At 44.2% G+C, this 252,734-nt stretch overlaps 4 protein-coding genes, 1 non-coding gene and 2 pseudogenes across 17 annotated transcripts; 5 read left to right on the top strand and 2 right to left on the bottom strand.

Annotated features, from left to right (window-relative positions):
* Positions 1 to 10,079: 10,079 nt before the first annotated feature.
* MRAS (muscle RAS oncogene homolog) lies at positions 10,080 to 67,528 on the top strand. 3 transcript variants are annotated; one of them, XM_061194608.1, is made up of 6 exons: positions 10,080 to 10,197; positions 33,879 to 34,089; positions 56,926 to 57,079; positions 58,448 to 58,547; positions 63,203 to 63,282; positions 64,744 to 67,528. In XM_061194608.1, exons 2-6 carry the CDS (start codon positions 33,897 to 33,899, stop codon positions 64,841 to 64,843), a joined length of 627 nt encoding a protein of 208 aa, XP_061050591.1. In that variant the 5' UTR covers positions 10,080 to 10,197; positions 33,879 to 33,896; the 3' UTR covers positions 64,844 to 67,528. The 3 variants fall into 3 exon arrangements, with proteins under 3 accessions (XP_061050591.1, XP_061050593.1, XP_061050592.1); XM_061194609.1 differs by lacking the exon at positions 10,080 to 10,197 and adding an exon at positions 10,214 to 10,440; XM_061194610.1 differs by lacking the exon at positions 64,744 to 67,528 and having other exon boundaries at positions 63,203 to 63,286.
* Positions 67,529 to 83,000: 15,472 nt separating this feature from the next.
* Positions 83,001 to 131,967, top strand: ESYT3 (extended synaptotagmin 3). 4 transcript variants are annotated; one of them, XM_061194605.1, is made up of 23 exons: positions 83,001 to 83,492; positions 101,855 to 101,896; positions 103,264 to 103,398; positions 106,837 to 106,913; positions 108,508 to 108,574; positions 109,160 to 109,249; positions 109,735 to 109,790; positions 111,214 to 111,334; positions 113,277 to 113,447; positions 114,142 to 114,224; positions 116,035 to 116,083; positions 116,324 to 116,413; positions 116,856 to 116,918; positions 117,022 to 117,084; positions 117,641 to 117,709; positions 118,258 to 118,344; positions 119,055 to 119,204; positions 121,001 to 121,497; positions 122,191 to 122,289; positions 122,836 to 122,946; positions 128,981 to 129,086; positions 129,921 to 129,970; positions 130,315 to 131,967. In XM_061194605.1, the coding sequence occupies exons 1-23, from the start codon at positions 83,166 to 83,168 to the stop codon at positions 130,349 to 130,351; spliced, it is 2,640 nt and encodes an 879-aa protein (XP_061050588.1). In that variant the 5' UTR covers positions 83,001 to 83,165; the 3' UTR covers positions 130,352 to 131,967. The 4 variants fall into 4 exon arrangements, with proteins under 4 accessions (XP_061050588.1, XP_061050586.1, XP_061050589.1 ...); XM_061194603.1 differs by having other exon boundaries at positions 122,815 to 122,946; XM_061194606.1 differs by lacking the exon at positions 113,277 to 113,447 and having other exon boundaries at positions 122,815 to 122,946.
* LOC133094092 (elongation factor 1-alpha 1-like) lies at positions 90,877 to 92,269 on the top strand (annotated as a pseudogene).
* Positions 131,968 to 141,043: 9,076 nt separating the features above from the next.
* On the bottom strand, positions 141,044 to 225,614 carry CEP70 (centrosomal protein 70). 5 transcript variants are annotated; one of them, XM_061193642.1, is made up of 18 exons: positions 225,486 to 225,614; positions 223,461 to 223,563; positions 205,805 to 205,930; positions 203,136 to 203,226; positions 202,888 to 203,011; positions 202,374 to 202,554; positions 189,211 to 189,380; positions 184,054 to 184,110; positions 174,192 to 174,273; positions 173,999 to 174,087; positions 172,505 to 172,579; positions 164,295 to 164,400; positions 147,133 to 147,303; positions 145,229 to 145,375; positions 144,875 to 145,043; positions 144,598 to 144,712; positions 143,526 to 143,605; positions 141,044 to 141,238 (listed from the first exon to the last, which is right to left on the bottom strand). In XM_061193642.1, exons 2-18 carry the CDS (start codon positions 223,467 to 223,469, stop codon positions 141,177 to 141,179), a joined length of 1,854 nt encoding a protein of 617 aa, XP_061049625.1. In that variant the 5' UTR covers positions 223,470 to 223,563; positions 225,486 to 225,614; the 3' UTR covers positions 141,044 to 141,176. The 5 variants fall into 5 exon arrangements, with proteins under 5 accessions (XP_061049625.1, XP_061049628.1, XP_061049627.1 ...); XM_061193645.1 differs by lacking the exon at positions 143,526 to 143,605; XM_061193644.1 differs by lacking the exon at positions 172,505 to 172,579.
* LOC133094208 (U6 spliceosomal RNA) lies at positions 152,773 to 152,879 on the top strand. The gene has a single exon (XR_009701421.1). It is a non-coding gene; the product is annotated as a U6 spliceosomal RNA (small nuclear RNA).
* LOC133093685 (TM2 domain-containing protein 1-like) lies at positions 168,726 to 169,353 on the bottom strand (annotated as a pseudogene).
* An 8,921-nt stretch (positions 225,615 to 234,535) lies between the features above and the next one.
* FAIM (Fas apoptotic inhibitory molecule) lies at positions 234,536 to 252,481 on the top strand. Of its 4 annotated transcripts, none has more exons than XM_061193639.1 (5): positions 234,536 to 234,728; positions 240,613 to 240,745; positions 241,059 to 241,287; positions 248,674 to 248,723; positions 252,100 to 252,481. In XM_061193639.1, the coding sequence occupies exons 2-5, from the start codon at positions 240,635 to 240,637 to the stop codon at positions 252,247 to 252,249; spliced, it is 540 nt and encodes a 179-aa protein (XP_061049622.1). In that variant the 5' UTR covers positions 234,536 to 234,728; positions 240,613 to 240,634; the 3' UTR covers positions 252,250 to 252,481. The 4 variants fall into 4 exon arrangements, with proteins under 4 accessions (XP_061049622.1, XP_061049620.1, XP_061049623.1 ...); XM_061193637.1 differs by lacking the exon at positions 234,536 to 234,728 and adding an exon at positions 234,748 to 234,913; XM_061193640.1 differs by lacking the exon at positions 234,536 to 234,728 and adding an exon at positions 235,069 to 235,284 and having other exon boundaries at positions 252,100 to 252,480.
* Positions 252,482 to 252,734: the final 253 nt, after the last annotated feature.

The raw sequence follows: 252,734 nt of genomic DNA, 5'->3' as shown, positions 1-252,734 counted from the left end.
GGGCCTAAGTGGTGAAGTATCAGATGTAGAATCTTCCACACTCTGCCCCCAGCTGCCAGCTTGATGTTACCAGGATGGCTTTAATGACCAGAAATTTTACGTTTTTGACGAGATTTAATTTACCAATTTTTTATTCTGTTTATTGTTTTCTTTGTCTGAAGAGATCTTTTCCTAAGGAATCTTTGCCTACTCCCATGAAGACATACCCTTTATCTTAAAGTTATAATACTAGAAATTATTTTTAAATTATAATAAAAGAAGTTATTTAAAATTCACATTTAGACTTATGATCCATCTCAAATTCACTTTTTCATTGAAATTTTTATTGAGATAATTATAGACTCACACAGTTGTAAAAATAACCTTGAGAAAATCTTTGTACACTCTGCCGAGTTTCGCCCAATGGTAACATTTTGTAAAACTGTAGTATAATATTGCAACCAGGATATTGACATCAATACAATCCACCCATCTTACTCAGGTTTCCCTAGTTTTAGTTGTACTCATTTGTGTGTGTGTATTAGGTTCTATAAAATGCTATCATATTTAGGTTCATGTATTCACCACCATAGTCAAGATCCTGAACACAAGGATCCTCTGTGTTGCCCTTTATAGCCACAACCACCTCCCTTCTACATATCTCTCCCCACCAGTCCCTAACTTCTGGCAACCAGTATTATGCCCTCCATTTCTAAAATTTTGTCATTTAAAAAATATCTAGTATAGCACAGGGAATTCTGCTCAATAGTCTGTAATAACATAAATGGAAAAAGGATTTTAAAAAGAATAGATACATGTATATGTATACCTGAATCACTTTGCTGTACACCTGAAACTAACACAACATTGTTAATCAACTATACCCTAGTATAAGATAAAAAAATTTTTAAATGATATCTAAATCATATCATACAGTATGTAGCCTTTGGGGACTGGCTTTTTGTCACTCAGCATAATTCCCTACAGTTGTTGCATGTATCAATATTTTGTTCCTTTTTAATTGCTGCATATCCCACAGTATGGTTGTACCACTGTTTCAAATTAATTTTTGTGGAGGATATGAGATAGAGGTCAAGGTTCTTTTTTTATTCCATATGGATTTCTGACTGTGCGAGCACCATTTGTTGAAAAACTTTCCTTTACTCCATTGGATTGCTTTGGCACCTTTGTCAAATATCAATTGGTTGTTAAGTGTGAGTTTCTTTCAGGACTCTCTAGTCTATTCCACTGATCTATTTGTCTATCCCTATGCCAGGACTCCTCTGACTTGATTATTATAGTTGCATAGTGTTATGGGCTGAATGTTTGTGTCCCCTCAGAATTCATATGTTGAAACCCTAATCCTAATGGGATGGTATTTGAAGGTGAGACTTTTAGGAGGTAATTAGGTTATGAGGGTGATGCCCTCATGAATGGGATTAGCGCCCTTATAAGAAGAGGCCAAAGAGTTAGCTAGCTCTCTTTCTGCCATGTGCCATCCTAAAATTTGTGTGGACATCTAAGGTCTTAATTCTAAATGGCCTCTGAGTTCTCTAAACTTCACTAATATTTATCTCAAAGATTTGTGTGTGTCTTGGAATACTACCATATCCATATTTGTTTTAATGTAAAAATAATGTTTTAAAATCCTAACCATCAGAGATCTAAAATTCTTCTGTCTTGTTTGTTGACGGGGTGATGCTATTGGATTTCGGAAAATTGGGCTCAATTGAAATGAGCCAACCTTGCATTTTCAGTTTCAAAATCCAGGCAATTTCCCTTTTTCTGACTTGGTATTATAATATTTCAAATACTAAGACATGAAAACACATGGCTACAAATGATAATCATTTTCCAATCATTTTGCAAGCTGGGGCTGGGCATTATTCAGAAGTGGTGCTGAGGATGCTGGTCCCAGGCTCTGAGCTGCAGAATGATGTTGGGGGCTGGCCACATTGTTCATGTGGCAGGGAATGGCTCTCACTCAAGGTCAGCTTCTTATCAGCTGCCAGGAAATAGGTTTTTTCATCAAAGGGTTTTTTTCAATGAAGAAAGATTTCTGACACTTAAAATTTTATTTTTTACCCTGCTGTCAGCAATCTAACTATGATGAGCCTGCGTGTAGTTTTCTTTGTGTTTATCCTTTTTGGAATTCATCAAACTCCTTGAATCTATGGATTTATGTCTTTCACCAGTTTTGGAAAATTCTCTGCCATTGTCTCTCTGAATACAGTCATTTCCCACTTTTTGAAAGTTCACTTTATGTCACCTTGCTTTTATAAAAGACCTACATTAGTACACGTTTTCACTAATAGAAGGAAATCCATAGAGGCTTTTCACTTTTAAGGAAAAAGACAAAAATCAAAAATAACGTTCAGCATTTGTTTTGCAGGGAGCTGTTACAGAGGCAGCAAAAGTAGCATCGCCAAGCTCCTTCCCAGGAACTACATTCAGCGTCTCAGCATCAAGGCACCATAGCTTTGAACGGTGTCTGTGAGCATGTGTGCCTTATCTCAATTTATTTTGTGCATCTATTAGCACAAAGGTAATTGCTATTTCATTTTATATTATTTCAGCTTATGAAAGGTTTCATAGGAACGTTCTACTTTCAGATAGTGTGGAAAACCTGTATTGCTTCTGTTCCATTTTCTCTCTCTCCTCTCCTTCTGCGACTTGGGTGATATGAACTTTAGACATTTGAATATGCCCCACATATCTTTTTGATGCTATTGTCTCTTTTTCTCTCTGTCTTTTTTCTCCCTCTGTGCTTTAGTTTCAACATGTTCTTTTGACTCGTCTTCAAGTTCATTAATTTTGTGCTCAACACTGTTCAATCTGCTATTAAACTTATCCAATGAGTTCTTGATTTCAGTTATTATACTTTTTAAGTTCTAGAATGTTCACTTTGTTTTTATAGTTTTGGTTTTTTGGTAGATTCCACTTATCTGGTGCCATTTTTCTCCATCTACTCTGTCTACATTTTTCTCCACTTTATTCAACATATTAATCTAAGTGGAGGTATTATGAATTTTTAAAGTACAGCTTACCCTTGAAAGGCATGGGTTTGAATTGCACTGGTCCACTTTTACATGGATTTTTTCAATAAATGTACAGGCAGGCGGCCCTCGGTATCCACGAATTCCACATCCACAGATCCAACCAATTCAACCAACTGCAAATCGCAAACTGAACACATGCTCTGAGGTTGGTTGAATCTGTGGATGCAGAACCAGCAGATACTGGAGGGCCGACCATGGGGCTTGAGCATCCGTGGATTTTGGCGTCTGCATCGGGTCCTGGAACCAATCCCCTGTGGATACCGAGGGATGACTGTGTAATACACATACAGTGAAATGTGTAAAGTGTGCTAATCATTAATGCACAGCTTATTGAACTTTCACGTTGGTATATATTCATAAAACCACCACGCACATCAAGATACATAACATTTCTGGCACTTCTCTCCCACCCAAGCAGTTATCTTCCTCTCCCCCAAGAGAAAACCACTATTCTGACTTCAATCACCATCAATTAGTTTTACCTTTTACTGGACTTCATAAATGTCTTTTGCATCTGGCTTCTTTCACTTAATATAGTATCTGTGAGATTCATTCCTGTTGTTTTTGTATCATTCTTAGTTATTGCAGTAGAGTATTCCATTGTGTGAATAAACTACAATTTATTTATTCATCCTCCAGTTAATAAACATTTGGATTGTCCCCTGTTTAGGGGCTAATTTCTCTTAGATATATACCTAGGAGTAGAAACGTTGAGTCCAAAGGTAGCTGTATGTTTAATTTTAGTAGATTCTGCTAAACAGTTTCTCAAAGCCAGTTGTGCCAGTTATCAATTTATTACCTCTCAGATCCAAATCCATACTTAATTACCTGCCCTGTGCTAATGGAGCTGGGCCCTGCAAACATTTCTCCTTTGCCATCTGGCACAGTGTTAAGGTTTGTCAATAGGGAGCACTGGCAGTCACTGCAGGAGAAAGAGAATTCTCTTCCTGGTTCTGATGTGCTCACTTGGCAGATTCCTGCAGCATGTGGCAACCAGAAATACAAAGCACATCTCCATGGGCAGCTTCCTCCAAAACCCCAGAGGTTGACCTTCCAATGCATCACTCCTGTGGGAAGTTTTCCAGCAATTTCCACGGTGTGGCACCCTTCCATGGATGGCTTCCCTCAGCATCAAGAGGCATGCTTTCCAATGAATACCACCTGCATAGACCTTCAGCAAACCTCTTCATCATCCAGTGGGTCATGGCTACATAATCTCCAACAAGGTATGGTTCTCAGCCCCCTGGTAGAAGGTGAGGGTTGGGACTCATACAGACTTGTTCCTTCTTTGGGTGCTCTGTCTCAGCCCGAGAGGCTGCTCCCGACATCTGCTATAACTATATTCTTTAGAGTTCTCTTTTCTCCTTAGTAGGTAGTCCCCTCTAATACTTAATAATTCTTTATATTAAAATTTCCTGTCCAAAGTACTGTGTAGTTTCTGTATCCTGCATGCACTCTGGCTGATGCATGGATATACCATTTTACACCTCCACCAGCAGTGTATGAGAGTTCCAGTTCCCCCACAGTCAAAGTTCTGTCTACTGACTCCAATATCTGAACGATCTGGGTGTCTACAATTTTTTCTCTTCCTTATCAATTATATGTTCATGCCTCTTCACAGGACTAGTTATGTTTTACTATACACACACATTGTAAATAAGAAGTAGAGAGACTCCAGATGATGTCATTTGACCCACAGAGTGTTCCCTCTTTCCTCTGATAAGCAGGTGGGTTGAGGAGTGATCATCTCAATCCATTGAAGGACTGAGCTGGGTTGGGGCGGGGTTTCAGTTTTTACAAGACTCAACATATCTCCGGTTTACCCCTATTCCTCACATGTGGATTTTGATTGAGAGCCTTGCAGATCTCTTGTCTCCTAAGCCATGGAAGGTTATGGAGAGTCAGCTCTGCCCTTCAGAAGTTCCCAGTCCTGCTGTCTGGACACTGTCCCCACGGAGCTTCAAAATCTGGCAAATCTCAGGAAGAGACAGGAGCTGGCCTTGTTGTTGAGGCAGGCTCTTTCTTCTTGGGAAGGCTTTATTTTCTAAGCACTGTGGGACTTTGGAAGATTTCACTCTGCTTTTTAGATGCATTTAGATTCGTTCCAATACCATGTGACCAGTAAAAGCTTTACTGGTTTCTCTTTATTCCATTAGAAGTCTTCTTTCTGGACAAAGATTGATCATCAGCCAGTGCCCTGAATTAGCAAATGTCCTTGGGGAGGGGAGAGGGAACAGCTGGAGAGCCTCATCTCATTTTGTTGCAATAGGAGAATTGACCAGCCGCAACCTACCGTGTCCTACTTAGAAGAGGAAATCCCCTGGGCTTATGAAACTCAGAACTCTTTTCAAACTATTGTCCCTAGCATGTGTTTCAAAATCTTAGAGTAGACTTTTCTTTCTTGACAAATTTCTATCATGTCACTACCCTGAGGCTATACGTGTCAAAACTTGGTTCAATGTTTTTCAAACTGTAGGTCACAACCCATTAGTGGGGCGTGAAATCAATTTAGTAGGTCTTGCTAGCATTTTCTAATGAAACAGAATAGAATAGAATAGATCAGAGTGCATGGCACATAGTAACAATAAGTATTGTTTCATGAAATTTTTGTTGCCCTTGTGTGTGTATGTCTGTGTTCTGGTTTGCAGTGTCAAACCTCTTTATTGCTATGGGTTGCAGCCAAAATGTTTATTTATTCATCTTTTTAAATATTTATTTATTTATTTATTTGGTTGTGCCAGGTCTTAGTTGCGGCAGGTGGCTTCCTTAGTTGCGGCATGCAGGCTCCTTAGTTGCGGCATGCATGTGGGATCTAGTTCTCTGACCAGGGATCAAACCCGGGCCCCTGCATTGGGAGCATGGAGTCCTATCCACTGTGCCACCAGGGAAGTCCCCCCAAATGTTTAAAAACCGCTGGATTTTAGTTTAAACAGAGGAAGGACGAAGTGGAGAAAAATAAATGATCAGAAACAAATGTTAGTTGAGTATGGACAACTCTGGGGAGAAGTTTGGCCATGAGTGGGAAGTCGATTGACTAAAAGCTGCTCTTCTGGCCCCAGGGAGTAAGAGGGAGCCCATGCAAAGGATGGACCACAGGCATCAGTAACCATAAGCATCAGAGAAGAAAATCTTGTGAGGCCCAGCTCCTAGTGGGGCTGGGGCAGCTGTGGCAGGTGCAGAGGGGTAGCAGGGAGAGCTGAAGCTGAGAAACGGCTGAACCTGTGTTGGTAAGGACCATGACAGCCCTGAGAGATGACCATGTAGTTCTTGGTGCCAGATCACTGGCAAAAGGTCTTGCAGTTGGCACAGAAGAAAGGTCAGCTGAGGGAAAGGACAGGCCTGTGGGTGGGGTGAGGCTCTTCGGCTAACCCATCGCTGGTGCTCCAGGGTCAGCAAAAGATAAATTCCAGCCATGTGCCCGAGGAGACTGGGACTGGAACGAGTGCTAGTGTTTTCTTCACCTTCTCCCTGCTTTCCCAACACCACACATACACACACACACACACACACACACACACACACACCTGACCAACTGACCTGCCCGCCGAGGCCACCAGACACAGGGGAGAGAGTGGAGACTCTGTGTTGGGAAGGCCCTGACTCTCAGTCCACTGGCTGGGTTGGCTTGGGCTTGCGGTCTCCTATGTCTAAAGCAGGGCCAGTGAGACCTTCTGCCCGGGTCCTTGGGAGGCGTGCAGACCCATCACTGTGCCCGTGTCTGGCACGCTGTGAGTGCTCTGGAGCCCAGAGCTGCCTGAACCCCCAGGGGCCGCACTGGGGCAGAGAGTTCTGGAGGAAGGTTGTGCCACAGTGACCTGGCTGGCTCCTGGCCCTGAAGTCCACAGGCCCCCCAGGTTTGCCTACTGCACCCCAAGACACCGGCGTGGGTCTCCTGTGAGGCATGGCACACAGCAAGGTTTGGGCAGAGAGGCTGGCACGGGACGCCCTGCAGTGCATCAGGCGTGTCTGCTCTGGTCGCTGAGCGGGGAAGTTCTACTCTGGGTCCAGCTCCGATCTTTGTCCTATTCCAGGGACTGTCTCCTGACCTCGGGTCTGGCCTTGGACCTCAGGGCCTGAAATTTGGCCTGAGCCCTGCCTGGGTTCTTGGCCTTCTATCATGCCGCATGCACACTTGGTCAGCCATGGGGATCTGCTGGAGTTTGGGGAAAGATTTCAGCTTAGTCATACCTCAGCCTATAAGGTTTTCTCCCTCCCTTCACAGCCTAGCTGATTTGTCTTTGTCCATCAAACCCTGGCTCCATTATCACCTCTCACAGAAAACCTGCCCTGGGCACTTGCCCCTCCCCACACTAGGTTACGTGCTCCTCCTTCGGCTCCCTCTGCCCCCTCGTGCCTCTTTTTTGTTTTTTTAAATTTTTATTTATTTATTTATTTATTTTTGGCTGTGTTGGGTCTTTGTTTCTGTGTGAGGGCTTTCTCTAGTTGTGGCGAGTGGGGGCCACTCTTCATCGTGGTGCGCGAGCTTCTCACTATCGTGGCCTCTCTTGTTGCGGAGCACAGGCTCCAGACGCGCAGGCTCAGTAGTTGTGGCTCACGGGCCTAGTTGCTCCGCGGCATGTGGGATCCTCCCAGACCAGGGCTTAAACCCGTGTCCCCTGCATTGGCAGGCAGATTCCAAACCACTGCGCCACCAGGGAAGCCGCCCCCCCCCCCCCCGCCCCGTGCCTCTTGATTCCACACCACTTACCCCTCCGCTGGTGCTCTGAGTTTGCTTGGAGGTAGGACTCTGCACAACACCGGCACATAGTAGGTGCTCTGGCAGTATTTACTGAATAAATGAACCATCAATCCCAGGCCTCACTTTTCTGCTTAGTGACCCTGTTCTCTAAAGCTCCTATTTGCCAGCAGCTGAGCCCTGCTTTATTTCAGGGCTCAAAGAGCAGAAGAGGCAGCCCAAATGGGATGAACACCCTGTTGTAAGACCCCAGCCATAACCTGCAGGGTCTAATCTCACCATTAGAGAATCCCAGGTACTTGTGTGTGATTACTAGCTGGTTAAGTTCCATTTCTAAGGGAAACAGGTTCTTAAAGATGTGTGTATGAAAGGGGTATAAAGACAAACCTTTGACTCGTGTGCAGAGACAACCAGGACACACAGACCGCTGCCTGCCTCCCCCAAGGCCTGTGGTAAATGGAAGGGGGAGGAAGAGGCAGGTCCCAGGCCAAGACCAGCCAGTCAAGATGAACATCTGTCCCTCAAGGCCCCTCCTCAACCAGTTCTTTTACTCCCTACCGAGATGAGATACTCTTGATGGCACCCAAACCTTCCCCCGAGCCAGGGGGACTCGAGGGGTCCACGGGGCCTTCAGAACAGCAGGTGGGAGTGGGTGCAGGGGGCACAATAGCTCTCACCAAATGGCTGCTTGGATGCCTGGGGTGCCAATTGAAACCACCATGGCATGAATGACTCAGGGTAACAAAGTTTCCTGAGACCTGGGGTGGTGGGCGAAGCTCTCAAAATGATAAGGGAATGAGTTCCCCAGATGTGTGAAGCTGGTTCCAAGTCATCACCAAGGTCCGTCTACAAAAAGAACATCCTCAAAAATGACACTGATAATCTAAACTACAGTGAGATACCACCTCCCGCACCCCAGGATGGCTGTAATCAAAAAGAGATGATAACAAGTGTTGGTGAGGATGTGGAGACATGGAACTCTCACACATTGTTGGTTGGAATATAAAATAGCACAGCTGCTTTGGAAAACAGTTCGGGGGTTCCTCAAAATGTTAAGCATAGCTCGCACGTGACCCACAAGTCTACTCCTAGGTATTGATATATACCCAAAAGAAATGAAATGTTCATACAAATACTTGTACACTAATGTTCATAGCAGCTTTATTCATAATAGCCCAAAAGTACAATCTGTCCATCAGCTGATGAAAGATAAACAAAATGTGGTGTACCCACACAATGGAATGCTATTCAGTCACGACAAGGAGTGATGTATTTCTACATGCTGCAACGTGGATGAACCTTGAAAACATCCTGCGAAGTGAAGGAAGCTGGGTCACAAAAGACCACATGTACGATTCCACTTTCATGAAATGTCCTGAGTAGGCAAATCCATAGAGACAGAAAGTGGATTAGTGGTTTCCAGGGGCTGGGAGGAGCAGGGAATGGGGAGTGACTGCAAATGGGTTCGGCGGTTTTTGTTTGTTTGTTTGTTTTAAGAGGGGGGGTGTTATGAAAATGATCTGGAATTAGGTAATAGTGGGGCTGCCACTTTGTGACTATACTAAAAACCACTGAATTGTCCACTTTAAAAGCTGGAATTATATGGTATGTGAATTATATCTCAATTTTTAAAATAAGGAAAAAATGACGCCGATGGAGAGGAGTTAGAGGAACTGAAACAATGAAATGGATCGCGAGTGTCGCCCGTCCCCGTCCGTCACCTCCATCTGAACGAACTTTAGGCCCAGGAACCGGGCACCGAGAGGGCCTGGGGGAAGCAACGCTGGGGACTGGATCTAGGAAGAAACACGGCCCGGGATTCGAAGGGAACGCAGTTAAGGTGGCGGCCTGGGATCGCCTAGGACGGGGGAGGCGTCTGCAGGCTCATAAGTTGGCCGGGCGGGAGCGGAGATTTAAAGGCTGGAGCGCAGGGGCTCTTAAAGAGGCCCGGGCGAATTCCCATTCGGCGTCCACTTTAAAACCAGCTCCGCCGCGCCGAGGGTCGGACCTGGGTAAGTGCGCGGGGCCACAGGGGAGGCGGCGGCGGCGGCGGGGGGGGTTCCGTGGCCGGGTCCGCTCGCCCTGCCGGGTCCGGGGCGCTCGGCGCGGGTGGCTTGAACATCAGGCCGCTCGTCCTGGGAATCTGGGGCCCGCGGGGTGGCAGGGTCGCGGCGCCGGGCCCGGCCACCCCTGCGCCCACGGCGGCGGCGCTCTATTTTTAGCAGCCGCTGTTGCATTATAAGGAATGCGCGGCGCGCTGGGCGACCAGGGCGCGCGCGCGGGCTGCGCGGTCGCTTTAAGGAGGCGCCGGGGCGGGGACAGGCCAGAGCGGCCGTCAGGCCGCGGGCCGGGAGCCGTCAGTCCGGGTGCCGCGGGGCCCGGCGGGCGCGGCGCTGCCTTCTCGCCGGCGCGGGCATGGAGGACGCGGCCTGAGGCCGGAGCCGAGCCGGGCTGGAGCGCGCGGTGAGCGGTCGGGGCAGGCTGGGAAGGGAGGGCACCCGGCCGGGCGCTTTGTTCCGGGAGGGAGGTGTGGCCGCCCCGGGCCCGGCCGTGCTCGCCACAGGCGGACTGCGCTCTGGGGCTGGCGGAGAGTGGCCTTTTGCCCCCACGGCAGACTCCAGCGTGACGGTGTGCGATCGAGAAGTCGGAGACGATCGAGACCCCAGTGAGAAGGGCCTGCCCACCGCGCAGAAAGCCCCTTTCATGGTAACCGCCCTTGGGTTCCTTGTCTGCCCTGGCGAGAACGCGCGGGGAGGTGGGCGGCGGGACTCGGGTGGATGGAGGCGGAGCGGGGGGATCTTTCCCCTTTTAAAATGGCGTTAACGCCAGTAATCGGCCGAGGGAGTTGTCAGATTCATCTGAAAGATAAAAAGCAGGCTGCTTCATAAACCTTTGCTGCGCCGGGGGCTTGGGGCTCTGGTCACAACCAGGGCCCGGCTCATTCATTGACGGGACCTGCAGGGGCGCCCACCGAGTGTAGGGCACAGTGCCAGTTACCGCGCCGCGAGGAAGGTAAGGGTGCAAACTGAGCGACAGCCCAGCGTAGTCGGTACTGGGATCAGGGAAGCACGGGGGCTGTGGGAGCAGACAGCGTGGAAGGGCAGGGAAGGCCTCCTAGGGGAGGTGATGCCTGGCAGGAGCGTGGGCACTGGACACCAATTAGACTTTGTGGCTGGAACTGAGGTCTGTGCTGGCCAGGGCCAGAGCCGAGGCTGGAGAGGTGGAGAAGGGCCACTTCATCCCGGCCCTGATCCCCGAGCTCTGGGATTGCCCCTCCTCCTCCCACCAGCGCCTACTCCGAGCAAACCTCCTTGGGCTTGAATGGTTCTTGCCCCTCCAGGACTCACACTCTATCCTGGACCTGAGCAGAGAGGGTGACTGACAAGGCTCAAAATTGTGGCCTCAGAACAGTGACCTCCCCGGCAGCAGGAATGATAAGGAAATCTGACTTAAAAGCTCTGAAGCTCCACTGTAATAATAGCTGCCAGCAGGGCTGACACAGACCAGGCACTTGACGTGGATATGCTTGCTCATCATTTGACAAGACGACTCCAGAAGGGTTTTATTATTACCCCCATATGCAGATGGGGAACAGGGGCTAGGAAGAGTAACTTGCACAAGATCATATCTAGGGTCCATGATGTAGACCCTGCAGCTCCTCAGGCCCCTCTTGTGAGGGTCTGGCTGACCTGGCCTGAAGGCTCCAGGTGCAGCTTGTGTTAGGCTTTGGCTCTATTGCCTTTCACTGGTTGGGTGAAGTGTGGGGTGGTGAGCTGCTGGTATTAATAACTGACACGTGTCAGGGGCTTTGCAGTGAACAAAGCACTTTCACCGACTGAGACAGTTCTTAGAGTTTCTCCTACTTTTCTTCCCAGGAAAGAAACTTGAGCTGGCTAACATTTTTTTAAGTCTCCTAATTTCCTGTAAATCGCATGTCCCTGCTGACTGGGGCTGAAAATGTTCCATGAAAACATTCATGGTTTTGACCCCCAGTCTGTTCTCACTCCCAGCAGCCAATTAGCTTTTCTGTCTGTGGTTTAAGGTGTAGTTTGTCCTTTCTCTGCTAGGCCAGGAAGGTTGGAGCTTTAATGCTCTGGGGTTTTCGAGGCGCAGAGTCTGCCAGCCTCTTTGGGGGTGCGGGTGGAGGTTGCGTAAGCCGGGTGCTCTAATAGAAACTGCCCCCCGCCTCAACATTTCCTTATTGGGGGGGCAGTGTGGCCCTCTGCTGAACCCTGGTGGGCAGTGACAATCTTCCAGGGCTGCCAGCTCTGTTTGTATTTGCCACTACTTATGTTTTCACCTACCTAAGACATCTTTGTGACAGGTATAACTTTTATTAGCTCTAACCACAGGTATTTCACACTTTCAGTTGATCTGAGCTGCTTATAGAGAGGCAAGTCCATTATCCCTGGGGTTGGTTCCTGAGCTTGAGTGATCACCTGGAACCAGGGAGGACTTCTGGGCTCTGATGGACTGAACTAGCTCCTGGGGTGCCTGGTCCTAACATCAGCCTGATTCACATGTTGACCAGCCTGCTGCATCATGTGACTTCCTGGGGAAATGTGACCTCCATTTTATATTTCACATCTGGTGTCATCATTGTCTACCAATGAAGTGCTCCCATATGGAGTGTGCCTCCCTGCAAGCGATTGAAAACATACCTGCTCAGGAGCATCATGTAGTCTGCACAAACCATACACATGTGAACTAATTGGGAACACGTTCTTGTGCAAAGCTGGGATGTTCTCAAGTTTCCAAAGAGTGTGCATTGAGTTCCAGAGGCACTGTACTTGCCTGGCCCGGGGCAGGTATCTGGCTGGCTAGAAGGTAAAGTTACCTTTGTCTGGGGATGGGAGAAAGGAAGGAACTGGGTGAGCTCCCTGTGCCCTGGGCATCTGGCAGCTATGCATGGTCTAGAGGCTGAGCAGAGAGGTCGAGCTTTGAGAGGAATTTTGTTGGTGCACTCTGAGGCCTTGCCACCCCTCACAGTCTTGGGTGATGCCACTGGGCCCTGTGGTACTGGATCAGTGCGGGTGCTTTTGGCTGCGAATAACGGAACCCAAGTAAGAGTGGATTAAGGAGAGCTTAAATCTCCCAAAGATGTTCTCAGCTTTTGTGAAGTCTCTGGACACAGGGATGGGATATTAGTGCCACTTCCAGCAAGTTCTTGCATGGGACAGGCAGCCAAGAGGACTGAGTGTTCAGAGCAATGATTTTTACCTTCTTGGGCCACTGTCTCTTTAACATGCCAGTGAGAAGCCCAGAGAAAAGTTCCTTGTATGTATGAAGTTGGGCATTCAGTTTGGGAGATTTGTGGATCTCTGAAAATGAGCCCTGGATCCCAGGGTAGATCCCCTGCTTCACTACTGTTCACTGAGGACCTACCCTGGGGCTCTGCCCTCCCAGCCAGGCCAGCAGGCTGTCGTGGTAGAGCCGGTGTCAAGAGTGGAAGTAGAGCGGGACGGGTGTCAGTTCTCAGCTTGTGGGTGGAAATCCATGCAATCAGCTAGTGGGTCTGTCTTGTGGAACTCTGACTGAGAGGACAGTGCTGCCACCTCCTGCTTCAGACAGCAGAGGACGTTGTCGAGGCCGAGGTGACAGCCATACTGCACTCCTTGGTGTCTGCCATGCATCCCTTGGTGCCCATCTCCAGTCTTCTAGGTAGCGTTCCTGCTGCACATAATGAGGCTGGTCCCGCCTATTCTGAGACTCCCCCGGCCTTCCACTGAGCCCCACCACTGAGCCAAGGGCCTGTAGCCCATTGGCATGATCCATGGCAGCCTTCTGCAGCCATCCCCCTTGTAGGGGTCATGAAGTAGCAGTGTGTATTTAGCTTTTTAATGTCCCTATCATTGTCCTTTAGTATTTTTTAAATTAATTAATTTTATTGACTTATTTTTGGCTGCGTTGGGTCTTCGTTGCTGTGCGCGGACTTTCTCTATTTGTGGCGAGCGGGGGCTACTCTTCGTTGCGGTGCGCGGGCTTCTCATTGTGGTGGCTTCTCTTGTTGCAGAGCATGGGCTCTAGGCGTGTGGGCTTCAGTACTTGTGGCTCATGGACTCTAGAGCAGAGGCTCAGTAGTTGTGGCACACGGACCTAGTTGCTCCGCGGCACGTGGGATCTTCCCAGACCAAGGCTTGAACCCGTGTCCCCTGCATTGGCAGGTAGATTCTTAACCACTGCGCCACCAGGGAAGCCCTCCTTTAGTATTTTTGACAGCTTTACTCGGTGGAACCTGTTGATGGCCAGATGGCCAAATGACAGTATGGATCATCATTGGTTGTGAAATGACATTCTGGGTCTCAGAGAGGCATATTTTCATCTACAGAGCCTGGCATCTGGCCACCTAAATGGATAAAACATCGCGATTTGGATCTGGGTTGTGTTGCTAATGAGATTTTGGACAGTACCAGGAAGGGATTTGGCTGTGCAGTGTGTGGCAGTAGAAGGAGGGAGGGGGTATGGAGAGTTCTGTGCTCTGATTCAGGTCCTCTGTGACCGCTGATAGGGCCTTGGGAGCGTCCTGTGCTGCAGGGGCCCAGGCTCCGTCTGTGACTTCTCTGCCCCGCCCTCAGGGTTGCCACGGGGATTAGATGAAACACACAGATGAGAACATGCTTGGGAGACCAGAAAGGGCCGTAAGAATTAAGAGCATTATCAGTATTCAAGCAGCCTTCAGAAAACAGAATCATAGACCCAGAAGGGGCCCCTGGGGCATATTTAGTCTCAATTCAGACCCAGGAAAGCACATTTCTCATAGTGATGAGGTAGATGGTTTTAGGTGGGACACATTTTAATAGTTATATATATATATGTATATATATACACACTTATTGATGTGTACTATAAAAATACAGGTATGCCATCAAACGCATTTTTTTTTACTGGCTATTTTGCTCAGATTAAGGCTAAGTAAGAATTTTAAGTTAAAAAGTATGGTGATTTTAAGGTAAAGATTAAACCAGTAATAGTTCAGTAGTAGACAAATACAGCCCAAATGAGAAAGTGACCCCTTGAGTAGAGGCTGGGAAACTTTCAACAGGGGGTCCCTCCGGTGCAGCCTGTGAGGGGCGGGTCTTAGCTGGACTCTTTCAGAGGCAGGGAGCTTGACACCCCTTAAATCAGTTTACCCCATTTGGGGATTCACTTATCCTGGCAAAGTTCTTTTCTTTCTCCCTTTAACCTGTCCCGCTGGATCTGTGCCACGTGAACCTTGACAATCGTGCTTTTCTCCAGCACAAGCAGCCTGCTTTCTCCAACTGCTCCTCAGGTGGCGTGGCTTAAAGACGGCCGCTCTGGAGGTCTACCCTCCCTCCCCTCCCTCCTTCCCGTCTCTTCCTTCCCTTCCTTCAGTGAAGACTTGTGGGCTGGGCTGGGGTAGATGCTCCGCACTGGCCATCTCTAAGCCTCACAACAGTTTTGCTGTTAGCCTTTTGCAGATGTGGATACGGGGGCTCAGGGTGGTTCAGTAGGCATCCCCACGGCCGTGGCCTGAGAGGACCAGAGCCTGGAAGGAGTGTCACCAAGGCCTGTCTGGTCCTGGAGCACATGCTCCGTCTGTTACTCGGTGCTGCTCCCAGGACTGATGACTTTGGTCATTTGACGACACGCCCCTTCTCTCCTGGTGCTCATGGGACATGGCCCACAGGGTTGTGGCCATGCATAATCAGTGCTGCAGTGGAGCGAAGGCCTCGTGAGGAGAGGGGACAGAGCAGTTCACGCACAGCGACGCTGTGAAGCAGCAGAAGCCACTGAGGTGCAGGCGTGGCTGGTTGGCAAGAAAGGCAGAGAGAGCCTAGATGGAAGTGGTTTTCCCCGACTCTCATTAATCTCACTGTCAACCAGGAACCCCTCCATCATTTGTGCACTTGGTATATTTTTTAATTTTCAAAAATATAAAAAGATGAAGGATAATATATAACAAGCACCATGTACCCGTTACCCCAAATGAGCAGATGCGACCGTTTTGTCTGCACCTGATCCCTTTGGCAGGGCTTCAGCGCATCCCTGGTCAGGAGGCCTGGCTGGCTGGGCCTGCCCTCAGCCTCCGGCCGGCTTTTGGAGCCTCGCTCCCGAGTTTCCATGTCTCGGCTCTTTTACCTCCACGTCCCCAGCGAATTCACTGAAAATGCCACCTGGGTCTCCAAGGTTGTCAATAGATCCTTTTGCTGCCTGAACTCACCCCGGGGAGGAATGAGTGTGCATCTTGGGATTTAACCTTTTTCAAAAAGTTCCTCTACCCGAATACATACTTGCCTTGACCACGGTGGCTTCAGGCCAGGCTGTGGAGCATCATTTAGTCACAGCTGCCCAAAGCGAACTGTAATTTAAATGGTAAATGTATATATTTGGAAAAGAGAGAAAAAAACCCCATGATTTTCTTTTTACCATTAGATGACACTGATTTGTTAAGCCGCTCATCGTCAGCAGTCTTGAGCCAAATACATTTCTGGTCTAAAGTGCAGGACTGCTTTACAGGAAGGAAGATCAGAGTGCAGTGTAGTACCTTTGTAACCCGTAACATGGCCTTGCCAGCTCTCCCTTTCCTCGGCTCTCACAGAAAGATGGTGTCCCAGGTGTGTGGTCCCAGGTCCTCCCCTCTGCCAAGCTCTCCAGCTGCAGAGGGGGAAGCTCTCCTTGACAACAGGAGACAGGAGAAGGCTTCTCCCCCAACTGTTTGCAGCCTCCTGCTTCCCGCCCCGCCCCCGCCTGACTCCACTCCTGAGCTGGAGCCTGACATGGCCCATTTGCAGGTAGCTTGGGCTTGACTTAGGACAGTTAGCAAAGCACCACTTTTAAAGCTGCACAGAAAAGATGAAAAACCTTCTGGAAAAGCCTTGCATACCCAGGCAGATTCCATTTTCAAGGAGTCAAGGAGTTCAAACTGGGGACAGAGATTTGAACGAGTTTCGTAATAGAACACGGAGACCTGAGGTGGTCCCCGAGTTTTCTTTACTAAATGGTGAGAATGAGTTGAAAAGTTTTCCGTTCCTGAGTTGCCAACAAAGGATAACACTGCCTGCGTCCTTTGCCCTGACTCGATGGAGATGCTGCAAAAGCCAGCAAAGGCTGGGACCCCAAAGACCTCAGAAGGATCTGCTTTGTTGGGGTTTGTCTTGCAATAGAAACGGTCAGAGACTGTACCAATGAAGGCAATTAAGCATATTCTAAAGTCAATTCCTATTTGTTTATGCAAAAATACACATACATGTTATGTTGACGGCCTACTTTTTAAAGAAAAGTTTTGGTTTAAAAAGAATCTGCTCTGCATACTATGTGTTAGGCTGTCCCTAGTATCCTAACTACCCAGATTAAAAGTAAAAGTATTTGTAGGCATGTGGTGCTGTGTGGAGATTGCTGAAGACGTGCTGGAGTTGGGGAGGCCCACTCTCCCCTTAGGGCTGACCATTTTTGGGGGGGCCTGGGGACAGGTTCTTGCCTCCCCAAAGCATTATATATTCCCTTCAAGAGCAAAATTCATTTTAACTCAGTTCCAGGTTTTTTTCTTCTTCTTCTTCTTTTTAGCCTTTAGAACTTTAACACACCTTCTTGAAAATTCCCCCTTTTAGATGACCGCCAAATTCACCCCTTTATATTTTAATTTCACTGGGAATGGAGGTCCCAAGGAAGAGGCAGAGGCAAATGCATCTTTCTTGGCGAGTACCGTTCTCTCACAAGGAGGCTCAGCAGCCCAAAAATAGCATCCATCTTGTTCTTCTTTCAATGCCTGCTTTATTGTAACTGGAGATGATGGAAAAGGGTGGAGCCACGGTCCCAAAGCCTTGGGGGCATATATTAAAAAGTTACTTGTATGAGATAACGTCTTCTCAGTGGGCCCTCCACACCCACATTCCTCAGGTTGAGATTCCCTGGGCGACAGAGTCAAGAAGGCCTAGCACTCCCCATACGCTCCTCACACCCATTCTCTTCCTGCAAAGGAAGTCAGGCCCCGGGTGCCTTGCTGGCGCTCCGGGGAGCTAAGGTCAGCTGGCATCAGAGCCTTCCCGGCCACCCCACTCAGTGACCCCCGGCCCTGCCTGCCCGCAGTGGCCCGAGTCCACTTATCTGGGGCTGGGTGGGTGTTTCCTGCATGTTTGAGATTTTAAGCAGGAAATCAAAATAAAGAAACAAAGCCTTTGTTTTACTTCTGGGCTCAAACTGGGGATGGCTGGAGGGATGGAAAAGGGGAGTGAGAGCAGGTCACTTAGCACTTCCACCAAATAACCATTCTAATAAAGCACTTAACAGGGGCTTTTTCCTCCTTAGGGCTGGTGTGCGTGGATAGCAAAGCTGGGTGGAGGCTGGGAGAGCCTCTGTGTGGAAGGAGGAAGGAGAGGGCCCCAGGCAGGGTCTGGCACCACCAGCGATTGGCAGCCAGAGGGGCCTCAGGGAACCTCAGTCCTCCCTCCCTTCCTCAGAAGACCCACAGGAGAGTGGGAAGGGGCCCGGGCTGCAGGCCAGAGGGCCCCCCTGCTGAGTCTCTGCCCCCCCCCTACCTGTCCTCTCTGTGACCTTGGGCAAGTCCCCATCTGCTGTGGACCTCCTTAGCGGTGTCTGTAATAGGGACAGTGCTGCCGTGACACATGTCTCAGGCACCCCCACCCCCCTTTCTCCTCTAGCCCGGTCATGCGGGGCCAGGCCCTCATCCCACATATGTGGAAATGGAGAGGTGCTCTCCCCAATAGATATTCATTCTTCCCCAAAGATTTTCTCCCTGTGCAAGTTTTCTGAGTGTATCATTTATTTTTCTTTGACGATTACGCAGTCGTTGATGGAAACCGTCCCCATCTGTAGTGTTTCTGGGGACTGCAGGGTGGGGACCATGCCAGCAGGCCATCTGAGCTCCGGGGTCAGCTGCCACATTTTGCGTGGGTACCATCGGCGTGGCTTCCTCATTCCCTAAGCCCCACTGAACCACGGCTGTTGTACGTAACAGGCTGTCACCAAGGGCCTCTGAGAAAGGGGGCTGTCCGTAGCTTAGAACGGGGCAGAAGTTAAAACTGAGCGTCAGACACCCTTCCCTTGCCTGCTCACGCCCTTGGAGACTTTCTCCCCGGCTCTCTGTCTCCTCAAGCCTAGTTGACTGCCGTTTTCCAGGGAGCAGTTTTCCTGGGCACTTTCCCCCAGAACTTCTGAAAACTCCCAATTTCCATTACTTTTGACTATAGAGGAATAATGACATGGAGACGAGGCTGGGAGCCTACCCTTTTACCCCTGAAAATAGCCAGTAAGAGCTTGTCTGAGCAAGAGGCATGCACCCCAGACCTACACCGTGACCTTCTGCAGGAACCACAGCAGGAGCTGTGGGGTTGTTACTGTCACTGTTCCAAGCCAGGTCAGAGTCTTGAGTCAGGCCTTTTTTCCCAATGACCAGAGCAAACTCAAGTGTTAATCTTTTTTCCTTTGTGTTAGGACAGTGTTCAGAGTAGCTGTGAGGATTAGAGCTGATGTAGATCAGGATATTTACTGAGCATCTTCTTGGCGTCAGGCATGCGCTGGGCTCCAGAGATACAGTGGAGAATAAAACGGAGGATGGGCCCTGCCCTCCTGGAGCTGACAGTCTGGTGGGGAAGACACATTACATCATAAACAATTAGGCAACTGAGTGCAGCATGCAAAGTGCTGTCAAGACAGACAGCTGGGTGTCTTGGGAGCTAGAGCAGTGACCTCACCTAGTCTGAGGTGCTGGTCAGGGAAGTGTAGTATATGGTCAGGACATGATAAACAGGCATTCTAATGATCGGCCCTGGCCACAGCACTCGGCCTGATTCCACCTCCAGCTGGTTGCTGCTACCCATTCACCAAGGATAGTTTTGCACAGAGAGGTTTATATGTAATTTGTCCGAGGTCACACAGCTAGTAAGTGGCACAACCAGGATTCAAAACTGGGTCCGTTGGATTCATTTCCACGCTCCTGACATCTGCTCTGCCTCCAGCTTTACCCTACTTGGGCTCGTCCCCCTCCGATGGGATGTAGCTCCACAGTTTCTCCTTTCTCTGCACCCCCGAAACAAGCCAGCACGGACTGTGGGTGGTGATCATTCCTCAGATCATCAGGAATAGAATGTGCTTCCTTGCTGAACCTTGGGATGGCCCAGCGGCAGGAGCAGTGATCCTTCATCCCGCTGGGTGGCTGAGGTCTCCCTGTAGAGCAGGCTGCGCTGTGCGCCTCGCAGGCTGAAGGTGGTGATTCAAAGGCAGCCGCTTCCTTCCCCTCCTGCCCCGTCCTGAGTGCTCTGGGGCAGCCTGGAAAGCAGCCTTGTGTGGCCCCAGGAACCCTTCTGTGCAATTTAGTGGAGGGGACGTTGGCGAGAGTTCCCGCAACATACTTACGAGGAAGATGGTGATGATGATGATGACAGTAATAATAACACTTTCTGTGCCAGGCACTATTCTAAGCACTTGCGTGTATGGGCTCGTTCTGTCCTCAGAGAAATGCTGTGACGTGAGTACGTGGTTAACAGATGAGGAAACGGGGGCGCACACCCGGGTTGAGTGATTTGCCTGACGTCACATTCCCAGCGGAGGGGCAAATGCTTTGATTCATGACTTTTTATAAAAATGCTGTATGTAGAAAAAAGAGAGGTGGGCGGCCGATCCCCTGGCCAATGGCGGCTTCTAGATGGCTCCTGCCCCTTGGGAACGGAGCAGGTCTGCCCACTCTGCCCTTTGCCCCCTCTGCATCCAGGGCTCGCTGTCTGGCCTGGCCAGGCTGGGTAGGAGGGCAGGAAAGATGCAGCCACTCTTTAGGGTTTGGGGAGAGAGATGTGAAAAGTGGCCTCCTGCCCTTCCGGAGTTTGGCAGGGTCCCTGAGAAGGCATCCCTCCCCACCTCCAGCCTGGTTCAAGCCTCCACAGCCAGGCGGCTGGACCTTCCCACCCTGGTCCTGCTTTCCTGGACTTTCCCTTTGCTGAGGAAAACCCCACACCTCCCCGGCCGCTCATTGCCTTGCCCGCCTCGTGTTCAGGAAGTTTCCCTTTTGTTTTGCTCCAGCCCTTCTCTCTGCAGTCTGCTTACCCGTTTAGAATGGGGATTGGATCGCCTCTCCTCACCTCAGGGAAGGGCCTAGATCCTGTTTCTTTCTCATTTTGGGTCGAACAAAATTTTTCACATTTTTCATTTATGATGTTTAACATTTTGAATATAAACGATGGAAACAAATCAAACGATGGAAACAAATCGGTGATTTTTGAATGTGCCTTTCTGCCCTCTTCCTCCCCGGGCTCTGCCGTGCTCCTGGGGTGGCTGTGTGCTCTCCCCCAGCTAAAGACGGCTAGACCGGAAAGTTTCCAGGCTGAGCAACCCCTGCAGCTGCTCCTCAGTGTCACTGCCACTTCCTTTAACCTCACACCTCTTTGCGGCCAAAGCCAGGCCAGGCCAAGGCAGTGAAGGGTTGTCTGCCTTGGAGTGGCTACACCACTCAATGCTGGCATGCTCGAGGTGGCAGGGTAGCAGCAGGTGCCCTTATGGGCTGCCCCCACCCCCACCCCAGGGAGGTGATTTATTTGGCTTATATAATGTGTAAAACTTTTTTATTGGTAGCCAACATTTAAAAAATCAGTTTCACATAAAAATTCAGATTTCTGGCTACTCTTTAAAAATTTTGACTGTCTGGAAGCCCCATTGCAGATATGCTTCTGTCATGGCGGTCAGATGGTGGAAGGTACCAGTGGCCTCCTGTTTACCACAGGCCCCACTGCTCCCTATTGCCTGTCCCTGTCCCCTTCTCTCATTTATCGACCTGACCTCTGCCTACACATGAGTTTGGGATGTCCATTTGTCTCCTGAGTCCCTCTTTCTGCTATTGCAGGGTAAAGCAGTTGAGATGGTGGGTCAGCTAGGATGCGGGGGGCTGGAGTTTAACCATTCAGCCCTGGCAAGAAGCATCCATCTCATAGGCAGGGGGTTGCTGACACAAAGGGAGGCCTGCCCCCGGCATCCAGGCCTTCCCTTTGCTGTCTGTCACCACCCCTGCCCTTCTCCTGGGCCACTTACCTGCTGGGCTGGTGTGAAGCCATAGGTTCCATGAGGCAGTGGCTCTGGGCTGGGACAGCGCTGAGGGACAGCCTGTGAAGCTGTGCTCCGGTTGCCTCCACTCGGGAGAAAGACAGTATGAGAACCTCTGCCTTGATGCCATCAGGGGGTTCTGGGGGCGGGGTGTGGCATCCCCAGCCCAAAGGCAGGGATGGTCAGGGAGCTGGGCCCTGGGAGCTACAGGGGGCTCAGTGTTTGGGAGTGTGGGTGACAGGGAAGGACCCCCTTACGGTCACCCACTCCTCCTCTGGGCTGGTGCCCTTGTGTGTCCAGTGGGACTGCTCACATGGTATCTCCCTTGTGAGGGCCACCACCCCACTTCTCTGTGTGGCCCACACCACCTCAGCCTACCCGCCACCCAAGCAGAATCCCAGCCAACTCCCAGGGTCATCCCTGCATTTGGGGAATGCAGACAGCAGACACCGGAAGCATTTCTGTGCAGAAAGCTGTGCCAGGGCTCCAGGGTGACCCTGAGATAAGGAAAATGAAGCTCAGCCTGTAGCCCCCAGCCCCACCCCCGCAGGGGAAATGTAACAGTAAAACAACTCCCAACTCCTAGATTTGAAGGGAGAAGAGGCAGCGTGGCCGTGTGGCTGAGCTGGGAGCTCGTGGTCACTTGCAGATGGCGATGCGTGGCTTGGACAACCATGGAACCTCGGGGACCTCAGGGGCTAAGCAGAGCCTTCTCGATGAGGTGGCTATGATGAATCAGCGGAATAGTGGCTGCAAAGCACTCTGGCTGCTACCTGCCACCTGGCCGGCACTTCGTAGATGCAGGCAAGGTGGCTCAGTGGAAGGAGGCCCGGGGAGCAAGAGAGGCCGGGAACGAAGGGGTGGCTTCGGGAGCCTGGGGCGCAGGATGGCCGTGCCTTCTAGAGGGAATGTTTTCACAGGCCGGGGAAAGTGAAGAGGCAGTGCAGGCAGACAGCATTCCCTGGCAGACTCCGCGAGGCCCTACGAATTGGGCACCGCCCCTGTCCCCAAGGACGCTGTACTAGGAATCAGTGGGAGAGAGGCTCTGCGCGGCCGGCGACGTGATGCCGGGGCAGCTCAGGGAGGGCCCGTGGGGACAGCTTCAGGCTCCCGGGGCGGTTTCCAGCAGGAGCACTGTGCCTGGGGTTGGTTGAGGGGTGGCAGCTCTGGAGTGGGGGGAGGGCGGCGCCAGTGAGGGGGGGCCCAGGCAGAGGGCAGAGCCAGCCATGGAGGGAGATGTGCCACGAGGCCTTGGCCTGGGATTTGAGGGGAAGGGATGTTGGAGCTGGCGGGGGAGGCCGAGGAGAGAGGGTCGGGGCGGGAGGGCGGGACAAGGGGGCTGGCGGGGGTCCCGTGTGCGGGGTTGAGCCTGAGCAGCCCAGGAGGAGGTGTGAGGAGGCCGGGGGGGGGTGCTCCCAGGAGCCCCTCCTCCAGGCATGGGCCGAGAGAGCAGCTGAATCAGGATGCGGAGCAGCCTGCCAGGCTTCGGGGAGTCTGAGGGCCTCGCTCTGGGGAGCCCCGGAGTGTCCAGAAGCCGACCCTCCGCAGCGGGGTGACGGCCGGGGTGACTTTCCCGATGCGCGTGCAGATGCCGGCCTGAGGCTGGGAAGCTCCTCCTCAGCTGCGGGTGCGACTGCCCGGCCCTAGGGAAATCGGAATGGCCCCCAGGACTGAGAAGAAGAATCCAAAGATAAAGCCACTTCCTCCTCTCTGCCCCTCGAGGAAGCTGCGAGCCAGGCGGCAGCCCTGCCCCTCACCCCTGGACTGAGTTCAGCCCCAGCCGCCCTGTGGTGGTGGGACATGGGGACACAGGGGGCCGGGCATTGGGGTGCGACCTCAGCCCGTGAGGACGTGGGCCTGTGAGGGCCAAGCAGCCAGGTGGCAGCACCCCCGTGGCCCGGGGATGCCAATGGAGCACGTTGTTCTGAAGGGTCGTGCGGACCCTGAGACACCAAAGCCCTCGTTAACCCCTCAGCTCGGAGACCCCCGCAGACCCACCTGGCCGTCTGGACTAGCTGGGTGGGGAGTGGGGCAGAATTCTAGTTTTTCGTTGTCAGTCTGGATGCCAAATCCCAGCTTCACCCTTTTCCAAGCTGTGCCCTCGGGCACATGCCTTAATGCCTCTGACTCTGCTCCCCGCTGCTAAATGGGGAGGCCAAATGCCACCCCACACAGCTCTGCCTTTGGGCCTTTGTGGCCATGCCAGCTCCGCCTGCGTGACCTTCCTGCTTCCACCCGGCCCTGCAGCCCTTTCCCGTCTGCTTCCCCTCTCCTCTCCTCTGAGCTTCTGGAGCCCTCAGTTTGTCCTGTGCAAGTTATGCAGCGTCTGCTGGGCTTTTCTGGCTGGTGAGCTTCACTGCGGTCATCAGAAAGAGCTGTGGGCCTGCTGGACCGTGCGGCCTTCCAGCGAGCCTGCGTGGCGCGCCTGTGGGGAGGGGAGGGTCCGGGGGCCTCGGGGTCATGCGGGGGCCCCTGTGCTCCCCACTGCCTCGCCCTGCAGCCCCTGTACTTGTTCCTTCATCATTCTGTGCTGATGAGCCGCCACTGCGTGCCAGGCACTGTGCTTAGTGCTCTGGATACAAAGACAAACACCCCCAGTTGTCAGGCAGCCAACAGGAGCTCCTCCCCACGCCCCTTCCCACCGCAACGCACACGTCACACATTCTGCACCCCAGTCACAGGTGTTGCTTGCAGAACTCGGCACCTTCTTGGTTTTTCACACCTCTGTGCTTTACAGCTTTGCAACTTCTGGTCCTCACCTAGGATATGCTTGTCCCTATCACTTACCTCAGCTGATACCTACTTGGCCTGCAAGACCCCATTTTGTCATTGCCTCAACCGGGAAGCTTTCTACAATGCCCCCAGGCTGGGTGAGATGCCCCCCGCTGCCCCTGTGCTCCCACTTAGCCTTGTATACTGTAGTCCTCTGTCTGCCTGCCCCTCCCCCCCACACACCCCATGAGCCCCAAAGCCAGGCACTGGGGCTCATTCATCTCCGTCTCCCCAGCTCCGAGGACCAGGCACATTGGAGGTGCTCTGGGAGTACTGACTGGACGTGCAAGTCTCCCGGATCTGAGCCTCTGTGTGCACTGGGGGAAGGGTGGCCAGCACCAGTGGCCTGTCCACTTTACTCCTCCTGGATCATTCTCCTCTGGGCTCAGGAAAAATGGGCCCTTTCTCATGTCATGTGTCCTTAACAGGTTTTTCTTTCCAAGGATAAATCCACCAAAACAGGAGGAACCCAGAGAGGGGCTAGGTTTTAGGATGGAGAGCACTTCTGGGTTTAAAGACCAGAGGGAGAAGCCGTTTCATGCTGAGTTCCCAGCAATTTGGTATCTGCTGCACAGTCTATTCAGTGAACAAGCATCTCCTGAATATTTGGGGAAACGTCTTTGAGGAGCTTAAATCTCCTTCATCATTGGGTCAGCAGCATGCGGGGGCTTGTTGTCCTACAGCATGGCTGCAGGAGGCTGCCCCCCAAGGCGGAATGGGGGAGCTGAGACCAGCTAGCAGATGGGCGTGAGAGCACCCCGAGGACGGAGTGGCGAGGGGCTGAGTTCTGTTGAGCTGTCATCTGTGGAACCAGCCAGTTTGCAGGGCATGAGCTCAGGAAGGACTCTGGAGAGGCAGGAGGGCTTCCTGCAGGAGGAGGGACGTGGGATGGACTTCGAAGGATGCTGGTGATAGTAACTCCCTGATGTTTATTGAACGCTCTCTATGGGCCAGACACTGGGCCAAGCAAATAAATGTAGCCTATCATGACCACCACAAGTCAAATGCTGCCACTGTCCCCACTTTTACAGAAAAGAAAACCAAGGGACAGAATGTAACTAACTTGCCTAAGGTTGCAGCTGTGCGAGTTCCTAGCTCAGGCTCCTTGGTGAGGGGTTCCAGGTGAGGCGCCAGCCCCAAGCTGGGCGGGAAGCAGCCAGTGTGTAGGACCACAAGGACACAGGCTGGGGCAGGGACCAGCACAGTGGAGAGGGGTCCAGACAGGGGTGCTGAACTAGGAGGTCTCAGAACCCCTTGGTGTTCCCACGATGCTGGACAGCTGCTTGATCCCTCAGCTTTCTCCCTGGTCCTCAGGGCAGGAGCACCTGGCAGTACCAGACCTGTGCCCTATTTGGCAGACTTTGTCCCAGTTGGGATGGGGGGGCATGTCTGTTCCCAGTGACTAGTATTTACCCTGGGTGCCCCTTGGGCCCTGACCTGCTCAGCTGCTTCTCCCACAGGGGCAGCAGTCTGGCCTTGGAGGCCTCCCTGACTCTGACACCACCTCCCTGGCTAACTGCTGACCTCTTCCCAGCACTTCTGGATCTGCTGCCTCTGGCCTGGCCCGACTCTGCACCCACCCACCACTCTGCCCACCACGAGAGGATGCCTAGCATGACGCACTGGCCATGGGCTCTGGAGCCACACTGTTGTGGTTTTAGATCCTGGCACTGCTGCTTTCTAGCTGGCTGACCTTAGAAAAGTTATTTTACTTCTTTGTGTCTCAATTTCTTCAATTGTAAAATGGGGACGAAGTTATACCTCATAGGGTTGTTACGACAATTAAATGAGTTAATTTGGTAAAATCTTCCAACAGCATCAGACACATCGCCTATGTTAATTAAGTACTCCTATTATTTTTAACATGATCACCCTTGTGATTATTATAGCAGGTCATTTCTGGGACTCATAGTGCTGGGTTGTAGATGGCTAAGCTCCAGGCTCTGTCAGGAGGTACTCACACACTAGCAAGTAAGACACTAGTGTTAACAGTTGTGATATAAGGAAGCATGTGGTACTTGGGGTTCATGAGTAAGGTCAAGGGCCTGGCTTACTTCAAGCATTGGCCTTTGGATCTCAGGACTCCTGTCTGATATTTCTGCCCTGCTGTCAGCAGTCCAGGTGTGATCCTGGCAGAGGAGCTTGGATTTGATGGGGTAGAAAAGCAGGGGCTGATGTATTACCCAGAAGACTTGGGTAACAGAGTTCTCCAGAGATAGCCAGGCAGGCTCCCCGCAAAGGTCCTGAGCCCCTCCCATGGAACAGGATGGCCAGTAGGTGGGATGTTTTGGAGGGAACCTAAAGAGTAGTGGGTTCGATCTGGGATGGCAAACAAGTTTCCTCTCTGGACCAGTCACCTGGTTCTGGCTGCCAAGGGTGCTGCGTTGAAAAGGGTTTTAAGACTGAGCAGGAAAGAGGACCACGATGGACTGCGGTGTCTGCCATGGCTCTGGGAAAGTGGGGGAGGCACCCATGCCACATACCATCCAGACCTGATGATGTTTAAGGTCCTGTACAGCATAAAATAACACACGGTTGGATTGGTGGTTAAATCTTAATGATCAAGTGAGCTGAATGCACTGGCTTCCCGGAGGGGTTGAGTGATGCAGTGACAGTGCTGGGCTGGGATTAGCAAAGGTGGGAGACAAAGGGCAGAGCAAAGTCTTAGGGAGGGGAGAGTGGAGCCTTAGGAATGCCAAGTGGCCTAGACCCCTGGCGGGGCTGCACGCCATTTTTGCACAGCCTGCAAATCAGCAGCCCTGGGGAAGCTGCCCATTTCTGGGAATTGTGCAGAAGGGAAGGGCAGCTCCTGGAATGCAGAGCCATTTCCTCCACATGGGTTGGGTCACCCCCCAATGTATCCTCATCCCCCTGCACTGGGCACACCCAGACGTCACAGAGATGAGATTAGCTTCCCAGGGCTGATTCAGCTCAATGTGAATGAAAGTCCATTCACTCTCCCAAGAGCTGCATTAATAATGAATGTGTCCCCCTCTTCCAGCTTCATTTACCAGACAACTTGTAGTTTGACAGATGGGGTTAGGGGAGGTCTTTAAAATAATTAGTATGGAAATAGAGAAGCGAAAAGCAGTGAAAACTAAACCTTCAATTAAGTTGGTAGCATCTTTGGGAGAGGCTCTGGGATGACCACTGCCACAGCTCCTATAGTCAGAGAAGATGAAGAGTGCCCTATGGGTTATGAGTCACAAAGACAGTCAAAGAAAAGTCCTGTGATGTTGCAAAACTAATGACCGAAAGAATTCTAGGCAGTGCAACACCGGTTCCAAGCCTGACCTTCGGTGTCTGATCATTCCCCTGCCGATGGCCACTAAATAGTGGCGGTTGTTACTGCTATGTAGCCTCTCCTGGGCACCTTTTCTTCTGGCTAGGACTATGACACCGCTTTGGAAGTGGTGCTGGGGGGATGGGGAGCACGGAGAGGCCAGGAAGCCCGTGAGCCCCTTGACAGTGTCTGCAGCCAAAGCCATTTCTTTTACCATGTGCCCACTTAGAAAAATGGGCAGTGTTCTGGGCTATTCTTTTGGGAAACAAGCTCTGTAGAAGCCCTAGAAACTGAACTTGGGGAGAAGGAGGCAGATTTGGTAAGAGATAATAACCACTGGGCACTGCTGTTTTGGGGGGTGCTGGGGCCCACTGCTGTCCTAGGATTTGTTACTGTGTCGAGTCCTCCAGCAGCACTATGCGTTCAGGTTCTCTCAGGGCCATGGGTGGGGCAAGCAGGGGTCCAGATCACTAGGCTCTACCACATTGGAGGGAGCCCAGGGGCCCAGCTGCTTTGCACATCAGTGCAAATATGCCCTCACTGGGGGGTCCTCCAGGTTTTTTTCCCCCCACTGGGACTGTAATTATACATTCTTGAGGGTCCTGTTCTGTTTTATAGATGGGGAAACTGAGGCTCCCTGAAGTTTAAGAAACTCGCTCCACATCACACAGGGAGTCCGTATCAGAGACACAAGTGGAACTCAAGCTGCCGGGCTGAAGAGTCCAAGGCTATGACTGACGCTCCATCCCAAGCTGCCCCCCTGAGAACAGAGGGGGCTTTGCACAAGGCTTCCCAGGAGGTCTCAGGAACCCCCTCCAAGCACACTTTGAAAATTGCTGGGTGAAAAGGTTATTCTGGGGTCATGGGTCCACCCAGCGCCCCCTTCCCCACTTCCTAGGGGCACGAGCCTACGCCTGTCAGAAGGGAGGGTGTCACGCCCTGCTTATTGGGCCAGTATGGAGTAGTCAGTCAGCGAATACACCCTGAGGTTCCCACGTGTTGGGCCCTGCCTGGCCCTGTGAGAGGTCAAGAGAATGAGGACACGTGGCTGTTGTCCTCTTGGAGCTCCCCAGTTGCTGGGAAGACGAAATCTGCCATTCAGGAAACAACTTCAAACCAAGCAGGCTGGTGCTAATCGTGGGGAGAGAAAGGGAGCAAAAGACAGCCACCAAAAAAGCTTATTTCTCAGCTGAAAGATGCCTAAAGTTTTCGTATACACGTCATTAAAATCGTCGAGGCAGTGATACTGCCTTTTAGAAAGAAGTTTCCAGTATGAGCCGGGGTTTGGGTTGCTCGTGCACTGGGAAGGGCTCTGGGAGGGGTGGTTGCCATGGGAACCAGCGCTCAGCCGCCTCCTCCGCCCAGGGGCTGCGGTTCCAAAAGTTGGTTTCTGAGTGGAGCGGGCTGCCTGGAACCTCAGAGCCATTTCCCATGGAAACAATGTTCTAAATGATGGGTGACGTTGCCACACGAGCCTATTTAATCCGACTGCAAGGGAGCTGAGGTGGCAGCGGGGCTTCTGATGGGGGCGGGGGAGGAGGCTGGGAACCGCGGAGCCTCAGAGTGGAGGGAGGGAGGGAGCCTGTGGGTCCGCCTCTTCTGGGAACAAAGTAAACAAAGCGAGAGAACAAACATTTGAGCACCTTCTTTAAGCTGGGCTCGTCTCATACATTTTAATTTCCCGCTTAGAGCAATCCTGCAAAGGATGATTCTCTAACCAACTCCATCTTTCAAGTAAAAAATCTGAGGCTGTGAAAGGTTAACTCGCCCAAGGTCGCTCAGCTGGTGGGTGGGAGAGTATCAGGCACGGAAAATTGGTGGCAAGACTTCAAAGGGAGCCCCGGGCCCACCTTATTCCACCCTCCCACCTCGAAGGGGCCATCTGTGACCCCCAAATGGTGAAGAACCAGCGGTCTAGAATGATCTCCAAGGTGCTGTCTAGTTGAATAGACTGGAGAGGAGAGGGATGTCGTAAATGAAACCAGTTTGCTCCTTAAGCACCGACCAACTTTTTATCCTGTGGTGACTTTCGTCATAGCCTCTGGTGACTTGAAAAATTCTTTCTCCACACCACGTGAGATCAGCCGATTTTGTAGGAGTGTGGTGCACGCCCCTTGGCATTTTGACTGCCCTCCCTGTTTACAAAGACATATTTTAGTCAGGGATTATTTCGGGGGAGGTTGAAGACTGGAAAAACATGTGCATCAAGAGAAGATCTGCCCGAGAGCCCTTGTAGATGGAGGGGTTTTCTGGACTCATGGTCCCGACTTTGTAAACCTGGGCTCACACTTGCTTCCAGGAAGGGTCTTATCTGTGCGATCGGTCTGACTTGGGAGAAGGAGGGAGACAGTCCCAAGGCCTGGGCGGGAGAGCTGCCCCCGAGCCCTCTGCGTGGGGAGGCCAGTGCTGTGGCTGGTGGGTTGTCTGACGGTTGTTCAGAAAGGCCATTGTTGGGCCCCCAGTTCCTCTAGCTGACGTCTGTCCTTGCTTATTCGGTGCCGGGCCTTGGTGATCCAGGGAGGGACGAGATGCATCCCCGCCCTGTTGTGCACAGTTAAGTACAGAAGACTTCAAGTGTGGTGGTGGCCTCTGCACCAGGAACTGCAGGGCACGGGGTCGAAGGGGGTGCCTCCCGGGAGGCGATTCCTGGGCCTGGGCCTGACCTGTGAAGAGGTGTGCACTCTCCCCAGGGCCCCAGTAGGAGGTGGGGTGGGCAGAGGGCTCCATGGGACCACAGGGCACACTGGGGAACACAGAGTTGCTTGGGAGAGAGTAGTGTGAGAGGCTGCAGCATGGGTCCCACTGGAGAGGTCAGCGATGGCAGCCAGTGACTGCCTCGAATGTCCAGTGAAGGGGCAAGGACTTGACCCATCAGCCATGGGAAACACTAAAGGGTTTCTCCCCACGAGGGACCCAGTCCAATGTTTGTGTTAACCATGCATTCTAACCCTGTTCCATTGAGTCTGAGGTGGGAGGGAACCCCAAATGGGCCCCCCGTGGTCTCTCAGGGCCCAACTCCTGAGTGCAGGGCACTGTGAAAGGAAATCGGCCCTCTTCTGACCGTTTCCTGCCAGCTGCCTTGCTTGGCAAGCAGAGGGCGATTTTTTTCAAGTCCCCAGGTGATTCTGCTGTGGGTGGTCTGAGCACCGCCTCACAGGTTGGTCCTCTACAATATTTACTAGTGTATTTCTTATCTTGTTTTACTTTGAGAAGAAAATCAAGGGAAACGATTTTTCTTCCCGATACCTTCCCACCCACTTAGTATTTTTTTATTCACGTTGCTGCCAGCGAGAAGGGAAGGGAGCTTTCATTTTTATTTATTTTAATTTTTTTTATTGAGGTATAGTTGATTTACAATATTATATTAGCTTCATGTGTACAACGTAGTGATTCAAATTTTTTATCGATTATACTCCATTTAAAATTATTATAAAATATTGCCTATATTCCCTGTGCTATACATCATATCCTTGGAGCTTGTTTATTTTATACATAGTAGTTTATATCTTCTTGGAAGGGAGCTTTAAAAACAGCCTCTTTCATAGGCAGACACGTTCACGCTGGCTTAGTGTCACCATCCTCCCCAGGCTAGGACAGCGGTTAAGGAAGAGCAGCAAGGAGCTGACATCAAGCTCCCCTGACCCAAGAGACAAAGAAGAGAGGGAGCTGGCCCATACCCTCCTCCCCTCATTTTTGTCTCCCTCCCCTCCCCTCCCCTCTGGCTCCTTTGGACAACCAGCTCTGTCACGTGGGAGAGCTCACTGTGTTGAAGGCTCAGCTTAACCCCACTGTCATCCCCACCTAGGGGGGATGGGGGAACCAGATGCTGGGGCTCAGCTGGCGCCTGGTCCTTCTATCCTGCACCAAAGGACTTTTAAATCCCCACTCGAAGGAGAGGAAATCACACATTTTCAGGTGGCCCGAACATTTTATTTGGTGGGAACATTTTAATACCGTTCAGCTTTTCTGATACACAAATAGAACACATGCTTGTTGTAGAAAATTGAAAATCTGAGAAAGTGTCCCAAAGTCTCCTGGAGAGACAGCTACGTGCCGATCCTCTCTATGCCTAGAACCACCCTAGACATGTAGATTCGTAGATGGTAGCTTCATGGAAGTGTAATCATATGTACTTGCTGATTTGCAGCCTGGCTTTTTTTTTTTTCATGTATATTATAAACCTTTTCTAGGCTAGGGAATATAGTCCTTCTGAATGGCCGTATAGTATTGCATTGTATGGATAAACTTTTCTTTAACTCGCCCGCCAGTATTTAATTTATTTCCATTTTTACCCCTGTTCTTAACATCTTTGTACACTTGTCTGATTACCTCCTTAGACTACACTCTCACGTGTGGTATAGCTTTGAGAGAGGATATGTCCGTTTTAAATTCTGATGTATTTATGCAAGTGTATTCTCAGTCCAGTTTGGACAGATTTACATTCTCACTCACAATGTATGAAAGCACCTACTTCCCCGCCACTGCAGGGAAACCCTAAATGTCAACATCAAGCTTCAGTAACTGCAAAAGATTATGCAATGACTCTCACCTATAGCCTCATGCAAATCAGCATGGCCACATAACCTACATTTGTGTCTAACGTCCTTTCTGTTGAAATCTAGAATGGAGGACTCTTTTAGAGCTAAGAACTCTTAGCTGAAAACCCAGCCCTTTAATCTATTAGGTAAGGAAACTATGGCTCAGTCAGTGGCCTTCCCGAGCAGCAATGATTGCACACAGGACACACAGTTTGTTGTCCCCCGGCATGCTGCCCGCCCCCCTACCCTTCTATGAGCCCTGAAGCTACCCAGGAATGGCCCTACCAGAGGTGGTTTGTGTTTTTCCCTAGTTAGCAGCTTAGGTCCCTGGCAACACCCTCAAATTGTTCTTTAGGTGACTGTCCTCCCTCATCCCCCACCAGTGTTTAGCCTTATATATAAGGCTAAACCTCCTCCTTCTGGAAACTCTGGGCTTCCATCACTGTGACAGATCCTGGTTTCCCTCCTATTTTTCTGAGTGCTCCTTCCATGCTCCCTGCCCGCCTCTCCTCCTTGGTACTTTGTGATGCAGTTTCCAAAGGTCACTCTTCACTTCTCTGCCATCACCTCTACACAGTCAGTCCTTATCTGTTCAGGCTCAATTGCTCTTTAGGATCCTGGTCCCATATTTCCAGCCCCTGCCTAGTCAGCTTAGCTCAACGTTTCTCAGCCTTGGCACTATGGACATTTTAGGATGGTTAATTATGTGTTCTGGGGGTGTTTTCCTGGGCATTATAGGATCTTTAGCAGCATCCCTGGCCTCTGCTGACTAGATGCCGGTAGCACCCACTTGGTTTTGGCAACCCAAAATATTTCCAGACATTGCAAATATCCCTGGGGGACAAAATTGCCCCTGGTTGAGAACCACTGCCTTAACTGGACTCAACGTCATCAAAATAAAACTTATCCCTGATCCTTCTCTTCTTCCTCCCCAACTGAAAGAGGGGTTGACCAGATGTCACGAGAGTCTAACACGACTTTCTGCATGATAGAGGGCAAGGAGATCAGAGAACAGAGCCAGGATCACAGAATTCTGAGAGTTGGAAGGGGCTCAGAGACGCTGAGCTCAGCTGTGCTAAGCTGTTGTGACCCTCTTTTCCTTTAAGCTCAGACAGCCTCCCATTCTTCTCAGCACCACAGTCCAATGACCAGAGTTGATGTGAAAGGCGAACCTCCTTGCCCCCCCTGCTCAGACTAACGCCCACGTGTTTAACTGTACAGGACTAGGGCGGAATTTGATGGTGGAAAAACTTCGTTGACATGGCCTTTGGCTGGTTAAAGGCCGTGTAGCATTATATCCCCAAGACGGGGCCTGGCACATAGTTGACGTTCAGTAAATGGTTGAATAAATCATTTTAACAGTTATTGTCTCTGGGTGAGGGACCTGGGGTAGCACTTTTCTCTTGCATGTCTTCATTTTCAAAACTTTCTACAGCTGGGAGTATTTGTTACTCTGTAAGAAAGGAGGAAACCCCGTGAATATTTTCCCCTGAGTCAGAGAAGAAGAAGCCCCCTGTCTCATTCCACATATCTTGCCTCCCCAGGTCTGACCTACCAGCAACATGGCGACCAGTGCCGTCCCCAGCGACAACCTCCCCACGTACAAGCTGGTGGTGGTGGGAGACGGGGGTGTGGGCAAGAGCGCCCTCACCATCCAGTTTTTCCAGAAGATCTTTGTGCCTGACTATGACCCCACCATCGAAGACTCCTACCTGAAGCATACAGAGATTGACAACCAGTGGGCCATCTTGGATGGTGAGACTCGATGGCAGCCCTGCCTGTGGGTGGGGTGTTAATGCGGGGGTCAGGGAAAGTCGATAGGCTTCAGCAGGGCATGCCAGTTTCTTCTATGTTGCCATTATGGGATGGTTGGTATAAGGCTGTGTATGTTTTCCAGGGTGAATTCTGAGCAACTTTGTGGAAACCAGAATGTGTATTCAACAAAGAGGCAAGGCTAGAATCAAGCCAACTCAGTGATGTCATGTTTGTTATTTCTCTCTCATCAGAAGCTCTGATTAACATTTATAGATGTCTCTAGTTAATTAAAAAGGGGGAAATCAGTTTTTTCTCTTAATAAACATAGTTTATTTGATAATTGTCCCTGGGGCGGGGTGGGGAATCTTGCGTCTGGCATTGTGTTTCTAGTTTAGTCTAAGTTGGTCTGGAGTAGCAGTTCTCAAAGTGTGGTAGCCAGGCCAGCTGCAGGGGCACCAGCAGGAAACTTAATCAGAAATGAAAACCCTCAAGCCCTACCAGTTCAGAAATTCTGAGGGTGGGGCCCAGCACCCTGTGTTTTAACAAGCCCTTCAGGCGATGAAGTTAGAGAACCACTGTTCTAGATTCTTACTAATTCTTACTTTATACCGTCTGAGTCTCGAAACAAAGAGCCATTAATGATAGAATGTCATTCTAGGAGGGGAGCTTTGAAAACCCCTGGGATACAAGTCCTCTATCAGACATGTGATTTGCAAATGTTTTTTCCTAGTTTTTGGCTTGTTTTTTATTCTCTTAACAGTGTCTTTCAAAGATGAGAGTTTTTAATTTTGATGAAGTTCAGTTTGTTCTTTTAGGTGACTCTCCACCCCGCTTCTGGTGTTGTGTCTGAGAAATCTTTGCCTAACCCAAAGTCACAAAGGTTTTCTCCTATGTTTTCTTTTAGAAGTTTAATGGTTTTAGGTTATACATTTAGGTTTATGATCTACCCTGAATTAATTTTTGTATATGGTATGAGGTATGGGACAAAGTTCATCTTTTTGGTACATGGATATGCAGTTGTCCCAGCACTATTTGTTGAAAAGATTGTCCTTTCCCCACTGAATTGCCTTTTTTGTACCTTTGATGAAAATTGATTGTCCATATATTCTGTTTGATCTATTGTCTGTCTTAACACCAATAGCACACTGTCTTGGTACCTGTAGCTTTATAATAAGTCTTGAAATCAGTTACTGTTAAATCTCCAACTTCATTCTTTTTCAAAGTTGTTTTGGCTAGCCTAGGTCCTTTGCATTTCCGTATGAATTTTAGAATCAGTTAAATTCTAAAATTCTAGATTTTGATTGAGATTGTGTTGATTCATATTCGTATGGATGAATATGAGGAGAATTGACATCCTAACAATGTTGAGCCTTCCAACCCATGAACACAGTATCTCTCTCCATTTATTTAATTCTTCTTTAATTCTTTAATTCACTTATCAATTGTTTTGTAGTTTTGAGTGCATAGGCCTTTTACATATTTTGTCAGATTTATACCTACCTCTGTATTATAAATGATACTGTTTTTTTAATTTCAGTTTTCAATTGTTTATTGCTAGTATATAGAAATACAATAGAATTTTATAAATTGTAACTTACAGCCTTGCTAATTACTTATTAGTGCTAGTGGCTTTTTTGTAGATTCTATTGGGTTTTCTGCAGAGATGATCATGTCTGTGAGTAAAGATAGTTTTACTTCTTCCTTTCCAATCTAGATGACTTCTATTTCTTTTTCTTGCCTTATTTCATTGACTTAAAGACATACTTGTCTTGTTCTTGATCTTCAGGAGAAAGCTTTCAGTCTTTCAGCATTAAGCATAATGTTAGCTGTAGGTTTTTTATAGATGCCCTTTATCACGTCAAAGAAGTTGCTTTCTATTCCTAGTTTGCTGAGAGTTTTTATCAGGAATGAATGTTGGATATTGTCAAATGCTTTTTCTGTGTCTATTGAGGTAATCATATGGGTTTTTCTTTTTTAGTCTTTAATATGGTAAATTACATTGATTAATTTTTCTAATGTTAAACCAAGATTGTATTCCTGGGATAAACCCCACTTGGTCATGATATATTATCTTTTTATATATTGTTGGCTTTGATTTGTTAAAAGTTTTTTAGAATTGTTGCATCTATGTTCTTTTTTTTAAATAAATTTATTTTATTTATTTTATTTTTGGCCGCGTTGGGTCCTTGTTGCTGCACACAGGCTTTCCCTAGTTGTGGCGAGCAGGGGCTACTCTTCGCTGCGGTGCACAGGCCTCTCACTGCGGTGGCCTCTCTTTGTCTCGGAGCACAGGCTCCAGGCGTGCGGGCCTCAGCAGTTGTGGCACGTGGGTTCAGTAGCTGCGGCTCGCGGGCTCTAGAGCACAGGCTCAGCAGTTGTGGCGCACGGGCTTAGTTGCTCCGTGGCATGTGGGATCCTCCTGGACCAGGGCTCAAACCCGTGTCCTCTGCATTGGCAGGCCCACTCCCAACCACTGCACTGCCAGTGAAGCCCCATCTGTGTTCTTGAGAGATGTTGGTCTGTAGTTTTATTGTAATGTCTGAGTAATTCTGGCTTTATAGAATGACTTGGGAAGTATTCTCTCTTTTTCAATTTTCTGGAAGAATTTGAATGACATTGGTATTACTTCTTCCTTAAATGTTTAGTAGAATTCACCTATGAAGACATCTGGGCTTGGAGTTTTCTTAGTGGGAAGGTTTTTAACTGCAAATTCAATTTCTTTAATAGATATAGGGCTATTCAGGTTATCTATTTCTTCTCCAGTGAGCTTTTGTAGTTTGTGCCTTTCAGAAACTTGATCGGTTCATCAGAGTTATCAAATTTATTGGCATCAAGTTCATAATATTCTCTTATTATCCTTTTATATTCTGTAGGATTTGTAGTGATGTTACCTCTCTCATTTTTGATATTGGTAATTTGTGTCTTCTCTTTTTTCCTAATCAGGCTGGCTAGAGATTTATCAATGTCGTTGATTTTCACAAAGAACCAGTCCATTGATTTTTCCCATTTAATTCTATTGATTTCCATTCCTATGTTTATTGTTTCCTTTTGCCTTCCTACTTTGGATTTACTCTAATTCCTACTCTAATTTTTCTAACATCTTAAAGGGGAAGCTGATGTCATTGATTTGAACATTTCTTCTTTAATAAGATATTCATTTTGGTGCTATAAATTCCCCCTAACTACTCATTTAGCTGTATCCGACAAATTTTAATATGTTGTGTTTTCATTTTCATTAGGTTAAAAATACTTTCTAAGTTCCCTTTTGATATCTTCTTTGACCCTTAGGTTACTTAGAAGTGTATTATTTAGTTGCAACTATTTAGGAATTTTCCAGAGATCTTTCTGTCATCAATTGCTATTTTAATTTCATTGTGTCAGAAAACATACAGTATATTATTTGAATTCTTTAAAACTTATTGAGGCTTGTTTTATGACTCAGGGTATGGTGTATCTTGGTAAATATTCCATGTGCATGTGAAAAGAATGTGTATTCCACTATGTTGGGTGGGGTGTTCTATGAATGTCAACCAGATCAAGCTGGTAGTGTTCTCTAAGTCTTCTGTATCCTTACTGATCTTCTGTCTACTTGTTCTGTCAATTATTGAGAGAGGGGTGTTGAATTTCACAGTTTAATTGTGGACTTGCCTATTTTTTTCCTTTTAGTTCGATCAGTTTCTGCTGCATGTATTTTGACGCTCTGTTGTTAAGTGCATAAATGTTTAGGATGGATCATCCTCTTGATGAATTGACCTTTTTATTATTATAAAATGACATTCTTTATCCCTGGGTTTCAACACTGTGGCCTAGAAGCTCTCTCAGGGCAGTAAGCTGGGAAGCTGAACGTTCATAGGTGCCTTTCCCTGTTTTTTGTTTGTTTGTTTGTTTTGGCCTCGGCTTGCAGGATCTCAGTTCCCCAACCAGGGATTGAACCTAGGCCACAGCAGTGAAAGCCCAGAATCCTAACCACTAGGCCACCAGGGAACTCCCATGCCTTCCCCTCTTTTGTATCCCATCTCTCAGGGGTCACCATCCTTTGTTGCCTGATGTCCAGTGTCTTGAAATCCAGTTTCATATATTTTGTCTGTTTTTTGGTTGTTTAGGTGAGAAGGTAAATCTGGTCCCCAGTACTCCATCTTGGCCAGAACCAGAACCAAATCATCACTCTAAAAAAATAGAACAACTTTGTGTATATACTAAAAAAAACACTGACTTGTACACTTTAAAAGGGCAAATATTATGGTGTTTGAATTTGATTTAATTAATTTTAAAAAGCATCCCTTAGGGTTTGTCTGCCGCCCTGGAACTTGGAACCGTTCCACCAGGTGCCAAGCACATTCTCACCTCGGGGATTTGTGTCTGGTGTTCTCTCTGCCCAGCACTTTCTTCCTGCAGAAATACAGTCTCCTTCATTTAGCTCTCCGTTCAAGTGTCCCTTTGTCTGAGAGGGCTTCCCCACACTAGTACCCACCCCACCCCTGTCACTTCTGTCCCCTTGCCCAACTGTTTTTCTTTATTCTACCTTTTACTGTTGAACATATATTTATATGTGTTCAATATATTTATTTGTTTGAGTTTTTGTCACTCCCCACTAAAAAGTAAATTTATGAGAGCAGGGACTTTATTTTATTTACTGCTACATTCTCAACATCTAGAATACTGCTTGGCTCGTAGTAGGTCCTCAGTAAAAGTCTGTGGATGAGTGAACGAATGAGTCCTGAGCGATATATGTGCAATCATAGGTTTGATGTGCTAGGTATATTATTTGCCAACTGACATCAAAATAAATATATATAACCATTAAAATTAAAAACATTTATGCACTTTCTAAAATCATCTCATGCCTCACCCATTTGAATATATACCACTCTTTGGGATATACTGAGTTAAAGAAATGTAAACAGTTTCTTTACTGCAGGGCTTGAAAGAACTTTCAATATACAAACATATGTTATGAGTATATTGGAAGAATATATTGTCCTTAAGGTTTCCCAAAGGACCGTTTTTTTGCACATCATTCTGGGCTAGTTCCACAGAAAACATTCTGAAAAGCATTGCATAATGCATGTAAGAGAGTAATGTCATGCCTGGTTCAATAAATATTATTTCTATCTACTGCCATATTAACTTCTCTAACTTTTTTTTTTAAATGATGGAGATATTTTTTTAATGTTTATTTATTTATTTATTATTTATTTGGCTGCACCGGCTCCTTAGCACATGGCTCCTGAGTTGCTGCAGGTGGGCTCCTTAGTTGCAGCTCACGGGTTTCTTAGTTGTGGCATGCAGGCTCCTTAGTTGTAGCATGCAAACTCTTAGTTGTGGCATGCATGTGGGATCTAGTTCCCTGACCAGGGATTGAACCCGGGCCCCCTGCGTTGGGAGCACGGAGTCTTAACCACTGAGCCACCAGGCAAGTCCCTCTAACATTTTTTAAAAGTAACTTTGGATATTAGATTACCCAAAGTTGCTTCTAGAAAAAAAATTTTTTTTTCCTCAAGAGTGGTTTTAGGAAGATTTGGGGATAACATTTATAGCAGTGGAGGAAGCATGGCCACAGCATTACTTTATAAACATGAATTTGCAGAGCTTGTGTTCTGAAGCTCCTGGGCTCCCCTTAGGTGCTACGCCTCTGATCCTGCCCCCAGAATCAGGCCTGATTTAGGGCATTGCCCACCCAGGCCTGCCTCAGGAGTAGATACTTGATTCCCAGATTAGCACACTTCTCTACTCAATTAGGTCTTGTTTTAAGAAAAGAAAGGCTTAAAGCATTACAGCTAAATACTAATTAGTCTGGCATTTAAAAGGATGTTTCACATTTGGGGAACTTTAATCAAAGGCTGGTTGTATTTAGGCTTGGGTGTAACTCTGACCCCTACTGGGGCTGAACTCTTCTGGGGTTGTTGGCTGCCCTGGGATGGACGGGACTATCCCTGACATCCTGCTTCCCTGGAGCCCACAGCATCCTGAGGGAGGTGCTAAGCCTGGGATGCCTGCCAAGCACTCTGAACTCTGGGGTTTCTCTTCTTCCAAATTCAGAAAGAGCAAAACATGGCAGCTTGATAATGATGATGAACAGGAGGAGACAATAATGATATCTGTTGGGCAGTTACTGTGTGGAAGGCCCATGCTATGTACTTTTCATCCTTACAAACACTATTGTGGTAGCTACTTTTGTTATCACTATAAAAATAAAGCACGGAGGGAGTCACACAGCCAGCAATGGTTTCAACTTCCCTTTGTCTCCTATACTCTCCATCAGTGTGGCTGAGTGGGAAAACCTCTCCCACCTCACACAGTTGGTCCCTGTGCCTCTGGGAATGGAGTTGAAATCCCAGGGAGAAGGGGGCGTGGCCTGGATTATCAGGGTCGGCAGACACACGCACCTGCCCTTCCAGCTCCTTGCCCAAGGTCTTCAGAGGACCAGGGGCTCCAGTTCTGATCTGAATCTCAGAGCAGAGATGCTCAAGCTTGCTCAGGGGGCCTTCTCTGTGGTTTCCACACTGAAGAGTCTCACAGTCTTCCCACTTACAAACCTATTTCTTGTTGTCTTTCAAGGGGTCTCATTGCCCTGGTGCTCGCAGAATCTACAGGAGATGGCTGACCTCAGGGGCCAGCAGCCAGGCTCCCCAGTGTCTGTGGGGCCCCCCAACTTTGGAGCAAGCCTGCTCTGTGTTCTTTCCCACAAGGGTTCGGGACCTTTGTCTCACCTTCCAGTGTTAAGGACCCAACTCTGGGGGCATCGCCTCCTCATCATCGGGGTCCCACCTCTGTGCTGTGGGGCTGCATCGGCTCCCCCTCTCCCTCTTCGGGGGTCTGTGACTTTGGACCCCCGTCACCCTGTCTGTCAGCTGTATGACTCCCCGTACCCCAGGTCTCCGGCTTCATGAATCAGGAAGACCCGAGCCTTAGTCAAAGTCCTGGAGTTTTGTGTTTGTTTTTGTTTCTGTTTTTATTGTGGTAAAATATACGTAACGTAAAACTGACCATCTTCAGCATGTTTAAGTGGACAGTTCTGTGGCATTCAGTACATTCATATCGTTCTGCAACCATCACCCCCATCCATCTTCAGAACACTTTCATTTCCTCCAGCTGAAACCCTGTACCTGCCAAACAACAGCTCCTATTCCCCATCATCCCTAGCCCCCGGCAACCCCCATTCTACTTTCTGTCTCTATGGTTTTGACTACTCTAGGGACCTCGTACGAGTGGAATCATACAATATCCGTCTGTGACTGGCTTATTTCACTTACCACATGGTTCACCCATGTTATAACATGTGCCAGAATTCCCTTCCTTTTTAAGACTGAATAATATTCCATTTTATGCATCTACCACATTTTGTTGAGCCTTTCATCCGGCAATGGACATTTGCATTTTGGCCATCGTGAACAATGCCGCTGTGCACGTGGGCGTACAAATATCTGCTCCAGTCCCTGCTTTCACTTCTTTTGTCTTGGAGTGCTTGCCTGCCTGTTCTTCCTGTCTGTTTGGAGCTGGAAGCTCCTGAGCGCTGTGGTGTCAGCCCCCTTTACTTTACACCTGAGGAAACTGCAGTGCAGATGGAGAAGTGACTTGCCGGGGTCAGACCTCTCTAGAGGCAGAGCCGGGCCTAGGACCTCCTCACTCTGCCAAGTACGTCCCATCCTGTCAGCCTGCCTCCCCCTCTGGCCCAAGCCTCAGGCCTGCAGGGTAGGATGTTGACCAAATCTTCTGCCCACGTAACAATCTGGGCCTTCCACCCACATGGCTGCCAGCCCCGCCCTCTGCCCAGCCAGCCTCTGGAAGCTGGCATCTTTCTTCCATCGTCAGAGGACAGTGGCCTCCAGACACCCCTTCCCACCTAGGGGCTCTTGGGCCCCGCTCTGCAGCCACTCTGTCCCCGGCAAGGGCTCAGTCTCTGCAAAGAGCGAAAACCCTGGATCCCCTCCTGCACCCTCAGAAGCTGGGACGTTTCCACCCTGGCTTCTGCCCAAACCGCAGACACAAGTGCTGTTGTCTTCACGGAGGGGCCCGGACCTGGCTTTTCCCCGAACACTTGAATCCACATTCTTTCTGGGAAGGTGGGGGGAGGAGGACGTGGGTAGGGCAGCAAGAGGACAGGAACACTTACTGAGAGTTTTTTCTGAGCTGGGGGCTTTGCATGGTGGGCTCTATGCTCAGCAGCCCTTAGGCCAGCTTCAGAGTAGACCCCTCCTTGTGGCCCCCACTAAGAGGGGGGTATGGGCAGAGCTGGCCGTCCTTCCACCCATCCTCCCCTTTCCCTGCCCACAGTGTTGTGGTAAGGATTTCCCTCTTTCTTTTCCTTTCTGAGGGAGCATGGCCGCTGGCCTGAGATTATGCAACTCAGCCCCGCAGGCCTCTCTGCCTGACCCTTTATCTCACCTCCATCAGCCATCACTGCTTGAATGCTTCCAGTGACGCAAAGCTCACTGATCTCCAAGGTGCCTGGGGCAGTGCTTGCTGGTAGAAAGCCCTTCCTTACCTTGAAGGCTGGTCACTGTTGCGCCTTCTGCCCTCAGCAGTGTTAGCAGCTACTGCTGGACAGGTGCGGGAGCAGGAGGTCTGGGTTCCCAGGGCGAGGGCTCTTGGGGACACAGGGTAGCAGCGGTGGCAGCAATTTTCCGATGGTACCAAAGTATTTTACCATTTTACCCACTGGTGCAGTAGCACTGGTGTGTACTGGCCGAAGAGCAGCTGTGCTCACCTGTAAAGTGAAGACACTAATCTCAATTTAGCAGGATTGCTGCAAGGATGAAATAAAGCAATCCCCGTGAAGCACTTAGCACAGGGTCTGGCCAGTACGCAGCAGTACTACTGTACCAGTGGGTAAAATGGTGAAATACTTTGGTACCATCAGAAAATTGCTGCCACCGCTGCCACCCTGTGTCCCCAAGAGCCCTCCCCCTGGGAACCCAGACCTCCTGCTCCCACACCTGTCCAGCAGCCGTGATTGGTCGGTCAGGGCCCTGCAGGGGAAGGAACTAAGACTCAGAGAGGTGAAATAACAAGTCCAAGGTCACACAGCTAATTAGCACCCCATTCCCTCTGACCCTGAAGCCAAGGATATCTTGCTCTATGCTCATCTTAGCCCCACTAGCCAGCCTGGGAGCTGAGGGACCGGCCATCAGCCAGTGACCTAGAGTCGGTTCGGCAGGGCTGAGTGATGAAGGTCTGAGTGCAGCGTGCACCCCTCCCCCTTCAAAGTCACAGCACAGCCTGGGGGTCATTCCAAGCTTGTCAGCACCCCAAACCCCAAGTTTTCCTCTTACCTTGCTGACAATCAGGTCCTAGACTCCTGCAGTGAATTTTGGGTTTTGCCCTGATTTCAGAACTTCGAGTTAATCCCTGTTAGAAGTCACGCGACGAGTCTGTGCTAAGCGCACCAGCCCGGTCAGTAGATCTGAGATCTCACCTGTCTGCCCTTGTGTTGGGTGATGCTGCCAGCTCCAGGCCGCGGCGCAGCCGCTGACAGCCTGTTGTCACCAGGCCCCAGGTCCGAGTGACTGGGGGCTCCTCTTTCCCTTGGGCACAGACAGCCTCTGGACCAAGACCACCTGCCCTCATCGGTGGGGTCTGTGCCCAAATGGGAGAGAGCCTCATAGTTGCTGACTCCCTAACTATCCCTTAGGGAGTTTGGGATTGACATGTACATGCTGCTATATTTAAAATGGATAACCAACAAGGACCTACGGTAGAGCACAGGGAACTCTGCTCAATATCATGTAACAACCTAAAGGGGAAAAGAATTTGAAAAAGAACAGATACATGTATATGTATAACTGAATCACTTTGCTGGACACCTGAAACTCACACAACAGTGTTAATCAACTATACTCCAATATAAAATAAAAAGTTAAAAAAAAAAAAGAAACATCACAGATTGTATGCTCCTTCAGGAGAGAGACTTTGCCCACCATTGTATCTCTGGTGCCAGCAGCGCCTATTAGGTGCTTAGTTATTGTTTGTTGAGTGAGGGAGGGAATGCAGCACCTTGTGAAGCTCGGCACATAGAAAGCCTCGGTAATGCTTTTGTTGCTAGGGCTGTTCTAATATGATTTATATTCAGAGAGTGGCTTGGTGCTTTCAAGAATAGGTCCTATCGCATGTGCAGATGAGGGGTCACTGACCCATCTGCCTGCATCTGGGGAGGTCCAGAGTGAGGCTTAAGCCCCTGACTTGGAGCTTCCACCTTTCCCCTCCAGTGTTGTGTGGATCGGTCCCCGAGACTTATGCATGTGGGACTGTTCACTAGTTCATTCTAGAAATACTTCTGGGTGCCTGTTGCTCTCTTTGGGGTGCTTTGCATGCAGCAGTTGGCAAAGCCAGGGCCCTGCTCTCATGAAGCTTCTGGTAGAATGGGGGAGACAGGACATAAACAAATATGTACTGTGTCAGGTGGTGATGAATGCTGTGAAGGAGAATGAGGCAAAGTAGAAGGGAATAGACAGTGAGGAAGGGGTTGCTGTCTTATCTGTGCCCATTAGGGAAGGCCTTCCTGATGAGGTGGTGTTGGAACAGAGACCTGAAGGGAAAAGCTGTGCCTGTACCTGGGGGGAGAGAATCTTGTACAGAGAATCAGGTGCAAAGGCCCTGAGGCAGGGATGTGTTTGGGGAAAGCTAGGAGGCTAGAGTGCAGAGGAAGTGAGAGAGAAGCTAATAGGAGACTTCAGGGAGATAGCCAGGGGGCAGTGATCTTCTAGGGCCTTGTAGGGAAATAAGCCACTGGAGGGTTTTGAGCAGAGGATGGGCATGGTCTGACTGATGTTTAAAAGGCTCACTCTGGCCATGGTGTGGACAATAGACCAGAGAGGAACCAGGGCAGAACTAGGGAGACCAGTTAAGAGGCTCCTGATGGTAGACTAGGGCATCGATAAAGGAGGTGGTGAGAAGGAGTTAGAGTCTGGATGTATTTTAAGGAGGAAATGACAGAATTTGTTGATGGAGTATGTGGGATGGGGTAGGAGTACGGAGGGAAGAGCCTTTGACCTGGACAACTGGTAGAGTAGAGTTAAGTTTATCAAGATTAGGAAGGCTGATAAATCAACTATACTTGAATAAAATAAATTTTTAAAAAAGGTTAGAAAGACTGGTTAAAGCAAGTTTGAGGGAAAAATTAAGAGTCTAATTTTGGATGTGTTAAACCTGAGATGCCTTTCACACATACAAATAAAAGTCAAACCAGCACCTGGGGTCTGAGTCTGGAGTAAGGGGAGGTGTGCAGGCTGGAGATGGAAACTTGGGAGTTGCCACATAAAGCCATGAGACAGGAGACCTCTGAGAAAGTGAACGTGTTTAGAGACGGGGTCCCAGGACTGAGCGCAGGGACCCACTGATGCTCAGAGTGATTAGGGTCAGAGAAGAAGCAAGATAGAGTGACACACCAAGGCCAAGTGCAGAAGGCTCTTCAAAAAGGAGGGAACCATCAAGTGCATCAGATGCTGGCGAGTGACCCAGTGGGATGAGGACCACGAAGTGTCGCTGGATGTAGTGACACGGAGGTCATGGTGACTTGACAAGCTCAGCTTTGATAGAGTGGCCTGATTACGGTGGGTTCAAGAGAGAGTGGAGGAGAGGAAGGGCAGGCAGTAAAAACAGATCAGTCAAGGAGTGTGGCTGTAAAGAGGACTAGAGAAATGGACAGCAGCTGGGAGGTGTGAGGTCAAGGGGAGGGGTTTTTTATTTTTAATCTTTTCGGCTTTATCTTTGTTCATTTTTTTTAAGGTGAAAGAAATTATACCATGTTTACATACTGATGGAAATGAACCAATAGGGAAATGGATGATGCAGGAGGGGGAGGGGACAAAATAGTAGCAATGTCCTTCCATGGGTGACGGGGGACAGGATCCAGTGGGCAGCTGGAGGGATGGTCTTGGTCAGGAGTAGGCCGGGGCATCCACCGCAGAGAGGGGAAGGTGGAGCATGCATTTCAGAGAAGGGAGGTGGGTTTTTTCCTTCAAAATTTAGATATAATCCACATGTAAAATCCCCCCCTTTTAAAGTGTACAGTTCAGTGGCTGATAGTGTATACACAAAGGTGTGCAATCGCAAACCGCTGATAGATTTCACAGATCAGCAAGCACTGGAATCACCACTGTCTCATCCTCAACCTTTTCATCACCCTCCAGAAAACTCACACCCATTATCCGTCATTCCCCCCACCCTCCCCTCCCCCCAGCCCCCAAGCCACTCATCTCCTTTCTGTCTTTATGGATTTGCCTATTCTGGACATCTCACGTATGTGGAATTATATAACATGTGACCTTTGTGTCTGGCTTCTGTCCCCTAGCACAGTGCTTTCAAGGTTCATCCATGTTGTAGCGTGTCTCAGAATTTCATTCCTTATTACGTGTGAATAATATTCTAGTACAGTTGATCCTCGAACAACGTGGTGGTTAGGGGTACCGACCTCCCTCGCAGTTGAAAATCTGCGTATAACTTTTGACTCCCCTGAAACTTAACTACTAATAGCCTGCTACTGATCAAAGCCTTTACCAATAACATAAACTGTCGATTAGCATGTATTTTATATGTTATATATATTATATACTGTATTTTTACAATAAAGTAAGCTAAAGAAAATGTTATTAAGCAAATCATAAGGAAGAGAAAATACATTTACAGTACTGTACTGTATTTATCGATACCATAAGTTTATGTCATCTGTTTATATCTGTCTGTCGGTACCTACATCACTTTTGTCTTATAGGATACAAAGCACTGTAGATATTATATGTGTTACTAACACTAAACATCAAAAATGAAAGGATAATATGAAAAAAGTTTATATTTATACACAGGTATAATGATTCATGCATTGATAACAAAGAAGCAGCGACATGAGCACGTCATGGTAGCCTAGTGTAACCAATACAATTGTTTTCCAGTAGCCTAGCTTTTACACTAATGAATGAATCGTTATAAAGTTTTTACAGCATACAGTATTACAGTCATATTCATAATGCAGTACTGGAAACACATTTTTTTAGAAACCACTTACTTGTGATGATAGACTGATATGCAGTCTCTCTAATTACAAGCTGAGGAGGGGAAGAGACATACTGTGCAGTTATGTAATTCTTTGAAAGCAAAGTTATAAAACAATAAGAAAACTAACAGATTAGTAATTTTAAATACCACTCACCTTATGCCTAATGTAAGGATAGGCTATCCACTTCAATACAAGTCTTGCACACGATGTTCTACACATATATTTTTGTATATTTATTGAAAAGAATCCCCATATAAATGGTATAAATAGACCTGCTCAGTTCAAACCCATGCTGTTCAAGGGTCAGCTGTATATGGAGGGACGACATTTTGTTTATCCATTCATCAGCTGATGGACGCTTGGGTTGTTTCCACTTTGGGGCTATGATGAATAATGCTGCTGTGGGCGTTGGTGTGCCAGTTTTTGTGCGGACGTGTGTCTTCAGTTCTCTTGGGTACACCCCTGGGAGCGGAATTGCTGGGTCGTGTGGTAACTCTGTTTAACATTTTGAGGAACTGCCAAACTGTCTTCTAAAGTGGCTGTATCATTTTACTTTCCTCACCTGCAGCGTATGAGGCTTCTGCTGTCTCCAGGGCGGGTCGGTTTGGAAACTTGTGGAGTTTAGCTCCTGATGATCTGTTTCTGATCCTCAGCTGGGGGTGGAGGCTTGAGGAGAGAGGAAGCGGTGGGAAATGGTGGCCTGGGAATGGAGGGACTGGTTGGGGATGTGTTTAGATTTACTGGGTGTTCTAAGGGTGCCCTGAGAGCTGCTCTAAGGGAACCAGGCCAGCTCAGCCGAGCTCTCTCCTCTTGGCTCCACGTGGCTGCCCAGGGGCAGGTGTGGAGTAGGTGAACGGTTTGGGGTGACCAGGTGGGGGTGGGGGGAGGAGGCATAGCCTCCAGGCCTTTGTCTTCCATCCCCACAAACCTCAGGTGTTCCGGCCTCACCCCTCCTTTTAGGCCTGCCCCTCTTCACAGGCCTTGGGGACACTGCTGCCAGCTCCTCACTCGGGGCCTGGCAGAGCCAGGCCAGGACCCAGACACGCTTGGGTTCAGATCATGCCTCTGCTGCTCATCAGCAGTAGGAAGCTGAGCAGGTCCCAGCCCTGCCCTGCCTCAGTTACTCCCCTTGTGAAACTCCCCCCCTCCCCACAGTGGTTGTGAGGTGGAAATGAGGTCTCAGGCCAGTGCTTCGCCTCCCTGTTCCTCTCCATGGCCAGGCCCCTCCTAGGCCCCCATCTGTCTCTGGGATGCTCCTGGGTCCCTGGTTACACAGGTGAGCCTCGCTGCTGCTCTTTCCCCTCTTTCTTCTCTCCCCTCCCTGAGAGCGACATGGAGGCGGGGTGCAGGGAGGTCCAGGCTCCTCTAAGAATCCCACAAAGCCATGGATCCCCTCCCCGAAAGGGTGTGCACCCACACATGCAATGTGCCCACCAAGTCCGTGAGTCTGTGGGCCTCATGGGAACGTCTCCCAAGACCTCCCCCACTTTACCCCACTCCCGCAGCTGCAGCGGTGTGGTCATGAGAACAAGTGTCCCCTGGGGCCGGTGGCCAGCACTTTTCCCCTGGGGTCAGCCAGTCAAGGTTGGGGCCACTGCCAGAGGGAATCTTCCCCCATCGCCAGGGAGCCAGCTGGCGCCTGCCACGGGATTTTAGCTCCCTCCCCTTAGAGCAGCCTGGCTCCCACACTGGGCCAGCACTTCGGAGAAGGAGAAAGCGGCCCTTTTTCTGGGAACAGTGCCTGGTCGATGCATCCAGCCCTCTGCCCGGCACCCAGCCTACCCCATACACACCCTCTCCCAGAAAGAGGAGGTTTCATCACTATTGATCCTCAACTAGGTGGCATTTCTTAATGGGAGTCTTTTCTTAGGAAGAGCACAGGCTTCGCTGCCTGACTGCCCTGTAAAATGGACACATCCCTCCTGCCTTGCCCAGTGGGCCCGTGCATGAGAGGGGTATAGAAAACACCACACACGGTCCTTGGAGGCATATTATCTCCAGAAATTGTCGTCTGTGTTGCTTCATATTCCAGAACCCTTACTTCACCCTGAAGGGTGAGTTATAGGACTTTAAAAGTCTGTTTTTAGTGGTTTCCCTTACAGCTGGCATGGGCTGTTCGAACACAATAACTGCATTTCCTGTAGCGTGCGTGCGATTTGTCCAGTCATTCTGTAAATATTTTTTGAGCCCTTCATTGGGTGCTGAGGCTTTTGGGGGACCCAGGGAAATGAAAGCCAGACTCCCACGCTCTGGGGCTCCACCACCTGGTGGGGAGCTGAGCCCGGCCTAGAGGCACAGTCTGGGAGGAACCAGAGCCACACACACCAGCAAGGGTTCAAAGACAGAGGTCGGAGATCGGAGGCCGGCGGGGCCCTCAGGAGAGGAGGAGGGCTGTAGCCCTTCTGGAGGGCAGCTGGGGGAGCCCCGAGAGGGCATTCTGGTTGGAGTCATGGCTGGGCAAAGGCCTGGAGCCGAGACACGGCCCAGCCAGATCCACACGCTCTGGTTGACGCAAACAGCCTGGATGAGCTGAGGCAGCTGGGCCTTGGGGAGTTGGAGCACCCTGCTCCCCAGCGTGTGGCCTTGAGCAGATCCCTTTAACTCCCTGGGCCTCAGTTTTCTCATCTGTGCAAGGGGGACAGTAATACCTTCTTTCCAGGGCCATGAAAAGGACTGCAAGGACGTGTGTGTATAAAGCCCCAGCACGGCGCTTGCTGCCAGTCGGAACAGTGAGTGGGACTACGCTTAGCCAAAGAGCTTGGACTGTACCCTGAGCCAATGTCAGAGCCACCAGACCCCTTGCCAGGGTGTGCCTCCCTCTGGGAGCCCTGGAGGAGGAGGAGGAAGGAGAGGGAGAGACCTAGGGAGGGGGAAGGGGGGAGGGTTCAGCAGGGACCCAAGCAGGTCCTCCATGCTGGCTGCCCGCCTGCCTGGGGCCCCATCCCCGCCAGCATGTGGGCTTGGCTTCTGAATCCACCAGACCCAAGAACGGCTCCAGGGTTTCCACTTAAATCCTCCTCAGCAGCACTGCAGGGCCCGTCCACCCCCGGGTGGGAAGACTGGGGCAGGGCAGATGGAGATGCACAGCACTGGCCCCCTCTGTCTCTCTCCTCCCTCCTTCTCCAGTCTGGCTGCCTCTGTCTGTCCCTGTCTCTGTCTGTCTGCCCGTCTGTCTCACTCACACATGCACACATTGGCAGAACACCTCTCACAGTGACTAATACTTTCTGTCTCAGGAGTCCTCCTACCTTCATGACATCAGGCATGGGGGATGCAGGCAGAATCATGATTTTTTTTCAAGCATAGCTGCCCGCTTTTTGCAGCCTCCCCAGAAGTCTTGGAGGCAGAGTTGCTGACCAGGGGCCTGTGACCAGGCTTTTGCAGGATATGTGGAGGGGAGGGGTGGGCAAGGAGTGGACCCCAAACCAGACAAGGCCCAGCTCGGCCCCCACTCCTCCCTGGTTGAACCTGCCTTCCTGGGGCCCAAGGTTTGGAATTTCCAAGGCACCCTCAACTCTGCTCTCTCCCCTTGGCCCCCATTCCCTGTGTTCCATGTCCTCGGGGTGCCCCTGTTCATTCTTTCCCCTCCCTCTGAAGCACACTGCCTTTGCTTACACCCTGGTAGCCTCTGCTCGGGTTGCGCCTCCACCTCTTCACAAGCACCCTCCTTCAGCCCCCTCCCTCTTTGGATGCCAAACTCTCTCTCCTCTGACTACACCTCTTTCCTTTCTGGACCTTCAATAGCTCCCCAGTGCCCACCAAGTTCTAACATTTCAGTTTAGGATCCAAGGTCCCAGCCTCTGATCTCCCTGTCTCCTCTTTCTCCCTCCTCTTCCCAACACAGACCTTTTCCCCCAGCGCACCAGCCTCCTCACTGCTCTCTCCTTTCCAGCCCCCAGGCCCTTGCTCTTGCTGTTCCTTTGCCTGCGAGGCCCTTCCCCAGGCCCTGTCTTTTTATGTCAAATTCTATTCTTCTGATAAACATCTTCTCTTCGATAAATGTCCTCTCTTCGCTAAAACCTTCCATTATCCCTCCAGGCTGAAGGGACCCACCCCTTCTCTAGATCTCCAGTAATATGTATCACTTTCTGTCCTGTGTTGTTATTTTTCTTTAAGTATCAGCCCAACTAGCGTCTAAGTACCTTAAGAGGGAGATGCATCTTATTCTTTAACCACCCAAAGTACCAAGCAGCAGAGGGGTTGGTACCGAGTAAGTGCTCAGAACATAATTGGCAAACGGATGGCTGTACCTCTTAGGGTCACACATGCAGGCTGCTTCTGTCCCCCAAAGGTGGGGCGGGCCTGGCGGTCACCACATACCCATGTGCTGTTTCTGTCCAGGTTGTTGTTAGGATTATGCTAGGCTCTTACAATGAGCTACAAAGTTCCTATATTTTCCTTGCTCTGGAACAATTTGTAGATTACAAGACTAGCTTTGTGCTCCTCGTGGGATAGTTTTTGTCTCTTCAGTTTCATTGATAATTATTGGCCTATTCAGGTTTTATATATTTTCTTGAGCCAATTTTGTTCATTTATATTTTCTTAAAACACCCATGTCATCGAGTTGAAAATATGTTGCTATAAAACTGTAGATAGTTTTCTCTAATTAAATATTTATCTATATCCACAGTCATAGGCCTTTTCTCATTCCAAATATCATTTCTTTTTTTCCTCTGATAGGAATTCCTAAAGGTTTTTTTCTTAAGTGGTCTTTTCAGAGAATCAGCTTCTGATTTTTAGATATCAGCTACCTTTTCCTTCTTCCCATTTTCTTAATTTCTACTTTTGTTGATGATTTCTTCTTTCTTTGGTTTTATTTTATTTTTTCTTTTCTAACCTCTTGGTTTAAAATGCTTAGTTACTTTTTAGTCTTTCTTGTTTTCTGAAGTGCATTTAAAGCTGTAATTTTCCTCTAAGTACCACCACTTTGACTTCAAACCAGGGGGTTTTATTATTGTCTATTGTTGTACAATTCTAAATTGTTTGTGATCTCTGCTTTGCTCTCCTCTTTTACTGGAGAGTTGTAGAGCACTATACCTTTTTAGATTTTCAAGTGGATAGTTTCTTTTATACTCATGTTTCTGTTCATTTCTGATGACCCATATGACTTATGCTTTCTGGAATTTGTTGAAATTTTTATTTATGGCCTAATATATGGCCAATTTTTATGACGATTTCACGTGTGTTTGAAAATATTTATGGTTTTGAATGTAAAGTTCATTCTTTCAGTCTCTCAGATTACATTTGTGAATTATATTATTTAATGATAAATCATTATTTTGGAAGCCACTTGTTCTATCTCTAAGGGAGGACTGTTCAATTCTCCCACAATGATTGTGGGATTTGTCAATTCCTACTGTTTTAAAAAATTAGTTTTTTATACATATATATATATATTTTAGGCAACATTCTTATATGCTTATGACTCATGACTTTGACATTTCTTGATGCTGTACTTTTTCCTATTATAAATACCCTGGTTTGTTCTGTTTAATTCCTTAGCCTTGAATTCTGTTTTGTGGATGCATGTGGCTGGCATATCCTTTTTTATCTTTTCATTTTTCATTCTTTCTGTGTCATTTTGTTTTATACGTGTCTTTTATAGTAGCAGACAAGTGGATTTTGTACTGAGTATCTGCTTTTAATGGGTGAATTTAACCCATTTGCATTTACTGTCATTCATCATAGATTTATTTCTGCCATCTTATTTCATGTCTACTTTTTAAACTTTCTTATTTTTGTATAGTTTCATTGGATTGGTCCCATTTACTTAGTCCTGTTTTTCTTTCCTCTAATGATTAGGAAGGTTTGAGTTTTATTTCAGGTGGTTATTCTATATACATATGTGTGTTTATACTTATGTTTTTCTATCAACATCTGGATGTAATCAATATCTTTAAACTCTTCCCAGATAAGGCAAGCACTTTAGTAATGACTTACTTTTTCCCAGCCCATACCCTCACATATGGATCATCATAGATTTTAGTTCTAAATTGCCATTCATTTTCTTCAAGTTGTGTTATAATATTTATTTAAATTTAACTCTTAGGTTTTGCTGTTTCCTTTGCATACCATTGGTACCATTGTTTATAATACCACTCGTCTTTCTCTTTTGTGGATCTATTTTTCACTTTGCTGGTGTATATCCTCCAAGAATTCTCTTAGAAACTGTGGGTAATGTAATTTCTAAGGCCATCAATGTCTGAAATGACTTTTTCTCCATTCTAGAGGGTCCATTTTGATTTTCAACTCCTTGTTGAATCACTTTTTTTAAGTTCTGAATGATCAGATTTTTAAATATCTTAGACCTCTAGTTTTTGTTTTGGATAATATACACCCTCAAAATCTATGAGCATATTAATTACAATATTACCTGAATGTCTTTTGCTATTCAGTTCAGGCCTCCCCATCCCCACTTCAGCCAAATCCATGCCATTTTCATCTGTTTTGTTGATTGCATTTCTGAGTGGGATTTACTTAGGACCAAAGGCTCCACTCCCTCTGGGTGAAGGTGCAGTCTTCGTTCCCCACCCCCTCCCTAGGAAATTGGGGAAACTGCCTCAGTCACCCCACTGGTCCTCAGCTGTAGATCTTATTTTCTTAGCCCCTTCATTTGATATCCAGACCAAAGAATTCTAGGTTATCAGAACTCAATCCTGAAGACCCAGGAGCCCTGCCCCACCTTTCGTCCATGAGGAGACTGAGGCTCTTGTGCGTGGGGCACAGCCTGGGTCCGTATGTCCGCTGAGCCTTGCCCCTCTGCCATGCTGAGTGACTCAGGAGGATGTGCAGGGGCAACAGGCTGTGGGGACGAGGTCACTTTCTCAGGCACGATCTCAAGATGTCTCCTGAGGAGACGTGGCTTCCTGGGGGTCCTGGATAGCCTGTCCTGTGGCTTTCCTTGCCATCCACACACATGTAGGTGGATATATCCTACATCTGTATCTCTTGCCCCTCTTCTAAGTTTCTGACTTAAGTCTGCAAATGCCTATATGAAACCCACATAGGTGTCTGAGAGGTTCTGAAGTGTGTGTCAAAAACTCAGCCCTCCCAACCCTCTTTTTTACCGTCTTCCCCACATCGGGATATGACACCACCATTCATTTGGCTCAGGCCCCAAACAGCCACTGTCCTCAACACTCTTCTCTCCCACTCCCACGACCACACATTTCCACCCAGAACGCCCCGCTCCTGTTGGCTCTGTCTTAGAAAGTGGCCTAAATCTGGTCACTTCTCACAGCGTCCACCCCATCCCACCCTTGGTCCAGCCCTCCATCTGGTCACTTCTCACAGCATCCACCCCATCCCACCCTTGGTCCAGCCCTCCATCTGGTCCCTTCTCACAGCATCCACTCCATCCCACCCTTGGTCCAGCCCTCCATCTGGTCCCTTCTCACAGCATCCACCCCATCCCACCCTTGGTCCAGCCCTCCATCTGGTCCCTTCTCACAGCATCCACTCCATCCCACCCTTGGTCCAGCCCTCCATCTGGTCACTTCTCACAGCATCCACCCCATCCCACCCTTGGTCCAGTCCTCCATCCTGTCTTGCTGGTTATGGCATAACCTCCTACCTAGTGCCGCTGCTTCTACTCTTGGTCTGGGTTTTCCCAACAGCCAGGAGAAACTTTTCAAATGTCCTGTAGATCATTTCGCTCTTTGGCCCAGTCTCTGCGGTGGCCCGTTTCTTGCTTAGAATGAAGTCAGCCTTACCCCGGTGCAGCAGCCCACCCCCCCATCACCTGCCCCCACCTCCTCCCTCTCCTCCACTCACCAGTCCCTCCGCTTCCCCAGGCCAGCGGGCCTGCCCTTGCACACCTCCACGCACTGTGTTCCCTCTGCCGGGAGTGCTCTTGCCCTCGGCCACGTGGCTCCCCCTCCCCCATCATTTAGTCACTGTTCAAAAGCTTCTCCTAGAGATGCCATCCTTCCCTATCCGTAACGACACCAACTTCTTCCAGTTTCCTTCAACTGGTGCCATTGTTCTTCATAGTATGTACTCATCTTTACTAGATATAATATGATCCATTCATTTATCTGCCTTCCTATTAGAGTATATGTAAGTCCTATGGGAGCAAGGATTTTGCCCCATTCCCCCTGTATCCATAGTGCCTAGAACACTGCCTGACACACAGTAGGCTCTCAGATATTTCCTGAATGAATGCATGGATGCATGAAACTGAATAGACTTCACATTCATTTATTCATTCAACTACTATTTGAGTCCTGTTTGTGCCAGGCTCTGAGTAGTTGAGTGACACACAAACCAGGTCCCTGCCTCTGGGAACTGACAGTCCAACTGGGGGCCTTTTCAATGGGCGGTGAGAACAGCGTCATGAAGGGTCTGTATGGGGGTGGTGAGTGTCACGGGGGCTCAGGAGCAGAATTCTGTGAGTCACAGCCTGCTCACCAAGCTAGGGGAGCAGAGAGGAGGGGTGGCTGGGGGAAGGAGTCCCAGGCCCGGAGGGGGGAGAGGCGCCCCGGGTGAGGATACAGGCTCACAGCAGACGCTCCTATAGGGCTTCTCTGTGCCAGCACTGCTCCGAGGGCCTGAGTACATTAACTCAAAACAGCCCCGACGAGTCCCATTTTAGGAAGAGGAGGCACGGAGAAGTGAGCTTGCCCAGGGTCACACTCCAGGGATGAGGAGCCAGACTCAGCCCCGAACCCGGCTTCGGAATCTGTAACCAGCCGCTCCGCTGCGTGCAGGAGACGGGAAGTGGGTCTGGGGCAGGGGCTTGCAGGCCGCTGAGGGGTTCAGATTTCACAACGCCCACAGGGCTGGAGCCGGCCAGGCTTGCAGGTCTAAAGGGAGACACCCCTGCCCCCTACGCCGCTGAGGCTGTGACCTCTCTCTGAAACAGTCAGGGAGAGCATTTGATCTCTGGAGAATAGCGGTGCGGGTAGTGAGAGGAGATGGATGGGTTGGGGGAAGAGCCTTTGCGGAGAGGTTCCTGCCGCAGCCTCCGTGTCCCCAGCTGCCTCAGCTCCCACATCCCACCACCCTGTAGCGTCCCCATCCCAGGTGGCGAGGGCCCCGGCTCTCGGGGGGCTGCTCCTTCTCCTCGCCCTGCCTGGTGTCTGTCCGCACAGGGACTGAGGACCCTTCCTGACCCAGGATGGCCTCCTGGGGCTTCCCTCAGGCCTGTCCCAGGGCTCTCCTCCAAAGGAGCTGCAAGGTAGAGGCATTGTGTCCATTTTTTTTTTAAATTTATTTATTTTTATGTTTGGCTGCGTTGGGTCTTCGTTGCTGTGCGCGGGCTTCTCATTGGGTGGCTTCTCTTGTTGCGGAGCACGGGCTCTAGGCGCGTGGGCTTCAGTAGTTGTGGCACGCGGGCTGAGTTGCTCCGCGGCATGTGGGATCTTCCCAGACCAGGGCTCGAACCTGTGTCCCCTGCATTGGCAGGAGGATTCTTAACCACTGTGCCACCAGGGAAACCCCATTGTGTCCATTTTACAAAGGGGAAAATGGAGGCTCAGAGAGTCAGGTGACTTTCCCAAGAATCAGCTTGTAAGGGCTGCAGCAGGGCTCCAAGCCTAGGTCTGGGGACTCCAGAGGGATTTTGCAGCAGAGTTGATCACTGGCTTTATGAGGCTTTTCTGTAGGCAGAGAATTAAGGCCCAGGGAGCACCGTGGGCTGGAGTCAGGGGGTCCACAAAGGAGTCAGAGCTGCACACTGAGGTGTCTGAGGCCCCGCTGGACCCTTACCAAGCACAGCCTGGAACCTCTTGGGGAGAGCTCGATGGAGCCACCCCAGGGGCCTCAGCAGCAGCCTGGGGGTCCACAGGCCCCAGGGGCTCCAGGGTGGGTGGTGACAGCCCCTGAGTGGCCTCATCCCACCCCAGTTCTGGACACAGCCGGACAGGAGGAGTTCAGCGCCATGCGGGAGCAGTACATGCGCACGGGGGACGGCTTCCTCATCGTCTTCTCGGTCACGGACAAGGCCAGCTTCGAGCACGTGGACCGCTTCCACCAGCTCATCCTGCGCGTCAAGGACAGGTGAGGGCGGCCAGGCTGGGACCTCCCCATGCCTGGCTCAGGGTGGGCTCTGTCTGTCTGTCTGTCTTTCTCAGATCTTCAGGTGAAAGCTGAGGTTCGAGGGGCAGAGCTGCATTCAGACCTTGGTCCCTCCGACTCCTACCAGCTCCCACCCTAGTTCTTTCCACCCAGCCAGAGGAGTCTACATGCAGCCAAGGCCTCGAAGCGTCGGCCCCCTCCCATCTCTCCTAAACTGTCCCCACCGATGAGTCAAGGAATCATAAATAACAGCTGTTTTTCAGCTCCAATGTAACCAGATTTTATTACAGTCAAAGAAAAAGTGAATTTTCTCTCCAGCGTACATTGTGATTGGTTACATCACATTTGACTGTGAGATTTCTAAGCCCCTATTAAAGGTTCATGTTTTCCTTAGCATAATATGGAGTGGTTAAATAATTTGGAGTCTGTTTTAAGCCCAACTGGTCTTTTCAGTTAATTGGCTCTTAAAGAGGCAATGTGAAAGTAAAAGGACAAACTAATAGGAAAAGAGCAAGCTTTGAACAAATCTCGAAAATTCAAAATTTTCGAAAATTTCAAAATTTGAAAAATCCAGTTAACACTTATCTCAAAGGCAAAGTGTTAATACCTTTTCAAGGTAAAGGGATATACACTCACACACACATGCACATATACACATAGAGCTCCAAGAGACAAATGTGGGTTAAGCCCCTGACTATAGGAATCTCTAAAGAGAAAACATACATGACACAGATATGGGAAAATATTCAACCTTCTTGCTAATCAACAAAGTGCAAGGAAGAAGGATAAAGTACCATTTTTCACCCATCAAATTATAATTTCTTTATGAAAATACTCAATGCTGACAAAGACTGGCATTTCATTCGCTTTGGGACAGCAGTTTGGCCCCATGTGTCCACGGGAATCTTTAAGGCAGACATGCCTCTTGATCCCTCCCTTCCACTCTTGGGAGCCATCCTGATTTTGCAGCTGCCATTTATTGAGTGGCAACTGTGTGCCAGCCCCTGGCCCTGGTGCTCTTCACAAGTCACTGCTGATGGCCACAGCATGATGGCCTGCATGGGTGGTGTGTCAGGGTGACTGGGAGATGAGAGGAAGTGGGTCTGGGGCTCAGTGCAGAGCCAGGGGATTCCCAGGAGGGCCTCCACTCACCTTGCAACAGGCCTGAGGCTTCAAACCAAGGCAGCCAGCAGCCCCCGGGTCCCTCTTCCATTCCAGGAGATGTGGAGGGAAAGACTCTGAAGTTAACCCAGGCCCATAGGGAGGTGCTGTGTGCTGTGTCAGGCCTGAGGCTGGGTGCCCCGCCTTCACCAAGGGAAGCTCACGAGCTGCTGTTCCTTTTTTTCCCAGGGAGTCATTCCCGATGATCCTCGTGGCCAACAAGGTCGATTTGATGCATTTGAGGAAAATCACCAGGGAGCAAGGAAAAGAAATGGCCACCAAACACAATGTAGGTGGTGTGTGCGTGTGCACGCGCACGTGTGCATGTGTGTGCACGCGTGTGCATGTGTGTGCGCGCGCGTGTGCGTGTGTCGGGGTGAGGGCTCAGGGGCTGTCAGTGCCCCCTCACTCCTGCAGTCCTAGTCTATCGGAATGAAACACAGGCCTCCTAGGTAGTGGGCTAGATCCACATAGAGGCACATGTGATGTGGGATATTTTGTGAAACAAGACAACAGGCCAGAGAGAAAGCAGCTTCTTGGCAGTCATTAGAGGCCTGCTGTGGGGAGCAGGTACCTTCACCTCCTGGCCCCGACGTAGCAGGTTCCTCGCTGGGCTGTGCAGAGGCTTGGCTTCTGTCCCTGTCTCTGAGCCAGTGCCTGACTGTGCTCAGAATCGTCAGATCAGCCACCTTCACTGAGCCCTGCTCTGTGCCAGGCATTGTGCTGGGGGAGCATCTACTCCCGGCAACCACACACTGAGGTAGGCACCACTGTCTCCATCGAGTGATCAAACCGAGGTTTGCCCAGGCCCACACAGTGCACGTCAGCAGACATCTTCGGGTTGTTTTGTTTTGTTTTGTTTTGTTTCAGTTCATTGTGATGCCCCTTTGCCCACTGGATGGTGGGGTCACTGGGCTTCTTCCCACCCCTCCTCCCGCATTAGCACAGCCATGCCCCAGCCTCAATGGTCAGTTATGTAGAAGTTCACCCAGCCTCCTGGAAAGTCTGCAGGGTTGCCCTTTCCCTCTGCCCGGTGGGCCCAGCTCTGTAAGTAGAGGAAGGGGCTCACTGCGAGTTCATTTTGCTTGTCTCTGCCTTCTGTGTTTATTCACGTATTCATTCAACAGTCCTAGGCCCTGGCAAACAAAACTCCTTGCCTCAGGGTGCTTGCTTCTAGAGACGGCAGCAAATTAGAGCGTGTCAGAAGGTGACATGTGCTCTGGGGGAAAGTAAATCAGGGAAGGGGGTAGGGAACGTGGAGTGGGGGGCTGCTTTTACAAATAGGTGGTCAGGGAAAGCCTTACTGGAAAGGTGCATATCAGTGAGGACTGACAGGAGGTGAGGGAGTGAGTCCTCTGGATATCTGGGGAAAGAATGTTCCAGCAGAGGAATAATCAGTGCAGAGACCCTGAGGTGGGAGTTTGAGGAACAGCAAGGAGGTGAAAGGAGGCCGGAGCGGCCAGAGCAGGAGTGAGAGGGGTGAGTAGCAGGAGGTGAGGTCAGAGCGGGGGGTTTAAGGCCTTATGGGCTTTTGCTCAGAGTGGAGGGGAAACCACTGGAGGGTTTTGAGTGAGGAGTGACACGGCCCCACTCATGGCTGAACAGCTTCCCTCTGGCGCCCGTGTGGAGAAAGGTCTTTGGGGGCTGCACCGTAAGCCGGGTGCCGGCTGACGTGGACCCGCGTGGTGCCCGTGGAGGTGGCAAGAAGCGGGTGGATTCTGGTGTCTTTCTGAAGGCCGACAGGATTTGCCCACAGACCGGATGTGGGGTGAGAGAGAAAGGATTTGAGGAGGATGCCAGGGTTTGGGGCATGAGGAACTTTCAGAAGACTGGAGCTCCACTAGCCGGGCAGGGAGACTAGAGCACCGAGGATGTGGGGAAGACCAGGAGCTTTGTTTTAGATGCTTAGTTTGAGGAGCCGAGGGGATAATCAAGTGGAGGTGTCCAGACAGCTGTCAGATACACCATCTGGAGGTAAATATTGGAAATCAGCAGCATATGGGTAGAAGCTAAAGCCATGAAACCAGAGTAAATCTTAAAAGTTCTCATCACAAGAAAAAACAGTATATAGTCTGTAACTATATAGGATGGATGTAACTAGACTTACTGTGGTGATCATTTTGCAATATATACAAATATCGAATCATTAAGTTGTACACCTGAAACTAGTGTATGTCAGTTATACCTCAATTTTGTGTGTATATATAATTATGTATTTATGTATACACACACGTAGAGATAGAGATATATACACACAAAAAGAAAAAAGCCATGAAGCCCAGGGGAATGGGTGTAGCTAGGGCAGGGGTCCCAGGCTTGAGGCTGGGGACGCTTCAGTGCTGAGGGTATTGGGGAAACGAGAGGGAGCAGCAAAAGGGACAGAGCGGTCAGTGACGTGTGAGGACCAGAGTGGGGTCTTGGGAGCCAAGGAGAGAAAATGCCTCAAGGAGGAGGAAGTGATCAGTCAAGACAGGTGTGCTTAGAAGTCTGCAGGTGAGCATGGAACTAACCTCTGGGTTTAGCATTAGATGCAGGCCTCAGACAGTAGCGTGCCCGTGCCCTCCACCGGCCAACATCCTGCACAGAGAGAGGCCGGGAGCCATTCCATCCCGCAGCCTCGGGCTCCACACAGTGAGCTGATGCTAAGAGCCTTCACAGACCCCTGGGTGGGTGGCTGGCTGGCTGGGGACGGGGGAAGGGCGCTGCACGGGGGTAGCAGCAGCCCCATTCTGCAGGTAAAAGGGAATGAGACACAGGGGGCTTCACGGCTGGCGAGGAGTACCCACCCATCCCCACTAGAACCCAGGTCTCAGTCTCTCAGCTGACCTTGCTCCTACAGCGAACGCTGCTGCCTCGTTTATCATTCGACCAAATGGCCCTGTGAGCTACTGTCCTAATTTTAGAGCTCATAAGGCAAGTTCTTCTTTAGCTGACCAAGGCAGGTCGCCCCCATCCAATGCAGGAAGGTGGCATTTCCTGGCCCTTCGGTGGAGTCAAATAGTACTACCATTTATTGCTGGGTTTCCCTGAGTTTAAGTCTTGTTACTACGACACCCTAGAATTCTAAGAACCCAGATAATGCACATCAGTGTTTCTTCAGAAGCAGGATCCCCAGAAAGAAAGTGGAGGCGTCTGGGGACCTGGGCGTACTACCGCGGGTGTGCTTGTGAGCAGGCAGCAGAGGTCGGAGGCCCCAGGAGCCTGGGACTTATGAGCTGGCAGGATTATAGGATGTGAAGAGCCTCCGGGTAGCTCCCAGCCCCAGCTGCCCTCCCGCTTCCCCGCTGAGTGAGTGTGCACAGGGAAGAACGCTGTCCTGCCCTCACAAGGTTGCACAGGACTCTGGCTCCCAAGAGCTATAGGGGCGCCTGCCACGCCTAGAAGAGGCTCCGCAGCGGACCTCAGCACCTCTACCTGTCCGTGCCAGGCCATGTGGGAAGTGGAACGTGCACTCGGTCCAGATCTTGATTCTCTGCTGGCCTCCGTGTGGCCTTGGGCAAGTACGTCACCACTCTGAGCTCAGTCTCCCCAGCTGTGAAATGGAGATAGCTGCTTACCTCAGAGGGTTAACGTGAGGATTAGTGAGGTCAGGGACATTGAGACCTGGGAGGCCAAACAGCCCACAGTCACCTCAGTGAGCAGCCTACGGTCCAGCAGCCTACAGTGGAAGGCAGTTTCCTCTCGGGGTTATCAGAAGCTCAAATATTTGTCAAATGAAAATTTCGAAGGTCTGAGCCATGTCCTTTGTGCTCTGCCCTTTGTGTCTGGGTCAGCTAGAGCAAGCCCCTGCTTGAAGCCACAGCAGTGTGTGAACATCTGATCTCCCGCGATGGTCGTTGATGGGAAGATACTTTATGATGTGTCCTGGGCAATCATTTACGACATGCTCCTCTAAGATAACGACTTACCCTGTTACCCCGGACCCCCATGCATTTAAAGTGTTGATCGTTTTTATTTTCTTCGCTGTGCTTTTCCTTTTCAAGCACATATAATGAAATGCCTTAATTTTGTAATCAGGAGAAGGTTGCGAAAAATACCAAAGTTCTTCAGTCTAATCGTGATTGGCTTACCTGCATTTCATCTAGGGGGCCTGTGCGTGTTGTCCAGAGCCCACACTCTCGCCACTTGTTGGGGGAGTGGGGATGAGCCTCCTGACTGTGTGGGGTCCCTATTAAAGGAGAAGACCGTGTTCTGACCTCATGGAGCCTTTGTTTTCCTCCCTGTGCCAGTCCGAGGCTTGGGGTAGATATGGCCCTATAGGGTCCCCTCAGCCACATCTCCCAGTTACTGCTGCCTTCCAGCCGGGTAATGATCCTCAGCCTTAAACATGCAGACACAAGCCTTCTGCAAACATGGCTGAGCTCCGGGCTCGTAGATGCAGACCAAGCTCCGGGCTCATAGATGCAGACCAAGCTCCGGGCTCATAGACGCAGACCAAGCAAGAGCTGGGCCAGGCAGACGGTTGAGGTCGGGGTGGGGTGCATAGACCACCGGGGTCGCCAGGGTGCAGAGTCCTGCCCAGGGCCCAGCCTCGCCTCAGCCTTTCCCACCGGAGTCCCCTCTGGAGGACCTGGGAAGAGGGGCAGAATCCTCTAAGGTAGAGAAATAGACCTCAGAGAGAAAAATGAATAGAATCAGAACATACATCAGTTTGATAAATGAAACAGTCTTTAGTCTTCAAGTGTCTAAAAAGATCATTTTTTTCTATTTTTAGGGGGCTCTTAAATATCTCTGTGACCAGAGAACAAGAGAGAATCAGAAAAGCTGTCAGTAAAACTTTCCGACTTTATAGAGTGAGAAACCACTGAGGGCTTGAGGTTGTAGGAGCCGGGGTTCCATGGGGGTTTCGCAGGGTTCCTCAGGACCTCTGAGAATTTGCCTTTTTAGGGAACAGGACTTTGTAATGCTGTTACAGGAACTCCGTAACGCTGCTTTGCCTTCCAGATTCCGTACATAGAAACCAGTGCCAAGGACCCACCTCTCAACGTCGACAGAGCCTTCCATGACCTGGTTAGAGTAATTAGGTGAGTGAGGCCCGCCTGCCTGGAAGCAGGGCCTCTGTGGCCAGACAGACACTGGGAAGGCTGGAGGATCACGGCGCCGTGTCTGAGGCCCAGGCTGGGTGGTTCTGGGCCTGATTTTGCATTTCTTACACTTCTGTCCATCTCTGTCCTTCCCACCTACCTTTGCTCTCCCCGACTCCCTATGGGTGAAGCCACAAGCTAAACAAAGTGCTTTCCTGCGCGAGGTGCCAGCTCAGCCACCTCCCTGGCCTCCCCTCCATCCTGCAGCTCAGGCTCCCCGAGGGCAGCACCTCCATCCTGCCCCTGGTGTTCTCCCAACACCAAAGCTGCCAACACGGTAAAAAGTAGGCCATTCTCCTCTCCCCTGATGTCCGAGCACCCCTTGACATTTCACCTGAACAACCAGCATTCTGATTCCCAGGCTCCAATCACAGAGGCTTTGTACATGTGTCTCCTTTCCAGCCCCTACCCACTGTCGCTCTCCAAGGAGTGTCAGAAATCCCAGGCTGTAGTCTCTTGTGGATTCCTTTGCATAGTCGGGTCCAAACCTTAATCATCCCATGCTTAGATGACGGAGACAGTGTCCTGGCTGGTCTCACTGTCCCCCCACCTTTCCTGTTGCCAAAATCTTCAACGTACAGAGCGGCCTAGCCAGTGGTTCTCAGACAGCGTGCATTTGGTATGTTGTCTTATGCTGACCTATAGGGCTGTTGCTTAGTCACGGAATCGCCGTGCACTTCCCAACCTGCCGCCTCTCAGCCCCCGCAGTGCGTGCACACACTCACACCCATACAACAACCTCCTTTTCTCATTATTCCCCAGCGTGGACGGTGGTTTGCAGCCTTCACCTTATGCTTTAGCTGGCAGTCCTGCACTCGGGAAGCGATTTTCTCATGGGCCTTTGCCTGGAGTTAGGAGATGCTACCACACCAGGAGGGGGTGATATCTTGGTTATGGACCTCGAGTTCCAAGGGCAGGTTTTAGACGTAGGAAAAATGAACAGGAAACACGTAAAAAGCTTTTGTGCTCAGTTGACCTGTCATTTTATTTAAAATATGAAACACAGACATAGAAGCCAACCCTGTATAACATATAACATAGCTTGTGATTGAAATAAACGTAGCCACTGCATGGTATCAGGAAGTCTCACCAGTAGCATGACAGGTTTTGCTCTGCCCTCTCTCCCTTCCCACTTCCTCACCTTAGAGACACCGTCTGGGCCAGGCTCTCTTCCTCCAGCGTCCAGGACAGCGGGGGCCCCCCCTCCCCCTCCCCCTCCCCCTCCCCCTCCCCCTCCCCCTCCCCCTCCCCCTCCCCCTCCCCCTCCCCCTCTCCCAGCCTCCTCCCCCTCCAGAGCCAGAACTGGCCTCTCAGCCGCAGACCCAGGGGCAAGGGAGGAGAAGGCAGGGAGAAGCAAAGGCCTTTCTAACGTTGTTATTCTGCCCTTCCTTGTCTCAAAAGGCAACAGATTCCAGAAAAAAGCCAGAAGAAGAAGAAGAAAACCAAATGGCGGGGAGACCGGGCCACTGGCACCCACAAACTGCAGTGCGTGATATTGTGATGGCCCGAGGCGCTGGGCACAGTGACCGGGAACTGGCCAGCCCTTGGGACCCCTCCGCTGCCTAACCGCACTGAAGACCATTCTAACCATGACCCTTGGCCCGAGGACTTGACACAGGAAGGGAGAGAGGGAGGGTGGGCAGGGAGGAGGTGGAGTCTGGCCTTGCTGGAAGGGCACGGGCCGCCCTGTGTCTCAGCAGCAACCGAGAGGCAGCGATAAACAAAGCACATCCAAGTCCCTGTGTTGATGCAGCCTGGTCCCTCCCCGCTCTTGGTGGCTGTGTTGTTTCTTTGAACTACATAGTGTGGGTTTGATGTGGAAGTGTCTCCACGTACAAAAACAAGCCATGATCACGCTCCCCCCACCCCACCCCCGGTCCACAGTGTCTGAGCTTGGGTGTCTTTTGTAGATTTTTAAATTATTTTAGGGATTATTATTTTATTAAAGGGGTCTGTGCCCACTGCCTGGTGAAGTTTCAAGTCTTCAGCAGACCTCTTCTATAACATGTCTGGAATATGGTTGTTTTTTAACTGAATTTTCCCAGCCGTGCCAAAACTCAACTCGACATGAAAGCAGAGTGACCGAGAGACCAGAAGTTCACGGGGACCGTGGCTGGAGGCCTCGGGAGAAACAGACCCTACTCATGGCCTACTACAAACTGGAGAGAAGAGAGATGTGTGTACCCAGAAGGTTTTACTGTGGTTGAGGATATGCAGATATTAGGAAACAAAATTTTGTTTTGCTGAGGGGAGAGGCGGGCACGTCAGTTTTAAAAGGGCTTCTCATTACCCTGGAAATATATAAATTTTAAGTAAGTTTATTGGAGTCGCAAAAGTGTTCGTGTATTTTTCAGGTGGTGTGGGTTAAGTTCTGTGTTCTTCGCAGCCGTGGGAGAGGGCTTTCTCCCATCACCTGTGCTCTCTGGTGCCTCTGATACAAACACACTGAACAGGCGTGTACAGTCTCTGCGTCGAAGTCAGCTAACACGGACACCATCTGGAAAACTCTAGTTCGTGCTAAATCTGAACCAAAAATGATCCAGTACTGTTCTTACTAAAACAGCACCAAGACCTGAAGCCATTTTCCCTTTGAGTCAACTGACTCACTTCTTAAGCCCAATAAATGAGCAAAACCCCTTGAAGCATTTGCAAACTTAGTATTACAGGCTGCCTTTCTGGCAGGAACTTTTATTAACCTCTTGGATCTTAACTACACTATATAAGTGGAGGAGAAAGTAAGGTTGGGGTGACGACATGGCTCCCATACACCTGTTTCTACAAGGGGCCAGCCCCCTAGCTTCCTGACGACGCCCACCTGCCTCTCAGGTGCTGCTGGTGTGAGCCAGACTGGGGCAGGATGGATGGACAGCGCACCCTGGAGAGAAAGTCAAAAGATGAGGCGGCCGGCTAGTGACCTTGGTTTCCATCTGTTACAAATCAGGCCACCAAGCAAACTAGAATATCCCTAGTGAGTGGCCTGGCCACCATTTGGAGAAAGAAACCCGGGCAAAGTGAGCACTCAGCTGGACATCGAGACACCTGGATTCTTCCCTAGTTTTGAAAATGTGCTGAGTTCCTAACTCAGCAAGATCACCAGCAACGTGGTGGAAGGGGAGCGCAGCCAAAGAGTGATTCTGATGCCGGAAAAAACAGATGGGACTTCTGTTTGTTGGAAAATCAAACTTCTTTGTCTAAATGGCCCTTTTTTTCTGACCCTAAAAGGAAGGATAACAAAGAATATTCCAGATCAGGCACTTCAGAGCTTCCCAAGATCCTGTAATGTTAATGGGCCTTCTAAACACTAACAGGACAAGGCTCTTTCCAACCCATACGCTCCTCTGAGCCACACCCTAGCAGCCCGGGTGCAGTTGGGTGGCAGCTGCAAACGAGATGAGGAAGAGGCAAGACAGCGGGAAGAAGGAAGGATGGAGATGCGGTGATGGAGGGGGTGGAGGAGCAGGACAGGAAGCCCTGCACACGGGGCAGCATCCGCTTCAGAAAGGTCCCGGGCACGGACCACCACCAGCACCCCTGCCACTGTGGAGCCTGCAGCTCCCTGACGGCACTGGACGGGGAGGCTTGTTGGAAACAGATCATTGGACTTAGAACGAAGCCCTTAGCTGTGAATGTAACCAGACAAAGGGATTCCAGCTGCTTCTAGGCCCTCCACCCAACAGGGCAGCACATCTGCCCCACCCCCGGCCCCATCTTCCAGGACATCTCTCCTGCACTCAGCCCACAATGCCGGAGGGAGAAACTGGGTAAGGGATGGCCTTCTGCAGCCTCCCTGTTGAGCTAATGGTCAGCCTTCATCTCCCATGACCTCATTTTCCCCATAGGTGAGATGGGTAAATAACACTTTTAAAAGGCGGTTCTTTGCGTTTTAGAGAACTGTGGACGCTTGTGGCAGTGGCGGCTTCTGGATAGGCCTGAGTGGAGTATACCCAAGGGCATCCCCGGTACATGGTCACCTGGCGGGGTCAGTCTGGAAAACCAGTTGGCCATGCTACTTCCTGACTGTGGAGCCCAGTGGGACTTGTGTCTTTGGTGGCATTCTGGTGTTCCCACTGGCCTTCCATCTGAATAGTGCTCCCTTCATGCCCCCTGGAGCACACCCTTCCTGAAATCCTCCCACCCCATGCCTTTGCCACTGTGTGCTCTCAGATTTCCTTCTAACATTCTTCCGCCCCTCCCCCACTTAGAGGACTCTTTTTCTCCCCAGTAAGTAATGCTAGCCATCCTCTCCACCCCCAGCCTGGGGCGATGGCCACTGACTTTCCCTCACAGGGGACACTTGGATGGCTTCTGTTAGGACTTTGCCCCCCATCTTCTTGTGGAGAATGCCTGTCAGCCTGGTGTGGCCTGCCTCATATTCCTAGGAAGAGTGACCCACTAACACGTGGCAGCTCTAACCCAAAGGCCCCTCGGACGTGTTACAGAAAATCCGGAGCCAGAGACAGTTTCCCTCCATTCGCAGCCCACTGGATTAGAAAGTCCATGTCGGGTTTACTTAGAATGAAAGATACTTGAATTACTGAGCGCCCGTGAGCGCCCAGCTTGTGTTACACAGTGTTAGCTATTGTCTACACAGGTGGCCATTGTCGTGAAATGAGAGTGATGCCTGAAGATCTCAATGATGCTTGAGCCTTTTATGTAACTTTTATTAAGTCTTTGTGTATCCCAACTCATTAATAAAGAAAAGAAGAGGAACACTTGTCTGTCTGATTTCCTCTTACTCAAATATTCCTGACGTTTCGCTGAGAACATTAAACGTTGTCAGCGTCTGGCCCAGAACACTGCCCTCTTGCGGAGAAGACAGCTGGTGACTATGAGGGTTGTCCCCGTCCTGCCAATCTCCTGATGTCCAGCAGCCCTGGATATGGGCTCTGCCTCTGACTTTTATGTGCCTTTGAGCAAGTTACCTGCTTTAATCTTCAGCTGCCCCGCCTGTGAATGGGACAATGGTGTGCGCTTCCTAAGCAGACGAGGGCTAAAGCTCAGTGTGGGCGTTCGTGGTACAGATCCCAGAAATGATGCTCTTTGTAAAGGACACCGATTGGATCGTCTGATGTTGCTTTTCATGAAAACTGCCCCCTGCCCCCATCTGCAAGATCACAGTCTTTCGTATAATGTGATTACATTTCTCTTTTGATTGAAACTGATGGGTAGTTGACCAAGCTGAGCCTCTTTGGGTCTTTTTCCCAGGGAATAGAGGACCAAAGCCCTCTCTTGGTACTTCTTTGGGTGATGACAGCTGAAGCATGTAAACTTGGAGGTTAGGGGTGCTTCTCACACCCTCTGTGTTGGGGGCAGAGAAGGCCGGACTGCAGACTAGAGTAGGGAGGGGTGGTGTGGCTGCCTGCCCATTCATCCCTCCCATGCAGATTTCCTGGGCACCACCACGTGCCAGGCATTGGGCTGGGTGCTGGGTGGTGGTGAGCAGAGCAAAGGGTCTTCTGATAGCTCTCCTTTAGTCCTGTCTCCTTTAGTCCCGTCCTGACCTACTCCATCAAAACCTGCATTTTAACAAGATGCCCAGGTAATTCACATGTGCAGTAAAATCTGAGTATCACTGCCCTACGACATCAACCCGGCATTGGAATGAAATCTAGCCTGGACCTGAGGCAGGAGATAGATGGGCCCCAGGCTGAGCAGCTGGGGTTGGTCCCCTGTGGACAGATACTCCAAGATGAAGACAATAGCAGGAGGGAGGAGGAGCTGAGCCCTGCCCAGATAAAAGATAAAGAGACCACATATTCCTCATTCTGAGGTCAAGGAGACCTTCCCGACTACACGTGTGCGGAAAGGCTCCTCAGGCGCCAAGAAGGGAGGGGGCGCCACCCCATAGTAGGTGGTGTCAACCTACCCATAGCCCTCTTCGCTAGAATCCATCTTGGCTAAGCGATGCGCACACAGGGGAGGACCTGAGATAAACCAAATATGGACTCAGAGCCAGGCAAAGCAAGATGACTGGCCAGAGGAAACCTGGAAGAAATGCCCCATAAAAGTGATCCAAACTACCACGAGGGCACGACTCTCCCTCTGAGCCCGCCCGTGTGAGTCTATTCACACGTACTCTTTTTACTCCTAATAAACACTTTTTGTTTCCCTACTTTCCATCTCTGTGGAAATTTATTTCTGCCTCTGGTGGTCTAGTGGCTAGGATTCAGCGCTCTCACTGCTGCTGCCTGACTTCGATCTCTGGCCAGGGAACTGAAATCCCGCTTCAAGCCACTGCAGGCCGAGGCTGCCCGAGATCAGACTCACTGTGCCTCAAGACCCAGTTCAACCACGTTCACCCAGGGGCAGCCTCATCTGCTTTCAACTCAGCAGTTAGAGTTTGCTCCTCTGCCTGGAACAGCCGCAAGATTCTGCCCGGCCAGGCAGCGAACTCAGAAGTATCCCCACAGCCAGCAAGTGGTTTCCTTAATTATGGGAAGTGTTTGCACAAAGGCAAATTGGATCCCAGTTTGCTTCTCAAACGCTCTAGCATTTTTCTGAAAATATGGACAACCACATTCAATGCACAGAGCTCCAAATCCGAGCTGAGAACACATAAAGGCTCTGTGTTCTTGGAGCTCTCTCTAAAGGTGGGTGTTCTATGCCAGCTAGGGATACTCTCATCCCCCAAGACTTTCACTTTGCAGAGCTCCACCACCTTGCCAAATAGCGCATTATCATGCTAATGTGAAATTTTAAACATAAGAAAAGAAAACTGAGTTCCTACCAGCCCAGAACTGATGGATGCTTTCAGTAGAACGTACATCCTGGCGATGATGTGGGAAACCACAAACTCTGACTCAAACCAGCTTCCTACTCAGTCATGGGACCCGCACCTGGGGTGATAAAATAATCGGGCAGGTGGTTCTCAAAGTTGGGTCCCCAGACCGGCAGCTTCAGCATCACCTGGGAACTTGTTAGAAATGCAAATTATCCGGGCCCATCTCAGACCTACTGAGTCAGAAATTCTGAAGTGAGGCCCAGCCCTGTGTGCTTTGACGAGCTCACCAGCGATTCTGGTGCTCCCTAAAGTTTGAGAACCACTGAATTAATACCTGTAGGTAAAAGTGAAAATTCCTACCACGTGGAGGTAAACGGCAGCCTGCTTTGTTCTCATCTGCAAGACAGCAGCCGGCTCTCTGGGCGAAGTTGCCCAGATCCTTCCCCTCTCCTTCCTGTGTCTGATTAACAAGGGTCCCTTAAGGTCTGGAGCCCAGGGACACTAGTACAGAGGTTATTAACCTTGGCTCCGTGAGGTGACAGGTGGGGTGGCTGACCCCCTCTCGACCCCTCCTCAAAATCATATGCAAAATTGTATGTACACGTGCATTTTTCTGGGGAGACAATCGTTCTTATCAGATTCCCACCGTACCACCATGTTACCCAGTGAAAAAATGAACCAGCCCCTTGAACCTCTTTTTCTGTCTTCGGGCCCTTCTGGTAGTTTCAAGGCCACTGAGAGTGGGGAGAGGAAATGAAATGAGCAAAGGTCCATCTTCTAAGCAGCTCTGACAGCATCCTTCACACGTCCCTGCATTGCTCCCGTAACATCCTGAGGGAGGGGCGGCCTCAGCCCTTCTCCCCGTCCCCCACATGACTAAGTGTGTGACCCACACACGATTCTCCCACCTCCTCCCACCAGGGTTACCACCACCTGCCGCTCAGGCCCCAACACCCTGGGCCAGAACTGGGAAAGGGGAGAGGAAATTCAGGATGCAGTGATGGCCTGGGAGCACTTAGCCACCCACCACGGGCGGGAGTGGGGCTGGGAGCCAGGTGCAGAGGAGGGATGCGAGGCGTGTAGCAAAGGCACTTGATGTCCGATGCCATCATCTCAAATTTGTAACCAGTGGTTTGCAAAGGGCTGTGTATTAGTGTTAGCATCACTTCGGGAGTTTTGGAAGGAATCTCGCTGCCCAGGCCACACCCCCAGAGGATCTGGTGCAGTTGGCTTGGGTCAGAGCTCCCCAGGGGATTCGGCTGTATGGCCAGGGCTGAGACAACCAGCTGGGTTACATTGTATGATGGTCCCTTGAATCCTATGGCTTCTCAGTGAAAACTGGTTAATAAAAGAAACAACTGTGTGGAGGAGCCCAGCCCTTTGTAAATGAACACTTGACTACAAGCCTCTGGGAGCCTGGCTTAACTTGTTGACTGGTCTGGTCCAATCTACAATGATGTGTATGTCCCCAGGTCCAGGGGAGGGCCTGGTGCCACAATGTTAATGCTGAATGTTTATTAAATGGATTAATAGTTATTACAGATATCAGCAGATATCCATGCCTTCAAACCTAAGTCAGCTAGGTTCCTACTTCCCTCCTTCGCCCCCAGTCCCCGGCCTATGGCAGCCCCAGGGCAGCTGCAGACTCAGATAGTTCCTGAGGGTCAGGGTCCCGCAGAGGCTTCTGCCTCAGACTCCGTCCCACAGGCTCCCCGCTCTGAAGTTCAGCCTCTGCCTCAGTGTCCACAAAGGAAGCCCACTCTCAGTAGCCATCCCTGAGTTTCGCGGAGGACTTGGGGTGCCAGGGATGGCCCCTCTGCTGTCAGGGCCTCTCAGCTGGCCTTCAACCCATACCTCGCCAGACCCCCTCCCACCCACGCTTCCCCCAGCAGTGGCCTCCCCAGTCAGCTGAACACTCACCCCTCAGGTTATCTCCCCCCTCGCCTGGTTCGCTGTCTTTCGCCACAATCCCATAACCCCTTCCTAAGGTACAATGTGGTTCCAACTGGGGGACCAAGGTTCCCGTTTGCCTGTGACAGAGGAGTTTCCTGGGATGTGAGACTTGCAGCGCTAAACCCAGGACAGACATGGGCAAACTGGGACAGTTGGTTCCCCCTATTAGTAAGAATGAAAATTTTCACCTTGTTCTATAACAACAATACTAATTAATTATCAATTAGGTGGCCGTTCTCAAATGTTAGCAACCATCAGAGTCACCTGGGAGGCTGGGTAAGACACAGGATTTTCTGATTCAGCAGGTCTGGGATAGGGCCCGAGCATTTGAGCTTCTCCCGAGTCCCTGGGAAGTGATGCTGAGAACCCTGAACGCTAATCCATGTCACTTGGTCCGCACAGGGTACTTGGACCGCACACGCTAGTTACCAGCGAACGTTTCGTGGAGCTTACGGTAAGCCAGGCGCTGAGTTACTTGTGCATATTATCTCACCCCGTGAGGTAGGTGGTAGGGCACTTGTTTCACAGAAAGGGAAACCGAGGTCCAGGGACAGCCAGGGCTGACAGGGCCTGGCCTTGCACACAGATCTGTCTGGCTCCCAAGACTGTGCTCCGTCTATCACCACCCCTGCCTCGCTGAGGCTGAGCGGGTCCCACCAGCCACCCCACCCTTTTTTAATTTTAACCTGTTTGAGGCAAATCTTTCACTGCATCTCCCACATCCCCGCCTTCTTCCAAGTGAGCTGAATGCAGATCAGCTTCCCCCGAGTGACTCAGCAGAGGCATTTTGAACCTAGAGCACTCTCATTTTCCAGAGCTTCTGCAATGGGCCTCCTCCCAGGGGCACCACCTAGCCCATCTGCTGCCTTTTTCCAGCCTAGTTTTTCTGAGCAAGGCCAGCCAGCCAGCCAGCCAGCACTTAGCAGAGTGGGTGAAACCCCAGGGGCCTCAAGTGTGGTCTGGGACCTGTGGCCTCCAGCCCGTGGGAGCAGCCTGCAGCCAGGGGCCCCCTGGGACCCCTCCTCAGCCCTACTTGAAGGCAGCCTGGAGGAGCCCTTGATGCAGGGCACCAGAACAACTCCCCCCCTCCCCCCACCAGCCCCCCAAGAGTCCAGACTTTTGTTCCTTCTCTGCGGTTGGCATTATTGGTGTACAGAGCTGTGTGAGGTGGTGCCCAGAGCACGGCTGCTCAGGTCTAGCCCGGCTGTGCTACAGGCCGATGACTTAGGCAAGGTGCCTGACCGCTCTATGCCTCGATTTCTTCATTTGTCAAATTTTTAGATTTGAATTAGATATATACACTTTTCAGAATAATGGCTGGCACATAGAATCTCTTATTTAAATGTTAGCCAAGATCCCAGAATCAAATCAGTAAATGCCTTTGGAGTGCCTACTAGTAACTACAGCCACCATTTATTGACCAGCTAGCAGTCATTGTGCTTTGCCTGGGTCACCTCACTTGAGACTCGGAGGAGCTGGGTGACAGCCCCAGTGAGTGAGGTGCTAGAATCCATGCCAACCCATCCCATGAGGCCCCACTGCCTCGCTCGTGGGGCAGGTCCAGGGCTGGGAATCAGCCGTCCTCCCTTGGAGGGCCAGCCTAGAAGGCTCTGTCCTACACCCCCGTCCTCTGGCCTCAGCTCCTGCCCTCCCACCTCTCCCCGGTCTGCCTCCCTCCCCCGCCCCAAAGCTCTTCACCTGAAGGGCAGCTTCCAGACTCCAATCACTCTGCCTGTTGTCCTCTCCTCTCCTGGTCCAGGGCTACTCTGAGTTCTGCTCTTACCCAGCTCCCCTTGTCAAGCAAAACATAGTCTACCTTCATGGGAAGCAATTTGGCATCCAGCATCAAGAGATTTAAAATGCCCTATCCTAAAAATTCCGCTCCTGGAATCCTTTCCTAAAGAAATCATCAAAGTTGCAATGAATGATGAACAAAGATGATCTTTGCATTCATAGGACAAAAAAATTGGAAATGATCTAAGTGAACAATAATTGGGAATGATTAAATAAATAATGCTATACCCATATAATGGAGTATTACCCAGCTGTTAAAGAGAAAATGTGTGAACCAGCATAAGAAATGCACATTTCCTTTATTTTCACCATCCCTGGATGTTATCTTTTTTGAAATCTTTGCTTAATGGAAACATGAAGAAAATGGCATCTGGTCTCTATTTTATTTTCATTTCTTTGATCACCAGTAAGACTGGACGTTTTAAAGCTTGTCAATTTTTATTCCTTATAAATTGCCTATTTATGCCATCTCTTCGATTTTCTATGGGAAATTTCATTTTTCTTATTTATTAGTTTTTATGTATTATTGACCCCTTCTATGTCATATTTATTGCAGAAATTTTCCTATCATCTAATTAATCTTTTAACTTTATTTATGATTTGTTTTTACACTATAAATATTTTTAATTTTAAATGTTTAAAACTGTCATTTTCTCCTTTATGGTTTTTTGCCTTTGGTGTAAGACTAACAGGGTCCTTTCTCATCCAAATATTATTTTCTTCTACTACCTTTATATTTACACCTTTTTTCCAGATGACTTCCTATCCATTAAATAATAAAATGGAATCACCCATACCTCATACCATTGTAGTGAAGATCAAATGAGCTAATTCATGGAAAGCTCTAGAATCGATAACTGGCACATAGTAGGTGCTCTGTCATCGTTAGCTATTATTAACTTAAACTTTACTTCATTGGAAATGTATTCTGGGGTTACATGTAAAATAGGTTCCAGCTTTGCGTTAAGCCAGTTGTCCCAACAAAAAGCCTGTGTCTGAAAGGTAATCTTTTTGTTGACCCCAGAGTTCCGGAGGGAATTTCCTTTACAGAGCAGTGAGCTGGGAGGGAGTGAGGCCGCTCCGAAGCTCCCTGTGCACCCTCTCACTCAGGACTTTCCCCCGTGCCATGTTCAAGACCTCTGCCACAACAGGTTTCCTAAGGATAGGGGACAGAGCCAAGACACGCTCAGCCTGACTGCCATCTCCTCTCCCAGCCCAGCTTCAGGGCCTCCTAGCCTCAGTCGTTCCACAAACCCTCCCTTCACTCGGGCCTCGGGGACCAATGAGATCCGTGTTTTCTCTGACCACACCCCTCCTACAGCCCACTCAGTCGGCTCGGCCAAGGTCACCAGTGGCCCCCAACCTAGACAGCAAGTCCGGGCAGGAGCCAGGGGAAGGACAGGCCCTTTGTCCTGCACTGGGTGATAGTGAGGGATGCTCTACCCCCGGGCGAGGGAGGGGGTGTCACCCGGCCAGGCTCTCTGGCCACTGCTGGTTCCTGGGTCCAATAAGGGCCAGATTTCCTGTCTGAAGCTGAAACGGGGTCAATCCCTCTCCCTTGTCATTCACCTCTGCAAGGAAGTTCTTCAGAAGTGACACACATTTTCGCTGGGGTGCTGGGGAGAGGTGGGGTAGGTGTAAATAGCATCAAAGTTTGGGGAAGGAGATGGGCTTTATTGACAGAGATGCCACTTTCTGTCAGGCAAAGAGCTGAAAGGCCACTTGTTGAAGGCTTGCTCTGTGCCGGGCAGGGCCGGGGCTACCCAGCGTGAGGCACCACTGCCCTGGCATTTGTGTGAATGGTGCCCCCGGGCTGCACAGAGCTGAGCGCTTTCACCACACCACCCCTCACTGCGTCCGCAGGAGGAGGACACGCAGCTCCCCTCAGGAGAGGAACCTGAGCTGCAGCGATGTTAACTCTCTCCAGTTCTCACAGGCCTGAGTGGCAAAGCCAGGACCTCAAGTGTGTCCTCCATGCGAACTCCAAACTGGGATCAGAGAATCTGATCACTGCCTCACTAACGACGTGGCCTCGGCAAGTTATTGCAGCTCTCTGGGCCTGGGTTCCGTCATCAGAAAAACAGGCTCATATGAGTATTTACCACTATTGTCGTGAGGATTAAATGAGTCAATGCATTCAAAGAGCTTAGAATGCTGTGTCTGGCATATACAGAGAATGTTCTCGATACTTCATAGCTGCTGTTCTTGGCACTACCAGCATTATTTTCGTAGTAGTAGCAGCACTGCTACTAAGTGGGTATGTGTTATCCGCATTTGAGGTTCCCCTGGCCTGCTCCGAGAACGCCAGGGAAGCCGGGCCAGTGTCCCCGTTGTCCACCAGGTGGCACCATCGCAGAGCGGATGGGTCTCTTTCCAGCCTCACGGGGTTTGTACCGGAAGGCCTCCGGCTCAGCTCCCCGTAGGAGTCCTAGGGTATCAAAAGTCAGACCCCTCTACCGCCTGCCCCAGCTCTCACCCTGCCCTCTGGGACTTCCTGCCCTCTAGAAGGCCTGCTTGTATGCAGCTTAACGTACACCCTGGGGACCCTGGGTCTGGAGTGTAGCAAGTTCACCGTACATTTGGCAAATGGCTCACACAGGTCCAGGCTGGAGGACCCTCTTAGGAACTGTTAGATGAACCCCTCTGGGTCTAAACACCCACCACCTTGGGAGACCCCAAGTCCCTGGCCTCTGTGGGACACGATCCTCCATCGTAGGTGTCACCCAGGCAGGAACATGAGGAGCAATCTCCGGGTGAGTAACAAGACTGTAACTGACCACAGATCCCAGATCGAAGAAACACAAACCGTGTGTGAAACAGAATAATTGGTTTCTGACAACACTGTGTGGGACAAGATGCTAGATAGAGATTCTCTGCTGACAACTAGGACTGCTGTCTGCGGTCAGGGGAGTGCTTTTGCCTGCTTCTAGTCACAGGAAGAAGCAGCTCAAAATTATATCAGGTCCCTAAAGAGTAGAGTGGAGTACGTTAGTAAAAAATATATATTAGCTAGCCAGTCAAGCCAGAAGAATAAAATTAGAACATAAGCTTCCCAAGGCAAGAGTTTTGTCTGTTTTATTCATTGCTTTATCTCCTGTGTTCTATACAATGTCTGGCACATAGAAGACCCTCAGTGAATACTTACTGAATGAGTGAATGAAAGAGCCAAAGATGAAGGTGGAATTAAACACCAGATTGGAGGATCTAGGCCTGTTTTTGGAAAATGAGAGGAAATCAATTTTTCACAGGTTACAAGATAAAGGAAAGGATATTGGGCAAAAATCAAATAAAAATACTAATATCAAAACTTTCAGATCATGTTTCCACACTAAAAAAATCCACTAATGGATTATAAGTACAGTCAGAATTTGAATTATTGACAGATATTAAATGATTATCTACCACAACAGGTATAAACAACTAATATATCCCAGCAGCCTACTATTTTCAATTGAGGAATGATAGTTGCAGGTTTCCTTCATAATAGTAGGGCCTAAAGAAACATTACCAACACACTTAAGGCAGATCTAACAATTCTAAAATATGTATATATGCTTCTGGAAAGACAAAACTTTTTTGTAATCAAAAAGACTTACTTATTCCGCAAGTGAAAACATTCATGAATTTATTTCAGCCAGGTGCTGTTAGTGGGAAGTAGAAGTGGGAGACACGTGTGAATAGAATAAGGGGCTGGGGGTCTTGGACACTCTTCCTGGAGATGGGAAGAGGCCATGCACACAATAGGCTGGATGCTGGTGAATTCAAACAAGAGATCAAGAAACCCTCACTGCAGTGGTCACTGTACCATACTTCTTTTGCTAAAAGTAAGTCCTATTCTCACATTTCCTGGCATTTTTCATTTCATAATTTGAGTGGCAGATCTCATGTCTACTTTTACTTTTGCAGAAAAAAACCTGAGAACTTTGTTTTCTGCTGGCCTCATTTAAAATGCATTTACCATCTGCAGAGTAACATACAATGAATGATGAGCTACCTGGAAAACTATTTTGGGTTCTGACTTTTTTTTCCAATTTTTCTCTGATTTTTTTTTTTTGGCTTTGTCTGGCTCCAACAATTCTAGTGGTTGTTTCCTCCCCCACCTACTGCTACCACTTTAATGAGCATATGGATGTTATTTTGATCTCTTTGTTTTATAACCAACTATAAAATAATTTCCATATTTAATACAGACCTCATAGAGATTTTGTGGGAGTGATACTGGAGAGCTTTTGAGTTTATATTATCCCCATTTTGGAGGAAAGAAAGAAAAAAAAGAACCACAATCAAAACTAACTCTGCTTATATGTCTTTGTACAAACAGAGGAAGAGAAGTGAGGAAAGATATAAACCAAACAGAAGCATTGATCCCACATGGAACGCATGATTTTAAACTTCTTTATATACCTTTGTATTATTTGTTAAAGCAAGCATGAATTACTTTTGTAATTTCCTGAACGTGAATAAACTAAATTTGACAAACAAATGAGAAACATTATGGTGTTGCCTAAAAAAATTAAACATGGAATTACCACATGATTCAGCAATTCCACTTCTGGGTATGTACCCCAAAGAATTGAAATCAGGGCCTCAAACAGATATTTGTACACCAAAGCTCATAGCAGCATTACTCATAAAAAGCAAAAGGGGGAAACAACCCAAGTGTCTATCAATGGAGGAGAGGATAAACAAAATGTGGTATATACATACAGTGGAATGTTATTCAGCCTTAAAAAGGAAGGAGATTCTGACACATGATACAACATGAATGAACCTTGAAGACATTGTGTTAAGGGAAATAAGTCGGTCATAAAAAGATAAATATTCCACTTATATGAGCTATGAAGAACAGTCAAGTTCATAGAGACAAAAAATAAAATGGTGGGTGCCAGAGGCTGGAGGTAGGGGAGAACAGGGAGTTATTGTTTAATGGGCACAGAGTTTCAGTTTGGGATGATGAAAAAGTTATGGAAATGGATGGTGTGATAGTTGCATAATGATGTGAATGTACTTAATACCACTGAACTGTGCACTCAAAATGGCTAAGACATTAAGTATCATGTGTATTTTATCACAATAAAATTTTTCTTAATTATACAGGGACTTCCCTGGTGGTCCAGTGGTTAAGACTCCATGCTTCCACTGCAGGGGGCACGGGTTCAATCCCTGGTTGGGGAACTAAGATCCCAAATTCCGCGTGTAGCTCAGCCCAAAAAAAAAAAAAAAGAAAGAAAAAAAATTATACAGATTAATACACAAAAACATTCTTTCTATAATAAGAAGTCAAACAATACAGACAAAACTAAAGTCTTTCTTGACAACTTTCCTATCCGGATACACAGCTTTAAACACATTGGGTCTTACCTAATCCTCATCACCAGCCCATGATTTAAGTATTACTACGATCTCCATTTTACAGATGAAGAAACTGCCCTGCAGAGAAGTGAAGGACCTTCCCTGGAGTCAGAAAGTCCTCCAGTCTAGATTAAACTCAGGCAAACGAATTACAGACTGTGCTCTTGCCTCTCTCTTTGTGTCAAACTCTGGCTGGGCACTGAGGACATAAGATCTATCGGACACAGCCACTGCCCTCATGGAATTCTCAGGCTGATGGAGAGAGTAGACAAAATTACTCCAGCCCTACGTGCAAATGTGTTAAACTAATGACATCTACAGAGCAGAGGCTCTTTATCTTTCTGTTCCAAAAGAGATGCTTTTACTAGATATTATTTCTTTTAAAGATGAAGTTGTATGGGCTTCCCTGGTGGTGCAGTGGTTAAGAACCCACCTGCCAATGCAGGGGACACAGGTTCAAGCCCTGGTCCGGGAAGATCCCACATGCGGTGGAGCAACTAAGCTCGTGCGCCACAACTACTGAGCCTGCGCTCTAGAGCCCGCGAGCCACAACTACTGAGCCTGCGCTCTAGAGCCCCATAAGCTGCAACTACTGAACCCGCGTGCCACAACTACTGATGCCCGCGCGCCTAGAGCCCGTGCTCTGCAACAAGAGAAGCCACCACCATGAGAAGCCCACTCACTGCAACAAAGATTAGCCCCCGCTCGCCACAACTAGAGAAAACCCACGCGCAGCAGTGAAGACCCAATGCAACCAAAAATAAATAGATAAATTTTTTTTAAAAAGATGAAGTTGTATGTAGACTTTTTGTCTTTTTTAAAAGTTGGGTCTCAGCTCAAATGGCACCTCCTCAGAGAGCCCTTTCCAAATTACTTGGGTTAAAACAGCCCTCTGCCCCTTGCCAGTCACTCTTTCTCATACAACTGACTGCCTTTCCTCACAGCATTTTCCCTTACCTGCTATTTTCTGTTCTTTATTCGCTTGTTTGTTGTCTGTGTTCCCCACTAGAATGGCAGCTCTGTGAGAGCAGGGATCTTGTCCATTCTGTTTACACTGAATCTCCTGTGGCTAGAACAGTGCCTGGCTCTTAGTCAGTGGCTGTATTAGTTTCCAAGGGCTGCCATATCAAAGTACCGCAAACTGGGTGGCTTAAAACAACAGAAATTTATTCTTTCACTGTCCTGGAGACTAGCAGTCCGAAATCAAGGTGTTGGCATGACCAAGCTCTCTCCAAAGGCTCTCGGGAAGAATCCTTCCTTGTCTCTTCCTAGCTCTGGTGGTTGCCAGCAATCTTTGGCCCTTGGTTTTGTACTGCATCACTCCAGTTTCTGCTTCTTTCTTCACATGGCCTTCCTCCCTTTGTATATCTCCTCTGTGTCTCTGTTTCCGAATCTCTCTCTTTATCAGGACACCAGTCGTTGGATTTAGGACCCACCCCAAGCCAGAATGATCGCATCTTAACTTCATTACATCTACCAAGACTCTATTTCCAAATAAGATCCCATTCACAGGTACCAGGGGTTAGGACTTCAACATATTTTTTTTGGGGGGGGGACACAATTCAACCCACAATAGCAGCCAGTAAATATACTGAACAAATGAGCTAGCGTTCTCTGGAAAATTGGTATAATATGATGAATTCTCAAATGGGTTCAGGCAAAAGGTCTGGAAGGCATCATTTCCCCCAGGTTTTGCTATGATCAAACAGAACATAAAATGTCTTTTACTGGCTGTAGTAACCAAAGTAGCATGTCCAGGTCAAGGAAAATAATGGCTTCAATGTTCTAGGCACAGATTTGACCTCAGGTGGGATATCGAGTTTTAGATGCCATATTCTCAATGTTCTTATATATTTAATTTATGAGGGTAACGTAATGACATTATAAATAAATTTAGAAAAGAGAGAAAAGAAAATCAACCATAATCCCACTTCCCTAATGTACCTTAGAGGAAATTTATGTGGGGATCATTCCGGTTAGAGGGAACAGCAAGTACACAAGTCTTGAAGCATAAATGAGCTTGGTGTGTTCAAGGAGCAGAGAAGGCAGTGCAGCTGGGGTAGCCATGTCCCGCCGGGTGTTCCAGGTCTCATTCTGGACATCAGTTCCCAAATCAACAACCTTCCTTCTCTGGTAATCCTCTCCAAACACACTAACCCAGGAGGGGGCTGTGGTGTAGACCTGGTGTGTGTTAAGAGGCAAGGGGATAATAGATACAGTGGGGTCCTCTCTCCAAGGCATTTGGAATTGGGAAGGATAAGGGTCAAGCAGTCTCTCCGTGAAGCTCTGTGACCCTGGAAGCTGTGAGGAAGGTGCTGTGTTCTCCACTTCAGCCAAAGGCAAAGGAGGCAGGTCAGCGAGGAGAGCAGCAGGGATGCTGAGCCGAGTCCAGCCAGTTAACTTCCGGGTCCACCCATCATGGGAGTCAGCTGCATTCCTGCCTCAGGTTCCAGGTTCTCATTCCTTTAGCTCAAGCTGACCTGGGTCAACCACTAGAGCAGTGTTTTGAGAATGGGAGTTCTGTGGTCAAATAATTTGGGAAACAGTGGGTTAAATCAAATATAATAGCTTTTTATCTGCAGGACTTCTCAGAGCCTTTAATAGGATTAGGTACATTCAAAAAGGAACTCTCCAAAAAGAAACTCGAGTGAGATGCATTTCCTACATTGACTTCCTAGGTTACCCTGGGAAATGTAGTGTAACAGGATGTTAAGCTGGGAGGTTTCAGCTTCTGTTTTGGCCAGTCCTGGAAGACCAAGAACAACAGAGGAGGGTCCAGCTATTCTGACCACTAGGAACACACGTGTTGCTGAAAAAACTCATCACAGCCAGTAATTTTATCCAGGAAAGAGGAAGGAAAAAGCCAGAAAGACAGACAGACAGAGAGAGATACCTGAAGGACAGAGGAAAAGAGAATTCAGTTACATCGTGCTTGCTGTCCATTGGGTCTGGTCCTTCAATAAAACTACTGAAAGACTGTAGAATAATTCCAAATCATTTGTCAACTCCAAAATCACATTCCAGTAATCGACGTGCCCACTCAGGTGAGCCGCCTAAAATGTATGTCATCCACAAGACCTTCACCTGCTCTGATCATTCAGAAAGGATTAGGTAGAAACCTTGGGCTTCACAACTGGCCGCCAAGCACCCCAGGGCTTGCTCATTATTTCTCTTGTTAGTCACCATCGCTTGCCATACTGGGCGCCCCCAAATAAGGAGGCCTGGCCTGGCCCGGGAGACTCCCGATCTGATTGATGCAGAGAATGATGTTCCAAACTGACACCCAGCACAGAGGGTGGGAGTGCAGGGTAGAGAGTGCTGTGGGGCAGAGGAAGGACCCTGAGCTCGACCAGGTGAGGCGGGGTGCTAGGTCTAAGCTTTATAGGTGCAAGAGGAGGGGGCAGCGATACAGGGCTCTAAGGTCCACCCAGGGAGCTCAGACACAGGGCGGGGCCCACCCTGGGGCTGGGAGGCCCTCGAATGCCCAGGTAAGAGCCTACTACACTCGCCTGCATATTGCAGACTGGGTGTAGGAAACAGGTTTTAGGTGATGTTTATCCATGACAAGCCATTTGTCCACATGCCTCTGTGAGTCATCAACTGCCTGGGGTAGGACCTGGGTGTGGCAGCTGCAACCTCTTCCGACGCCTGCGCGGGACATTGGTTCTGAAGGCTGCCTGAACATCAGGTTTCTTTTTACACCTCCGCGGCGCCAGCTGAGAAGCCTGACCCCGCCCCCTTCCGCCTGGGCCCGCCCCCGGGGGCGGAGACATCCGGAGCTGCGGGCTGGGCGAGGAGGGGAACGCCGCGGCGGCGCAACGCATTCCCAGTTTAGAACTCGGAGTTCGGGGCACGGAAACTGCGCGGGCGAGTTAGCCAGGGCAGGTGCGGCGCGGCGCGGCGGTCCGGTCCTCCCCCTTGGAGGACAGATGTGCCCGGGCGTCGCGGCTCGCGGACCTGACCTCAGGTGAAGTTCTCGGAAAGGGCAGACGGAGACGAAGAGATGCCAGCGGAGGAGCCCTGCGCCCCCGGCGCCTCTGGTGCCCGGGGGACCGAGCGCGCGCCGGGCCCCGAGCCGTGCCTGTCCAGCCAGCTGCTGCCCGAGCTCTACACCTTCGCGGCGCGCGTGCTGTTCTGCCTGGCGCCCGTCTATCTAGCCGGCTACCTGGGGATCAGCTTCACCTGGCTGCTGCTCAGCGCCCTGGGGTGGATGTGGTGGCGCAGGAACCGCTGCGGAAAGCTCGGGCGCCTGGCGGCCGCCTTCGAATTCCTAAACAACGAACGCCAGTTCATCAGCCGCGAGCTGCGGGGCCAGCACCTGCCCGCCTGGGTGAGCCGGGCCGAGCCGGGCGGGGGTCGGAGGTGGGGCGGATGCCCTTGAAGGTTCGGAAGGAACCTGCGGTCTTCCGGGGAGCTGGGGCGCGCAGACCCGAGGGAGGGAGGGAGCCTGGAGACCCGCACACCTGGTCCCCCGCGGATCGCGGCGCACAGACCCTGGGGGCGGTGGCCATGTCCTTCGCCGGGGCGCCCCTCGGCCTCATTGCCACTTCTGGTCCGGCTGTGCTGGCAGCGGGAACCTGGGTTTCACCTAAGGGCCCAGAACCTGGGAGAAAAATCACGGGCGGGCCACACCCAGGAGAAAAACAAGGGCGTCTGGGACTCTGCAAAGTTAACTCGTGAGGGAAGCAGAAGACACTTCTTCCACCCGCCTGTTGATTGAAAGAAGAAACGCAGGGCACAGCACTGACAAATACAGCTGTGACAGCAACTGCAGACTGGTTGCCTTTGGCAGAGGCCCGGTCAGAGGGAGGGGCTAGAGATGGGAGTGCCGGGATGGGGCTGCCAGGGTGGAGGGGAGAGGCCGGCGGCCGCCGAGCTGGCTCACGGGCTTCTCTCGCTCCCTCGCCTGGTAGAGATGTTCAGACGCACCGAGACACACCCACACACACACTCACACTCTACAGCTACAAAACCATCTCCTGGTGTGGAATGGCCTGGACTATGGCTTCTCAAAGGCTTCTGGGTCCTGAGAATCGCCTGGCCCACTTAATAAAAACAAGTTTTAGGCCTCACCTCACAACCCCCAGGTGGGACTAAGGAACCTCAGTGAGTCTTATGAGTTTGGGAAACGACTGCAAGAGGGGCATTCAGTCTAAGACTTGGTCTGCAGCAAACCCCCTTCTCTGGGTGATGAACTGGTGTTGGTTGTTTCTGATTTCTTCCAGAAACATTCAGGCACACAGGGAGAGGTGTCCAGAGGCCACCAGACCCCTCATTTCCTCTGGCTTGAGGCCTGTACTCTAAAATCCAGCCAGGCTATAGGTTCCTCACACTTGCCCATGACAGTAGCATCTGAAGTGGGTTGAGAAGATATTAGAAAGGCCTATGTATGTTTATTTTATGTTAAAAGAGAAATTAAGCCTTATTGCATTAGTTTTCCAGGGTTGCCATAAAGTACTACGGAGTGGGTGGCTTAAACAACAGAAATTTATCAAGATCAGGGTGTCAGCAGGGTTGGTTTCTTCTGAGGCCTCTCCTTGGCTTGTAGTTGGCTATCTTCCCCTGTGTCTTCACATGGTCTTCCCTCTGTACTCACCTGTGTCTAAATTTCCTCTTCTTATAAGGTCATCAGTCAGGTTAGATTAGGGCCCACCCTAATGGCCTCATTTTAACTTAATCACCTCTATAAAGACCCTATTTCTAAATACAGTCACATTCTAGGGGACTAGGGGTTAGGACTTCAACATATAAATTTTGGGAAACACAATTTAACCCATAATACTAATATGTGGGTTGACAGTAAAGCTTTGTAAATAGGTTTACGTATATATTGGGTAGCAGCCATGGAGACAGTGTTTGGGGCCTGTCTCGCCCAGACCTTGGTTTTCTTGCATGAAAGGGGATTGATGGCTTGTGATCATGGAAAATGTGGACCCAGAGAGCAGGCTTGGATCTGTTCACACTCCTTGTTCACTGTTGAGGGAGCCCAGCCTGCCTGTCAGACCTCTGTCGTGACCCCATGGCAGCCTCAGCCCATGAGGGTGGGCCCATGATACCTCACCAAGTGACAGCCCTTTCTCTCTGCCCCTCCCAGTGTTAGGGAGGCCTCCAGACACTTAGCTGTATGCAAAGGCAACGTTTCTGAAATTGGGGTAAGAATCAGATCCTGTAAGAGCCTTGACACCCCCAATCCCCCAACACCCCCCGCCCACAAATGCCATAGAAACCGTTCTGGCTCCTCTTGGGGGAGGGGTCCCCAGAACTACGTGGACGTAGCCAACAGGGAGCTCAGCCTGATGGATGAGACAAGACAGTATCTCCTGGTTCTCACCCCATAAACCATACCCCAGGCCTGACCCAGCTGGGTGCAGGGACACACAGAGGAAGGCAATGGTGTCTCACCTCCCAAGAGGGCAGTCTGGGGCGGGAGGCAGATGCGTAACAGGTAGTTGCCATAGAGGTCTCAGGGAAGCTGGAAACAGGAGTCTGAACAGGGTCCAGTCCAGGGTCAAAGGCCTGGAGGGAAGGATACCCTACCTGGTTTCCACATCAGATTGTCCCCAGACCACAGCCTCCTGCCTCCTTGGCAGGGTCCTGGAGGGCCTGGCCTCCGCCTATGTTCTCCAGACCCTTCTGGCAGGCTTGGCTGGCCAGTTTGCAGGGCCAGGGCCTGGATAACCTTTTGGATTGAGGCAGTGGTACCGCAAAGGGCAGTCCAAGCAGGTGGCGGCTTGCGAGCACAGCATGGAGGCGCCGTGTGGCCGGTATCTGGGGGGTACTGTGTGGTTTGGCCTGGCTGGTGTGTGCGGTGTAGGCTGAGGGACAGGGACCAAATTGAGGCAGGTCTGTTGGAGGCTGGGGCTGATTCTGAAGGCTGAAAGGAGCTGGGCAAGGTTTTGGAAAGGCCCTGGAACAAGCAGCATGCAGGGAGGAGTGAAGCTGGAGGAAAGAGACCAGTTGAGAAAGTGATTTGAGCCAAGATGGTCATAGTGGAGACTAAGAGCTGAGGGTGAGAGCTGTGCGGAGTGGGACTCCAGGTGCTTGGCGGCCTCTAGAGTGCAGGGAGGGAGGGATCAGGGTCTTCTGCTTTCTGATTTGGGGGGCTGGGTGCCCATTCCTGGGACTGGGAATCCAGAATGTGAAGCAGGTCTGGGGAAGTTGGTTGTCTGTGTGAACACCTGTGAAGAACACGCACAAAGATGTAAATGTGGGCTTTTGGACCCGCCTCATGAAGGTTTCCAAGCCCAAGGATGATGTGGAAAATCTGGAACCTACTTGTTTGAATATCCTTCTTCTGGCCTCTCCCTGCCTCCTAAGGACACACACTGTTTGTGAAGACAGAGAGACGTGGCTCCTGTGTGGTAGGGACAGAGTGACCCTTGTCCACAATTTCAGAGCACGGTGTCTCTATCTTACATGTGGACCTTTCAGCACACCTTCTTCCTGTTTTGAGAACTGGTGTTCTTGCATGAATGGGGATTGATGGCGTCTGACCTCCTTTGAGAAGTATTTTTACTAATTAACAGATGGCAAACCAGTAGTCAGGGGGTTGAAGAAAAGGTCTTGAGGGCCTCGCAGCCATGCAAGTCATCACCCAGCACCCAGTGAGTGAGGGTGGATCCCAGCCCCCCTGCTGCTTGCCCGGCTGTGTGTGCACCTTGCTCTAATTTGCACCAAGTCCCTGTGAGGGGACGAAGGCCAAGGCCAGGCTGAGCCAGAGCCCAGAGGCCATCGCTCTCCCCTGCCAGGCCACGGCGGTCCGTTCTCAATGGAGCTGTTCTTTCCAGCCCCGTTAGACTCCTTCTCAACACTTCGCTCCAAGCTGCTGCCTCCAGGTGATCAGAGAGGTTGCTTTCCCTCACTGGGTCTCATTGTCCCCACCTGTAAAAACCTGTTAAAGGAGGTTGTTTCTGGTCCAACTTCAGAGGGACCTGCTCCTCCTCTGGTTCCCTTCCATGGAACACACAGCTCAGATTCTTCTGCTTTAGAAGGGGTCACGGGTGAAGATGCTGGGGAGCCTCTTGGCTTGTGGACGTGGCCCGGCCACATGGAGAGAAGGCAGTTCGTCTTCTGGACAGGGGAGCGGCTGCCGCCTGCTGTTTACATGTGAATGCTCCTCCCACTCAGTTTTTTTTTTTTTTTTAAGAACAAGTTCTCTGCTGTCTCTTTTTTTTTTTTTAATTAATTAGTTAATTTATTTTTATTTTTGGCTGTGTTGGGTCTTCGTTTCTGTGCGAGGGCTTTCTCCAGTTGCGGCGAGTGGGGGCCACTCTTCATCGCGGTGCGCGAGCCTCTCACTGTTGCGGTCTTTCTTGTTGTGGAGCACAGGCTCCAGACACGCAGGCTCAGTAGTTGTGGCTCACGGGCCTAGTTGCTCCGCGGCATGTGGGATCTTCCCAGACCAGGGCTCGAACCCGTGTCCCCTGCATTGGCAGGCAGATTCTCAACCACTACGCCACCAGGGAAGCCCCACCACTCAGTTTTTAGATATATTTTTCAAGAAATAAGGAGCCTCTTCGATCAGCCCACCTTGCCAGGGCTGGGGGCCGTGGACAGCACAGTGACAAAACTGGAGCCTTTGATCCCACAGAGCTGGTGACACCCCAGCTCCACCACTCACCTAGCTGTCGGCCTCGAAGGCTCAGTTTCTACATGCGTTTGCGATGAGTTGAGTCTGAAAAGCTGCTTGTTCGAAGCCTGGCACGAGTACGTGCTCAGGGGGGCTGTCACTGTATCCTCCTCAATTTCCCAGGCCTCCTAACTCTCCCTTTTTCTAATACGAAACTCATTACCAAGTGGCCCAGCAGCAAACGTGGCTCCAGGGATGGACGGCTGCCAGGGGCAGCACCCGTCAGAGACTCCAGCCTGGCCCTCAGCCCTTCCTGGGGTTCCATTCATGGAATTCCAGCTCTAGTGCTCCAGAAACTTCCTGTCTGGTCTTCAGAGTCAGTCCTTCATGCTCTGGGCTCCTCAAGACCCTTCCTGGGGTAACTTTTGCTGCTTGATGCCTCCCTGCCCCCGAGGCCTGGGCCCTGGCTGGAGCTCCGAAGCCTGCCTCCTGGATGTGCACGATCTGCCCTTCCCTGCCCCATGTTTATGGGTTGCTCATCGAGCCTGAGACAGCAGACAGAGCTGGCCCCTCTGGGGGAATGTCCCCAGTGACTTTGGGGGAGCCACTGGGAGGTGTGAGCTGTGCCCCGATGACCCGTGAAGGCCACCACCCAGCTACACAGAGGAGCAGGGGACTGGGGCCTTGCCTTCCCTTCTGCCTGCTCCTCCCACCCCGCCATTCAGAGTTACTTCTCCTGGTGGAGTCCCAAGGATTTTTAAATCTCAGGAAACCTAGAGCTCATAGCCCAGAAGTGTCCCCATGTGCTGGAGGAAAGTGCTTCCCCACTCCCCCTCCTCTATGGCAAATAGCGAAGAGACAGTTAAAATGTTTTCTGCCCCAGTGGGAACTATTAAAGGGACAAAGCCCCATTCTCTTTACACACCCTGTCACTTCAAGTCAAGGGGACGAGACTTGAGTCCCTCGGGCCACACTGGGAGTCAGGGCTCAGCTCCGGTGTACCCTCTCTCTGTAGGATGCCAGGTGGGACTGAGAAGTCCCATCCCAGTGTGCCCAGGGTCACTAGTCCTTGAAATGCTCACAGTGAAAAGCCAAGGAACTCCTCCAGGACATGGGGTGTTTCAAGACCCCAGATTCACCCACTCCATTCTTTTGCCCATACTGTGTTTACTTTTTAAAGTAACTGGTTAAAGATCTCATTTTTCCGGTTATAAAAGTGCAAATATTCCCATGTTAGAAAATTTGGAAATGGTCTACAAGTAAATATTAGAGTAAGCATTTACATTGCTGCCACCCGGAGATACACCCTATGTTTGGGTGCACTTCCTTTGTATAAAAGGTCTATGAAAAGTTTTTTGAAAACTTGCACCTTTGAAAAATTTTTTGTTTTTATGTCCTTAACATTGTCTTACAAACAGTCTTCAAAAAATTCTTAAGGATTATGATATCCTTAATACGAATAGACCAGAAGTTGCCTGACCATTTCTCTAACATCACTATTTTGGTTATGTCCCAGTTTGCCCTGTTTCTGTGGCAGGCCGAGATGGGTGGTGTTTCCTCTATCTATCTGGAATTTCTCCCTTGATCTGTCAGTCTGACTCCCTTGACTCCTCCTTCAAGTCCAAGCTCAGGCACCCACACTGGGACCCTTTTCTCACACCCAGTCCACGTCCCGTGTTGATTTGCATTTATCTATTTTTATGTCCAACTTTTCCTCCAGATCGAATGTTCTTTTCAAGTGTGTTTCTTGTTCCTCTCTGTACACGCAGCTCCTCGCTCAGTGCCCAGTTCATATAGACATTCAATAAAAATCTGTGGGGCTTCCCTGGTGGCGTAGTAGTTAAGAATCCGCCTGCCAATGCAGGGGACACGGGTTCGAGCCCTGGTCCAGGAAGATCCCACATGCCGCGGAGCAACTAAGCCCGTGCGCAACAACTACTGAGCCTGCGCTCTAGAGCCCACGAGCCACAACTACTGAGCCCACGCGCCGCATCTGCTGAAGCCCGCGTGCCTAGAGCCCATGCTCTGCAACAAGGGAAGCCACAGCAATGAGAAGCCCACGCACCGCAACGTAGAGTAGCCCCTGCTCACCGCAACTAGAGAAAGCTCGCACGCAGCAACGAAGACCCAACACAGCCAAAAATAATAAATAAATAAAAATAAACTTAAAAAAAAAAAATCTGTGGCATGAATGCCGCAGTGAACGTCCTCAATGTAAATCTCAGTCCCTGTTTCTCCAGTTCTTTACACAGATTACACATTAAACCGACCTGTCAAAACTTAAGGACTTTAAAGATCCTCATTCCCACCTCACCTTGGCCTTATCAGCCTGGAGGAGGAGGAGGAGGATGGTTGGCCTTTTACTAGTTTTATAAGTAAGAGGATAAATTTTTTACCCTCCAGGCTGTACCAGACCTAACTGGATCACTGAACTCTCTGGCGACTTAGGATTACACTCAGGTCTCCTCGAAACGACTCTGCAGGTAGCTCAGGGCAGTCCGTCTCTGCTCCGAGCGCTTATTCCTCAGCAAGGGTGACAGGCTCCTGGCACCCGCATTCTCCTCACCGATGACTCTCTTTGGAGTTTTATCTGCTCTGTCATCCTGCTGGGTCCAGCCGACTTAGGCCAGTTCGCAGGCTGGGTGTGCTGTTAAGGAATCTATGGATTCTAGAACAGTGCTAGACAGAATTCCAAGCTGGCAAAGCAGTTGTTTCCCTTAAGGCACTTTTAGCAGGGTGATGTTAAGCAGAAGAGTTGGGCAGATTTAAAAGCAGTTTTCATGGTTAAATGTTTACCTCCCAAGAACAGAGAAAAAAAGGGATGAAAGTCAGTGCTTCATCAGGAGAAAAGCGAATGAAATGAGGGGCCGTTTTCTGGTAGAGGAGAAACCGCTGCAGAGGCACCCACAGAGCAGGGCCTGTCTCAGGAGGACGACAGCCCAGCGCGGCCTCCTTGTGTCCCATCCCCATCCCTGCAGGACACCTGGAAAAGGGTCTCCTCTCTTCTTTGTGGGTGGGGAGGGGGTCGACAACATCAGTGGAGTCAGCAGGAGTGCGTGTATAAGAATGCCCGTTGGGCTTTTTTGCAACGGGTTTGCCGCCAGGACACAGGTGTTGTGAAAACCACCGCTAAACTTAAGCAAAAATGGGAAAGGAGAAGACCCACATCAACATCGTTGTCACTGGACACGTAGATTCAGAGAAGTCTACCACTACTGGCCATCTGATCTACAAACGTGGTGGCATTGACAAGAGAACCATTGAAAAAGTTCGAGAAGGAGGCTGCCGAGATGGGAAAGGGCTCCTTCAAGTGTGCCTGGGTCTTGGACAAACTGAAAGCTGAACGAGAGCGTGGTATCACCACTGATATCTCCCTATGGAAATTCGAGACCAGCAAGTACTATGTGACCATCACTGATGCCCCAGGACACAGAGACTTCATCAAAAACATGATTACAGGCACATCCCAGGCTGATTGTGCTGTCCTGATTGTTGCTGCTGGCGTTGGTGAATTTGAAGCAGGTGTTTCCAAGAATGGGCAGACCCGTGAGCGTGCACCACTGTCCTACACTCTGGGTGTGAAACAACTCATTGTTGAGGTTAACAAAATGGATTCCACTGGGCCACCCTACAGCCGGAAGAGATATGAGGAAATTGTTAAGGAAATCAACACCCACATTAAGAAACTTGGCTACAACCCCGACACAGTAGCATTTGTGCTAATTTCTGGCTGGAATGGTGACAACATGCTGGAGCCAAGTGCTAACATGCCGTGGTTCAAGGGATGGAAAGTCACCCGTAAAGATGGCAGTGCCAGTGGAACCACACTGCTTGAAGCTCTGGATTGCATCCTGCCACCAACTCGCCCAACTGACAAGCCCTTGCGTTTGCCCCTCCAGGATGTCTACAAAATTGGTGGTACTGGCACTGTCCCTGTGGGTCGAGTGGAGACTGGCGTTCTCAAACCTGGCCTGGTGGTCACCTTTGCTCCAGTCAGCGTGACAACTGAAGTGAAGTCTGTTGAAATGCACCATGAAGCTTTGAGTGAAGCCCTTCCTGGGGACAATGTGGGCTTCAATGTCAAGAACGTGTCTGTCAAAGATGTTCATCGTGGCAATGTGGCTGATGACAGCAAAAAATGACCCACCGATGGAAGCAGCTGGCTTCACAGCTCAGGTGATTATCTTGAACCATCCAGGCCAAATCAGTGCTGGATGTGCACCTGTCCGCATTGTCACACAGCTCACATTGCTTGCAAGTTTGCTGAGCTGGAGGAGAAGATTGATCGTCATTCTGGGAAAAAGCTGGAAGATGATGGCCCCAAATTCTTGAAATCTGGTGATGCTGCCATCGTTGATATGGTTCCTGGCAAACCCATGTGTGTTGAGAGCTTCTCTGACTATCCTCCTCTGGGCCTTTTTGCTGTTCATGACATGAGACAGATGGCTGCTGTGGGTGTCATCAAAGCAGTGAACAAGAAGGTAGCTGGAGCTGGCAAGGTCACCAAGTCTGCCCAGAAAGCTCAGAAGGCTAAATGAATGTTATCCCCAATACCTGCCACCCCAGTCTTAATCAGTGGTGGAAGAACGGCCCCAGAACTGTTGTCCCAATTGGCCATTTAAGTTTAATAGCAAAAGACTGGTTAATGATAATAATGCATCATAAAACCTTCAGAAGGAAAGGAGAATGTTTTGTGGACCGTTTGTTTTGTGTGTGACAGTTTTATTAGTTTTTAAAATCAGTACTTTTTAATGGAAACAACTTGACCAAAAATCTGTCACAGAATTTGAGACCCATTAAAAAAGTTTAATGAGAAAAAAAAAAAAAGAATGCCCTTTGGGGGACTTCCCTGGTGGTCCAGTGGTTAAGACTCCGTGCTTCCAGTGCAGAAGGTGCGGGTTCGATCCCAGGTCGGGGAGCTAAGATCCCACATGCCTCATGGTTAAAAAACCAAAACATAAAACAGAAGCAGTATTGTAACAAATTCAATAAAGACTTCAAAAATGGTCCACATCAAAAAAAAAAATCTTAAAAAAAAAAAAAGTCCTTTGGAGCAGAGGCGTGAGGCTTTCTTTTTTTTTTTCCTAGCAAAGAGGGTGTGTACCTGGGTCTTTGTACATGTGTACATGTGATTCTGTGGATGGGTCTGTAGTTCTGCGTGTGTGTGCGTCTATGTGTCTTTGTGTGTCTGTGTATATCTTGGTGTGTATGTCTGCATGTATGTGTGCACCCACCTCTGTATGTCTGTGTGTCTCTCTGTGTCCGTACACACCTGCTTCCACGGGAGGAGCCACCGTCCCTGTGCGAGGGAGCGAGCAGGATTCACCTAGTGACAGGCAAGCTCTGTAAGTGAAGCTCTCCAATCCCTCTGCCTCCTGAGAGGGTCTGGTGGCCAGAAGCTGCTGTCCAGGCCTCTCACACCCCAGCCCATCTGTGGACCCCACCCCCCAATGGGATGCAGCTGTCACTCTGGCTCCATTTCCTCAACTGCTGTGGAATCATTTTTCCTAAAGAGTTTAAGAAATAAAGCACGTGACCACCTAAAGGGAAGCACCGATGTGGGCCATTTTGGTGGTCTCTGCTAGTCTGGAATTCTTAGACTCGGTTTGATTTCCAGTCTTTCTCTCCTCTCTAAGCTGTCATTACCACCACTCTCTTGACAATGTCTAAAAACGCCGTCATTAAATTATTAGCCCACTTTGCCTGGAAGGCTTTGGCCCAAGGGCACGAAAAGCAGCATGACTGTGTTAGTTTAGGGAGGCCTTAGATGCGGGCTGAGGCCCCTTCTTGTTGAAACTTCCCCGAGGGCTCCTGCAGGCGGAATAGCAAGCATCTGAGATCCTGGTGACTTGACCACGGCCCGACAACTTTCGAATTTTCCAGGCCTGCTTTGGGGAAATGCTCATACCTGTACTACGTCAGTCAGAAGAGTGTTCATGTTGCTATGGAGACGAACCTTCAAGAGCTCTGTCTCCATTTAGAAGTAGATTTTTGTCCATTATCTCCTTGATTGTAGATGCTATGGGCAGCACAGGAATGAGCAGCTTCATTCCTCTCAGTCCGGAGAAACCTGAGGCTGCAGGAAGGGAGTGAGGACACCTTCTAGGGGCAAGGGCAGTGCCTCAAGCTAGGCAGAATTGTGATATTGTGTTTTTCACCTGTTAGCTTTTGCCTCCCTTTGCTCTTTGTGGTCCAAAAGATTTGTCAAAGAATTGAGGGCCATAGGCTGCTGGTAGGAATTTGATGTTCTCCTAGGAGTAACAGCTGGAAACACAGGCTGTGACTCTCTAGCCCTGGTCAGGAACCCCAGGGAGCAGAAAAGCCACCTAGTTCCAGGGCTGGAACAGGTCCTCTAGCCTGGGGGCCCCTGTGTGCTCGTGCTTCCACATCCTCCACCGCCAGGATCAGGACGAGCTGGCGAGCTTGTGAAAGATGCAAGTTTCCAGGCCCCAACCAGGAATCCACATTTTCACCAGCTCTCCAGGTGGTGTTTTCATACAGAAAAGTTTGAGAATCGCTCAAACTCAGAGTCTAGCCCTTTGCGTTGCCTGGTGGTGTGAGTGTGTCTCTTCCTAGCTGGTCCCAAAGACTCCCGGCTACCCCCAGCCTCATGGGAATTGGTACAAAAGTGACTTTAGGACTCAGTCTGAGAGTGAGCCATGTGGCTTCTTTTTCTGCCTTCCCTTTGTTTACCTGGCAAGGGAAAGTCACAGACAGAGGCTCTGACTGGGCTGCTTTGCCCCACCTCACTGTGGAGCTCCTGCATTGGGCAGAATTTCCCGTGGTGCCTCGCAGGCATTGGGCCCAGCCTATCTGTGGCTCATTATCTGGGGGCACAGATCTCTCAGCCAATCAGCGGAGGCCAGAGAAACAAGAATCTACGGGGTCCTTCCCCCTCCACCTCAACCACTTTCGCTGTGTTATCCTCTTCTCATCTTCCGTTCCGCCCTCTCAGTGGTCTCCCAAAGTGCAGAGCAGCAGGCACTAGGAGACCCAGGGAATTTGCCGGGCTTTGGGTCAGACAGAACTGGACACACAGCCCACGTGATCTTGTTCTTGGCATGTACCTGAGGTCAGAAGTGTCAGTGTTCGTACCTCTGACGTCTGTAAAACTTCCATCAAGAATCACCATTTCTGGAGCATTTACTCTGAGTCAGGAAGGGTACTGAGCACCTTACATGCATTGTTTTATTTAGTTTTCTCAGGAACTCTGTGAAGTTGGTAGTATTGTACCCGTCTTGTGGTTGAGAAAACTGAGGTTTAAAGCTATGGAATTTTAAATGCAAAAGGGATAGGTTAGAAAAACACTGAGAAATGGACTTCAAATGTTGACATTTCAGATGGCTTAAGCTTAGGGAGGGGAAACAGATGAGAAAAAGATTTGAAGGCTGGGCTCAGGTGAGAAAATCTGAGTTCTGGTCGCCTGATTGCTCTTGGCAAGTGCTAGTCTCTGAGCCTCCCCTCATATGTAAAACGGGGATAATTGCATCTTTGCTGTTCACTTTATACAGCATGAGGAGGATCAAATGAAAGTGTCTGTGGAACCCTTAGCTAGAAAGCATGGCCTACCGGTGAAGGCTCAGGTCCCATGAGGGCAGTCCTCTGTCCAATTAGACTTTCTGTAAGAGAGGAAAACAGTGGTATGTAATGTTTTCTTAAGAGGAGTGAGTAGTGGAGTGGAAAAGCACAGACAGACCTAGATCTGGGTCACAGCTGTAGCACTCCACAGCTGGTGATTCTAAGTAACCTCTCAGCCTTAGTTTCCTTATCTGGAAAATGGGTCTAATAAGGGATTAAGATGAGTATTAAACAACATGAGATAACATGAACTCAAAAAGGCTGAAAGTAGGATGAAAAAAATACAACTGGGTAACTTTGAAGCAAAAGATAGCTGTAGTAGCAATTTTCATCTTAGACAAGATAGACTGTAACTCGGATATATCTTTAAGACAAAGAAAGATGTTATATGCTCATAAAAGGAGCCATAATTAAGAAATAATCATCATGGCCATATATGTACTGCATAATATAAACCTGAAATACAAACCAACAGCTAATAGAACTGCATAGAGAAGTAGATAAATCAGCAGTTTGGCTTGAAATTTTTCATATATTCCTCTTTGAACATGGAAAATCAAGTAGACAAAAAGTAAGCAAGGAGAAAGACTATTAAAAGGAAATGATTAATAACTTGATCATACATGGAACAACCATAGAAATTAATCATGTACCAGGCCACCAAGGAATTATCACTATATTCCAGTGAATTGCCATCCTACAGATTGTTCAGGTCATAAAGAAATTAAATTAGGAAACAAAAATAGGTATAGATATCTCATGCGTCTAGATATTTTTAAATATTACTATTTTAAAAAATCATTGTTTAAGAGGAAGTCGTAATGGAAATTACAAAAACTGAGAGCTGAATAATGACGGAAAAACTGTTAAAAATTGTAAGGGAATTTATAACTTTGAATTTATCATGAAACAAGAAAAACTGAAAATAAATGATTCAACTCTAAAACTCATAGAGTTGACCCTAAGAACATAAAAGAACAACAGATTTAGATCAAAGAAATAAGAAGGAAGGAAGGAAATGATAAATATAGGGATGAAAATGAACAAAAAAATTTTTAAATAAAGGTAAAGGGGAAAGAAAATTATTAACAACTGAAGTTCATTCTCTCAAAAGATTAATATAATAGGTAAAACTTTGTCAAGCTTGATCATGAAGAAAATAGAAAAAGATGAAAATAAAATATAGAATGAAAAAAGGCAGAAATAACTACAGATATAACAGATTAAAATAATAAAATATTGTAAATGACTATATATCAAGACATTTGGAAACCTGGATGAACTAGATACATTTCTAGAAAAATACAAATGCCAAGATTACCAGACTAAGATCAGTAGACCTTGAATACACCATCAACCTCTAAAGAGAGACATGGTAACTTACCACCCCCAAAAGTCTCAGGCTAAGATGGTTTCAGAGGTAAGATATACTAAATTCTATTGATCAGATAATTCCTATATTTACAAGTTGTTTCAGAAAACAGGAGGATAAGGAAAGCTGTCCCACTCATTTTACAATTTATCATAAAATCTTTATACCAAAACCAGATAGGAATTGTACAAGAACAAAAGCTGTAGGTATCACTTTGGATCATTAGTGTATAAAGCCTAAATGAAATATCAGGCCAGCTAAATATTTCAAGTAGGGTTTATCCCGGGAACTAGAGATGGTTCTGTTTTAGAAAGAAATATCAGTTAAGTTGACCACATTAATGGATGAAAGGAAAAAAATAACATGATTATCTCAATAGATAGAAAGTATTGAATATAGTTCAATACCCATTTATAATGAGAGCTCTTGGAAATTTAGGAATTGAAAAGAACTTCCTCAGTCTGATAGAAGCTGTCCTCCAAAATCTATAGGAAAAATTGTGCTTAATGGAGAAACTTTCCTTTGTGGTCAGGAACCAGACAGGGCTGCTTGCTATCACCAGTGTGCCTGCGTAGTACCAGAGGACTGGCCAAGAGAAACAAGTAAGGATAAGGATGGGAGCGGAAAGAAAAAAATTATTATTTGGAGATTATAAATGTATGTAAGTTACCTACAAGAATTAACAAACAATTAGAACTAGTAACAAATTTCAACAAAAGTTGCCCAGAAAATGAAATACCATTTTTAATAACTATAAAACCCACAAAGTAATCTAACAAAAAATGTACAGGACTTTGGTAGAAAAAAGGTTATGATCCTAAATGTGAATACAATCAAATGTGAATAAATAAAGGGAAATATTCTGTTCATGGATGCAAAATGTAGTAAAGAGATCAGTTCTCCCACAAATTAATCTACATATTCAGGAATACAACAATCAAAATCTCAGGAGGATTTTGGCGGGGAGACTGACAAGATGATTCTAAAATTCATATGGAAGTATAAATACCTACTATTATCTAAATCAGTTTGAAAAAGAAAAGCAAAAAGAGGGGAATCATCCTACCCAGGTCATATTGTGAAGCCATAGAGATTAAAACAGTGTGGTACTGATGCAGAAACAGGCAAACAGACCATGGAGGTCAATGCCAAGTCCTGAAACACACCAAAGTACACGTGGGAAGCTGATGTGTGAGGGAAGTAGCTTCACTAGTTAGGAGGAAACATGGGCTTCTTTCTTTTCCTCCCTCCCTCCCTTCCTTCCTTTTTTGTATGTTATTATAAAATTACTTAGTGAAAATAGAACTACCATACGACCCAGCAATCCCACTACTGGGCATATACCCTGAGAAAGCCATAATTCAAAAAGAGTCATGTATCACAATGTTCATTGCAGCTCTATGTACAATAGCCAGGACATGGAAGCAACCTAAGTGACCATCGACAGATGAATGGATAAGGAAGATGTGGCACCTATATACAATGGAATATTACTCAGCCATAAAAAGAAACGAAATTGAGTTATTTGTAGTGAGGTGGATGGACCTAGAGTCTGTCATACAGAGTGAAGTAAGTCAGAAAGAGAAAAACAAATACCATATGCTAACACATATATATGGAATCTAAAAAAAAAAAAAAAGAAGGTTCTGAAGAACCTAGGGGCAGGACAGGAATAAAGATGCAGACATAGAGAATGGACTTGACATGGGGAGGGGGAAGGGTAAGCTGGGACGAAGTGCGAGAGTGGCATGGACTTATATATACTACCAAACGTAAAACAGATAGCTAGTGGGAAGCAGCTGCATAGCACAGGGAGATCAGCTTGGTGCTTTGTGACCACCTAGAGGGGTGGGATAGGGAGGGTGGGAGGGAGATGCAAGAGGGAGGGGATATAGGGATATATGTATATGTATAGCTGATTCACTTTGTTATACAGCAGAAACTAACACAAAACTGTAAAGCAATTATACTTCAATAAAGATGTAAAAAAAAAATTGCCTTAGTGAGATTGTGGAAAGAAATTATATGCCTATCTCACCTGCTATAAAAAAAATTCCAGGCAGATTTTAAATGCGAAAGCTAAAACACAAAACCAGTAGATAAAAACATAGCATAACTTTGAGAATTTGGAGTAGGGAAAGGTCCAGATTATAATGGGAGAACAGACTCATTTGTTTTCATGGAATTGAGGAAGCACTGGGTGTGAGCAGTTGCTCCATGAATGTCAGCCTGTCTCATTTCCTTCCCTGGTCCAGAACTTACTCAGGGGCAGTCACAAAGAAGGTGGCCCGGCTCTTGTGTTGGCTCCCTGGGGAGGGATGACATGGCTGAGATTCGGACCCAGGGAGGCCCTACAGGTGCCTAAGGCAGAATAAGGTGTCTTGATGGTCTCTTATTTTCTTTGTCTGAATCGCTGCTCTGGTCAGGGGTTCAGACTCACTCTCTGGGGGAATCTCTTAGACAGGAGCCTCAAATACAGGCATGGGTGGCCCGGAGAGACCATGACAACATCCTCAGAGTGGGCCCTGGGCATTCCATTGCTGTCCTCAGTGTCAGGGTGAGTGTGGGTCACTCTAATGCAGGGTTGGGCAGGTCATTGGTACCTCACATCAACCCTGACTGAACTTCAGGATCACGCCAGGAACTTGTTAAAAATAAATTGGAAGGCCCCGCCCAGGTACACCCTGATTCAGTAGACGTGAGGCAGTGCAGGAATCTTCGTCTGACTAGATCCCAAGTGTGGGCAAAGGTTGGACCCACCAAGCTGGATCACCTTTCCAGGGTTCAGCAGATCAGAGCTTCTCAGCTTCCAGGGGTGAGAATCACCTGGACGGGGGTGCAGGACGTTGGAAGGGGTATGCACAGAGGGTGTGCGGGGACGGGCTGGGAAGTGCAGTGTTAGGACGGAAGGAAGGGTGTGAGGGGTCCAGCCAGTAGGCTTGGGCACAAGAGGAGCGGAGGCACCAGTGACAGCCCCACTGTACCCAAACTCTCCCCTTTGTGGGGGTCCCCCTCCCCCTGCCTTGGTGCTGATCCTATACTGGAATAGCCTGTTAATTGCATGCTTCCTTCACCAGCCTGAGAGCTCCTTGAGGTCAAGAACCTTGTATTCATTCATTGCTGCATTCATTCATTCCACAAATAGTTATTAAGACATTCATATGCCAGGGACAGGCGCTAACAGGAAGCACGGCTGAGTCAGCCCACCAGAGCCTGTGGTCTGGTTAGGAGGCAGGTGGAAGACCCAGCGGCTCTAATAAGGTGTGTTGAAAGCTGTGGTGGAGAAGCAGCAACACATACTAGGGACACCTAGCCCCAGCTTGAGTGACCTGGAAAGGCTGCCTGGAAGAAGGGAAGTCTAAGAGGGTGGTGAATGGAGCAATCAACGGGGAAGAAAGAGGTCTGTTTCAGACCCACGTGCAGGAGTTTTTACTTTAGTGCTGGGCAGTGAGTGTAACGGAGCAATGGAAGGGTCTCACGCTACACTTGGCTGGTACCCAGCGTGCGACCTGACCCAGGGCGGCTGCAGGGCATGTGTGGTGAGCTGGCCGGCCTGACCCTGGCTCCTGCCCCCGGCTCCTGCCCCCCTACTCCCCCCACGATTCCCTTCTGTTCCTGGGCTGGGCTGGCTCCCCTTCTGGGAACCAGGCAGTATTTTTCTGGCAGCACCTGGGAACATTAGACGCTTCTCCAAGTTGGTATGGGCCACTGCCCAGAGGTGGGGAAACTGAGGCTGGGAGAATGGCGTGATGTCCCAGGAGTCTCAGAAGCACTGAGCTCCTCTGAACTGTCAAGGCTGTTAAAAACGGCTCCTGAGAGAATGAAATCTCTCTCCGTCTCCTCCTGGGCGAGTGGCCTAGGCCTAGGTCTGCGTTTGGGCCCTCGGGGCATCCCCGGAACTAGCTCAGGGCCTGGCACTTGGCAGGGCTGCACCAGGTGTGTGAACTGCATGGACGCGTTTACTCAGTCCCTGGACAGCGCGCCTTCCGAGCCCCCAGGTGGGAAGGGCAGGCCCTTTCCCCACCTTCGGAGGTCCCAGGCCCACCGTGAATCTGATCCGGAGTCGGCCTCGTCCTCCGGGGACTTGCGGCAGGGTGACAGTGATGGCCATCCCTTCCGTTTTACTGACCTGTGTTCTGTGCCAGGCACCCATACACTCTTACTCTGTCCATCCCAGAAAACCCTGGTGGTGGTGCAGGGGGCCCTCGTCGGGGGTGGGTAGTGCACTCAGTAGACATATTCCGAGACTGAGACTTGTGGGGAGGGGTTCAGCACCCTCAGAATCAGGTTACGCGACGGTTAGGCGACAGGATTGTCAATTCCCCTCAGGGACCTCCCCCACCTCCCCCCCCCCCCCACCACCCAAGGGATGTGGCGGGACTCACCCAGCAGGCCCTGGAGGGAGCTGTGCTGTGACCATAGCATCTGGCCCAGGGGCCTCCCTGCCGGGGACGGGGGGGGCTTGGGGGGGCCCCTGAGAGCCGAGGAGGGGCACGTCCACTCCCCAGTTGCCCCTGGAAACAACATGGTGCCCTTTTTGGCCTTTTATATTGGCACCAGTTACCTCTGGAGTCAGCACAATCACAATCTATGAAGTGAAAAAAAGCACTGTGACCTCAATTTCTGTGAAAACTACACATACTTGTTTCTGGAAAAGACTGGAAGGAAACGCATCAACCTGGTAATGACAGTTATCACCGGGCGGCATTCTCTCATAAAATATTTTCCCTTTCGTTTAGCTGTATTTTCTAATTTTTTCTACAGGGGCTATGATTACTTGTGTCATTAAAGGGAATAAGGGGGACAGACTCTGCAAGAAGCAAACTCGGGTGTCACCCTGGGGAAGGCCCGGGTTGGGGTTCTGCACTTCCACTGGGAAGGCGGGCTAGGGGCGAGGGGAGGGCGGAGGGTCGCCGCAGAACTGCCCCTCTGTGCCTTCTGAGCCAGGAGCTGGCGGCCGAGGCCAGGTCAGTGTCAGGCCGCACGTGGGCGCCTTCGGGCTGGCTGCCCCCCACCCCTTCTGGCCGCCTGCTGCACTCCTCCTGAGGGCGGGCCGGCTTCCAGTTCCCGGGGTAGGTCGGTGCAGCTCTGTGCTGGGGAGTGGGAACCCGCCTGGTCCCGCAGGGCGGGCCGGTCTCAAGTCTAACTTCCCCTCGGGGCTTCTGTTCCCTAGATCCACTTCCCGGACGTGGAGCGGGTCGAGTGGGCCAACAAGGTAAGGCCAGGGCGGGCCTGGGGGCAGCGGCCTCACTCCAGGGCTTCGTCCTCCCCCGCAGCCCTGGCTGAGTCACCCAAAGCCTGGACGGGGCGGGCAGCGCGTGGAGGAGGCGGTCCTGGTGGGAGCCCCGCCCGGGGAGGAGCAGAGGTGGCCCTTAGTCGCTGGGGTGGGGGCCTTCTGCCTGTCGCTTGCTCTTCCCACCCTCCGGGTTCTTCTCATCACCAATGACTTTCTTTTCTAAAAAGAAAATATTTTTTATTGTGAAATTAATGCGTGGCCACAGCAGAAAACTTAAAAGTACAGAGAAGCACAGAGCAAAATGCAGGCCTCCAGTGGCCCACCAGGCCGAGATCAGCGCATCCTGGGGAGAGGAAGGCAGTGATGCGGGATTTGACAGCAGCTCCTAATCACCCAAGCACCCTGGTGATTAGGGAACCAGGGTTTCGCCTGGTTCCCAGCCCGGATCTGGCAGCACTGGCTGTGCAACCTCGAGCAGGTTGCCTAATGTCTCAGAGCTGGTTTCCTCCTTTGTGCGATGGAAATAATGATGGTCCCTGCCTCATGGGGTTGTTGTGAGTATTAATGAGGTAATTAAAACACCACAATGCCTGGCTCATCGAGGCCTGAGAGGGATAGGGGCGTTAAACCCTGAAACCGCACTTCCTTTAGGCTCCTCTGATTAGGGTTTGTAAAGGGGGAGCTGCATCTTTAAACTAAGGCCCAAGTCACAGAGATGGAAGAGGCCTTTGCCCCAGACAGAGCATATGGGCTGCTCTCCCCCCACCCACTCCCCCTCCCCGCTCCTTACCACTCTCTGCTCACCATCTTCTGCCACCAGGTTCCATCTCTCCACCACCTTCCCTCTCCCCAGGTCCTACACTTGGTTCCCAGCACCGTGAGTCATCCTGCTGCAGAAATCAGCTACAGGCAGCCTTTCCCAATTGCTAGAAAAAAAATTAAATCCACAGGAAACAATTTAAATTTCTCTTCTGTGGCTTTTTTTCTTTTCTTTTCTTTTTCTTAAACCTCTGGCACCTGCTACTTCTTGTTTACACCACAGTGTTGTTCAGGTAGCTTATGTTTTAGCACAGAACTAAAGGGCCTCATCATATTAAGTTTAGTGAGTGACTATTTCATGGTGGGCTGCAAAATGGCAGCAAATCTTGGGATCTAACTGTAAGAGTGAGAACCACGGCTGTAGTTATCCGATGTCTGATGGACAGATGGACGGATAGGTGGGTAGATGGGATAGGGGGTCAGGCAGGCAGATGGGTGCTGCAGCATAAGGGCCACCCCTGGGCAGCCATGGGTCTGGGGCAGGGGGCACAGACCTGACCACCAAAGGCCTCTTCCTGTCCTCCCAGATCATCTCCCAGATCTGGCCCTACCTAAGCATGATCATGGAAAACAAGTTCCGGGAGAAACTCGAGCCCAAGATCCAGGAGAAGAACGTGCACCTGAGGACCTTCACCTTCACCAAGCTCTACTTCGGACAGAAGGTCAGTGCTGTCTCAGGCAGGGCAGCCGGACCTACGGTGCAGGCTCCTCCCCAGCCCCTGCCAGGGGTCACTCACAGGGGACCCATTCACCACCTGTATTTCCCAGCCTCTCGGCCTCAGGATAAACCCCTCAGCCCCTAGTCCCATCACCACCATCTCTACAGGTTCTGGGGAAGCCTGGCTCAGAGAAAAGGAAAAGGAGAGGTGGGAAATAATTCCACTCTTCTTAAGCAAAATTTGGAGGACATGCCATGTGGTGGAAGCCAGCCTGACACAAAGATGTACGAGTCACGCTTCCTAAACTCAGCAACAGCTGGGGAGAACTCACCATCGTGGAGTGGGATAGTCAGTGCCTCAAAGCAGTGACTAATTCTCTACCAATTGGTTGATGCTGGCTATCCGTGTTATAAGCCCAGGCTAGTTCTGTGAAGATACTTGGTGACCCAGGATAAAAGTGTGTGTATTGAACACACCTAATGTCATGTCCCTATTCTAGGCTGCATTTCCTATTCCAGCCTCTTGCCCCACTCTTTCTGCCTCTCAGTGCCCCACTGATGTAAAAGTCTTATTTTGATCATCAGAAAATGCATACCCCAGGCAGAGCCGCTGTGAGCTCCATCACCCCGTAAATCAGAGGCACTGGCATCTGGTCAGCTCCGGAACAAGCAGATGTAGAGGGCAGGCCAGCCTGATGAGAGCTGTCTGCCAGCCCCAGGGTGTGTGCCCCGCTAGCCTCCTGAGTGGGGGCGGATCAGCCTTACCTGAGCCCTGGAGGTTCTGGCTGAAGCCACTCAGACTCTGCCAGGACTCGCTTGTCCCAGCATCTGTTGGCTCATTTGTTCTTTCCCTGTTTCACTCACGTATGACTTCCTGAGCACGGCTATGTGCAAGGCAGTGTAGAAAGAGATGGTGTGGCTGTGCTCCTGCCTTCAGGAAGGTCCCTGTCCTGTCGTGGAGACAGATGTATAAACTGGTGGGTGATGGACACCGACATGGCAGTGCATGCACGACGTGGAGGAACGCGTGGCTTCAGGAGTGGAGGGGCGTGGGAGTGTGGTAGTCAGGGAGGACTTCTGGGAGGGGTGGTGTCTGAGTTGGCGTTTGAAGAACTCAGCAGACAAAGGATCAGGAAGCTTGCGGACTGCTGTGTTTATAGCAGAGCCTGCCTGGCCAGGCTGCTTGTTGGGTGGTGATGCCTGTGGGACAGCGGTCCCTTGCTGGTGGCAGAAGCAGGCAGGCCTAGTGATCTCAGAGAGACCGCAGTGAGCGGTCCTGAAGCGAGATCTTAGTTCCCTGGCCAGGAATTGGACCTGGGGAGCCTGGATGAAAACCAGGAATCCTAACCGCTAGACCACTGGGGGCTAGAGGCTAGAAGCAGTGGCCCTCACTCTTGCCCCCATTTGAAAGCAAGGATGTTTCAAGGAGGCAAAAACTGTAAAAACAGGTACAAAGTTTATTATCAGAGACACAGCATAACATGTGAGAGAGCACACGGAGAAATTGTTTGTTTAAGGCAGAATCAAGGCAGAAGTACACCCCCAGAGAGAAAGGGGGTGGGCATCCTCCCTAATGAGGAGGAGTGCGGTAAAGAGGCGGTTAAATCTTTTTATGTAGGGCAGTTCTTCCTGGTCTTTGTTTACATTTGGCCAATGGTCTCATTTCTTTTCCCACATCTGACTGGTCCTAGGACCCTCCCCAAGATGCGTGCACAACTTTTTGCTAAGATGGATTCCACCGCAGAGGACTGTGGGTGCATGTCCACACTTATTATGGGGGGCTCCCCCTCCCTTTTTGATCCCCAAGGAGCCTTCCTGCGCATGTGCAGACAGAGAAGTTTTCCTTGACCTCAGGACTGGTCATCTTATCTCTTTACTTCAGCAGAACTCAGCTCTTGCCACTAACTTTGTCCTTGGAGTGTCTGGGGAAAAACAAAGCTTCCAATTTACTCCGCTTGACAAACACCAGCTGTCCAGCCAGGGGCCCATCCATCTCCCATCTCACTAGGAGTGGCTGATCCTGAGAGATGATTTTCACCCTGTCACGAAAACCTGGTGGGGCTGGGTGGGGGGGGGGGGGGGGGGACCTGCAAGTTGACCAGATGCCCCAGCCCTGCAGGAGAAATAGCTGGCTCCTGGTCCTGGATTCAAAGCCCTTCGTGTCCTGGCTCCTCCCACCCCTCTTAGCTCTCCCATCCCTCTCCTCTCCACTGCGGGGGAATGGGGGGGGGGGGCCTCACAGAGGACTTCCTCACGTGACCTTCCTGGGCTTGGCCAGGCTCAGTGCGCTCATTACACCCACTCCCTTCACGCCCATGAGTGTTTCCTGCTTCCTCTGATTCCCACGTCCATGCCCAACTCTGCTCACTGCTGTGATGACCTTGGGCCAGTGACTTAACCTCTCTGAGCTCGTTTCCTCATCTGTAAAAGGAAAGGACTCACTTCTAAGGGTGGTTGTGAAGCGTGACTAACAGGCCTGGCGTCAGGGCCACTCTGCGTGGGTGGGTGAGCAGTGCTCCACGTGGGGCACCTGACCAGCCTGGTGCCCCACATTCACTGTGAGCCCTGAGCCAGGGCCGCCCTGCCTGGCACAGAGGAGGTGCTCACAGTGGTTATCCCTCCTCTCTGCGGTGGGGCCTCCAGGTAGGCAGCCTTCTCCAGGGCTGGTCTCTGCAGATGGGGGTCTTGGGGCTGGCTGAGCTTCCACAGGTGCCTGCAAACCAGCCCCCAGCCCAGGAGCAGACTTCAGGCTGGGGCAGGTCAGTGACAGGCCCCTTCCTCCTCCCGAGGCTTCTGCTGGTTTTTCTGGGTCTTCTACATCAAGCCAGGTGCTGTGTGGCCTGAAGCTTGTACAATTCTGGGGGCCCTCTTAAAGAAAAAGAATTTTAAACTTAAAGTGTAAAACGAGGACAAAAATGAATGTTGAATAAATACGAGAACGTATGAGAAAATAAATCACAACAAGTTGTCCTTTTAAAAAAGCTGACATATCACACGTATCACAAACTCTGGGAAAAGTTACATAATCATTTAAATGAACTGTTCAACATATCCCTGTAATACTTTTTTTCCTGCATTTTTGGCTCCATACTCTTTGATAACCTTTTCATGTGACAATGCATTTGTAAGCATCACTTTCCATGGAGAGAATAGAAGGATAATAGAATCTTTCCTCTAGTGTGGTTGATTGAATTTTTTTCTCCAACATTTTATTATGAAAAATTTTTGTTTGTTTGGAGAGGGACGTATCAGGGTGCCAAGGATGGGCAGGGACTGCAGGGTGGATTTCTGCTTTCATGCCTCATCCCGGGAGTGCAGTGGTCACGTTGGTTGTTGTGGACGAAGCGCAGCTCTGGGCAGGGAGCCAGCAGCACCCCGCCCCCCACCCCCCACCCCCGCCTGCAAGACCCCTGCTGACCCAGTCCTCTGGCATCTCTTCCAGTACCCCAAGATCAACGGCATCAAGGTGCACACTAACCAGTGCAACCGGAGACAGGTGGTCCTGGACCTGCAGATCTGGTGAGCCCTCGTGCCCCTGGGGCCAGGTGTGGGGGGGCGGGGGAACACTGTGGGAACAGCCAGGTTGAAGATGGAGTCGCAGGGAAACACTCATTTGGGGTGGAAAAGCCCCTCACAGCACATATACCCCTTCATCCCCCTGGGCTGGAGCACAAGGTCCCTGCTGGGACGGGGAGGAGTGGCAAGAGGACGGATGGTCCCAGGGGAGCCACTACTGTCTGAGCCCTTAGCCCAGGCCTGGCTTCTCCCATAGACCAGGCACCAGGCGTGTTTTGGGTACCAAGGCCTGGGCAACAGAGCTTTCTTGGAGGCCAGGTCACCTGGAGGGTCAGACCAGCTGTCTCAGAGAGGATGTAGCAAGAGAAAGCAAGTGTGACAAGAAAATGTGGGGACTTGTGGTGCAACCCAGGGAGCTCCGAGCACAGGCTGTGAAAGGCCAGCAGGAGAACTGGGCTCTGTGGTACCTCAGAAAAACTAAAGGATGCAAAGACACACAAGTGACTTGTTCAGTGGGTCGGGCAGGGGCACCCCTTTTGAATGAGGTTTGTAATAGGCTTGAGTCAGAGAGAATGGAGATTCAATCCAGGAAGTCTTCCTGGAGGTGGTGGGATTTGAACTGTGCTTAAAGGACCAAGGATCAACGCCTGAGGTTCCAGAAGGTTGCCATTCATTTCCAGTGCCTCTGTATTTCCTGTCCTTAGCCCAGAGGCTGGCGCTGAGAACACGTTGGGAAGACAGGAGGCAACTCCAGAACACCCATCACTGTATGGGGGCTGGTCTCAAGTGTGTTGAGATGCTAATGGCAATTGGGCCCTCCCGGCCCCAAGGCTCTGCCACAAGATCCTTGTGTGAATAGTTGGGGCACGTCAAGGTCATCTAGCCCACGCACCCAGCTTTCCAGTCATCTCAGGGAGCCCCTGGGGTCCCTGAGTTCCCCCTGCCCTTCCAGGGGACACTCAGCATTTCTGTGATGTCTGGCTCCTCTGCCTGTGCCCTGCAGATATTTGATGGCCACCCTCTCCCTCTGCATCTCCTTCAGTCTTTTGATGGGGTCTCTGCTCTCTACTTTCAAGGGCACCCATTCTGGGCTTCCTGTGCCCATCGCTTGGCAGGAGCTGCCAGCTGAACTCAGGCTTCTGAGAACTTGTTACTGTGCCCACCTCACCACCCCCAGCAACAGCCCGCATGAATGGCGGATGGAGGCTGCGGGGCTGCTCTGTGTCCCTGGGGAAGAGGCCTGGGCAGAGATGGGGCAGAGGCACAGCAGTGTGTGCACCCAGACCCCCTCCCTCGCATCTGCGGGGTGTCGTGGGGTGAAGTGGTGCCCAGAGGTCTCTGCCCTTGTGGGCAGAGGTGGGGATGCACGTGGGACCCCTGGGTGCGGGGACCCTGGGGGCTGCCTTGGGGGGTCTGGGCAGTGTCTGCGCAGAGCTGAGAAAAGCCAAGGCTGTCAGGGAGTCCACATCCAGGTGATGCAGGGCTCGGGCTTGGCCATCTGGGCTTGGGCTGGGCTGCACTGGGCGAGTCTCCCAACCTCTCTTGAGTCGTGGACCTGCACCTCCTCTCCGCCTTCCTTCTCCCTCCCCACTTTCAGCTACATCGGGGACTGTGAGATCAGCGTGGAGCTGCAGAAGATACAGGCTGGTGTGAACGGGATCCAGGTGGGTGGAGCCCGGCGTGACTGCCTCCAGGTTGGGGGTCAGGGCAGGGGAAGCGGGCTTATGCTGGAGGAGGCTGCAGCGGGGGTGTTGACACCAAGCACAGAGGCTGGTACCAATCAAGGGACTCCAGGCCCGAGATCACAGGGCCAGGAAGTGGTGGCTGGGCTTCACCACCCCGCTGCTCAGGACAGCCCCACGCCTGCCTCTGTTCATCAAATCCCCCTGCCAGAGAGGCTTCGACTGCAGAGCCGGTGCTGAGAAACTGAGGTGGATGGAGGAGATAGAGCTATTTTATGGTAGGAGTAGAGGAGCTGAGCTGGAGCTGGAAAGCACTCCTGGGTCCCGGCCATGGTCAAGGCTACAGCCCCCCGGCAGCAAGGCAGTGGGGGGCAGCGGGGGCCAGCTTGTGGCCCTTGGGAACCGGCAAAGGGGTGGCAGCTGCCCGCTGGCTTCTTTTCCCCGAGTGTGGTCCCTGCTGTGATGGCAGGTGGCCCTGACATCTGGGGATGGCTCGGGCATGAATGAGCAGAGCAGGTGCGGGAAGAAGGGCGGCTGAGGTCCCTCCTGGCCCTCTGTGCTGTCCAGCTGCAGGGCACGCTGCGGGTCATCCTGGAGCCCCTCCTGGTGGACAAGCCCTTCGTGGGAGCTGTGACCATGTTCTTCCTTCAAAAGCCGGTGAGTCCCAGGACGAGGCGGGCTTGCCGCTCCCTGTGGGCCGGCGCTCGCCCACTGGGCCCAGGCACTGGGTTTGAGCCCAAGAACAGACGCTGCCGAAACCCACCTAGACCCCTCATGTCATGTGCTCCCTAAGGCGGCCTGAGGTGCTCGACTCTGCTTCCCCCGAGCCCAGGAAGCAGCCTGGAGAAGTGGCTGAGGTCACAGAGAGGAGGCTGTAACTCAGACCCCTCGGATGCCAGGCTAGCCTGTGGCCGTGCCCTCGGGCCGCTCCTGTGGTCTCGGCGGAAGCAGCCCGCCTGACAGCCCTGGTCCCGAGCAGGACTGGGAGGCGCCCTCACCCACCTTGCCCCCCTGCAGAGGGCGCCCCCCCCCCCCCAGTTGGCTGAATTCTCCGTGGGGATGGGGGCGGGGCCCTTGGCAGAGGGTTCTCAGCCTGGGCTTCTGGTTCCTTCCAGCCTAACGGCCTCCCTCTGCCCCTGCAGCACCTGCAGATCAACTGGACAGGCCTGACCAACCTGCTGGATGCGCCAGGAATCAAGTAAGTGCCTGTGCGAACCGCCAGGCCAGCCCGAGGTGGGGCCCTCCGGGCCGAGCAGCCAGTGACAGGAGCCACACCGTGGCTGTGCCCTCCCTCTCCCTCTCTGCACGAGGAGAGGGGTGGGCAGCTGCCCCCTCCAGAGGGATAGCATTGGTGTGTTTGGAGTGACGCCATCAGGTGAGATGTCGTAGAGGAGGCCGCGTGGGCTAATGAGGGGCGAGCGCAGGCTCTGGAACCAGGCCAGCCAGACCAGGCTCCTGGCTCCGCCTCAGCCACTGTGTGCCTTTGGACAAGTTACCTCACCTCTCTGGGCTCTTCCTCAGTAAATGGGGAGCCTGGTTCCTCTGTCTTGAGGCCCCTGGGAGAAGAGTCAGGTATGTGCCCACTGGCACAGTGGGTGTGGATACACACGAGTGTCCTCCTTGTTCACATCCACTCTCTCCCCAAGTGTGTGTGAGAAGCCCAAGTGGCTCCCGCCCAGACACAGACACTGGCATGGGAGGGGGCAGCTGTCACAGCAGAGGCCAGTGAGGAGGAGCTGGTCTGGGCAACCCACCTTCCTGGGGCCGGTGTGGTGCTGCGCTCAGAGCCTCAGGCCCCTGAGAGGAGCAGACAAGGGCTCCAGCCCCGTGTGGACACACCTCCCAGCAGGGGGGGACAGTGGACCATCCAGGGTAGCCCCTGGCTGGCTCGCCAGGCCCAGCAGCTGTCCCCACCTGCGGGGAGGACCACTCACTCCCTCACTGGGGACATTCCCACTGATCTTCGCCCCCTGGGTGCAGAGAATCCAGTCATGCATTCTTTCACTTAGAAGATATTTCCTGAGCACCTACTGCATGCCAGCCCTGTTCTGGGCACTGCCCCTGTCTCCCTCTACTGGCGAGATAGAGTCAGGCAATAAAGAAGGAGGATTTCAAGGTGATGTCAGAGAGTAGAAGGGCTACAACAGTGAACACATACCTGGCATTTACTGGGCACTAAGCACTGTTCTCAGCACCTTACACATATTAACTCATCCTCATAACAACCCCAGGAAGCAGGCATGATTATCCCCATTTTAGAGATGAGGAAACTAAGGTCTGGAGAGATCAGCGACTTTCCAAGGTCACGCAGCTTGTGGTTGACGGAGCCAAGATTCTAACCCAGGATCCATGTCCTCGCTCTTGGCTACGATGCTGTGATGCCTCAGAGAACAAAGCAGGATTGGGGTGGGGGGTGCTCAGGGGCGGTCAAAATGTACACCCTACATCCTCCCCCTGACCCCCCATCCAGGCAGGCTGGGGTCAGGGCTGCTCTGTCCCGAGATGGGCTCACCTGCCCCCAAGCTCTGCTCCTGGTTCCAGCTCCAGGGATGGGCAGACGGGCAGGTGGCCTGGGGGAGGTGGTGCCACCCTCCACAGCTGTGCGTGCCCACTGTCCCCAGTGCGATGTCAGACAGCCTGCTGGAGGACCTCATCGCTGCCCACCTGGTGCTGCCCAACCGTGTGACTGTGCCCGTGAAGAAGGGGCTGGACCTGACCAACCTGCGCTTCCCTCTGCCCTGCGTGAGTACCCGCACTGGCCGCAGAGCACTGGGCCCAGAGCTGAGGGACAGACGGGCCAGGGAGATGCACCCTCAGGTGGCGATGCTCATTTCCGCCCTGTGAGGGCCTGGCATCCTATTTTATGGCGCGAAGACTGAGTCTCAGGAAGGTTGAATGACTTGCCCAAAGTCACCCGTCTTGGGAGGGAAAAAGCCCAGGGAGCATCCTTCCTGGATCCTGGTCCCCCCATGCGGCCTGTGTTGGGGACTGTGGGCAGCCACACTCACTCCCGGGAAACTCCAGGAGCCTCCCATTCTCCCTTCAGGGACAGGAGGCCCCCATTCCATCCTTTGGTGGCAGGAAGAACGCTTACGTCTTCTGGGAAGGAGCCAGGACGTGGGGCTTCCTTGGGTGTTCAGCCCCACTGCCCCCTACCGTCCTGGGAGCTCAGGAGGCCCCTGAGGAGGGGGCCGGCCCTCACGGCTGTCCTCAGGAGGACAGCCACATGGCCTCCCCGCAGAAGGTGCCCTGGCCGTGGGGCTGGGAGTCAGGGCCTCAGGAGACGGGAGAGTGCCTATTTTTACCACCAGAGCCAGGTGTGAGGCATCAGGCTACTCAGGCCACGCAGGGGTGATGCATGGCCCTTACCCCACACTGCGTGTTTAGCAGTCTCAGTACAGCACCGTCACCTACATCATAGCTACTGCAGACATTCTGTCCTTAGGGCATATCCCACTAGAGATGTACTGGCAAGTGGCTACAATTTAAACTCACTTGGAATAGTTCCTCTCTGTGTGTCTGTGACAACAACTGGCCGTGAATATTTACATTGATTTGTTTCCTTCCATTTTCTGTTTCTAGAGTTTAATTTTTACCTTAACTTCCTTTTACAATCATGTAAAATATTTGCACACTTCTAAAGGCCAGTGTGAAAAACAAATTGTACTTTAAGGAGTCTAGCTTCTACCACCTAGTCCCTCCTCCTCCAGCATTTTTCATTGTTTTCTGATATGAGCACATACACGCGTGACGGCTGTGGGTACGCATCTGATTACACGCATAGTCCCCCTTTCTTGGATGGGCGGCAGCAGGCCACAGCTCTCCTCACCTTGCTGTTATCATGCATGTGTCATGAGGGTCACCCCACGACAGTGTGGTACGTGGTACTCCACCACGTGAATGTACCGCATCTGTTCAACCAGTTCTCTACTGATGGACGGCTGAGCTGTGTCTGGTCTTCTGTTATTTCCAATAGCGCTGTCATGAAGAGCCTTGTCCATATCTTTTCATATGTTTGCCAGTATGTCTTTAGGGTAGATTTCTAGACGTGGGATTGCTGGGTCAAAGGGCAAATGCATATGTATTTACTGATATTTAAAAGAAATAGTTCTAGGCCAGAGGCCTACTGGCCCCCTGAACTGTGTTTTTCCTGGTTCTTGTGCTCTGTTCTGACTTGTGACATAGCCTAGGGTGTTGGGAGTCGGGTGACTCAGTGCTGGGGCCTTTACGAGCCCAGGGACCCACTGCCAGCAGCAGGCAGCGGCCACAGGGGTGTGTACACCTGGGTAGTGGGAAGAAATGACCCCGGGCCTCAGTCTACGTGTAGGCTAGAGAGGGGCTGGAACACAGGAGGAAAGCCGCTCAGGTGGCGTGGCAGTTGGCACAGGACGAGGAAGTGGCCGCAGTGGAACGGGCCCTTCACGGGGCAGGCTGGGGGCACGGAGGGGCGGGAGGGCCGGGAATGTGGCCGGGCATCGTGATGCAGTGGACAGAGCCCTGGGCCCTGCCGTCCCTTGCTGCGTGGCCCTGGCCAAGAGGCTGTCGTCTCTGGCTTCTGTCTCCCTGTCCAGACACGGGGAGGGTAAGGTGGGGCTGGGGTGCTAGCTGATGGCTTGGGCTCCGACGTCGGGGGCTTTGAGGGCCCTAGGAACAGCTGTGAGGCCCGGGCTGGGGCATCTTCCAGGGAGTCATCAGAGTCCACTTGCTGGAGGCAGAAAAGCTGGCCCAGAAGGACAACTTCCTAGGACACCAAGGCAAGTCAGACCCCTACGCCAAGGTGAGCATTGGCCTGCAGCATTTCCGGAGCAGGACCATCCATAAGAACCTGAACCCCACCTGGAACGAGGTGTTTGAGGTGAGGGTCTCCTTAGCGGCTCCCGGCTGCTCTCCATGCCCTCCAGGGCTCCACTCTGGGTGGTTCTGTCCCAAACAAGGGAGGGCCCTGCCTTCATGGTCCTCACACCCCCACGGGCAACACTGGGCCACAGGCGTGGCCCTTGGGGACAGGCTTCCAGAGGTGGGCCGCTCTGGCCCCTGATGGAGAGCCAGCCTATAGACAGATTCCTACGTCCCTTCCCAACCAGAGCCGGCTTTGTTGGAAGTTTTCAAATCAAATCAAAGAAGCTCAGGGGCAGTTCTGCCCCAGTCCTCTCAGCCTCCCCTCCCAGAGCCAGACACCGGGAGCCTGAAGTTCTGCCTTAAGTTCAACCACAATCCTTATCGTGTGAAGGGCAGGCCCACAGGCTGTTTGAGTGTTGCAGTTCCGAAGCTGCAAGCCCCGGGCAGAAAACACAGCAGCCAGCATCCCGAGCACCCACCCTGCCCACAGGCTTGCACAAGCTGCCTCTAATCCTCCGCACCCCGCAGGAGAGGGCATCACTCCCTTCTTACAGGTGGGGTTCTCCAGGCACTGAGAAGGGCAGGAACCTGCCCGGGGCTCCGAGCTGGCAGGTGGCAGAGCTGGAACTTGGCTCCCCTGGGGTCATGCTTGAGGTCTGCTTCATCAGCCGTTGTGGCCTGCAGGTCAAGGCACCTCTCTTTCCTTCCAGTTCACAGTGTATGAAGTCCCTGGGCAGGACCTGGAGGTGGACCTGTACGATGAGGATCCTGACAAGGATGACTTCTTGGGCAGGTGAGGAGGAGGGCCGAGCTGGGCCTGGGGGCGCAGGGCTCTAGGCCTTGAGGCACAGGTACCCCTGCTTCCACCGCCCAAGGCCCTGCAACCCTCGCTGCACTCTGACGTGGTGACTGTACCAGGCAACCAGTCCCATCATTCCGCACCGCTGCCACAAACCTCCCCCCAGATGCCTCCCGAGTGCCTGGCCCTGAGCCCCAGCCCTCTGGGGTATAGGGAGGGCCCCGACGTTTGTGTACCGTGGGCTCTGCTTTCTGTGCTCCTCATAATGCACCCAGAGTCCCCGTTTGGAGCAGTGGGCGGGGCCGAGGCTGGCATGGATGGCCAGGCCCCCGGTACCCAGGAACCGTCTGCTCACTCTGAGCTGGAACTTGGCTCCCCTGGGGTCATGCTTGAGGTCTGCTTCATCAGCCGTCGTGGCCTGCAGGTCAAGGCACCTCTCGCTCCTTCTAGTTCATAGGAACACAGAGCCTCAGGGCTGTGAGAGGATTGAAATGACCGGCATGGGGGCTGGCTATCAAAACTCTAAATTTACATGTGTTTTGGTCCAGCCATCCCAATTCCAGGAATCTCCTATAAAAGCATTATACCTGAAATGTTTATTGCAGACCGATCTGTGGTGACAAACCAAAAAAGCTGGAAACGTGAATGCCCAGAGTCAAAGGACATTGCCTGAGTGTTTCAACAAATTTGTCACTGCCAAACTACAGAATATCCCGCAGCTTTTAAAAATGATGAGTAGGATCTATGTTTGTTGACCTCGAGGATATTCATTTCTATCTAGGGAAGTAAGGGAAGCAGTTGGGAGTGACCTGAGCAGTTGATACATCTTTCCAGGGAGGATGGACATGTATGTGTGTTCGCATGTGCTCGTGTGGATGCCACACCGCTGCTCATCTCAGAGGCCGGGGTTAGGAGGCAGCAGAAAAGAGAGTTTTACCCAAATCTTCTTACTCCTAAATTTTTTAGCTTGTTTCCGTGAACAGGTGATTTTAAAAAATAGAAACAAAACAAAATGGGAGGGGAACAATCTAACCACCTGAGAAATAGCTCACCACGTTACTTATCATTTTTAATTTTTCATCTTAATGAAAGGAGCTGTGAGAAAGGAGTTGTGATTTTTGTAATGTTGCAGATTAGAAGTGTGTCTTGTGGTTCGTGTTTTAGGTAACTGATTTCAAGTGTGTTTTGAGCTCAAGCACATTTCTAACAGATACATGGAATTAATTTCCCCTCTGGCTCTCAGGACCCTCCAGTTGGGCTTGGGTCGGGCGAGGCGGAAGGCACGCCGTGAATGTGTTACCGCCTCTCACACACGTGCCAACTATACGTAGCCCCTGGAGGGCATCTGGGCCAGTTTTGGAAATGGAGGGGCATTTTGGGTTATTACAATGACTGCGGGAGGTGGTGCCACTGGCATTTAGAGGACACAGGACAGGGAGGCTAAATTCCTGCAATGCATGGGCAGTTCTGCACAGTGAAGACTCATCCCAGCCCAAATACCAATAGCACCCTCATTGAGCAATCCAGAGCCAGCGTGTCCAGCAGTGTCTGCTTATTCCCCTCTGGGATCAGAGCCGCCTGCCTGCCCGGGCAGCATGCCCACTGGGAGCAGCCCCGATGGTTAGACAGTCCTTCCTTTGCTTGAGCTCAAAGTGGTCTCCCATTCATTGTTGGGATGAATAAGGTCCTCTGTCTTGAGGGTCCCACTCAGATATTTCAAAATAGATTTCAGGGTGGGCCTCCACGCCCGCTGCTTGTTGCTGCCTCTGGGCTGAGCTGACTTTCCGCTCCCTGTGTATTCCAGCCTGCAGATCTGCCTCGGGGACGTCATGACCAACAGAGTGGTGGATGAGGTAGAGTTGGTGCCTGCAAACCCCTCCTTGTGGACATTTCCATCCCAAAGTGTAGTACTTCTGTCCTTCCATAACCACCTCACCTAGTCCAGAGCCTACCCTGTCTGGGCTGGTTCACCTCTTCCCTGAAGCCCCTATTAGGGCCCTACTGGGTCCCAGAACTGAGCTGCCTGAAGAGAGTCAGTAGCGTCCCACTGGCCCTTTCCTCAAGCCCTCCTCCCCCTCCCCCTCCCCCTGCAGTGGTTTGCCCTGAAAGCCACAACGAGCGGGCAGCTGCACCTGAGGCTGGAGTGGCTTTCACTGATCACAGACCCGGAAGCTGTGATGGAGGTGAGTGCGGGCTGTCGGGCTCCCTGGCAGAAGGGTGGAGGGGGGAACTTGTGGCAGGTCTGGTCCATGTGAGAGCTGTGTGGGGAGGCAGGGAGGGAGCTAGCAAGCTGAAGCCATAGATCTTGCCCACAGAGTCCTCCAGCCAGCCCCACCTTCTGGGGAGCATGTCCCTCAGCCCTCATCTCCACACAGGGCGGATGGGATCCTTAAAAGCTCTGTTAGTGCCCGTCAGCCCAGTTCATAGGGAAGTCCACCGGTTCTGACCTGAGTCTGTCATGCTGCAGTTGTATTTTCAGCCTCAGCAAAGAGCTAGGTTGTGAGGGAAGGTATGGCCAGTCTGGAGGGCAAGGGCTGGCTCTTCAGGCATGAAGAGGCTTCTCCTAAACCAGTCTGTGTCTCCTGCTGCTGGGGGCACCTAGTGAGGGTCTGTGTCTGCTTGTAGGACCATGGCAGTTTTTCCACTGCCATTCTCGTGGTCTTCTTGGAGAGCGCCTGCAACCTGCCGGTGAGTGGTGACACAGCCAGAGTGTCACACACACCCTGCCTTGTGCCCGTCACTTTCAAATGTCCACGTGTTGCTCATTCACCCTGTTCTTCTCGTGCTGCAGAGAAACCCTTTTGACTACCTAAATGGTGAATATCAGGCCAAAAAGCTCTCCAGATTTGCCAGGGTAAGTGTGGGTGTGAAAGCAAGTCACAGCTCCTTTTCCCCAGAGTAACCACAGCCCCACGTCTGCTGGGCGACGCCGTGCACACACAGCCCGGGGCCAATGAGCACCGCCGTTCAATGAGTCTGCAGTGAGCCGGGCACCGGGCTAGGCAGCTCATCCCCACATCTGCTATGCCTGAGCCCCATGGTGGCCGTGTGTCCATTTTTATTGCCATTTTAAAAATAGGACCCGGAAAGCTAAGTGCTTGTGTCACACAGCTAAGGGGGAGCCGGAACTCAACTGCACCCTGTCTGTCTCCACAGCTCTAGGGAACAAGGGCCTGTGCCCAGCCAGGCCTCCCATCTTTAACTCGGAAGCTCCCCCTGGGGTAAACCCTGTCTAGGTGCTGGCACAGTGATGGTAGCCCGGGGCTCCTGGGAGCACCAGGGGAGCCTTCTCTCAAAGGGAAGTGGTTGGGTGGCCTCAGGTCCCACCGATGCTCCTGAGGGTTGAGAGGCAGGGTCTCAAGTTGGCACTGTGGGTGCCACCTCCATTTTGTGGATTTGTCCCCTCACAGAATAAAGTCAGCAGAGACCCTTCTTCCTATGTCAAGCTATCTGTAGGCAAGAAGACACACGTGAGCAAGGTAAGACAGCTTGGCGTGTAGCCGAGGACTAAGGAAATGGGCAGGTGCCCCAACACTTCAGGGAGAGAAGCAAAAGGGAATTCGCTTACACTGAATGCCTAGTAGGTGCCGGCACACGATAGGCACTTTATATTACTCTGTCTTCAAAATAACCTCACAAGATAGTTTCACAGTTCAAGAATCTGGAGGCAGAGATCAGTGACTCACCTAAGGGCTAGAAAGCAGAAGAACTAGAGTTCAAGCTTAGGCACGGCTCTACGCCTATGTCCTTTCCCCCACCCCCAGCAGCAAAAGTCCCCCTGGAAGTGAGCTCTAATGCTGGTAGGATTTCAGCCCCTGTGAGATTTCCTGGCAAACTCTCCTTGCCTTTGAGCCTGACTGCCCTGCCCTAGTGCCTCCCACGAGCTGTAGTGTGCTTGGGTCTATCCCTGGGCGGACACAGAGAAGGCTCCCAATGGCACCAGGGGGCCAGAATGAGAGCAGAGGGTGCTGGTATCCTGCTCTGCCCAACTTGACCCTTCAGTGATCTCTCCCTCTCTTGTCCCCAGACCTGTCTCCACAGCAAGGACCCTGTGTGGAGCCAGGTGTTCTCCTTCTTTGTGCACAACGTGGCCGCTGAACAGCTGCATCTGAAGGTTTGCTTGAAGTTGGGCTCTTGGAACAGAGCTAAGAGGCATCTAAGCTAGGAGGGGTAGGGGGCTTGAGCAGGCTCCCCCAGCAGTAAAGTCAGGAGAGGATACTGAGGGCCCACATATTCGTGAGCCTGGTGACCAAGGTCATTGGGTAGGAGGTTGTGGAAGGACAAACCCTCAAGTCCCTTGGTGCTCCCTGCCAGAGTCTCTCCAGTTGTTACCTAGCACCCAGCGTGGCCTGGGTTGGAATCTACTCAGGACATTAATGATGATGTACTTCTTTAAAAAAAGATCTGTGGAAGAGAGAGATCTTCTTTACACCTGAGCAAATAGAGGCTCAAATGATGACTTGTCCAAGATCTCATGACCAACAAGTAGTAGAACTGGGGTCTTTGGGGACCCTCAGCCCTGTCTGGAAGTCCCATCATAGAGCAGCACAGCTCATCAGTCCCTAAAGCCCTGATGGCCCCGGCATTTGACAGGCTTGCCTCATACAGATCATAGTTGCCTCTACCCTGAGTCACTCTCTTGCCCTGACTGAAGGCAGGGACCAGGCCTGGTCCCATTTCCAGTTTTCAGAACAGGACCAGAGGCCAAAAGAAACACAGAACATACTTACTGAAGTGAACTCAGTCTTGGCTGGAGCCCAGAGAGTAGGCTGGTGAGGGTGGGACTTGGTTATCCTCTTGTTTTGTGACTGGCCCACTGCCCAGGTGCTTGATGACGACCAAGAATGTGCCCTAGGAGTGCTGGAGTTCCCCCTGTGCCAGATTCTCCCCTGTGCAGACCTTACCCTCGAGCAGCGCTTCCAGCTGGACCACTCAGGCCTGGACAGCCTTATCTCCATGAGGCTGGTGCTTCGGGTAAACCTCTCCCCTTTTCCCCCAGGGTAGGCAGGGGGTGGTCTGCCCCAGCACTAAGTATCTGCACTGTGTTGGGAAGAAGCTAGGAGATGGATTCATATTTTTTATCAATTTCAGAATATTGTCAGCCATTTTCTCTTCAAATATTGCCTCTCCTAATCTTTTAATCCCTCCTTCTACAATTCCTTCTATTATGTTGGACCTTATCATCATCTCCATGGCTTAACCTGATCTCACCTTCATATTTTCCATCTTTTTATCTCTTGGTGCTACATTCTAATTTCCTCAGACCTGTCTTCCAGACCACTAATTCTTTCTTTGGCTATGCCTAATCTGCTGTTTAACCTGTTCCCAGTTTTTGTTTCAAAGGCTATTCTTCATCTTTCACTTTATCTTTTCCATATCTACAATGTCTTTTCTTTTTTGTGTTTTATTATCTTCTCATGATTCTATCCCATCTTTAATCATTTGAAAATACTTAAAATGTATGTTAATTCTATTATCTGAAGATCTTGGTAGTTAAATTTTGATGTCTGTTATGTCTGCTGATGCTTTTTCATGGTGATTCATTTCTACGTTTGGTAACTTGGGTTGCAGACATATGTATGTTCAGTGTTACCTTTGTGACCTGGATTGAGGTTGTTCACTTCCAAGGAAGTTCTGCTTTGGCTGCAACCAAGCACCTCAGGAACATTACACACCTGAGTCCACTTTTATGTTAATTTTCAAACTTTCGGTTTCAAAACCCCATGGGTGGTATAAATATGAACCCAAAATTTATAGGAGACAGGCTATAAGGTGCCAGATTCTCATGAAAGACTTTATTTCCCCCAACCAGAGTACAGGCTGAGATAGATATATTCTTGTCATCAATCTTTGCTGGTGGGTGAAATGTTTATTTATCCGAGACTACTTTTTCACTAAAGATAACCCACCTTCATGGGTCCTACTCTGACCCTAGGTCTCTTCTCCAAACCCCTTGGAGTCCATGGTTGATAAATGACCCTGGGAAAGTTAACCTTTATTTCTCAGTTTTCTCTCTCTCTTTTTTTTTTTAACCTAAGGATTTTCCTTACTTTCTTGTGAATTTGGCTATGCATTTAAAAGTATGTTTGTTTCATTTTTATTGAGCATTCCTAACAAGAGGTGTTTCAGAATATTTTGATCGCCTTATTGCTGGAAATGGAAGTTCCTAGAAAGAGTCTTAATGACTGATGGGAAAAGGGGAAGGAGAGACACAATGGCTGAGGTTTGAAACTTTGGTGCTACGAGCACAGGGGTGTGTCTGGATAGGAAACACATTTTAGGGAAAGCAATGGTAAATAAGGTGACAGCTAGAAATGACCATATCCAGAAGGCAGCTGGTGATCTATATGAAGGTTAAGGTGAGGGCAAGACTGGAGGTGTAGATCTGGGAGTCCTCTGCGCTGAGGGGAAGTGCATGCTGTGAGAATTGGCCAGGTCTCCCGCATCCAGTACCAGTGGATAGAGAAAAGGGGATCAGAACCAAGTCTTCATGAAGACTGGTGAGGCAGGAGGAAGGGAAAAGACAGAAGGTCTGGTCAGAGTGAGCCAGGGGCAGAGAGGTTAAGGAAGATATGGTCTAGGGGTAAAAAGATACAGTCTGGGGGTAAAAATCCATTGGATTGGGGAGTCAGGAAGGAACTGAGTTTTGAGAAAACTGTTCCTTCCAGAAAAGAGAAGGAACCACTTCCCAGAGGTTAAGGTGAGAGCAGAGGGGGAGAGAGTGGTAGTGGTGTGCCCAGCCCATAAACCACCCTGTCATCTGCTTACAGTTCCTGCACTTGGAAGAACGAGAGCTGGGAAGCCCATACACAGGACCTGAAGCCCTAAAGAAAGGCCCTCTGCTCATTAAGAAGGCTGCCACCAACCAGGGCCCCAGAGCCCCACCGCAGGGAGAGGGCCCTGCAGATTTGCCATGCCCTCCAGACCCTGCTTCTGATATCAAGCAAGCCTCCAAAAGCACCACAGCCACCACCAGTGCCACCACTGCTGCCACCAAGCCCACACTTCAAGAGATGGGCCCAGAGCCCAAAGGCAAGGACAGAGCCAGAGGGTTCTGTGCACCCATGGGGAAGAAGAAGAGTGTGTCCACCATCTTCCTGGCTGTCCCAGGCCCCCACTGTCCAGGGCCCGTCAAGTCACCCAGACCCATGAAATGCCCTGCCTCCCTATTCGCATGGCCACCCAAGAGGCTGGCTTCCAGCATGTCCTCGCTCAACTCCCTGGCCTCTTCCTGCTTTGACCTGACAGATCTCAGCCTCAACACTGAGTATGCACCTCTCTGCTTAATCTTTTCTAAAATGACCTGCATGAAAAATACCTCCCTGGATGGAAAAGTAGATATGAACTTACTTTTCTGTGCAAGTTCTGGTTTTTCACAAAATGGCTTCATGAGAGGCAGCATGGTGAGATAGAAAGAACACAGGCTGGGGGGAGAGAAAGCACGTGTGCACATGCCAAAGTCTCATGTGGCTCTAGCTACACACCAACTATAAAATAGATGTTGGACTTCAGTTGTTAAGGTTCCTTACAGCAGAAACATACACTGAATTCTAAAGAGTTATTTATACTGGGATGATATGGAAAGCTTAGAATGTGGAATTATATAATCAGTGGCTTACATTTATTAAATGTTGACTCCGGGCTTAGCATGTTATTTAATTTGATCTTCACAATAACCCTACAAGATAGAACTTACTATCATAAAGGTCGAATAACTCACCCAAGGTTCCACAAGAAATCATAGTATAAAAGCAGATGCTGCTCTCCAGGGTTCTTCCTACTGTGCCATGCTTTTACTACTGTGAAGTAGGATAATTTTACATGAATGCTGGATAGAACTGACTTCCAACTAAAAGGAACCTTACTGAGAATTATTTTATTAACTTACATGCTTCTTGGGGGTGCGGGGAGAGGCCAGCACTTGTAATGGCAAGAGAAATGACAAGGCCTTTCTTTACAGAGACGAGGATCTCAGGCATCAGGGGCTGGGTGAGATCCAGCTCACGGTGCGCTATGTGTGTCTGCAGCACTGTCTCAGCGTGCTAATCAACGGCTGCAGGTAAAGGGATGCTAGGGCCAGGAAAGGTTATTTGAGAGCATCAGGTGACCAAAATCAGAGTGGGGGCACTTGGAGCAGTGGCAGGGGCAGGCAGCCCCAAGGTAGACAAGGTAGGCATTTGGAAGGAATGAGGTTTGAAGGCCTGCATGCTGTGCATGCTGTAACAGATCCTCAATGGTGCTGATGGGCTCCAGAGCCAAGGGCTTTGCTTAGACACAACCACTGCAAAATCGTCTGGGGTGGTTTGGAGCCAGGACATTTTCTCAAGTGAGAATCTTCAACTTCCTTTAGATGGAATGGTACTTGGCTCTACACCCAACTTTACAAAATGCATGTTTACAAAACCATGCATCTGATGTCCTCCGAATTCTGCAGACTTTTGCTTTTTTTGGTCTAGACTGCAGGGCATTTTTATCCTCAAGGCCATCTAAAGCTGTATGGATAGTACAGCTTTCTCTAAATGAGTATTTTCAGTATTTCAAAACCAGGGGCCTTTTTTCTTTAATGTCTTTGAAACCAAATCAGAAACCTGATGCCCTGTTCCAGCAGTGGAGCTGATCCCTACGTCCGTGTCTACTTGTTGCCAGAAAGGAGGTGGGCAAGTCGTAAGAAGACCTCAGTGAAGCGGAAGACCCTGGATCCCCTGTTTGATGAGACGTAAGTGGCCCAGGTGGCCTGCCTAGAGTGCCTCAGCTGCTCGAGTATTTGCTGAGCACCTCCCGTGTACCTGGCAGCTGCCAGATGCTGGGAAGGGCTGGGGTTGAACAGGACTACACAGTCTATGCTTTCATAAAGCTTCTATACTTTAGTGAGAGAAAAGGACTGCCAGGGAAGTTTAGCAAAACAGCTACCCACTTTTCTTGTCCATAGGTACTAAAGTGCTCCTGATTATGAAATGTTCCATACTCTTTCTCTTTAAATGAAGCCTCTTTGGCAGTAAAAGGATTTGAATCTGGTCAAATATGTTTTCTTTCAATCAAAAGTAAACATACCTTGAACCTAAGGGACCTAAAATTTCCTCCAAAGCTCCAAGCTCTTTGGCCTGTCTTCCCACCCGCAACAAAGCACAGGTGGCAGGTAGAACAGATACCCTCCCCTCGCGTGCCCACCCATGTCCTTGGGGACAAACCAGTAGACAGAGTCTAATCACATTTCTTGCTTGTGATGGGTCTGTGGTGGCAAGTCTTAACCGTAATATTCTAATTCTTGATTTCAAGTTGATCACAAGGTATGGAAGTCAGAATCTCATCATTGCTTCTTTTTGCTGTGGGATCCTAAGAGAAGACATTGCTAGCCAGCCTAGGAAGATACATCTAATAATGTTGGTTTCCTCTTATCTTGGTCAATAACTACTCATTTTAAAAAGAGTTGTACTGAGTCCTTTTTGGGCCATGTCTAATGACTAATATATTCCTTCAAAAGCTACATTTTGAGTTCATCGATATCATGAAAGAGTGTGGGGGAGAGAGAATATATTCATTCAGTATTTATTGAACACTCTACATACCAGGCACCATCCTATATTCTACAGCCACACAGGTGAAAGATGTTGCCTTCAGAGAGCTCTGACACAGTTATAAAAGGATGTCAAAATTGCTATGTGGGAACACAGGAGGTTGACTTTTGTGACAAACCTAATCTGTTAGTAATTCTCTCTCAAAATTGTAACAGCAAGATATGCCTGGATTATCTACGAGGCAGACTTGGCAACCTCCATCTTAAATGTAAACCTAGAAGTAAGGAGTTCAGAGGTCTCTTGTTGAGTACATGACTCATACCATATACATTATAATTAAAATCTCTAAAGTTAAAGACAAGGAGAGAATCTTAAAAACAGCAAGAGAAAAATAAGTAGTTACATTACAGGGAGCCCCCCCTATAAGACTATCAGCAGAAACTTTGCAGGCCAGAATGGAGTGGCACAATATTCAAAGTGCTGAAAGGAAAACACTTCCAACCAAAAATACTCCAGCAGGGAAAGTTATCATTCAGAATTGAAGGAGAGCTTTCCAGACAAGCAAAAGCTAAAGGAGTTCACCATCACTAAACCAGCTTACGAGAGATTTCTTTAAGCTTCTCTTGTTGTGGCGCACAGGCTCTAGGTGCGTGGGTTTAGTAGTTGTGGCGCACGGGCTTAGTTGCTCTGCAGCATGTGGGATCTTCCTGGACCAGGGCTCAAACCTGTGTCCCCTGCATTGGCAGGTGGATCCTTAACCACTGCGCCACCAGGGAAGCCCCTAAAATGCATTCACACTTAAGTTATCAACTTAAAATAGACTGTTGTAAGTTGTCATATGTAAGCCTAATGGTAAGCACAAAGCAAAAACCTATAGTAGGTACACAAATGATAAAGAAAAAGGAATCTAAGCATACCACTAAAGTCATCAAACCACAAAGGAAGAGAGCAAGAGAAGAAAAAAGGAACAGAGAGGATCTACAAAACAGCCAGTAAAAAATTAATAAAATAGCAATAAGTACATACCTATCAATAATTACTTTAAATGGAAATGGACTAAATTCTCCAATCAAAATAGAGTGGCTAAGTGGATTAAAAAAAAAAAACAAGACCCATCTATATGCTGCCTACAAGAGACTCACTTCAGATCTAAAGATGCACACAGACAGAAAGTGAAGGATGGAAAAAGATATTCCATGCAAATAAAAACTGAAAGAAAGCCAAGGTGTTGCTATACTTATATTAGACAAAACAGACTTTAAAACAAAGACTGTAATAAAAGACAAGGGCATTACATAATGATAAAGGGGTCAATCCAACAAGAGGATATAGTATTTGTAAATATTTATGTACCCAACCTAAGAGCACCTAAATACATAAAGCAAATATTCACAGACCTAAAGGGAGACATAGACAGCAATAAAATAATAATAGTAGGGTACTTTAATACCCTACTTTCATCAAAGGATAGATCATCCAGACAAATTCAATAAGGAAACATAAGCTGTATATGACATGTTAGACCAGATGAACTTAACATATACAAAGAACAGTCCATCCAAAAGCAGCAGAATACACATTCTTCTCAAGTGCATATAGAACATTCTCCAGGATAGATCATATACTAGGCTGCCCCAAGTCTTAATAAATTTAAGAAGATTGAAATTATATCAAGAAATCAAAAAATACCTTCAGACAAAGAAAATGGAAATGTAACATAAAATTTATGGGATGCAGCAAAAGCAGTTCTAAGAAGGAATTTCATAGCAATAAATGCATATATCATAAACAAGAAAAATAAGTAAGAAATAAGAAAAATCTCAAATAAACAACCTAACTTTACGCCTCAAGGAATAAGAAAAAGAAGAATAAAGTCCAAAGTCAGCAGAAGGAAGGAAATAAAGTTCAAATAGAGTGGAAATAGAGACTAAAAAGACAATAGAAAAAAAAAAAAATCAATGAAACTTAGAGCTGGTTCTTTGAAAAGATAAACAAAATTGATAAACCTTTAGCTAGACTCACCAAGAAAAAAAGAGGATATAAAAGAGGAAAGAGGAACTGTAAAAATCGATACCACAGAAATACAAAGGATAAGAGACTACTATGAATAGTTATACGCCAACAAATTAGATAACCTAGAAGAAAAGGATAAATTCCTAGAAAGATACAACCTACCAAGACTGAATAATGAAGAGACAGAAAATCTGAACAGACTGATTACTAGTAAGAAGTTTGAATCAGTAATCAAAAATCTCCCAACAAAACAGGTCCAGGACCACACAGCTTCACTAGTGAATTCTACCAAATATTCAAAGAATTAACACCAGTCATCCCCAAACTCTTCCAAAATACAGAAAAGGGAACACTTGCAAAACTCATTTTACAAGACAAGCACTACCCTCAGACAAGGATGCCCACTCTTACCAGGTTTGAACATAGTATTGGAAGTCCTAGCCACAGCAATCAGACAAGGAAAAAAAGAAAAAAAAGGAATCCAAAGGGAGAAGTAAAACTGTCACTGTTTAAAGATGACGTGATGCTTTATAAAGAAAATCCTAAAGATGTCACCAAAAGCCTATTAGAACTAATAAATGAATTCAGTAACATTGCAGGATACAAAATTAATATACAGAAATCTGTTGCATTTCTATATGCTGACAACAAACTATCAGAGAAATTAAGAAAATCCATTTACAATTGCATCAAAAAGAATAAAATATCTAGGAGTAAATCTAACTAAGGAGGTAAGAGACCTGTACTCTGAAAACCATAAGACGCTGATGAAACAAATTGAAGACAACACAAACAGATGGAAAGATGTATCATGCTCATGAATTGGAAGAATTAATAATGTTAAACATTATTATTTCTGAGCTGTCTATTCGGTCCCATTGATCTGTCTCTTTTTATGCCAGAACCATACTGTTTTGATTATTATAACTTTGTAATATAGTTTGATGCCTGGAGGCATCAGGGAGCATGATGCCTCCAGCTTTGTTCATCTTTCTCAAGATTACTTTGGCTCTTTTGTGGTGCCATGCAAATCTTAGGATTGTTTGTTCTATTTCTGTGACAAATGCCATTGGAATTTTGATTGCACTGAACCTGTAGATTGCGTTTGTCCACACATGTATAGCTGATTAACTTATGGCAAAGGAGCCAAGAATGTATAATGGGGGAAAGTACAGTCTCTTCAATAAGTGGTGTTAGGAAAATTGGACAGCCACATGCAACAGAATAAAATTCAACCACTATCTTACACTAGACACAAAAATTAACTCAAAATGGACTAAAGACTTGAAAGTAAGAGCTGAAACTCTGCAACTCTTAGAAGTGAACATAGGTGGGTTAAGCTCATTGATATCAGTCTTGGCAATGGTTTTTTGGATTTGACACCAAAACCAAAGGCGACTAAAGCAAAAATAAACAAGTGAGACTACATGAGACTACATTAAACTAACAGGCTTCTGCACAGCAAAGGAAACCATCAACAAAATGAAAAGACAACCTACCGAATGGGAGATCATACTTTCAGATAATATATTGGAAAAGTGGTTAATATCCAAAATCTATAAAGAACTCATAGAACTCAACAGCAAAAAAATCAAACAATCTGATTAAAAAATGGGCAGAGGCTCTGAATAGACATTTTTCCAAAGAAGACATACAGATGGTCAGTAGGTACATGAAAAGATGCTCAACATCATTAATCATCAGGGAAATGCAAATCAAAACCATGATGAAATATCACCTCACACCTGTCAGAATGGCTATTATCAAAAAGAAATAACAAGTGTTGGTGAGGATGTGGAGAAAAGGGAACCCTTGGGCACGGCTGGTGGGAACATAAATTGGGGCAGCTGCTATGGAAAACAGCATGGAGGTTCCTCAAAAAATCAAAAATAGAACTACCATACAATCCAGCAATTCCATTTCTGGGTATTTATCAAAATAAAACAACACTAATTCAAAATGATATATGTACCCCCATGTTCACTGTGGCATTATTTACAATAGCCAAGACATGGAAACAACCTAAATGTCCACTGATGGATGAATGGATTTTTTAAAATGTGGTATATATATATATACCATAGAATATTATTCAGTCATGAAAAAGAATGAAATCTTGCCATTTGAAACAACATGGATAGACCTTGAGGGCATTATGCTAAGTTAAATAAGGCAGAAAAAGATAATTACTTATGATCTCACTTATATGTGGAATCTAAAAGTGCCAAAAACCAACCAAACAAAAAAACCCCAAGCTTATGGATATAGAGAACATATTGGTGGTTGCCAGAGGTGGCGGTTGGGGTGTGTGTGAAACAGATGACGGGTCAAAAGGTACAAATTTCCAGTTATAAAATTAATATTCATGGGGTTATAATGTACAGCATGGTGACTATAGTTAATAATACTGTATTACATACTTGAAAGTAGCTAGGAGAGTGGATCTTGAAAGTTCTCATCACAAGAAAAAATTTTTTTTGTAACTATGTATGGTGATGGATGTTAATTAGACTGATCATTTCACAACATATCCAAATCACATCATTATGGTAAACATGAAACTAATAATGCCATGTCACTTATATCTCAATTTAAAAAATTAAAAGATATTATGGGATTATATTGAATCATGTGTGTCAAACTTTTCAAAAGTGTGAAGCACTATAGAATCTAAAGAATCTTTCACTCAATTAAAAAAATTTGAAGATTTTTTTTTTTTTAAAAACCAGAAAAGTAAGGAGTCCAGAGGCGTCTTATGAGTACACGACAAAGCTTGTATACTAAGATTGCTCTGCCTTACTCCACAGGACTAAGTGGGAAAAGGCCACTGTTTTCCATGCAATTCCAGCAAACCTAATTATTCAGCATCCTAGCCCTTAGCTGGCACTGTTCAGAGAGAGAAGGGGCAGCCGAAAGAGTGACAACCAGAGTAGAGTCAGAGAAGGAAGGAAGCAAACCCCAAAGCACAACAGTTCAAGGAACTTCTCAGAGAAGCAAACAGCCTCTTGACACTTCCAGGGTTTGTGAATATAACACAGGACAGTGATTATCTATAACAATGATGCATTGAGTATCTGCTGTAACCCAGTACTGTTCTAGATGCTCTTCTCAGTAGTCTATATCTTCTGTTTTAAAGGTAGGAAAATGGATGAACACTTGAGATTTTCAGTGAAAATGATTAAAATATATAAATCTCATTTCCTAACTTTTTGCTCCTTAAAGATTTGAATTTTTTGTTCCCTTGGATGAAGTAAAGAAGAGGTCACTAGACGTCGCAGTGAAAAACAGTAGGCCACTTGGCTCACACAGAAGGAAGGAGCTAGGAAAAGTAAGTACAAAAGGGACTTTTGGTATTCTTTCCCTCCTGGTAGCTAACTGGAGTTCACTGGTGGAACACACCCTTGCAGAAATTCTGATGGGATCATCTGGCTTTTACCAGAACTGACTTCAAGGAAGGTATAGCCTCACTGGGAGGCTTTTTGTTTTGTGTCTTTTTAAAAAATACTCTTGAAACTGAAGTATATAAATTAAGATAATAAACCCTATTTTAATAAACTTGAATATCCAAGTTCATCACTACACAAGTATTTGAACTTCTACTATGGTATTAAGTATTGTTTTGATAAATACAGCATTGTGTGAAGCTTGGATCTCATTATGTCAAGATTTTTGTGGTGAATGGGATTTTACTTAAAGTTAGAAGTAAAGGAAATATAATCCTCAGGAAGATGCCAAGGAGAGACAAAAAAGAATGATATTTGTATACTCTGTAGTTGTTGTATTTTAATAAACACCTCTTATACTCATTTTTAAAAGCCCACTTCTGTGAAGTACGTGATGATATCCCCATTTTTACTACTGAGGAAACTATGGTGTCTTGCTTAAAATTCTGGATCAGTTCATGAGTAAAGGCAAGCTGTTCTAACACATTCATAAATAAATTTCTGAGGTACAACTGCAAACAGCAATTCACCTTTTCCCAGGACACTGAGGTCAGTGTCAGTACTGTCCTTCTGGAAAGGTTCCATATTGAAAGCCAAAGGAAAAAGAGCTCCTGCTCAAAACTCAAGGAGGCCCTTTTTATGATCAATTTCATTTATCCCAATATGTTTCCATTTAATGCAGTTTTGGGGAAGGGAACTGATTATTTGTGTTTGTTTAGGTACTGATTGACTTATCAAAAGAAGATCTGAATAAGGGCTTCTCACAGTGGTAAGTGAGCCCTTTCATTTTATCACATTAAATCTGCTACTCAAGACATTGTCTCAGACAGCTGCCCATATTCTCTCTCCAAAGTTCTTCCCTTTTCAGTACATATCAGCTCCTTTGTTTATCAAGGAGACATTATCACCTTTACTTAAGGCTTTACTGCCTACAGATTTCACTTACCTAAAGGACCTCTGTAAGCTCTCGTCTTAACCCTGGCCAGCCAACTTACTGAGATGAGTTCTGCTGGTCCCACAGAGGCCCAGGTAGGGTAGATTAGGCCACCTGTCCTGATGTTGCCACAGAACACTCTCAATACTAACACAAGTCCAAACCCAACTATCTTACAGGTATGAGCTGACTCCAGATGGCCAGCCCAGAAGTTGATGATGAACAACATCTTTATTTTTTAAATGTGTACATATGTATATTTTGTAACTTAAATCAGAGCAGCCATTTAAAAAAATACATACATACATATATATACACACACACACACACACACACACACACACATTCTTGTGTGCAGTGTAACTGCATGACTGGATAGTATTAGGAAGAGGTAAACACATGTAGAAGCAAGAACTACTCTTTCTTGATTGGATTTAATTGTTTAAATCCATAAACAAGCGGCATATTTGTGCCTAACAAATTATCAGAACCTCAGTGGTGAATTTTCACTGACTTAGGACTCGCGTGAATGTATGCACCAAAAGGGTCCTGTCTCAGACACAGAGGGTGAGGGAGGTCTGTTTGTGGAGCAGCTATCAGTATTCCTGGGCAGTGACTGACCAAGGGAGGAGGCTTCCTTTATGGGACTAAAAAGTGATCCACCAAAAAGTGCCAAGAGCTAACTCTACCTAAGCCCTGCTGGCTGCCACCTCTGGTACTTCTCTGCCTGGAGGTTCGTTCATGTATCTGATTTGGAACTAAAATGTACTTTCCTGATGGCAACAATGTTAGTGATAGTACTCCAGTGTGGGATGGCCTGGGACCAAACTCTAGCATTTGGCATTATTTCCATAGGAAAATGCAAGGAGAGTTTCAAACCCAGGTCTACGTCTGCACTCCCATAGAGCACTGGAGGCTGCTGCCGAGTGTCAGTGCCAGAGAACAAGGGGCTTTCTGTATCTCTCTCAGATAGGTTTGGGAATTCTGCTCCACTCTTCTAAGAGAGGGCTGGTTCACCTAAACAACATGTTAAAAGCAAAATATGTAAATTGTATATTTAAACAAGTGCCTCTTTTGCATTTCAGACTTTATAAAACCACATATTCTTGTCCTTTCTCACACTCCTAGAGCTGTTGTCGAGTCACATCCTCTTTTCACTTATCTACTCAGGCAGTACCCCCTGCCATCAGTTTCCTCTCCCTACCACTGCCTTCACTGCCACTTTTCGGAAGAATGGTAACATCTTAAAACAAAGTTTTTGTCATGTTACTCTCACTTATAAATTATCATTTCCTGCTTTCTACAAAATTCAAGCCCACTCCTTGTGTTTCAGACCTAACATAATCAGGTCTCCAGTTTTCTGCTACTTTATTCATGTGCAGATGCTCTGTTCCAGAATAGTCCAAATATATCCTGCCTGCTAATCCTACTCACCTCTTAGAGGCCTATGTCAAACCCACCTCCTCCGTTAAGCCACCCCACACTGAAAGGGCCTCTCCCCCCACCTAGGGCAGCAGTCCCCAACCTTTTTGGCACCAGGGACCGGTTTCATGGAAGATAATTTTTCCACAGACTGGGGCGGGGAAGGGGGTGGTTTCAGGATGATTCAAGAGCATTACATTTATTGTGCACTTTATTTCTATTATTATTACACTGTAATATATAATGAAATAATTATACAACTCACCATAATGCAGCATCAGTGGGGCCCTGAGCTTGTTTTCACTTGCCACTCACTGATAGGGATTTTTTTGTTGTTGTTGTTGCAAATGTCAGGTTTATTGTATTCATATTTCTAAATGGATGTTTTTAGACCTTGACAAAAATAGAAAGGGTTGGTTTACATTTAATGCTCTACTTTAAAAAGAAATAGCAGAAGCACAAATCAGATTGCAGTGGGGTGGAGAATGAATCATAGCTTTACAAAAATAGGAGAGACTACTCTTATCCTGGCCAAGTATTTAAAAACTCAGTCATTGGTTAGCAGCAGTCCTTAACATTTTTATACCCTCCTCATTATAATTTCCTCAAGTTGTAGAAGAAGCTAAGGGTCACTTTGAAGATATTTCTCACAACAGGCAATTCATAGAAGAGAAATCTGAATGCGGGCTACACATGAAAAGATGCCTTGACTGCACTAAGTAATCAGAGAAACGTACATCTAAACAATAGTGAATTACCATTTTATACCCAACTGATAGGGTTTTGATATGAGTCTGAAAGCAACTGATTTATTATGGTCTCTGTGCAGTCAAACCTCTCTGCTAATGATAATCTGTATTTGCAGCCGCTCCCCAGCACTAGCATCACCACCTCAGCTCCACCTCAGATCATCAGGCATTAGGTTCTCATAAGAAGCGAGCAACCTAGATCACTGGCATGCGCGGTTCACAGTAAGGTTCGCGCTCCTATGAGAATCTAATGCCACTGCTGATCTGACAGGAGGCAGAGCTCAGGCGGTAATGCGAGCAATGAGGAGAGGCTGTGAATACAGATGAAGCTTCGCTCCCTCACCTGCCGCTTACCTCCTGCTGTGAAGCCTGGTTCCTCACATGCCACGGACCAGTATCGGTCTGTGGCCCGGGGGCTGGGGACGCCTGACCTAGAGCATCTACTATCAACACTGTACATTTTTCATTTTAGCAAATCCCTGCCATGTAACATTTAATTTTTTAAAATGTTTATTAAATATCTACTAAGGTCATATGCTAAGCAACTACCTGTACTGTGTTTGGTATTTAATGTTTCTGTTTACTCTCCAATTGACCTAGAAGCTACTTGAATTGATTTTCGCCCCCATCATCCAAGGCTATGCTAAGTACATGGCCGACGTGTAATAAAATTTGTTTCTGCTGTTTTGAGTGACAAATTCTCATAATAAAATGGGACAATTGATGCCTGTCCTATCTACCTCACAGTGGCATTGTAATGTTCACTAAACAGACAAGTTCCTTGAAAATGATAAAGTGCCAGAGGAGTAGAAGGGAATGTATCATATATCACGTCCTGAATATTAGCAACCCTAAAACAACTACTGAGCAAGATGGCAGACAAAGCAGACAAGTGAAAACCTATCCTTCCTCTTCCAAACACATAGAAAACCTAGTTAAACCATGAACAACATTTATTTTAAACATGGTTGATGAAAAAGTAACACAGGTAAAGTTCTGGTGATGATCCAAAGAGAAAATCTACAGCAGGGTATAGGAGTTGAAGGGGGTGTTTTGAAGAGAACCAGAATTTTAGCACACACCAGAGAGAAGGCAAAGCTACTGTGTAAGGCACAGGAGCCTGAAAAGTTTTGTCATCAGAAAATGCCTTTGCTGCCAATGAGAACAAGGAGTTGGTTGTCAGCAGTGGGTGGAAACAATCACCTACTCTCTCCTACAGGACCACGGGGTCTGAAGTTACACACAACTGACTTGGTGTGGAAACCTCCACACCTGGAAACTAATGTGAGAATTGGTTTAGAACCTGGAACCATGTGAAGCCCTGACAGAGGCAACCACAAAACTAGCCCTTAGGGTTGTCATGACCACCTAGGGCACATGTTGGACCACTGCAGCAGATAATTCCCACTAAAGGGAAGCTCACAGGCAAAAATTATAAAAACAAAACCAATTTTAAAAATATGAAGCACATGGGAATACCACCTGAAAAATGGCCACTAGATGTATTTCAGCAAGAAGGAAAATGTAACATTAAGGCAGAAGTGGCATGTGGGAAACAACGGAGAGCAAAGAAATCTGTAAAATATGTTGGCAAACCTAAGTAAGTCTTAATTGTTTAAGAAATATAAACAAGTAATCAAGCAACCAAAAATGTTTGCAAAAACCGGGTTCAAAAAGCCAGTGGCACTGAAATGCTAGTACTGACATCTAAGAAGGACCATGAAGCTGGTTCAGAGGAATGTTAAAGTCCTTATTTAAGAAATTAAAGATAGTTTTCTATTTTAAAAATTAATTATAAGTATGTGTCAGTTACTAGTTCATTACCTTTCAGCTCCAAATCAACCCATCTTTGCCCTGCTTTGATACTAGAGACACCACAGCCTCCTCTCCTTTGCCAGGGGGCTTGAGGTTAGGCTTGCCAATTGAGGGCACTGGAGAGACACTGCAAGGCCAGAGTGAGAAGAAGGGGACTTTCTGTCTTCTACTGAGGTGCTTTTTTCCTAGCTGTGTGAGGGCTGTCCTCGGTTACCTAAGCACTGCCACAGTTTACTCTTGGCTCACGCCCTTGGGCTTTGCAAACGTAAATACAGCCTTCATGGTTCAGCACCATCCAGCACCCTCTGGCAAGTTTCTTTGCCACAAGTTGGTTGCCTGTTCCTATAGCAGCGAGACCTCTACTCAAAGGTTTAAATCTCAGCCTAGTGGGAAGGCAATTTTTAAGTTTCTAAGTTCCTTCCTTGTTCACTCTCCTTTATCCCTGGGGGGTAGTATCTGCTTTCTGAAGTCGCTACTGCATACCCCTTAGAGTCTTCTTTTCTCCCCTTTTAGTAGGTAACTACTGTTACTAGTTAGCCATTCTTGTTTTAAATTTTTCCTGTTAGGCTACCTGTGCAATGTAGTTTCTATCTCCTGACCTTGACTAAGTGTATATTAAAAATTTTAAGATAACCAGTAAAATAGAGTAACAATAGAAAAATCAACAGAGCTGAAATATAAAACTTCCAAATCAGTAGTGAAGAAGAAAAAAAATAAAGAGAAATTCAATACCCCCCCCAAAAATAGGAAAGAAAAAAGTAGCATAGAAAAATATGATAAATAGAAAATACAAAAGAAGATAGGCAAAGGACTTCTAAATATATTTGTAATCACAATAAACCCACTAGTAAAACCTGCAAGGGGGTCAAATTCCATGAAAATAAAAAGTACAGCTATATGCTATTTACAAGAGGTTCACTTCAAACACACAGAAGTGTTGAAAATAAAAGGATGAAAAAGATATACTCAAGGGTCGTTTAGATCTGTTTATAGTAATGGTAGCAAACATCATATTTAATGGTGAAACATTAAATGCTTTCCTTTTGAAATCTGGAATAAGCAAGGGCTGCTTCCTATCACCACTTCTACTCAGCCCTGTATTGTGGCATATGTAGTTGGGCAAGAAAAAACAGGTATATCTGACCAAAACTGTTGTTATATACAGATGATATGATCATGAGCATAAAAATCCAAAATAATCTAAAGATATACTGCTAGAGTTAATCAGAGAGTTTCTAGCAAGGTTGCCAACTGCAAAGTTAATATTTAAAAATCAATTTTAGTTCTCTGTTCCTGAAATAGTTGGAAAATGAAATTTTAAAAAGATAATTTATAAATGTATAAAAGATCAAATACTATGAATACATCCAACAATAATCCCTACAGGAAAATTATGAAACTTTATTAGAAATGTTAAAGTGAATCTAACCAGATGGAGAGCTATGCTGTATTTGGAGTTTGAAGACCCAACATTACAGATGCTGATTTTCCCCACTGATCCTATGTTTAATGAAAAAAAAATCTCAATATGTAGTGTGTGTGCGTGTGTGTGTGTAACTTGATAATCAGATTCAATACACATGGAAACACAAAGGGTGGGAAGCCTTCAACTGGATACCAAAGTTTATTTTAAAGTTAAAATAATGAAAACAGTGGGGTACTAGTGCAGGGAGAGACAACTGGACCAAAAGAATAGAAAAGAGAGTCCAGTAACAGACCCATTCACACACAGATATTCAATTCATGACAGACGTAGCACTATGAGCAGAGGGGCAATAAAATAGATTTTTCAATAAATGGTGCTGAGATAATTGGGTATCTATGACGGAAAATGTAAAATGGTCCTTTATTTACACCACATTAAAAAAATCAAACAACTCCAGGTATATTAGACTAAGTGTGAAAGGCAAAACTGTACAGCTATAATATAAGAGAATAACTTTACAACTTGTGACTAGAGAAAGATTTCATAAGACACTTAGAGCACTAACTATAAATCTCTACATCTTTAACTATACTCTCTATATTAAAATTAAGTTTGTCAGTTCATAAAAAGAAACTAGAGGAAAATGGAAAGAAGACATAGAATGGAAGAAGACATCTGCAACACATATAACTGTCAAATGGCTCATGTCCAGAATATATAAATAACTCTTAAAAGTCAATAGGAAAAGAAAGACTGTCCAATAGAAAAGTGAACCAAAGATACATACAAGCACTTCAAAAAATAAATACAAATGGCCAATAAACAAAGGAAAAGATGTTTTACTTCATTAGTAATCAGGAAAATAAACATTAAAACCACACTAAGAGCTCTATACACTATACTGGCAAAAATAAAAAATCTGACTTACCCAAAATTGGTCAAGATATGGAAAAGTGGGAACTCTCATACATTAATGGTGGGAGTATAAATTGGTACAACCACTTTGGAAAAGAGTTTGGCATTTTCTTCTAAAGTTGAAATATACATTCTCTATCAAAGTTGCACACTATACAACCCCAGAGGCTCCATTCACATGGTTAGATGTGTTTTACTCTAGGACCCAGCAATTTTACTTCTTGGATATTGCTTCTAGAAAACCTGCCACACAAGCGAACGAGGATGCACATACAAGAATGTTCACAGCAGTAGCTCACAACAGCCAAGAACTAGAAACAACCCAAATGCCAATCCCTAGTAGAACAGACAAATGGATTATGGAACATTCATAGAAGAATACTAGACACCAATGAAAACAAATGACCTGGACCTACACACAACAACATAGATGAATAGTACAAACATAATGTTGAACAAAAGAAGAATTAAAAAGAACATATACAATATGATTCCATTTTTATAAAGTTCAAAAACAGGCAAAACTAAACTATCCTGGTTTAGGCGTACACACAAAACTGGCAAAACTATTTTAAAAAAACAAGTAAGTGATTAACATAAGTCAGGCTAATGGGGGAAGGCACATATGGTATGTGGGGGAGGCCTTTTGGAGTGCTGGTGAATGTTCTGTTTCTTGATTGTTGCATGGGTGTTCACTTTATAATCATTCATTATACTTGACATTTATGGTTTTTACCATACTTAGCATATGTGTTATATTTTATAACACACAAAAAAGATTAGTGAAATAGGACTTCCCTGGTGGCGCAGTGGTTAAGAATCCTCCTGCCAATGCAGGGGACACGGGTTCGAGCCCTGGTCTGGGAGGATCCCACATGCCACGGAGCGACTAAGCCCGTGTGCCACAACTACTGAGCCTGCGCACCACAACTACTGAAGCCCGTGCACCTACAGCTTGTGCTCCACAACGAGAGGAGCCACTGCAATGAGAAGCCTGCGCACCACAACGAAGAGTAGCCCCTGCTGGCTGCAACTAGAGAAAGCCTGTGTGCAGCAACAAAGACCCAACGCAGCCAAAAATAAAATAAATAAATTTTTTAAAAAAATTAGTGAAATAAATGAAAAAGAAAAGAAGGAAAAGAAATTTCTGGCAACTATTAATTAAAAGGACAAAATTGCTTTCAAGGTAAAAAGCACAGGTAGTGATCAAGAGAGATACTAATCAAGAAGATATTATCAACTATGAATTTATAAGTACTTATAAAATAGGCCCAAAATATAGAAAACAAAATTTGACAAGTCCAGAGATTTCAGTATCTCTCGTAAACTAACAAACCAGACAGACAAAAAAACTGATAGAAATGAAGTAGATCTAAACAACATATTAATAGCACAATATATACATATATGTAAGTATATGTATATATATGTATATATTAAAGATTGGACTTTTTAAAGCACATGTGGAATATGTGGAAATTCATCACAATAAAGTCACAAAGAAAGTCTCAATGAATTCCAAAGATTCAGTACCAAAAAGACCATGTACTCTGACTACAATGCAATACAATTAGAAAAAAAATAATAAAAAGACAACATAAGAAACCCTACATGTTTTCAGATAATACACTTACACTTCCACTTTTAACCAGGACAGAGTAGCAGAAAGAAAATTTACACTTCCACCTGTACCAACCAAACCAAAACCAAAACCAAAAAATACGAAACAATAGTTTTCAAGACAATGGATATCAGGTTTATGTTCATACAAAGACCTGAAGATGAATGTTCATAGTGGTTTTATTTGTAGTAGTCAAAAACTGGAAATAACCTACATTTCCATCAAAAGGTGAACGGATAGACAAATTTTGGTGTATTCATACAATGGAATACTACACACCAATTAAAAAGAATGGACTGTTAATAAATCCAACAACATTCACAATCACAAAATAATTATGCTGAGTGGAAGAAGCCAAACAAAAAAGAGAACATACTGTATGATTCCATTTATATAAAATCCCATCACATGCAAACTAGTCTATAGTGATGGAAAGCAGATCAGTTGTTGTCTAGGGATGGAGGTGGGGTTGGGGAGGGATCATGAAGGGCAAAGAAATAACTTTTGGAATGATGGGTATGTTCATTATTTTGATCATGGTAATGGTTTCACAGGTATATATGTATATCAGAATTTATCAAATTGTATACTTTAAATATGCACTATTTATTATATGTCAACTATACATCAATAAAATTGTAAAAAATCAAGAGCTAAACAATGGTTGCAGTACTTATATTTTAGATAATTAAAACTGGATAAAAGTACACCTGATAGAGAGGGCCTAATGTTCTTCCTACTAGCAGCACTGTCCCTTCTCAGTGGCCCTCCAAAAAACTCCTAGGCCTCTGAGGAGGAGTTTGAAAACCCCTGTTTTAAACTAAGAGTTAACCACAGGCTCTTAAACTAGCTGACAAAATTTAGATTAACATAATTTAAAAATTATATTTCTTCCATGCAAATCAAAACTATAATGAGGTACCACCTCACACCAGTCAGCATGGCAATAATTAAGAAGTCTACAAATAACAAATGCTGGAGAGGGTGTGGAGAAAAGGGAACCCTCCTACACCGTTGGTGGGAATGTAAATTGGTGCAGCCACTATGGAGAACACTACGGAGATTCCTTAAAAAACTAAAATTAGAGTTGCCATACGATCCAGCAATCCCACTCCTAGGCATATATACAGAGAAAATGATAATTCGAAGAGATACATGCACCCCAATGTTCATAGCGGCACTATCTACAATAGCCAAGACATGGAAGCAACCTAAACGTCCACTGACAGATGAATGGGTAAAGAAGATGTTATACACACACACACACACACACACACACACACTGGAATACTACTCAGCCATAAAAAAGAATGAAATAATGCCATTTGCAGCAACATGGATAGACTTAGAGATTATCATATTAAGTGAAGTAAGTCAGACAAAGATAAATATGATATCACTTACATGTGGAATCTAAAATATGACACAAATGAACTTATTAATGAACAGACTCATAGACATAGAAAACAAACTTATGGTTACCAGAGGGGAAAGGGGGTGGGGGAGGGATAAATTAAGAGTTTGGGATTAGCAGATACAAACTACTATATATAAAATAGATAAACAACAAGGTCTTACTGTATAGCACATGGAACTATATTCAATGTCATATAATAAACCATAATGTAAAAGAATATGAAAAAGAATATGTGTGTGTATATATATATGTGTGTGTATATATATATCTATGTCTGTATCTATATCTATATCTATAACTGAATCATTTTGCTGTACACCAGAAACTAATACAACATTGTAAACTAACTATACTTGAACTTAAAAAACTGTATTTCTTCCTTTCAAAAATTGTTGGATTTCCAAACTGGGTCATAACAATTTCTTGGAGTATTCTAATCAACTAAGAGCATTTACATTACTGAATATCCAAATACTTTTTCTACCCAACCCTCGAAGACACAGGTTCTTTCACAAATTGTGGGCTAGTATTTAGAAATGTAATTGTAGGCAAACAAAACAAAGAATTTTAAATCTAGAAAAAACCTAAGATATTATCTTAAGTGTAATCCCTAAGGTCACCACACTAAGGATCTGGGTGCTTATCTTTTGACATTTACTCTCTGCATTCCACTATGCTGCTTCCTGGAAATTCTTTACAATATTCTACATGGCAATGGACAAGAATAACTGAGAAGTCTTCCTAGGTCCATTACTTATAAAAGTGGGGGTAGGGGGTGAGGGAGCGGCAGTAACCAAAAGTGGCCCGTACTCACGGATGTGAAGCCGAACACCTGTCCTTTAAGAAAATCAGAATGAATATGGAGAACAGAGAATTAGTAGAAAGCATCAAGAAAGCTACTCTTATGTAAAACGCAGCAAGGGTGAACCAGGAAGGGTGCCCAAGGAAGGCTCAGCCTAGTAAGAGAATATGACTCATTATTTGTGAGGAATACAAGTAAGTCACTGAGAACACTTACGTTTGGAAATTCTTAACAAAAATTTTATTTAAGATTTCATGCCCTTATAAAAGGTACATCACATCAAGATAGCAAAAAGGACACTTTTTTATGAGAGGCTCACATCTACTCATCTATGTTACCTCATAATTCATTTCCCACCCTAACACGATAAAACTCTTTTTCCTTCTTCCTTTTGTTCCTTCTGCTCTGAAAGGGCAAGTGTCACGAGGGATATCTTAATAGAATGTGCCATTTCCTTGCCAGGAAAGCAACAGCTTCCTGCTGGCTGGACTAAAGAGAGCCACTGGCATTCCTTGTTCCCAGGCCAAAAAACTCTGAACTTAAATGCAACCTTTCTATTACTTGCACTTTCTCTCCCTGAGTTTCTCTCTTACACACTGTACTTTAAAACAGTCTTACATTTTAAGCACTCAAGAATTGCTTAAGAAATGATTAAAGGATCTAAAGTTAATTTAGTAATTAAACTTAGCAATGTTTTCTGTAAAAGAATCTCAAAGTTAATAAAAATTATATGGATGGAGAACGACTCAACAGAAAGAAGGGGGTGAATTCTGAGAGTATATACATTTTATAACCCTTGTCTCAGAGTAAGATCAATCCTACAAAATATTTAGAATGTTAAGAATGCAATTTACACAGTAAAAATGATTTGTTTTCAGTGTGAAAGTATTTTTAATTTCCTTACTGCAGGTACAATGGCATCCAAGTCATCAATTTCTGTAACAGAAAAACAAAAATAATAAAAGAATAGCTTTATCCACTGTTAGGCTCAGATGAAATGAGAATCTCTATGCAAAGGCAAACCTCAGACACAAAGGCAACATCACTAGTGCTTTCATGCACATGAAACTTTTCTCCAATAGTGGTGATGAGTGTATCACTGATTCAGACACAGATGCTTCACAGGGCAAAAAAAAAGGGTAACAGCTACCACATACCTACAAAAGCATCCTCTGACTCTGATATTAATCTCATTAGCAGTATGCTCTTATTAACAGATCCTACTAGTGACATTTATGATATTATGTTACTGCCTCTTTAACTACATGGGTGAGCCTACATGGTGAAATCCCCAGTAGAGGCACTCTCTCTCATGGGCCCCCATCTAGGGACTTAGGGATTTCTTCTGTTGGAACACAGTCCTGTCCTAATTTTATGATAAAGATTTCTCATTAGTAGGATGGCTCTTAGGTCTACCTTTTAGGATGAAGCCTATCTACCTAATAAAAGGTGTGAGGTGTCTCAGAGTAAAATCTCAGATGCAATGTATTATAGAGCTTAGCCTGGTCCAGTCTACCAGATAGTTCAGGTTCTTCTCTGCCAGGTTCTTTCTGAGTTTGACTTCTCTTCCTAAGACTATCTTCTTCCAACCAACCTTAGTTAGAATTCACCATCTGGAAGCTCCTAGCCACTAAGGAAGGTCCTTTCTCTGATTATGTAGACTCCAGCCCTACTTAAGGTAAGCCCCAGTGGCAGGTTCTCTAAATTCTCACCACTTTTTTCTAGATTATTCTGCTAGGTCACTGTTCATAAACTCATTTCCTTTACATAAAACATGATTCCTTGGATTCCATCTCTCTCCCTCCATGTTTAGCTGGATTTTGATGGTTCTTCCTTTAGCCAAAACACATGACCCATGATGTTTAAGCTCCTGACTTCAGTCAGAATTCTTATCTGAATCCACTTATCAAAATATAGGAAAGGAAAAAAATATCAGCAAATCTACAGCAGAGAATTTGGTTCACATCTTACATTGTGGTAAGGTACAAAGATCAAGTTATTCCCTGACCCGCATTCTAAAATCACACCTGTTGAATTGAAGCAAATGATCCCCCATGAACCATGCTGAGTATCATATCTGAGGGGAAGTTTCTATAGAAGGATTCTGAAATAAGTGTTGCTAGCACACCTATTAAAATGTTTATTGATGACACGAAACTCATTGTTTAAGTTAATTGCTACCCCAAAGCAAGTAAAATCATATTATTGCAGGAAACAAGGCTCTTTGAGATACAAGGCAACACATTTATACAATTCCACATCTCAAGTTAAACTTTCAAATTACACTTTCCCAAACAACAACAACAACAAAAAACAAAAACAAAAAAACACTTTCAATTTCAAATGAGCTATACGGAAAAAAAAAGAATTCATTAATAAATAAATCACTTTAACCTTTTTAAAAAAGTGATTTTTTGGCCATGCTGCGCAGCTTGCGGGATTTTAGTTCCCCCGCCAGGGATTGAACCTGCGCCCTCGGCAGTGAAAGCCCAGAGTCCTAATGACCACTGGACCACCAGGGAATTCCCTAAAAAGTGTTCTTAACAGTAAGATAAATTATTTTTATAGCCATATATAATCACACTTAAAGAGAATTGGGTCTCTATTTTGCCTATGATTCCTAAGCTAATTACATTTTTTTTCCCTTTAAGAGATGTTACTACTGACGAAGCCCTCAATCTGACCAAGAGTGTAAAATGTATCTCTTCCCTTCTACAGATTTATAAATTTATCTCCTTTCTACAGATGTTTACTTTATATTACTTCTCACCACCTGAGAAGGAAATTAATTTGTATATCTAAAAAACACAGTAAGTAGGAACTATCTTTAAAAAAAAGAGAGAGAAGAAAAAGAAGGAGAAGGAGGAAGAAGAAAAAAAAAAGACACCTTACAAGATCATAAATTCTAAGGACATTTCTCATTGCCAATGACAGAGTCAAGGTTACACTGGGCCTAGCCAGAGTAATGTCATTTCTCATTTTAAGGTCCTAAAACAAAGGCACCCCCAGCTCCTTAAAGGATATATGCTTCTCTGTTCTGCAGACAGATCCCAACCAACTTTAACTGCAAGTTAGAAGTTTGTTTCCAGAACTGTTAGTGGTTTGCAGACACTTTCTACCACTCTGGGTAAAAACACTAATACAGTGACTAAGGAGCACTGTTTCCTCAAACCCACTGACATCTTGAGACTCAAAATTTAACCACCGCCAACAAAGATCTTACCTAAGATTTCAAGTAGATCATTAGTAAATGCCTGAAATGCTGGGAAAAATTCCTCATGTTCTTCCAGTTTGTTGATAATGCTTTTAAAAAAAAATGCAGTTTACACTGAATTTCCAACTTGCATCTCATTGGACATAGAACATTTCAAAATGGAAAGAAATTGTCCTGCTAATTTAAATATAAGTTTAATGATCATTTACTGCAATCCGTCCTTTTTCAGCTCTTTGTTCATCTAGTAACACTTTTCTAAAAAAAAAATCTATTTTCAGTGTAATCATCTGTTCTAAAGTTAAATCTATATAACATTCCTAATATAGGAACTTTCTATTTAGCTTGAGGATTCTTAAGAGACCATGCTTTTATAACATTTTCTAAAAAGAATTGGCTTTTATATCCTGTATTCTATTAAACATTAAGAATAAGTATCAGTAATCAGTAAAACTGCGGGAAGGAGAAAAAGACCAATAGTGAGACATACATTCCTTTTAAAAGCATCAAGTATCAGAAAACTCAAGTGTCAGGTAAGGGTTCTTCTTGGAAAACTTGCAGAACATATGTAGCTATAAAATCTGGGGAAGGAGGGAGGAAGAGTATATCTATAACATTTCAATATTTTAAAAAAACATTAGGTTTTATGTCGGAGATGCCTAGCTTTTTAAAAAAATCCTTAACACCTTCTTATCAAACAATACACATACTCTTAGTGATTATTTAGTGATCAGTGACTGATGGTAATGTACTAAAAACTGGACTTATATATTCTGAATTCACATGAAGTTGCTAATAAAGTTTGAATTTCTCCATATATAATTTGGGAACAAGCTTATAGCAATAATGCTGGAGTCCTGACCCACCCTATGTAAACCTATAGGCCCTAGAGTCTACTTTTATCTTGAAAACACTTGACATTCTCTCCATCTCTAAGGTGTGAGATTATTTTAGATTGTCAAGTTATTTTAAAAAATGCTATTCCAAACAGGAAAGGTAAATAACTTATGAAGTTTTGAAAGTCTTTAATTTTACCACTCCAAACATTCTGGATGATACTTTGTAACCTTTTCAAAATAAATACCTTTGGAGGTCTTCAGGTCCCAATACCTGCATAACCTGTTCATTCACATCTTCATTAACCAGCCTACACAATTTTCCAACTGTGCTCACCAGCACACACAATGAGGATGAACTATCTGCAAAAGAGAAATAAAAGGATAGGATATTTTAAAAGAGTTTTCAAAATCATTAAATCAAACACTTTATGCTTCAGTTAGCCTTGATTTTTTAACTACTTTTTGTTGATTTATTAATAATAATTCTTAAATGGGGGGCCAAAAATGACAAAGGGTCATCACCTAGTTCTAAGAGTTCCTGGAGGTTTCTCACAGCATTGTTCACTTCTCCAAGCCTAGTATAAACTTCATTCATTCGGGGATAGACTCCAGTTAAAGAAGGCACATCAAATAATTTTTGGAAGTGAGAAACAATAGCTCGCAAAATTTGAAAGTCTGGCATATTGCTGTCCTGCCCAAAAGAGAGGAAGAAAAAGAAAGATAGTTTACATCTTAGAATTATTCCAAATCTTTAATAAAAACTTTAAAAAGAGAAACAGAGTTCTAGTAGAATATCTATATCCATATCATTATTAGTTTCTAAGATAAAGAGTACATTAAAATGTGAACATTTATGTAAGTATTAGGTAGTATTACCTTTTCCTTATTTTCCACTTCTTCTAACATGGTATCTACTATAAACAACAGATCTTCAACTTTGACACCTTCATTTTCATCCTGCTTCTTTAAATTATGCCAAGGCACCAGTTCTGCAGATAGTATTTTCAAGGACTTATACAAATCCTTTACGAAAGAAACAACATGCTATTACTGATTTTTAAAGTTTTCATAATAATGCTAATAAAATATAATTATCCAAGCAGGTTTAATATATATATTAACGATCATTATTTTTTTAAAAATACCATTATCAGTTTAGAAAAAGTCTGTTAAATTAGTTTTCTCCAGGCCTTACATATATATATATTGATTATCTGGAATCTGGATGTTTAAAGTAATTATATGTTATTTATTAGTAGCATATGTTATTTAAGTAATTATTTTGAATTATTGATGAATAAAAAATATCTTGCCTTTGATTTTTTAAATAACAGATTTACTGAGATGTAATTCACATACCATAAAATTCATCCTCTTTAAATGTGCAATTCAGTAGTTTTGACTTATTTACAGAGATGTGCAATCATCACCATTATCCAACTCTAGAACATTTTCATCACTCCAAAAAGAAACCCTCCCTCCCTCCCACCCTCCCTATCCCACCCCTCTAGGTGGTCACAAAGCACTGAGCTGATCTCCCTGTGCTATGCGGTTGCTTGTATAACTGATTCACTTTGTTATAAAGCAGAAACTAACACACCATTGTAAAGCAATTATACTCCAATAAAGATGTTAAAAAAAAAAAAAAAGAAACCCTTGTACCCACTTACAGTCATTCCCCGTTCTCTCCTGCTCCCAGCCCTTGGGTAACTACTAATCTACTTTCTGTTTCTATGGATTTGCCTATTCTGAGCATTTCATTAAAAAAAATGGAATCATACAATAAGCGGCCTTTTGTGACAGGCTTCTTTCACTTAGGATATTTTCAAGATTCATCCATGTTATAGTATGTATCTCCAGGAAAGTTTTTAATTCGAAAGGATGCCTAAAGTAATTTGACTTGGTTTTCATGACAGCCTACTTAGTTTTCCTGGCCTAGATATGTTGTCCTAATCTATTTAAAACTGTGCACAAGAGGCCGGGCTCCTGGAAGTTTAGAAGTCTAAGACTGGTCAATCAATAAACAAATATTTACTGAGCATCTACTATGTGCATGGCACAGTGCTTGGCCCTTTAGAACAATGCCATCCAAAAGGAATGTAATGTGTGTCACAGTAATATTGTCTAGTAGCCACATTTAAAAAAGTAAAAAGAAATAGGTGACAATTTTAATAATATATTTAACCCAATATATCCAAAATATTATCATTTAACAGATAATCAATATTTTAACTATTTTTCTCCATAATAAGTTTTCTAAATCTGGTGTGTAATTTTATACTTGCAGCACATCTCAGTTGGGACTAGTCACATTTCAAGTGATCAAAAGCTACATGTGGCTTAGTGGTTATTGTATTAGACAGTGCAACTCTAGAATACAGAAAGAAATACAGGAAGTTCTTACTTTTCTCAACTTCTTATTTTAGTCCTCCACTTATTTAACACTCTCCAATTAGTACCCAGACCTCACATATTAATATCTTTAATTTTTCATTTGGTAAGAAGGCAGTTATCTATTTTAGCAATTCAAGGCAACACATTCAGTGCCAAATAAATGTATTAAACAGTAAGCGCCACCAGAATTTGAAAAAAAAGTCAGGAAGTCAGAGCATAACGATACTTTCATTAACCAACATTTTTCATCAGTAAGGTGCAATTATAAAGAAAAAGTCTATGGTAAAAGCACACCAAATATAAAACTTTGCTTGAGAATAAAAGTATATAAAGCCCATGGACTCCTACAGATTTTCAAAGCCTGTAAAGAATATTCAACCCCTTACCTTTAAGGAAGCCAGTTGATCTGCCCACATTTCTATTACAGGAACAAGATGCTCAAATCCACAATCTTGAACAAGATCTCTATTAAAATGTTGGGCTCCTCCTTTGCTCTGTTTATAAATTATTACTGGAGCTCTTGGATTGTGAATAATTGAATTGATGCTCCTTAATACCTTTAAAAAAGACAGTGTTTTTAGTTGAAATGTTTATCACAGTCCTATCAAAGTGATATATGTTAAAGGAGTGCTTTACATATCAATGTAACATCATTACCGAGTTAGAGATTCATTGGACGGGATTCACCAAAACAAGTGTCTTTCAAAGGACTGTACAGAACAAGTGAGTGAAAAATGCTGTGTTGTTTTTTTTCTTCCCATAGAAAGCTACAGGTCTCCTGAGAATTTGATTTCCGATGCTTATTAACAAACAGTTTTGTTGTTGCTGTTGTTTGGTTTAGTACATGCATTTCAATGTTTTGCTTCTATTATACTTAAACTCTACTTTGAATTCCATTTTAATGGAAAAAAATAATTAATTCCCCTTCATTAAATTATTAATGAGCACAGGAACATAGTCTTTCTTCTCCCTCTGCCTCACACCAAAGATTAAGGAGGGCAGCAGAACTCCTAAAAGAGATCAGGGAGCTGATATTAGCTGAGTGCCAGAAGGTCATAGCACAATTCCATTCCATGAGGGTGGCAGTGAAGCAACGGGGATTACATACATGTCTAGCAGTATGTATCATACCTTGTAGTAGACTGTTAGCAAAAATTACTGCAATTATTACTCTTCCCTATACCCTCTCCCCTTGGCAGTATGACACTGCAGGTTCTCCCATCAAGAGGTAGAGTATTTTCTACTCCTTGAATCTGGGGTAATCTTGGGCCTTGCTTTGGCATACAGAAAAGGAAGTCATGGTGTGCCAGCTTGAAGCCCAAGACTCAAGGGGCCTTGATTATTTCTGCTCTCTCCCATTGAGCTCTGCTGCCATGTGGACCAGCCCAGGCTAGATGGTGAATGATGAAAGACACATAACCGAGTCAACCCAATCACTCTAATACAACTCCAGAGCCACTTAGCTGACTTGTACCAGATTGCAGATGCATGAGGGAGCCCAGCTGCAATCAACAGAACTGCCCAGCTGTCCAAGCACCATAATATTAAAGGGGTGTTATTTTAAGTCACTAAGTTTTAGAAAGGTTTGTTACACAGCAAAAATAAACTGATACGTATATAAAGACAAAGATAGAATAGAGCAAGGAGAGGAGGCAGCAACAAGAGAAGCCTGCCCTTTTACATGGTGGTAAGAATATACACTGTGACCAAGTGGACACTCTGGAAGACAGTCAAGCTTTGCTTTCATGGAAAAAAAAAAAAAAACTACCTATAGCTGGAGGACCCTAAGGGAGTGTCACTTGAACAAGAGGAGGAGAGGGATTCATAAGAGATCAGCTGGAAAATGCATTGCCCACAGAATGAATGGTACATTGCCAAGGTCCCTAGTTGGTGGGGAGGAAATAACTGCACGTACACACACACACACACACACACACATATTCCATGATTGAGAAAAACAGGCAGTATTTGGTCATTAGCCACACAAAGGGTACCAGGGCTAGATTATACCAGCACCAGTCGAGAAAGATTCTACCCTTTTGCTTTGTGTTCTCACTCAACATTCACCCTCACTGACAACCTGGAAGAAGCTAGATATAGCACAGGACTAGGAGCGGAGGGGAGCAATGAGAATAAAGAAACACATCGCACCCGCTTGCCACACTGCTTATTTGGAGAAGTACAGGTCAGACATGAGATAAAGTAAGCATAAGGTAGAAGCCTTGAACTGGATGAGAGATTGAAGGGTTTTTTTGTTTTGTTTTGTTTTTGTTTTTGTTTTTATAAATTTATTTATTTATTTTTGGCTGTGTTGGGTCTTCATTTCTGTGCGAGGGCTTTCTCTAGTTGCGGCGAGCGGGGGCCACTCTTCATCGCGGTGCGCGGGCCTCTCACTATCGCGGCCTCTCTTGTTGCGGAGCACAGGCTCCAGACGCACAGGCTCAGTAGTTGTGGCTCACGGGCCCAGCTGCTCCGCGGCATGTGGGATCTTCCCAGACCAGGGCTCGAACCCGTGTCCCCTGCATTGGCAGGCGGATTCTCAACCGCTGCACCACCAGGGAAGCCCAAGATTTAAGTTTTGACTGAGATTTGAATGACTTTTTCTCCCAATTTTTCAACAAGGAAATTTTGAAACATACAGAAAATAAAAAGAATATAGACAATAAATACTATATTATATAGTCAGGGTTCACCAGAAACAGAACCAATAGGATGTGTATGTGTGTGTGCAAATGTCTGCGTATTTATTTATTATAAGGAATTGGCTAACACAATTATAGGGGCTGACAAGTCCTGAGATCTGCAGTTAGCAATGCTGGACACCCAGCAGAGCCAATGGCATAGTTCTAGTCTGAATTCCCTCAAGCTTGAGACCAAGGAAGAGCCAATGTTTCAGTTCAACATTTGAAAGCAGGGAAAAAAATTGATGTCCCAGCTCAAAGGCAGTCAGGCAGGCAAAAAGTTCCTTCTTCCTCAGCCTTTTTGGTCTACTCAGGCCTTCAACTGATTTGATGAGACCCAGCCACCATGAGGAGGGCAATCTGCTTTACCCAGTCTACCATTTCAAATGTTACTCTCATCCAGAACTACCCTCACAGACACACCCAGAACAATGTTTGACCAAATTATCTGGGCACCCTCTGGCCTAGTCAAGTTGACACATAAAATTAACCATCACAAGTCCACCCCTTGTCAACTTGGCACCCATACACTTTGCCTTAAACCGTATTTAATCTCCAAATAAAGACAATAACAAGACCATGGATCACCTAACATGATACAACTGTGCTGTGTACAACCAAAAATGGCCTAACCCCTTCGCCAGAAGAGGAGGTGAAGTCCTAACGTGAGGATTACTCTTCTCCTTGATACCCTGTAACTTAAAAACTATGATATAAAAATAACAATACTCAAGTATGATGACATAAAGTCATTATATGATAAGAGAATAAGAGCAGGAAAAAAACAAAGATATTTGCCATATATATATGCATTTACAAATATATACATACACACATACACCCATGTGAACATATTCATAACCAAATAAGGAGGAAATACACATGACAATTATAATCCTCATTTCTGTAAGTCATCATATGGTCACAGCTGGTATTTATCACTACTTTCTTCCATTACCTTTTTTTTTAGTATGTTTGCCTTCAGCAAGCACCTCAGCTGGTCCTGGTTCTTCACTTGCTGGGGTAATCCAAATCTTCATTCCTGAAGGGTCTGGGCCATTAGTAGTTCTGCCTAGACCAGGCTGTTGGAGTTTTCCATTGACCTTTATCACAAGGCATGGCAATACTAAGAGATGCCCTAAGGGATGTCCTGTATTCTAGACATTCTCTTCCCTTCCTTCCTTGTGGAGTGGTAGTACACTGCTCAAAGTTCTGCCCAGTGGGAGGATTTCCCTTCACTACTTTCCTTCAGGGATGTCCCAGACAGAAGCTGTAGTGCTGCAGCTGTCTACTTTAATGTGGTCCCTACAGATCATGCAGAGCCACCTGTAAATCAGGCCTAAGTCTCCCCTTCTTATGTCAATTGATCATAGGGAACTCCCCATGAGGCCACAGGTGCAGGCTGGGGGAGAGAAGGCAGTGCAGCAAGAGTGGGAAACCACAGGCATTTGGCCACTGCTTCATGTAATTTATTGTGCCTTCAGGGCCTGCTTGGGCCCAATATCATATGTACCACCTTCATGTGATGACAGAGTGCTGCTCTGCTCACCCAATTTTATGGCTTGGTGGGTCAGATGACACCCAGCTCATGACGGGTAATTCAGGTCACATGGTAACTTTGTGGCCCACCGTTAAGCCTTTTACTCAGGCCCCGTAGCAGGCCCAGAGTTATTACTTAAAAGGAAAGTAGTTATTTGCAGAGGATGACAGGATTTTTCTCCCAAATCCTAAGGGCCTGACTTATGATTCACCTACAGGGGCCACCAAAGGCTCCAAGCAGCATCCCTACCTGCCATGACAGTCTAAGCCCCATCGGATCTGCTGGATCCTGTGGCCCGAATGGCAGAGCAGCTTGCACCGCAGCCTGGACCAATGCAGAGCCTTCCCTTGTTCTGGGCCCCACTCAAAACTACTGCCTTTTCAGATCACTCAGTAAATGGGTTGGAGTAACACATCACATGAGGAATATGTTACCTCCAAAATCCAAAGAGGCCTACTAGGTGTTGTGCCAGGTTTTTGGTTGTAAGAGGGGCCAGAGCAATAACTTATCCTTTACCTTAAAGGGAGATCTTGACATGCCCACACCACTTGAGCCCTAGAAGTTTCACTGAAGTAGAAGGCCCCTGAATTTTTGTTAGATTTATTTCCCATCCTTTAACATGCAAATGTCTTACCAATAAGTTGCTACTTCTTGCTCAGTAGGTCCAATCAGCATAACGTCATCAATGTAATTGGCCAGTGTGATATCTTATAGAAGGGAAAGATGATCAAGATCCTTCCTTGTCAACTAAATTATGATATAGGGCTGGAGAGCTGATACACCCCTAAGGCATGACAGTGAAGGTATATTATTGGCTTTGCCAGTTTAAGCAAACCACTAGTGGTGGTCCTTATTGACAGGTGTGGAGAAAAAAGATTTTCTCATCTCATTTAGAAACATTCTCAGAAAAACCCAGAAAAACGTTTGACCAAATATCTGGGCACCCTGTGGCCCAGTCAAGTTGATACATAAAATGAACCATCACAAACACCCATATAATCACTACCTAGATTCAATAATTGTTAACATTTTGCCATATTTGCTCACTCTATATTTTGAGCTGAACCATTTGAAGAAACTGCAGACATGATAACACTTCACTCTCATACATACTTAAGCATGCATCTCTTAAAAGTAGGCATATTCTTCTACAAAATCATAATGCCATTATTATAAATAAGAAAATTAACAATAATTTCCCCCCCACACACCTACAGTCAGTATTTGACAAAGGAGGCAAAATATACAATGGACGAAAAAAAGTCTCTTCAGCAAGTGGTGCTGGGAAAGCTGGACAGCTGCATGTAAATCAATGAAGTTAGAACACTCCATCACACCAGAAACAAAAAATAAACTCAAAGTGGCTTAAAGACTTAAATATAAGACAGGACACCATAAGACTCCTAGAAGAGAACATAGGCAAAACATTCTCTGACATAAATTGTAGCAATGTTGTCTTAGGTCAGTCTCCCAAGGCAATAGAAATAAAAGCAAAAATAAACAAATGGGACCTAATCAACTTATAAGATTTTGCACAGCAAAAGAAACCATAAACAAAATGAACAGACAACCTATGTACTGAGGGAAAATATTTGCAAATGATGCGACCGACAAGGGCTTAATTTCCAAAATACACAAACAGCTCATACAACTGAATAACAAAAAAGCAAACAACCCAATCAAAAAATGGGCAGAAGACCTAAATAGACATTTCTCCAAAGAAGACATATAGATGGCCAATAGGCACATGAAAAGATGCTCAACACTGCTAATTATTAGAGAAATGCAAATCAAAACTACAATGAGTGCTCGCTTCGGCAGCACATATACTAAAATTGGAACGGCACAGAGAAGATTAGCATGGACCCTGTGCAAGGATGACAAGCAAATTCGTGAAGCGTTCCATATTTTTTTGTTATAAAGCAGAAACTAACACACCATTGTAAAGCAATTATGTTAAAAAAAAAAAAAAACCTACAATGAGGTACCACCTCATGCTGGTCAGAATGGCCATCATTAAAATCTACAAATAACAAATGTTGGAGAGGGTATGGAGGAAAGGGAACCTTCCTACACTATTGGTGGGAATGTAAGGTGGTGCAGCCACTGTGGAAAACAGTATGGAGGTTCCTCAGAAAACTAAAAATAGAGTTACCATATGATTCAGCAATCCCACTCTTGGGCATATATCCAGAGAAAACTATAATTCAAAAAGACACATGCACCCCAATATTCACAGCAGCACTATTTACAACAGCCAAGACATGGAAACAACCTAAATGTCCATCGACAGATGAATGGATAAAGAAGATATGGTACATATATATACACAATGGAATACTACTCAGCCATAAAAAAAGAATGAAATAATGCCATTTGCAGCAACATGGATGCACCTAGAGATTATCATACTAAGTGAAGTAAGTCAGACAGCAAAGACAAATATCATATGATATCACTTATATGTGGAAGCTAAAATATGATATAAGTAAATGTGTTTACAAAACAGAAACAGACTCACAGACATACAAAACAAACTTATGGTTATCAAAGGGGAAAGTTGGGGGAGGGATAAATAAGGAGTTTCAGATTAGCAGATACAAACTACTACATATAAAATAGGTAAACAACCAGGCCGTACCGTATAGTACAGGGAACTATACTCAATATCTTGTAATAACCTATAATGAAAAAGAATATATATGGATATATACATAACTGAATAACTTTGCGGTACACCAGAAACTTAACGCATTATAATCAACTAGACTTCAAGAAAAAAATAATAAAAATAAAATAAAATCCCAATAATTCCCTAACATCATCAATGCTTGGACTGAAGTTTAAATATACTGATATGTATAATATGTGACTATAACCCCCATGCCAAAAGCTATGAGTTCTAATTTATATATTATTCAAGGACAGGAAAGGGAGACTCAAAACATCCACTTTAAAGAGAGAAGAGTTGGGGCTTCCCTGGTGGCGCAGTGGTTGAGAATCTGCCTGCCGATGCAGGGGACACAGGGTTCGATCCTTGGTCCAGGAAGATCCCACATGCCACGGAGCAACTAAGCCCGTACACCACAACTACTGAGCCGGCGCTCTAGAGCCCATGAGCCACAACTACTGAGCCCGCGTGTCACAACTACTGAAGCCCGCATGCCTAGAGCCTGTGCTCTACAACAAAGAGAAGGCATCACAATGAGAAGCTTGCACACCGCAATGAAGAGTAGCCCCCGCTCGCCCCAACTACAGAAAGCCCGCGTGTAACAACGAAGACCCAATGGAGCCAAAAATAAATTAATAAATTAATAAATCAAAAAAATACTTCTAAAACAAAAAGAGAGACGAGTAAAGCCATTTCCTTTGTTTCCACCATCAAGCCCAGGCTATTTGATAAATAAAAATAAAAATAAAAATAAATAAAAAACCAATAATTCCCTAATATCAGGGATTATAAAGACAACATACCATTTTCATACTGAATTTTTGTCCCTACTCATACTTCAAGCTACAACTCACAGGTCTCCTGGTAATATGACTTGAGATGTTTATTTTGGAGCTTTTTAATTTTTAATTTTTTTTTTAGTTCAAGAGAGTGTACTCAACATTTCACTTCTACTTAAACACATTCCAGGGCTTCCCTGGTGGCGCAGTGGTTAAGAAGCCGCCTGCCAATGCAGGGGACACGGGTTCGAGCCCTGGTCCGGGAAGATCCCACGTGCCACAGAGCAACTAAGCCCGCACACCATAACTACTGAGCCCGCGCTCCACATTTACTGAAGCCCATGTGCCTAGAGCCCATGCTCTGCAACAAGAGGAGCCACCGCAATGAGAAGCCCGCGCACCGCAACGAAGAATAGCCCCCACTCGCCACAACTAGAGAAAGCCTGAGCACAGCAACAAAGACCCAACACAGCCAAAAAAAAAAAAATTAAGAAAAAAAAAAAGACCCTAAACACATCCCTTTAATGGAAAAATTAATTAATTCCCCTCCACGGAATTATTATTGACAACAAAGTATATTCTTCTTCTTCTATTTTTGGGGGAGGGGAGGTGAAGTATTAAAGGATAGCTTTATTACTTTGCCAGGCAAAGGGGGACACACTGGACTTCTGCCTCGAAAACTTATGTGTCCTAATCCAAGAGGATTTTTTCTTTCTAATCTTTTTTTTTTTTTTAAATCGTTATTGGAGTATAATTGCTTTACAATGTTGTGTTAGTTTCTGCTGTATAACAAAGTGAATCAGCTGTACATATAAATATATCCCCATACCTCCTCCCTCTTGCATCTCCCTCCCACCCTCCCTATCCCACCCCTGTAGGTGGTCACAAAGCACCGAGCTGATCTCCCTGTGCTATGCAGTTGCTTCCCACTAGCTATCTATTTTACATTTGGTAGTGTATATATGTCAATGCTACTCTCTCACTTAGTCCCAGCTTACCCTTCCCCCTCCCCGTGTCCTCAAGTCCATTCTCTACGTCTCCGTCTTTATTCCTGTCCTGTCCCTAGGTTCATGAGAACCATTTTTTTTTAGATTTCATATATATATGTTAGCATACGGTATTTATTTTTCTCTTTCTGACTTACTTCATTCACTCTGTATGACAGACAGACTCTAGGTACATCCACCTCACTACAAATAACTCAATTTCGTTTCTTTTTATGGCTGAATAATATTCCATTGTATATATGTGCCACATCTTCTTTATCCATTCATGTGTCGATGGACACTTACGTTGCTTACATGTCCTGGCAACTGTAACATGTGCTTCAATGAACATTGTGATACATGTCTCTTTTTGAATTATGGTTTTCTCGGGGTATATGCCCAGTAGTGGGATTGCTGGGTCATATGGTAGTTCTATTTTTAGTTTTTTGAGGAACCTCCATACTGTTCTCCATAGTGGCTGTATCAATTTACATTCCCACCAACAGTGCAAGAGGGTTCCCTTTTCTCCACACCATCTCCAGCATTTATTGTTTGTAGGCTTTTTGATGATGGCCATTCTGACTGGTGTGAGGTGATAGCTCACTGTGGTTTTGATTTGCCTTTCTCTAATGATTAGTGATGTTGAGCATCCTTTCATGTGTTTGTCGGCAATCTGTATATCTTCTTTGGAGAAATGTCTATTTAGGTCTTGCGCCCATTTTTGGATTTGGTTGTTTTTTTGATACTGAGCTGCATGAGCTGCTTGTATATTTTGGAGATTAATCCTTTGTCAGTTGCTTCGTTTGCAAATATTTTCTCCCATTCTGAGGGTTGTCTTTTCGTCTTGTTTACGGTTTCCTTTGCTGAGCAAAAGCTTTTAAGTTTCATTAGGTCCCATTTGTTTATTTTTCTCTTAATTTCCATTTCTCTAGGAGGTGGGTCAAAAAGGATCTTGCTGTGATTTATCTCATAGTGTTTGGCCAATGTTTTCCTCTCAGAGTTTTATAGTGTCTGGCCTTACATTTAGGTCTTTAATCCATTTTGAGTTTATATTTGTGTACGGTGTTAGGAAGTGTTCTAATTTCATTCTTTTACATGTAGCTGTCCAGTTTTCCCAGCACCACTTATTGAAGAGGCTGTCTTTTCTCCATTGTATATTCTTGCCTCCTTTATCAAACATAAGGTGACCATATGTGCATGGGTTTATCTCTGGGCTTTTTATCCTGTTCCATTGATCTGTATTTCTGTTTTTGTGCCAGTACCATAGTGTCTTGATTACTGTCGCTTTGTAATATAGTCTAAAGTCAGGGAGCCTGATTCCTCCAGCTCCGTTTTCTTTCTCAAGATTGCTTTGGGGGACTTCCCTGGTGACACAGTGGTTAAGAATCGGCCTGCCAATGCAGGGGACACGGGTTCGAGCCCGGGTGAGGGAAGATCCCACATTCCACGGAGCAACTAAGCCCGTGCTCCAAAACTACTGAGCCTGCGCTCTAGCACCCACGAACCACAACTACTGAGCCCATGTGCCACAACTACTGAACCCCCGTTGCACAACTTCTGAAGCCCGTGCACCTAGAGCCCGTGCTCCACAACAAGAGAAGCCACTGCAATGAGAAGCCCACGCACCACAACAAAGAGTAGCCCTCGCTCATCACCACAACTAGAGAAAGCCCGCACCCAGCAGTGAAGACTCAAGGCAGCCATAAATAAATAAATAAATAAATAAATAAATAAATAAATAAATAAATAAATTTATAAGAAAGGAAAAAAAGGATTGCTTTGGCTACGGGGTCTTTTGTGTTTCCACACAAACTAAAATTTTTTGTTCTAGTTCTGTGAAAAATGCCATTGGTAGTTTGATAGGGACTGCATTGAATCTGCAGATTGCTTTGGGTAGTATAGTCATTTTCACAATGTTGATTCTTCCAATCCAAGAACATGGTATATCTCTCCATTTGTTTGTATCATCTTTAATTTCTTTCATCAGTGTCTTACAGTTTTCTGCACACAGGTCTTTTGTCTCCTTAAGTAGGTTTATTCCTAGGTATTTTATTCTTTTTGTTGCAGTGGTAAATGGGAGTGTTTCCTTATTTTCTCCTTCAGATTTTTCGTTAGTTTATAGGAATGCAACAGATTTCTGTGCATTAATTTTGTATCCTACTACTTTACCAAATTCATTGATAGCTCTAGTAGTTTTCTGGTAGCATCTTTAGGATTCTCTATGTATAGTATGTCATCTGCAAACAGTGACAGTTTTACTTCTTTTCCGATTTGGATTCCTTTTATTTCTTTTTCTTCTCTGACTGCCGTAGCTAAAACTGCCAAAACTAAGTTGAATAATAGTGGTGAGAGTGGGCAACCTTGTCTTGTTCCTGATCTTAGTGGAAATGGTTTCAGTTTCTCACCACTGAGAACGTTGGCTGTGGGTTTGTCATATATGGCCTTTATTATGTTGAGGTAGGTTCCCTCTATGCCCACTTTCTGGAGAGTTTTTATCATAAATGGGTGTTGAATTTTGTCAAAAGCTTTTTCTGCATCTATTGAGATTATCATATGGCTTTTATCCTTCAATTTGTTAATATGGTGTATCACATTGATTGATTTGCATATATTGAAGAATCCTTGCATCCTGGGATAAACCCCACTTGATCATGGTGTATGATCCTTTTAATGTGCTGTTGGATTCTGTTTGCTAGTATTCTGTTGAGGATTTTTGTATCTATGTTCATCAGTGATATTGACACGTAGTTTTCTTTCTTTGTGACATCTTTGTCTGGTTTTGGTATCAGGGTGATTGTGGCCTCGTAGAATGAGTTGGGGAGTGTTCCTCCCTCTGCTATATTTAGGAAGAGTTTGAGAAGCATAGGTGTTAGCTCTTCTCTAAATGTCTGATAGAATTCGCCTGTGAAGCCATCTGGTCCTGGACTTCTGTTTGTTGGAAGATTTTTAATCACAGTTTCAATTTCAGTGCTTGTGATTGGTCTGTTTATATTTTCTATTTCTTCCTGGTTCAGTCTCGAAAGGTTGTACTTGTCTAAGAATTTGTCCATTTCTTCCAGGTTGTCCATTTTATTGGCATATAGTTGCTTGCAGTAGTCTCTCATGAGCTTCTGTATTTCTGCAGTGTCAGTTATTACTTCTTTTTCATTTCTAATTCTGTTGATTTGCGTCTTCTCCCTTTTTTTCTTGATGAGTCTGGCTAATGGTTTATCAATTTGTTCATCTTCTCAAAGAACCATCTTTTAGCTTCATTGATCTTTGCTATTGTTTCCTTCATTTCTTTTTCATTGATTTCTGATCTGATCTTTATGATTTCTTTCCTTCTGCTAACTTTGGGGTTTTTTTGTTCTTCTTTCTCTAATTGCTTTAGGTGTAAGGTTAAGTTGTTTGAGATTTTTCTTGTTTCTTGATGTAGGATTGTATTGCTATAAACTTCCCTCTTAGAACTGCTTTTGCTGCTTCCCACAGGTTTTGGGTCATAGTGTTTTCATTGTCATTTGTTTCTAGGTATTTTTTGATTTCCTCTTTGATTTCTTCAGTGATCTCTTGGTTATTTAGTAGCACATTGTTTAGCCTCCATGTGTTTAAACTATTTTTTACAGGTTTTTTTTCCTGTAATTGATATCTAGTCTCATAGCGTTGTGGTCAGAATAGATACTTGATACTATTTCAATATTCTTACATTTACCGAGGCTTGATTTGTGACCCAAGATATGATCTATCCTGAAGAATGTTCCACGACTACTTGAAAAGAAAGTGTATTCTGTTGTTTTTGGATGGAATGTCCTATAAGTATCAATTAAGTCCATCTGGTCTATTGTGTCATTTAAAGCTTATGTTTCCTTATTAATTTTCTGTCTGGATGATCTGTCCATTGGTGTAAGTGAGGTGTTAAAGTCCCCCACTATGAATGTGTTACTGTTGATGTCCCCTTTTATGGCTGTTAGCACTTGGCTTATGTATTGAGGTGCTCCTATGTTGGGTGCATAAATATTTACAATTGTTATATCTTCTTCTTGGATTGATTCCTTGATCATTATGTAGTGTCTTTGTCTCTTGTAATAATCTTTATTTTAAAGTCTATTTTGTCTGATATGAGTATTGCTATTCTAGCTTTTTTTTAATTTCCATTTGCATGGAATATCTTTCTCCATCCCCTCACTTTCAGTCTGTATGTGTCCCTAGGTCTGAAGTGGGTCTCTTGTAGACAGCATATATACGGGTCTTGTTTTTGCATCCATTCAGCCAGTCTGTGTCTTTTGGTTGCAGCATTTAATCCATTTACATTTAAGTTAATTATCAATATGTGTGTTCTTATTACCATTTTCCTAATTGTTTTGGGTTTGTTTTGGTCGGTCTTTTCCTTCTCTTGTGTTTCCTGCTTAGAGAAGTTCCTTTAGCATTTGTTGTAAAGCTGGTTTGGTGGTGCTGAATTCTCTTAACTTTTGCTTGTCTGTAAAGGTTTTAACTTCTCCTTTGAATCTGAATGAGATCCTTGCTGGGTAGAGTAGTCTTGGTTGTAGGTTTTTCCCTTTCATCAGTTTAAATATGTCCTGCCACTCCCTTCTGGCTTGCAGAGTTCCTGCTGAAAGGTCAGCTGTTAACCTTATGGGGGTTCCGTTGTATGTTATTTGTTGTTTTTCCCTTGCTGCTTTTAATATTTTTTCTTTGTATGTAATTTTTGATAGTTTGATTAATATGTGTCTTGGCGTGTTTCTCCTTGGATGTATCCTGTATGGGACTCTCTGCGCTTCCTGTACTTGATTGAATATTTCCTTTCCCATGTTAGGGAAGTTTTCGACTATGATCTCTTCAAATATTTTTTCTTTTTTTAAACATCTTTATTGGAGTATAATTGCTTTACAATGTTGTGTTAGTCTCTGCTGTATAACAAAGTGAATCAGCTATATGTGTACATATATCCCCATATCCCTCCGTCTTGCATCTCCCTGGCACCCTCCCTATCTAGGTGGTCACAAAGCACCGAGCTGATCTCCCCATGCTATGCAGCTGCTTCCAACTAGCTATTTTACATTCTTCAAATATTTTCTCAGACCCTTTCTTTTTCTCTTCTTCTTCTGGGGCCCCTATAATTCAATTGTTGGTGCGTTTAATGTTGTCCCAGAGGTCTCTGAGACTGTCTTCAATTCTTTTCATTCTTTTTTCTTTATTCTGCTCTGCAGCAGTTATTTCCACTATTCTATCTTCCAGGTCACTTATCTGTTCTTCTGCCTCAGTTATTCTGCTATTGATTCCTTCTAGAGAATTCTTAATTTCATTTATTGTGTTGTTCATCATTGTTTATTTGCTCTTTAGTTCTTCTAGGTCCTTGTTAAATGTTTCTTGTATCTTCTCCATTCTATTTCTGAGATTTTGGACCATCTTTACTATCATTACTCTGAATTCTTTTTCAGGTAGACTGCCTGTTTCCTCCTCATTTGTTTGGTCAGGTGGGTTTTTACCTTGCTCCTTCACCTGCTGCGTATTTCTCTGTCTTCTCATTTTAACTTACTGTGTTTGGGGTCTCCTTTTCGCAGGCTGCAGGTTCACAGTTCCCATTATTTTTGGTGTCTTCCCCCAGTGGGTAAGGTTGGTTCAGTCGCTTGTGTAGGCTTCCTGGTGGAGGGGACTGGTGCCTGTGCTCTGGTGGGTGGGGCTGGATCTTGTCCTTCTGGTGGGCAGAGCCACATCTGGTGGAATACCTGTGTATCTTTTTTTCTTTTCCTTTGTGCTTGTCTAGTTTCACTTGAAGTGCACCCCGGTCTTCAAACGAGAGTTCCTAGTGTGAAACGGCTGCGCCCATCACCTCAGCTTGGCAGGCCATCTACCCGAGCACTATGCTCCACACTGTAATTGATCTGGGAGGATTTGATGAGGGGTTTTATAACAGTGGTTCAAAGGTGGGGTCTCTGACAAGATTAGGGTGTGAGCAGGGCCTGCACTCCTTTAATCTCATCGTAGGTCTCCTAATCGTGATGATCTTCTCTGGTCCCTTCAATCCTGCCTCAGGTGGTTTCTTGGCTACTCCTCCCTTGATTAGCAACTGTTCACATCTGCCCTTTGGAATTCAGGGAAGGTCATGGATGCTGAAGTCTTGCCTTGGTTTGTAGAAGCCAAACCTCTAGACGGACAGATTAAGGGAGTGAGCATGTTGGGAATATCCAGTCTCAGTCTTCTCACTTGCATATCCACATAAGAAAGACGAAGGATAAATAAAAGGAAGATCATTTAAAATCCAATTTAGTGTGAATTTTGTTTTAATCTTGTGTCTTGAAGAGATGCAAATTCAAAGGAAAAAAAAGAGGGAATTCAAAGGTAATTCAGGGTATGGAGAGCAGCTCACAATGAGGAATCCAGAGTGATTATTCCATTTGCATGTGAGGTTAGTGGCTGGACTTTTTTTTTTTTTTAGTGATTCTTCTGGCAATTACAGTATTTGATTTCTGGAGCTTTAGTGGAGGGGGCTCTGTGTAGAGAAGCTGGGGGCCGGCTCTGTCCCTCCATGGAGCATGGTCCTTCCCAAAAAGTCCCCTTCTGGCTCGGAACACGGTGATAGCACACTAGCTATAGCTAGATAGCACACTGTTTCACACTAGCACCTGGCCTCCGGAGAGGGGTGGCCAGTGGCCGAGAATGAGGGTTTTCCTTTCCTGCAAAGCAGGATTAATAATCCATCTCAGAGGGTTTTGAAGTGCACGACTCTTCATTGCAAAGGGAAATGCATCTGGATACCAGCACTTCTGGATGGTGGTGCCCAAAAATCACCCAGACGAGCACGTTCGATAGCGCAAAACCCCAAGATTTCCTAGAGGTCTATATTCTTCTTTATAACTTAGCCACACTCTGATGGCTGGCAGCAAAAGATGTATTAACAATGAATAAATGGCAAAATAAAAAATTCCCAGAGAGACTAGAATTTATGAAAGACAAGTCACAATACAGGTCTCATCTTATTCAGAAAGAGTTTGCAGGTACTGACAAACTCTTGGTATGGGTAAAAAAAAAAAAAAAAGGTTTTTAAGGGTAATCCTTACAAGAATAGAAAAGAATTAAGATGATGACTGTCCTAACTACTTGAAGAGAAAAGAAGAGCAAAGGAATCTCCACCTAGCAAATGTCAGGAAAGAAAAGAATGGAACAAGAAACCATGTAAATAGAAAACAGAAAGTAAGATATCAGGAATAAAAGCAGATATATAAGTTGGTCTGTGTCCATGAATGGTTTAATTCCCCTGTTGAAAGAACAAAGCCTCTCAAAGTAAATCTAAGAAACAAAATGAAATTTAGTTATATAGTGGATACAAGAGAGTTATCTAAAACAAAACAGTTTTCACAAAGGTGCCTGAACATAAAGTCAACACAGAGATGTATGAAGAACCAGCAACAATCAATTAGAAAATGTAATGGAAAAAGGATCCTATTCATAATAGCAATAAAAGTTATAAGATAACTAGATAACCTAGGAAATAAACAGAACAAAAAATAGGCAAAAGCTAAATTTAAAAATATATAAAACTTTATTGAAAGCTAGAAAGGAAGACCCAAAGAAAATTAGAGACATATTTCTGAGTGAGATGATTCAAAACTGTAAATGTGGTGACTTCCCTGGTGGTCCAGTGGCTAAGACTGCACGCTCCCAATGCAGGGGGCCCAGGTTCGATCCCTATTCAGGGAACTAGATCCCACATGCCGCAACTAAGAGTTCTCATGCCGCAATAAAGATCCCGCATGCCGCAGCTAAGACCTGGCGTAGCCAAATAAATAAATATTTTTTTAAAACTGTAAATGTGTTATTTTTCCAAATATTAATCTAAAACATTAACTCAATTTCAGCTCATCTCAATGGGATCTATTTTTGAATTTGACAAATTATTCATACAGGAAAATAAATGTGCTAAAAATATATCCAAGGAAAAAATTTAAAAGAACAATAACAGGACACTTACCTTAAAAGGTATCAAAACCTACTATAAAACTACAGAAATTAGTATAGAAATGGAAGAGACTAGAGAGTCTAGAAACAAACCTATGCATCTAAGGGCATATGGTATATGATATACGTTTCAATTCAATAACGTAGAGAAAGAATGGTCAACTAGAAGCTGCAAACTCAAATGCCTATAGAAGCCAGGTAAGAGCATAAATGAGTGAAGCAAGGACGGGGTGGGACTGTGGCTAACTGAAGAGCACATGCCCATATGTGACAGGGGAAAGGCCTAATTCTGTGCTGATAACGACTATGCAAGAATTTGCTGCCAGATTCTTTGGCTTTTTAAGAGAAACTAGAAATAAGGACTTAAATAAAAATCTCTTAATTAAAAAAAAATTAGTAATTAATTCAAAGTTTAAAAAAACCTGTATGGGCCCAATAAAATATGCGTGCAGGCCCAGTTCAGTCAGTAAACTACCAGGCTTAATTGCTTATTTATTCAATAATAAATGGTCTATAAATCAAGTAAAGTTAGATCTTTACATCACACCACATAGAAAATTAAATTTCAGATGGACTAAATATCTAAATTTAAAAAAAGCATACAAGGACCTTAAGAAATAGATTTACTTGTATAATAATAATATCAACAAGAGCAAAAACAAAAACAATAAAAAGGGAAATGGCTTAAGCAGGTAGAGAAAAGGATTATAAAATCTGTTAAAATCTTACCAGCTTTTCACTACCCTACTTTGAACTAGGCCAAAGTCTCTTTTCAAGGGTTAAGACAAATTCTCAGTCAAGTTACCAACTTTTAGCCAAGTAGCATGTCATGGCAAGACAAGACAGGCTAAGCAACACAAATAAAGGATACAAGTATTCCTTACCAATTGATAATGTTATACTGTGATTGTAACCAAGGTTCACTGTAAACACCAGTCTTTCTGTCAACTGTTCAATACCTGAAAGTATGTCTGGTCAATTAGGGTCTGCTGCTGGTTATCTTTGCTGGGCTCATCTTTTCCCTCTTTGTCCTCAGCCTTTTTTTGACTGATAAGATCCTGTAATCTAAAGGGGAAAAAAACCAAGATAATACAAAATGCTTTACTAGACACTGGATTAAGATGACAAAATAAGCCAATGATCCAGCTACCCTCCCAAAAGCTTTGTCATTTTCCATATATATGTGTGTTTATGTGCATGCACATACATGCATATATGCATACATAAATTTTTTTTTTAATTTTAAGCCATGTTGTCACTGGAAAACAAGAAGACCCTCTTAATAGACACAATATAGAAGGAATCCCTGAAAACTAAAGGGATCAGACTAATGAAGAAAGTTCTAACCATTCCCCAGCACTTATAAAAAACAGAATAGGAAAGAACTACAGTAAAGGATGAAAGCAACTTCCAAGGTGCTCCAAGCTTGATGCTGTAGGTAAGGGAATCAACAAACAATGGGTAGGGAAAACAGTTTGGGCACTGCAGCAGCAAGAGCTAGGCAGTTCGGTCCTTCCTTCTTCATACGTCTCTTGTGCCAAAGAGAAGACAACAGTGATACCTGCCAGTCAAGAGGGCATGAAAACCCAAGAGACCATTGTCCCAGGTGGCTACCAGAACTCTGGGGGAAAGTCTCTTTGTCCAGAAAGCTAAAAACATGAGTGTATCCACCTAGTAGCCCTTCTCCAAATATCTCTGAAGTCAAGGCTGTAGTAAACATTTCTCCCCCACCCACCATGCCTTAGAAAAAAGTCTCTTATTAAACCCACTTCAAATTAACCAGTACGCCTACCAGTTTCCTGTGGAACCCTGACCCATTAAACTGATTCCATGACTCGTTAATAAGCTTGACTTGCTGTTTGCAAAATAGAATAGCGATATTCTATCGTGTCATTTGCCTACTAAAAAACAGTGGCTTCCCACTACTTTTAGAACTAAATCCAATCTCCTTGGGTTAGGTTTGAACTTCTCCATGCTGGTAGTCCTAACCCAATATTCCTCCCGACTCCTTTCTTACCTCATCTCTTATTACCACCTTACAATTATCTCCTTCACTCACATGTATTCCCCTTGATCTTCACTCAATTGCTTTTCTCTGCTCTCTGGTGAGCATATGCCAGAAACAAAATAAACAAAATTAGCTCTAGATAAAAAGTCAACCTCCTTCCTCTAATAGACACAGAGACCTCACAATCTATTTTCCACTTGACTTCCCATCTATTTAGCATATTCACATATTTGGCAGTTTTGCCTAAAGGCAGTGCCAGGAGCATACTGTCTAGAATACAAAAGTGACACAGAAAAGCCAACAGCTCTATAGTGGGACTACAAGTAAACTGACATATCTGAATTTAAATGTTAGTTAACCTTTCATTCAGGTGGAAAAGTTTAATTTATCAATGAACTGTTTGCAAGTATGATTAATAAATATTATACTATGGATATACAATATTTTAACTGCCAGTATAGTAACCTGAATATATCATTGCATGTACTAGCTTACAGTCACTCTGGGAAATGAAATGTGATTCAATTAATTAGGTGAATAAAGAGATACCCTCAATGTAATAACAATAATAACTAACATATATTGGGAGCCTGGTGATGACGATAATTAGTATTTATTGAGAAACTTCTCTATGCAGGAACTCTTCTAAGCACTCACATGTATTAATTTATTTAATCCCATTGTTTTTCTAAATTTACAGAAGGTAAGGATTAGTAAAAGCTAGGGATTCATGGGGAATTGACCTTTGGTTCACCTAGTCTCACAGTAAATATTTGCCACAGCATAATACTCCTGAAAACTTTTGTATTCTGCAAAACCACACATGTGAAGATAACAGGGTTCAGGAGAAAAGTAAGTGTTAGCAACCAGACTATTTAAAACTGATGCAGCTTTATAACTAGACAACTAACAAAAACAATAATTGGTGCCTCAGGAGATAAGTTAGACAGCTCAAGTATGTCTGGAGATTGCCTCAGGCGATATTACAAATGCATAGCCAACAGAGCAGAAATGTTGGCTTGAGGATGCCAAAACTATGAAGATGGAAGTGGAGCTCCTGGCCAAAGAAGCTGAGGTTAAAATAGGTGAGGAAAGAAGTGCAACCTGCCTCCAGCCTATAGTCTGTCTAATGCTGAGGGTCAGGGAGGGAGCCCTGGGTGCAGTTTCTCATTTTAAATTTTCTTAAGATAGATCTGAAAGGGCAGGTGCCTATGTACTAGCAAAGCTTTCCCCTTCCTGAAGTCTATACTGTACTGCTATTCTAACTCCTTGTACCTAGGGAAAAAGTGCATGTAAACAATGCAACTTCTATGTTATACTATTAATCATTCCCTTATTTTCCAATTGCATATGACTTAATTGGTGTTTTAGAAACCTGTGTTTGAACAGAATATGCTGTACTCAGAAATATTCCAGGGTTGTTTTATAGTCTCCAGAGTAGTGAGCAGAGCCTGAAGGCCATAAAAATCCCCTAAAATGGCTAAGGAATTCTTTACATACTTAGCAGACATCCATTCCACAATGCTAGCAGCAACAGCTATGTCTCTTTGTGGAGTCTGGGAAATCCAGAAAACTGCACTCCCAACTTAAAACACTGTGTTGATAAGTTTCTATGTGCAGACACTTTATAGCTTTTAACTGTGTCTGTTGAAGCCTTTCCATAATCTCATGGTGACTCCTGTTCTGGAGTTCTCTTTGGGGGATGGATGGGGGAGCCTCAACTAAAATACTTTTTCCACTCTGACTCAGTATTTTTCCACTTCCTGCCCTTCCCCTAGGCCCATGAAACAACAGGAGTCATCTGTGCAGCATGTCACTGACTGACCCTTACCTGGTGCCATTCCATGGGGAAAAATGGAATACCGAGGAGCCAGTCCTTTTTTGGCCTCTTTCTTATATTCTTGCAGTAAGTCAATAAAGCCTTGATTGTTAATTTCAGTTTGGCTCATTGTCCTAACTGACCACCTCAACTCCCGTCAGCTCAACACTACGGTGATGAAATTCTGATTTTATTTTCTTCTAGCAAAATATAAATACCACTGAAAAATTAAATGGAATTAGTGTAGTACCTTTGGTTATCTTGCACTGGCAGACCTATTTGATCACTTCCCAGCAACAGAATTTTATAACCAACTTGTTTGTAATATTAACTCAAACAAGAAGCTTTCCCATGTTAAATTAATATAATTTGATATTGAAGATTGGTTAGTTGAAAGGTAACTACAGACTAAAGCAAAAAATTTTATTTTCTCTAGTTATAAAAGGGAAAGAGGGACTTCCCTGGTGGCGCCATGGTTAAGAATCCGCCCGCCAATACAGGGGACACAGGTTCAAGCCCTGGTCCAGAAAGATCCCACATGCCGCGGAGCAACTAAGCCTGTACGCCACAACTACTGAGCCTGCGCTCTAGAGCGCACATGCCACAACTCCTGAAGCCCACACGTCTAGAGCCCGTGCTCCGCAACAAGAGAAGCCACCGCAATGAGAAGCCCGCGCACCGCAATGAAGAGTAGCCCCCACTCACCACAACTAGAAAAAGCCTGTGCGCAGCAACCAAGACCCAACGCAGCCATAAATAAACAAATAATAAATAAATAAATTTCTAAAAAAAAGGCGGGGGGAGAGACTTTCCCCTCCTTTTCTTGTAGCATTTCCTTTGGAAAACCTGTAGTTATAAATCCTTTCTAAGAAGTACGTAGATCTTGTTAAAATTTACGTAAGCCTCCTGCCAATTTTATATCCTAGCAATGTCTTTCTTGGGAACCTTAGAACCATCTCTTCGAAAGGTGGACATCAGGGAAGAGGGTGCCTTGTCTCCTTTTCCCTGTTGGAGCTTAGCCTATGCTCCTGGCTCTAAATTGTAACTTCCTCCTTGTCATGAAGATACAATACGTTTCATTTTTCCTTTGGCTAAAGACAATTCCATGTATGTGATGGACTGCATATCTGTCTGGCTACATTAAAGGGTGAGATTTCTTTCGGTCTTTGAAATCTCTTTAGCAGATTGCCTCTAATGCACACTGCAGTCTGGCTGGATATTTATTCCAACTGTTATATAAAACTGTTTCTTTTTTTTCCTACATATGTGGAGAGAATTCACTGGGTTGACAGGAGATTTTTTTTTTTTTAATTTTTTGAATAAGTCATACTTCTATTTTTCAGAAGCAAAAAGGACAAGTGGCAACTTGCCTTTGGAAAATACATTAATATCAGAGTAATAAGCTATCTATCTCATAGAGACAGTAGCCTAAGAAAGGCTGTATTATCATATAAATCTCAAAGTTCTATTAAATAAATCTCAGAATAATATGTTTTTAACTGACACAACAAAACATCAGCAACAACAAAAAATTAAACAGAATCCATAATGTGGTATGTGAAGACGGAAAAAGGAAAATCTGGAAATCTACACACTGAGAGTTCTCTATTAAAATCAAGGAGGCCCAAATCTGTTTCTTTTAAACAATATTCATGGATATAACTGCGTTTTTCTAAATGTCTCATTGGTAATACTCAGTCTCGTAAGTCTGGTTCCATAATAATCTATAATGTAACTACTTCCATCTGAAGGTCCAACAATCTGCATTGAAATAAGAATGAAATCAAGTAGGCTCCCAATTCCACAAAATCCTACAGTGCAAAACTTTAACAAACACATTTCGGCAAGATATGGGCTTGAGAAAACCAATTTCGTTTCCAGTAAAATGTGTTTCATTGCCACCAAAATCCTTACAAGTTATGTTAGGTGCTGGAAAACATGGAACATGAGCTGTGTAGTTTGTACAGTTAACTGGTTCTTGTGTAGCATCATTTATTTTTGGATCTTTACAAATATTTTTTCCCACTTTGAGGTCCTCGCACTTAAGTGACTCCTCGCTGCCGCCGGCGGCAGCTCCCCAAGGTCCCGTGGTTACTGACACGGCCCACAGGACAGCCAGGAGCCGAGCAGCAGCAGTCTCGGAAGCAACCGGCCCGGAGGGCCAAGCGGCCGCCATGCTGGGGACCGGCGCATCCCCCTGGAGATTTTTATTTTTGATTATTCCCTAACATCACAGTAGTTCTTTGAAAAAAATATTCTACCTATGCCCCTGCAGAAAATAAAAATTTGAAAATTTTTTACGTTGAAAAAGTTTTTTCATTGGGTGTTTTGTTTGGTTTTAATGATCAGTGTGGTGGTTAAGAGTGAGCTTGAGAGTCCAAATGCTTGGGTTTGGATCTGATTTCGTTCCAAGTTCTTCCACGTACCACCTGTGCTATATGGGCAAGTTATCTAACATTCCTAATTCTCTGTTTCACATCTAGATACTACAAAAGTTCCGAACTTAAAAACAAATTAATGATAGATTTTTTAAAATTCCAAATGTAAATTTCTAAAAACACAAATCATTTCTTCAAAATTCAACAGAAATATATAGCAGGGATTGGTTCTGAATCACAATTTTAAAGTCTAATAGTGAAGTCACTCTAAAATCCAGTTCCCAAATGAATAACATAAAACATATACACAATCAAATCTCATTATTCATGGTAGTTATACTCTATAAAGTCACCATGTACACTGAATTAGTGAAGACTGAACCACTGCTGCTAGGGGAAATACAGGATCAGGTTCCTGCATGCCTCTGGTCACATTTTCCTCAACTGATCAATATATATAACCTTGTTTTATGTGTGCTAATGTTTATAAAGACATCTTTTTAAATATTGTTGTTTCATTAACGTTGGACTCATGGCTAACAGCACTATAACTCATGCCTAAATGAAGTTTCTCTAACACATGTATATTCTCTGTAAGGTACATCACAGCCTTCTTGTGTGTAGAACACTACATAGCACTTCAATACCATGCTTGGGACCATCTTGGAGAAATCACCAACAAAAAGCAAAAAATGAAAAAAATAAAGTGGCATATGACAGCAAAAAGAATGACTGTTTACATTATGAAAGCTAAAACAAAAGGGCAGAGCATCACCTTGTTCAACAGCTGAAAATGTGTATACTGGGCACGTCCATGAATGATTGTGAAAGTGCCACCACTACTGATTTGGGGATTAAAAACAAATTTTAGCAGATAGGCAAATTCACAAATATGCAATCTGTGAATAATGAGGAAATGACTAGATAGCTCTATGAATATATGTGCATGCCTTTATGTGTGTGTGTATCTTCACTGATACATTTACACTGAAGTCCTAAGATTCCTTTGAAGGGGATCAGGATATGCCACTCCAAAATATGCCACTTTGAGGGAGTTCCCTGGTGGCCTAGTGCTTAGGATTCCGGGCTTCACTGCCGTGGCCCAGGTTCAATCCCTGGTTGGGGAACTGGGGGCCCACAATCCGCATGGTGTGGCCAAAAACAGAAACAAACAAAAAATCCAAAATATGCCACTTTGACATAAGAAATGTTTTAAGCTAAAGGAATTTGAGAGATGGCAGGAGCAGGAAGGACTCTCTGACCTCCCCCTTCTCCCCTGAAGCAGACCATAAGACCCTCTTGTGACAGGTGCCCTCCCTGTACCGAGAGGAAAGGAGCATCTTTATCTTGAAGACGAGGAATCTGACTTTCCCCCAGTTTATCACCCTTAGCTTGCACCCTCTTGTACTGTCACATTTCCCCACAACTCTCCACTCTTCATCAAACCCAGGAGTAGAATGCTCAGGCTTAACAGTTTCTTCAGGCCTTCATTTCTTCTCAGGTCAGGTTCAACTTACATTAAATAAATTTACACACTTTTCTCATGTTAATCTGTCTTTGTCAGTTTAATTTTCAGGCCCAGCCAGAGACCCTAAGAGGGTTGAGGAGAAGTTTTCCTCCCCTACACCTTCTTCTCTGACTTTTTATCTCCCTTACATCCTCCTTTTCCCAGCTGCTCCTTGACCAATTTTCCTATCTCAGTTAATGCCCCAACAACTACCTAGTTATTCAGAACTAAAACTTAGTCTTGATTAGTTAATTTTTTGATTTTTTTTAAGTTGAGTCTTGATTTTTCTCCCCCCCCTCAGCTGCCTATATCCCCAATCCATCACCAAGTCCTATCAGTTCTATCTCCACTACTGCCACCTTTGACCATGTCACTACCACTTCTTGTCCAAACTCATACAATAGCAACTCTCACACTATTTTACCTTTAGTACTTATACTATATCAAAATTGTCTTATTTATTTTTTCATTGCCCTTCCCCCTTCACGTAACCTTCATGAGAGCAAGAACCTTTTCTATTTGATTTACCACTGTAATTTCAGTATGCAGAATGCCAATCAGACAGGAAGAGGTACTACAGGTACCTAAAATATCAAGCAATAGTAGGAAGGGAAAAAATATTAATTGAATGAATGAATGTAACCTTTCCAAACCTTCCACTTCTCTTTTCTTTTTTAGTTTTCCTTCCTTAATTTAACTCAATATGTAATTCCTGGATGGCCAGAATACTTGCCTTTCACTGTGGCATGTGCTGCCATAAGAAGGAGGAAACAGCTGTCACTGAAAATTGAATCAACATACGCTAACACAACTGATTTAATACATCTAATGCATATTTTAACTCATGTCATTTTTAAAATATTTCATCTCAATGCTCACTACTTCAAGTCCCAATGCACTGCTTCAAGTCCCATTCCCTTGAATCAAAGAGTACACATAACTAATCTTCAGAAAATACTATCACTATTTGAGGACCAACTTTTTGAAACTCCTCTGAGTACATGCTTTTCAAAGTCATAAAAGAGAGGTGGTGGATATGAATGGCACACTGCATTCATTCTGGTACCTTTAGTTTTAAAATATGATGAGGCTATATATTATTCATGTCATAACTACCACCAACAAAAATTTGGGCCTTGTCACCTCTAATTTCAATGATTCTCTTGCAATTCCTCCATGACTTCCAAAGACAACTTTCTAATTAAAATCTTTGCCTTTTATTATATCAGACAATTACCTTTTCCTTGTTCTTATTTAAGATGCATATACAGCCAAATCCAATACAGTAGAAACTTTTAAAACTGTGGAACCAGAAATATCCCTTTTTAACGTCATTTCCCCCCACCAGCCTGGTAATTTTGAGCCAAGGTCACTATGAGGTAAGCTGACAGGTAATAAAAATAAATAATAAGATACAAAATCCTAATAAATTTGTAACTTTGGTAAAATATAATTACTTGATGCTTTTCTTAAGGGCTTTCTCCAGCTTCTTCACCTGTTGTTTATAAAGTCTTAATTCATGCTGTGTGGGCCTGTAGAAAATAAATCATGTTGAACGCACTTATTTTTATGTAATAAAACTATACCGTAAAGATATTTAATAATAAACAATAGTGTATACCCTGTTACTTGTCACAAATATACTTAAAAATTCTTAAAATATTTCATGATTGCTGGGCTTCCCTGGTGGCACAGTGGTTAAGAATCCACCTGCCAATGCAGGGGACACGGGTTCGAGCCCTGGTCCGGGAAGATCCCACATGCCACGGAGCAACTAAGCCCGTGCTCCACAACTACTGAGCCTGTGCTCTAGAGCCCGCGTGCCACAACTACTGAAGCCCACGTGCAGCAACGAAGACCCAACACAACCAAAATAAATAAATTAATTTAAAAAAATATTTCATGACTGCTAATGAGGTATTTATTGGCCACTGGGTTTCTTCTTCTGTGTATTCCCTGTTCAAAACTTTCTACCCATTTTTATTGTTATTAATCTATTACTTGTTTTTATAGTGAATTATCTCAAATGTAGAGACAAGAATAGAGGATAGTAAGACAAATAGTGCTGTGTCCACCCCTCAAGCTTTATCAAAGTTGAACAGTAATTTGTTTCAAATATTTTAACTAAAACATTATACATGTACTTAAAACTCCATGTGTGACCCTGATTACTGTCATTGCTCTCCTTCCCATACCACAGGTAACCACTATCCGAAATTCACTCTTCATTCTTCCCACGCATGTTTTATAAATTTTCACCTCATACTTATATAACCATAAATTTACATATTATTATGTGGCAGGCTTTTAAACTTTATAGAAATGGTTTTTACTGTAGGTATCAGTCTCCTCTCCATTAAAGTATACGATTTACAAGAACAAGGTATTTGTTTTGCTTATTATATATTATCCCAGAACTTAAGACCATGTCTAACTTACAGTAGGTATTCAACAAATATTTGTTGAATAAAAAAGTCTCAACAGTGTGCATTCCTTATTACTCTCTGTTAACAGGTAGAGTGCCATCCTTTTGTGGTAGTATGCTGTACATAAATAAACCTTTCTGTTGTATGCCATTTAAACTTTTTAATTCCCCCCCTTCCCACAACACAGGCATATGATGAAGTAATAAGACATTCTAAAGTAATTTGGAAAAAAAAATTAAAATAAAAAATAAAGTTATTTGGGAAAGGGAAACCTGCTGGCATAAGACTGAATCTATTCTGAGTTCCTACCCAGTTTTATCTTCTTCCTATTTTCTCACTTCCCTTGCCTATGTATGTGTTTTTGCTCTTTCCATGATATGAGAGACAAATGACTAAAATGAGTATGAATATGAGGTCCCCAACATTAGTTTTAGAGTAAAGGTGACAGAATGATTTATTTAATATTCAAAATTCCAGTTTATGCTTAAATGGAAGTTAAATAAAAATGACTTAAGTTTCTCTCACCTGGTTTCCAAATCTTTTTGGAGATTCACCTTTTCACTTAAAAGTGCATCTATCTTAGATTTCGAGTCCTTGAGTTGATTCTGTAATGACTGCAACACATTTCATAAAAAAATAGTTAACTTTCCTGGGAGATTATTTAGATTATCATTTTGCTTTATAAAAAAAGTATTTATCAGTCATATAGTCCCCATACCATTAGAAGGCCTTTATAAGTGGGTGAAGCACTCAGACTTCTGTAGTCTTCTTCTGACTGACTTTCATCTTCTCTATATTGCCTATGAAAAGATACATGCAGTGTATTTATGAAAAATTTATCTTCAAAGAAAACAAATCTAGCTAACAAAAATTAAATCAATACAATAAGGGTTTGATAACCTAAACATGAACTAAAACTTAAGCCAAATTTCCTACTTATTCTCAGAGAAAATGGTATTAGAACATACTACTTACTACCTAGTACTATAGTATATATTTGTTCACTAATGCCTTAATCGGAAGGTAAGATCCATGAAGACCAGAACTTTGTCTTGTTCACCACTGTATGTCACTGCCCAGAAGAATATGGGGCATAAGAGGTGGTGAAAAAACACTTGTTGAATGAATAAACAAACAAAGCATATTGTTTTTTCCGTCTAGTACTTTTAGGTCACCAAAAAATCTATATCAAAAAATGCAGGGACTTCCCTGGTGGCGCAGTGGTTGAGAATCTGCCTGCCAATGCAGGGGACACAGGTTTGAGCTCTGGCCTGGGAAGATCCCACATGCTGCGGAGCAACTAAGCCCGCGCGCCACAACTATTGAGCCTGCGAGCCACAACTACTGAGCCCGTGAGCCACAACTACTGAGCCCGCGTGCCACAACTACTGAAGCCTGCGTGCCTAGAGCCCAAGCTCTGCAACAAGAGAAGCCACCGCAATGAGAAGCCCACAGACCGCAACGAAGAGTAGCCCCCGCTCACTGCAACTAGAGAAGGCCCCCCGCGCAGCAACTAAGACCCAGCAACAAAGACCCCATGCAGCCAAGAATAAATAAATAAATTTATTTTTTTTTAAAAATGCAGAGTATAAGTGGACAAGGCCACAAACTTAGTGGCCCCGATTCAAGTCTTGACATCACCATTAACCAGTTGTGTTATTTGGGTAGGTCAGTCTCTCAAAATTTGTTTTCTCATCTATAAAACAGAGATAATTTCTGTCACATCTACCTCATAGAATTGATGTTAAAAGTAAAAAAGACATCAAAGCATTCTGTGAGCTATAAAGGACTAGAAAATCAGTATTAATGTTTTTAAAAATCCTGATACACTAACACAGGGCTGTCCAATACGGTAAACACTAGGTACACACGGGCAATGAGCACTTGAAATACAGCTAATGCAACTGAAGAACTAGACTTTTAATTCTGTTTCATTTTAATTAAAATTTAAAAACTGAAGCAGTGTAAAATATTCTTCTGTTAAACACGACTTTATTGTTTAGGACTACATACCACTAACATGCATCATGTTAAGGTATTAATGTTGTGGCCTAGTTGTGCACTGGGTGCGTGGGTGGTTTGTAGTACTATATACAAACACACCACCAGTCTAGTCAGTATCAATGGATTGATTCAGTTAGAATGATTTTTTTTCCTATATACCAACATAACATTGTAAGGTGTTTGTTCTGATACTATATTTATGGTGATACCTATATAAATCATAATTTATAATTGATATAGTTACTATTTTAATTATAAGAACTAAACTTTTTTAGTTTAAAAAATAATTACGGACAGATTTTTAACAGAATCAAGTGGAGATGATAACATCTGAGACAGTACAATAATTGGAACGGTAAAGAAAAGAGACTGAAAGAACGTATGCCACAAATTTCCTAATGAATGCTACTATAATTTGCTGCAGAACAAAATGGAAAAGGTGCTGGTTCACGATACAAAAGAAAAAAAACAGATAAACTGGACTTCATCAAAATTAAAACATTCTTGAGCTTCAAAGGACACCATCAAGAGAAAAAAGAAAACCCACAAAATGGGATAAAATATTTGCAACTTGTATCCAGAATTAATAAAGAACTCTTACAATTCAACAATAAAAGACAAAAAAGTCAATTTAAAAATGGGCAAAGGATGTGAGTAGGCATTTCTCCAAAACAGATATGCAAACGGACAATAAGCATATAAAAAGACACTCATCATTAGTCCTTAGGGAAACACAAATCAAAACCACAATAAGATATCCCTTTAGGATATTCACAAAGTTGTGTCACCATCTCCACAATCAATTTTAGAACATGTTCATCACCCCACTGAGAAATACCATACCCATTATCAATCACTCCCCATCTCCTCTGTGCCCTGAGTCCCTACTCCACTACAATTCAATTCCTAGGCAACCACTCATCTACTTCTGTCTTTATGGATTTGCATATTCTGGACATTTCATGTAAATGGAATTGTATATTTTGTGATGTTGGGTTGCAGCAGAGTAGGGGCTCAGGGCGGGGAGTGATTGCTAATGAGGTTTCTCAATGGGGTGATGAACATGTTCTAAAATTGACTGTGGAGACGATGACACACTTTGTGAATATCCTAAAATCACTGAATTGTATACTTTAAAATGGTGAATTTTATGGCATGTGAATTATATCTCAATAAAGCTGTTATTTTAAAAAGCTGTTATATAAAAAATCTTTTAGGATAATAAAGTAGATAACGATAGGAAGCATTTTCAGCAAATAATGAATATATTAAGAAGTTTCCTCTCAACAGTCAAAAAAGAACGAAAGTCACTGAAAAAATTAACCATACAACAAAAACTTCTAAAATAATTTTTTAGCAAAATCTGAGCTTATAATTTTGGCCACCTATAAAACATTTTGAAGTGTTGCACAAAAACAGAAACTGTCCTTACATGAAATAAATTATTTGTTATGGAAATTTTGTTGGAAAGTTATGAGAAAACAAAAGTTATTTTTATAAAGAAGTGAAAGATCTTCAATTAAGCCCACGAACAATTGCCTGGAGAATACAAGACCTTTCTTATAACATCAAAGATGAATTGATTTAATTAAAAAATTGCAAATATGTTTCTTTATCTTTAGATGAATCATATCTCAATTAACACTTTGGGAATGTTCTGTCTCAGAGGACTTCCAGATTTACCAAGAAATGTTGACAATTTGAGGTCTTAAAAAAAAAAATCACACTTAAGGTGTGTCTTTGAATTTTACATATCTATCAAAGAAGAATTTCAGCTAGATATGAAAAAATCATTTTTTTCCACAATGGAAGGTGCTCTAGCTTTGTAACGTCAAAAATCCAGATTTACTGTAATGTTCAAAAGACTGATGTTTCTCATTGCTTTGTTATACTGTATAATACATATTAGAAATGTGCTCAGTTTTCTGAAGCAGACTATGACAGTGTCATGAATATAGTTGTTAAAATTATACAGCACCTGTGTAAATGCTATACCAGTTTGCAGAACCACTGAAACAAATAGAAAACAATGACTTTAACAATCTTGTGTATTTTGCCAATGATTATTGGTTGAGTCATGGAAGAGTTACAAAGACTAACTGTACTGTTAACCTGAATTCAATATTTTCTTGAAACAAACAAACAAAATGCTTGCCAAATGCTCAATAACCAAACACAAAACTTTTTGTTGCTATTGATTGATTTAGAGCTGCTTTTCAATTCTGCAGTACCCTTCTGAATTAAATAGAAGAGTTAGTGAATTTAAGGTGGGTATAGTTTTCAAGCAGATATACCTTTAATTCAGTCAAACCAATTATTCTAAAAAAGATGAGCCAGTTTTGTAAATGTGGATGTAAATATTAAAGGAAAGAAGTTTTCTGTACTTGATTCAGGTGCTAGAAAACTTTTAGGTATGTATAGAACAATTTGAGCATATAAGTCTATTTTTGAACTAGGCTTCATGAAATCTAAATACAGATCAAATATTTCTGATGAAAATTTAGTATCTGAATTGAGGTGTGCTGTAAATTAAATATATACCATATTTCAATGACTTAGAATGAAAAAAGAGTGTGAAATATCTAATAATGTTATTGATTACATGTTGAAATGATAATATTTTGGATATTAAATAAAATATATTAAAATGTATTTCATTGGTTTCTTTTTACTTTTTAACTTGGCTACATGAAAATGCAAAATTATGTATGTGGCTTGCATTACATTTCTATTCGAGACAGCTGTACTAATATATCCCTCAGACCTTCTTCTAAAACACATGCTAGCCTTGAACAAATGACCATTTTAGGAAAGATGACTAAAATAAGGATGACTGAGTAGCCTCTATATAACAAGTACTAAGATAGATGTTTTATACAAACTATTTCACATTTAACAGGTGAGGAGTTTGCATAGTTATTTAACTTGCTCAAAGTCACTCAAATAGTTAGTAGTAGTAGTGAGATTCAAATTGAAATCTCTGGCTCCAAAGCCTATGCACTCACATCATTCCCTATATATACTCTCAAATACCTGCCACTATGGCTACACTTGTTCTCAAGAGAAACCTAATGTAAGAATATAGTAGAGGAGACCAATTTTAAATGTATGCAGACCTAAAGGGAAATGAGTTTCAGTAAAGAATCCTCACTTTCTTTTCCTGTAGTTCTTTATTTAGCATTGACAGATTTTGTGGTTTTCTTGAAGTAAAAACATAATTCTAAGCATCCACAAACTCTCATTTGGACATGGGATCCCCACAGTCAAATTCCTCCCACCCTTTCTCCAATGGCCTCCAGAAGCCTCAGGAGGGACCCAGTGGTGAAGATCGTGCTCCTTAGGCGTGGAGAGAAAGAGCAAAACTAGAGAAATCCTGTGTTTTATTTTCTTGCCTAATCCAAATCATGTTCAGTCAGAGGTTAACCTCAAAGCCACCTGCTTCCATTTCCCAAGACCGCTTTAAAAATTTCTATCTAAAAAGAAGGATGGAATTAGACAAGGGGACTTCACTTTACTAATTCATTATAGAACTATTTTCCCTTGGGTAACCTTCCAAATGTCTCTGACATCTCAGAAGAAACTCAATCTGAGGCCTGTAGGTTTTATTCCTACGTTACTTTCCTTGGCTCTTTACTCTATCTACCAAGCCAGGGAAATACTAATAGAAAAAGCCAGCAATATATTCCATGTAATCTATAGTGATATATTAATCTATATTACCATATAGTGATATAGTAATCTACAGTGATATATATTTCTGGGTAAATAAAAGTAGGTAGGGGCTTCCCTGGTGGCACAGTGGTTAAGAATCCGCCTGCCAATGCAGGCGACACGGGTTCGAGCCCTGGTCCGGGAAGATCCCACACGCTGCAGAGCAACTAAGCCCGTGCACCACAACTATTGAGCCTGCACTTGAGAGCCCATGTGCCACAACTACCGAAGCCCGCACACCTAGAGCCCGTGCTCCACAACAAGAGAAGCCACCGCAACGAGAAGTCTGCACACCGCAACGAAGAGTAGCCCCCACTCGCCACAACTAGAGAAAGCCTGCGCGCAGCAACGAAGACCCAATGCAGCCAAAAATAAATAAATAAAATTAATTTTTTTTAAAAAGTAGGTAAAGTAACATAGCTGAGAGCTTATCATTTTAAAATTTACTTTTCCTGTTTCAGAGGTTATACCATGTTTGCAGTTTTCTAAGATTCCCAATTGCTTAACACTTGATTCAAATATCTGCTGCCTTGATTGCAGCTTCCTTTGCTTTCCCTGAGTTTTCTCATGTATGGAGGCAGAAAGGAATACCAGTCCATAGTATTCAGAAACTGCCTTTCACGAGCTCTCTGGAGGCCTTCTCAAGCCTGCGCCCTAAAATGAGGGTCCAGATGGTGTGCCATAGGTGTGCTGTGCAAAGGAAATACAAATGTGCCAAGATATTCATCTCTCTCAGCCCTCAGGACAACTGGCCAGACCCCAGTGTGGTACACAAACATCACTTTCTGTGTTTCATGATGAGAAAAACTTTGGACAATGCTGCCTTTAAAAAATGGGTGCTAAACAGAGGGCTTCTACCTCTGCATGAGGCCCATGTCTCATCTGTCTTCTTCCTTTGGTCTTGCTCCCCTAGCTCTACAGGTGTATACGTCCTCCTCCTCTGCTTCCTGTTTATCCCACTTAGGCCTCCAAATCATAGCCCATCTTCCTTCATTTTCTCTTCTCTTTCACCTCTTTCGCCTTCTTTTTTAAGTGATATAATTAATATAAATAATTATATTAATTATTAATATAATATATATATTAATATAAATATTATATAAATAATCAAGTGGATCTCAAAATCCACCTTGAAGTTGCTACAATCTATCAAGTTAGTATTTACTCTTAGAAAAGAGACTGATAAACGTTGTTCAGTCAATGAACTATGAAAAACTCTCCTCAGGGCAGACTCTTCATCACTGCAAAGTATAAATGACCTCTAATTTTCCACCCGTGAGAACATTATGTATAATGCAGCCCCTGTTTTCTTCCTGTATCCTTCTCCCTTAATGAGAGACATTCAATCCAAGTATCTGACCTGAGCGTAGTTTGTACCGGCCAAAGTATTATATTTCACTTCAGCTAGACCAGTGATGATAGGATTGCTAAGCAAAAAAGTAATTCCTTTCCTCCAAGGTCCTCATTCCTCAATCCCAGATTTTCACTACAAATTCATGACAACCAGATTCAACACCACCACCCCCAATGGCTCAATCCTTTTATTATTTTTAGTCAGAGAATGCCAGTTTGCACAACTTCAGAGGCAACCTCTCACACCACATTCTACACAAGACATTTCAATGATGGCTATACTAAATCTTCTCTACTCTTACTACAAATCCCAAATGTTCTCTCTTCATCATCTAGATCGGTGGTCAGCAAACTGTTGCCTGTGGGCTACATCTAGCAGGCTTTTTTAAATTAATGTTTTATGGAACACAGCCATGCCAATTCATTTACTTATTGTCTATGGCTCATTTCATGCTACAACAGCAGAGCTGAGTAGTTGTGAGAGACTATATAGACTAAAATGCCTAAATACATACGGTCTGGCCCTTTACAGAAAAAAAGTCAACCAACTCCTGAATCCAGATTACAATTTACTAAAGATATAGAGCAAAGGTTTCAAATAATATTCAGTCTGGACCATATAATATGTTGCAGAGCACTGAGTTTTAGTTGCAAACATTAAAAATCTGATTTCATTTATAAACCTAACATTCTAACTTCTCAAAAAGCAGATTTAGCCACAGTGGGCTCACATTCCTGCATGGCATCAACTGGCCAGAGTGTACAGTTTAACTGCCCCCTTAAGACAGATGGTACACAGCTCTCCAATTTGCCACAGTTCCCACCTAACCTGCTTTACTCATTTTCATTATTTTCCTGATTCTGTGAGCCTAACAGTTTACAACCTCTCAAATGAAATTCTTCATTTGCCTTCTCTTTACTCTTACATACTATGATTGTTCATTTTAGGCTAGGCTATGGTGCCCTGCTACTCGGTCAAACACCAGTTTAGATATGGTCATAAGGTATGCTTTAGATGTGATATTTAAATCAATAGACTTTGAATAAAGCAGATTACCCTTCATAATGTGGGTGGGCCTTGAGCAATTAGTTAAAGACCTTAAGAGCAAAGACTGAAATCTCCAAGAAGGGAGGTATTCTGCCTTCAGGTTGCCTTCAGCCTCAACACTGCAACATCAACTCTTCCTTGGGTCTCCGGCCTGCATGCCGGCCTCACAGATTTCAGACTTGCCAGCTTCACAATCACATGAACCAACTACTTTAAAATACATCTCTCTCTGCATATAAATGTACATTCTATTGGTTCTGTTTCTCTCTAGAACCCTGACTAATACACATACCTACAACCCCATCACCCAGCTTTTCTGGAAAAAGCGCCTTCTTTCTTTCCAAGGCAAATGATGTCTTTTTGTTCATTTATAGCTTACTCTTGGTCCTGTATGAAGTCCAGCCAAACTGGCTTATAGTACCATAAAAAAGTCTACTCTCTTATATCTATGAACTTTTGCTCAAAGCATATAAGCAGTGGTTTTTTTTGCCTTTCTACTTTCCCAAATTTTACTTATTCTTCAACCTCAAGCACAACCCCCATCTGCTTTGTAATGGCTTCCCTGGTTACTCCATCTAAAACAAATTTGTTCCTGTTATCAACTCCTGTATTAGTTACTGTCTGTACAGTTTTTAGTAATTACTCTATTGTGACATTATGTCTTAGTGTCTTTTAAGTCTCATATTATTTTTAACTATTAATGTGTTTATATTTAATCTCCCTTACTAGATTGCAAACTCCTGGAAGGTAAGAACTGTGTTCAAAACGTTGTCCTAGGGACTTCCCTGGTGGTCCAGTGGTAAAGAATCCACCTTCCAATGCAGGGGACGCAGGTTCGATCCCTGGTGGGGGAACTAAGATCCCACATGCCGCGGGGCAGCTAAGTCTGCGTGCCTCAACTAGAGAGCCCACGTACTCTGCAGCCCACGTGATACAACTAAAGAGAGAACAAAACCCAGCACGCCACAACTAGAGAGAAGCCCACGTGCCTCAACGAAGAGTCTGTGCACCGCAAAAAAAAAAAAAAAAAAAGACCCCGCATGCTGCAAGGAAGAGCTGATGCAGCCAAGATAAACAAACAAACAAACAAAACGTTGTCCTATCTCTAGAATCAATCTAACACCATGCCTACCATCTAAAAGACACAGTTTCATTTGAAAATCAGAAGGTCCCTGAAGTTATTTGGTATACTACTTTCTGAATAGAACAAAGCAAGGAGTTGCTCTATCATTAGTTGTTCTTTTCTCATCTTCCCTTCCTTCCTTTTTCATTTCTTTCTTCCCTTCTTCCCTCCATCCTGCTCTTTTTTAAGAGTCCCCAAGGTGCTAGAAGGAATCAGCAACCAGCACAGCTCTGCCATCAGTCTTCCTGAGTTTCTGGAGTCAGTACTCTTGGGGCAAGAATACTAGACAATGTATGCTTAATCAAAGCAGAGAACTTATCTGCTTTATTCTAGTTTATCTATTTTATCTGTTCAGTAACAAAAACAGAACTTGGCAGAAAGTAGGTGCTCAAATATTTGTTAAAAGAACTGTTCCATTTATAAACAATGAAACAGAATAGCCACGTTTTAATGACTTTATATTAAAGCACTTTAGATTATTTGGCCTTAGATATCGTTCAGCTATTTTTGGTTAGTCAAAGACCATTATTTTTAAACTTTACCCTTATTTCTTTTTTTTTTTTTTTAAATTTTAATTTATTTATTTTTTGGCTGTGTTTGGTCTTCGTTTCTGTGCGAGGGCTTTCTCTAGTTGTGGCAAGCGGGGGCCACTCTTCATCGCGGTGCGCGGGCCTCTCACTATCGCGGCCTCTCTTGTTGCGGAGCACAGGCTCCAGATGCGCAGGCTCAGTAATTGTGGCTCACGGGCCTAGTTGCTCCGTGGCATGTGGGATCTTCCCAGACCAGGGCTCGAACCCGTGTCCCCTGCACTGGCAGGCAGATTCTCAACCACTGCGCCACCAGGGAAGCCCTACCCTTATTTCTTTAATCAGATCTGACAACTATGTTTTACTCTATATACTTGATTTTTCACTATGACATTTTATCTTTATCTCATATAAATCTGCATACTAATTAGGCTGTACTTTGGCAGGCAGCTAATCCAATCCTACACACTTTGTGGATACACTCAGTAACTATCTAGTGGTTAGATGACATCAGTAGAACAAATTATAATACTTCAACAAAAGAAAAATACTATTTATTCTGTGACTGATACTTTGGTGATATTAAATATACATATTTTAATATAAATGCAACAATATATTTTAACATAAGTGGTAAAGTACAGTCTTGAAGATCTTTATAAAAAAAGAAACTTGTAGTTAAACATATTAGGTAAATTATACATATATCAGGTAGATTTCCAAAGCATATTTGTTTCAAAAGTCCATAGAAACTTTTGTTCTAATTCATGACTAGATAATAACTTTAAAAATTGTAATACCGGACTAGTCGTACCTTTGTTTATGAAATTTTCTAATTTTAGATTCATAGTAATCAATTAGGCAAAGCAACCTAGAAAACAGATAAGTTGAATTATTTTCAAAATGTGGTATTGGAACATTTACTATTCTCTCTATACAATTGCAAATTACAGTGATAAACATACAGGTTATCTGCAAATTCATAAAAAATTTAAGTGATTTTTGCCAGAAGTAAGTATCACACTATGCCATATATTTTAATTTTAATGTATGTATTTTTAAATAACCACAGACATTAAATCTCAAATTATTAAATGCATATTGTCCAAACAGTTCTACCTCTAGCAATCACTCCCACAGAAATACGTGCCTAAGGCTGTAACTCAAGATGAACAAAGTTGCTCAATGCACCATTATTTATGAGTGAAAACTCAGATACAATCTAAATATTCATCAACAAGGGAAAAGTTAAATAAATAATGGCACATCCATATTATAGAAAATGATGAGGCATGAGAAGAGACAATGTAAATTTGTACATCCTAATGAGAATTGATAACGGAAAAAAATGTTGCATAGCCAAATGTATAATATTACTCTATTTTTTTAAGAAAACAGTTGTAAATGAATCTGTATATGTATTGAAAATGAACTCTATGGGTTCTTAACTGAGGGATAATACCACAACTAGGGGACAGTGTTGGTTGTCACACTGAATAGTTGGGGAGGGGGCAACGATGCTTAAAAGTTCATCAATGAACATGATGAATGCTCATCATGCCCTACACAATGAAGAATGGTCCCACCCAAAAGCCAACAGCACTATTGCTGTGAAACACTAGGAAGGACAAAAACCAAACTGTTAAAAGTGATATCTCTGGGATGTGGAAATTAGGAGGGTAAGCAGGTCTATAACATTTTACTTTACATACTTTTGTATTGTTTGAATTTCTAAAAGCAGATATTGCTTTTGTAATTCAAAAAATCCTCAAAGAAAAATAAAATAACACTATACTTTCACATATTATTCTTCTTAAAGCAAGAATGTATAGTATTTCACTCCTATCTTGGGAAACTTACCCATCTCCTTTTTTTCAGAGCTAATTCAACCAACTGTGCTTTTAATATCATAACTTTTCGGATTATTCTTTCTCTTCAACTTTCCCCATCCCAACACGTACCAGCTTTCATATTATCCTGCAAATATGCTTTAATTTCCTTTATACACTTCACAAGCCCTCTCACCCCTTCCTTCCCCCATGCTACCATTCCATGTCTATCTTTTTCCTTCATAGCAAACTTCATTCATCCTGAATGACTGTTACCTCTACCTTCAATAAACTTTTAAAGAGGACTTATTATGTGTCAAACCAGGAATTCTGAGCAAATAAGACAGTGGGAAGACAAACACAAACCAATGAGGTGGCATGTAACACTTCTTACCACCCTCTCCTTCTTCAAACACTCTTGTTCCTTGGTTAGCCTGACACCCAAACATAACTCCTCTTCTGTCTCTTCTTTCTCTCTCTAAATTTTAAAGTTCTCTGGAGTTCAGCCTTTCTAACTGTAGGCCTGATCTCTCTGTGGCTGACGGAAAGTGCCTAAGTACATGTTCGTAAATGAACCCATTATCCTCCTTCCCCATTCCCCAAACCTAGCTTGAAATCTGGCTATCTTTGACTGCTCTTCTTCTTTCAACATCTACAGTCAGTCAGTCTAGACAATTCCTGTCCATCTCTCAGTACCTCTCTCCTTTCTTTTTTCTTTACAGACCTCTGTTATCTCCCAACTAGACAATTAAAACTGATCACTAACTTGTCTGTCTCTGGGTTTAATTTCTTTGCTCATAAATCCTGGGTTTTTTTTATCCTGCTACACAGAAAGTAGAACCTAAACTCTTCAGCCTGGAGGTGAAGCCCCTCAAAGTTTCAGCACACCTTTCCTTCCATACTGTCTCCTAAGATACCATCACCTTGTGCACCCTACGCTCCAGACCTCTCAGACTACCTGGACTACTTGCCGCTCCCAAATACATTTTGTTTCCCAGCCACCATATTTCTCTAACTAGAATACCCTTTTCCTCATTAACGTCTATTAAAATTCTACAGTTCGTCGTGGACATGCACTAGAACACAGCAGGGAATGACACGGAGTCTTTGGCATCATTGAGCTTACAGCATCGTGGGGAATACAGATGCCAGAACAAATTAATACAAGTGTAATGAGAATTACAACACACAAAATTCAAACTACCTATCAACTGCTCCCTTTAAGGAACATGATGTGTCTTCCCGTCTGCAAATAAATTTTAAAGCATTCCTCTAGGACTTCAACACACCTCAGGAGAATTGTTCCTGGGTATTTCATATTTACTGAGTATGACTGTGTACGGAATCTTCCTCCCATTACATTTTCTGCCAGGTTATTATTGGTATAAAACAAAAGCTACTGATTTTTATAGATTTATTTTGTAAACTGGACACCTTATTAAACTCTTTTATTGTGTTTAAAAAAAAATTCTACAGTTCCTAATAATCTAGTTTACAAGTTACCTCCTTCATGAAGTCTTTCTGGTCATCCCCATCTTCTTCCTCAGTGGAAACTAAGCTCTCCTTATGCCACGCCCAGTTAGTATCCTGTTTGCCTTACCGTTACAGCACATACCAATGTGCCTTTTATTTTACTTACCTGAGTATGTGTCTATCTACCCAACAAGCTATCAGGTCCATAAATGCAGCAAACATGGCTTTACTCATCTGTGTTATGTCCTATATTGTTTTGTCCAAAGCCTTTGTAACTTTTGACAATAGCTGTAGTGGCTACAACTGATGCATTTTTATATAAGGGTTAATTCACAATTTTTAAGTTCTGTGCTCAAACTGAAAATTTGTTTTATTAAAAACCAAATAAAGTGGAGAATCTCTAGGCCATCAGACAAATTCACACCTGAATTAGCTTGACTTCATCTGGTACTTGGTAAGTTTTCTCAATGCTTCTCTCCCTTTTTCTTGCCCTCTCAACTCACTCAAATTGCCTGTTATTTGTTTTTGTTTTCATTCCTCTTCCTCCATCTCTCTTCCTACCTTATTCTGCCACTGTAATTATCTCTCTCCTTCTTTTTGTTCTTCCTTACTCCTATTTTCCTTTCTTTGCTTTTCTATCTATTCACACCTACCTCCAACTACATTTTGTTATTTAAATTATTTATTATTTATATTTTTATCCTTGTTCGTCCTTCAAAAGGATAAAAATTGTATATATATGTGTACATGTATAAGTGTGCATTATCTCTCAAATAATTATTGAAACAATCTATAGTTTCAACTTGTTTTTAACTTATATGTGACTTCATTTATTTTTATAGTATAAAACAGACATACCTAATCAGTAAAAATCCCCAATCCTACTATGTAAACACATAAGACTAGTTAAAATGTAACTAGTTTATACTATTAAGTGAAAAGAACAAGGTGCTATCTTTTATACAAAAAAAAGAAATATGAATATAATATCCATACTGTTTGTATTTGCTAAAAATAACACTAAAAAATTATCTATAGGGAGGAGTAAGGAATAGGGTTAAGGGGACGGGAATGAAAACAAAACCTCTCCAAATATAAATAATTACAGTTTTGACTTTATAATTGTATAAACATCTTACATATTCAAAAGTAAATAAATTTAAAAAGCCAGCCCTAAAAACTGAAAACAAACTGAAACAAGTAAACCTAACTGTATATTAATTTGGTGCCACAAACACACAGAAAAGAAATATTTCAAGATATTTTAGAACACTATATTTTGACTGTACCCATAGTGGAATATATTATTAATGTCAAAGATAATTGCAAAGAAATTTAAATTTCATTCAGTTGGCTTATTGTTAGTAGCAATTCTGGTATTGTTATTTTGAAACTATTTTTATATATTATAGGATAAGGCAAATAAATAATTATATTATTCTTAGGAATAAGGATTTTCAGTGTAAAAGAAAACCGTTAAAAATGTAAAATCAGAGTTTAAATAAAAACCCAGTAGTGTTAACTTCAGTTAGAAATTTTTCTCAGAAATATATATAGTTCCTAGTACTTGCCACTAAAAAGCCCTAAAATCAATAACATAAGATAAGCAACCTAAACACTCAAACTGTGGTCTCTAAAAGCCATTCCTGACTAAAAGGAACCAGAGCTCTTTTGAGAAATGTCTAATTAATTCATTTTAAATGAGTTAATTTTAAATGTTTAGTGTTAGTTTTAACAAATACCTAACTCCATTCCTCAAAAGAGCTCCTAGGGCAAAAAAATGTACAGGATGTATCTTCTGCCTAAAAGTAAGAAATCTAACAAAGATTAATAGAGTTGGGTCAAAGGGATATAATACCAACATGAAAAAGACCCCACCGGCCAAAGACAAGATAATTTGATCATTAAAACCCCACGAGTTAATAACAACCTTTGAAAAAAGAGAGATAGGCACAAACAAAAAATCTTACTGCTTATCATTGGAGATCATTAGGGCAACAACTGTTTACTCTAAAAAATTAGAATTAAAATGAAAGAACTAAGCATTGCGCTTCCCTGTAACAAACCATATAGGGCAACCAAATAGCCCCTACTCAAAAGGAAAGGTTCTTTTTTTTAATGGAAGACTTCCGGGAAAAAAAGAAAAAGAAAAAAAAGGGATAGCAGAATTGAAAATAAGATCATCAATGGGGGAAACTATTAGATGAAAGGACGATGAGAAATTTTACAGTGGAAGGATCAGATTGTTATTATTTAAACCCCTGAACAATCTAAGCATCCCTGAGAGTAGGTCAACTAGATATTATGTGCCTCCTGATGTGTTATAATTAGAAGCATAAATTACCACCTATGAAGTATTTCACCAAAAATACTTGCATCTGAATTTAGCTCTAACTTCCAGTTTAGAGCGAATATAGGCGATAGAAGAATAAATTAAATGACATAATAAGGAAGCAAACAGACAAATCTAGCATGTACTCCAGGACAACTGACCATTTTCTTCAAAAAGTTAATGACATTTGAAACAAACAAACAAACCAACAAACAGCAGAGAAGAGGGAGAGGAATACTTCACCAGTTTAAAAGAGATATAACCACACCCAAGATGAAATCTGTTTTTAAAAAAATGATGACTCTAGCTACATATCAATTTACGTAGCAAACATTACTGTCTATCCAAGATGGTATGAGGAACTCTCTTGCAGAGGTAGGAGAACACTCTGTTTCGAGTGATGATGCGCTCTTCATCCTCCTTTGTTAATCTATGGATATCCTTCTGCAAAGAAGCAATAGTCTCTTGTTGCTCCATTTGTTTTTTCTCATAATGCTCACATTTTGCCTGTAAGAAATTTTTCAAAAAATATAATTATGATATATACATCTAGGACATGCTGTCCTAACAATATTGTACACAAAGCTATCCTCACAATTTCTATCAGGCTGCTTCATTCAAGAACTTCAGTACTGAGCCTGTTTTTAAATGGGTGCAAGCTCCAGAAACACTGATATGTCATAAACACAAAAACTATAACAAGTAAAATCAGTGTAAAATGGGGAAAATATAGTTTATAATTGCATGCATTCAAGGTTTCATAATAAGTAAAAGAACTCAATCTCCATAAAACTGATATAATTTTATATATATATGTTTAGATGAAAATAATAATCAGGAAGAGACCAATATTAAGGATGTCAAAAAGAACCAAGAATTAAAATTAATATTCTTAAGTGATCAATGATAATTCAGGATTTCAGACGGTTTAATCAACTTAGGCATTCATGTAATGTGGTAGACTGCAAACTCAGAGAAACCAGGAATTTGTTCAGAAATAATATGTACCCCAAGATTTATACAAGGGAATGTAAATCTTGAACACTCTCTTGCCTTCAGTGAAATATCACTGGCCTGGTTTTCCATTATTCGATAGTGTCTATCCCTCAGTGTCCTTAGAAAGCTCATAATCAACAGTACCATCACCGTTATTATTAATACACTTTTTATAAAGCTCAGTGAGAAACCCTATCCCCATCTGGCCTGCACAATACTACGACACACCACTTTCAGAAGACAATGCCATGTCTAAGCACATGTTCACCTGCCCATAGGGTCAAGTTTGCACAGACTTAAGAGACCCTCAGGGGAAAAAGGAGACTCAGCTTCTGGTACCATACCATCTGTCAGTAACCACCAGCTATACCCAGAATTTATCCTCTGCCTCAGCCCCACCTTGGAAGCCAGGCAGGAGCTCTACAGCCAAGTGACTTGGGTCCCAATTCCACCTCTATAAATTAGCCATGAAACTAGAATGATTGAATTTTTCGAGGTTGCAGGGTGTAAAAGTAAGATACAAGAATCAACTGTATCTCTCCTAAGACATTTTATGAGGTTAGTGTTACCCTAATACCAAAACCAGACAACACACAAAAAAAGAGAACCACAAACCAATATCTCTTAAACAATGATGCAAAATCTCAACGAAATACTAGCAAACCAAACTCAGCAGCATATTAAAAGGATGATACACCATGACCAAGTGGGATTTATTCCTGGAATGCAAGAAAGGGTTTTTCATATGTTGAACCAATGTAATAGACTACATTAACAGAATAAAAGGAAAAAAAAAACATGATCATCTCAATTGATGGGGTCTGTGTGCTGCAACTACTGAGCCTGTGTGCTGCAACAACTGAAGCCCGCGTGCCTAGAGCCCGTGCTCCACAACAAGAGAAGCCACCGCAATGAGAAGCCCGCGCACTGCAACGAAGAGTAGCCCCTGCTCGCCACAACTAGAGAAAGCCTGCGCACAGCCACAAAGACCCAACACTGCTAATAAATAAATAAATAACAAAATGACAAAAACACAAAACAAAACAAAAAAAACCAAATTGCCTAAAGGCTTGGGCCTCTGAGATAATACCCAAAGACCCACAGGAATAAAAGATTATCTCTGTTCCACTGATGTTATGTACATAGTTTCCAAAAGACAAAAGTGGGACTATAAATCTGCCACACAGCAGAGTCACTGAACTCCCAGTTCCCTGACAGATACAGATAAAGGCCTGACACACATTCCTAAGTTATTTTTGCAGGAAGCAGACCCCCGCCAGAGGAAAACTGCTGACTGCAAGCATGTAGACACCAGACTGGTTGAAACTAGAAGGTTGATGATACTTGAAACTTTACCTTGATGCCAACCAGTGCAAGAATTGAGCACAAGCTGATCAGGCACTCTGCAGCCCCCTCCCTCACCCGGCCTTTAAAACCCTTTCCCTGAAAGTCCTCAAGGAGTTGGCACTCTTTTCCACCTTCTCCCTTGTGCTCAAGCTATCCTTTCAATAAAAAGCTTTGCTTGCCTAAGAATCTTGAGGGAGCGATATTCATTTCTATGGTATTGCTGTCCAAGAATCTGGAGAGGGCGCAGTAACAATTTTAACAGCCCATGCCATCCTTTCTATATCTCTTTCCTCCCTACCTAGATATCAGTTACTTATAAGGCAGTCATGTGTTAAGAATATCTTGCTGACTTTAATATACATTAGATCTATTTTTTCATTTGGCCCTAAAAAACACTCAGTTTCATGGCTCCCTGTGTATTTTAGAAAGCTAAAGTCAATAGAGGAATCCAACACAAAGTAAAAAAAAAAAAAAATTGAAGCTAAAGAACTTGTGGAGAAGTGTAAAAAAGAGCTTGGTGGCTTTACACCAGATGGTTTGGATAATACATAATAATTAGGGCACAGAGTATAGAGCTAAATTTTTTTCCTGCTTTTTAAAAGTTTAAATAATAACAGGAAGGAAGTATTTTGTGCTATTTCAACTGTCAGCAGTAAATAAACGTATGGAGAGAAAATAAAAATAAATATGGAATTGAAATATACAATAATATAAGTTGGAGAATGTTAAAAATTGTTTTATGATTGTTACAATGTCATGGAATAAGGTAAATAATACAAAGTAAAATTACATTTTGAGAAGTCAAGAGTGCATATTTTAATCTTTGAGGTAACCACTAAAAGAATAGTAAAAATCAGTTTCCTGATCCATATACACTCTATGAAGAAAGAAGAGCGAGAACTACCTGATACTGTTCACGTTGACTTAAAACTGAAATTATCTGCTTAGATCTTTAGAGGACCCACAAGTTTATCAAACTTTATCCACAGAAGCTAAGTACAGAAAAAGGGAAACTGTACTGAAGAGCATAGAAACTGCAAATACAATGTTGTCTTTTAGTTTCTGCATTTCCCCAGCAATCTCTCAACAGCAATCTTTCAAAATATTATTGTCAAACATCTGTTAATTTCCTAGATCTCTTTGCCACATACACACAAAATCAATGTTTCCTTTCTCTCAACTGCAAAATATGCAGCACTAAACCATTCTAAAATTGGAAACAAGCATATGCCAAAAAAAGAAAAATGTGCCTCAAACTGTGAAATAATTGTTCTCCAGGAACACTTCCATCTTCCCCAAGAAGGCACAGATTAACTAGTACAGTACAGAATATATGACTAGTCTGTAATAGAATTGGACAATCAGGCAACATTGAGGGGCAGCAGTTCCTTGGGTTTGCCAATTTCTGTTACATTCTATAAAAAGTACCCTTTAGGTACTTAAACAACAAACAAGCAAGCAACTAATTTCAATTGATCAAATTAGCATAGACACCCTACCCCAACACCAGGTTTTCACACCCCAATCCTGTCCCCCACGGCAGACTGGAACATGAGACCTCCTCTGTACCAATTTATAAGCTACATAACAAATCTCTGGGACCTGAAACAAAAAGTTAATGGCCCATAATTCATTTAAAACAGATGAACTACTTGACAGAAAATACATGCCACTCCAAGTCACTTCTTACCAATGAATCCTCAAGCATCTATTCTTTCAACTGCCTAAAACCCTGGTACATTCATAAGTCTTATATTTTAATAATTTGACTTTGTGATTTTTTTATAGATCAACCTCTCTGAAAAAAAAATAGGCATCGTCCTTAAAAAAAAACAACAAAAAACAACACTGCTCTCCCCTGCCCTCATCTCCCTCTGTCAGTACCACCTGATGGCTGCTTTCTCACATCAGTAAGTTAATGAGTTAAAGAGCTTCAGGTTTCCACATGTCCTATATCCGAGAGCAAGGTCAAAATCAAATGCATACAGAAATATTTCCAAAATCCCCCTCCCTGTAGAGAGAGTTTAGAATGTACTGTTGATGAGGAAAGCAACCTAACAAAGCAAACCTAAAAATGTAAAGTTCTAACAGTAAAAGATTTTGTTGACTGATGAATAACAGAAACAGACTTGGCCATCAAAGAATGACAGTGTCTTCTCCAGAACGATGATCAATACCAGCAGGTAGAGCACTGTCCGCCCCAAGCTGGCAGCCTAAATGAGGGCAGAACACCAACTGCCTGCGGCCTCATACCAGAACTTCTTATATCTCTGGCTGATTCTCTCTGGCTCCTGAAATTTATATTAACTCATCAGATGCTTCCAATTCTGCCAGTATAAACTGAGGGGACACCCAGACCCTGCCTGAGGAATAGTGGTCCCTTTTAGGCAGCCTGAACTCCCTGTGTGCAATAGGTACATATAGTGTTGTGCCGACAAAAAGCATTTATAATGATATAATGTTTCTAAGTATCTGTAACGTCTCATAAAACTAAATATTGGTTATCACTACAAAAGATTTATTTTGTTTAATCATAATAAACACCAGAGGTTTGAAATAAGAGGTTTTTTAAATTAGGAAATTAAGTATTCAATGTTATAACACTGTTATTTCAATAAAAAGTAATAAAACAACTTAAAATCACAAAGTATGTTCCATATAAATGTTATGTAAATTTAACTCAATAATTCAAGTATTTATTGAGCATCTACAACTAATAATAAAACAGACACTTTCTTAGCCCTAAACAAAATAGACAAAAATATTTGCCTTCATGGACCTTACATTCTAACACAGAGAGATATATAAACAAAACAACGTGTATATAATATATTAGCATGTTAGATGGTGCTAAGAACTATGGATAAAACAAAGCACGGAAGGCAATATGATATGTGGGGGACAGGACTGCCAACTGTAAGCAAAGTAGTCAAAAAAGGAATCCCTGAGAGATGGTGATGTGACACTTGAGTAAGGAGACAGAAAACAAACCATGCAGCTATCTTTAAAAAAGCATGCATGGCAGAGGGAAAAGGAAGAACAAAATGTACAAAATCCCTGAGGTGAGAATGGTCAAGGAAAATTTCAAAGAAAAGCAAGGGTATCATTGTGGCTGGAGAAGAATATGCGAGAGGTATAGTAGATGAAGTCAGAAGGTAACACGGGGCCAGATCATGTAAGGCCATGGTAAGAGTTTTGGATTTTCCTCTTCAAAAAAAAAAAGGAAAGTCATTGGAGTGTTTTGAGCTACTATGTTGAGAGCACATTGAAAAAGGCAGGGGGTCTGGGCAAGATGGCGGAAGAGTAAGACGCGGAGATCACCTTCCTTCCCACAGATACAGTAGAAATACATCTACACGTGGAACTGCTCCTACAGAACACCCACTGAACGCTGGCAGAAGACGTCAGACCTCCCAAAAGGCAAGAAAATCCCCACGTACTTGGGTAGGGCAAAAGAAAAAAGAAATAACAGAGACAAAAGGATAGGGACGGGACCTGCACCAGTGGGAGTGAGCTGTGAAGGAAGAAAGGTTTCCACACACTAGGAAGCCCCTTCGCGGGCGGAGACTGCGGGTGGCAGAGGGGGGAAGCTTCAGAGCCACGGAGGAGAGCGCAGCCACAGGGGTGCGGAGGGCAAAGCGGAGAGATTCCCACACAGAGGATTGGTGCCGAGCAGCACTCACCAGCCCGAGAGGCTTGTCTGCTCAGCCGCCGGGGCGGGCGGGGGCTGGGAGCTGAGGCTTGGGCTTCGGTGCTAGCCAGGAGGGAGTCCGGGAAAAAGACTGCAGCTGCCGAAGAGGCAAGAGACTTTCTCTTGCCTCTTTGTTTCGCGGCGCGCAAGGAGAGGGGATTCAGAGCGCCGCTTAAACGAACTCCAGAGACGGGCGCGAGCCGCAGCTATCAGCGCGGACCCCAGAGGCGGGCGCGAGCCGTGGCTATCAGCGCGGACCCCAGAGACGGGCGCGAGCCGCGGTTATCAGCGCGGACCCCAGAGACGGGCATGAGACGCTAAGGCTGCTGCTGCCGCCACCAAAAAGCCTGTGGGCGAGCACAGGTCACTCTCCACACCGCCCCTCCCGGGAGCCAGTGCAGCCCGCCACGGCCAGGCTCCCGTGATCCACGGCGCGCCTCAGGCTGCTGCAACGTCACGCCGGCTTCTGCCGCCGCAGGCTCGCCCCGCCTCCTCCGTACCGCTCCCTCCCCCCGGCCTGACTGAGCCAGAGCCCCCGAATCAGCTGCTCCTTTAACCCCGTTCTGTCTGGGCGGGGAACAGACGCCCTCAGGCGACCTACATGCAGAGGCGGGTCCAAATCCAAAGCTGAACCCCGGGAGCTGTACGAACAAAGAAGAGAAAGGGAAATCTCTCCCAGCAGCCTCAGAAGCAGCGGATTAAAGCTCCACAAACAACTTGATGTGCCTGCATCTGTTGAATACCTGAATAGACAACGAATCATCCCAAATTTAGGAGGTGGACTTTGGGAGCAGGATATATTACTTTTCCCCTTTTCCTTTTTTTGTGAGTGTATATGTGTATGCTTCTGGGTGAGATTTTGTCTGTATAGCTTTGCTCTCACCGTTAGCCCTAGGGTTAGGTCCGTCCGTTTTTTTTTTTTTTTTTTTTTTTTTTTTACTTAAAAAATTTTTTTTCCCTAATAAATGTTTTCTTAATAATTTTTTCCTTATTTTCTATTTTTAAAAAATTAAAAAAAATTTTTAAATAAGTTTTTTCATATTTTTTATTTTAAAAAATTAAAAATTTTTTTTCTTAATAAATTTTTTGTTAATAATTTTTTAATTTTTTATTATAAAAAATTAATAAATCTATTTTTAAAAATTAAAAAAAATTTTTTCTTAATAAATTTACTCTTAATAATTTTTTTTCTTATTTTTTATTTTAATAGCTTTATTTTATTTTATTTTATCCTCTTTCTTTCTTTCTTTCTATTTTTTCTCCCTTTTATTCTGAGCCATGTGGATGAAAGGCTCTTGGTGATCCAGCCAGGCATCAGGGCTGTGCCTCTGAGGTGGGAGAGCCAACTTCAGGACACTGGTCCACAAGAGACCTCCCAGCTCCACGTAATACCAAAAGGCGAAAATCTCTCAGAGATCTCCATCTCAACATCAAGACCCAGCTTCACTTAATGACCAGCAAGCTACAGTGCTGGACACCCTATGCCAAACAACTAGCAAGACAGGAACACAGCCCCATCCATTAACAGAGAGGCTGCCTAAAATCATAATAAGGCCACAGACACCCCAAAACACACCACCAGACGTGGACGTGCCCACCAGAAAGACAACATCCAGCCTCATCCACCAGAACACAGGCACTAGTCCCTCCACCAGGAAGCCTACACAACCCACTGAACCAACCTTAGCCACTGGGGACAGATACCAAAAACAATGGGAACTACGAACCTGCAGCCTGTGAAAAGGAGACCCCAAACACAGTAAGATAAGCAAAATGAGAAGACAAAAAAACACACAGCAGGTGAAGGAGCAGGGTCAAAACACACCAGACCTAACAAATGAAGAGGAAATAGGCAGTCTACCTGAAAAAGAATTCAGAATAATGATAGTAAAGATGATCCAAAATCTTGGAAATAGAATAGACAAAATGCAAGAAACATTTAACAAGGACGTAGAAGAACTAAAGAGGAACCAAGCAACGATGAAAAACACAATAAATGAAATTAAAAATACTCTAGACGGGATCAATAGCAGAATAACTGAGGCAGAAGAACGGATAAGTGACCTGGAAGATAAAATAGTGGAAATAACTACTGCAGACCAGAATAAAGAAAAAAGAATGAAAAGAACCGAGGACACTCTCAGAGACCTCTGGGACAACATTAAACGCACCAACATTCGAATCATAGGGGTCCCAGAAGAAGAAGAGAAAAAGAAAGGGACTGAGAAAATATTTGAAGAGATTATAGTTGAAAACTTCCCTAATATGGGAAAGGAAATAGTTAATCAAGTCCTGGAAGCACAGAGAGTCCCATACAGGATAAATCCAAGGAGAAACACACCAAGACACATATTAATCAAACTATCAAAAATTAAATATAAAGAAAACATATTAAAAGCAGCAAGGGAAAAACAACAAATAACACACAAGGGAATCCCCATAAGGTTAACAGCTGATCTTTCAGCAGAAACTCTGCAAGCCAGAAGGGAGTGGCAGGATATACTTAAAGTGATGAAGGAGAAAAACCTACAACCAAGGTTACTCTACCCAGCAAGGATCTCATTCAGATTTGATGGAGAAATTAAAACCTTTACAGACAAGCAAAAGCTGAGAGAGTTCAGCACCACCAAACCAGCTTTACAACAAATGCTAAAGGAACTTCTCTAGGCAAGAAACACAAGAGAAGGAAAACACCTACAATAACAAACCCAAAACATTTAAGAAAATGGGAATAGGAAAATACATATCGATAATTACCTTAAATGTAAATGGATTAAATGCTCCCACCAAAAGACACAGACTGGCTGAATGGATACAAAAACAAGACCCATATATATGTTGTCTACAAGAGACCCACTTCAGACCTAGAGACACATACAGACTGAAAGTGAGGGGATGGAAAAAGATATTCCATGCAAATGGAAATCAAAAGAAAGCTGGAGTAGCAATTCTCATATCAGACAAAATAGACTTTAAAATAAAGACTATTACAAGAGGCAAAGAAGGACACTATATAATGATCAAGGGATCGATCCAAGAGGAAGGTATAACAATTGTAAATATTTATGCACCCAACATAGGAGCACCTCAATACATAAGGCAAATACTAACAGCCATAAAAGGGGAAATCGACAGTAACACAATCATTAGGGGACTTTAACACCCCACTTTCACCAATGGACAGATCATCCAAAATGAAAATAAATAAGGAAACACAAGCTTTAAATGATACATAAAACAAGATGGACTTAATTGATATTTATAGGACATTCCACCCCAAAACAACAGAATACACATTTTTCTCAAGTGCTCATGGAACATTCTCCAGGATAGATCATATCTTGGGTCACAAATCAAGCCTCGGTAAATTTAAAAAAATTGAAATCGTATCAAGTATCTTTTCCGACCACAACGCTATGAGACTAGATATCAATTACAGGAAGAGATCTGTAAAAAATACAAACACATGGAGGCTACACAATACACTACTTAATAACGAAGTGATCACTGAAGAAATCAAAGGGGAAATCAAAAACTACCTAGAAACAAATGACAATGGAGACACGACGACCCAAAACCTATGGGATGCAGCAAAAGCAGTTCTAAGAGGGAAGTTTATAGCAGTACAAGCCTACATCAAGAAACAGGAAACATCTCGAATAAACAACCTAACCTTGCACCTAAAGCAATTAGAGAAAGAAGAACAAAAAAACCCCAAAGCTAGCAGAAGGAAAGAAATCATAAAGATCAGATCAGAAATAAATGAAAAAGAAATGAAGGAAACAATAGCAAAAATCAATGAAACTAAAAGCTGGTTCTTTGAGAAGATAAACAAAATTGATAAACCATTAGCCAGACTCATCAAGAGAAAAAGGGAGAAGACTCAAATCAATAGAATTAGAAATGAAAAAGGAGAAGTAACCACTGACACTGCAGAAATACAAACGATCATGAGAGATTACTACAAGCAACTCTATGCCAATAAAATGGACAACCTGGAAGAAATGGACAGATTCTTAGAAATGCACAACCTGCCGAGACTGAACCAGGAAGAAATAGAAAATATGAACAGACCAATCACAAGCACTGAAATTGAATCCGTGATTAAAAATCTTCCAACACACAAAAGCCCAGGACCAGATGGCTTCACAGGCGAATTCTATCAAACATTTAGAGAAGAGCTAACACCTATCCTTCTCAAACTCTTCCAAAATATTGCAGAGGGAGGAACACTCCCCAACTCATTCTACCAGGCCACCATCACCCTGATACCAAAACCAGACAAAGATGTCACAAAGAAAGAAAACTACAGGCCAATATCACTGATGAACATAGATGCAAAAATCCTCAACAAAATACTAGCAAACAGAATCCAACAGCACATTAAAAGGATTATACACCATGATCAAGTGGGGTTTATTCCAGGAATTCAAGGATTCTTCAATATACACAAATCAATCAACGTGATACATCATATTAACAAATTGAAGGAGAAAAACCATATGATCATCTCAATAGATGCAGAGTAAGCTTTCGACAAAATTCAACACCCATTTATGATAAAAGCCCTGCAGAAAGTAGGCATAGAGGGAACTTTCCTCAACATAATAAAGGCCATATATGACAAACCCACAGCCAACATTGTCCTCAATGGTGAAAAACTGAAACCATTTCCACTAAGATCAGGAACAAGACAAGGTTGCCCACTCTCACCACTATTATTCAACATAGTTTTGGAAGTGTTAGCCACAGCAATCAGAGAAGAAAAAGAAATAAAAGGAATCCAAATCGGAAAAGAAGAAGTAAAGCTGTCACTGTTTGCAGATGACATGATACTATACATACAGAATCCTAAAGATGCCACCAGAACACTACTAGAGCTAATCAATGAATTTGGTAAAGTAGCAGGATACAAAATTAATGCACAGAAATCTCTTGCATTCCTATATACTAATGATGAAAAATCTGAAAGTGAAATTAAGAAAACACTCCCGTTTACCATTGCAACAAAAAGAATAAAATATCTAGGAATAAACCTACCTAAGGAGACAAAAGACCTGTATGCAGAAAATTATAAGACACTGATGAAAGAAATTAAAGATGATACAAATAGATGGAGAGATATACCATGTTCTTGGATTGGAAGAATCAACATTGTGAAAATGACTCTGCTACCCAAAGCAATCTACAGATTCAATGCAATCCCTATCAAACTACCACTGGCATTTTTCACAGAACTAGAACAAAAAATTTCACAATTTGTATGGAAACACAAAAGACCCCGAATAGCCAAAGCAATCTTGAGAACGAAAAATGGAGCTGGAGGAATCAGGCTCCCTGACTTCAGACTATATTACAAAGCTACAGTAATCAAGACAGTTTGGTACTGGCACAAAAACAGAAACATAGATCAATGGAACAGGATAAAAAGCCCAGAGATAAGCCCACGCACATATGGTCACCTTATCTTTGATAAAGGAGGCAAGCATATACAGTGGAGAAAAGACAGCCTCTTCAATAAGTGGTGCTGGGAAAATTGGACAGGTACATGTAAAAGTATGAAATTAGAACACTCCCTGACACCATACACAAAAATAAACTCAAAATGGATTAAAGACCTAAATGTAAGGCCAGACACTATCAAACTCTTAGAGGAAAACATAGGCAGAACACTCTATGACATAAATCACAGCAAGATCCTTTTTGACCCAGCTCCTAGAGAAATGGAAATAAAAACACAAATAAACAAATGGGACCTAATGAAACTTAAAAGCTTTTGCACAGCAAAGGAAACCATAAACAAGACCAAAAGACAACCCTCAGAATGGGAGAAAATATTTGCAAATGAAGCAACTGACAAAGGATTAATCTCCAAGATTTACAAGCAGCTCATGCAGCTCAATAACAAAAAAACAAACAACCCAATCCAAAAATGGGCAGAAGACCTAAATAGACATTTCTCCAAAGAAGATATACAGATTGCCAACAGACACATGAAAGAATGCTCAACATCATTAATCATTAGAGAAATGCAAATCAAAACTACAATGAGGTATCATCTCACACCGGTCAGAATGGCCATCATCAAAAAATCTAGAAACAATAAATGCTGGAGAGGGTGTGGAGAAAAGGGAACACTCTTGCACTGTTGGTGGGAATGTAGATGGATACAGCCACTATGGAGAACAGTATGGAGGTTCCTTAAAAAACTAAAAATAGAACTACCATATGACCCAGCAATCCCACTACTGGGCATATACCCTGAGAAAACCATAATTCAGAAAGAGTCATGTACCAAAATATTCATTGCAGCTCTGTTTACAATAGCCAGGACATAGAAGCAACCTAGATGTCCATCATCGGATGAATGGATAAAGAAGATGTGGCACATATATACAATGGAATATTACTCAGCCATAAAAAGAAATGAAATGGAGGTATTTGTAATGAGGTGGATGGAGTTAGAGTCTGTCATACAGAGTGAAGTAAGTCAGAAAGAGAAAAAGAAATACAGTATGCTAACACATATATATGGAATCTAAGGAAAAAAAAAAAAAAAGGTCATGAAGAACCTAGTGGCAAGACGGGAATAAAGACACAGACCTACTAGAGAATGGACTTGAGGATATGGGGAGGGGGAGGGGTGAGATGTGACAGGGTGAGAGAGTGTCATGGACATATATACACTACCAAATGTAAAATAGATAGCTAGTGGGAAGCAGCCGCATAGCACAGGGAGATCAGCTCGGTGCTTTGTGACCACCTAGAAGGGTGGGATAGGGATGGTGGGAGATGCAAGAGGGAAGAGATATGGGAACATATGTATATGTATAACTGATTCACTTTGTTATAAAGCAGAAACTAACACACCATTGTAAAGCAATTATACTTCAATAAAGATGTTTAAAAAAAAAAAAAAAAAAAAGAAAAAGGCAAGGGTGGGAGCAGGGAAACCAAGAGAGAAGCAGGCAAGAAATGAAGGTGACGTGGATCAGAATGGAGACTAAAAGAAGAAAGTTTGGGGAGGAAATTCAGGAACTCAGTTTTGGACATGTAAACAAGTTCTAGATGTCTATTAGACATCCAGTAGAGATATCAAGTAGGGTGTAGGATGTGAGTCTGAAGTTAAGGGAAGAGATGTGCGCTATGGATTTAAAAGTGCTGTGAATTAGACTGAGCATCACCAAGGGAGTTAGAATTTATAGGAAAGAGAAAAGTCCGGGTAATCCAACATAAGAGGTTAGGAAGATGAGAAGAATCAGCAAAGGAGCTGAAAAATATCCAGTGGGGTTGAGGAAAACCAGAAGAGAGGATGTTCTGGAAACGAAGCAAATAAAGTATTTCAAGGCAACGACAATGATAGGTCAAGTAAGATAAGGACCACTGAATTAAGCAACACGGAAGTCACCTGTAACCCTGACAAGCTGTCTTAATACTATCATGTAAGAAAATGTTTAGCTCAGTACCTGTAAAGCTTTATGCTCCTTTTGAAGTTCTTTTATTTTATTCTGTTGCTGGCAAACCCTATTTAGGGATTCATCCTCCATTTCACCAATTTTGGATTTCACACTCTCCATAATTTGTTCCAAGTCATTAGCTCGTTGCTCCTGATCTGCTGCTCGGCATCGTTGTAGCTGAAGTTCATTTCTAATAACAGACACACAATTCCTTCCCTTAGTAATAAAAATAAAACATATCAACAAACATATCCATCTAACAACACAATGAGTTTCTAAAATTTCTTTGCATTCTTAAAATTTCTATCCTATAACACAAACCAACTGAAGAAATATAGGATACCATTACATATCTAAGCTAAGCTATTACCAAAAGATTTACCTACTAAAAACATTTTTAATTTAATATTTAATCAAAATGGAAAATTAAATTTCAAGATTTTTTTCAAGGGAGTTATTTTTAGAATGCATACCACTTGTACACAAACAATTCAAAAGAGATCTTTTTTTTCCATTTTCTTACTTAAGCTGCTTATTAGTTTCTATGAGCTCCCGGATCATGTTCTGTTGACGTGATGTTTCTTCCATCAAAGTTTTTAAATTCTCCCTCATCCTTTGTGATGATTGTTTGTCAAAAATGATGAGATCTACATTTTTTGAAATGTAATACACATAGTAAAAATAAAGATAAGGAAAAAAATTTAACATCAAAAATTTTTTAACAGAAAAAGAACATTTTTATCTTAAGAAGCAAGAATAGGACCTGATTACCTTTCATATCTGTTCTTTTGACTAGAGATAAAGGTTTTAAGCCATGCATCAGCAACAGCACGTTTATGCTTTCCCATTCTGCTTCTTCCAGCTACAATTACGAGGGAGAAAAGGATCAACTTTAAGATACAAGGTGAAGAAATACCCTTGTATATAATTACCTTTGTTTCCAGAATAACAGACTTCTTCTCCAAAAGCTTTAATAGGAATTTTTATACACATATAATGATTAAAATTAAAACAAATTTGTTTCTAACAAAATTAAGAGACTAAAAAGGATGCAAATAAGCACAGATAATTACATTATATAATTCCAGAATACTCACATATAGGCCTTCATGGATAAATTAAATAAAAATAAAAAACCTTGTAATTTCAGTGAAACAAACAGAACTTAGGTTTTTTGTTTTTTGTTTTTTTAAAGTCTTTATTGAATTTGTTACAATATTGTTTCTGTTTTATGTTTTGGTTTTTTGGCCAGGAGGCATGCGGGTTCTTAGCTCCCCAACCAGGGATCAAACCCACCCCCCCCTGCATTGGAAGGCCAAGTCTTAACCACTGGACCACCAGTGAAGTCCCGTCCTTAGGTTTTTTATTTAACTGAACCAGACCACGCCTCAATCAAAATAAAAAGCTGCAAATTAGGTTATATTAATTGAAGAGTAAAGAAAGGTTGAGTCACTAAGAAACAAGTGTTACTTTAACCATGACTAGGGTCACAACAAAATCAAAACATATCTGACTTGACAGAGCCAGTAATTTAGATAGAACTTGTCTATTATACAAGGAACTAACTATGAAAAGGAGTCTGCCCATCCAGGTAACTGATTCTAGTAGAATCATTCTGAAAGACACTCAAGTTTTGTATTGCTGATTCTAAATATGTATTTACACCATAAACCTGAGAGGGTAACTCTCACTCTCTAGATTAAAAAAGAATAAAAACTAAAATAAATAAAAACCTAACAATGGGAAGAAAAATAAGAACATAAAATACAGATAAGAACAGAAATGGAGATTTTTTTAAATGACACATTTAAATCCATGATATTAACAGTTTTATAATGGGCTCTTAATTTAAGTACAATGATCAACTTTGAAATCACTGTGTGAGGTACTTTGCGTTCTTTTTAAAATACCTTAAGTACCTTACTTATTTGTGAAAATATAATTTGAGTGAATTTTCAATCTATTTAAATGCTTGAAAAAATATATTTTATACATTTTCATTAGTGTAGAGTATATAAATATCATAATAACTTTAAGATTAATAATTTAGACAATTTTTCCCCTCTCACCCTCCTAGACAATTTTTAAAAGTATGCTCCACATCCAAATGCCCCTCAGACATTAAAAAATCTACCAAGATAGATAGGCAACAAGGATACACCATATAGCTAGAGAATTATAACCATTATCTTATATTTTTTAATAGCGTAAAATCTGATTCACTATGTTATACACCTGAGACTAATATAGTACTGTAAATCAACTATACTTTAATTAAAAAAAAATCTATCACGACAAAAAACAAATTATTATGATGGCTCTCTGATAGCACTATGACTCACAGCGCCAAACAAATCTTTCCTTTTGACTGCTGACTTTCTTCCCTTTCTTTATCCTTTCTATAACTCTCCTCCCTCCCACAACCTTTTCCCTTATTTATGTCTTCTGGTCACAAAGATTAATGACACAGAACTAAAATTATTGCTAATATCTGTTTTAGGAGCCAAAAGCTCTGTGTGGGTATATAAGTGGATGCCTACTATGACTCATAAAAACAAAATGCTCTATAAATAACAATGTCACACATTTTGAATGACCCAATTACACATATCGTTCCCTGACAGCTCTTTTAAGAGAAAGAAAAACATAACTGTTTGCAAATTCTGAAAATAGTTGAGAATGGTATTTTCCAAAGTATGTGCTGCAGAACACCAGTCTAATGAAATATTCATCAGATTAGTGTTAAATAAGTAGGAAATACTGTATACTAAAGCCTCTTTTTGGAGACTGATAGTACAGTAAGTCCCCTACATACAAACGAGTTCTGTTCCGAGAGTGTGTTTGTAAGTCCAATTTGTTCTTAAGTCCAACAAAGTTAGCCTAGGTACCCAACTAACACAATTGGCTATACAGCACTGTACTGTAATAAGTTTCTAATACTTTTCACACAAATAATACATAAAAAACAAACACAAAAAATAAACATTTTTAATCCTACAGTACACTACCTTGAAAAGTACAGTAGTACAGTACAACAGCTGGCATACAGGGGCTGGTATCACGTGAACGGGCAGGAAGAGTTACTGACTGGAGGAGGGAAAGGCAGATGGTAGAGCTGAACGATCGTCAGCAGCAGGAGACGGAGGGCAAGCTGCAATTTCACTCACGCCCAACATCGATGGCACAGGTTCTGGTTCCTTGCTGGAACCAGATGCACGTTCCCATCTTTGAAAGTTAGCAACTTGAAGGTTCGTATGTAGGGGACTTATTGTATTGTGAAGTCTTAGAATAACGGTATCACTTAATAGTCTTTAACCCTTCATTTCCCAAAATGATTTTACTAAAGCAGTCTTTGAGAGTTAAGATTTTTCACATTTGTAGATGTGGTATTCTTTGACATATACTTTGACAAACACTGGCTTCAAATATTTTAGGTTTACCTGTTTTTCAGTCATGAGTCTGTTTGATGATTTGCTGGACTCCTGGGCTTTAGGGGCTGCTGTAGATACAATTTTCTTTGTAGAGTCAAAGGAAGTAGAGGTTGGCAATAAAAAATTGTGAGTTGCCTAAATTAAGAAAAAAGTGCAACAGGTGTTAAAGGAAATTACATCTAAAAGAACCTACTACTCTTAGGCAATTTAAGTATTCCTGTGTCAAAACTTTTATGACTTCTAAGAAAACTGATTAAGAATTTTATAATGTTCTCCAGAAATAAAGCATTATGGGGTTTTACATACATACACACAAAGAAAACTATTTGTTTTAACTAGATAATGTGAAAAGCAAGTGATGCTAATAAATAAATTGATGTTTTTTGGAAGCTGCTTCCCAAAAAAACTAAAAGAACTGTGTCTGACCCAAAGTTACAGGCCAGTCTAACAATTCACTGGACTAACTCGAAGGGTAAATGATGTGCCACATTCTTAGGTGGTCTTTATTTATTAAGTAGCTAAAAAGCTAGCAACAAAGGATTCTGTATGGCACACACAAAGGTTTATATTAAGTTGACCCTCCCATCACTTGCTCTTGTTGTCTAAGACTGTGCCACTCTGTAGGAAAATATTTCCTTGGATTTTTTGATATCTAACTGCTCCTTTGCAGAGGCACAATCACACACACACATTCATTAGCATCATGGAATCTCAGAGCTTGAGAGAACCTCGGAAATTGTTTAATCCAAAATCTCTAGCTGCCCAGAGCTGGCAAGAGAGAGTGTTGGGAGAATTGTATGAATATATCAGATGCTAAAACCATCTGAGACCCAGAGAGGTAAAATGATCTTCCCAGGATTCCTTAGAAGTAGGTCTCCCTGCTGCTAGTTCAGTACTTCTTGCAAAGCACCATTCTGTCCTTCTATATCTGCTTCAGGTAGTGAAATCCAACTCAACAATTTACTAGCCACCAATAATTCATTTTCAGCTAAACCTAGTAACACGTTACAAATTCTCAAATTCTGCCATTTTTGCTACTTGACATCACAGAGTACTCTCTCACCTTTAAATTCTGGGCTCCAACAACTAAGTCACCCACTATGTTCATCCCTCCCATGTTTATTTTAAATAAAGATACTTTTCAAAAATATCAGCCAACTTCAACGGCTATCACCTTTCAGCTAGTTTTTAAACTTTTCATTAGAGAAATTTTCAAAAATACATAAAAGTAGAGAACGAGTACAATGAACCCAAGTATTCATTAATCCAGGTTCAATGATAACCAACATTCTTCCATACTTGTTTCATTTCTTCCTTACCCACTTATATTTCAGTATTCATCTCTAATAAATACAGACCCTTTTTAAACATAACTTCAATACCACTGTCACACCCAATTATAGTAATAATCCCTTACTATCACTTAATATCTAGTCCATGTTCAATTCTCCCCCAAATGTCTTAAAAATGTCTTTTGGGGTTTTTCTTTTCAAGGAATGCATATAGCATTCCTAAATTTCTTTTAATCTGTAACAATCTCACTCGTCTCCCCCCACCCTCTTTTTTTTTAACCTGACATTTATTTGTTGAAGAAATAGGCCATTTGGGCTTCCCTGGTGGCGCAGTGGTTGAGAATCTGCTTGCCAATGCAGGGGACACGGGTTCGAGCCCTGGTCTGGGAAGATCCCACATGCCGCGGAGCAACTAGGCCCGTGAGCCACAGTTACTGAGCCTGCGCGTCTGGAGCCTGTGCTCCGCAACAAGAGAGGCCGCGATAGTGAGAGGCCCGCGCACCGCGATGAAGAGTGGCCCCCCACTTGCCACAACTAGAGAGAGCCCTCGCACAGAAACGAAGACCCAACACAGCCATAAATAAATAAATTAATCACATAAATAAACCCAAAGTTTAAAAAAAAAAAGAAAACTTACTTTACAAACGAATCTTTTAAAAAAAAAGAAAAAGAAAAAAGAAATAGGCCATTTGTCTTATAGAATTACTCACATTTCGGATTTGGCTTATTGTATTCTTATCATTTAACATATTTCTTCATCCCCTATGTTTCTTGTAAACTAGTTACATCTAAAGGCTTTACTAAATTCAGGTTCAGTATTTTTTGGCAAGAGTATTTCAGAGGTGATGCTGTGTTCTTCCTACTGCATCACCATCAGGAGTCAGCCAGTTTTAAAGTGGGAAGAATACGTCTGTAGCAGACATAAGGGGAGTAAATATCAATCTAAGAGAATTCCCCAAGAGTGTGGAGCCACATATTCTGACAACCTCCCTAACAGCCACACCAGACTTCTTTCAAGTCTTCAAAGTGTCATCTCCCTCCAGGTTCTAGGCCTAGGCACTCTTATCCTCTTCACTTAGTTAACTCATACTTGACCTTCAGCTCTCGACTCATATTTCCTTCTTCAGGGAAATCTCCCCTGATCCCGTGACTAGATCAGGTCCTCTTTTTATATGCTCTTCTAGCACTACAAAGAGTAAAGTATAAAGGTTTAGAGTTCAGAGTCAGGTGGCCTGAGTGACTAGCAGCTTAACCATTTATTAAACTGTGTGACATGGACAAACTCAACATCTGTAAAAGAGATGTTGATTTCTTCATCTGTAAAAGGAAAACATAGTAATACCTATATCTCACAGGTTGAATTAAGTCAGACAACATATATAAAGTATGTAGAACCTGAAACAGAGAAACTTATAGATAATTGGTGTCATTGCCATATATTACTATGCTGAATGAAATAGATCTTACCTAATCTTACCACTGTGTATTATCTTAGACTTCTTCTACAAATTACACAGCTTAATTACCTGTGTAATTTGTTTTATATGAATACATCTAGATAAGACTAAATTCCATGAGGTAAGTAGCCTACTTTTTGGTAATAGTAGAGTGGGCAACTCTGCCTCCAAAGACAATGAAAAAAGCTGAATAAACTATGTTAAAGAAATGTCTTCTTCTTAAAAGCATTAAAGAACTAATAAGATAATGACGAATTATCATGGGAAAAAAATCAAGAAGATGAAAACTCACTTTCTCCCTGAAGGCATTTGCCAAATCCAAAGAAAAATCTGTGAAAATGAATGCTAAAATCAAAGTCACTCCCCCATTTAAAATTGTTACCTAGATGGGCTATAACTCTCAGAATAAGGGTGAACCAGATGTAAACCACCTCTGAAACCTAGCTTCCTCTCCTCTGGGTCATTCTTATACGTCAAGAAGGTCCCACATTAATAGTGCTTCCATTGATTTACCAATTTTCAAGAAAATGAATTGGTTCCTTATCTTCTGAAGATAATCCTGTTTTAAAAATCTAATATTAGTATGAGGTTGTGAATTTAAACATATTTTATACATTTCAGTTCACTGAAATTATTATTATTATTATTAATAATATTAAAATGGATTATAGACCTAAATATAAGACCAGGTACCATAAAACTCTTAGAGGAAAACATAGGCATAACACTCTTTGACATAAATTACAGCAATATCTTTTTCGATCCATCTCCTAGAGTAATGGAAATAAAAATAAAAATAAACAAATGGGACCTAATTAAACTCAAAACCTTTTGCACAGCAAAGGAAGCCACAAACAAAATGAAAAGACAACCCACAAAATGGGAGAAAATATTCACAAACAATGCGACCGACAAGGAATTAGTCTCAAAAATTTACAAACAGCTCATGCGGCTCAACATCCAAAAAACAAACAACCCAGTCAAAGAATAGGCAGAAGACCTAAACAGACATTTCTCCAAAGAAGACATACAGGGACTTCCCTGGTGGTGCAGTGGTTGAGAGTCCGCCTGCCAACGCAGGGGGCACGGGTTCAAGCCCCGGTCTGGGAAGATCCCACATGCCGTGGAGCAACTAAGCCCGTGTGCCACCACTACTGAGCCTGCGCATCACAACTGCTGAGCCCACGTGCCACAGCTACTGAAGCCTGCGTACCTGGAGCCCGTGCTCTGCAAAGAGAGGCCACTGCAATGAGAAGTCCGCACACAGCAACGAAGACTAGCCCCAGCTTGCTGCAACTAGAGAAAGCCCACGCGCAGCAATGAAGACCCAACGCAGCCAAAGATAGATAAATAAATAAATATATATATATATATTTAAAAACGAAGACATACAGATGGGCAAGAGGTACCTGAAAAGATGTCCAATATTGCTAACTATTAGAGAAATGCAAATCAAAACTATGAGATATCACCTCACACCAGTCAGAATGGCCATCATCAAAAAATCTACAAACAATAAATGCTGGAGAGGGTGTGGAGAAAAGGGAACCCTCCTACACTGTTGGTGGGAATGTAAATTGATACAGCCACTGTGGAGAACAGTATGGAGGTTCCTTAAAAAACTAAAATATAGAGCTATCATATGATCCAGCATTCCCACTCCTGGGCATATATCTGCAGAAAAACAGTTCGAAAAGATACATACACCCCAAAGTTCATTGCAGCACTGTTTACAATAGCCAAGACATGGAAGAAAATCTAAATGTCCATCGATAAAGAAGATGTGGTATATATAAAATGGAATATTACTCAGCCATTAAAAAGAATGAAATAATGCCACTTGCAGCAACATGGATGGACTTGGAGATTATCATACTAAGTGAAGTTAAGTCCAACAGAGAAAGACAAATATCATATGATACCACTTATATGTGGAATCTAAAAAAAAATGATACAAATGAACTTATTTGCAAAACAGAAAGAGACTCACGGACTTAGAGAATGAACTTATGGTTGGGGGGGCAGGGATAGATTGGGAGTTTGGGACTGACATAAACACACTGCTATATTTAAAATAGATAACCAACAAGGACCTACTGTAAAAAAATTTTTTTAATCTAATATCAGTATGAGGTCATGAATTTAAACATATTTTATGGATTTCAGTTCACTATTATTATTATTATTATTATTATTATTAAAGCTTATGTGGTCTCATCTTTGGCTGGGGGAAGGCTATTCAAGCCTATCCTTTTGATATGACTCCACTAGTAGCTTCCTTGTTGTCTGATATCTTGAACCAGTTCTGCTCCGAATCTGAAATCATCCATTTCTTCAAGATCAGGAAGAGATGATTCTGGGAAGATGGCAGAGTAGGAAGCATCAGGAATGAGTCTCCCCAACTAGAAAAAAAACTTCACTGGCAGAATCTGTCTCATGTTAACTATTTTGGAACTCTGAGTCTATTGAGGCTTGCAAATTCCACTGAAGGATTAAAGGATGATTTGTGGTTAATTTCAGTCAATTTCACCTCTCAGCAGGGTAAAAGTCACCTATTCCCCACCCTCAGCTTTAAGGCAGGCAGCTGTGCACAATGTACCAGGAGCAGGTTATACCCAGTTTATGTGAGTCAGGATGGGCAAAAAGGACCTTGTCCTCCAAATTCTGGGGTTCTGTGATCTGACTGATTGCTGCTTCTGATCTCAGAGGAGCAGACAAAGAGGCAGGGGTCTTACTGTACTTCCTCCCACTGTTATAAGCTCCTCTCAGGTTGGTTAAAGTGACTTACAGGGGATTTAAAGGACCATTGTCCTTTTCTTCTCTTCATTTTTCTCTTTTCCCCTTTTGGAAACCATACATTTAAAAACTAGGACATTTAAAAGCAAATGCAGGGACTTCCCTGGTGGTGCAGTGGTTAAGAATCCACCTGCCAATGCAGGGGACACGGGTTTGATCCCTGGCCTGGGGAGATCCCACATGCCGTGGAGCAACTAAGCCCATGCACCACAACTACTGAGCCTGCACTCTAGAGCCCACGAGCCACAACTACTGAGCCCACACACCACAACTACTGAAGCCAGCATGCCCTAGAGCCCGCACGCCACAACTACTAAGCCCACATGCTGCAAACACTGAAACCCATGCGCCTAGAGCCCGTGCTCCACAACAGAAGCCACCACAAATGAGAAGCCCGCGCACTGCAATGAAGAGTAGGCCCCACTCGCCGCAACTAGAGAAACCACACATGCAGCAACAAAGACCCAATGCAGACAAAATTTTTAAAATAATAATTTAAAAAAATAAAAGTAAATGCACATATGGGAAATTAGAAAGTCACTGCACATGCCCAAGAAAGGTGCAGGCTAAAAAAAGACCTTAAGTTTATACCTCAGGCTGATCCTCAGCACAGAGACAGCCATGACAATTTAAAACAAACAAACAAACAAAAACAAAACCCAGAAAACCTTGGTGAAGGAAGAGAATCTTATTTCCAGACATACCAAATTATTAGATTGAAATGTTCAGTTTTCAACAAAAAATAAGGGATACAAAGAATCGGGAAAGTATGGCCCATTTAAAGGAAAAAAACAAATCTACAGAAACTGTCCCTGAAAAAAAAGACCTGATGGCAGAACTACTAGACAAAGATTTTAAAACAACCACCTTAAAAATATTCAAAGAACTAAAGGAAGATGTGGAGAAAAATTAAGAGAAAATATATGAACAAAATGGAAATATCAATAAAGAGATGGGAAACCTAAAAAGAAATCAAAAAAATTCTGGAGTTGAAAAGTACAATAACTGAAATGAAAAATTCACTAGAGGCATTCAAAGGCAATTTGAACAGGCAAAAGAAAGAATCAGTAAATGTGACAATAAGACAATAGAAATTACTGAGTCTAAGGAACAGAAAAAAAAGACTGAATAAAAGTGAACAGTGCGGGACTTCCCTGATGGTCCAGTGGTTAAGAATCCATCTTGCAGGGACTTCCCTGGTGGCACAGTGGTTAAGAATCCACCTGCTAATGCAGGGGACACAGGTTCAATCCCTGGTCTGGGAATATCCCACATACCACGGAGCAACTAAGCCCGTGAACCACAACTACTGAGCCCATGTGCTGCAACAACTGAAGCTCGCAAGCCTAGAGCCTGTACTCTGCAACAAGAGAAGCCACCGCAATGAGAAGCCCGTGCACCACAATAAAGAGTAGCCACCACTTGCCGCAACTAGAGAAAGCCCGCGTGCAGCAACAAAGACCCAATGCAGCCAAAAAATAAATAAAAAAATTTTTTTAATTAAAAAAAAAAAGAATCCATCTTGCAATGCAGGGGACGCTGGTTCTATCCCTGGTCAGGGAACTAAGATCCCACATGCCACAGGGCAACTAAGCCTGCGCGCCGCAACTAGAGAGCCAAAGTGCCGCAACTACAGAGCCCACGTGCTTTGGAGCCCGTGCACCACAACTAGAGAGAAGCCCAAATGCTGCAAGCCTGCATACTGCAACAAAAGATCCCACATGCCGCAACTAAGACCCGACACAGCCAAATAAATAAATAAATAAATATTTTTTAAAAAAAGTGAACAGTGCCTAAAGGACCTCCACTTTTTGTTTTCTACATGATTTAACACATTACTGACCAGGGGATTTTTGCAGAAACTAACGCCTGTGGCCATCAATTTGTTATGTAAGTGAATACTGAAACACCCGTGTTTGAGTAAATATCAACAACTTTTTTTGCACTTAATGTATTTATTTGAAACTTTGCACATGTCTTACTAAAGCATTCTATTATTTCGTTAGAGTGTGACAGGGAGTATAGCAGGCACCTCTGTGCAGGGGAACAGAACATCTATTACAAATACACCATGTTTCACTGCGCTTTCCCCTGGAAGAGCAGACTCTACACTTTCCGGCAGCATTTTTTTTTTAGTCCTGTGGGGGTTATTTCCTCTACGAATGTTCTTTTATTTTACCTGAGAGTTGACAAGGTGGATCTTTGTGTGGGGGCTCTTTTAGAAATGCCACAAGAAGGACCAGGTGCAGGACTACCACTACATTCACCAGAATGGTCAGTTACCCATTCTCTAGTTACTGCTAACAAAAACTGCTTGTAAGTAATTTTATTCTGTGCCTTAAGGCTACAATAAATTTCAAATGCATTGAATAAACTGCAATTACTCAAATAGAAACCCACTTTCTTATACCATTTTCAAGTTTTCCAGAGGATATTGAAGTTTGCCAGATATTGATTGGATCAATCAACTCCTTTCATACATTATACTCTAATACACAAGTAGGCTTAGTTATCTGATGGCCAGTCCTCCTGTCTTCCTTTCCTGTAGATGCTATGGAGGCGTCATGAATAGTTGTCACCATGCGGACTAGCTTCTTGTCTTTCCATATAAGAATCACTTCTCCCTTCTGTAAGAATGTCATTTCTCCCCTCTGTAGATTTTTAGATTTCTCCTTTAATTTGTTTGGTAGACCACAATTCTCTCCTATGGTCCCACAAACTCTGGTTTTATTTTTCAACAATATTTCAGATGTGGACACACTGTGGTAATAATTGTCTTAGTAAATATGGTGCCATAAACCAAGATAAGGTTGTAGGACCCATAATATTGTTTCTTGCAGTTTCTTTCCTTCACCTGTGTAAATCTCAAGGTTGCATAGATATCTGATTTCACTTTCACTAACCATCCTGACCAAAATTTCATATTTTGTAAGTTTTCCAGGATTATAGGTTTTGAATCTGAGCTGTCCTCTCCACTTTATGATTGCCTCATCAAGTGATAGCTCCTGTTTGGGTATTATAGATCGATTGAAATTTTGGTAGAAAATAATCCAAAAGAGGTTTAACTTTTGAAATTCTGTCTGCAGGAAGTGGAGTTTCTGAGTTATCGTTAAAGTGAAGAAATGTCATTATTTGTTCAAACCTTCTTCTCGTCATAATCTTTGGAAAGATAGGTGTTTCAAGTAAATGATCAATCAACCAATATTCTTTCCAGTGTAACTTTCTTATTTGTCCCACCAGAATTATTAATCCAAGAAACTTCTTCATGTCACTATCAGTTACATCAGTCCATTTTGAAGCCTTATCATACTTTTTATATGATTTTTCATTCTGTTGGTGATACAAGTTTGTCTGAGAAGTGACCAACTCGAAAAAGTAGTTACCAAAAATTAATTCTGTTATTTCACTAACACTTTGCAGGTTATTACACTCAATAGTTACACCTGACACATCTGTAAGTCTTCTAATTTTCGTGAAATGTTGTCTTCAATCCACTCTTCTGTAGAAGCAAAGGAGCATTCTCCAGAACCATGAGCTTCATTTTCACTTTCTGCATCAGAATCAATCACTAAGGTTTTTTGTTTTTTTGTTGGCCTAATATGCACATCATCTAAATCAGAACTATATTCTGAAGAACTACCATCTTCTGAGACACTAGTATATACGTCACTTGGAAAATCAGAGAAAGTATCTGCATAAATTCACTGAAAAGTTCTTCTTCACTCAAAATTTCACGATGCGTCATTTTTGAAAATTTTACCATAATAAAATTGCATTTATAATATACACCAGATTGGAACAAAAACCTAAAGGAGCAAAATGTGAATGATAATGACAATCATAAGTTGTATAAAGAACCTTTGATCAATTTTAAGTTCTAACAGCTTGGCACAGTGATGTTAATTGTATCACTCTCTAAAAACATATTGATACATCTCCAGTCAATAACATTTGGGTAACAAAAATCTCCAGTCAATAATGTGTTAAGAAACAGATAATTTTTTAAAAAACAATCACTAGTCTAAAAGCTAATATTATTGTAACTTTGGTATGTAATGTCACATCTCATTTTCCACCTAATTTAGGAGACTGGGTCTTCCCTGGTGGTGCAGTGGTTAAGAATCTGCCTGCCAATGCAGGGGACATGGGTTCGAGCCCTGGTCTGGGAAGATCTCACATGCCACGGAGCAACTAAGCCCGTGCACCACAAATACTGAGCCTACGCTCTAGAGCCTGTGAGCCACAATTACTGAAGCCCGCACACCTAGAGCCTGTGCTCCGCAACAAGAGAAGCCACCGCAAGGAGAAGCCTGCGCACTGCAACAATGAGTAGCCGCCGCTCTTCGCAACTAGAGAAAGCCCGCACGCAGCAATGAAGATCCAATGCAGCCAAAAATAAAAATAAATAAAAAATAAATAAGAGACTAAATTCATTTAAAACAATTATTAATTTATGTTTTGGGGCACACATGTATAAAGATGTAATTGTGCAACATCGACAACTAAAAGAGGGGGGGAGTGTTATAATTTATAATGTTAAATGTAATCTCCATGGTAACTGCAAAGAAAACAGTGATAAAATATATAGAAAAGGAAATGAGAAAAGTGAAAAGAAAAACATTTCACTACAAAAAAATCAACTAAACACCACAAGACAGTAATACAGGAAATGAGAAGAAAAAAAAAAAGCCATAAGATATTACAAATAGCAAAATGACAGAAATAATCCCTACCTATGAGTAATCACTTTAAATGTAAATGGGTTAAACTCCTGACAGACTGGCAGAATGAATTTAAGAAATCCAACTACATGTGTCTAAAACAGAACCCACTTTAGATCCAGCAACACAAAGACGCTGAAAGTGAAAGGATGGTAAAAGATATTCCATGAAAATAGTAACCAAGAGAAAGCAAGAGCGGCTATATTAGTATCAGACAAAATAGACTTTAAATCAAAAAAGGTTACTAGAGACAAAGATGACATTACATATTAATAAAAGATTCAATACAGCAAGAATATATAACAGTTATAAACACTTATGCACTTAATAACAGATCACCAAAACATATGAAGTAAAAATTGACAGAACTGAAGAAAGAAATAGTTCTACAATAGTAGTTGGAGACTTTAACACCCCATTCTCAATAATAGATAGAACAACCAGATAGAAGAAAAGTAATGAAACAGGATGTGACACAGTAAACCAACCAGATCTAATAGATTTATAAAGAACACTCTGGGGAATTCCCTGGTGGTCCAGTGGTTAGGACTCTGCGCTTCCTGTGAGCACGGGTTTGATCCCTGGTCAGGGAACTAAGATCCCACAAGCTGCGTGGTGTGGCCAAAACAAAAACAAAAACAAAAACACTCTACCCAACAACTACAGAATACACAGTCTTCCAAGTGCACGTGGAACATTTTCCAGGATAGACTATATGTTAGGCCACAAATTAAGTCACCACAAACGGATGAAGTTAGAAATCAATAACATAAATAAAACAAAAAATCATAAATTTATGGAAATTAAACAACACATTTATAAATAACCAATGGATGAAAGAAGAAATCACAAGAAAAATTAGAAAATACTTAAGATATTAATGAAAGTGAAAACACAAAACTTACGGGACACAGTGAAAGCAGTGCTAAGGGGGAAATTTATAGCTATAAAAGTTTACATTAAAAAATGTGAAAGGTCTCAAATTAACAACCTAACTTTACAACTTAAGGAACTAGAAAAAGAATAACAAACTAAACCCAAAGCTAGCAAAGGAAAGAAAATAATAAAGATAAATTAGAGCAGAAACAAAGGAAATAGAGAATAGGAAAGCAATAGAGGAAGTCAATGAAAGACAGCTGAAAAGATCAACAAAAATGACAAACGTTTAGCTAGATGAACAGAAAAAAAGAGAAGATTCAAATTATTAAAATCAGAAATGAAAGTGGGGACATTACTATCAATTATACAGAAATTTAAAGTATAAAACAATACTATGAACAATGGTATGCCAACAAATTAGATAACCAAAATGAAATGGATAAATTCCTAGAAACACAAAACTTACCAAGACTGAATCACAAAGAAATAGAAAATCTCAGTACACCTATAACTAGTAAGGAGATTGAATCAGTAATCAAAAAACTCCAAACAAAGAAAAGACTTGGACCTGGTGGCTTCACTGAGGAATTCTACCAAAACATTTAAAGAACTATTAGCAATCCTTCTCAAACTTTTCCAAAATATTAAAGAGGAGGGAACACTTCCTAACTCATTCCTGGAGGTTAGCATTACCCTAATATCAAAACCAGACAAAGACAATACAAGAAAAGAAAACTAAAGACTAATATGCCTTATAAGCATCAATGCAAAAATCCTCAACAAAATACTAGTAAACCAAATTCAGCAGCTTATTAAAAGGATTACACACCATTTCCAAGTGGGAGTTATAGCTGGAATGTAGGAATAGTTCAACATATGAAAAGAAATCAACGTATTACACTACATTAATGGAATGAAGGAAAAGAAATATCATCATCTCAACTGATGCAGAAAAAGCATTTGACAAAACCCAACACCGTTTCATGATAAAAACACTCAACAAACTAGGAATAGAAGGAAACTAACTCAACAAAATAAAAGCCATATATAAAAAAGCTACAGCAAACATCATACTCAATGGTGAAAGACTGAAAGCTTTCCAAGATGAGGAACAAGGCAAGGATGTCCACATTCACCACTTTTTTTTTTTTTTTTTGGAGTATAATTGCTTTACAATGTTGTGTTAGTTTCTGGTGTAATACATAGTGAATCAGCTATATGTATACATATATCCCCTCCCCCTTGGACCTCCCTCCCACTCCACCCCCATCCCACCCATCCAGGTCATCACAGAGCATGGAGCTGAGCTCCGTGTGCTATACAGCAGGTTCCCACTAGCTATCTATTTTACACATGGTAGTGTATATATATCAATCCTAATCTCCCGATTCGTCCCAACCTGCCCCTCCCCCCACCATGTCCACATGTCCATTCTCTACATCTGCATCTCTATTTCTGCCCTGGAAATAGGTTCATTTGTACCATTTTTCTGGATTCCACATATATGAGTTAATATACGATATTTGTTTTTCTTTCTGATTTACTTCACTCTGTATGACAGACTCTAGGTCCATCCACATCTCCAAAAATGACCTAATTTCGTTCCTTTTTATGGCTGAGTAATATTTCATGGTATATAAGTACTACATCTTCTATATCCATTCATCGGTCATTGGACACTTAGGTTGTTTCCATGTCCTGGCTATTGTAAATAGTGCTGCAATGAACATTGGGGTACATGTGTCATTTTGAATTATGGTTTTCTCAGGGTATATGCCCAGTAGTGGGATTGCTGGGTCATATGGTAGTCCTATATTTAGTTTTTCAAGGCACCTCCATACTGTTCTCCATAGTGGCTGTATCAATTTACGTTCCCACCAACAGTGCAAGAGGGTTCCCTTTTCTCCACACCCTCTCCAGCATTTATTGTTTGTAGATTTTTTGATGACGGTCATTCTGACCGGTGTGAGGTGATACCTCATTGTAGTTTTGATTTGCATTTCTCTAATAATTTAGTGATGTTGACCATCTTTTCATGTGCCTCTTGGCCATCTGTATGTCTCCTTTGGAGAAATGTCTATTTAGGTCTTCTGCCCAATTTTTGATTGGGTTGTTTGTTTTTTTGATATTGAGCTCCATGAGCTGTTTGTATATTTCGGAGATTAATCCTTTGTCCATTGCTTCGTTTGCAAATATTTTTTCCCATTCTGAGGGTTGTCTTTTCGTCTTGTTTATGGTTTTCCTTGCTGTGCAAAAGCTTTTTAAGTTTAATTAGGTCTCATTTGTTTATTTTTGTTTTTATTTTCATTACTCTAGGACATGGGTCAAAAAAGATCTTGCTGTGGTTTATGTCAGAGTGTTTTTCCTATATTTTCCTCTAAGAGTTTTATAGTGTCTGGTCTATTTAGGTCTTTAATCCATTTTGAAAACTTTTGTGTATGGCATTAGATATGGTGTTCTAATTTCATTCTTTTACATGTAGCTGTCCAGTTTTCCCAGCACCAATTATTGAAGAGGCTGTCTTTTCTCCATTGTATATTCTTGCCTCCTCTGTCATAGATTAGGTGACCATAGGTGCACAGGTTTATCTCTGGGTTTTCTATCCTGTACCATTGATCTATAGTTCTGTTTTTGTGCCACTACCATACTGTCTTGATTACTGTAGCTTTGTAGTATAGTCTGAAGTCAGAGAGCCTGATTCCTCCAGCTCTGTTTTTCTTTCTCAAGATTGCTTTGGCTATTCAGGGTCTTTTGTGTTTCCATACAAATTGTAAAATTTTTTGATCTAATTCTGTGAAGAAAGCCATTGGTAATCTGATAGGGATTGCACTGAATCTGTAGATTGCTTTGGGTAGTACAGTCATTTTCACAGTATTGATTATTCCAATCCAAGAACATAGTATATTTCTCCATCTGTTTGTGTCATCTTTGATTTCTTTCATCAGTTTTATAGTTTTCTGTGTAAAGTTCTTTTTATTCCACGTAGAATTGGAAGTTCTCACCAAGCAATTAAGCTAGAAATAAAAGGCATCCAAATTGAAAAGGAAGAAGTAAAATTACGCCTATGTGCAGATGATATGATTTTATGTGCAGAAAACCCTAAAGAATACACACACACACACACACACACACAGAAAACTGTTAGAATAAATGAATTCAGCAAAGTAGCAGGATACAAAAATCAACATATAAAAATCAGTGCATTTCTACACACTAACAATGAATAACCCAAAAAGGAAATTAACAACTCCATTTACAACAGCATAAAAATGAATAAAAACGAGAGTAAACTTAACCAAGGAGGTGAAAGCCTTGTACAATGAAAACTACAAAACATTGATCAAAGAAATTAAACAGACATAAATAAATGGGAATATATCCTATGTTCATGGATCATAAGACTTAATATTAAGACATCAATACTAACTAAAGCAATCTACAGATTCAGTGTAATCCCCATCAAAATCCCAATGACATTTTTTGCAGAAATAGAGAACCCATTCTAAAATACATAGGGAATCTCAAGGGACCCTGAATAGCCAATACAATCTTGAAAAAGAAGAAAGAAGCTGGAGGAGTCACACTTCCTGATTTTAAAACTCACTGCAAAGCTACAAAAATCAAAACATAGTGGTACTGGCATACAGACCAATGGAGGAGAATAAAGAGCCCAGATACAATTCCTCACATTTATTGTCAAATGATTTTCAACAAGAGTGCCAAAAATCCTTCAAAGGGTAATGGTCAGTCTCTTCCTCTTCTGGAAAAACTGTAAAAAGAATGAAGTTGGACCCTTACTTAAGACCATACACAAAAATTAACTCAAAATGGATCAAAGATCTAAATGTAAGAGCCAAAACTATAGAACTCTTAGAAGAAAACGTAGGGTAAAAGCTTCACAATCCTGGATTTGGCAATGATTTCGTGGATATGACACCAAAGGCACAGGCAACAAAAGTAAAAATAGACAAATTGGACTTCACAAAAATTTAAAACTTCCGTGCATCAAAACATATTGTCAACAGAGTAAACAGGCAATCCATGGAATGGGAGAAAATATTTGCAAATCATTTGTGATAAGGGATTAATATCCAGAATATACAGAGAATTCCTGAAACTCAACAACAAAAATTCTGATTAAAAAATGGGCAAGGAACTTGCACTTATCTAAAGAATATATAAAAATGCCCATAAACACATGAAAAGATTTCAATATCACTACCCATTAGGTAAATGCAAATCAAAACTAGGATGTTGGTGAGTACGTGGAGAAATTGAAACCCTTGTGCACTGTTGGTAGGAATGTCAAATGATACAGCTGCTGTGAAAAATAGCATGGTGGTTCTTCAAAAAACTAACTGTAGAATTGCCCTTATGATTCAGCAATTCTACTTCTGGGTATATTCAAAAGAATTGAAAGCAGGGTCTTGAAGAGATATTTGTACATCCATGTTCACAGCAGCACTATTCACAATAGCTAAAATGTGGAAGCAACCCAAGTTCTATCAAGAGATGAATGTATAAGCAAAATATGGTATATCCATACAATGGAATATTATTCAGCCTTAAACAGGAAGGAAATGTTTACATACGCTACAACATGGATGAACTTTAAGGACATTAGCTAATCACAAAAAAAGAAATGCTGTATGATTCCACTTATACAGAAAGTAGAATGGTGGTTGCCAGGGTCTTGGGGGGATGGTGAGTTATTGTTTCAGCTTTACAAGATGAAAAGAGTTCTGTGTGTGTCTATAGCTAGAGCTAGGATACTTATTTCTACCTGTCTACTGAAAGGCCTCAAACAGAGACTGACTCAGTATCCCTAGAATACAGATTATGATGTTGAAATGCTATTTCCTTCTTTAAAAAAACAGAGTTTCTTGAAGAAATGATGATTTCAGATTTGGGACAGAATTGATTTAAGATATCAGACAACAAGGAAGCTATTAAAGACTAGTAGGGTCATATCAAAAGGATAGGCTTGAATAGGCTCCCCCCAGCCAAAGATGAGACCACATGAGCTTTGATAATAATGATAATTGCAATGAACTGAAACACATAAAATGTTTAAATTCATGACCTCATACTTATATTAGATTTTAAAAAGAATTGTCTTCAGAAGATAAAAAACTGATTCACTTTCTCAAAAATTGGTAAACAAATGGAAAGAATCAAACATTTATGCTGCCTTTCCTAAAGGAATTGTACTGCTGCATATTCAAATGATAGATAAGGGACTAATATTCCAACTAATAAGTAAAAAAGCCATGATAGAATTAGAATACCACTATTTTGCAACCTTCAATGAACAGATACAGGCATCAAGTATCAACAGGTGCTGAAAACACAAAGAGAAACAATGAGACATTCCGCACCTCCTATGGTCTTGGCAAACACCACCTAGAGAATTACCAAAGGGATTGAATCTGAGTCTGATCCAGTCTTGGATCCAGCTACCAATATACGGGAACTACCCGGGGCAGAGGAACATAATTAACTGTACATGAGTGTGCAATCTGCAAAATCCAGACTGTAGGATATACAGGTCAAATGACCCAAGTTCTTCATCAGATAAATTGTAAGGAAAAGAAAGGAATAGGGAGAAAACCTACAGATTAAAAGAGATTTTTTTTTAATTTAATGAACAAGACTACATTATAGTGCTGAACAATACAGATTTATGAAAAAACTTTTCTTAACACAAGGAAGCAATTACTATAAAAGTCAGAAGAATGGCTACTAATGGGAGTACACAAGTAGTTGTAATTGGGATGGAGCAAAGTCTTAACACAGCTAGCATGGTTCTTCACCCTGACCTAGGTGGTATCGTCTTTTAGTAATTCATTAAGCTACACATTTTTATGTATGTTCTTTTCTGTTTGACTTCATAATAAAAATTCATTTTCTAATAAAAAGATTTTGTTAAATAACAATAAAAGCAAAAGGAAAGGAAATACTAACTAAAAGAAGGCTGGTATAGCCAGAATGCCTAGGTTCGAATCATGGATTCTGCCACGCAACCAAGAAAGTACTAATCTCTCTGTGCCTCAATTTCCTTATCATAAAATGAATATAATAAAAGTACTTAGCTCATAGGTTCTTGTGAAGATTAGGAAAGTTAATATAGAAAGGACAAATAGAACAGTGCCTGGCACACAGGACAGAAGTGGTGATCAGAGTTGGTGACCAGCTATCTGTGTTATCTTAAAAAGTTATTTAACCACTCTGGGCTTCAGTTTCCTTAACTGAGTTTAAAATATCTGATAGGAGGGACTTCCCTGGCAGTCCAGTGGTTAAGACTCTGAACTTCCAATGCAGGGGCATGGGTTCGATCCCTGGTTGGGGAACTAAGATTCCCACATGCTGTGGTGGGGTGTGGCCAAAAAAAAAAAACTAAAGTATCTGACAGGATTATGAGGAGGTCAAAAGGAAATATACATATAGTATTCCATAATTAGTAGATCCTTTCCACAGTCTCTCAACATCCAGAGAGAGTTATCTGTCACATTAGACATACCTCAGTCATGGCACATTCCTCTTGTACTTTTCACCTGGTCATTCAAGTTGATCTCAATGAAATGATCACTCAGTGACTCTCATATCTGAAACTGGATCTTCATCTAAGTTTCAAAAAGATAAAGAGACCCAAATCTTAAAAAGTTCATCTCCTAGTAAGAATGGTCATGTGTTATTCCCAGAACAGGCATCCGTTGTACTGGTGGTAATCACTAAACAGAAGCTGGAACAACTGAATTAGCTAATGGCCTCTGATGCTCACCACCACGTGCCTTCACCCTTATCTTCTTTCCCCTTATCTTTCCTGTCCCCGCTCTGTTGAAACATTTAGCTGGGAGTACAATTCTATCATCATCTAGCATCAATTCTGATTCTGGCTTCAAAGGTAGAATAATTCTCATTGGCAGGGGTACTGTCAGATAAACAATACCACTGAACACAAAAAGCAAAGGCAGGGAGAACAACTTTCACAATTTCACCTGTGACCAAGCCCTCCTTTTCAGAAGTCCATACTGTGAAATTAATGTGCCAATAGTTTGCAGCTGCCTTTACCCCACTACAAGCTGTAACAGGACATAGGTTTGGAACTCTGAGTCAGAAGAGACCCAATGCTTCCCAAAGCCAAAGCAGAAGGTGCAGCTTGCTTTAATCAGTGTCATAACACACCTAAAGTAACACTGTGAGAATAGGAGTTGCAGGGTTGGAGTTCATTTGTACATGGCATAGAAAGCCAAGCGCAGAGAAGCAAAACACATTTCTATCTCCTTGCACTGTCCAGGTCTCCCAAGAGTCCTTTGGTAACTTGCCCTTTATAGGTCTGGAGCCCCTGTAACATGCACCATAAATTAAAATGTAATTATTTTTCACTACTTTTGGGGGATAAAACTGGAAATAAAGCATGGCCAGTAGCTGTTCTTTCTCAAGTGAGTCACATCAAAATGTACAATTAGCTTTCTCAAAAGTACATATTTCACTTTTACTGCAATAAATGGAACATCCAATGCTTTCAAAGTCTCTATTGTCTATTAAATGCAAAAGCTCTATTGCAAAAATATGCCAACATGCTGTTTAACGTTCCTAAAAAGAACTGAATCTACCGCAAATAAGGAAACGGAATTAGCACTGGATCTCATCTCAACCAAATCATTCTGCCCTGCGAGAGGTTACATAAAGGGTCAGAACACGCCTCCAAGCAGAAGCTGCGGGCAAAACCCTAGTCAGCCACCTCTTCCCCAAAGTGGGGCGGGGAAGGCCCGGGTCTACTTGGCAATACCAAAAGTAGAACAACACAAAAAAACAAAACAAAACCTCATACAGAGGACTGAAACCGACAGAGGTAATGCGTGCCCAGTGTTTAACATTATTACGGTTAGAAAATAAAGTAGTACAAAAACCTGTTTGGTCTGCGTGTTACGGGTCTCTTAGCCTTGCAATATTTTCACCTCATTGATTTTCTTAATAAAATCAAATTAGGCTCCGCATAAAGAGGCCCCTCCGATTCTGAAATGGGCCTAATAAACCGGAGAAGGAGATACCTACTCTACCCGTCCGCGTATCCCCCATCTTTTGCTACGAGCCTTCACTAGCCAAGCGACCTTCTCAGACACCTTGACAACTGCAAAGTGGAGCGGGTCGGCCCTAGTGGACGCTCGGGAATGGAGTAACTACAGCCTATCCAGAATCCAGGCTGCGCCGGCAATCATTCCACGCTTCACACTACCTCATTTAACCTTCAACCACCATGTAAGGCAAGAATTACCAGCTGTGTCCTACAGATGAAGAAACTGAGGCGCTGAGACGTTAAATGGGAAGCCAAAGATCACAAAGGGCGGGAAGCCAGACTTAACCAGGTTTCTCAGGTCACCCCGCTCCCCCCAGCCTTTATACTGGGATTTTCATTGCTCCTCTCTGGGAACCCCAGCAAGGGTCAGTCTGACCACTCGCAGGGCGCAGGTGTGGTCAGTTCCCGGGGTTCCTCAGGCAGGGCCTCCAGCCGCCGCTTCTGTGAACCCCGAAAGCCGCTCACCTTACTCAGCCGCCGCCGCCGCCTCCCTCCAGCAGCGGGCCCAGCCCCGCCGGCTCAGCGGCCTCCCACCCCGCCTCTGCGACCGTTACCACGCCGTGGGAGGCCTGCCAATCGAGCCCGAGCGCGTCGAGGAACTTGCCTCTGCTCTGGCTTAAACGCGGAGCGATTTTCTCGGACAGCCCGGGGAGGCTGGGCCTGCCCCGCGCCCTCTGGTTGGCTCCGCTTCTGGGGGCGGGGCCTACCTTTGACTTAGACCTGTGTGTACGGGGCTGGCTTTGTCGTCTGCGCCTGCGCACTTCCATTGCAGCAGAAAATAGCCTCTGGCTCGAGTTGTCTCACTTACCTGGATCCTCATTTGCCTGGAAGACTTAAGAAATTTACGTTTGAGGCTGTCGGTGAAAGTGAGGCCCGGGCCACGTGGCCGCTGCAGACTGCCCTCCATACACACACACGCACACACGTCGTGTCTGCTAGCTCTTGCTGCGGGTCTCGTCAGCGTGTTCTCTATGTTCCAGACCTGGCTGAGCGGTGCAGCGCCTGGCATTTGGAGGACGCAAATAAGTGTTTGTTGATGACGTTTTACCCTCCCATTAAACATTTTCCAAATCTCCACGAAGTGTCACGCCATACATCGAGCTCCAAAAATGCAAAAGTGTCTGGCTGGAGATGTTCAAAATCTAGTTAGGGAGATAGGTATACACCCTGAAATTAAGGTGCAGTGTGATAGGCATGATCTGAGAAAGGTGTCTAGGGCACAGAGGGGAAAGAAAAGGGTTTACCTCGGTCCCCGAAGTCTTCCTCGACCAGTGGGTCTCAACCCTGGCTGCACATTAGAATCACCTGGGGAGCTTTGAAAACAATGTTCAGACCCCAAGTTAAGTATATCAGAATCTGCTGGGTAGGACCCAAGCATTGGTAGTTTGTAAAGCTCCCCAGGTGATTCCAATGTGCAGCCAAGGTAGAGAACTACAAACCTAGAGTGATGCATAAGAAGAATGATTCTGAATGGTGAAGAGTTCCCCAGCAATACAGATAGGAAAGGTATTGAAACCGCAGAAATGCGTGGAGGGAGAGGGGGTTCAAGGACCTCCTGTTCTTTATGTCTCAGCACAGAAAGAATTCATTGAGAGGCAAAGTGATAGATCAGAAGTGATTTATTAGAGTAGGACGCTTGTGAGGCTTACAAGCCGGTGGGCAAGGGAATGCCGCTCCGAGAACTTAGTGGGCTAGTTTTATAATCAAAGGAAAAGAAGACCACCTTCTTCCTCATTCTTGAGTAGATATCAAGCTTCCATCATCAGTTCCACTTCCCCATCAGGCGGAGGAGTTTTCTTGTCCCCACATGGTCGAACTGGGACTGTCATGGCGCAATGGAAATGAGCAAAAAGGCAGTAACATATACTAAAATATAATAAATCATCTCGGGTTTCAGTATAATGTCACCTTTTCCTTATATTTTTGTTTTTAGTGTGCACAGAGAAGCATGTCCTAGGAATCATTAATTCACTGACCTCACTGGGCAGGATGTGTGTCTCATGCCACCACTGTTTTGTTTGGGGGCAAGTCATGCTTCTGTTGCTTGGTTTTGTTGCTAAGCAAGCCTGCTTTCTTTTTTTTAAGTTTTATTTATTTTATTTATCTATTTTTGGCTGCGTTGGGTCCTTGTTGCTGCGCGTGGGCTTTCTCTAGTTGCGGTGAGCGGGGGCTACTCTTCGTTGCGGTACGCTTGCTTCTCATTGCGGTGGCTTGTTGTGGAGCACGGGCTCTAGGCACGCAGGCTTCAGTAGTTGCAGCACTTGGGCTCAGTAGTTGTGGCTCACGGACTCTAGAGCACAGGCTCAGGAGTTGTGGCGCACGGGCTTAGTTGCTCCGCGGCATGTGGGATCTTCCTGGACCAGGGCTCGAACCCGTGTCCCCTGCATTGGCAGGCGGACTCCTAACCACTGTGCCACCGGGGAAGTCCCAAGCCTGCTTTCTTGAGTGATCATTAACTTACAGGGGTCTCCCATACTTTTTCCTTACAATCCCCTAGTGGAATTAACTATTTAATCACCTACTTTGGCCGTTTACTCTGTCCCTATCAGTATTTAGAGAAAACTTCATGTGCAAATTAAGATAATAACTCCAAAGCACGTTATTATAATGCCTAGTTCACAAGTGCTCAGTAAACCTTACTTTTTTTTTTTCTAATTAAACCTGGATTCCTTTGGTACAGCTCATATCTGCCCTCCCCAAAAACCTAACTCCCAAAGCACTGGCCAATACAATGGGCTTCCTGAGGAAGCTGAGGTGTATGTTGCATCATTGGAGAATCAGAGGAGGAAGGCCTTTAGCAGGCGTGCTAAGGCTGGGACTTTGTCCTGGAGGTGATGGGGAACCATAGATGAGTTTTCAAAAGGAGTACAAAATGGAAAGGCTTTTGTCTGGGTCTTTTCAAGCCTAACTTTCTTGCATCCTGATATATAAGTAAAAACTGTAAAAAAAAAAAAGGGGGGGGGGGGGAGGGCTCCACAGCGTACAAATATGATCAGTGTTCTTTTTCTCCACAAAAGGAAATCATCTCAATCCCCTCTGTAGCACTTTAATAAATTCAGAATCTACAAATAGGGCCCCTGCCCACCTTTTTCAAAAACTCACAGCAGGTTAAGCAATCCAAAAATTCCCAAAGGAAAATCCAGCTGTGACACACCCAAAGGGAAGGCCTGGTGGCCTCTGTCATTGCATCTTATAGCCACACGATGTCACTGTTGACAACCTGTACTTTCCAATTGGTCAAAGGATGCAAGTCTGTAGCAAGCAGGTCCCACAATGGCCAACAGGGATCTTCCACGGAGGGCATGGTGTCTCTCACAAGGAGGTCTCAGGGTCACAGCTTTTAGGGTTCAACTTTCAGGCCCATACTCAGCCTTCTTCCAGGCAGCTGGAGCCACTGTGAGTTTGATCTCTGTGTCTGTCTGCCCCATGCAAACATGTCCTCACCCCACCGCCACCCCCTGCCCTTTCCATACTTAGCTATTCACACTAGCCTGGTTGGCAGATTTTCATTTTCAACACTTGGAACACAAAGAGTCTCACTGCTTGACTTTTCCAGGGTAATAGGGTGACTTACCCACTTTTCTGAGTGTAGCTGCCCTAATTATAGCTAGGAGGCCAAACATCATTGGTCAATTAGGATTATTTGGCCTGCAAATAGAATAGAAAATCTGATTCAAACTGTCTTCTTAAGCAATAAGGAAATTGATTATCTCACATAACAGGAAGTCCAGGGGCAAGATAGACTTTGGACTTGGTTGATGCAGTGGTTCAACAAGTTACCAAGGATAAGTTATTGGAAAGTACAGGATATCAAGTTTATCAAGTTACCAAGGAAAAGTTTACCCTCTGGGGTGGGTGCTCCTTGAGTCACATGGATTACAAGAAGGAAGCATGGCTACTTGGGTAAAATTGGAGTTCTGTAAGGATCAAGAGGAAAATGGACGCTTGATGGATGATCACCAGTATCCTTCACAATCTTCAAAGCAAAAAAGGCTGTTTATTCTCTAATTCCTAACAATAGAACCTCTCTCCCATCACTCCTGGATTTTGTATGTAGCAAGTGGAGGGGAGGAAGCTCTAGAGCACTGTCCTCCAAAGGAATTCCTTCTTCTGAACCCCTAAGGCTTTTCTAGCACCTCTCTGCTAGAAAAGGAAAGGGCCCTGCACACAAGTTCAGTCTTTAGGTCAGCATCCTGCTGCACTGGTCTCAAGAGTCTTCTATGGACCTCATCTACCCACCAGGATTCTAATGGTTCTAACACTCATTTAACATTCATTCATTTACAAAAACTTATTAAGCGCCTGTTATGTACCACGGATTGAACTAGATACTTTCTACGGTGGTGAGTAAACAAGATGTGGTTCCTGCCCTCATGGAGCTTACAGTATAGTTGGGAAGAGAAATATGGAACAAATACAAATAAGCATATAATTATAATAATTGCTATGAAGGAAGAGAATAGGGTTACATACAGGAGACCTCCCTGAGGAAGTGACATTTAAGCTGAGATCCAAAGCCTGTCTTCATTTCGTCGTACTGCTTTCCTCTGTGCTTTGACTTCCCAGTATAATTTTTTTAAGGTTTTATGTATGTATGTATGTATGTATGTATTTAATATGGCTGCATCAGGTCTTAGTTGCAACACGTGGGATCTTTGTTGCCGTGTGCATGATCTTTGTTGCAGCATGCGGGATATTTTAGTTGTGGCTTGCGAACTCTTAGTTGAGGCATGTGGGATCTAGTTCCCTGACCAGGGATCAAACCCGGGCTCCCTGATTGGGAGCGCAGAGTCTTAGCCACTGGACCATCAGGGAAGTCCCCCGCAGTGTAATTTATAGCCTACATTACCAATTAAAACAGATCTATTTTCTAAATTTCTAAACTGATTCTCAAATTTTCTCCTGAGTATAGAACTATCAGGTGTCTCCCCACAATAAAAAGTATACCAAATATGAATGGCATTTGGTGAGGAATTCGTGCAGATTCTTCGACTCACAAGTCTTTTAGACTTAGAATCCTTTATTACACTAATACATTTGCTCTACCTCCCCTGGGGAGGTATGATCCATGGGGACATGGATCATACCTAATCTTTTTCCAGCACCTAGCTTAGTCCCTGGCACATAGTAGGTGCTCAATACAGTGTTGAATTATATTGTTAAATCTGAGTCAGATTTATACAGCGGCATTCACCTTCAGTAGCCATTTTCCAGTATGAAAGACAATAAGCAAACAGCTCAGGCAAATATATTAATAACAAATGCTTAAGAATCCATACAGCATAACAATAGTTAAATGAATTGAGCCCTTAAAATGTGTCAGGCTCTGGGCTAAGCACTTTCATTTTCTAACTTGTTGATGCTTCACAACTTTAATGTAAGTACCGTTATTATCTTTGTTTTACAAATGATCAAATTAGAAAATAGAAGTTTAGAGAAATGACTTGCTAAGGTCACACTGCTAGCATGTGGCTGAGCCAGGATCCAGGATCTGAAACCAGCATTCAGGCTCCATGAACCACTTCATTAACCACTCGATCATACCACTTCTCCCAATGGGCATCTGCTCTACCGTAGGATTGGTGTAGGCACTTATTCCAACTTGCAATTATTTCATCTGTCTCTGTATTAGTTATCTATTGATGCATAACAAATTACCCCTACTCATAGCAGCTTAAGCCAAACACTTATTATCTGGAAGTTTCTGTGGGTCAGGAATACAGGAGTAGGCTAACTGTATGGTCTGGACAGACTCCTTCGTGATGGTGCACTCAACGGGTTGGCCGGGGCCAGAGTCATCTCAAGGTTCAAGTGGACTGAGGGATCCATTTCCAAGCTCACTCATATGGTTGCTGGCTAGCCTCAGTTCATTCCTTGTCAAGTGAACCCCTCCACAGGCTGCCTGAGTGTCCACATACATAGCAGCTTCCCACAGAGGAAGTGATGAAGAGGATGTGTGAGCACCTAAGACAAAAGCTGAAGTCTTTTTTATAACCTGATTTGGATGTGATATAGCATCACTTCTGCTATATGCTACTGATTGCACAAACCAACCTTGCTAACACTTGGACAAGGGCTATACAAGGATGTGGATACTAGGAAGTAGGGAGCTCTGGGAGCCATCGTGGAGGCAACCCAGCTCAGTCCGTTTGCTAATTTTTGTGACTGTCTTCTCCACTAGAATGTAAACTTCATGAGTGGGGAAAAGCCATCAGTGCTTCTCGTTGTCATATCCCCTTACACGCTGCCTGCCATATAACAGACTGTCAATAGTGAATAAATGTAATGATGATGGTGATACTGTTACTGAATTAAGTTGTATGGACCCTACTCAGGCCATAGCCCAGCCAAGGCTCTCTGCCTTGTCAGGGGAGGGTTCTTTTTCCGTTTGGGTTCGAGTGAAACCAAAGCTGAGATGAACACAGCACAGGCTTTATTCAGTGGCCAAAGAATAGAGAAGCGGGGAACTAAGTTCACAGATCATCTTCTCACCCACCTGGCAAGAGGGACTTAATGTTAAAGAGTACTGTAAAGACAAAGGGAGGAGGAGTGAGGCTAATGATAGGGAGGCATATGCATTAGTCTACCAGGGAAGGGGCAGGGCTTTTTCCAAGGGAGTGGCGTGCCACCCCGTTTTTATCCTTTTTGTTCTATAATGTCATGGTGGCTGGTAGGGTGTGTCATTTAATATGCTAAGGTAGTTAAATCAACGTATAATGAGACTCAGGGTCTGTTGTAGGTCAGATTCATCACCATCTTGGTCCCAGCTGGTTCCATCTGTTTTTTTTTGTTTATAGATTCCTTTCTTATCTCTGGACCCTTTAACTTAAAGATTTAGGTTAACTCGTGCTAAAGGTGGCGGGGTTGAAGGGTTGTGAGCAGAGACCAGGAGCAGCTCTGGCAACAACAGGAATTCCAAAGGGTGGTTTCCTATAATCCCGTCCTGCTCTCACACAAATTCCCAGTTGCCACTTATGGTACCATGTAAATAATTTTTAAAAGCAGAACTGTATCATGCCCTAAAACATGTACTCATGTATATAATTTCTATATAACTATAGAAGGTGGACTTGGAAGCAAACACACCAAATTCATGAGAATGCTGGCCTTTGGGGAGGAGAAGAAAGTAATGGTGCTGGGGGTGAAAGTCAGATACGGCTTTATCTTCTACTGGGATTTTTTTATTGAGCCAACATTTAATGATGGTCAATTCTGGGTGGTGGGAATATGCGTATTTTTCTCTGTACTTTTCTATATTTTTAAAATTTCTCAAAATGAACTAGATATAGATTTTTAGTCTTAACCAATTGGAACATGTGCCTTGGAATGCTCCTTAGGCACTTAAAAAGTGCCTTCCTTTGGCTCTTTGCTCTAACTAAGGGGGTATCTACAAACCCCATTCTCCAGATGACTCAGACCAAAACCTGTTTTCTCCTGAAATTGTCAAACTTTTCTGGTTTGAAGTTCTACAAAATCACCTTGGTTCGCTGCTTCTCCACTTTCTGTGTTTTGTGTAGATGGAGCCAGAGCCTCCGTGGGCCGAAGGAGAGAGACCCAAGCAGCAGCGGCAGCCTGGCTGGCAACAGGAGGCTGTGGTTACTGGCACTGGTGCTGACATACAATCCTCTGAGGCCAGAGTCCTGGGCCCTGGGCTCGTTTGAAAAGCACTGGTGCCTCTTCCTTTAACACACAGCCAACAGTCACGCTGGACCAACACTGGAAGGGCACATGGAAAGTTTTAAACCTGTAGGTATCAGATTATGCAACTTTTCCCTTTTATTTTGATGTCCATTCATGCTGTTTAAGTAGTAAGTTCAGAAAATCAGTCAATCCATTAACAATTTCCTTTTCCAATGGAGGCCCAATGAAAACATGGACTATTGTGAATGAAAGCAGTTTTAGCTGCTCTCTTAAGATAAATCACTGACGTCCATGGGCAGGTTGGTGAGAGGCAGCTTAAGAGGTTAAAGCAACATTTAGGTACTTCTTGGGAAACAAGAAGACACTCTGAGAGTGGAAATAAAGTCAAAAGCAGGATCAGCCACATGAGTACGTTTCACACTCAGTTCAATACCTTTCACAGTATTTTGTTCAGACTTTCCTTCCAGGACAATCCTGTTTGATAACAAGCGACTATTCCTATCTCCAGTGTCCTGGGCCCAGGGAATGAGTAGGTAGAAAATACAGCCCAAACTGGTATGTTCCTTAATTCCAGGTATCCCAGAACCTATACCCAAGGAGGAAACAGTGGCACAGAAGAAGCCAGCAGAGAAATCAGACTGCCTCGCCTATTCTGGGGACAGACTTGGGTACACTTCACGAGTGGGCTGACCTCCACTACGTTCTGGGGCCCCTGGGCAGAGGGGCTCCCCAGGCCTCTAAGACAGGACCTATATTTCTGTTCATGCACAATTAATACTTTTCTAATAACAGGCCTTGTTAATGTGAACTTTTCAAATCCCACAGGCCTGGCTCTACAACTTCTGAAGGGCTTTGGGTCTCTCTGCAAAATGGGTCTAAGTATAATCACTGGACTGTTGTGAGAACTACAGGCAATGATACACAAGGCACAAAGCAAGCATTCGATAAATTACACATCATTGGTCTTGTAAAAGATATTCTGATTCCCAAAGTTTTATAAGAAAATATGACTCTTCATTAAACAATATTTTTGAGCTGCTGCCGAACCAGGGTTTCCTGGTCCTAGCCCAACAACTCACAGCTGTTTCTCAGAAGAACTAAGGATTGGGAGAAAGGAATTAGGGAGGTATCTTCAGCTAGCCTTGTCTCATCTCTGGAAATCACCACTCTGAGGCCTTTTACCTTTGTCCCCTAATTCATTCTTTTAACAATCATTTATTGAAAACTCTCTTTTCAGGACACTAGTGCAGAAAAAAATACAAATATGAAAAGTCTTTGTCTTCAGGGAGCTTTCAATACAGGGTGGCAAACAAGAAATCAGTGCTCTCTGAGATTCAGTCTACTACTTTGCAGACAGGTTGACCTAATCAATAGATTGTTCTTTATTGTTTCTCAACTCCCCTTCTCTCACATACTTGCTCGGCATCCTCACTACCAATCCCAGAGGTGAAAGAATCCTTTTTAACGTTAACATCAAGCTGCAGGAAGAAATTACACAATGGGGCCTAGATGTCCCTGTACCTCCAAATCTTCAGAGCCCCAGGACCCCCGGAGAATCCCTTCACATGTCTCCATTTTGTTGCTGGGGCCCACTCTCCACAGGGAGCACTCACTGCTCTTCTCAGATGGCCCACTCACCCACTGTCCTCCCTCCCTGCAGTGATGCTGTCTCTTCCTTAAAGTGAAAAAAATCGAGGCCACCTAAAACATTACTCAGGCCTGTTCTTCATTCATTCATTTAACAAACATTTATCAGAGCCTAATACCATCCTGCACTGTGCAGACGTGGGAGATGCTAGAGTGAGAACCGACAGCCACGGTCCCCGCCTTCTCGGACCTCGGTGTACAATTACACTGCACATTCAGCAAAGATTACAAAGAATACTTGCACACCCTGAATGGAGCTGAGAAGGAGAATTCCAGGTGTTGCAAGCCTTAGGGGCCAGCGTAGTTTTCCTTAAGAAATGATATTTGAAGAACAATCTCAACAGCAAAATGGAGGTTAACTAAGGGAAGAGGCAGGGAGGAGCGTCCAGGCCGAGGGAAGAGCACCTGCAGAGGCCCTGGGTGAGAAGGACTTTGCAACATTTGAGGATCTAAATGAAGCCAGAGGAGGCAGGGGCAACATCAAACACAGGGCCTTGCGCCAACCCTAAGGAGTTTTGATCTTTAAAGAAATAGCCAGCAGCCTTACAGGGTTTCAAGGAGCGAATGCCACGATCGGATTTACCTGCCCCGTGGCTACAGAGCAGGTAGGGTTTGGCCCATCTGGTTTTCCCCAGCGTCCGACCAGCGCCGGCTATCCACTGGTTCTTACCGAGGCGTCTAGGGAGGGGGTGAAAACGCAAAGCCGGCGGCGGGGGCGGCGGGGGCGGCGGGAGCGGCGGGCGGGGTGGGGTTGCCGCGCGGGGAGGCGGACGGCGGCCTGCGCGGGGCACCCCCGGGGACCTGAAGCGCGACAGAGAGTCGGCGCGCTCGGGACTCGCGCCTGCCGAGCTCTCGCTTCCGCGGAGGCTGCGTCTGGTTCTCGGCGAAGGGACGAGGCCACGCGGCCTAAGTGGCCGAGTCGGCGGAACCCACCGGTCGCTGGGCCCAGAGCCCCGCCGCAGCCCACAGCGCCCAGGTGAGCCCCGCTCTCCAGGTGGGGCGGCCCGGCCGGCCCGGAAGCCCCTGCCCGCAGCCCCAAGCGACCCCGCCGCGGCGCTGGCGGCCGCCATCTCCGGGCGGCGGCGGCGGCGGCGGGTACGCCGAGCGGTGGGCGGTGTCTCCGCGGCCTGGCGACCCTGCGCTGAGGCCCGGGCCCGCACGGGGGGCGGGGAGGGGGCTCCTGGTGTCTCCCGGCTGCCGGGCCGCGGCCGGGGCAGGGACCGGGGCGGGCGGCGGGGCGCCCCCTACCCGGCCAGGCCCCGCGACCCGCGGCTCCGGCCTCTCCCCGAGTATAAATTCATACTTGTCGCCCTCGGAAAAGTGGAGCAGAAAAGCACAAGCAAGGAAGCGCAGGAGCCGAACCCCCGCTCCCGGGAGACACTCGGGTTAACATTAAGGTGTATTTCCTTCCAGTCCCCTTTTCCCTGCAAGCATGAGTGGGCTGTATTTTTGCAGAACCTGGATCATAAAGTGCCGCAGCTCGGCTTCTTTGTCTTGCTAATACATCCCACGCGTCTGCGCGCGGCTTTCGATGTTTTTCTCCATCCTTTTCATTGGCCGCGCTAGGCTGTGTTGGGGCCGGGTTGACCGCGCCTGGCCGGCGCTTGACGCTCGCTGAGTGACAGGACTGTGATTTACGTAATGGATTATCTCTCTGATGGTGAACATACAGGTGGTTTTCAGTTCTTAGCTATTACAAAAAGCAATTCGTTGAGCACTGTTCCGTCTGGTTTTTTGAGTACGATTATTTGTTTAGAGAGAATCCCTCGTAAGGCTTGTGGTATACGTTGCAAAAATGCACCTCGGAAAAGTTATTTACGTTTTTGTGCCTCGCATTTGGGAACATCTGGCTTAGGGAGCTTTCTGACAGACTTTGCTGGAGATCCCAGTGCTTCACAAGGGTTCGGGCGGACGGTGTCAACACCTCTTTAAGTTTGACCTGCCTTGTAGCTGGCCTTACCTAGAGCTTTGCTGAAAAGGAACTGTGAGTACCTTAGTAATTTTTAAAACTGACTTAGGTTTAGCTTGGATAAACCATTACAGTCTCCAATACGACTAAACCTAAGTTAAAGCAGAATTCAAGCTGGGGTTAGATGAACAGTGGAAACTTTTATATTTAAGTCATACTCTCTGATACATGGATGCTGGGTTGCTAGGGAAGGGATTTTAAAGGATTATGCTGATGGGTATGTCACCAGATACTCAGAAAGCTTCCTTTGAAGACATGTAAAGTTTCAAGTGAGTGAGTGACATTGTCCTTATCAGTGAAAATAAATGGAATTTGTTTTTCCATCCTTTTTATTTACATTCTTAAAACTTTGTGCTGAAATACAGGGGATTTTTCTTTGTAATGATCATTTTCCAGTTTGGTCACATGGTCGTGATAATTAAATGTATGTATGGTGGATGAATTTAGAATATGACATGTGTTTATTAAGTCCAATTTGTAGCTTAGAGATCTGTGTGAGACAGATATTTCTCATTACTCATATGAGTAAGGTAGAAATCGGGGACATGGACAGCTGTGATCATCTCTTGGTTATAGGCGTAATCATATTCCAAGAAACGCGACTGGCAGGGCACCTGGGTTTTTTTTTAAACAGTTTTGTTGAGATATAATTCATATAGCATACACTTCACCCATTTAAAGGGTATAATTCAACGGGTTTTTTGTATATTACAGTATTAATTTTTTAAGTTGTGGTAAAATATATATGACATAAAATTTGCTGTTTTAAAATGTACGGTTCAGTGGCATAAAGTACATTCATGATGTTGTGCAACCGTCACCACTATTTCCAAAACTTCTTCAACACCTTAAACTGATACTCTATAAATAAATGTTGAATGTATAAATGAATGTTGATAGTTGAGGGAAAAAATTTTTTTCTGTGATCTTGATTTCTAACCTTTCTAATTTGCTGTGTTGTCTTTTATACTTTATATAAAATATAATTATAATTAATATGGTACCATACCTTATCTTAGTGTGATAATATTTGAAGTTCCTTATAATGGAAAATTGGGCAGTTCTTTCAAGTTTGCTGAATTACTGAACTTTCTAGAGTCTCTAAAAGTTGTAGAGCAAATTTTGAATGATATCCCAAAGTCTACTCTGATTTACAAAGGATGCTGATTTAAGTTTATATTATGCTGTTGGCTTACTCTATTACTATGTATTCTCTCTGCTTTGATAGTTGCAGGATACCCTCCACTTTCATAGGAGATATCCTAAGAAATTTTTATTTTAAGATTTTTTTTGATGTGGACCATTTTTGAAGTCTTTATTGAATTTGTTACAGTATTGCTTCTGTTTCATGTTTTGGTTTTTCGGCCATGAGGCATGCGGAATCTTAGCTCCCCGACCAAGGATGGATCCCGCACCCTCTGCATTGAAAGGCAAAGCCTTAACCACTGGACCACCAGGGAAGTCCCCCTAAGAAATACTTTTAAGACTAGAAAAATCCACAAATATATAAGGTGCTAAAAAAAAAAGAGGAATTTATTTTAGGTACAATGTGTTTTGAATCTTTAGCTTTCATTCCAAAATGCTTAGCTTTTCTTTGCCTGTTGGATCGCTTTTATGGGTGCTAAGGTCTTCTTTAATATCTTTAAAAATTTTTAATTAATTTATTTATTTTTGGCTGTGTTGGATCTTCGTTGCTGCGCGCGGGCTTTCTCTAGATGCGGGGAGCAGGGGCTACTCTTCTTTGCAGTGAGCGGGCTTCTCATTGCGGTGGCTTCTCTTGTTGCGGAGCACGGGCTCTAGGCGCACGGGCTTCAGTAGTTGCAGCACTTGGGCTCAGTAGTTGTGGCTCACGGGCTCTAGAGCGCAGGCTCAGTAGTTGTGGCGTACAGGCTTAGTTGCTCTGCGGCATGTGGGATCTTCCCAGACCAGGGCTCAAACCCGTGTCCCCTGCCTTGGCAGGCGGATTCTTAACCACTGCGCCACCAGGGAGGCCCTTAATATCTTTTTAAAAACAATTTGTGGCTTCTGGCTATTTCCAGACCAAAAAGATTGTCAATCTCCCGTTTTTTACAAGGAGTGAGCACCCTTGGACATCTATACAGAAAAGGCTAGGCTAGAGTAGATCTTGGGAGCAAAAAAATAGTTGAAATTATTTTTCAATAGGTTTGGCAGGGGTACAACTGTTAATCCCAAATCTTCAAATGTGGGGGGTTTCCTATGCGTGTGAGTAATATGTGTGCTTCTGATTTTAGCATTACAGCCCAGATACTGTTTAGTTAATTACACAGGAGTTCTGGACTTTAGTTTTGGCTTGGGCTCTTCTAGTGACCTGAGCAAACTACGTAACTTTTATGGATTCATTATTGGCACTAGTAAATTAAGTGGGCTTGAGTAAGTGGGCAAATTAAGTTTGCTCTTAGAAAGCAAACTGGCATATCCCTGGATGCTTCTTGCAAGCTTAACACATATACCATACATTTCACCCATTTAAAGGGTATAATTCAATGGGTTTTTTGTATATTACAGTATTAATTTTTTAAGTTGTGATAAAATATATATGACATAAAATTTGCCGTTTTAAAATATACAGTTCAGGGGGCTTCCCTGGCTTCCCTAGTTCAGTGGCATAAACTAGAGTTTATTCTCTGGTTTTAGGAAATTATAAATCCATAACAGGTAAAAATATGATTGGCTAATTTGCGTGATTTAACTTCTTTCCCTGAAAATTAGATATTGCAATTCTGTTGTATGTAAACGCTGTTTCATCAGAAACTGCATGCAATTTAAGAAATGGATTGCAGAGCTGGAAAAACTCTTTGCAAATGTCATCTTTGTTGCTCTCAGTCTTTCTTTGCTGCAATTCTCCTTTTCTCTTTCCTGGCTGCTAATTGGATTAAAGACTGTTTTGCCAACCATGGCATCTGGAGATGACAGTCCTATCTTTGAAGATGATGAAAGGTAAACGTCTTGCATTGCAATAAAACTAGCTTATGAAACTTTCAAGATGGTTTTAATCATTCAGGAGAGTTATTTATCCAGGCTACTTTTTAAAGGACACATTTTGTAATATTGCAGAACACATGGTTTTGCTTTTCTGTGATTTCGAGAAAGGGTGGTAAACACCTGGCATAGAGGTGGCCAGCACTAATGTGGCATCCTTTCCCATAGGACCTGGATGTAAGGTCTCCAAATCCGTCTCAGCACAAAATTCTTGGCAGTCACTTCAAAATGATATAAAATCCATTTACTGTCTCTGATTTAGAGCCTACAAAGGAGATTAGAGTGAATGAAGAGTAGGATGTAGTTAAGAGAACAGACTCTGGAGCCAGAGTCCTACTAAGTTTACATCCCCTCTGCCACTTACTGTCATTGTGACCTTAAACAAGCCCTTAGCCTCTCTGAGCCTCAGTTTCCTCATCTATAAATAGAGATAATGATAGTACCCACCTCATGGTGAGGATTCTTTGAGTTAATATATATAAAGCTCTTAGCACAGTGATTGACACACAGTAAGTACTAAATAACTGCTAGCTATGATCATTATTGCTGTAATAAATGTTACTTCTTTCAAAGCTAAAGATCTATGTCAGTATCAAAATAGTACTTACATGTTACATATGCATTATACATAACAGGTTATTCACATAGGACACACATATAATATATATTTTATATTAAAATATTAATATAAACTATGTGTTTAAATTGTGCCAGAAACTTGACAAAACAGAATCCTTTATATTTTTAATAAGATTTCCTGTAATAATGACAAGATTACTATCTTCCATAACATTTTTATATCTATTATACAACATTTCTTCCATGACTTCTTTTTTCCTCAGTCTTAGTATTATAAATTAGAACCTTTTTTGTTAAAATTAATCCCTAGTTATTGGTTTAAGTATAAAATGTTTTGAGAATTCTTGCTTTAGAGTGATTGGATCTGAAAAAGTAAAACCAAAATTAAATACTGGGCTTTTTAAGTGACGGGAGGGAGAAGTAGAAACTTTTTACTGACCTTTCCAAGCATTATTCTGTGGCCTAGCTTAGAATACTGTCATGGATAAACTGACTGATTCTTAATCCTATTATATTAAGGTGACTTTGGAATTATCTGACTATATACCCATATATAGTAATTTCATCTTAAAAGAAGAATGCATAAGAGGGAGAAGATAGTTACATGTACTGTAAGTAGGCTTTCTTAGCTAATATCACTTTAATATTTTATAATTTCAGGGCTTTTTAAAATCTGATATTTTCACCTTGGAAGGATTAATTGGTTATTCTATTACTGTTTTGGCCTATTATAATTGCTTAATTTTATTCCCTTAGCCCTCCTTACAGCCTGGAAAAAATGACAGATCTCGTAGCTGTTTGGGATGTTGCTTTAAGTGATGGAGTCCATAAGATTGAATTCGAACATGGGACCACATCAGGCAAACGAGTGGTATATGTAGATGGAAAGGTAGGAAAAAATGTTACTTCGTAAAATATGTGTACATACTGTGTACAGGGAAGCTTGTACAGGGAAGCTGGATTTTGCTAAGGTAGATTCTTCATATGTGAATGCAAGGCTTTTCTCTTACAGTGGTTATCTTTATATATTGGCCTGTATCATTTTGCCATACAAAGCAAACTAATAATAGTTGTGCAATTCATAGACTATAACATCTAATATTTAAACTTAAAATGACTTTATTTTCTAAAACCTTTGTATCGTGAAAATATTAAATTTTCTTCCATTTATGTGTTTTCAACTTTTATATTTTATTACTTAGGAAGAGATAAGAAAAGAATGGATGTTCAAATTAGTGGGCAAAGAAACCTTCTGTGTTGGAGCTGCAAAGATGAAAGCAACCATAAATATAGATGCTGTCAGTGGTTTTGCTTATGAATATACTCTGGAAATTAATGGGAAAAGTCTCAAGAAGTATATGGAGAACAGATCAAAAACCACCAATACTTGGGTATTACATTTGGATGGTGAGGACTTTAGAGTTGTGCTGGGTAAGTGAGAGCCGTTTCTGCAGAATTTATTGGCTTTTTATGGTGGCCATTTAATTAGTTCCTCTAACTGTCCAGACCTTTTATGGGAGCTTTGAATAGGACAGAATGTTAAGTGCAGTTGTATTTCTCATGTGTCCTGTGGAAATGAAGTATTCATTGAATCGACTGATTTATATGGAAAATATGAGAGCCAGATTTTATAGTGATGGATTCGAGGATTATAAACTTGGGTTTAAAAAAAGAAATATTGATGTAGACATTTGTTATTATTTGATATTTCTCTTTAAAAGCATGTCTAAAGGCAGTTGGAAATTAAAGATACATCAGTAAAAAGGGAATTTTTCTCTAGGTAGCAATAGGTTTAGGACTGCAGCAGATCAAAATCATCAGTCCAGATAAAGTAGATTAAAAAATAAAAAGTAAGCCATTGCTCTTTAAGCTAAGTTCTGCTATTACAGATTGCCATCTGTGTTCTCAGTTTCTGTTGGGCCTACAAAACTTGCAAGACAAATATTTACTACCTTTTCACTCTTCTGGTTACTTTTAGTATTTCCTGCTTCTCATATCACTAAGTTAAGACTATGTAGATCATCTCATTAATTCATTGATTCATTTATTTAGGTAATATTGAGAACCTCTTAAATGGCAGTTTGTGTACCAGGCCTTGAGGATACATAAATGAAGAGACTTTGTCTGTGTCTTTTAAGAGTGTATAGTCTAGGGCTTCCCTGGTGGCGCAGTGGTTAAGAATCCGCCTGCCAAGGCAGGGGACACGGGTTTGAGCCCTGGTCTGGGAAGATCCCACATGCCGCGGAGCAACTAAGCCTGTGCGCCACAACTACTGAGCCTGTGCTCTAGAGCCCGCGAGCCACAACTACTGAGCCCACGTGCCACAACTACTGAAGCCCTTGCGCCTAGAGCCCATGCTCCTCAACAAGAGAAGCCACCGCAATGAGAAGCCCACGCACCACAACAAAGAGTAGCCCCTGCTCGCCGCAGCTAGAGAAAGCCCGCGTGCAGCAACGAAGACCCAACACAGCCAAAAATAAATAAATTTATTTAAAAAAAAAAAGAGTATATAGTCTAGTTGAATGCTAGAAAGTACCTTAAAATTTTTTTTTAAGAATGAAAAATGTTTATCAGGTAATAAATGCACATAGTTGGAAAAAAAGGAAACCAAAAAACTCCTGTATGGTTTATTTATTAAAGAAATTGGGTCAATTTTTCTTGAAGAGGATAGGAAACCACCAAATTGTCTTCCAAAGTGGCTGTACCATTTTGTGTTCCTCCCAGCAATGAGTGAGAGTTCCTGTTACTACACATCTTTGCCAGCAGTGTTGCCAGTGTTTTGGATTTTCGTCATTCTAATAAGTGTGTAATGATATCTCAGTTTTAATTTGCAAGTCCCTAATAATATGTGGTGTTGAGCATCTTTTCATATGCTTATTTGCCATCTGTGTATCTTCTTTGGTGAGCTGTTTCTATAGAGCTTTTGCCCATTTTTCAATTGGGTGGTTTGTTTTCTTACTGTTGAGTTTTAAGAGTTCTTAGTATATTTTAGATAACGAGTTTAAAAAAATTGGAACCATAATCTTTAGTGCATTATGAGATTTGTTTTACATATCATGAGAAAAAAGCAGATTAATTTTTTCAACCATTTTGGCTTCAGTTATATTTAAAAGACTGTGTCTAGGTTGCCATTTAAATACTTCCTGTCAATCAGTAATTCTAAAAATGTAACAAAGATATTTAGATACACATTCTTTATCGGATACGTTTTGCAGTTATTTTCTTCCAGCCTGTGACTTGTACTGTCATCTTTATTTCTTTTTGATTTAAAAAATTTTCCTCCTCTTCATTTTCTGTTTCTATTAAGGAATTATTATGTTTGTTTAGTGTTCCTTTTAGTTTAGTCCTCATTTCTGAAATTATTTTTATTTCTAATTCTTACTGAGTTCTATACTTCATTTCTCAGAGTTTTTCTAATCATTGTTTAGTCATTCTTTCATATCTTGTATGATTTTCTTAATTTCTTTCAGCTCATTTTGAAATAGTATTTTACAGCTTTACCTTTCATGTAAGCATGTCTTTCTGATGCTTCTATTTTCTGTAATGATGGTAGTCTGTTCTTTTTTCTTACAATTTTGTATGGATCTAGAGCTCAATACCTTTCTTTGATAATTCTTATATGATCTTAGTTTTTCTGAATTTATAGAAGGGAGTGTGGTTTTGTGTAGCTTTTTAAACTTCAGGTTCTTGAGTTCCCTTTTCTGTCGTTTTTGGATGATGTTAAAATCATTGGGGCACACTTTCTGAGATGGCTGCTGTTTCCTTACCCCGTTTTTTCTAGATTTTCTCTTTCTTTCACTCTCGTGTCCCTGGGTGCTCAGTTTGGATTGTCTTCCCACAGGTTTCTTCTCAGTGTGGGGTTTGTACTGGAAGGGAGCTTCGGCGGGTTGGTTTGAGGGTTCCTGGGGCCCAGACTGCTGTAGCCCTTTCAGACCCCTCCCACCGCTGCCACACCCCATCCACTGTCAGGATGTAAAACCCCTTCTAGTTCAGCTGCTCTTCACACATCGCCCCTCCAAACGCTCCAGTTACAACCGGAACTGCCGTCTGGGGATTCTTAGGTCCACCAGAGGCTCTGCTGCTTCCCTCTGCCTCCTTCTGCGTGGTTGCCAATACTACAGCTACGGTCTCGTAGTTGCCCGTGGTTCCCCCACCTATTGGTATTGTAGAGTTTGTGGCGTAGATACTGTCCATGGGGTCTTTGGTTCTGTTCTGTTGCCCTGTCTGTTTTAGCAGGGGAAATTTGGAGACAGTAAAAAACTCATGCCTCTGCTGCCACTACCACCATCTTCATCATCAGCTTTCAAATTTACTTCATCCCCGGTTGAGTAAGGTGAGGCTGTGAACATATAGTTCCCCCGCCGCTCCTCTCCCACCTTCACCGCCTTCAACTTCTGTCTTCTCTGCCTTTTCTTTGACATCATCAGAGTAGTTAATATTTGTATTCTGTTCTGTAGCCATAACTATGTTCTCCTGTGTTTTTTCTATAGGTTGATTCTAAAATTAAAAACCAATAAATAACATTTATATTATTGTGATTTTGTAAATATTTTTGGAGTGGGCCATGGTTACATTCTCTCTCTGTATTATTGTCACACCCCCTGTGCCACTCAAAGGAAGCTGTTTTCAGTGTCAAGGTCAAGTGGGTTTTCTGTTCTATAATCTACCAGTTTCTCAAAATTATACCTCATTTTTTGTTTTCTTCACAATTGGACCTTGATTTTTTTTTTTAGTCTTTTGTTTTTCTGGGCTCTTCTGGTGGCTTTTCTCTTTTCTTGTTGGAAATGGAAATATATCTTCTTTGCTAATGTTCCTAATGTCTGTCTGCATTTTTTACTCGTATTATCTATTGCTTCGAAATCTTCTCATTCTTAATGACAGTATTCTTGGGCGTCTGTTGACTTCCTGTTCAAAACTAGATAGTTGCTTCCCAGGCCTGCTGCCCAGTGGCCGTCCTGGGCTTGCTTTCATGGAACCCTGGCTTTAGTTCCATCAGTTATTGAATCCCACAACTGCCAGTTTCACCTTTGTTTACTGGAAAATATCCTTAAGTGATTTCCTAATAAAGGGTGTCTAGGAGCTAAATATTATGTGACCCTTAAACGAAGCTGATACTTTTGCTGAGTATAGAGTTCTAGCTTTAAAATGTGTTTTTTTTTTTTCCCCTGAGAAATTTTGAAAGCCTTGTTCCAGTGTCTTCTATTCTCCATTGTTTTGAATGAGAAGTTCTATGCCAGTCTGAATCTCATTAGTTTCTTCTTTCTGGAAGCTTTTGGGGGCTCATCTTTATTTTCCAGAATTTTACAGTGTTGTGTTTAGAAATGTAGTGGCTCACCAGCTACTTTACTTTTAGGTGAAAAATGGTATTTCAGTATGTTTTTTATTTGCCTTTTTCAAAATTGGGTAAGGTTGAGCCTCTTTTCATGTGTTTAAGGTCCTTTTGTGTTTCTTTTCTGATAATGCCTGTATGTGTCCTTTGACCTGTTTTCTCTTGGGTTGTTGGTCTTTTTCTCCTTGATTGCTAGGAGTCCTTATATTACTAAAATTAGCTCTTTGTATTGTGAGCTTCAAGTATTTTTCCCAGTCTGTCACTTATTATATGACTTTGCTTATACGTATGCATGTATTTTTTTAATCATGCAGAAATCTTTTTTACTTTCATGTAGTCAGATTTACTTACCCCTTTTCTTTTATGGCTTCTGGATTAGCAATGTCCTTCAGAGGCATGTTAATAACTGCTATTATAGAAAATCTGAGTACGTGTACACGTTCAGTTGTCCCACTAAATAAAATTCCGATTGTCACCACTGTCGTGGTTTATTTGAGCACCGTATGCTCTGATCCAGGCGGCTGAGCTGGGTTTGCCCACAACTGTGGCCGTAGAAGCTCCCCACTCAGGCTGCCATTGGGCTTCCCCTTCCATACCTCCTGGGCGCCTCTGCCCTTCTCTCTCTCCCTCTAGCCCAGCTCAAAGTCCTTTCTCCACTCTCTAAGTGAGGCTCGTATCTCGAGGTGCAGGGAGAAGAGACCGTGTTCCTGGAGTAGACGGCTTGTCAGTGTCAAGGCATCTCAGCCTTGACACCGAGGCAGGTTTTTTTTTTTTTTAAATGTGAATAGTACTTTTAATGATTTGAAATTTAAATGCAAACAATTACCAGAAGAAAGCATGCAATTTTTTTTTGAATTGAATTTTTAAATTTAATTTTTTTTTTAATTTTTTTTTTTTTTTTTTTTTTAGGAGTAAATGTCCTCAAGGACTTGGTCTTTGAGAAAGAGAGAAGCATAATCTCTAGAGTTAAAGGCTACAAAGAATGGGATGATACTGATGCCAAGCGGAAATTTAACTGTACTGTTTTTTTGTTTGTTTTTTAATTAATTAATTAATTTACTTATTTATTTATGGCTGTGTTGGGTCTTCGTTTCTGTGCAGGGGCTTTCTCTAGTTGTGGCAAGCGGGGGCCACTCTTCATCGCGGTGCGCGGGCCTCTCACTGTTGCGGCCTCTCTTGTTGCGGAGCACAGGCTCCAGACGCGCAGGCTCAGTAATTGTGGCTCACGGGCCTAGCCGCTCCGTGGCATGTGGGATCCTCCCAGACCAGGGCTCGAACCCATGTCCCCTGCATTGGCAGGCAGATTCTCAACCACTGCGCCACCAGGGAAGCCCCTAAATTTAATTTTATTTATTTTTTATACAGCAGGTTCTTATTAGTTATCTATTTTATACCTATTAGTGTATATATGTCAATCCCAATCTCCCAATTCATCCCACCACCATCCCTCCTTTCTCCCCTTGGTGTCCATATGTGTGTTCTCTACATCTGTGTCTCTATTTCTGCCTTGCAAACCGGTTCATCTGTACCATTTTTCTAGATTCCACATATATGCGTTAATATACAATACTTGTTTTTCTCTTTCTGACTTACTTCACTCTGTATGACAGTCTCTAGGTTCATCCACGTCTCTACAAATGACCCAATTTCGTTCCTTTTTATGGCTGAGTAATATTCCATTGTATATATGTACCACATCTTCTTTATCCATTCATCTGTTGATGGGCATTTAGGTTGCTTCCATGACCTGGCTATTATAAATAGCTAATAATTTATTATAATTTATTATAAATTATAAATGCTGCAGTGAACATTGGGGCCCAGGCAGGTTTTGACCCCTGGGCTCCGTGTGCACACAGAGGTCCCGCTTCTCTCTAGTCTTCGTAATAACACCCAAAGCTCATCTTCTGGCTGCTTAATGAGTGCAGTCCTCCCTCTTGCCACTCCCTGGGACACTGACATTCACAAGTGGCTCTAGGGATCCTCCCCGAAAATGCACATGCGTTTGTGACACGCGCACACATGTACACACCTCCCTGGAGTGAGCTGCGGCCGCTTAGCTAATGCCCAAGTGTATCGTGGCAACATTTTGCTCTATCGTGTCAGCACTGTACTCTGAACAGTCCATCAAGTACCATACCTATATTTTTTTCTTATGATCCAGTAATTTTCCCCAAAGTGAAACCATAACAAAATGAATAGAGATTATTGTGCTATCCAGTATGAAATTTAAGGCTAAATTGCTATCTGTCCTGTATGAACAGCAAGGTAGCGTTTTTTGGTGGTCTCTTTGTGCCATCATCCAGTTGGGTTAGTGAGAGGCAGGAGGAATCATCTAGTCACTGATGTTAAAGGACGTTCTGGGAGGGATAAGTTAGGCGTCTGGGATTAGCAAATACACACTACTATAAATGAAATAGATAAATGACAAGGTCCTACTGTATAGCACAGGGAACTCTACTCGATATTCTGTAATAACCTATAAGGGAAAAGAATCTGAAAAAGAGTGTGTGTGTGTGTGTGTGTGTGTGTGTGTGTGTGTAACTGAATCACTGTGCTGTACACCTGAAACTAACACAACATTGTAAATCAACTATACTCCAATAAAAAAAAAGAAAGAAAGAAAAAAAAAAAAAAAAGAAAAGCAATACTTGCTATAATCCAAAAAATAAAAATATAAAAGGGATAAGGTGGGGCTTCCCTGGCGGCGCAGCGGTTGAGAATCTGCCTGCTAATGCAGGGGACACGGGTTCGAGCCCTGGTCTGGGAAGATCCCACATGCCGCGGAGCAACTGGGCCCGTGAGCCACAATTGCTGAGCCTGCGCGTCTGGAGCCTGTGCTCCGCAACAAGAGAGGCCGAGACAGTGAGAGGCCCGCGCACCGCGATGAAGAGTGGCCCCCACTTGCCGCAACTGGAGAAAGCCCTCGCACAGAAACGAAGACCCAACACAGCTAAATATAAATAAATAAAAATTAAAAAAAAAAAAAAGGGATAAGGTCAAATATTACATTACTTGAAGTACGTAGGTTTTTAAAAAGCCAAAAGCACTCTTTAATTTGCTAAAATATATTGGTATCCTAAATGGAAACACATTGTAATCCTGGGAGTGTGTAAACCCTTCTTTGATTCACAACCAGACCTTAAAATTTTATTAAAACATTTCAGATGATATGAAAAAAAAGACATTCTGTGTGGAAAGGTCCCTCTTCGCATTCATTTGTCTGCATCCTCCTTTAAAGATTTTCTTTAACAAGTCTTCATTAATTTGTATTGGGATCATGATTTTCTCTTAAAAGATTGCTTTCATTTTTATTTTGTCTGCGAACAAAAGATAAACACAGTTTCTTCAAATTTGGAAGAATTTCAAAGCCATGAATGGAATTAATGGAGTTTTCAAAATCCAGTGTAACAAACTCTTCTTAAAATAATAAAGTGTTAACTTTAAATCACAGATTATAATTTTTTTTTCATCTGTTACTTTTACAGAAAAAGACACTATGGATGTATGGTGCAATGGTAAAAAAATGGAGACAGCAGTAAGTTGACCTTTTGATTACTCTCACCATGTGCGTGAGTGACCATTGAAACGTTGCTGTGTTTCCTAACTATGGAGATTTTATAAGTAACGAAGGTCCTCTTGGTTAAAAACAAAAAAGAGATGAAGTAATCCTGACTCCAAAATCTGAAGACCTTTCCTGGGCAGTGCCTGGGGCAGTGAGAGTTTGGTAACAACTTATGTCTGGCACCAACCTCATACTCTACCTTTCCTCTCCTGGACCAGCCTCTACCCTGAAAAGAGTTCCGGCATTTACAAAATCGTCCCCGGCGCGGCGCAGCGCAATCTGCCGCGCGTCGGCACCGGGCTCCGGTGCAGAGCCCTTCGTCCTGGGTCACGGGCGCGGCTGGAAAGGTGGCTGCCCCTTCGCCCATCACGCCCGTTTCGTGGGGACCCTGGTGCTAAACCGTTCGTAGACGATCTGCTTCTGGGTCCGGGTTTCGTACCTAGCAGAGCAGCTCCCTTGCTGCAAACTATTATTGAAAGTCAGCCCTCGACACAAGGGTTTGTAAAAAAAAAAAAAAAAAAAAAGTCCTCCCCAAAGGTTGCGTCCTCCTGTGTTTATCCAGGTTAAAGGGGTGCTGTATACCACTGCTGCTCAAACTTACATGCATAGAATCAGTTGGGATCTTGTTAAAATGCATATTCTAACATGTCCTCAGGTGTTGCCAGAGCTGCTGGTCCACAGGTCACACTCTGAATAGGAAGGCTTTACACCATACACTCAAAGCAGATAGTACTTTTCTAAAAGCAAAGGTTGTGAAAAAGGAATGATGCACACAATGTCAGGTGACACAAAGGCAGGTAGCTGTCTAAAGGCACTGTCACGAACCCCAGAAGACAAGTGGAATTTGTAGAGTAGCAGTGGTAAGAGGCTACCCCACCCATTGAAGCCGAGCACAATGAAATCCCCATCCAAACCCCAGTGTGTTGGGCTTTTGCTGCTTGCACTGTTAGGGCTGTGGTGGGATGAATATAGGAGTGCATCTCAAGTGGGAAGGAAATAATAGTGGTATGTACAGCAGGGGAGGAAGTGAAGCAGGGGAGGCGGTCCTGGACAGCTGGGAGTGTGGGAGCAGGAGCTGAAATCTTCGGGTGGAAATTCCCATGTGTTCTGGGGTCAGCTGGCAAGCAGGCGGTATACCAGCCCTGGTGTCCTCTTTCATGGCTTCAGACATGAACACCAGGGCTAGAGATCATGAGAAGCTCTCTTCCCCTGGCACAGTTTAGCTAGCTGCAAGTTGTGGTTGCTGCTGTTACCTCCCTTCTCTATTGTAGGTCTGGGAAGGTGAGGAGATGTGCTTAGAGGGAAGGTCTGGGATGAATTTATTCAGCAGACTAGCTGGGTCTTATAGCCAATCTGCTTCTAAGGAAGTGCCCAAGCCAGAAATCAAAAGTTACAAAGATTAATGCTTTTCTCTTTCTTAATCCTAGTTTTAATTCTTGAAGGGAAATGTAACCAGGGCTCACTCAAAATTGATCCTCCAGAGTTTGATCCACCCTCTGGGTTAAACCTACCCATCGAGACTTTTATGCAGAGAGGCTTGGAGAGCTCTTCAGTATTTTATGTCTCCTTTTGGACCAGCTTAAGTTTCCATGCCTACTGTGTGCCCGACGCCACATCTGCTAGTCCTTCCTATTCTTTCTTTCCTACCCTGGAATTCTCTAGATGGAGAGTCTGCAGTTTGGGATCACATTCCTTCCACCCTCCAGGAATTCTCCAGTGCAAATGTAAAGAGAGATTTAAAAATGTGGTTGTAAATAAGTAGGAAGTTGAAAATAATATCCATCCACAATGTCTTTGTTCCTCAGTAATTGACAAGAAACCACAAGTGTTTGGACAATAGCTCTGTCTCACCCAGTTGCCTCCTCATTGTAACTACAACCTAGTTTGCCGGGCAGCTTTGGCAGCTCCATATCCGGGCAGTCTTCCCCAGCACTATGCACACCTGCTCTTGCTGCCTGTGAGTTACAGCTTATTTTCTCCATTTCCTTTTCATCTCAAAGCATTGTGACCAAGACTATGTAGCTGTCAAATTACCAAGAAGCTACTTACAAGGATTGTATTATTCAACCCTTCCTCTGCCCTCTAAATTGATTTTTACAGAAGTATGACCTGAAGGATTTTTTCAAAGCTCAATGTGAAAAGGGGTAAAAAGAATACACTAGACTCCAGGACCAGCACCCCCAGTCCTTGTGGTCAGTACACCTCCGTGTTGGCCAGATTCTTCCCAGAGCTAAGAAAAAGCTTCCCTCTCTGATGCCTCCTGTGCTTTCTTTGGTTGATAATGTTAGCTACGGGGCCTTGCTCTGTCTGTTTCGGCTGCCAGGAAGCTCAGCCAAGTTGTGAGTCTGATGGTGCTTCCTTGCATAATTCATTTTTATCCTCTAAGCCTCCTGTTCTTCCTTCCTTCTCTGTACTACTTGGCCCCTATCTTTTTACTCTAGATCAGTGCTGTTCAATAGAAATATGAGCCACAGATATGAGCTTCATATATAACTTTTCTAGTAGCCAGATTTCAAAAGTTTTACAGTGAAGTTCATCTTAATAAAAATTTGATTTAAATCAGTATATCAAAAATATCATTTAACATGTAATAAATATAAAAAGTTTCTACTGAGTTATTTTACATTCTTTGTTTCATACTAAGTCTTCCAAATCCAGTGTATATTTTACCCTTAACAGAGTATCTCATTTTAGACCCACCTCATTACATGCTCAGTTGCCACGTGTGGCCAGTGGCTACTGTACTGGACAGAGCAAGTCTAGACTCAGTAGTGTTTGGTTTTATGTTATTTTTTATGTTATGTATTTATTGTAAGCCACCTTACACACTGGGGAATCAGATTTTCAGAGTGGTTAAGAACACTCCATCCCTTACTGACTGGGGCCTTCAGCAAGTAATTTAACCACTCTGTGCCTCAGTTTCCTCACATAACAAATGTGGATAGTAATCGTACTCCAATCAGGTTATTGTGAGGATGCAATAAAATAATGCATGTAAACCATTCTTTGTATAGAATAAATCACTAATAAATGTTTGCTATCAGGTTTATTATTTTTGAAAATAGTCTACATTGTCTACATAGTATATGTTATAGACACATAGCCATTAGATACACTTTTTTTTTCCTCTGAAACTTAAGATTCTTAAAGATTGTAGGGGGTACAAATAAGAAACCTTCATAACAGAGACGTAAAAGCATCTAAATACAAGCTTCTAACTTTAATCTTGCAAAGTTTAACATTGAACTAATATGTACTTCATTATACCTCCCTTTTTAGGTGATGTTAATGCTCTAGACAAAGATAAATGTTTCTGGAACACTAATTCCTCCTTCTTTTGTTTGCCCAGGGTGAGTTTGTAGATGACGGGACTGAAACTCACTTCAGTATTGGGAACCATGACTGTTACATAAAGGCTGTCAGTAGTGGGAAGCGGAAAGAAGGGATTATTCATACTCTCATTGTGGATAATAGAGAAATCCCGGAGATTCCTGAATGACTTCATGTTAATGAATTTTAATCTTAAGAAGTAAAGGTCAGGACTTTTAAATTACTGTGGTGATTAAATATGTTCAGTATGTACTTTTCAGTACATCTAGTCGCCATGTTTTTATTTTTTAGTTACTTGAAACTGTAATGTTCCAAAGGTCAGGAAGAAAAAATTATGTATCATAAATATTGCAATTTATTTTGTAAATAATGTAAAATGTTTTAACGTCAAATGGAAAATAAGATACGGACCAAAAATCACTAGTGTTTTACAAGAGCAACTTTTACTATAATAAATGCTATAAAGTAAAATTGGTGCTGCTTGATTTGTGTTTCTGAAAATGGATGTCTTTGTATATTTTTAACCTGTGCAGATAGTCTAGTTTAAAGCAGTTGGCATACAATGGTATTATTAGTTTAACTGAAATGAGAAACATTTTCTATCTGGAAACAATGTTAAGGAGATGTCAAAGAGTATCACGTAAGAATTTAATT

Source organism: Eubalaena glacialis, chromosome 6 (genome assembly GCF_028564815.1).
Source record: "Eubalaena glacialis isolate mEubGla1 chromosome 6, mEubGla1.1.hap2.+ XY, whole genome shotgun sequence".
Classification (NCBI taxonomy): Eukaryota; Metazoa; Chordata; class Mammalia; order Artiodactyla; family Balaenidae; genus Eubalaena; species Eubalaena glacialis.
The sequence above is the reverse complement of the archived record's forward strand: the minus strand, read 5'-3'. Positions and strand labels throughout refer to the sequence as shown.

Excerpts from the sequence above, each read along its gene's own strand:
- MRAS (XM_061194608.1), top strand. The coding sequence starts at position 33,897 with ATGGCGACCAGTGCCGTCCCCAGCGACAACCTCCCCACGTACAAGCTG. Across the intron at positions 57,080-58,447 it reads ATCCTGCGCGTCAAGGACAG|GGAGTCATTCCCGATGATCC; the intron begins GTGAGGGCGGCC and ends TTTTTTTCCCAG. Across the intron at positions 58,548-63,202 it reads AAATGGCCACCAAACACAAT|ATTCCGTACATAGAAACCAG; the intron begins GTAGGTGGTGTG and ends TTTGCCTTCCAG.
- CEP70 (XM_061193642.1), bottom strand. Across the intron at positions 184,111-189,210 it reads CATACCATCTTGGATAGACA|GTTGCTTTGCCTAATTGATT; the intron begins GTAATGTTTGCT and ends TCTGTTTTCTAG. Across the intron at positions 144,713-144,874 it reads CCAGGAACTCTTAGAACTAG|ATAGTTCATCCTCATTGTGT; the intron begins GTGATGACCCTT and ends TCTCTTTTGCAG.
- FAIM (XM_061193637.1), top strand. The coding sequence starts at position 234,873 with ATGCCACGATCGGATTTACCTGCCCCGTGGCTACAGAGCAG. Across the intron at positions 240,746-241,058 it reads TGGTATATGTAGATGGAAAG|GAAGAGATAAGAAAAGAATG; the intron begins GTAGGAAAAAAT and ends TTTATTACTTAG. Across the intron at positions 241,288-248,673 it reads GGACTTTAGAGTTGTGCTGG|AAAAAGACACTATGGATGTA; the intron begins GTAAGTGAGAGC and ends TTACTTTTACAG.
- ESYT3 (XM_061194603.1), top strand. The coding sequence starts at position 83,166 with ATGCCAGCGGAGGAGCCCTGCGCCCCCGGCGCCTCTGGTGCCCGGGGG. Across the intron at positions 113,448-114,141 it reads CCTGGAACGAGGTGTTTGAG|TTCACAGTGTATGAAGTCCC; the intron begins GTGAGGGTCTCC and ends CTTTCCTTCCAG. Across the intron at positions 119,205-121,000 it reads CCATGAGGCTGGTGCTTCGG|TTCCTGCACTTGGAAGAACG; the intron begins GTAAACCTCTCC and ends ATCTGCTTACAG.